Genomic DNA, 259,605 nt, shown 5'->3' with positions numbered 1-259,605 from the left:
ATTAGAAAAAAAAAAATTAGAAGTGATAGTTGAGAAAGGTGGTCACATAAAAGATACAGTCTTGGCCAAGTATGTATTCCTTCTTTTTTGTGTATATATTTTTTGCACTGGGTAACAAAACAACTTGTAAAAAGTGCTGGTTCCACAAAGTTTTGCGGCATTCTTGAGTGTGGTGTGCTGTTATAAAGCCAGTGAAATTCTTGTATGGAGGGTGCATGGCCAGTCAGCGTGATGCTAATGAGCACATGCTGGTACACTGGGCAGCTTAGACACCTTGGGAGAGCTGAGAGAGAGGATTTGGTGAAGAATTCCAGTTTTAAAGCAAATCTTGGAGGTTTGAGATTTAAGAACCACATAAAACATGCTTGGAAGAGAGTGGGTGAAGCAACTTCTCTCTAAGGCGGCAGCATCTCCCCACTGAACCACAGCCATTTGTGAAGGTGGTTTTATCACAGAGCAAATTTCCAATCTTGCTGAACCTGAGCTTTTTTTAAAAAAAACACATGCCATCTGTTACATTTATTTCAGAAGGTAAGAAAAAAGTGCCAGGACATAATACATCTAAAGACAAGCTAATACTGCTTTTAGCTGGTAACTGTGAGGCTCATGTAACCCAAAACCTTTGCTGGTACATCATTCCAGAACCCCAGGGCCCTTGGGAAATGCTGAAGAGTGCATGGCCCACTGCAGCATGTTCAGACGGTGTACATGAAGGAGGAAAATCTTTCATACAAGGCTTGTTTAAAGATGGTGCTTTTGGACATCCTTCTAGAGCTTTCGTTTATAAGTAGTATCTGTGTAGTCTTGTCGCTTTTCTACATCTTTACTGTAGCCTTTACATGAAGCCTTTACAGTTTAAGAGTTTACATGAAGGCACATTAGCAGATGATAAGCAGGTGATGTGGGTGCTCACAGGATGACAGAACTGTGATGAAGGATTCACAGAAGAGTTTTTACCATCAAGGCATATGATGCACTGACTGGGTATGGAGAGAAGTGTCACCACAAATGACAGATGAAATGGGGAAAAAAATAGCGCCTGAAATTTTTGCTGACTTTCAGGGTTTTAAAAAAGTGATGATGTTTGAAAGCCAAGTCTCTGACTTTGCTCAGGAGCCTGGTGAGAGCAAAGCGGGTAGTAAAAATGTTGAGCTACTAGTATCGCTAACGTACAGCAAAAAGGCGTATTACTGAGAGGCTCTTTCAAATTGGTAATCATATTGGTCTGCATCCGAGGGAAAAAGAGGAGCTCCCTTATTTGAATGCCAAATCTTTAAAATGTAGATCATGCAGATCTAATGCTTCTGTTGCGAGAGCAGGATCATGATGTGAACAGAAGCACCATGTTCAAAAATGACATCAGGTGGAATCTCAGGCCGCCGGAAGCTCCGAGACCACACATCACAGGAATGCAAACATTCCAGCTCTCACCGTCCACTTCCGGGGTATGCAGTGTCAAAGAGAAGACTGCCATTGTCTTGAATTTGGACACTGGACGAATCTCACACACCTGTTTCCCTCAGGCTGTCACTGGTTTCCCTCCTGCTCATCTTCCCCTCCACCCCTGCTGCCCTGCAAAACCTTCACTGGTATGTAACCAATTTGAAAAAGGCTTTGTTTACTGAGTTTTACTAAATGCTAACTGCATTCATTATGTATCCTCATACATTATTTCACTACCTATTTTTATTTTACAAACAAGTTCACTGAAGCAAGATGCAATTTTTATCTAATACTGTATAATACTGTGGTGTACTGGACACAAATGTGCCCATCAATGAGCTGAGAGTTAATGATTAAGTGATGATGTTTTTGAAAGGCTTTATGATACAGAAATCCTGGACAGATAATAAGTGGATTTTCCAGGGTTGAGTAATTGGTTGAAGTTCTTAGAAAAGATGAGACGCATCATTTTTTCCATTTAACATATTGGCACACAGAGTCTTATAATCCCCAAGTCTCCTTTCCGGCACACTCTCAGGAACACACTGGATGTGAGTAATGAGATGCATGCGTAGAAAAAAGTTTGGGAAACTGTACCGTGTCACATAAATGTAAACTACTGTCATTGTCAGGTAAAATCAGAGAGTAACAGGATTTCCCTGTAGCTGGAAGAGTCCTCTTGGAACTCATCTAGTCCAATGTGCTTACTGAATGGGTGAGGATGCGGGCCCACAGATGAGAAATTCAGGATCAGTCAGGGTCAGTGACTTACTCAAGAACAGAATCTGAAGGCCAGCAGAGGGCTCTTTGTTCTCCCCTGTGTCATTTTATCTTTTAAAATACTAATTGCTTTTTGGTGATGGGGGGGCCATGCCCTTTAGAACTTTTCAATTACTGGGCAATCATAGTAAGAGGACTTTTTACCTCACACAGAACTTGGCTTACTGTAGGACACTCAACAGTATTTGTTGGTAAATCAGAATTCTGAGGTTGAATTGTTAAAGTTCGTCTTGGTCACTTCTCTCTCGTGAAGAAACCCAACGGCTTAGAATCACCTCCTGCAACCAATCAAAATAAAAAGGTGACTGAAAGTTTCAACATCAGAAATGAAAGAACATGCTAGGTGTGTGACATCACAGTAACATTTCACAAAGAGTTGTCTGTATAATAATGACACCTGTTCCTATTCCTTGTTACTGAAACATCTGGAGAAAATGTGAAGGCTGGCAGTACACACCTTATACGCAAATACTACCTACCATAATCACACAAAGATTTTAAAAGCTAAATGTGCCTTGGCCTTGGTATCCCACTGGGACATTTCAGGAAAAGGAATCTGAAAGCTAGCACGAGAACCAAATCTGAGATGTATCCGGGTATGCATCTGGTGTATCCAGGCTGGCACTGAGAAGGGAGAAGTGGATCTGGGCTGGCATTTTAGGAACAGCTAACCTAGTGGGCACAGGCAAGACAAATTGGATGGATGAGGCGCTGAGGCCGGGGAAGCCGAATGGCGACTGGTGGGGCTGTAGAGGGACCAAGTGGTGTGAACAAGGAGATGGGGTGCAATGTTAGAGATGAAAGAGGACGAGGACGGCTGCATGTGGGGGAGGAGTCACAGGCAGACAGGCAGTTACTTGCAGAAATAGCGAGTAACCCTGGGGGACAGCATGATGAACGTGGCAGTCTTGCCAGAGAAAAACTCTCCAGGAAGACTGGGACCTGGGAGAGGCTTGGCTGGGTGGTCCCAGGCCACCTGTGACAGCAGTTTCAGCTGAATGGTGGGGATGGAAGCCAGATGACATTGCAGGTAAAGCAGCAGCAGGAGTTAAGGGGGACTGAGAGCAGGCTCAGTGGGGAGAGGGCCTGCGGGGGCTTCCTGTTACCAAGGCAAGAGGTTTTCCTTTCTTTTCTTGGGACCACGTGTTCCAGAGGACACAATACAGTGGATACGGTCTTTAGGATGCCATGAACTTGTCTCTGAGTTTACCTACCTGAACTTTGATTCGTTTCATACACTCTGGTGACTCCATCTCTTTGTCAGTCATGGTAGAGGGTTTAATCAAATAGCACAGCATAAGTTCCTATTGAGAAACAAAGAACAATCTCCACATCCCACACAATAATAATATAAATTTGGGTGCGTGATCAGGAAGTGCAGGCAGTCTCCATTCCCTCCCACTGAGTGCTCCTGGAAACTCACAAAGCACACCGGTTTCCTCCAGGAACACGAATGGGCCTGGGATCTAACTAAGGACCAGGCCCATACAACGGGTGTAAAAATACTAGAAACAGTACAGATTTCCTATTTCTAAAAGATAAAGCTATTTTTTACAGGCTAAACCTAAGCAGCTTCACCTGCAGACAAGGCAGTTGCCCCCTGGCCTCTGCTGGGCCTTCTGGTGTCACCTCCCACAGCGCCTCCAGCAGCAGTGGGACAGACTCAGAGGGGCTCACAGTCTGTGTTTGGTTAGCAAGTTATTGAGTAACAGAGAACACACAAAGCTTTCATCCTTAGTAGTCCTGGGGTAAGATGAAATTTCCCTATCTTGACGGGAGCAGGATATGGCAGAAGACAAGTCCGGCAATCAGATGACTCTGGGTCTGAATCCCCATTCTGCATATAAGCTGCATGATCTTGGGTTTGTCCCTTAACATCTCTGACTCTGATTCCTCACTCTTAGGGATAAGGATACCAACAGGGTGGTGACAAACACGTACAGTGTTTAGCTATAAATACTAATATCCTTCCTCTCGCTTCAAGAGATCTGCTAGCTTTGAAAAGAAATCAATGTTTTGACTCCTTTGTGAATGTGTGTGAGTAACTTTTGAGCGTGTGTTGACGGCAGGCCCGGGAAGGGAGGCAATGCCCACCAACATCAATCACTAGGGATCTTTGAAGCTCAATTCGTGGTGCTCAGTACCAGAGGGTAGGGGCAGGGAACACGAGAAGAGGTCAGCTTCTAGCCCCCCACCTTTTTAGAACTTCACTGGCAGGAACACTGTGAAGTTCCTACAGACGACTTTTATGATTCTACTACATTTAAGAAAAAAAATCCAAGCATTTAAATGACTTGTGAATGCCAAAGCTGATGTCGTTACCTTGGAGACATTAACTGAAACTCTGCTCAAGGCAGCCAGTGACCTCCAGCTGAAAGGTCTGCGAAGAGAGCCCTCAAAATGGTCGTCGACTAATTCAATAATGACAGAATAACTGGAAGACACACAGAGGGCATTAAAAAGCATGAAATCAACCTCTTTAAAAAGAATAATGCTTGTTCTACCAAGAACAAAGATACAGAAAATAAAACGTGCATCATCTCCTCCTAAATTCTCCTACAACGTTATTGGGAAAAATATTAATGAAAAACTCCTACTTTACATTACAAACTTTCAGGCTGATCTCAACAGTGACAAGGAGAGAACAGAAATACTTTACCCAACAAGAAAGCTGTGAATTCATTCAACTGTTTAGATACTCACTGATATAAAGATGAACAATTACTGCATAGATTAACTGAATGTGTAATACTAAAACATATTATAACCTATTTATTACTATGTACATAGTACAACATTAGTGTATAAAGCACAGTTGCAGAGCATCTATTCCTAACAGGCCAAGAGAAACATGATTGTAATTGTTTCTGTGGCACAGGAGGTCACTGGAGGTCAGAAATTTCCTCCTGTCCTTTGAAGCCATTACCTTACTTAAAAAATCACCGCAGGGGCCCTGGGTGGCTCAGTTGGTTGAGCATCCGACTTCGGCTCAGGTCATGATCTCACGGTTCATGAGTTCGAGCCCCATGTTGGGCGTGCTGCTGTCAGCCTGTCAGCACAGAGCCCACTTTGGATCTTCTGTCCCCTTCTCTCTGCCCCTCCCCCACTTTACACTCTCACTCAAAAAATAAATAAAACATTAAAAACAAAAATCACTCCAAACCTTGCATGGTAAAATGGAGGGCCTTTTCGATACAACACTGCAAAGAAAAAGAAAGAAAATATATAACCCTTTAAAATCAAAATCTTACTGTATTACTGATGTTTTCTCTTCTCCAAAGAGCTATAAATACCCAATTATCTGTACATGGGTAATGTGCAAAATGTCCAGTGGTCTATTTTTAAAACCCAAACTGTTTTTTTTTCCCCCTTGGAACAAAATGCAATTAATAAAGCAAATCTGTGGCCAGGACCCGAACATTCTCATCCCACCCTCACCCCACAAATGAAATCCAAACTGAAATACAAGTGATTTTTGTCTTGCCTCTTGTCTTACAATCTCCAGAGTGAGAATGTGAAATAATGTCACAACATGTGAAGCTCATATAATAACATTGTTATTAATTTCACATCAGTGCAATTCAAAGTGCCTGAGCTACTCTGGCTAGGTACAAGTTGACTTGAGTGTTGGTACTAGAGATGAGTAACCATACGTGCCACTTGTGGAGATTGGTCTGCCCTACTGATTTAATCTATGGCGCTCAAAAGCCAGTGCCCAAAAGAGCCTGGAGCAGGGACTCTGCCACAGGGACTCTGGAACTGTGCATGGAATCCTGCAGAGGCACACAGTCTGTGGTAGGGAGTAGCTATCTGTTCATCAAACCTATTTCTCCTCTCTTTCCAGGCACATGGCTAGACCCTGTCTCTCAGTTTCCCAAGACCCTTCCATGCACCAATTGTGTGTTTATTCCTTTTTGAAGGTGACCTTGAAAGCCATGTGGTGAAGGCCATGGAGCCACAAGGAAGCAACCTGGGCTCCTGAAGCACCTTTGGGAGTCGATTGGCCCACCACTCAGAGATACTGGTTTTGAATTTCACGTGCAATGAAATTGTTAGGCCTCTGAGATTTGGGGTTTATATGTAACTATAGCTATAAAAATTACCTTTACTAATACACAATTACATCTGTAAGCTTGTGGCCAGTGCAAATCAAAGCAGAAAAACTTTTTATCCATTGAAGAATTGACAGAATTTTCCTTTTTGGCCGTAACAGTACTGTAGCTAATCCCATTTCCCTAAGGCTCAGCAAGCTCAGAGCCAACTTTACAGCCTCAGTTAGTAACCCTGTAGGATCCTAGAGACAATACAGCAACCCTTCACCTAGAGTACATTTTCTAGGGTCACATTTCCTTTTTATTATTTTATTTCCTATTTAAAGTATATTTAAAGGATTTGGCAAGCAGCTCAAATTCACTGTGTAAGGGCACAAATTTAAGTAAATACCCCAACATACAATCCTCAATGTTTTGAGACGCAGTGGAAAGAAACCACGTACTGGAAAAAACTTGAATTCAGGAGTTTTGTTTCCTGTCCAGTCTCTGCCATTCTTGGAGGTGTGACTCGAAACAAGTTACTAATATCTCTGAGCCTCAGTGTCCAGAATTACAAAATGAAGAACAAGGGGAAATTGAGACCTTTTCTAGCCCTCAAATACCATTATTTATGATCAGGCACACGTCTTGAATCTCATGTGCATCTGGAACACTGGAACATTCACAGCTCGAAAGCAGCTCTTACCTACAGGTTGGGTCACTTCAGATGACTGATGATGATGGTAGAGTTTAGAAGTTAAAAGCATGAACACTGACATCAGACAGACTCAAGTTCAAGTCTTAGCAGTATCAAGACGACATGATGACACCCTGTGTTTCAATTTCCTTATTATAAAAAACCTGGCGTAGTGACTGAATGTAGAGGCATTGACATGGTGGCTGGCATAAAGTAAGGGTTCAAAATGTTACCTAGGATAGTAATCATAATGATGACAGCATATTCAGAGGGAAAAGTAAAATTGTTTTTACAAAAATGCCTCTCAAGCAGAAAGATGAAAACTTTGGAACTCTAAGAAATCCTGGGCATTCAAAAATAAAGTTTGAAAGAACGGGGAAATGAAGGGAAAGCTCCTTCTTTTAAGTGAACGTCAGAGATGGCGTGTGGAAGGAACGACAGAATTACAAAATGATGATTAGTGTAAGAAATTAATTCGGGCAACTGTTATAATTATCAGGGAACCAGATATGCACAGTCTCACCCTACATATTACTTGTTAATTACAAAAGGAAAAATGTAATTTTACAACAGACATCTGACAATGGTCACTTCGGCCACGTGATCATACAGTGGGACAGCCTGATGTTAAGTACCTCCTGATGGGGCACAATAAATACACAAAACACCCATGCATGCTGAAGAATGGTGAGATGGAGTCTAATGATGAGGAAACAATCAAACATATCTAGAATGTGGGATATCCTCTAGGAGTTTTCAAGAAAACTCAGTATCATGAAAAACCAACAAGGTAGAGAAACCGTTTTAGATTTAAAAAAGCTAAAGAGGCCGTAGTGGGGTGAATCGTGGCCCCCAAAAGGTACGTCTACATCTTAATCCCTGAATCTGTGAATGTGGCCTTGTTTGAAGAAGGTTCTTTGCAGAGACTGGAGTGATAAGCCAAGGGACGCCCGGTGCCACTAGAAACACTATAGACAAGGGACTGAGTTCCCCTACTGCCTCTGGAGAGAGAATGGTCCTGTGAATGTCTGGTCTCCAGAACTGTGAGAGAATAAGTTTATGCTGTTTTTCTAAAAGAAAAATTTTTTTAATGTTTATTTATTTTTGAGAGAGAGAGACAGAGCGTGAGCAGGGGAGGGGCAGAGAGAGAGAGAGAGACAGACACAGAATCTGAAGCAGGTTGCAGGCTCTGAGCCATCAGCACAGAGCCTGACGTGGGGCTCAAACCCATGAACTGCGAGATCATGACCTGAGCCAAAGTTGGACACTTAACCAACGAGCCACCCAGGCGCCCCAGTTTCTGTTGCTTTAAGCCCCCCACCCCAGTATGTGGTAATTTATTATGGCAGCCATAGCAAAATAAAAGAGAAACCTATAATACCAAATATGATAAGTGAACTGTGACTAGAGCTGGTATTGAAAACAAAAACAACCTCCCCCCCCACAGCCACAAGACACATTATGGGGACAGCAGAAGAAAATTTCAATTTTCTGATATTTTGGTGATATTGAAAAATTCTAGGGGCGCCTGGGTGGCTCAGTTGGTTAAGCGTCCAACTTCGGCTCAGGTCATGATCTCATGGTTTGTGGGTTCAAGATCATGCTGACAGCTCAGAGCCTGGAGCCTGCTTCGAATTCGGTGTCTCCTTCTCTCTCAAAAATAAAATAAATGTTAAGAAAAATTAAAAAAGAAAAAAGAAAATTTCTAATTTCTGTTGGGTATAGTACGGTATTACCATTATGTAGGAGAACGTCCCTATTCTTACGAGCTGCATGCAGAAATACTAAGGCTTATATGCGCAGATGTGGAAAATGTTAAAGTATTTAAAAAATTTGACTAGAAAAGAAGCCAAGAGAGTGGTTCAGGAAAGAACCAAAAAGGGAGACAGAAGAAGGTGCACCTCCTTGTTCCGTGAGGAGTACAGAGGAGCTGCTCTAAAGCCTCTCCTTGGCTCAGTCTCTAGGTGGGGCGCCATGCCCAGGACGGTTCCTCTGGGCTCTGGGAATCCTGTAAACTCTGTTGGCTTCTAACAGCTCCCGTCAGTCCACTTGTCCTCTGACTTCTAATTTGCAGGCATCTGCGAAATCACATGACCGAACTTAGTCAATGCAAATCCAAAACTGGAGTGTATGGGAAGGAGGCTTGGGAGTAACTAGATCTTAAGTTACATCAACCAGTAGCTGCCTGCGTCAGAAAAAAACAAAAAATCTACACCTTGAGTTGGATTTTCGCTTTCTGGCTGGCAGAGAAGTACCACTCTGTGGTACACGGAGCTTGGACCCAGACAGAGCTAATCTCTGCACCTACTTGCTGTGGGACCCTTGGCAACTCCCTTGACCCTTTTAAACAGTAATTTCCTCAGCGCATTATAAAAGGAGGTGAATGCCACACGCCTCACAGGAGTATGAAGAGTAAATAAGACGAGGGAAGAAAAGCACCAAGGCAAGGTGCCCGGTTGCCGTAAGAGCCAGCAGCTATGGGAGCTTCTGGGTGGGGAATATAAGGAAAGGCTCCCACTTGGTTTCTAGTCTAGTTTTCATCAGTGGGTGATCAAGGTCAAGTAGCTCAGCAGCTGCACTTGATTTGAGATCCATATCACTAGCTCGAGTACCACTCCTAGAATGAAATGTGATTGACAAGATTTATTCAAGGGAAGAGTTTCCCTGATAAGATGTGAATTTCATAAGGGCCCTTTGTCATGAGTCATTACCTCTGTAAACAGAAACAATGGTCAAGAGAGGATGTCCTGGGTATAACCTGTCTTGGCAGTTCTAGGGTATGTGTGATTAGGTCAACAACCCTCAAAATAATATTGCTAAAAAACAGCAGCCACCGAGGAACTGTGCCCAGAGAAGAGGTAAAGTTTAGGAAACCGTGCCTCTTTTTTAAATTTTGTGTTTTTTTTGTTTGTTTTTTTTTTGAGAGAGAGGGACACAGAGAGAGCAAGCGAGTGAGCATGTGTGCATGAGTGAGGGGGTGAGGGGCAGAGAGACAGAGCGAGAAGGCTAGATATCACAACTGTGAGATCATGACCTGAGCTGAAATCAAGAGTCAGATGCTTCAACAACAGAGCCACTCAGGCAACCCTACTTTTTCTTTTTCTTTTCTTCTTCTTCTTTTTTTAAAGATTTTAAGTAATCTCTATACCCAATGTGGGGCTTGAACTCACATCCCCAAGATCAAGAGTCACATGCTCTCCCAACTGAGCCAGCCAGGCACCCCAGCAAGCTGTTCCTCTTATCCCAGGCTAGCACTGCTTGTGAACCTCTGCTAAAGCAGGAAATGTGAAGACACCCTTCATGTTGCTGCTGGGCCAGAGACCTGGTCTCAAATTAATTATACAAGCAGCCTGAAGTTACATGATATGACCCAGCTGTGGCAAAGGCCTCTGGGGAGTTGGAAAATAGCAGTTGTTTCATTTCTTTAAAAAAAACATCTGTCCTTTCAACCATCCCCATAAGGCAGTTTTGGTTTTAAAATTACTCTTCATTCAAAAATATGGCTTAGTATTGAAAATACATGAGATAAGGTATGCTTAGAAGGCACTCAACATAGGCTCCTGTCCCCTGCAACTTTTTATTTTAGTTTTTATGAAGATGTTTTAAATGTGTGTGTGTATGTGTACGTTATGGTGTTATCCATGTTATATGATGAGCAAATGGAAACTCAGAGAGAAGTAATTTGCTTGAGGTCACACAGTAAAGAGGCAGAGCTGGCTATGAACCCAAAGAGCTCTCTTTACTAGCCCCCTGCCACTTCTCAATGTGTCCCTGCAGACTTCTTGACTGGAAAGTTCTAATTCAAGTTTCACTCCTACAATGAAAAAGCTGAAGAAGACCTGCCAAGTGTTTACACTGAGTGGCTACTCTTACAGGAGTATGAAAAGGAGAACAGGGCAGGAAGCCAAGGAAGGAAAATGGGCACATAACTTATTTAAACATCGTGAACTGTGGCCAACACAATTACGTGGAAACCTAGCAAACTAATCTCAAGCTAATCCTGATCATTCGTGTGGTAACCCTGAGTTAGGATATCTGTACCTGAAATCCAGCCGTGGAACAAACAAAAGGAATCATTTATCTTAGAGGAATAGGAAATTCTTAACCTTTATTTTGGACTGCAGACACGTTCCCTCCCCGCTTGAGAATTTAGTGAAACGTTCAGACTCTTGACCCATAAAAACACACCAATCTAAAACACAGTATTTTATATTGTGCTGGGGTTTCCTGAAGACTATCCTATGATTCCAGGTTAAGCACAGTTTAGAGCATTTAAAGATTTAAAAGAATGAATTGGCTTTCTTTGGGTATTTAAAAAGGCTCAAAGCATTTGGAAGGACCATATGACACAGGTCAAAAGACCTCAGGGGCCGTGACTTCTTAGAAGACCTTTCAAATATATTGACATTTTTTGTCTGAACCTCACAAGTAATTCTGAAAGGCATCCAGGAAGCACTCTCACTTGGGAGGTGAGGAAAATGAGTTTGAGGGACTCGGCAGTGACACTAGTGCTGGGCACGGACCCTAGGATTTATGCCCACTGACCCGGGCCCGTGGCTTTGGGAGCCACTTACACAACGGCAACTCTAAATTTTTATCTGAAGGCTGTCCTATGCTCTAGAATCATCTATTTTACAGTATCTCCACTGGACTTACTTAATATGTCTAAAATACGAATCCATGTATGTAAGCATTATCCCTGATTCCTCTTAAATGAAACTCCTACATCCATTCTGTCTGCAGGGCTGGTTGGGCTCAGCTTCCCTAACAAAGTCTATCTGCTTCCATTTTTGCCCCCTGCCCCCCATCCCACAGTCTACCAGTAACAGAGGAGACAGAGAGTTCTATTCATTTAAGTCACTCCTTTGCTCAAACTCTCCCAAGACTTCTAATCACCAGAATAACAACCGGGCCCTACATAATCTGCCCAAGCTTAATTTGCAGACATCACCTCATGTAACTCTCCCCTGGGATCTCTAAGTACTAGACACACTACCTTTATGCTGTTCCTGAGACTTCCCTGCCTCAGGGCCTTTGTGCTTGCTGTTCACTCTGTGCCTACCATGTTCTTTGCTCTTCCCCTGGGATCTCTAAGTTCTAGACACCCTGTTTTTATGTTGTTCCTGAAACTGACTGAGCTCATTCCTGCCTCAGGGCCTTTGCACTTGCTGTTCACATTGGGCCTACCATGTATTTCCCCAGATTCTCAAGTAGCCTGTTCCCTACCGTGGTCACATTTTGTTTGTTTTGATCACATCTTTTCAGAGCCTTTTCCTAACTTTCCTGACTTTCTATCCCTCTACTATGTTTTATTTTTCTTAGTATTTAATAGTCCCTGAAATTAGATTATATATTTACTTGTTTGCTTATTGATCTCCCCAGCCAGAATGTACGCAGCTCCATCAAGGCAGCTCTGTGTTTGTCTCATTCACCTCTGTCTTCCTGGTACCTAACAAGACCTGACCCACAGAAGAGTCTCCGTAATGATCTGTTGAATAAAGTGCTCATCTGGTCCAAAAGCCTTACTTTAAGATAAGAAGATGCAGTTTCTAAGGGCTTGGGCTCCAGAAAAAGCCCAGCTCCGTAAGTAACTGGTCCTGGAAACTATTAGGGGCAAATGACCCATTCTCTCACAACTGCAGTCTCTCTATCGGAAAAATTAGAATAATAAGAGTATCCTTTGCTGCTTTAGGGATTAAATGAGATAATGAATTTTAAAATGTTTGACACATAGTAGATGCTCAACAAATGGTAGCTGTGATTATTCTTCTAATTCTGTGATTATTCTCATTTGCTAGATGTGACAGTGGAGGCCTAGAGGATGAGGGACTCCCCAAATCATAGGAGTGAGTGGCTAATGAGAGGAGGGGGCAGAGCTGTAAAACTCTCTTCTCAGATTACAGAGTGGTGAGAGAAAAAAACCTGAACACTTTGGCCTCCAGGCTTCTATCCTGGGCTTGCCCCTTAGACTTCCTTTCCACTCTTCCTAGACAAACCCTCCACTTCAATCCAAATATTCTTACCTAAGCCAGAAGGAAAGCATCATCTTAGAAAAAAATGAGCAACAGTACATATAACCAATTCAGTTTTCACCCCGGGATCTGCTGCGAACCTTGGTTCTCGCACCTACCGAGTCAAGAATTACTTACGTAAATCTGTCCCATACTTCAGTCCCACTTTGGGAACCCAGCCCTTGCTTCGGAAGTAATGGTATGCCATGTACGTAGTCCTGAATGTGGGCTGAACTATAGGGAAAGCTTTCCAGAGCTTCAGGATTGTTAAAGGCTCCTAATGTTAAAAAAAAAAAAAAAAAAAAAAAAAAAAGAAAAAAAGAGGGGCATGATTATGTATGTGTTCACTCATCATTCAACCAGTGAACGGACATCTACACTAAGTGCGGAGCGGAAGCAGTGAACATGGTGCCCACAACAGAGGGACTTAACAGAAGATCTAGGCCCATGCTGTCCAGTATGGCAGCATCAGATATAGGCCCGAAGGGAGATGTGCCTCAAGGGGAAAATACACATTGAATTTCAAAGACTTGGTAGGAAAACAAGAAAGTAAACTATCTCAGTAAGTTTGGAAATGTTGAGTTAAACAAATCTTGCAAATAATATAAATTAGTTTCACCTTTTTTTCTCTTACCTCCCCCACCCACCCTTATTTTTATGAGACAGAGAAAACATGTGCATATGTGAGCTGGCAGAGGGGCAGAGGCAGGGGAAGGGGGAGGGGGAGGGGGAGGGGGAGGGGGAGGGGGAGGGGGAAGGAGAGGGAGAGAGAGAGAGAGAGAAAGGGAAGGGGGAGAAAGGGAGAGACAGAAAATCTCGAGCAGGCTCTATGCTCAGAGTGGTTCCATGCTTGATCCCATGACCCAGAGATCATGACCTGAGCAGAAACCAAGAGTTGGATGCTCAACCGACTTATCCACCCAGGCGCCCCTTTTTTTCTAGCAGCTACTAGAAAATTTTAAAAAGGACCCACATGGCTCCCAGCTGAGGCTTGTGTTTACTTCTGTCAGAGAGCACTGGTTTGGAGGACCTGGGAAAGGCTGCCCTGAGACAGCAACATCTGAGATGAGGAGGAAGTAGCCAAATGGAAGGGGATGGTGGGAAAATTGGGGGAGGTGGGGTGGCTGTGGAAGAACACTCTGGGCAGAAGGACGAGTGCGTGCCGCGAGCTCGAGTGTGACAAGTCCACCAAAGCCACAAGGCAGCAGGTTCCAAACATTTCACAGACCCAAGAGAGTAGCTACTGTATGTCAGGCCACATTCAGAAAAGCCAAAATGTAATTTTGTAAAAGCTTAAAAAAAAAAAGACGCTTCATTTAGTCCTTGAAACTGGAGGGTGTGTTATCTCATGGCACAAATGAGCAATCCAACAGCTTCAAAGGGCATTTTGTTCCTAATGGAGGATGTGAAGAGACCGAGAATGGCTTGGTTCAGAGAACATTCAATTTTTTGGATGGTTTAGGGCTCAGTCAATGAGACTTGCTCAGTTTGTCTCAGCCTAAGATTTAAAATCCATAAATATGAGCTACAGGTTTTTTTCCTTTCCTTATTCTTTTTTTTTTTGCAGTTGTTCCTAAGATAGAAAATCCATACATATGTGGCCTTTATTTTTTATTTTATGTATTTACTTTTGAGAGAGAGAGAGAACGCAAATGAGCAAAGGGCAGAGAGAGAGAATCCTAGGAGGGGAAGAGGGAGGGGGAGGGGGAGGGAGAAAGAGAGGGAGAGAGAGAGAAAGAGAAGCAGGGCTCACCTGAAGCAGTGCTCATGTTTTACCCAAAGCAGGGCTGATGTTCACCAGAAGCGGGGCATGAGCTCACCCAATGTGGGACTCAAACTCATGAACCATGAGATCATGACCTGAGCCAAAGTCAGATGCTTGACAACTGAACCACCCAGGCACCCCTATGCGTGGCCTTTCAGTCCTAACGCAAGGAAACAGCTGGCCCTCCTCTAACAAGAAACAGTCTTTCAGGGAAGGTTGAACTTTTGATATGGATAGCCCATCAAGTTTCAGAGGCTGAGGATTCTATGTAGCAGTGGAATGTTCTGACAGATTTTGGCTAAGGCCCAGGAGAGGAGGCAAAGGTGGGCTAAGAATGGCCACCACCTGAGAAAATGAATCACCCATCAGCAGACATCTGTTTCCAAACCACTGGAACAGTCGTGAAAATAATTTATATAACCAGAATTTGAAGAATGATAAAATTATGCACTCCCAGGTACAGAACAAAATATACTGTCTCTATTATTCTGCTTACCTTTCTCTTTTTAATTTTAATTTCATTTGAATTATTTTGAATAGGTATTATATTCACATGCATAGAAGTGTCCAGTGAAGTCTCCCCTTCTATCTGTGCGCCCAGCCTCCAATGCCTCCACCAGAAGGTAAGCCGTGGTACCAGCTTCTTGTGGGACTTTCTAAGGGCAGCAGGCTACAGTATAGAATCACGGCTTTGGGAATACCTTGACATAGCTTCAATTATTAGTTCTAACCAGACTAGCTGTGTGACCTTGGGTGAGTTACTTACTTCCTTTGAGCTTCAGTTACCTTATCTGTAGAATTCTTACCAGGCAGAGGCAAGGATTAGGTACTGCAGGTAAGGTACTCAACACACAGCTTTTACCGAAGTAAGTGCTAAACACGGACAGTTTCAACTTTTGTTGCTAATTTTTAGTACTTTTCTGACACAGATTTCCTGATCATTATTTAAGATATTGATCTTCTCCTAGTCTCTGGGAATGAAATCGAATCTAAAAGAGTCAAAGCTGGCTTTTGCCTTAATAGTCCCAATTCAGGACCCAAAGCCCAAATGTAGAAAAAAAATCTGATCCAATTTTACTGGGTGAAAGTAGGCACGTTTGTATTACAGCAATGTGAAAATTACTACAAGCTGCTTTCAACACGAGGAAAAAATATTTTTTTAAATTTTTTAATGTTTATTTTTGAGAGAGAGAGAAAGAGCGAGCAAGCAGGAGAGGGGCAGAGAGAGAGGAAGACACAGAATCTGAAGCAGGCTCCAGGCTCTGACCTGTCAGCACAGAGCCCACACAGGGCTCAAACCCATGAACTGTGAGATCATGAACTGAGCCAAAGTTGGACGCCCAACCAGTTGAGCCACTGAGGCGCCAGGAAAATTTTAAATGGACTGTATCTAAATAAGACATCTTACCTTCTCATAGTAGATGCTTAGACATCCTAGAGCATAGACCAGGAAAAAGGCCTAAAAACAGAGCAAGCAGAAAACGCTCATTAGAAACTGTCCCACATTCTTGAGAAGTTATTTTACAGACTGATTTCTCTTTGCCTCAAGTACAAACTAACATCCTTAAATCATCTTCAAAATGGTGACATTTTTTAACATAAATGATTCATGCAAATTTAAAGGATTTAAAAAACATCTAAGAAAATATAAAAGTCACAAATTGGTTAAAAATCAATTAAAAAGGCATTTGTATGATATTTCCCATGTATTTTTCCCCTTAAAAATCACATAGCTAAACTGGAAAATGATGTAAATAGCTGTAACAACAGCAACTTTTGCTCATTAGATTTTCCTCTGTAAAATTAAATAACCATATTAAACTGAGAAAAAAATTTACAGAAAGAAATATATGGAAATTTGTGAAAAGTAGGCAGTGCAGATTTGGCTTGCATAACAAAACATGAGTTTTTTAGTCACCCATGCAGTAAAGTGATTTCCTATTAAGTAATCCCTATCTTTCCATAAACTTCATTATATGGTAACTTTTTCCCCCCCAAATGCTTGTTTATTTTTGAGAAAGGGGGGGGGGAAAGCATGAGTGGGGGAAGGGCAGAGAGAGAGAGGACAGAGGATCTGAAGCAGGCTCTTTTGCTGGCAGCAGAACCTGATGGGAAGCTCGAACTCATGAACCGAGAGATCAGGACCTGAGCTGGTCGGATGCTTAACTGACTAAGCCACCCAGGCACTCCCATTATATAGTAACATGTTTTACTTGTATGACGAGGCAGGAGGGAAAGCAAGGAAAGTCAGCTCTAGTTGAGTAAAATCATACTTGGAAATAAAAATAGTTTTTTAAAAAAGTTTTATCTTTTTGAGTAACCTTACACTGAACATGGGGTTTAAACTCCCAACCCTGACTACTGACTGAGCCAGCCAGGTGCTGCAAAAGTGATAAAAGTTAAGACAATGCCAAACATGGATACCACCAAATAGACCCTGTTTTTCACTCTACTTGTAGAGGAGAAAAGGATTCATGTTCACACCTGAACAGACTTACGCAAAATTGCTGTGTACTAGTGGCTAAATGGTGGCTATTAGTAAAACCGGGTTACTTTCTGTATAAATATAAGGATGGGAGATTCATTTACAACCAAACGACAAACATTATGCTGCTGCTGCCACCTGGCACAGATGAGGAGGGCCCTCTTATGGAGTGTGGCAACCGAGATGCAGTCCCCAGCCAGAAAGGAGTGGCGGGTTTTTATCAAGAAAGGATGCTGTATTTTGTCAAATGCTTTCTCTGCATCTATTGTGAGGATCACGTGCTGAATCAGAAAAATATGCAGCCAAGAATTCTTTATAGCAAGGCTGTCATTTAAAATAGAAGGAAAGGGGCACCTGGGTGGCTCAGTCAGTTAAGCGTCCGACTTCGGCTCAGGTCATGATCTTGCAGTCCGTGGGTTTGAGCCCCGCGTCGGGCTCTGTGCTGACAGCTCAGAGCCTGGAGCCTGTTTCAGATTCTGTGTCTCCCTGTTTCTCTGACCCTCCCCTGTTCAAGTTTCTCTCTGTCTCAAAAATAAATAAAATGTTTAAAATTTTTTTTTTTAAATAGAAGAAAAGATAAAGAAATTCCCAAACAAAAACTAAAGGAGTTCGTGACCACTAAATCAGCCCTGCAAGAAATTTTAAGGGGGACTCTTTGAGTGGAGAAAAAACAAAACAAAAAGACCAAAAGCAACAAAGACTAGAAAGGACCAGAGAACATCACCAGAAACACCAATTCTACAGGCAACACAATTCAATAATCACTTGAAATGTAAATGGACTAAATGCTCCAATCAAAACACACAGGGTATCAGAATGGATCAAAAAACACAAGACTCATCTATATGCTGGCTACCACAGACTCATTTTAGACCTAAAGACACCTGCAGATTGAGAATAAGGGGATGGAGAACCATGTATCATGCTACTGGATGGCAAAAGAAAGCCAGAATAGCCATATTTATATCAGACCAACTAGATTTTAAAACAAAGGCTGTAACAAGAGATGAAGAAGGACATTGTATCATAATGAAGGGGTCTATCCACCAAGAAGACCTAACAATTCCAAATATTTATGCCCCCAACTTGAAAGCACCCAAATATATAAATCAATTAATCACAAACATAAAGAACTCATTGGTAAATAATACCATAATAGTAGGGAACTTTAACACCCTATGTACAACAATGGACAGATCATCTAAGCAGAAAATCAAAAGGAGACAATGGCTTTGAATGGCACACTGGACCGAATGGATGTAACAGACATATTCAGAACATTTCACCCTGAAGCAGCAGAATACACATTCTTCTCAAGTACACATGGTACATTCTCCAGAATGGATCACATACTGGGTCACAAATCAGCCCTCAACAAGTAAAAAAGATCAATATCCTATCATGCATATTTTTAGACCACAACGCTATAAAAGTTGAAATCAACCACAAGACAAAATTTGGAAAGACCACGAATACTTGGGAGACTAAAGAACATCCTACTAAAGAATGAATGGGTTAACTAAGAAATTAAAGAAATTAAAAAGTACATGGAAGCCAATTAAAATGAAAACGTGACAGTCCAAAACCTCTGGGATGCAGCAAAGGCAGTCATAAGAGGGAAATTTATAGTAATCCAGGCCTTCCCAAAGAAGGAAGAAATGTCTTAGATATACAACCTAACCTTACTCCTAAAGGAGCTGGAAAAAGACAGCAAATAAAGCCCAAAACAAGCAGAAAAAGGGAAATCATAAAGATTAGAGCAGAAATCAGTGATATTGAAATAAAAAAAAAAACAGAACAGAGCAATGAAACCAGGATCTGGTTCTTCAAAAGAATTAACAAAATTGACAAGCATCTAGCCAGATTTATCAAAAAGAAAAGGACCCAAATAAATAAAATAATGAATGAAAGAGATCACAACCAACACTGCAGAAATAAAAACAATAGGAGAATATTATGAGCAATTATATCCCAACAAATTGGGCAATCTGGAAGAAACAGACAAATTCCTAGAAAGATATAAACTACCAAAACTGACACAGGAAGAAATAGAAAATTTGAAATGACCCATAACCAGTAAGGAAATTGAATCAGTAATCAAAAATCTTCCAACAAACAAGAGTCCAGGGCCAGATGGCTTTCCAGGGAAATTCTACCAAACAATTAAAGAAGAGTTAATACCTATTTTTTTGAAGCTGTTCCAAAAAACAAAAACGGAAGGAAAACTTCCAAACTTATTCTATGAGGCCAGCATTACCTTGATTCCAAAATCAGACAAAGACCCCACTGAAAAGAACTACAGACCAATTTCTCTGATGAATATGGATGCAAAAATTCTCAACAAGATACTAGCAAAGTGAAGCCAACAATGCATTAAAAGAATTATTCACCATGATCAATTGGGATTGATGGGCTGTATGGTTGATTCAATATCCACAATTCAATCAATGTGATACATCACATTAGTTAAAAAAAAAAAAAAGATAAGAACCACATGATCCTCTCAATAGATGCAGAGAAAGCATTTGACAAAATACAGCATCCTTTCTTGATTAAAAAAAACTCAAGAAAGGAGGGATAGAAGGAACATACCTCAAAATCATAAAGGCCACCTACGAAAGACCCACAGCTAATATCATCTTCAAATGGGGAAACTGAGAGCTTTCCCCCTAAGGTCAGGAACATGCCAGAGATGTTCACTTTCTCCATTGTTGTTCAACATAGTGTTTGAAGTCCTAGCCTCAGCAATCAGACAACAAAAACAAAAAGCAAGCAAATCAGCAAGGAAGACGTTAAACTTTCACACTTCATAGATGATATGATGCTCTTTTGGAAAACCGAAAGACTCCACCAAAAAACTGCTAAAACTGATACATGTATTCAGCAAAGTTGAAAATCAATGTACAGAAATCAGTTGCATTTATAGACGCCAATAATGAAGCAGTAGAAACAGAAATCAAGGAACTGATCCCATTTACAATGGCACTGAAAACCAAAAAATACCTGGGAATAAACCTAACCAAAGAGGTAAAAGATCTGCATGCTGAAAACTACAGGAATCTTATGAAAGAAACTGAAGACACAAGGACATGGAAAAACATTCCATGATCATGGACTGGAAGAACAAATATTGTTAAAATGTTGATACTACCCAAAGGAATCTACACATTCAATGCAATCCCTATCAAAATAATACCAGCATTCTTTACAGAGCTAGAACAAACAATTCTAAAATTTGCATGGAACCAGAAAAGACCTGGAATAGCCAAAGTAATGTTGAAAAAGAAAATCAAAGCTGGAAGCATCACAATTCCAGACTTCAAGCTGTATTACAAGGCTGTAATTATCAAGACAGTGTGGTACTGGCACAAAAACAGACACATAGATCAATGCAACAAAATAGAGAACTCAGAAATGGACTCACAAATGTATGGCCAACTACTCTTCGACAAAGCAGGAAAAGAGTATCCAATGGAATAAAGACAGTCTCTTCAGCAAATGGTGCTGGGAAAACTGGACAGTGACATGCAGAAATATGAACCTGGACCACTTTCTTACACCATACACAAAAATAAACTCAAAATGGGGGCGCCTGAGTGGCTTGGCTGGTTAAGTGTCCAACTTCAGCTCAGGTCATGAGCTGATGGTTTGGTGAGTCTGTGCCCCATGCTGGGCTCTCCGCTGACAGCTCAGAGTCTGGAGCCTGCTTCGGATTCTGTGTCTCCCTCTGTCTCTTCCCTCCCCTGCTCACACTCTGTCTCTCTCTCAAAAAATGAGTAAATATTGGAGTGCCTGGGTGGCTCAGTCAGTTAAGTGTCTGACTTTGGCTCAGGTCATGGTCTTGTGGTTCGTGGGTTCAAGTCCCGCGTTGGGCTCTGTGCTGACAGCTCAGAGCCTGGAGCCTGCTTCAGATTCTGCATCTCCTTCTCTCTGCCCCTCCTCCACTCGCACGCTGTTTCTCTCTCTCTCAAAAGTAAATAAACATTAAAAAAATTTTTTTTAATGAATAAACATTAAAAATAAAATAAAATAAAAAAACTCAAAATGGATGAAAGACCTAAATATAACAAAGGAAACCATCTAAATCCCAGGGAACACAGGCAGCAACCTCTTTGACCTCGGCCACAGCAACTTCTTACTTAACATGTCTCCCAAGGCAAGGGAAACAAAAGCAAAAGTGAACTATCAGGACCTTATCAAGATAAAAAGCTTCTGCATAGCAAAGGAAACAATCAACAAAACTAAAAGGCAACTGATGGAATGGGAGAAGATACTTGCAAATGACATATCACATAAAGGGTTAGTATCCAAAATCTATAAAGGACTTATCCAACTCAACACCCAAAAAACAAATGATCCAGTGAAGAAATGGGCAAAAGACATGAGCAGACACTTTTCCAAAGAAGACATCCAGATGGCCAACTGACACATGAAAAGATGCTCAACGTCGCTCCTCATCAGGGAAATACAAATCAAAACCACACTCAGATACCACCTCATGCCAGTCAGAGTGGCTAAAATGAACAAATCAGGAGACTATAGATGCTGGTGAGGATGTGGAGAAACGGGAACCCTCTTGCACTGTTGGTGGGAATGCAAACTGGTGCAGCTGCTCTGGAAGACAGTGTGGAGGTTCCTCAAAAAATTAAAAATAGATGTACCCTATGACCCAGCAATAGTACTGCTAGGAATTGACCCAAGGGATACAGGAGTGCTGATGCAAAGGGGCACTTGTACCCCAATGTTTACAGCAGCACTTTCAACAATAGCCAAATTATGGAAAGAGCCTAAATGTCCATCAACTGATGAATGGATAAAGAAATTGTGGTTTATATACACAATGGAATACTACTTGGCAATGAGAAAGAATGAAATATGGCCTTTTGTAGGAACGTGGATGGAACTGGAGAGTGTTATGCTAAATGAAGTAAGTCATACAGAGAAAGACAGATACTGTATGTTTTCACTCTTATGTGGGTCCTGAGAAACTTAACAGAAGCCCATGGGGGAGGGGAAGAAAAAAAAAAAGAGGTTAGAGAGGGAGGGAGCCAAAACATAAGAGACTCTTAAAAACTGGGAACAAACTGAGGGCTGATGGAGGGTGGGAGGGAGGGGAGGGTGGATGATGGGCATTGAGGAGGGCACCTGTTGGGATGAGCACTGGGTGTTGTATGGAAATCAATTTGAGAATAAATTTCATATTAAAAAAATAAATACAATGATTATTATTGGACTCAAAAAAAAGATTTAATGAGATTAAATCTTATAAAAATTAAAAAAATTTTTTTTTCAACATTTATTTATTTTTGGGAGAGAGAGAGACAGAGCATGAACGGGGGAGGGGCAGAGAGAGAGGGAGACACAGAATCGGAAACAGGCTCCAGGCTCTGAGCCATCAGCCCAGAGCCCGACGCGGGGCTCGAACTCACGGACCGCGAGATCGTGACCTGGCTGAAGTCGGATGCTTAACCGACTGCGCCACCCAGGCGCCCCTAAATCTTATAAAAATTTTAAAGGCTACACAAAGCACCTACCTGCTCAATTCATTTTAGTTTTCCCTCCTTTTTAAGGAACGATTTAGATATTACAGCCTGGAAAATTTCAATCCTCTGTTTGCTAAGCAAGAGACTCCTTCCTGTTATGTGTTAGAATTTAAGTTCCTTAGAAACTTTCCATTATCAGTCAACAAGTGTTTCTCTAAGAACTGATGAAACCAATGCCTCATTAATATTTACTGGCCTAAAATAAACGGCTTTTATGAATGTACACAAACTGCTCTTAGGTACTTATTACAGATGGAGTGGATCTTAATTCAGTTGAGTTGGCTTTACTTGGAATTAAATCATCAGCAGACTGGGGAAGTCAGGGGAGGGAGCGAGTATGTCCCTTGAGATCTCATTAGTAAGTTTTTACTATCAGAGCAAAATGGAGGGGAGAGTTTAATGAGGATTTAATGTCACATCACTAAACCTAGTTAGAGCCCAAAGCATTATAACAAAAACAGTTCTCAGTAACAGATCTCTAAGAGACAGATCTTTAAGTCAGCTGTGGTATTACCATTCTCAATCCCTAAAAAGAACTCCTCTGAATCACCACAGAAGGGCTGCCTGTGTTCCTGAGGACATTTATGGAAACACATTAAACTGCAGAGTGGTGCACCAAACATGGGTGATTCATTCATAGGAAATCTGCCAAAACAGAACTGAGAAGCAGAGCTAGGTCTCACTGCACGCTCCCTGAAAACTGTAACACCCCTCTGGAATGTCCTCTGGAACCAAGCAGCTTCCAAGAACACAGAGCAACCTCACCTACCGCCCAACACTCTTGCTTTTCTTCAGGGAGTGTTTGGGGGACAGCAGCAGACAGCAGCCCCTTTTCTTGTAAAAAGCACCGAACGGAATACAAGTAGTCACCTACTGGGACAGTGAGCTGACACCTAACGCTGCTGCCTCCCAGGGCAGAGACACTGCCTGGCTCCTCCTGGCCTCAACTATCTGGCCCACCCTCCTATTGATGCTTGTTATGGTCCTCACCCTTCCCTGACACAGCTGTCTGTAGTGCCCTGGTGCCATCCGGTAGAGAGACAGACTCCTGGTAGATACTCATAGATGTGCCCTCCACAGTCTAGCCATCCTGTATTGCCATCCAGGACTGAGTTGCAAGAAAGAGCCCAGGCTGTCCAGTGTCCAAATGGCAATCCCCCATTTATCCTTTAACCTCCACGGATACCACCGACCTTGTAAAGTCTTCCCAGCTATAATTAGTAATCATAATTATTAAGCATCCTGGGTAAAGGATACTAGAGGAGCAACACTGGCACCATCCACAGACTGCACTGAATGTAATTATTTCTGGGCTACCTTTAGAACCAGAGTCATAGTCTGTTTATTTCTGTATTGTTACTACTAAGCTCAGTGCCTGGCACACAGGAAGTACCCAGTGAAAATTTTTGCAAAATTGACTGCAAAAGATTCCAACTAGCTTTTATAAGTAATTTAATTATAATTTACAAGTAATTTAATAACTTAATAATGATAATGACAAGAATAGCATGCGGTAACACTTACTGAGCATTTTACTATATATCAGGCACTGTGCTGAACCCATCACAAGCAGTAGTTAATTCCCAGAACATCTTATGAATGAGATGCTATATAGCCCTCATTTTACAGAGAAGAAATCAAGGACCAGAGGGCTCAAGCCCTTAGAGAATGGTATCCACAGTGCTGTCCAGAACTTTCTGTGATGACGATGTTCTACACCTGTGCTATCCAATACAGTTGCTACATCCACAAGCAGCTGCTGAGTGTTTGAAATGTAGCTGGCGCAACTGAGAAACAGAATTCTGCATTTTGCTCCATTTTAATTAGTTTAATAGAATAGTCACATGTGCCTAGTGGCTATTGTCTTTGACAACAGACTAAGCTATCTCATGTAAAATGAGATGAAGTAAATAATTCCAAACATCCTTTCCTGGTCCATAAGGCTGTACCTTTGGCTTCACTGTGTGGAAGGAAGTACAGACAAGGAAATCAAGAGAATATGGAGACACAATCATTTCTCTGTGGACATGTCTATGAAGTTACCAATGTGGATGCATTCAACACACATTTCCTGAGAATGGTGCTAGACACTGCTGAGGCTACCCAAGACAGGCAGGAGTGCTCTTGGGGAAGAGGCACATGGGTGCGAGGAACGGGTGCTATCTTCCAGGGCAGAAAGGACGCTTCTGTGAACAGTATAAACATAAGCAAACAAAGAGAGACTGAACAACAGGTGAACACAGCATAGATGAACTTTAAATCAGAGGAAAAATTTATGATGCACTTAAAAAAATTTTTTTTAATGTTTATTTTTGAGAGAGAGCAAAACAGAGTGTGAGCAGGGGAGGGCAGAGAGAGAGTGAGGGAGACCCAGAATCCGAAGCAGGCTCCAGGCTCTGAGCTGTCATCACAGAGCCTGACACAGGGCTTGAACTCACAGACTGCTAGATCATGACCTGAGCTGAAGTTGGACGCTTGACTGACTGAGCCACCCAGGTGCCCTGGATGCAAGTTTTAGTGAGTCACTTTTAAGCCAACTTTTGGGAATGCAGCTATTGCATTAAGAGAACATGTATTAGTAATCCTACAGAAGGAGATATCTAGAATCCATTTATGTAATTAGCAGTCATTACATGACTTAGAACATGAATCATAGCTTATTAAAAGCTGGCGAAACTCCACAAATATACTGAAAACCACTGAACTGTACACTCTATCTATCTATCTATCTAGAACATGGAGGAAGGGAGAGAGAATCCCAAGCAGGCTTGTTAGTGATGTCAGCGCAGAGCCCGATGTGGGGGCTTGATCCCACAAACTGCAAGACCATGACCTGAATCAAGATCAAGAGTCAGGGGCTTAGCCAACTGAGCTACCCAGGCACCCCTGAACTGTACGCTTTAAATGGGTGAATGGTATGGTATATAAACAGTATCTCATGATACAGGGAAGTCCCCCACCCCCAAAATCTTAGACTTGATGAAAGGAAGGCTAAGGAGTGAAACTTAGGCAGGCCTACTTTGGAAGCTGACTATGGTCATTTCAAGACCGATTTATAACATTCAGTTACTGAATACTCACTTGCTGAATTACAGACAGAATTGCATTTATAGGTGGGCTGCATTTACAGGTTGCCCAGGCCCTGAGACCAACAGCTGAAAAAATAACATGCAGGAAACATACCTCTTCTAGGCTAAGTTGCAAATACTCCAAGATCCGATATGGATTTCTTCTGCATATTAATCTCTTTTTTGGTGCCAACTGAAGACAGAAGAAAGAAAATACATAGAGAACAAATGGAAGGACTACATGTTACATAGAGCAGATTGTATTTTAAAACAAACATGCTTCTTATAAATTTCCGAATTCACATTTATTGGCTTAATACTGTTAAAAATATAGATTTTTATTATTATTATGTAGAAAAATAAGTTTTAGGTTTTCTACGACTAACATTTTCATTTATTTCTTTTTTCCCCAAGAATTTTTCCCGCAATTGTGATCCTTTTGTTGGTCTGTTTTATGTCCTTCTTTTCACCGACCTGTACCTCACAAGTGTGTGCCTAGGTTCTTAATTAGACTTCACAATCTCATTCTGAAGCATACATAGCACTTCTTCAAATGGTGTTTCACGTACTACTTAGCCATTAGATTTTCTCATTTTTAGCTATTATAGACCATTTCAGGGCACCTGTCTCTGACTGTGCATCCATCATTGAAGTGGTTCTGGGTCTGCTTCCCAGTGCTTCTCCTATGCTGGCTGACTTCCATACCCGAGACCCTCTGCTACAGCCAGACTCAAGACTACATGTACTTACCACAACACTTCTTTTTATCCCACCCAAGGGAAAGAATATTATTGCAGCTGCTTTAATTTATGCATTAAAAAAAAATAAGTTATTCACAGACTTGGAAGTTTTAGTAGAAACAGCTCTCGTAACTACTGAGCCACCAGGGCTGGGATGCAGTGCCTGCGGATTCCAAGTGTCTCACCACCTCTCACATGCCCTGAGTACTTAATATGGGCCTGCTACCAGTTCCGAGTAAGGGACACCCTGGTCATCCCACATCTGCTATGGGCCAGACATAGATGGTTCTGGAGGAAGTGAACGATTTTCTTATTGAACAATGCAGGGCTGAGGGTGCTGACGTCCTGTAATAGAAAAGCTGTGTATCACTTTTGACTCCCCCAAAACCTAACTACTAATAACCTACTGTTGAATGGAAACCTTACCAATAACATCCACAGCTCATTAAGGCATATTTAAATATTATATGCTGTATCCGTACAATAAAGTAAGCTAGAGAAAATAAAATGTTATTAAGAAAATCATATACAAAATACACTTATTGTACTGTATATAAAAAAAAATCCATGTATAAGTGGATCCATACAGTTTGAACCCATGTTGTCAAAGGCCAGTTATACTCACTTCCTCACGTGGGGCACATTCTTTCTCGCTCACATGATACACATCTTCCTCTACCAGCACATACTCATCACTGGGCCCTCTCTCTCTGGCACAGATGAGATCCACTTGGGGACTCCTGTCCCCAGGCTGAGTGTCACGCCGGGGGAGAATATCTTTGCTGCAATGAACGTGGGGTGGGGAGCAGTGCTGCAGTGTGGCAACCTCTACCAAGTGTTCATCCAAGCCATCTGGAGTCAGTGGGTCAGGCTCTGAGCTCTCTTGTAGGTGGTCTGATTGCTCGTTAGGACCCTCCAGGTCTAGTGACTTTTCCGAGCCCCCATTCATCACAGAAAGTTCCTCTCTATCTGCAATACCTTCCATTTTGGGAATGGTTTCAGAATTCAGCTCATCATGCCATTGAAATTCTTCATTCCTTTTTATACCAGGATGCTCGAGTGGTTTTGTGTAATCCTTGAGGATTCTGTGCACTGTACTCTCATCCTGCCCCTGTCTTTGCATGAGCTTTGTGGCCCATTCTATACTACGCTGATACCTGCAAAAGGGAAATAACGTCAGTAACACTTGAATTTTTTTTTTTTTTAATTTATTGTCAAGTTGGCTAATCTACAGTATATACAATGTGCACTTGGTTTTGGGGGTAGATTCTCATGATTCATTGTTTAAATACAACACCCAGTGCTCATCCCAACAAATGCCCTCCTCAATGCCCATCTCCCATTTTCCCCTCTCCCCTGCACCCACCCCACTCATCAACCCTCAGTTTGTCCTCTGTATTTAAGAGTCTCTTATGGTTTGCCTCCTTCCCTCTCTCTTTCAAACAATTTTTTCCCCTTCCTTTCCTTCATGGTACTCTCTTAAGTGTCTTAAGTTCCACATATGAAGTAATACTTGAATTTCAATATTCAAAAGACAACACAGTATGCAAAAAAGATAGGTAGGCAGTATGCTGAAATGTTTATAGCAGTTTTTCTCAGTGGCAGGCCATAGGTAAGTGTTTTCTTTATAATTTTTTTGTGCTTTCTAATTATTCTAATTATTTCTAATAAGCACGTGTTATTTTTGTTTTTATTAGAGCTTCATTTAATTTTTTTGGTTTTCGAATAATTTTTTTTATTTGAGAAAGAGAGTGAGTGAGTGTGTGAGTGGGGGAGAGGGGCACAGGGGGAGAAGGAGAAGGGAGAGAGGGAGAAGAAGAGAGAGGGAGGGGGAGGGGGAGAGGGAGGGAGAGAAAGAGAGAGAGGGAGGGAGAGAAAGAGAGAGAGGGAGAGAGGGAGGGAGGGAGGGAGAGATATCAAGCAGGCTCCTTGCTCAGCATGGAGCCCAACATGGGGCTCGATCCCACGACCCTGGGATCATCATGTGAGCCAAAATCAAGAGTTGGATGCTCAAAAGACTGAACCACCCAGGCGCCCCTATTTTTCTCAATTTGAAAAAAAAAAAATTGACCCCAGTTTAATGAAGTATGAAAATTTATGTAATTTAAAACTGGTAGGCCAAATGATTTAGGTAAATATAAAGAGAATATGGAGTCATTTGTCAGGATTTCTTTTACATTATTCTCAATTTTGGATATCACAATATTTTCTGAAAAATATCCCACTCACAATGTAAAGAGCTTTTGTTCAGTATCGGAGTGAAAAATGAGGATTTTAAGTTTATTTATTTATTTTGAGAGAGAGAGTGCACAGAGACAGAAGTAGAGAAAGAATCCCAAGCAGGCTTCGTACTGTCAGTGCAGAGCCTGACATGGGGCTCAAACTCACGAACTACGTGATCATGACCTGAGCCCAAATTAGGAGTCAGATGCTTAACCGACTGAGCCACCCAAGAGCTCCAAAATGAGAATTTAATAAATATTTTTCACAGTACCTACTAAGGTTTCCACTACATAGGAAAAGAAATGATTATGGTGCTATACATATAGCCAAGCATCCTAGCAGGAAGGGCCCTTTTTCTCAGAATAATTTCTGAAGCATATTTTGGTGAGGAAATACCTGCTTAGTTCCTTAAATGTAAAGGCAACCCCCAAACATTTCCCAAGTTACATAAAGTCATAGGTAAGACAACAGGGTTCTGTCCCAGTGAGATGTCACCACATGACAACGCCACTGGAACACCTCCGTGTGGGCTCAGACCGACATACTGGAAAATCTCATCATCAGAAGGGCTAAAGGCAACTTTCTGCCTCTACAGCTATTAGCCTGATAGCACTTAAGAAGGCATGGTTTGTTGAAAGACAGGTAATTTTACTCTTCACCTTGAGTATTTTGCTTTGTGTAAGGATAGCTGAATATGTCATAAACTGCTACATCTCACCCGCAATTGAACAAGGAAGCGGGCTGTTATATTTAAGAGATTTGTGGCTGCTTAACCCTGACCCATCAGAAGAATCTCCCAGCTGTCCACACCCTGTTTATCCTACATGGGGATGAACATGCCTTCCTACATATTGGGAATTGTATCTTAGATTTAAAGGTTAAAACCTAGCAAAGCTATTTTCACACCTGAGAAGCAGGGTGACATCGCGATTACATGCATGAGCTCTGTATTGCACATTTCACATTCAGCCTGACTTTGTCACTTGTAATTGTTTGACAAAGTCAATTACTTAACTTCTCTATGCTTGTTCCCCCACCCAGAAAATGGGGTAACCACATAAAGGGTGTTATGTATTACTTTTAATGATCAGAATAAAAAAAATGTAGCTGCTCATACAACAGCAGGGTGTCTTCTCACCTGCACGGAGAGCATGGCCACGGTTACAAGCAGTTAAAAGAACTTTCATTCGAGAGACCTAAAAAGAATCTTTGCTTTTCATACCACCTACAGCAATGGCTTTATCAGCTTCGTGGTCTATGAATCTCCTTTATCTGAACACAAATTTTTGTGTCAATGTGTACTTTTCTGGGAAGGGATCCACAACTTTCATCAAATTCCTTGACTCAAAATATGTGGAAGAATCACTGAAAGAAAGGTTCAGCAATTGCCCCTCTGAACAAAAGATCTCTAACTGAGAGAGAGAGCACACACAGGCCACTGCTCTGCTCTCTGCAGTACGGTGGTCAAGGCAAATATGGGTTCCAACTCTCATTACATTATGTTCTTGTACCAGCTACACAACCGTGGTAAGGCCCAGTTCCTCATCTTTAAACCAGGACTAACTGCACTTACCTCATGGAGGTGCATTTATTTAAAAAAATAAAATCATTTTGGGGTGCCTGGGTAGCTCAGTCGGTTAAATGTCTGACTTCAGCTCAGGTCATGATCTCGTAGTTCGTGAGTTCAAGCCCTGTGTCGGGCTCTGTGCTGACAGGTCAGAGACTGGAGACTGCTTCGGGTTCTGTGTCTCCCTCTCTCCCTGCCCCTCCCCTGCTCATGCTCTGTCTCTCTCAAAAATAAATATGAAAAAAATAAAATCATTTTGACTCACATATATTACATTAAGAAATACAAATAACATTAAAAAAATTTCATTTAATGTTTATTTTTTGAGAGAGACAGAGCACGAGTGGTGGAGGGACAGAGAGAGGGGAGACACAGAACCTGAAGCAGGCTCCAGGCTCTGACCTGTCAGCACAGAGCCTGATGTGAGGCTTGAACCCATGAACCATGAGATCATGACCTGAGCTGAAGTTGGGTGCTTAACCGACTGAGCCACCCACGCACCCCACAAATAACATTTTTAATGAATGGAAATGTACATCTTAATTAACTGCTCTTTGAGAGCAGGGACAGCCATGTGGGGACAAGCCCTGCACTAGATCTGGGTTCTGCAGTTGGTTCTTTTGTGTGATTCCGAGCTAAGCCACTTAGCCTCTCTGTCTCTTTGCTCTTCTGCAAGAGGCCAGAATCACACCTGCATTCCTGCCTCATAATGACCTCAGATGTTCATTTATGAAAGCTCAAGTGAGACAGTGGCTGCAAAAGCATGTGGAAGGAAGCCTCTGAGTAAGACTGGTGATGAAAACAGCCAGATACACAAATGACTAAGACATATGGCCTATGAGTCACAGAGCAGGTGTCGGCTCATTGGCTGGCAATACCTTAAAAAGCCAAATCCTGCTGCGATTACCCCCAAACACTGCTGGAGAGGCCGCAGGAAGAAAAAAGTGAAAAGTAAAAGTCAGGAAACATAAGGCGCAGACCGGCAGGAGGAAAAGGTGGTAGCTATGATTAGAAGCAACAATGAGGCTAGGGAAAAGCAGACTCAGTTTAGGGACACCAGACTACAGAAAATGGTGTACCATGTGAATACACCTCTGCTTTTTCTGTTTCTATTTCTTTGAACACACCTCTTTCTTTAGCATGGAACACCCTTCTCCACCGCCTATTGATTAATGCCTATTTATTACTGGAAGATCACAGCAAAATGGTTTTGAGTCAGTGTGCTTAGGTCTAAGTACTACCCTTGAGCAAGTTACGTAACCTCCTCAGGTTCTACTTCCTCACCTGTCAGATAACAACAGGACCTACCTCCAGGGGTGATGTTAGGACTTCAGAGATAGTAGAGTACCTCGTATGTGGAGTATACCCAAGAAACACCAGCATGTACAACTACGGTACTGTTCTATGTGTCAATTCCTCAGAGGCTCTGGAGCTCAACTGCCTGGTCTGAGCTGACATAATCTCAGACAAGCTGTTTCTAGGTTCCCCATGTATGAGACGGAAATAAGTACATCTACCTCAAAGGCTTCTTGAGAAGATGAACTGAGATGTCAGGTAAAGCATACAGACTGGGAACCAGCACTACTGGAGCAACCAGTACCCACTGACCACGACAATGGTGATGGTAATATATCACCATATTTATCACAGAAGAGTGTAATTGCTTACCTGTCTTCCTCTCCCACTAGACTGAATCCCTTGAGAACAGGGACGGAATCTTTTCCTCCTCTTCTATCTGCAGCACCTAGCCAGTGCCTGACACACAGGCACCTGCAGTAAATGCTGGCTGAATAAAGGACCACAAAAGAGGAGGGGAGACCAGCACCCCTCTCAGGGCTAGTCCTTCAAGGACACAACCAACATACTTCAGTCCCCTTGGGCATTATCTGAAGGCACTGATCCCCATCTCCAGAAAGGATTTCACGGAAGGTAAAGGCCAATCAGAGTGAATGCACTTGAGAAATGGATCAGAGGGGTGCCTGGGTGGCTTGGTCGGTTAAGCGTCCGACTTTGGCTCAGGTCATGATCTCACGGTCCGTGAGTTCGAGCCCTGCGTCGGGCTCTGTGCTGACAGCTCAGAGCCTGGAGCCTGTTTCAGATTCTGTGTCTCCCTCTCTCTCTGACCCTCCCCCATTCATGCTCTGTCTCTCTCTGTCTCAAAAATAAATAGACGTTAAAAAAAAAAATTAAAAAAAAAAAGAGAAATGGATCAGAGTTTCAGAGGGAATAGTAAAGAAACAATTATAACAAGTATTTAAACTGGAAAATTAACCTAAAATATAAAAATAAGCCCATTTTTTTTAATATTTAGTATTTTTTTAATATTTAGATTGTGACTGTAATTATTACGGCCAAATAATGAATCAAGTATTGATAAGGGGGCATAATTTTCTGACAGAGTTGTCAGATATGGTTAAATCCTAGCCCCTGGCACCTGTGAATGTGACCTTCTCTGGAAACAGGGCCTTCGCAGATGTAACCAAGTTATGATGAAGTGGTACTGAGTGGTATCCTTGAAGGAAGAAGGAAATTTGGACACAGACACAGAGACAGACACAAGGGGACCTCCACGTGAAAATAAAGAACCGGGAGGGATGCATCTTCAAGTTAAGGAAGGCCAAAGATTGCTGGCTACCACCAGAAGCTAAGGCCAGACACGGAAGATGGCAGGATCATCCTCTAGAGTCTTCCGAGAGAGCACACCCCAGGTGACACCTTGATTTTGGACTTCTGGTCTCCAGAAGTATGAGAATACATTTCTGCTCTTTTAAGCCACAAGCCACAAGCCAAGCTTGTGGTACTTTGTTATGGCAGCTCTAGGAAACTACTACAAGGATCAATAAAATCCTTGGAACGTTATTACTATAGCGCTTATGAAGGGATACCCCCAGGCAGGTGGCAATCTCCCCCCATCCAGAATCTCACATACTCAAAATGGCTTGATGCCATGCCATGTTCACTGCCAGCATGATCCGGATGCAGTTCTGAGGGTCAGGCTTCTGCTCTGTTTCTGAGTCTTAGTGTTGACTGCGGCTTTTCTGCAGCTACTACTGGGATGGGGGCTCTACTCCTGGGATGGGGGCTCTGCTGGGTCCTTAGCAGGCCCCTCCCATGGACTAGAACCTGACATCCAGCCCCTGCCTGCAGTTATAGCCAGAGCAGCCACTGAGATCTCCCCGGTATCACTGCCTCCTAGCCACTCCTCTGGCCATGGGGTTACCGAGCACGAAACCGAAAAGGAGCTGTCAGATTCTGCCAGTATGTGCTAGAAGCAAGATGAAACATCATCGTGGGCATGGATATTTTTAGGAGGCTTACAGAAGAGGTGCACTTTCAGTTGCCCTTCAAGGATGCTGAGGATTTATTTATTTATATGTTTTTTAAGTATTTATTTATTAGTATAATTCTTATATATATATTTTAAAATTTATTTATTTTGAGACAGAGTGCAAGCTTGAGCCAGAGTCAGCATGGGGCCTGATGTGGGGCTTGAACTCACGAACCATGAGATCATGACCCAAGCTGAAATCAAGAGTCAGATGCTTAAACGACTGAGCCACACAGGCACCCCTAAATTTTTTTTAATGTTTATTTTTGAGAGACAGAGTGTAAACAGGAGAGAGGTAGAGAGGGAAAGGGGGACAGAAGATCTGAAGTGGGCTCTGTGATGACAACATACAGCCTGATGTGGGGCTCGAACTCATGAACTGTGAGATCATCACCTGAGCTGAAGTTGGACACTCAGCCAACTGAGTTACCCAGGTGCCTTTATCTATCTATCTATCTATCTATCTATCTATCTATCTATCTATCTATCAAGTTTGTTTGTTTTTGAGAGAGAGAAAGAAAATACTCACGTGTGTGAGCAGGGCAGGGGTGGGGGTTGGGGGGAGACAAATGATCCCAAGCAGACTCCAAGCTCTGAGCTGTCAGCACAGAGCCCCAGCACAGGGCACACACTCATGAATCATGAGATTATGACCTGAGCTGAAATCAAGAGTTGGATGCCTAACTGACTGAGCTACCCAGATGCCCCTCAATGAAGATTTAAATGCATGAACATTGAGTCAACAAAATCCTACCAAGGGACCACTAAGTGTTGGGGCTGAAGGGAGGAATCCGGCATGGTCTCTGCTCTCCAGGAACTGATAGTCTCAATCCAGGTAGGTGATGGACGGCACAGGGAGGGACGCCAAGGCAGACTGCATGGGAGCCAGAGGAATGACCTCAACCAAGGGTGGGGTGGTGGTGAGGAAAGAACCTCTAGGAGAGTGGTATGTAGGCTGGATCGTGGGATGTACAGTGATAGTTAGGCAATGCATGTGTTCGGGGGGGGGGTCAGGGAGAAAAGTTTGGGGGAAATGGGAAGAGTGTAAAGAAAAGCTAGAGGAAGGAATTGTGGCTGTGTGAGTGGATGAGGAAGAGTCTCTGTGAAAGCGTTTCTGTCACCCTGCAAGTGCAGAGCAAGGAAAGAGGACAGGGCAGGAGGCCAATTTTAGACCTAAGTGTATAAGTGTATGCATCTTAGCACTTAAAGACATATACATTACAGGGTAATTGTTCATAATTTGGAAGGAATTAGAAGGGCAAAATATTTGGTTTAGGATTATTTAAAAAAGTAAACAATACATTTCAAATTCAATTTGATCCACAATAAGTTCAGACATAATTTTCAAGGACACATACACTACCAAAAAGAAAAAAAAAAAGCCATGGACTACCACAGTGGAAAAGGTTATCTACAAACAGATCTGATTTAAGTTGTAGCTCTGGCCAAGGCCATGATGACTTACTTTTCTGACGTGATTATAGGCATGTCTGTCTTCATATCTGTAACAACAAAGACGTTCTGTTAGTTCAGACAAATTTTTTTCCTTAAGGAAAAAAAAAACACTGAAAATGCAACAAAGACAAAGACAATTTTAAGAAGCCCCAAATCGCACATCTAACAGGTTCACTAATCCTGCCCAACCAGCAATGGCAAACACGTGCCTCATTAGCCATCCCTCTGTGAACCCAACCCCTGGAAGGGGATGCTGACAGATCACGGTGCTCTTGCTGTGCTCAGATGTGACCCTGAAATCCTGCTCAACTCAACCCTGCAGCTCAGCAGCAGTGGCATGTGCTTAGGATTAGAGGCTTGATAATCTGCCTCCTCTATGCCACCTCTCAATGTACATGCCCTCTACTTTTGGATGAGAACATCAAGGCCCTAAAGCTGCGCACTTTATCGCTATTGTCCAGTGCTCCACAAAGCATCTTTTATTTTATTTTATTTATTTTTTATTTTTTTATTTAATTTTTAAATTTTTTTGTAATACAGCTTAAAGTCGGTACCGTCAGTGCAATCAACCTGCCCTATACTCTAAACAAAGGAAGAGTGGCAAAATAACCTTCACATTGCTTTCAGCAGTTTTTTTAAATTTTTTTAAATGTTTATTTTTCAGAGAGAGAGAGAGACAGAGTGTGAGCAGGGGCAGAGGTGGGGCAGAGAGAAGGGAGACACAGAATCTGAAGCAGGCTCCAGGCTCTGAGCTATTAGCACAGAGCCCAACGTGGGGCTTAAACTCATGAACTGTGAGATCGTGACCTGAGCCCAAGTCGGACACTTAATCAACTGAGCCACACAGGCACCCCTTAGCTGTTATTTCATAGGTGGTAGCATATTGTGTAAAAAAGTAAGTGATTAATTATGTTGATATGATTGAGAGCCAGGATTTTTTACATGAAACAACTTACACCAGGAAGCAAGGAAGCTTATCAAAAACTGCTAGGCTTATTTCAAAAGAGACTCTGCTGGCCAAACATGGAAACATTCGAGCATCAATAAGAATAATACTACAATTTGTTTTAAAATCCAGTCATTGGTAATAGTATCCCCCCAAAATGCTTGAATCTTTTAATTTATACTGGTACATACTAATACATGCCAGAAGAAACTCACTGTTTACCTGTGGAGGATTCATCATTTTGGAAATTGGTAAACATGATCTGGCTCTCAGGGTAACCAAGTAGCGAGGGGTTTCTCTTTATAGAACATTCTCACCACTAAACAAAGAAGGAATAATAGGATTTGAATATCACCGTTTTGCATCCTCTATTAAAGCATGATCACCAACAGTGCTGATGACATACAAGGAGGCAAGAAGACATTTTTTGTCTTGTAAGGAAACACACAGGACCACCCATGAGATAGGCTGCCCCCAAACTTGAGCCTGAATCCAATCAAGCCTCTAACTCCAATTCATAGGAAACAGTGTCAAAGAGTATATTTATTAAGCCAGTGTTGCTCAGGGTACTCAAGTGTCACAAGGTAAGTCCTTTGCACCAGAATGGATATAGATGACATGGTATTTAGTTATTTACCTACGGCTTCCTGCTCTATGAAAATCTGACTGTGGAAACAAGGTGAGCTGAACTAAGCAATGTGCTGAGTGAGTCGGTTGCTTAAAGGTTGGTGCAAGCCCTTCTTGGACTGTCCACAAGCAGATGAAGGACCGCACTGGGCCTGTGACCTCCTTTGTTGGGCACCATGTTAACAGCACAATAAGGATGTAATCATCTGAGAACAGACCAGGGGGAAGTTGTGTAGGACAGAAGATCCATTGCTTCAACAAATGAACCACCGGGAAAAAAATCATGGCAGGGAAACATATGTTAAAATCAATTTCGGGTATCTCAGTCAGTTGCAGTGTATGGGCCCTAGATGGATTTTGAGTCAGTCTCCAAAAAAGAAAAAAATTGAGACGATGCATAGATTTTGGATGAGACTAAGGAATTAATATTAATTTTTAAAAGTGATAATGGTACTACAATTATGTTTTGGGTTTTTTTAATATTATAATTTTTTTTTAAGTAAGCTTTATGCCCAACATGGGGCTTGAACTCATGACCCCAAGATGAAGACTTGCATGCTCCACCTACTGAGCCAGCCAGGCATCCCTTTTTTAAAAATACTTTTTTTAAAAAAAATTTTTAATGTTTTTATTTATTTTTGAGAAAAGACAGAGCATGAGCAGGGGAGGAGCAGAGAGAGAGGGAGACACAGACTCTGAAGCAGGCTCCAGGCTCTGAGCTGTCAGCACAGAGCCCGACTTAGGGCTTGAACTCACGGACTGTGAGATCATGACCTGAGCCAAAGTCGGATGCTTAACCGACTGAGCAACCCAGGTGCCCCACTTTGTTTTTTTTTTTTAAGCCGTTAGATTTTTCAAAAAGAATCATTATAGAAATACATAATGAACCACTTAGAGATGCTGTGATAGGATGTGAGGGATCTTTTTCAAAATAACCTGGGGACTGGGAGAGTGAGCAGAACAGATGAAGCGAGACTGGCCATGAGTTAATTATTAAAGCTGATGGGTGAGAACATGGGAATTTATTCTACTGTTCTCTTTACTTTTGTATGTCTGAGAATTTTTTTTTCATAATTAGTGTTTCGAAAAGAGAGGAAGGAAAAGTGGAAAAAACAGCATGATGACCCTGCCTATACCCGCCATCCAGCTTCAGCAGTTACTAACATTTGGCCAGAAACCTAGAAAGTTTTCAAATAGTGTAATGATCTTAATAATTGAGAACCTGTTCCTGATCTATGTAGGAACTAAGTTTCAGACAGTAATAGAAATTTGAAGGAAATGAATTTATGCCAGGGAAGCAAAAATTAAGTTTGTGGGCCACCCTGAAGGAGTAAATCTCAAATATTCATTTTAGGAGATTCTTCAGATTCTGGCTTCAGCCTCATCTTCTACCCTCTCTGTCCACTCTCTTCTACTTATTGGCCCTGTCGCCACCTCAGGCTGCCTGCCATTCCATGGACCTGCCGTGCATTTGCTCCCTCTCAGCCTCTGCATGGCTTCCCCTGCCTGTTTCCCCCAGTCTGTTTGGTGAACTCTTACTCATTCTTCAGAGCCCAGCTCCTCCTCCTTGGTGTTTCTTCCTAATCTTCTCAGGCAAAGTTAATCAGTCCTTTTATAATCCTTCACTTGGTCATATGTCAGCTAGGGTTAGAATCCATCATTTCTGGTCTGTGCCCTCAATTAGACTGTATCTCAAGGAGAGGGGATTTGCTTTTTTACCTGTTTATCTCTAGCGCTTGGCACATGGAAGGCTGTCAGTAAAACTTGCTAAATAGTTACATGTTAAATTACCAGAAGAGGGAGGTCATGACACAGTAAACTGAAATTCCTAAGGAGGTAGGAGTCTGTGAACTCACTTTCCTAGGCTTTTAACAGCTGATTGATTATCCTCTATTCCAAGCCTCTAACGCGCTGGGGTGAAGGCTTGAGTTTGGGTAAGGAGAAATGACTTGCCCAAAGTCAGGGTGAAGGAAGATGAGGATTAAAACCCACACCATCAGGTGACCAGTATGTAACATTGTAGGCGGAAAGGTTCAGCCAGCCAGATTCCCAGAGCTAGAACTAGAGCCCAGAACTCACAGGTCCACACCCAGAACCAACACTGCCATGAAAGTTACTTCACCAACCCTTTCTGTAGGTATGCATGGGGCACTTTCAGTGAAGATGCTTTGTGGAGCACCAAAAACCATAAAATACCTAGGAATAAATCTAACCAAAGAGGTGAAAAATCTATATGCTGAAAACTATAGAAAGCTTACAAAAGAAATTGAAGAAGGCACAAAAAAATATAAGAACAGTCCATACTCCAACAAATATTGTTAAAATGTCGAGGGGCGCCTGGGTGGCGCAGTCGGTTAAGCGTCCGACTTCAGCAAGGTCACCATCTCGCGGTCCGTGAGTTCGAGCCCCGCGTCGGGCTCTGGGCTGATGGCTCAGAGCCTGGAGCCTGTTTCTGATTCTGTGTCTCCCTCTCTCTCTGCCCCTTCCCCGTTCATGCTCTGTCTCTCTCTGTCCCAAAAATAAATAAACGTTGAAAAAAAAAAAAAATTTGGGGCGCCTGGGTGGCACAGTCGGTTAGGCGTCCGACTTCAGCCAGGTCACGATCTCGCGCTCTGTGAGTTCGAGCCCCGCATCAGGCTCTGGGCTGATGGCTCAGAGCCTGGAGCCTGTTTCCGATTCTGTGTCTCCCTCTCTCTCTGCCCCTCCCCCGTTCATGCTCTGTCTCTCTCTGTCCCAAAAATAAATAAATGTTGAAAAAAAAAAATTCTTTAAAATGTCGATACTACCCAAAGCAATCTACATATTGAATGCAATCCCTATCAAAGTAACACCAGTATTCTTCACAGAGCTAGAACAAATAATCCTAAAATTTGTATGGAACCAGAAAAGACCCTGAATAGCCAAAGCAATCTTGAAAAAGAAAACCAAAGCCAGAGGCATCACAATCCCAGACTTCAAGCTATACTACAAAGCTGTAATCATCAAGACAGTAAGGTACTGGCACAAGAACACTCAGATCAATGGACCAGAATAGAGAACCCAGAAATGGACTCATAAAATATGGCCAACTAATCTTTGACAAAGCAGGAAAGAATATCCAATGGAATAAAAACAGTCTCTTCAGCAAGTGGTGCTGGGAAAACTGGACAGTGACATGCAGAAGAATGAACCTGGACCACTTTCTTACACCATACACAAAAATAGACTCAAAATGGATGAAAGACCTCAATGTAAGACAGGAAGCCATCAAAATCCTCGAGAAGAAAGGAGGCAAAAACCTCTTTCATCTTGGCCGCAGCAACTTCTTACTCAACACGTCTCTGGAGGCAAGGGAAACAAAAGCAAAAATGAACTACAGGGACCTCATCAAAATAAAAAGCTTCTGCACAGCAAAGGAAACAATCAGCAAAACTAAAAGGCAACCGATAGAATGGGAGAAGATATTTGCAAATGACATGTCAGATAAAGGGTTAGTCCAAAATCTATAAAGGACTTATCAAACTCAACACCCAAAAAACAAATGATCCAGTGAAAAATGGGCAAGAGACATGAATAGACACTTCTCCAAAGAAGACATCCAAATGGCCAACTGACACATGAAAAATGCTCAACATCACTCATCATCAGGGAAATACAGACCAAAGCCACAATGAGATACCACCTCACACCTGTCAGAATGGCTAACATTAACAACTCAGGCAACAACAGATGTGGGCAAGCATACAGAGAAAGAGATCTCTTTTGCACTGCTGGTGGGAATGCAAACTGGTGCAGCCACTCCGGAAAACAGTATGGGGGTTCCTCAAAAAATTAAAAATAGAACTACCCTACGACCCAGCAAATGCACTACTACGTATTTATCCAAGGGATACAGGTGTGCTGTTTCGAAGGGGCACACGCACCCCCATGTTTATAGCAGCACTATCAATAATAGCCAAAGTATGGAAAGAGCCCAAATGTCCATCGATGGATGAATGGATAAAGAAGATGTGGTATATATATACACAATGGAGTATTACTGAGCAATCAGAAAGAATGAAATCTTGCTATTTGCAATCACGTGGTGGAACGAGAGGGTACTATGCTAAGCGAAATTAGTCAGTCAGAGAAAGACAAATATCATATGACTTCACTCATATGAGGACTTTAAGACACAGAACAGATGAACACAAGGGAAGGGAAGCAAAAGTAATATAAAAACAGGGAGGGGGACAAAACAAGAGACTCTTAAATATGGAGAACAAACAGAGGGTTACAGGAGGGGTTGTGGGAGGGGGGATGGGCTAAATGGGTAAGCGGCATTAAGGAATATACTCCTGAAATCATTGTTGCACTATATGCTAACTAATTTGCATGTAAAATAAAAAAAATTAAAAAAGAAAAAGAATCTGTGGTATATCCTTCCTTAAATTAAAAAAAATATATTTATATCCACCCACCTCCAGATAAACCATAACATACTATGCAGACTCCCCTTTACTCTGCTGCCTTCACTTAGTAATACATCTCTGTGATCCCTCATTCTCAGCTCAGCTCCACAGCACTTTATTATACGAATGTAGTACAGTTTAATGACTGGTCCCCTCCTAATGGGTATCTGGATTGTTTCCAGTCTTTTAATGTAAGAAAAAGCACTGCAGTGAATAGCCTTGTGCTATTTCTTTTCATATATTTGCCAGTGTATCTTTTAAATAAATTCCTAGAAATGGAATTGCTGGGTTAAAAGTAAATGCATATACTGGGACAACTGGATATTCATGGGCACAACATTGAAGCTGGAACTCTACCTTACATCAGACACAAAAATTAACTCAAAATGGATCAGAGACCTAAATTTAAGAGCTGAAATTGTAAAACTCTTAGAAGAAAATACGGGGGGAAATCTGCATAAGCTTGGATTTGGCAATGGTTTCCTAAATATGCTACCAAAACCAGAGGCAATGAAAGAAAAAAAAAAAAAAGATAAACTGGACTTCATGAATATTAAAAACTTTTACCACTTCACACTGAGATGGCTATCATAAACAAAATAAAACACCGAAAAATCAAAAGCCAAAAAACAGGAAGTAGAGACATTAGAAATTTTGTGCATTGCTGGTGGGAATGTGACATGGGTAGGTGTTAAGGAAAACAGTTTGACATTACCTAAAAAAATTAAAATACAATTATCATATGACCCAGCAAGTTCACTCCTAGGTATGTACCTAGGAGAAATGAAAATATATGTCCACACAAACACTTGTATATGAATGTTCACAGTGGCACTACTCACAACAGCCCTAAAGTGGGAACAACCCAAATGTCCATCTCTGGATGTATGGATAAACAAAACATGATATATCCATAAAATGGAATATTATTCAGGATGAAGTTCTGATGCATACTACACAGGGATGAATCTTGAAAACATCTTAAGTAAAAGACACAAAAGGCTTCAAAATGTATGATTCCACTTACATAAATATCTAGAACGGGCAACCTCACAGACACAGAAAACATATTAAGGTTACCAGTGGTTAGGGGGAGAGGAGGACTGGGGGAAAAAGCAAATGTATATAGAGGCGCCTGGGTGACTGAGTTAGTCGAGCATCTGACTTTTGATCTCGGCTCAGGTCATGACCTCGCGGTTGGTGAGTTCCAGCCGTTCTTGGGCTTTGCGCTGACAGTGCAGAGCCTGCTTGGAATTCTTTCTCCTTCTCTCTCCGGCCCTCCACCACTTGTTCTCTCTCTCTCAAAATAAATAAACTTAAAAAAAAAAAAAAGCAAATGTATATATAATTTTGTTAGGCATTGCCAAATTCCCCTTGTAATAGCTGGACCACCTGCGTTCCCATCAGCAATGCGTGAGAATATTTCTCAGGGCCTTACCAAGGAGAATATTGTCAAACTTTCGGATTTTTGCCAATCTGACTGCTGAAATGGTACCTTACCACAGTTTTAATTTGTGTTTTTTTCTTATAATGAAATGTTTTTAAAAACGCTAATTATGTTCTAATATGCCAGCATTGGTTATGTAATCACCATGAGACTTCCTTAAACAAATACACTAGGGTAAAAGATTTATATGTTAAAGAAGTCAAGGTAAGCAAGTAAGAACTATACACATTGGTTAATGTTTTAACAAATTCATTAACGTTATGGTTATTGTTGTAAATTCTAATTCTAAAAATAAAAAATATAAAACTCATTTTGCATGCAGGTGATGAGGTACTTAATTAATAGTACTTTCCACATGCACAGTACCGTTAGTCAACATTCAACAACAGAAAAGCGTAAATAACATTTCTGACAATTCCAGAAATTCGATAAAACACATTTTCACCAACCATAAGGACCCTTCCACCTTGATTAGAATTAGTCTAGTTGCTAGTTTTAGCAGTAAAATTGCTACTGTGCATGTTACCTCTTCTCTAGAGAATCTTCCTATATAATTTTCAAGAATTTCCTGTGTAATCTGAAGCATAAGATCAAAAATAAAAGAAAATAACTTGTCAAAAGAATTGAAAGATTTAAGTTTACCTTTCCACTTAGCAACGAGCTTAGGATCTGAAATTGTGAAGTTTGGACGGCTTCTAGACAGGATACCTTTTCCAAAATAACCCTTCCAGGAAAAGAGAAAACAAGTTAGTACACGTTTAATTACTAATTTTTTAGCAGAAGGAAAACAACTATTTGTTTTTTTTTTAAATATATGAAATTTACTGTCAAATTGGTTTCCATACAACACCCAGTGCTCATCCCAAAAGATGCCCTCTTCAATACTCATCACCCACCCTCCCCTCCCTCCCACCCCCCATCAGCCCTCAGTTTGTTCTCAGTTTTTAAGAGTCTCTTATGCTTTGGCTCTCTCCCACTCTAACCTCTCTCTCTTTTTTTTTTCCTTCCCCTCCCCCATGGGTTCCTGTTAAGTTTCTCAGGATCCACATAAGAGTGAAAACATATGGTATCTGTCTTTCTCTGTATGGCTTATTTCACTTAGCATAACACTCTCCAGTTCCATCCACATTGCTACAAAGGGCCATATTTCATTCTTTCTCATTGCCACGTAGTACTCCATTGTGTATACAAACCACAATTTCCTTATCCATTCAACAATAGCCAAATTATGGAAAACAACTATTTGAGTTAACAAGAGATTCATTCTACTTTTCATAGCTTTATACCTTCCCTCTAGTTACTTAAAAAAAAAAAAAAATGCCCCCATTAATGAATTGGCTATGGAGGGGAAAAAAAGCAAGCAAGCTACCAGTCTCAACCCACACCTATCATTTATGGAAAACAGCAAAAACTAGAACTTGCCTTCATCTAAGAAGAGGTCCTCAACCAGAAGAGAGAACAGATAAGGAGCCAAGGACATGCTGAAGCCTCATCTGTCCATGACACAGAACAATATGCCACTTAGGTTGCCTCCGGGGATGGAATGGGAGCGAGTGGGGATTCTTACTTTTTACTCATTACATTTCTGTAAACTGCTGGACATTTTTATGAACACACAAGCCTTTTATAATGGAAAGACAAGAAAGGTCAATGCGTTGAAATATGGGTTCATGGGTCGGGGAGTTATCCTCATTAACATATGGCTTTGGGGCACCTGATTCAAATTGTGCTGTTCCCATACTACAATGCACCAAACAGCAAGGAAAGAATATGGCTCAATTATAGTTTGCTTTGGGAATGGATGGGGAGAAGCAACAGGGACAGCTGGCTCAGGGCTGTGAGGAAGGAGCCACACCAAAGCAGCTGGCACTTACTTTCCCATACAGCTGCTCGATATCTTCTGCATTTCTCACAATTACATTGTTGTTTATCATTTCAGCAGTGAATATTTTGAAGTCTTTCTTAGGCCCACCATCCTGACCAAAAGGGATCGGCAAAGGAGATTCATAACTCTCATACACTCTTCTTTTCCTCTTTGGGGCGTGGAAAACTGCTTCCGCCATTTCTCAAGGGTAGCTGTTTTTTAAAGAGTATAACAGGGAGAAAGAAATAGCCAATCAATAACTATATTGATCAAAAATGGGAGTGCATCTCTAGGCTCAGAAAATGTTGTAGTCTGTCGGAAAAATTAATATATACAACGCAGGGAACTAAAAGAAAGGGTAATGAGAACAAATCACAATCACGTAGAGTATCTCAATTCCCACAACCATGCCCAAGAAGCCAGTGGCAATATTTCTAATTATAGTGGACAAGACTGAGGCCTAGTGACATGCCCAAAGTTACAATGCCTTGCAAAAGTCTGATAGCAAGCATGATAGGATTCCCGCCTTTTAGGATTACTCCCATTCTTTCACTCAGGCAACAGACAATTTACTGAGTACCTACCAGCGGCTCCCAATAATCAGAGGTGCTAGGGGTATAAAGATAAAACCAAAAGAGACACTGTCCTCAAAGGATTAAATCTAAGTCAGCATTGTGTTTTTCAAAAAAGGACCTTAAAATCCATTCTAAACATTAGGTCAATCATCTCCCAATTTTTAAGGTAAATTAATAAATAATAACAATGACAGAAACAGTTATCATTTAAGGGTCTATCATGCACCAAGAGCAGGAACCCTAAAGCCAGAGTAGCAGCTGTGTGATTTGGGGCAAAAGTTACTTAATCTCTCCATGCTTTGGCTTCCTTGCTTGCAAAATAAGGCTAAAAACAGACTCTATCTTGGAGTTAAGACCCATAAAGGTCCTAGAAGAGTACCTGATACATAATGAGCACTGTGGGTATATTTGCTTTAATTATTATTATGGGGTGAGTACTACCAACTCCATTCTACAGATGAGGAAAACAGGTTCAGGTTACAAAGATTTTGTAAAAGGCCCCTTCAGATGATCCCAGGTCTGTGGAATTCTAAAGCCTATGCTCTTCTCTCTGGGTTCTGCTGTGAGCACAGGCTGCATCTGTCTCCCTTTGTCTGAAGGCTCACTATTTCTCAAGGTTAGGAGCTAAAGGGTTCCGGAGAATGATGGAATTGCTTGCTGTGCACTGAATACTCTGAGGAAGTAAAGGAAGCCAAAGTGAGTACCTCTCCCTTCCAGGCCTTATACTCAATTTGAAGAGACAAAACACACACAAAAGCAAATCGAAGGTAACACAACAAGCTGCAATTCAATAATGGCTAAAGGAAGGAAATGGAGTTGAGTGCTTTGGGTGATAAAGCAACAGAGCCACAGCAGATACATTTGACTTAGGAAAACTCAACCCCATGTAAGGAGGGAAAATGTAAACAGTGCAAGAGTTTGGGCATTCCACTCTCCCAACAGACGCCCCGGAACATGAGGGGAGACTTGAATCTGCTGCTCCCTCCATCCTGGGCCTGGGCTCCACTTAAGCTGAGAGCATATCTGGTGCTTAAAGATACACTGGAGCCAGATCACACGTTTCATCTACATGGATCCAAAGAACGAAGTAAAACTTCATTAAGTGCCTCCTGCAGTTAACACCAGCATCCCACTGGGCAACACATGCGATCAAGCCTGAAATAGCCAATGATGGTGGCCAAATCTGAGGAAGGTAAGTGGTTTTATGGGTTTATGACCATTAAAAAGAAATTGCATGCCTTGTCCAATGTGTGATACCTTTATACATCCATCCTCTCAAAGAAACTGAGGAATTAGATGGGGACAAAGGAAAACACAGACCAAGGAAGAGTTATAGAGATTGATAAATTACAAAGATAACTATGAAAAATAAGAATCAGCAAGTTGGAAGCTTCATAGAATTGACCAAATATTCTAAGCAGCAAAATGCTAGAATAATTTAATTTTTAAATAGATCCCTCAATGGAATTACATACTGAACATGATACATATATACATTTTATCTATACACACACACATTATTGTAAAAGGCAAAAGATTTATACTATCTGAAGAGAAACCAGAGCATATGCACACATTATTGTAAAGCATTCATAACAAAACAATGTGTATTGCATGTTGATGCACAATTAAGAGATTTTCTTCCAAGAGCATTTTATCTAAATTTTCACTTGCTGACTTACCCCTCAATCCAAGCCAACTATAGTATTGAGTATTCAACAGAAGCAGCAGCAATTTATTCTAAAACTTAATGCTTTTTTGAGGCAGGATGTTGGAATCTAGTGAGAAACTTTCAAGAGATATCCAGGAACAATTTGGACTTTTTTTTTTTTTTTAATTTTTTTTTTCAACGTTTATTTATTTTTGGGACAGAGAGAGACAGAGCATGAATGGGGGAGGGTCAGAGAGAGAGGGAGACACAGAACCGGAAACAGGCTCCAGGCTCTGAGCCATCAGCCCAGAGCCCGACGCGGGGCTCGAACTCACGGACCGCGAGATCGTGACATGGCTGAAGTCGGACGCTTAACCGACTGCGCCACCCAGGCGCCCCAACAATTTGGACTTTTATGAGATTTTTCACTTTTATAACTTCTAGGTAGTATTTAACTTGTATAGGCTACATTTAGAATTTTTGAAAAAGAGGAAATGTTAAATGGCTAACTGCAAGAACTTCCCATTAAATTCCCTTGAACAAGTGAAAATGAAGTTATATTTGAATTTGCCTGGGTTGGAATCTTCCCTCCGATTGCTGCTATACTTTTTTTTTTTAAATTTTTTTTAATGTTTATTTATTTTTGAGACAGAGAGAGATAGAGCATGAATGGGGGAGGGGCAGAGAGAGAGGGAGACACAGAATCGGAAGCAGGCTCCAGGCTCTGAGCCATCAGCCCAGAGCCTGACACGGGGCTCGAACTCACGAACCGTGAGATCGTGACCTGAGCTGAAGTCGGACGCTCAACCAACTGAGCCACCCAGGCGCCCCACTGCTATACTCTTAAAAAGCAAGAAGGAGCTAGGACACTTGGTGGCAAAAACCCTGTACTCCAACCCAAGTGTGTGTAACAGAAAGTTTCCTGCCACAAAACATGCCGTTTTTCACAAAACCTCAGTCTGTGATCTGGTGTCACTTCTGCCCATGTGGCAGCATGCACATCAAGAAGCTGGCTCATAGTAGGCCTCCTATATATGCAAACCTGCCATTATTATCATGTGAACTTGCATAACCCACTTAAGCTCTCTGAGACCTGTTTCTTCATCTTCAAATTGAACAGGACTGGAAAACAGTCTGGAAATCACTCAAATGTTAAACACAGAATAACCATATGATCGGGGCACCTGGATGGTTCAGTTGGTTAAGCATCCGACTCTTGACTTTGGCTCAGGTCATGATCTCATGGTTTGTAAGATCAAGCCCTGAATCGGGCTTTGCACTGACAGAGTGGAGCCTGCTTAGGATTCTCTGTCTTCCTCTCTGTCTGCACTTGCTCTCTCTCAAAATAAACAAAGAGACAAAAAAACCCACAGAGAATAACCATGTGATCCAGCAATTCCACTCCTTCTACAGATATAAGAAAACTGAAAACATTTTCATGCAAAAATCTGTACCCAAATGTTTACAGCAGTGTGATTCATAATAGCCAAAAAGTGGAAACAACCCAAATGTCCATCTACAGATGAATGGATCAACAAAATGGGGTGTGTCCATATGTAATGGATTACCAGCAATAAAGGAATGAGGTGCTAATACATGCTACAGTGTATATGAAGCTTAAAAGCATTATGCTAAGTGAAAGCAGTCACAAAAGACCACATATTGTATAAGACCACTAATATGAAATGTCCATAATAGCAAATCCAGAGACCCCAAATGGACTAGTGGTTGCCTGGTGCTGAGGGAAGGGAGAAATGGGGTTATAGGTACAGGTTTATTTTGAGGGTGTTGAAAAGGTTTTAAAACTAAATTGCAGTGATGGTGATGGCTTCCCAACTCTGTGAATGTACTAAAATTACTGAACTGTACATTTTACAAGGGTGAGTTTTATGATGTGAATGATCTCTCAATAAAATTAAATAGGAGAAACCAAATGATCTCCAGTTTCATAGTTTTGTGAAAGAGTTGTCTTGTGCTGAATTTGAAAGACAAAGCAGGGGAGAAAGGAATTCACTATTCTCCATATCTGCAACAGGCATTTAAGAAATGTTTCTGTAGTGCCATTATAGAAGCACAACATAATGTAAGATGTGGCATGTGCATAAAACTAGAAGAAGTGATCATCACCAGTAGGTACAACACACCAGGCAGTCTATGCCATTGCTATACACATGGGTACTACTATTCTTATTTCACAGACAGGGAAATTGAGGCTTAAAGAGGGCCAGTTACCCAAGCCCTATCGTATGGAGACATAGCATTGCAAGAAGACTAGCCTAAAGGAGGACCCATGTCTAAAGCACACACAGATACAGAGGAATGACTGGGCCAGTTGTCAAGGGGTTTGGAATGCGAAGGCTGGTTCAGACTTGGGAGTCAATGCAGACTCTTAAGCAGGGAATGATAGCTGAAGAGAGATTAATTAACCTTGTATACAACAGTGGCTCTCAAGTTTGGTTGCCCTTAGAATCACCTGGGGAAATCTTAAAACTCCTAATGCTCAGAACTTACCTGCAACTCTATCAGAAATTCTGGGGTGGGACCCAGGTGAGTTCAACATGTAGCCAAAGCTGCCAACCACTGGTGATAGGATAGCCTATTCAAACTCAATCCCAACATTTCCTTAACATAAGTACTATTACCATTCCCGTTGTTCAGAGGAGGAAAGGGACTCAGGGGCTGAGTGCTACCCCCTGTAAGGGATTTGTTGCTTTTCCTTTACCAAACCTGGGCATACTTGACTCCAGACACAAGTAGTGTTAAGTATATTTACTATCAAAAGCAGGGCTTGTTCCTTATTCTTCCCTTGAGCAGACACACACTGTTTAGATGTTCAGTAAATGTTTATTCCAAATAAAACAAAACACGGCAAAACAAAAATGGGGGAGGTAGCTCCATTTAACTTTCCAACCCCCTTAGAACACTCTGCCAAACAAGCCTGGTTAAAACCTCCCACCCAGTAAAGCTCATCTCCCAATTAAAAAATGTTTGAAGCTCCAACGGTGTACCTCCTGGGCTTAGGGGAGGCAAGGATGAAAGGGACAAGGCAAACAATCCAGTCCCTGGGGAGCTTTCAAGTTAGGACCTGAGACTAAGCCACATAAACAAAAGATAACCCTTTGAAGGCAGTTGTGAGGATAAGGTGGGTAATTGCGTGAAAAAGGCCAAGGCGCCTCATACTGGGCCTGTCGTGTGCAAAATGCTAGTCAGATGGAGGCTGCAACTGCAGTGAATGATGGCACACAAGCCAGAAAGTGTTCAGGGCCCACCAAATTCATAACTCCCTGTCTTAACTTATCCCTTTGTGGATTTCCTTGAGTGCCCCCGGCGCCCCAAGAACCGCATTAGCTGCTGAGGCTCCCCTCGGGCAGAGACGGTGTCCGATGCACCTCGACGTCCCCAGCCCCCAGCACCGAACGTGGCGTCGTGTTCTTCGGAAAGAACGAAGAAGGGAAGCATGAACGGCTACAGGTGCTCGGACAAGGGGAGAGGGGCTAATTCCGGCGGAACCGGGAAGCCTGGCTCCCCATTTCGGTCCATTCTAGTCTGGCTGTGGGACCCCGGGGAAAGTCTCTACACTCCCCGCTCCAGCTCCTGAGGACTTTCGAAGAAGCCAACGTCTCCTCTCACAGCAGACCCCCCCACCCCCCACAGGGAGCAGCCGCCGCGACGCTTAGCGTCACGAGCCATAGCTCACCACGGGCCCCGGAGCCTTACCTTCCAGAGCCCCACGCGCCCCTCGTTACCTCGGCAACACCAGCCGGAGGGCTGACACCGCCGCCGTCAAGCAGTACGGTCGCAAAACCGTGCGAATGCGCAGCCGCAGAGTCCGCGGGAGCGCCCGCGGGGGTCTTTGCCTCGAGCGCCTGCGCACAGCATGAAGGAGGGTTTTCTGTGCTTGCTGCTCGCTCCTTGGTGCGTGTGAGCGAGTTGTCTGTACGGACCGCTTCCTACACAGATGGTGTTTTCGTTTAATCCTCACGACAGTCTCTCAAGATTCATTTTACAAATGAGGTCCGAAGTTATTTGTCCGATGTCACATAGCCAGGAGGTAGTGGAGCCCAAGCTTTAACCCAGGCATGAAGACTTAGAATTTGTCGGCGGGCGGACGGGGGGAGGAGGTGAGGGGGTAGGGATAGGCACTTGAGGCGACAAGACTTTACTGTTTGACCTGGCCCTGACGCTGACCTCCGCTTTCTCAGTGTGTATGTATAAGCTGCAGCATGCCCGGAACTTGTAAGGAAGCGGCCTCTCACAGACACCTGACTCAAAGTCTCTGTGTGCACTGGTTGCCCTGTGCAGTGTGAAGGACGACAGCCAGGAGTCAGACCTGCCTTTGAATGCCCACCTCCTCCCTGGTCTTGAGTGACTTTACTTTTCTAAGACTCAGGTACCTCTATTGAAAAGTGGGCCGTCAGAATTATGCTGGATGAGCAAAGCAAAATGTGTTGGGAGGTGTAAAAATTTCTCCTGACCTGGTTATTTTAAAGGACTTCTAGTAAGGAGTCCAATATATGCCTTCCCAAATACGAATCCCAGGGTCCCCAGCACACATATCACACATGCTGGGCAGGTGGGGAATGTGGGTGACAGGGAAGGGTGGCAAATAATGACAGAGATTCATGAGGCTAGGGTGTGATGGGCTTTGAAATCTGGGACTTTTCCCCAACTTTCTCTTGTCTCCAGGCCTTCTCACTCACACACACACACACACACACACACACACACACACACACACACACACAACTTGCCTTGGCCTAGAACATCCTTCTCCCCTCTGTTTGCAGCAGTAATTCCTTAGTAATTAGGCCTCACCTCAAATATCTCTTCCTCCAGGAGACTTCCTTTTGACTCCCCGAGCTGAATTGGATGACTTTCTTCTATGTTCCTGCAATATTCTGATGGACACGGTGTTATCCCTGTTTCCTGGTCCTCCTTAAGCAGAGGCTTTCAGGGTATGGTCTACCTGCACAGGCCTTAATTGCTCTGCTAAGAGTTCAGACTTAAGATAAATCAAAATCAGAATAGCTTCCTGGTTAGAGTGTTGCAAAAAGGGAAAACTTCAGCAAGGTTCATCAAACAGTGGTATCACAGGATGAATTGGCAGGGAAGAGACAGCTGGCAGAAAGCTCTAATATTGTACTACCAGAACTTGCCAGTTTAGGAAATATTGGTTTTAGAATGAGATAGGCTTTTTTTTTAAGTTTATTTATTTATTTTTCGAGAGAGAGTGGAAGTGTGGGAGGGGCAGAGGGAGAGGGAGAGAGAGAATCCCAAGGAGGCTGCACGCTGTCAGCACAGAGCCCAATGAAGGTCTCACACTCATGAACCATGAGATCATGACCTGAGCCAAAATCAAGAGTCGGACACTTAACGGCCTGAGCCACCCAGGTGCCCCTAGAATGAGAGAGGAAAGGGAACCTGGAGGTTGTCCAGTTCAATTTCCTTATTTAACTGATAAGAAAAAAGGTTCAGAGGCACTGTGAGTTGCCAAAGGTGGCAGAGCATGTCTTAGGTGGCACCGACACTGCAGCCACATCTCCTGAACCTCTCAGCACAGAACTCTGCATTCAAAGGTTTGGGATTTGCCCATAATGAGATCTCAGGTGGCGTCCTGGAGAGCCCTGTCCCCACAGAGGTCCAGAGTGAAAGCTACTGAATAAGATATTCTTCCCCTGAGATTTTCACTTCAGTGTGTTTTTTTAAAACCTTTTGAAAAAAAAAAATAAAACCTTTTGTTATGGTCATTTTCAAACACAAAAGTAGAGAGAATATTCTAATAAATCATCGCTTCCACAATCTTCAACCTTTGCTATCTTGTTTCTTTTATACTCTCCCTATATATGCCTTTATCCCACTGCTGGAATATTTGAAAGCAATCCTAGACATTGATTTCACTCATAATATTTCTGCATGTATCCCTAATAGATAAATATTTAATTTTTATCACATATATATTTCATATGCATAGTTGATATGTTTACATATACATAGATATGATATATAGTTGATTCTCATTATTCACACTTCTATAGAGTCACCATGAACACCAAACCATTGCTCATGGGGAAATACAGGGTTAGGTTCCTGACAGACTCTGGCCACAATATTTTTATCAACTGATCAGTACATAACCTTGCTTTCTGTTTAAAGATACTTTATTTAATATCTACTGTTGATTCATTACCATTGAACTCATGGCCAACAGCACTGTAACTCATGCCTGTATGAACCTTATCTAACACAGGTATTTCCTCTGTAAGGCACATCACAGCCTTTCTTGGCTTAGGAACACATGACAGCACTTCAGCACTCTGCTTGGTGTCCATTTTAAACAGAGAAATCACTAACAGAAAGCACAAAAATGAGAAAAAAGGTGGTACTAAAGAAACTGCCAAAAGCAAACTTATTTACAGTATGAGAGCTGGAACAAGAAGAGTATCAAGTGTTGACTTCAACTGGGAACATGCATATGGGGAGACTCAAATTTTTCTGTGTTCTGCATGTGCATGTCTGCAAATGACTAAGTACTATGAATATTGATTTTGGCATCACAAATAAATGTTAGCCAGTAGGTGAATTTGCAAACACAGAATCTGCCAGTTTGTGTGCATGCGTGCGTATGTATGTACGTACGTATGTGTGTATATCTCCCCAACATCATTAGCAAACGTAACAAAATGAACAATAATCCTTAGCATCATTTATCTGTGAAATGTTACATGGAACCTCCATGTAATATTTGGGATATACTTATACTAAAAAAAAATCGTTGGGGGTGCTTGGGTGGCTCAGTCGGTTGAGTGTCGTACTCTTTGTTTCAACACAGGTCGTGATCCCAGGGTTATGGGATCGAGTTGTGAGTTGGGCTCCATGCTGAGTGTGGAGCCTGCTTAAGACTCTCTCTCTCTCCCTCTTTCTCTCTCTCCCTCTGCCCTTTTCCCCTGCTCATGCTCTCTTTCACTCTCTAGAATAAAATTTTCAAAAGATCGTTTGTCTGAAATTCAAGTTCAACTGGGTATCCTGTATTTATCTTGTATATATATCCTGTGTATCTGACCACTCTAATGATGATTTGTTGGGTGTTTATATGCGCTGGCCACTTGGCATCCTGTTTTGATTCTCACCACAGCCCTGTGAGGCAGGTGTTCTCACTACTTATTTCATAGGTGAGGTTCCCTCTCTCTTCCTAGTTCCCAGAGCTGGGAAATGGTAAAGGCCAGATAAGGATCCAGATCCACGGGGACTCCCAGGGCCTGAGATCATTTAAATCCACTGTGTTGGACACGAGAGGGCAGTGCATTGACAAAACACAGCTTTAACTCTGAAATACAAAAATAGCCAACAACAAGTGTTGGTGGGAGGTCAGGGAAGACCAGGATGGGTTGATGGGCGGGGGGTCTTCCGAGAAGAAGTGGCCTTTGAGCTGAGCCTGGAAGGAGGGTTAGCTTCAGGAGAGTGGCAAGGAGGAGGGAGACAGTGGGCTGGGGCACATGGGCAGGCCCGGCAGGCCCGCGTGCCAGGCAGGTGTGGGTTTTGAGGTACTGGAGGGGAGGAGCTGGGCCTGGCTGGCGGGGCAGGAGGTCGCTGCTGACGATAAAGTTCGATAGGCAGGGCGGGGGCTGATTGTGCAGGCGCTTGAATTCCAGGCTTGGCATTTGGACTTTACCCCGTAGACAATGGGGAGCCACCGGCGTTTCTGAGCTGGGCAGGGCGGCCCCAGCTGTCGCCCCATTGTTTTTCCCAGACAGCGCCTAACTGTGCAGTATTTCAGCGAGCCCACTAGATGGAGATATTTTAGCAAATTTAAAGCACCCAGCTTTTCCTGGACACAATTTCCAGGGAGAAAAACAAACACGGGGACCCCACAAAACCTCCACGTGTTGACTTGCAGCATCTGCAAAGTAAAGTGCAAGGCCTGGGAAACAAAAATCAAACTAGGGACAGTCCAGCTTCACCCTGCCAGCAAGATGAAACTTCAGGTAATTTCACTGCTTTGAAGGAGAAAGGGTCAAGGTGAGCAAGAAAGGATACAGTTTTAACAAGTGCCCTGCATTTATTATCTAGCATTCAAGCCTCACAACAGCCCTTTGAGGTAGGTGTTATCGCATTGTACAGGCAAGGAAACCAAGACGCTGAGAGGTACATTTGCTCAGTTATTTGGGGAGCTAACACCAGGCCAGGCTCAGGGATAGAGTTGACAGCATATAGTAAGGTGGGTTGGGCAAGCCTCTGAGGCTTTGCTTTGCTGGGCCCAGGTCCCTTGTGCAAAGCACAAAGGATGTGCCTTTCCATCCTTCTTTTGTTGCTAGAAAAATCTGTAACATGAATGATGAGACCGGGCTCTTACCATTTGCGCTATTCCAGCTGCTTTTTAGAGATAGTCTCACTTAATTTTAACTCTCACATCAGCCCACTGAGTTAGGAATTATCATATACCCATTTTGTAGGTAAGAAAACAGATTGACAGAGGTGAAGTGACTTGTCCAAGGTCACACAGGGAATAAGCACCAGAGGGGGGATGAATCCCAGGTATGCCTACTCCTGTCCTGTTCTTCACAATCAAGCACATTTGACTTAGGGATAAATTCCTTAGAGTATCTTGGGCACAGATGTTCAAAGAGATACATACAGAGAATTTTAAAAATCAAGGCATAATGGTGTGCAATTTAAAAAAGTGGGGGTGGGAGGGTCGGGGGCACCTGGGGGGCTCAGTCAGTTAAGCGTCTGACTCTTGATCTCAGCTTAGGTCTTGATCTCAGGGTTGTGAGTTCAAGCTCTGCTTTGGGCAAAAACAAACAAACAAACAAACAAACAAACAAACAAACCTAGAAGCAAATGTGGCTGTGGGAATATAGGTGATTGTTAAATTATTTGTTGTATTTCTTCATTGATTTTAATTTTTGCACAAAAAGATGCTTCAGGTAAACAAATAAATACAAAGATAGAAAAACCACAAAACCAAAATAATTTTCCTGTTTAGCATCAACGGTTTGATGAGGGCGGTTGCCAGTACTCTGGGTCTGAGAGGAGCCTGGAAGAAAGGGATCAGGGGAAGTGGCAGACAGGTTCTAGCCCTATAGGGTGCACAGGCCGAGCCTCTGCTATGGAAATGTGGCTGGTGGGGTCCAATGCACCAGCATTTCAGCGTAAGATCCCATCCTGGCATTCTACAAGCAGCCCCAACACGTTGTGACTGCTGTCCCTGCCAGGGAGAAGCCAGTGCCAGGTGAGGTCACAGGAACCCCACAAGGAGGACAGAGAGAAATAGGAGGGGGTGTAGGGGCCCTGGGGCAGATGTGGCTTCTCTGTGGCTGGAAATGGCCACATCCTCTGGCTTCTCTCCCTCCTTTCCTTTGGTCATTTTTTCTGACCTCATGGTCACAGACCATTTCTTCATGTGGGTCCTTGAGGGGTCACACCCACTTTCCAGCAACAGGTGCTCCAACCACAAATGAAGGGTAAGGCTCACTTTGCCCGTCTCCTGGGGCTGAGCTGGCAGGCATGTAAAGTCATGAGTGCTAATGTTCTTTGCAAACTGCCAATCACTACAAAGAAATAAAGAGAAATCTTTTTCCTCTTCCTTTACATTTTCATATTACACAAAATAATATGAGATACATATAGAGCCTAGCACTTTCCTTGCATTGGCTCATTTCCCTACTCATTTATTCCTCATAGCAGGCCTATTAGTAAATACTTCTATTCTCCCCTTTAAAAAATGTTTATTTATTTAGAGTGCAAGCAGGGGAGGGGCAGAGAGAGAGAGGAGAGAGAGAATCCCAAGCAGGCTCCAGCTGTCAGTGCAGAGCCCCACTCGGGGCTCGATCCCATGAACTGTGAGATCATGACCTGAGCAGAAATCAGGTGTCAGATGCTTAACTGACTGAGCCACCCAGGTGCCCCTTTATTCTCCCCATTTTGGAAGATGAGGAAAGTGTATCAGAGAGGTTAAGTAATTTATCCAAGGTAGCCCAGCTAAGAAGTGACAAAGGTAGGATTTAAATCCAGGTCCGCCTGACTGCAGGACTACTGTGCTGCATTGATACAATATGTTTTATAGTCTCATAAAAGGTCTCTTACCACAGAGAACATTTTGTGGTTTTTACTTTCCCATAAAATTCTTCTTTGTTCCAAGTTGCTTTTGTCTTGTGTGTGACCCCTTAGAGGTGCCCACCTCTGAGCTCAGGATCATAACTTCCTTGGTGGTTGGAAAACTCTCTATTCTGTTCACAGGAGACAGGGGAGAAGAGGTCCAACATGGCCCAAACCTGGCTTTCCTGCTCTCCTGGGTATGGCTGCCTCAGATATCAAAAGGCCTGAATTCCAGGCAAACCAGCAATAATGCCCCAGTCATCACATTTGAAACCAAAATTCAGCAAAGACTTGTATTTGCTGCCAGAAAGCAAATGGCTTTTTCTTTTCTTTCTCATTTTTTTTTTGCCCAAACAAAACATCCTCTTATGAAATATGTCCAATTTGCAATATTTACTTTCCCTTTATTTAATAACAGGAAAGGGTTTGCAGGACTTTTGTTGATTTTTGCATTTCTTATTAAAATTCTTAAGGGGGTTTCGGGGGAACTTAATCAGCAAAAAAGGAGGAGGAAAAAAAAAATCTCATCTGCATTCCACAGGCCTTATTAATGGAGGAAACTTGCTGTTTGTTTAAGAGTGTTTTCTGATGGGAGAAGGCAAATCGTCACGTGTTCCACAGCCCTTCCTCTGACTCTTTTTCTTGACTGTGCTTCCTTCTCAGCTGTCTCCAGAGCTCTGAATCCCTTGTTTCAAGCTTTCTGCCCAAGAAGATGGAGCTGGAGTTTACACTCCACTGCCAGGCTGGGAGGGAAGCTAATACTCATTTTAACATCGATAGCACAGCTGTCTGCACCCAAGATCTCACTTCATCTCAAAATAGCCCTCTTGACAGATGAGGAAACTGAGGCTAAGGATTGAGTCTCTTGTTCAAGCTCCCTTTCCTTGTAGCTTACAAGCCTTGGGAGTAAAGGGAAAGGAATTCTAGCATTCATGGAGTCCTATGTCCAATTGAGTCCTAATAGCAACTCTCTGGGGTAGCCGGACAATGTCCAGCTTTCAGAGCTAGAGAGGTAAAGTGACTTGTTATGGGTCATGCGGAGGGTAGCAGAGCTGAGATCTGAGCAGTGTTCTGCCAGACTCTTGTATCCATGTTTATTTCGCTTCACCACATTAGTTCTTTGGGCCCAAGGCAGCATGGTGTTTCTTGTAATGACACACACTGTTGCCCCAAAGTTAAAAACTCTCTCCCCTTGAGAGGTCTTAGTCCTGCTTTCCTTGGTTCTAGGTAGACTGCATGTGACTTCTAGGACTTTGCTTTTGTCTTTTCATTCTACCAGAAATATTTATATACATTATTGTATAATAAATACATACAATGTGTATTATACAATGCATATATTATATGCATTATATATAATTATTACAATATGTTTATTTCTAGAACAGTTTCTTGTACAGAGATAGTCTTAATAAATAACCTTGTAGATAGTGAAGTCCCAGTGCTTTCCTGCAGAAAAGGAACTGAGGACTAGAGAGAATAAGGAATTTGTCCAAGCCCCCAAGGGGGTAGGAACCTGAGCCTGACCTCCTGATTCTCTCTGCATGGTGCTTCCCCACGAGCATCAGAGAACTTCTCATTCATTCAGCCTTACTACGTGTGGCACCATGCTGGAGGTTAGGACACCCAGATAAACCAGACACGATATGTGATGTCAGGATCCTCGTGGTCTAGGAGAGGAGGATGCTTGGAAAAGTTACACTCTCATATATGTGGTAAATGCCATAATTAAGGGTTTCGAGGAAGGAAGGGGCTCAGGAAAGACTCCAGGGAGGAGTGGACATTTGAGCTGGGTCTTAAAAAAACAAGAAGGAGTGGGCCAAGTCGGGGAAGGTGTCCCAAGCCAAAGGCTTTGCCCAAGCCAAGGCCCGGAGGTGTGAGCATGCATGGCATATTCAGGAACCATCCAGCAATCTGCTGGGGAAAAGCGGCAAGCCTGGAAGGGAAAGTTGAGGCCAGGCTGTGAAGGACTTTGCATGCTGTCCTCAGGGATTTGGGAGTTTATCCCATGGGTAGCGGGCACACAGGAAGGGTTGAAGGAGGGGAGTGAGTCTGTCAGATTTGGTTTAGGAGGATCATTCTGGAGGTCTGGGCTAGAGGTAAAGGGCACTGAAGGCCAGCAGGAAGGAGACTGCAGCACATTCGAGGTCAGAGAAACCCAGCCCTTGCCCACTGAAAATCCTCTTTCTCCTCCTGCCCTTAAACAAAATCTGTCCTGTGCTTCCTGCTCCAGGCACCCTTCAGACCACACACCCAGCTGGATCTCCTCTTTCTAGTTCCTCTAGTTCTTTTTTTGGGGGGTTTGCCATTCATTCCTTCCTCTCCACTCTCAGAGTCTTCTATAGCAATGGATCTTAACTTTGTGGAAGTCAGAGGCCCCCCAGGATAGTCTACGGAAGGGCTTGGAAAAGGCACAAGTACGTAAACGTTCTGAATGTGGAAGGTCCAGGCCCCCTGAAACTGCTCACACTTTATAGAAGGGAGGCAATTCCAGCACAACAAGGGGAGGGGCAGACTCCCCCAAAGCTATAGGCTAGACTTTGTAAATCCCCAGGAAATGGGAAGGTGGTCCAAGGAGGCACAGGAATTAGGGATGAAGATTGCTTTGAGAGTTCAAGCATACAATCAAGGAGGGATCGTGGGCCAGAGGAAGCACTAAAATGAATGTAGTCATGTTTCTAAAGAAAGAAATGTCCATCTGAAGAAGGGCTGGGCAGCTAGGGAGGCAGAGGAAAGAGAAAGAGGGAGGATCCATAGTCAGGGATTCTGTGGACCCCGGCGGTAAGTCTAGCTTGCCCTGATGCCTTAAATCCTGGAATCCTATAACCAACCCCTCCTTTTGCTCATGCTGTGTTCACCAAGCATCTCCTGATTAGAGTTTGGCATCCTGAGGAGTGTGCCTACAGGGAGCTGGTGTGTTGGCTGGAGGACACGTGTATCCGGTCCCCTTGGCAGTTACATTTCTCGTTGTAAATTAGTAAATTGGGAACAGACAATTCACAGAAGAAGCAATACAAATGACTAATAAGCACATGAAAAAAATGTTCGTCCTCACCAGTATTCAAAGAAATGTAAATTCAAACCAAAACCGAGATTGTTTTCTACCCATTAAATTAGAAAGGATCTCTTTTTTTAAGTTAATACCTATTACTGGGAAAGAGGTGGTGCAAAGGGCACCTTCATGCGTGGCTGATGGGAGCATCTTGCTACCTGCCGGGGTGGGCAAGTCTCCTTCCGGTTGTGCATGTTCTTTGAACTCCAGCAGAATAGATCCATGCAATCTCACCTGCCTGGAAGGAATGGCTGGAGGGTTCTCTTCACAACCTGTTCACCACCTATTATGTTTTTACTGAGCACCTATTATGTGCCAGGCTTATGAGGCACAGTGTAGGGGAGGGGTCACATAGAAATGTTATCCCAAAGGCCAAATGATCTCAGATCAAGAGAAAGGCTGAGGCCAGTCCCTCGGTTGGCTGGAAAAGGAGGAGATGGAAGGGGAAGGGAGGAGAAGAAGAATCAGGTAACCTTCCTCTCTCCCCCTCCCACTATCCAATTCTCTCTGAAGTTCCAGGTCTGGCTGAGGCTCTTGGTAGAATGCCAGGCATGTCCTAGAGGCAAGGTTTTCAACCTGAGTCCATTCCCAGAGACTGATTTAATTGGTCTGGGATGGGCCTCACCATAGTATTCTAAATAGCATCCCAGGTATTGTGAATGAGCAGCCTCGGTTGAGAATCCCCGAGAACGGAAAATGAGCAATGCATTCAAGTCATCATTAAGAGGGCAGGTTTTAGGGTCACCAGACCTGTTTCAGGGACCAGCCACTTACTGCCTGGGTCACCTCCAGAAAGAGGCTTCTTCTTTTCAAGACCGGGTTCTCTTCTCTGTAAAACGGAGATGGAATATCACTGCGTACTGTCATCAAGATGAAATGAGGCGGTGCATGTGAAGCGCTCTCCATGATACTCATGGTTATGACTATCATTGATCAGCCAGACACCATCGCAGGCCGAGGTCTAGCACGAACAAGGGACACAGGGCTCCCAAGTTTTCTGAAAACTGCACGGGAGAAAAACTTTCCAATGAAACAGCCCTGACCGTCCACTTGAGGTTTTTCCATGATTTCAGAGTTGGTCCCCATAGTTTGACTTGAGCTCCAGGGACTTTTGTTCCAGCTGACTGTGCAGATGGGGAAACAATGTGTGATTCTACAATCATAACACGGGAAGGATTGATCTGAGCAGTATCAGGACTGAGCTGGTTTACAAAGCCAAGATTTACTGACCCCACTTTTGTGAAGATAGCAATTAAGAGCTAGGGGCTGTCAGACCTAATTCTGCCACCACTTACTTAACTGTGTGACCTTGGGCAAATGACTTCACCTCTCTGAGCCTCAGTTTCCTCTCTAACATGGGGATAATTCTGTCTTTGCCTCAACTGGCTTTGGGGGAGGATTAAATGGGTTAATGCGGGTAAAGCTCTGAGCTGGGATCTGGTGTATGTTAAGGCCTCCCTGAATGGCTGCCATATGGGCCTCTCACCAGCCAGAAACAGCCCTTCCCACAACAGTTTGATTCCCTTGTGGCCCTTACGCCCTGCACATGGGTCTTGGGGGTATAATTGCTTATGTGTGTGTCTTATCGAGGGCCTGGCTCGATTCACCCCCTTCCTTTGGTTCCATGGTTCACCGTTATATTTAGCCGCTGCTCAGGGAACACATGTGGAACTGAACTAACCTCTCTGCTTTCCCGGATAAGAAAACTGAGGCTCATGGGGGTGGGCCAGGGGTAGCTGAGCTGAGGTCACACACCTCGTGCAGGGTCCTGAGCCTCGGCTTGCTGGGGAAGGATTCTCAAAGGGGACACGCCTGGACAGATTGGGTGGGACCTTCCATGACCTTCTTGGGCAGTGAGCTTTAACGGGGGAGCAGTGCAGGAAAAGGTGACCATAGATACCCCCTGGGACTCTCGCTAGAGGTGGGTGAGGCTTTGCAGGTGGCCAGAGAACCAAAGTGAGCAAAGGGAGGGGGAGGGGGAGGGCAAGTAAAATTCACACTGTTACCGGTAGGGTGACTCATTTGTGCCAACAGGCTGGTGAGACATAGAGAAACTCTGGGTACAGGAAGATCAGATGGGATAACAAATTTGAAAGTTCTCTGAAAATGGTAAATCACTCTAAGAGCAGGGGCTCTGGCTTCTGATAGACCTGGATTCAAAGCCTGCTTCTGGAACTTACCTGTGTGACCTTGGGCAAGGAGCTTCAGATTGCTCATCCGAAAGGAGGGGGCGGTAGCAGTAACAGCCTCAGTGGGTTGCTCTGAGGAGTAAGTGATGTAATGTGGATAAGGTGCCTGGCACAGAGCTTGGCACATGGCCACCCGTGGTAGCAGCAATGATGGTGAGAAAGAAGTTGGGCCCTCGGCCCTCCTCACGGTGTTCCCCCATCTGTTTCCTACCCATCTTTCAGCCTTGCTGATTCCCTGAGACAGAAAGGCCTTTTTCCTTCTCTGCACTCTCACGCCTTTTATCTAAGCCTTCCTCACAGCACTTCTCAGAGTAGGCCCTGCATTCATTGCTACTTAATGAGCATGCCTGATTGCCCCCAGCAGCCTGGGTCTTACTCGTTTCTGCCCACTGGGCCAGCACACAGCCTCAACCCTGTCCAGAGAGGCATCAGTGAGCAGTGGGATGGCCAGGATGCAGAGACAGCAGCTGGGCGGCAAGAGTCCCAGCCCTGATACCAGAACGGGGTATGTCATTTGCACTAATGAAGCACAGAGGAAAAAGGAATTCGTAAATACATTTTTAACAATTCTACAGACTTTTTTTTGATCGATACAGTTGAATTCATATATATTTTTTTATGAATACAGTTTCCTGTTTGTTTTGTTTTTAGGCTTTGATACAGATGGAATGAATGAGAACTTCCCATGTTATCACAGGGTGATAAGTCTACCTGGAATGTTTGGTAAAGAGCCCGACAGGGGAAGTTGGCCCAGTTGTAGAAAGTCCTATCACCAGGCATCAGCAAAGGCCAAAAGAGATAAAAAGAAAAAGCTTCCACTCTCAAAGACTGGAGAATTCAAGAGCTGGCACTTATGTGCCCTTGTGTGACATGACTCCCCCTGAAGCCGCCGGTTGCTTACCTGTTAAATGGGGGAAGGACAGCTAACCTTGTAAGCATGTGGAGAGGTCGGAGGACGACGTGCGCCGGGCCTCGCTCAGCACCTGGAAGGTAGTGCGCGCTCAGTGACACCAGCTACTCTTTCTCTCACTACTTGGAAATGGCGCGAGCTTATTTTTTGGACTTATTACATACCATTTAAAATGAGTTGTGCATAAGATGACCTGTATCCATCACTAAGAGTGAGCCTAGCCTAATACCTCTTACCTGAATAAACCTTTCACAATCACGATTTTGATCTTGAGTCTCTGTTAAATGGGTGTAGAGTGGAAGATGCAGTGGAAAGGTCAAGGAAGAATTGGGCAGGGGGAGATCTCCAGGAGCTAAAGGCCTGGCTGCCAGGGTTTTTTTTTGTTTGTTTGTTTTTGTTTTTGTTTTTTTTTTTCAGTAAGAAAGTTCAGGGACTGCTTTGACCAGGCAAGTGAACCTATGCTTTTTCCATTACCCATGACCCTGAAAACCAACCTACCAACCAACCAACCAAGAAATAAAACCATTCATCTTAATATTCACTGAGCTGAGAAGACTTTGCCTTCTTCCTTCCTCCCTCCCCTCACCCTCACTTCCTCCCTCCTCTTCCCCTCCCTTCTTCCCTCTCCTCACCCTCACTTCTTCCCTCCCTTCTTTCCTCCCTCCATCCTCTCCATCAGTGTGAAACCTGGTACCAGAAATGCCTGGTAATATCTCTGATTTAGCTCTTCAGGACAGAAACACCTCTGGTGTTTTTCTCTGCCCTTCCTGCCCATCACAGGGTAAATATCCTGCTCCTTTGTTCCCCTGATCTGTAGCCAGTGTGGCTAGCCCCAGCTTCATGGGGCTGAATAACCTGTTCTGGCTGCCCGAGCCCTGTGTCCTCCCCACCCTCTGCCTTCTCCTGATGACAGGTGCAGCAGGAGCAGAGAGCCTTCAGGCCCTTTGGCTCTCCATTATGACCTTAGGGAGGCCATCTGTGGGTCTAGAGCCTGACTGACTAGCATTCCATTCCCCACTCCACCACTTACAGCTGGGTGGTCTTGAACAAGGTGTACAATCACCAGTGAGCACACAGGGGGCTAATACTTGACACCCCCTCTAGGGTCGGAATTAAAGGAGACGTTACATACTAAGATTTACACTTGTGCCAGCACATAGAAAGCACTTCATAAATGCTCTCTACTGTTGTGATTATACAAAAGAGGGAACGACAGCACATCAGACTCATCTCACACGGACAGTGGGGCCCTGTCCCAGGATTCACTCTCTGCCAGTTCATAGACGCAGCGGCCCTACTTGCCAGCATTGTGGCATATCATGATGTAACACTAGTGAAAGGGTGAGGTACAGTGGCTTCTAAGAGGAGCTCGGTCTAGGTCAGGGCCATGTCCCTTCCACCCCGGGTATCCAAGGGTCCCCTGACCTGGTGCAGGCATGGACACATCAAGCCAAGCAGATTGTGTAATTAGTAAATCCTGTGCGCCTAACAGAGGCCTGGAGAGCACATGCCCAGCCTACAAGCAAAGAGATTCAATGAGGATTTCCATGCTGCCAGCCACACAAGATCCCACGGCCAGATCCAATCTGCAGGTCTAATTACGGCACTCCTCACACTGCCTGAATGCTTGCTTTGGGCTTCAGTCATGGTCTTTGTCGCCATGTGGATATATGTATGCATGGGAAAGCTTTAGGGAGGTGTCATTCAAATACCATGCAATTTGCCCTTTTAAAGTGTGCGGTTGTTGTTGTTTTTCTACTATATTCACAGTGTTGTACAACCATCACCACTGTCAATTTTAGAACATCTTCAGCACCACAAAAACAAATGCCCTACCCATTAGTAGTCATTCTTTCTCTTTTCCGCCCAGCCCTTGGCAACCACTGATCTACTTTCTGTCTCTGTAGATTTGCCTATTCGGGGGACATTTCATGTACGTGAAATCTTACAATATGTGGTCTTTTGTCACTCCCTTCTTTTGCCTGGCATAATATTTTCAAGGTTGATCCATGTTATAACATCTATCAGGACTTTGCTCCTTTTTTCACAGCCAAATAATATTCCACTGTAGGGACGGACCACATTTCGTTGCATCCATTCATCTGTTGATAGACTTTTCGGTGGTTTCCACGTTTTGGCTTATGTGAATAATGGCGTTCTGCACATTCGTGTATGGTTGTTTGTGTAGCTACATGTTTTCATTTCACTTTTGAAATTACCTAGGCATGGATGGTGGGCTCCTCCAGTCAGGTGTGTATTTAACCTCATAAGTGCCGTACTGCATCATTTTGCATTCCCATCAGAAGCATATGAGCGTTCTAGTTGCTCCACATCTTCCCCAATGTTTGCTAAGGTCAGTCTTTTTATATTTATTAAAAAAATTTTTTTTATATATATAAAGAGAGCACGAGCAGGGGAGGGGCAGAGGGATGGAAAGAGAGAGAATCCCAAGCAGGCTCCGCATTCACCCGACGCGGGGCTTGATCCCATGACCCCCGGGGATCACGGCCTGAGCTGAAATCAAGAGTCAGATGATCAACTGACTGAGCCACCCAGGCACCTCAGGTCAGTCTTTTTCATTTTAGTCATTCTGATGGAGGAATAGAGGTGTCTAGCAGTTTAAATTTGCATCTCCCTGTCCTCACTCTGAACCACTGCGGTCAGCTGCCTGGCCCTGCATGTTCTCCCATGGGGTGAAGAGAGACAAGTAGGTGTTGCTGGTGGCAAATCCGGTGAAGAAAAGAAAAGAAAGAGCGTTTGGCTGGATGGGAGGGGGAGCCAGACAGGGGCAAAGCAGAGAGCTGACTTAGCAGTCTGTAGGTTGGCTGCCTTTGTTTTTCCAGCACATTGGAATCTCCTGGCTACTAGTCTTTTATTTCCTTTAATTAGCCTTCCCCATTGACAGGGACAGGTCAAGATTTCTAGGAAGTGCTCCAGACGACTCTGCCTGACAGACATACATCCCTAGGCATTCATTCCTCAGGGCTGAATTTCTCATCCTCTGAGCTGACTTAGGGGCTGGCAAAACACTTGTGCTTCCCGTGCATTGACTCTTCATTCCTTGCTTCACCTCCAACACAAAAGAAGTGTGTTATTTACAAAATATCTCTATCGCCTTAGAAAATATCTCCCTGGGAAGAATTAAACAGTTACACATTAAAACCTTTTAAAAATGCAGGCATGCACCAGCCACTCCAGACCCATTTGGCATCTATTTGGTAGAAAAACAAGCTACCAAAGGTTCAAGGCAAAGTTGGCTGACCTGAAAGATGTTTGGTTGTAAATCTGAGCACCCTCTGAGATTCCTCAAACAGCGACAGGCTGCGCAGTCACCATGCTGGGGAGGGAAATTCCCTAAATGTGGTGAGGAAATTTAAGAGTTTGGGACAAAGTACTCAGAAATCAATTCCTAACCTACTAAGCTTGTGGTCCCAAGCAGGAGACATATCTATAAAGAAGTAAATGATAAGATGGTGTGATAGCTGACACCAGAAAGATGGAGAGGGCACAGAAAGGAACTGTTTGGAACATGGTTTAGGGCTATCTGACAGAAAAGGGGATATTGAAGTTGGGCTTTGAAGAATGAATAGAAGTTTGTTAGAAGATAACAGAAGGAACAACCTACCAGCGACAAGAGCATGCAGAAGGCACTGAGATATGAAACTGTGGCAAGATTAGGAAACTGTGGGTCCTTAAGTGAGTCCAGAGCATAGGGTGGGTAAGAGAAATGAGGGGGGAGGGAAGCTGGTGAGTTCAGCAGAGGCCATACCCTGAAGAACCTTGAGGGCCAAAATAACGAGCTTGGGCTTCAAGCATTGCAGGGTTTCAAGCACAGGTGTGACCTTGTCAGAGTATGTTCTTGAGAGAGCACTGTGGTCACCATGAGGGGGAATGGATGGAGAGAGCAGGCTAGGAGTGATTTTATCAGGGCCTTAGTGCCAGGTGTGGCCCAAGTATGGGTGATGTACCTGGGATTGGAGGTTGGCTGGCAGTACTCCCAGGGGAGGCTAGGGTCTGCCAGGGCCTGAAGGAGGGTACAAACCCTTCCCAGTAGTGACCCATTTTATTCCTAGAGGGGGAACCAGAGGGGGATGTTGACCCTCTTCTTCCTCAGGGGAGATCCCGGGCACCATGGATCATTCCTATTCTAGGATGGGAAAATGGCCAGGGCTCAGCCAGGACAGCAACAACCCAAATGTTCTAGGGCCCTTCGATGGCCTTGGTACTTGAACCCTTCATGAGCCAGTGTCCTAAGCCTGGTTGACAACCCAGCTCCCCTCACAGCTGTGTTGCACCCTGGGAGTCGGGCAGATCAGGGCGGATTAGATACCCTGCTTTTCCAGAGTTGGAGATGGAGGTGAGGACAGGGCCCAGGTTTAATCATCCCAGGATTAAGAAAGGGGAGGGTCAAGACTTGGAGGGGGGGTCTTGAGATTCCCAAGTCCCTTTTCCAGGCTGCTTCGCACAGAGGGTCAGGGAAACCAACACTGTGCCACGTGGTAAATGTACATCTTCTTACTTTCATTCTCATGACTATTCCCGTTTTGCAGGTGAGGAAACTGAGGCTCCAAACAGGTAAGACACCTGTCCATGTGATGTTTCGAAGATGTGTCAAGCTGCCTTCTCAAGTCTGAAAACGGACTTGGAGCAAATTCTCCCTCTACACTGGCAGCAGTCAAGCCTGCTTTGCTAAGCAAGGGTTGATGGAGACACAGGCCCCTGGAGACGGTAATGTTTTCTGCATTGGCATGGCAAATGACTTGCAAAATACCATGGTGCTAAGAGAGGTTTCTGCAACAGAGCTCTTGTGACAGGGTGAAGAGGCCATAATGTGGGACTTGTGCTTTTCTTTTTAAAAATAATCATTTTTTTTCCTCTTTTTGACAAATAATTCAGATCCCAGGCCAACGTCGGAGCAGGGAGGGGAAGTTGCCCTTCCCCCCGGCGGCACCCACTTCCTCCAGGGCCCAGGAGAGAGTGGGCCTGCTATCTCCCAGGCCACTCTCTCTGAGCCGGCCCCAGGTACCAGGAGTTTGTTTTATGGATGGGTCTGTCGTGAGTCAGTATGATAATGTTTCCTGTGAGAACTTTATTTCCCTGCATTGTTTGCAAAGTCTGTGTGTGTGTCTGAGCACGTACTCCTAATCTCGGTGGAGACTGTGCCCTGGTTATAAGACACCCCTGAGGGTGGGGGTAGGGACCCAAGGAGACCAGACATGGGCTGTCCCCGTCCCCTCTAGTGGCAGGGAGAGCCGGGGGTGACTCACATGCTTAGGTCTCGCCTCCAGCCTGTGATAGGCTGGCTTCCTTGCTGAAAGCCACTTCAATCAGTCATCTCTTGCTAGCACTTATTGTGGGACCCGGCCACACTGGCTGCACCCACCCATGGCCGTCTGGGACACTTCTGAATCAGGTCAGGAGACGACCCTCTCACTTAGCTTTTAGCTCCTTGGTTTGCAGATGGGGAAACCCAAAGAAGGTACATGACGTGTCTAAGCTGAAACCGACCGGTGGAGAGGCACACAGTTCAGCAGTAAAGCAGGGTGTTCGGAGCGCCCTGGTCCTAGGTTCGAATCCTATTCTGCCACTTGTCTCTGGGTAGGTTGCTTCATCAAACTTCGGTCGCGTTGACTGACAAACGGTGTTAATCATACTCACCTTGCAGACCAGCTTCAAGCATTAAGTCAGAAAACAGATACGGAGCAGGTGCTACAGGGGTTGGGAGACTATTCTATTCTTTCCCCGTTTCCTCTGAAACTCAATTTGGAGTTGGTTTGCTGTAGCAACTGCTATACCGCAGACGCCTCCAGGGAAGGTGTCGAGGGGACACCGGGGCACCTCGCTCACAGTTCTCTCCAGACCACTTAGTCAAAGCCACTGGACTCCTGAGCTTTCCCGAACAGAGAGGAAATGGCCCTGGTGTTAAGAGATAGCTATCAGTAGTAGTCAGGAGCTTAGCCAAGAGTTTTAGAAGAAGAAGAAAGAAGAAACTGTAAGTTGTCCCAATTCTCCTGAACATCTTAGCCCACTGCCCACTGGCTTCTCTGACCCCTGCCCAATTTTTGAGAGAGAGAGAGAGAGGAGAGAAAGAGAATATGAGCGGGGGAGGGGCAGAGAGAGAGGGAGAGAGAATCCCAAGCAGGCTCTGCACTGTCAGTGCAGAGCCCAACATGGGGCTTGAACTCACGAACCATGAGACCATGACCTGAGCGAGAAAGTTTAATTTATAAATGATGCACAGGAAGACATTAACAACAACAACAACCATAAAATAGGGCAATTAGAACAATATACTGTAACTAAAGTTATGTGATTGTCTCTCTCTCTCTCAAAATATCTTACTGTAGTGGGGTGCCTGGGTGGCTCAGTCGGTTAAGCATCTGACTCTTGATTTTGACTCCACTCATGATCTTGTGGTTCATGAGTTTGAGCCCCACATCGGGCTCTGGACTGGTGGTGCGGAGCCTGCTTGAGATTCTCTCTCTCCCTCTCTCTCTCTCTCTCTCTCTCTCTCTTTCTCTCTCTCTGTCCCTCCCTGCTCAAAATAAATAAATAAATAAATAAATAAATAAATAAATAAACTTAAAAACAAATCTTACTGTACCATACTCACCCTTGTTCCTGTGATGATGTGAGATGATAAAAGGCCCACGTGATGAGATGTGATGAGGCGAATGACGTAGGCACTGTGACGTCGCGTTAGGCCACTTCTGATCTTCTGCCGATACCTTGGAAGGAGGATCATCTGCTTTGGGAGCTTGACCGTGGGTAACTGAAATCATGGAAAATGAAACTGCAGATAAGGGGAGGGGGGCAACTGTATCTATACACTGATATCCTGTCTTCCCTCACGAGGAGGGACTGAGTCATTGTATCCATTCAGTCATTTATTTATTCAACACACCATAACCAAATTCCTACTTTGTACCAGGTCTGTGCTGGGAGTTAGGTTTTCGGAAAATGAAAACATGGTACCTGTCTCCAAGCAGCCTGAAGTCTGGACCACCCTTGTGAAAATGTGCATTACTCCTCCGTCAGCCATTCATCGAATGGCGCTCATTGGATGTGTATGGTGCGTCAGGTGCTGTGCTGGGGCTGGGCTGACGGTACAGAAGATGGAATCCCTGCACACACATAACCATAGCGATCTGCACAAAGTAGGCACTAAAAATGAACTCAGGATTCCAGAAGGTCAGAGTCTGAGGCAATCCAGAATCCACACAGCCCACTGGTTTTCAAACAATCCTGTGTGGGTACTGGGGATTGAGTATCGCTGTTTCATAAAATAGTCTAGTAGTTTACAGCTTTATTGAGGTATTATTTACACACCGTAAAATTCACCCATTGGAAGTGTACAATTCAAGGCTTTTTAGCAAATGTACGTTGTGCAAACATCACCACAATCCAGGTTTAGAATGTTTCCATCACTCTCTATAAAGTTCTCTTGTTTGCAGCCAGTCTCTGTTTGAAGCATTCTATTTTCTAAATAAGCAGAAGGAAATTTTGAGAACCAGCAATCTATTCTAACCCACTTACTCTACCAATGAGGAAACTGAGGCCCAGAGAAGAGGAAGGAACCTACTGGGGATATGTAGTGAGCCAGCATCATTGCTGGGTTTCATCCCCAGAACAGCCTGACTTCCAAGTCAGGTTCTTTTCACTCATAGGAGGCAGTGCCCAAATAGTGGTTAAGGGTCCTGGACTCACTTAGTTTGAGCTCAAATCCTGGCTCCACCATTTATAAGCTGTGTGACCATGGGCAAGTTGCTTAACCACTCTGGGCCTTAGTTTCTTCACGGGCTCATGTGCAGAAGAACAGTACCTACCTGAGAGGGTTGGTGTGTGCATTCCACGAGATCACGTACATGAAGGGACTTAGCACAGTACAGGATGTGGAGTAAGTACTCAGGGAAAGTTGGCTAATGATCATTTCACCACATCATGGTCTCCCAATTTGCCCTCAGAAATTTGGAAGTGAAAAAGACAATGATTAAACAAAACCAGTCCAGGCCCCAAATGGAAATGCATGTACAGAGGCAGCTTTCTAAGAACATGGTGCAACACCCCACCCTGGGGCATCATCACCCTGCTTGGCAGAGATGAGGCAACTGCTGGGGGCGTTGCTCAAGCCTCCTCGGACCCAGCAGGAGACTCAGCGGTTGCTGTTCCTTCCTCCCCAGTTTCAGCGTTGCCCAACAGGCCCACAACAGACACGTTTCATCAGCGTCCAGGGAGCCTGGCTTCCTTCCCACTCCCACCCTGAGGGGCCAGATGTGTGATTCTGGAGGACAGTCAGGAGGGACCAGGCTCCGCCCCCTGCCCCGCCCCAGCCAGCGCTTCTCAGCCCCTGGTGTGGAGGAGGCATCTGAGCGGCAAGGCGACAGGGCAGGGCACCCAGGAAGGACGGTGACTTATCACAGCGCTGCGTGCCTTGTGTGTGTTATCTCTGTCAGCCTAAGAAGGAAGCTATTAGTATCAACCCCATGACAGTGGAGGAAACCGAAATTCAGAGAAGGTGGGGGTGTTTGCCCAGGTAGAGAGCTCCCAAAAAACCATTCGGTTCCACGAGAGGTGGGATTAGGTCCAGGTAATGCTGCTTCTATGAAGCAGAGTGGGATTTGTTTTGTTTTGTGTTTGTTTTGAGCATGCAAACATCAGACATACTTTAGACACTGTGGAAAGAGTTCTGCCTTGGAAACTAAGCATATCTGACTTGGGGCAAGTTGCTTAACCTGAGACTTCATTTGGGAAAAAACACTGTCTAGTTTGCAAGGTTGCCATGGTGATTAGAGAGCCTGCATGTGAAAAGCACCTACATGGTTTACTGAGCTGCTCCTGAGTGCAGGGTATGGAGGACACATAGCTAAAACAACACCCCCAACCCTAAGAAGTTCCAGTGTATGTGACAGCAGACAAAATCCTATGGTAACCTAAGTTCCATTTTTTTTTTAATTACAAAAAATTTTTGTTTAATGTTTATTTATTTTTGAGAGAGAGAGCACGAAGGAGGGGAGGGCAGAGAGAGAGGGAGACACAATCGGAAGCAGGCTCCAGGCTCTGAGCTGTCAGCACAGAGCCCCACGTGGGGCTCGAACTCACAGACTGTGAGAAAATGACCTGAGCCAAAGTTGGACTCTTAACTGACTGAACCACCCAGGTGCCCCTCTAAGTTCCATTTCGATGAAGGTTAGAATAAAAGAGATGTGGCAGAAACCAAGGAGGGAGCCAGGGACATCTCTTAAATGGTGAATGGACTGCCTTGAATGGTGAATGGACTGTTGACAGCTAGAGAAGGCTTTGTGGCCCCTTGTAGCTGGAAGTCAGGGTGTGAAAGGGGAGGGGGCAGGTGAGGCTGGAAAAGCCCACTGAAGTCAGACCATGAGGGTCTTGAATGATGGAGATTTTAAACTTTATTGTGTAGGTCACAGGGAGCCATTGAAGGTGTCTGAGCAAGGGCATGACCCGACCAAGGGGCCCTGATCTGCTGGCAGCTACACTATGGTTGTCAGAAAATGGCTCCCCTTTTAGGGCCCTTCTCTGGGCTCTCTGGCCAAATGAGAGTGTGAATGCTGCTTGCCTGCCATGTGTGAGGCACCTGTTGGATTTAGAAATGACTTCAATATATGCACCACTTTCACAAGGTAGTAACTCTGCCACTAGAGAGCAGGTGATAATTTGGTGAGCGGGGAGCACTGCTGAAAGCTGACGTTAATGAGAGGTGCCAGCCCCCAGCGAGGACAGATGTACCACAGGTCAGTCAGGGAAACAGCGGAGGTCACCAGTCAGGGCAAATAGCTCTGTGGCAGCTCATAATGATGACAACGAGTCACCGATGGTCTGGACACCGTTTTTGCCAAGGCAGGGAATTGCTCATTTTATCACTATCATGAATACATAAGCAATGAGCATGTACCAAAAAAAAAAAAAAAAAAAAAAAAAGGGGATAGAAACAGTTCCCCCGCTCTGGGTCGTCGTTGGCTATCTAGGACAGCCTGAATCGTGCTGCAGTGAACCAGACCCATTTGGGTGAGGCCACAGGTGGGGGTGGGGCAATGAAGGCCACTCTTGCCACTGGGGTCACTGGGTTAGCCCATCATCCATCCACCATCTGCTTTTATTTCCAGACACTCCAGGAACCCCCTCCTCCTTACTGCCTGGTCTTGGGCCACTTTGCACAGATGTTGTTGCCACGACCCAGGAAACTGGCCACCAGCCTTGGGCTTCCCCCCACCCCAGATGATGCCGAGGCTTCTGCTGGGTTTCCACTATTGTTCCATGGCAGCCATAAAATACCAGGTTTGTCCTTAAGCTCGGGCCGACACTTGCTGACCCATTCTAGGAGGAGCCTCTCTGTTGTACTGGTGGAGATAAGGTTTGGGGACAGATGTCCTCTGTCCACTGTCATGACTCTCAGTCAAGAGCCGCTCCTGCTTAGCTCCTGGACACCTCCCCCCAGGTACCACCAAGGGCAGATGCAGACCCTGACCTTGCAGTGCTTGAAGACCAGCCATGCTCAGCTCCATCTCAGTGGCCTGTCCCATCTGGAGACCCTCTGATCCATAATCCTGAAGCCTTAGGAGTTCAAAAAAGGGCGAGGCCACTGAGGGCTGGGATGACTAGGAAAGGGAACCGAGAAGGAGAAAGAGAAGAGCTCAAGTAGGGGGGTAAATGCGATGAAGACGGAATGGAAAAGATCACAAAAGCCCGTACTTGCATTTTTGTTTACGGAATGGAAAAGATCACAAAAGCCCGTACTTGCATTTTTGTTTACTGCAGGTGCATGCTTTGTGCAGGATAACTTGTTGCCACGTCAATTTCTGACTTGTTCTTGCTTAATGTAAGAGGCTCATGGAAGACAGAGAGGTAGCATCTCAATCTCTCCACATCAGCTTTCTCACTGAGAAGAATTTACCAGCTTTTTCCCTGCCAAAGCCAGTGTTCCCAGAGTCGATGGTATTGGACGGTTCTGGATGAAGGGGGGTTCAAGGGTCAGAGGGAACAGAAGTGGGGAGGAAAGGGTTGTGTCGACTGAGACTTGGGTGTGGGGGGGTGCTGGGAGATGGCCTGGAGGTAGTTGAGCCAATGATAGGTGTACTGGCACGCAGGCCATGGGGGCAGATGCTGGGGCTGTGACCTGGGGACTGTGGCTTGGCCTGCAGGGATGGAACCACCTTCCTCTGAGAGGCAGGGGAGGATTTGCAGAAGCAGCCACGAGAGACCGCAGACCAGAGGCCCTTCCTTGACTTTCCAGGTGGCCCCACCCTGAAAACATATTTGATTTAGAAAGAAAATATATTTACTTTTATATTTAAATGCTGTGGAACAATTTGATACCTTTTCTATTGGCACTGAAAAATCGATGCAGAGGGAAATCACCACCAAATATTGGCAGTGATGGTGATGTTTGTGTTTGATCTTGTGCCACTCACAGTTTGTACTTTGTCCATGATGAACAGGAATTACTATTGTCATAACGCTGTTTTTATGACAATGAAGCATATTTGCAAACAGCATTTTGGTTACAAAAAATTTTTTTTTTTGTAAATGTGGGTATGTATCCACTTAGACCAGAAGTTTGGGAGATGGTAAGTGCCCTTGTCTGTCAGTGACCAGGGCGTAGTTGATGCTTAACTTCTCGTTTTTCATTCTGAAATGAATAGAGCACTTCATTCTCTATTGAGTCTATTTTTTCTACAATAAAATGAATCGTATAGTAAAGAAAAATAAAGGAAATCTTTTCAGAAGGGGAAGTAGGGAGTCCCCCCTCACACACACACACACACACACACACACACACACACACACATCCACAGCCCCTCTGGGACAAATGAGAAGGACACTGGGGTGGGGGACATCATGTGGAGGCAGCCAAGGCTGGGGTGAGGACAGTCCCCATGGGAGCCTGTGTTGAGCAATGGGGTTGTGCCGGGCAGGGAGGGAGGGACTGGATTCCAAAGGCTGCCCATCAAACCCTTGTCCATCTCCCTGTTAGCATTTGCATCAAACTTTGGTAAAAGTGCCCTTATCTACCCCTGCAAAGTATGTAGCTTAAGTATATCCCCCTCCCAGAGGGTAGGCATTTATTAGGTCCCAGTTGTTGCTAGGTCCTGGGATGCATAGGGGAATGTGATAAGTTTGGTGGGAGGAGCCTGAGCTCAGAGTACTCATTCCACCTCTTTGCGCATTGCAGCCTTCAGCAAGTTACTTACTGGCTCTGGGCTTCAGCTCATTGCTCTGTCAGAATAAGGAGAGGGGCACCTGGGTGGCTCAGTCGGTTAAGCGTCCGACTTCGGCTCAGGTCATGATCTCGTGGTTCGTGCGTTGGAGCCCTGGATTGGGCTCTGTGCTGACAGCTCAGAGCCTGGAGCCTACTTTGGATTCTGTGTCTCCCTCTCTGCTCCTCCCCTGCTTGTGCTTTGTCTCTCGAAAAGAAATAAAAGTTTAAAAAAGAATGAGGAGAATGCCACATCTCCTGAAGGGGGCTGTCACCAGGGTTAAAAGGGATAACAGACTATGCAAAACCCCCATCATGGAGATGGGCACATCATAGATGTTCAACAGAAGTCCTGCTCCTCTGTGTTTCTCTTGGGTGTCCTGCAACTTCCCTACTCAGAGCCAGAGGGGAGAGGCAGACGGACACAAGAGCATTTACACAACAAGAGTAAAATGAAGGCAACAGTAATGGTGATGATGCTGCCATTTATTAAGCATATATTTTGTCTCAATCCCTGTGCTAAAAGCATGAACAGTATTCTCATAATAACCCTGAGAAGACATTCCTATTTTACAGAGAAGGATATTGAGGGTCAAGGGGCTGAGTAATTTGTCCAAGGCCACAGAGTTAGAAAGTGACAGAGGTAGACTTGACTCCAGATCTATCTTGCTCTTGACCACAAAACTGTATCCTTTTCTAATCTGATAAATGCCAACCCAGAGGTCTGTCCAGGGCATTAAAGAAATACAGAAGTGAGAACATGGTGATGGGAACCAGCAAAATCCAGGGTGGCTTCTCAGAGGTGGTGTCATTTGTACAGTTCTGTTGGGAGCTCCTCAGGTTCCATGTTTGGCAGACGCAACGGTTAATAAGAAGGTGACTGTCTCTGAATGGAGTTCTCAGGCTCACGTGGAACTCAAGATCCTGGCTATGGGGTCCCTGATCCCACATCTGCCTTTTAGGACAGCGACCCAAATTGATTAAAAAACACCCAGTGGGTTGGCGAGTATTTATTGAGTGCTTTCAAGGCACTCCAGAGTCATCAGCTCCTTGAACTCTCAGAGCAACTTGCAACACAGAAATTCCCACCCTGTGTTAGGTTCCAGGAAGGGAGACCACGCAGGCCAAGGCACTTGGCTGAAGCCACAGAACTTGAAGTGGATCAGGACTCGGACGCAGGTCTAGTCAGGAACCGAACGCCCAGGTTTAGCCTTGGACGACACTGCAAATCCAGATGCTTGCTGCATGCGAGCATGCTTCCCAGGGGGGAGGGACACAAAGAAATGGTCTCCCACCCAGCCATGTAGTCTCGGTGCAGAGAGCCTGGCCTTAGAACAGAGGTGGCAGACTGGGGTGGGGGTCAGAGAGTCATATAGCCCTGGGTTCAAATTCTGACTCAGGCACTTACTATCTATGACTTTGAGGGGCGGCTGGGTGGCTCAGTCCGTTAAATGTCCGACTCTTGGTTTCGGCTCGGGTCATGATCTCACTGGTTTGTGAGTTCGAGCCCTGCATCGAGCTATGAGTGGACAGTGCGGAGCCAGCTGGGGATTCAATCCCTCTCCTTTTCTCTCTGCCCCTCACCCACTTGCACGAGCACGTGGATGCATGTGTGCATGTGTGTGCGCCCTCTCTCTCAAAAAAATAAATAAAAACTTAAAAAAAACCCTGTGACTTTGGGTGCCATTTTCCCCCTCTGAGCCTCAGTTTCCTCATCTATAAGAACACAGGAGTACTGTGAAAATAGGAACTAATGCATATCCAGTGCCCTGGCCTGTGGCTGCCACTCAATAGATACCCAAGAAAAACTTGTTGTGTTTATATCTAAGGAGCCCAGCATTGTTTATCGGGGCCTCTGACTGGCAAACCCTTGACCCAAACCATTGCACAACATTGGTCCTGATCATATGAGCCTTTGCACCAGAGCTCAGATCCCCTGAGTCCCCATGGCCTTATCCTAAGATGCTGAGTCCCGTGCATGTGGCAATAATTGTCTCACATGGCAGCTGCAATGTGGAGGCCCTTCCTGCAATGAGGACCGTGGAGGCAGCCAAAAGCCCGGTGGTGTCACCACTGTGTGCTCTATCCCAGGGCGGGCCTGCTCTGCTTGGGGATTGCTAAACATGGCCCCGTGTCCCTGGCACCATTCAGGGAGCTCATGCCAGGGCTAGAGGGGGATGGAGATAAACAGGGCGTCTGGAGTCCACCATTGGGAGGGACACAGATGTCCGACTCCACCATCTCTTCAATCTGCCCAACTCTACCCTGCAAGACCACGGCCTTAAAGGCCAGAGAGATTGGGGTTCAAAACTAGGCTCAACCCCTTGTTAGCTACGTGACTCTACAGTGCACTTGCCTTCCCTGACCCCATCTGTAAAATAGGATTTATCATTCCTATCGTTCAGTGTTGCCGTAAAGATTAAAGGACATGTTGGATATCATGGTCCCAGCAAAAGGCCCAGCCCCCAATGGGTGTTGAGTATGTTTCCCCCTTTTCTCTTAGATAATCTGCTTTTTCTCTCTGGACTTCAGTTTCTTCACATCAGACATGAGACCTGATGGCCTCTTGGGGCCTTTCTAGCTCTCATCGTCTTCAGGGCTGGCCCAAACTAGAACAAGAGTCGTGGGTGGTGTCAGCCATCAGGCAAGAAACAGAAGGCAGAATCAGCCCGATGTCACTCAGCCACTAAGCTAGAGACTCGGGTCAAGATGCAGATAGTGGGAGCTTCCTGCCCCAAACTTCCAAGCAGTAAGGAACTTCCGCTTCTATGTCATCAGAATAGGGGCTTGGCTGGCTGTCTGCCTGCCATTAAGGTGCCTGGACACTTTTCTGGGCCACTTTTAACCATCTGAGCCTATTCAATTTATGGTTCTCTTGAGTACTATCTTGTGCTGGACTCTTCTTAGTAAATCTCTATTTTACTTTCCAAAAATAACATTAGCTCTTTGGGGAAGGGGCAGGCCTTGCACAGTGTGAGGGCCCAGTCAACACTCACCAATCACTAACTGAGTTACCCGTACATGGCAGGCTCTGTGCTAACACTGGGCTGGTAACCAGCCTCCAAAGATGGCCTCCAATGATTCCAGCCTCCTAGTAGCCACACCTTTGTGTAGTCTCCTCTCAGAGTGCCTACAGCTGAGCTGTATGGCCAATAGGGTCTTATAGAAATGATAAAATTGACTTCCAAGGCTAGGTCATAAAAGGGCAGTATGGATTCCACACTGCTCTTCTAGATCACTCACTCTGGAGAAACCAGCTGTCATGTTGTGGGGACACCTAAGCAGGGGAGACTATGTGGCAAGTAACTGAGGCTTCCTGCTAATATCATGTGAGTGGATCATCTTGGAAGCAGATCCCACAGCCCCAGTCAAGCCTTCAGATGATGCAGCCCCAGTTGACATCTGATGCAACCTCATGAGATACTCTGTGCCAAAACTTTCCAGCTAAGCTGCCTTCAAATTTCTGACCTGCAGACACAGTATGAGATAATCAATGATTATCATTGTTTTGGGCCACTAGATTTTGGGATAAATTGTTATGGAACCATAGATACCTGATACACTCAGAATACAAAATGATATATCAGTATAATTGACACCTCATTCTCTCTTTTGAGGGACTCTGACTTGCTCACAGCCCCCAGGGCCTAAAACATGGTGTCTCGTCCTACATGGAAGTTTCCCCAACTGTGGTTTACTGACACAATAATAATAATAATAAACTGTGGTTTATTCTCTTTCAGGAATACCTGGGATGTTTGCCTATAGTGCAGGTTTCTGGGCTCCACACAAGACTTATTTAGCAGATGTGTGTGCCTCTGGTGCCCATGTCACATGACAGGCCCTCTTCTGATGTCATCTACTGATGTGGTGACAGTTTTATGCATGCCCAGCCTCACCTTGAGCTGTCAAGTGTCCCATGCGTGGTGTGGGCAGCACATCTTTTCACACTCTGTCCTGGGACTTTCTCCAAGGTTGGGGGAGCCCACACATAAACATAGTCAGGATGCCCCTGAGGGTGATCCTTGACTAATGTGGATGGGAACTGTCCTTCTAGCACATACTCTTGGGAGTATTTATTTACTGAGAGAGCAGTGACCTCAGCAGTGCACCCCTATATGGACTTTTCCTCCTTCTCTGTCTGGTTCTCTTCATTCTCTTACTACTGCTTCCTGTAGTCATCTCCCTCAGACACCACCTGCACCCATGGCTCTGTCTTGGGTGCAGGAGAACCCATCATAAGACATACTGAACCAGAGTCTGTGAAGTGGGTCCCAGGACACTGCATTTATGAGAGTTCCCTGGGTGATTCTCAAGCACGCCTGATGTTGAGAACACTGCTGGAAAGAGAGTTTCCCAGTGTGGGGACCAAGCGCTCTGCTTCTAAGACCTGCTGGGTTGTCACACGTGCTGGACACCTTCCATCTGCCTGTCAAGGTCCATGCCCACCCTTGTCCTGGATACTTTGCAACCTGAATGGTTGGCATCAACAGACATCCTCACCCTCTGGTTCCTGGCTGGCTTCAGTCAATGGGACACATGCAGGAGCCCAGAGGGGTTAACAGAGAGGGATTTGGGGCTTATTCCCCTGGTTCTCTCCCTGTGGGGTCCCCACAAGCTGGCTACCACTTTGGATCAAGGTCAATGCTTCTGTCAGGTTGTCTTCTTCCCACAGCTTGCTTTCTTTCCAGGTTATGGTGACTGCTGTCTCTTTGTCATTGTGTCTAGCCCCAGGTTCTGCACTATCCCTGTGGTTTTTTAACCCTCTGCCCACTCCTTTGTAAATAATCCCTTTATTAAACTCTGCAAATTACCCAGTCTGAGTGTGCCTGCTGTTTCTTGGTGGGATCCTGACACAATTCTGTTGGGCACCATGCCTTGTTGTGGATGGCATATATCACATTTCCCTCACAAAACTGTGGTGGTTGCAAGGTGTGTGCTCCTTCCCTGACTTTTGTTTGGAAATGTCCTCACCTCCCAACGTATCAGAGGTGGGACTTCACCCTATGTTTCTGGGATAGGTGGAACACAGGCATAAGCTCATTGGCTTTTTGCATTCCCCTGGACACAGTGATTGGTTAGGTGGTATATTGTGTGACTTGGGCTGGTCCAATCAAGCTGAAGTGCTGGCCTGTGCTACCAGAAAAGAGCAGCAGTTCCTCATCTGGGGGCTGCCTGGCTATGCTGGACTTCTGGCGATGTCAGAGCTTCACCTTGGGCAGGGGTGCAGTGTGGGAAATTGGCTCCCTCCCTTCTCTGCCAGCTTAAAAACTGTGTGCTTTGGGGGAAATTACTTCGCAATTCTGCACTTCAGTTACCTCTTGAAAGGGGGCATAGGAATTTAACAAGTGCCTTGCTGGATTCTTTTAAGACTAAGCCAGAGAATTAATTCATGAAAAGAATTTGAAACAGAGATTTTATTAATGCAGCTTTTAGGTTTTACCCAGAGGCCTCTTCTTTCCTAGGATATGTCAGCAGAGCTGGAGAGATTTAAGCCTGCTGCTGTGCTCAGAATTGCCCCCACTGAAGACTCTGCTATCCAATCAGGCTTCTCCACCCTCATTCACAGGCTTCCGTGTTGCTCACAGGGACTGTCTTCCTTCCTTCCTTCCTTCCTTCCTTCCTTCCTTCCTTCCTTCCTTCCTTCCTTCCCCCCTCCCTCCCTCCCTCCCTCCCTCCTTTACTTCCTATATTTGTTATTTGAGAGACAGTGTGTGTGCACATGTGTGAGCAGGGGAGGGGCAGAGAGAGAGGGAGAGAGGATCCCAAGCAGGCTCCACACTGTTAGCACAGAGACTGATGTGGGTGGGGCTCGATCTCATGAACCTGAGCTGAAACCAAGAGTTGGTCACTTAACCAACTGAGCTACTCAGGCACCCCTCACAGGGACTGGCTTTCTGTGGCTCCCTTCCACTGGCTCACCTGACGTGGCCAGGGATGTCTGAATCACCCCTCCCCTGTACCACATAAATTATAACCCAGACCCAATTCTTCCATATTTTCAATATACTGGGATCTCTGAGAAGAGTGGGAGCTGGGTCCTTGGGAGGCTTCCCACCAGGAAGCAGCTTTAATGGCTGGCTTTCCCTAGCTGGAGAGGGGGAGCTCTGTGCCACCCCGCTGTTGTCCTTCTGGTCTAATCTGTCCTCCAAAGCCTTGTGAGTCCTTGCTGCAGACATGCCCGCAGCACCCTTTGCAAACAACCATCTGGTCATAGCCAGGCCTGGAACATCAGGGAAGCAGGACAAGGAGAGGTGAAGGACCTTGCTTAGCACAACTAATCCTCTGGTGTCTGAAACACGCCCTCATCCGAGCTTCCTTCCCTGGGTTATACACTGCTCTGTTCAGATTTCCCTGAAATTTTCCCATAAAAAATGCAAATGTTGGAAAAATAAAAGGCCTTTTAGGATCTGGATTTTGCCTCATTTCCACTCTTCTTTCCGATGAGTCAGGTCCCACATCCCCAGTGGATGACTTAGTTTTTCCAGAACCAGGCCAGGTTCTATCACATCTCCGTACCTTTACCTATACTTTCCTTTACCTGGAACACTTCCACACTTTCTCTACCTGACTGACTCCTTTTGGACTTTTAAGATTCAGCCTAGCTGTTGCCTTCTCCATCCCCCACACTGAGTTTGGGTCTCTCCGCTGTGTTCCCTTAGCATCCTGAACAAGATTCTGTAGTTGCCCATATCACTCTGACTGGTAACTGTTGGGTTAATTGTCTGACTCCCTCGTTAGACACTGTCTAGGAGGCAGGGTCCATGACTGGGTCACTCCCAGCATCCCCAGGATGCAGGGTCTAGTATACAGTAGGTGCTCAGGGTGTTTTCCCTGACTGTATGAATGGGTAAATGCCACTGTCTTAACAGGCTACTGGCATTGCTAACTGGGTATCTTAGTTTGGACTTGCCCCCAAGCAGACTCTTAGCAAAGATCTGAGTGTAAGTTTATTGCAGAGGTAATGAGAATACCATCAAGGCCCTGGAATCGAAGTCAACTAAATGAAGTAATCCCACTGGGCATCTCCAGGAGTCAGTACAGATTGTATCTGACCTGGGGAGTAGAGGAGCTGGGGTGTTTCTTCCCCACTCCTATCAGTCTTTGACTGGGGCTCTTCTCGGAGAGGAGTAAGACGGTGGCAAATCAGGTCAGGGAAAGCAGTGCAGAGGCTGGCGGTGGGAGCTGACCTTGTGCACTTAAGCACCTACCAGCAAGGGGAATGGGTGACTCCTACCCTTGAATTCTGCAACCTCCACTCTCTCCCTTCCAATCCTGACAACACACTCCTTGAGGGCAGTGACTAACCCATTCATCTTTATGTGGCCAGCATTCAGCAACAGTGCCTGGCTCGGAGAAGATGCTTGGTGACTATGGAATGAATGAATGAATGAATGAATGAATGAGTGAGCGAGTGAATAGTGATTGAAGACAGTGCCTATCAGGTTAGCAACTTTCTTCCTCCCTGGCAGGAGACACTAGAGGTGTGGAGGCCCCTGGGAGCCCAGAGAGAACGCAGGTGGGTGCAGGAATGAATGAATGAATGAATGAATGAATGAATGAACGGAGGTGGACTGTCAGTGGGAAGGGGAAGACCGCCCTGCAGCTTTGAGGCTGGCTGGCCCGGTTGCCGTGAAGAAAAGCTCATTGCCTGTATTTTTTATGGGGTGGGAGGCTCCCCAGGCTCGGGCCTTGCTGTTGTGGGAATCAGTTTCCGCCCTAGGCCTGTGGGGTTGCGTGACTCCCGGAATGCTGGGCCCAGGGCGTGGAGGCAAGCAAACGCCATTAGCCATATCAGCGATCTCCTGGTGCAGATATGGAAGTTTGAGGAGGCCCAGCCGGCTCTGCCCGACTGTAAAGAGACCTGATTGAGCCGGGTCATGGGGAGGTGGCGGTGATTAAAGGGGGGTTGAGTCCCATGGACTTCCTGCCCAGCAGGTAGTGGCGACCTGGGGGGGCGGGGTGAGAGGGTGGAATATTAGTCATAGAGTAAACCCTCTCTGAGCTCATAAAACCTGGGCAGAGAGCTGGCTCAGGAACCTCCAATAGCTCTTGGCGGGGAAAGCTGATTCCCTGGGGTGGAATTGTAGTGCCCTGGCCTTATCTTCCTAGTCTGGGACTGAAGTCTGGCTTCAGCCTTGGCAGTGCCTGTCCTGAGGCCTGACTCAGGCAGGCAGGTGCAAAAGACAGCTCTAACGAGGGAACAATAACTCCACGGTCCCAAGATTTCTAGTTTATAGTGTTTGAGAAGCACTTTCTCCTCCCACTGCCTCATCTGTCCTCCAAACAGCCTTGCTAGGTCTGTAAAAACGGTTATAACCTCCATTTTATTGATGAGAAAACTGAGGTCCCAAGGTTTCAGGCCTGAAATACGGGAGTCAGACTAGGAGGCTGAATTTCAAAGATGGCAAGTCTAGCATTTGGCTGTGGCTGACAGGGGACATGGGTTGGGGGTGGGGGGAAGGGAAGGGAGGAGGTGTTTCCTAGTCTGGGAGGCAGGGGAGGGGAGAGGAGGGAGTGTTTCCTAGTCTGGAAGGCAGGCACCTGCAGGGAGAAGGAATCTAAGAGTGATATAGGACGCTGGCCCTGGGCCCTGCCATCTGTCTGGGCCACTGCTTCCTGATAATGAAACTCTTTCTGAAAGCAGAGACAGGATCTCAGGGGAGCTTTCTGTTGAGTTACGGGAGAGAATAAAGTCCTATGAAGGAGTCAGAGCAAGGCAAACATCTTCAATGGTATGTGTGTGTCTGCGTGTGTAAAGATGGGACTGAAACACCCATAGGGGCCTCATTTAAGCAGATCTCTAAGCCCCAATTCCTGGGTGGGGGTGATGAGAGTGAAATAGAGAGAATACTATTCATCTCCGAGGGTCACTGTGTAGGAGCAATGAGATGACATATGTCCTTGTCTGTGGGAAGATCTTAAGAACTGGTAGTTGATCGGAATTCTGTTTCTCCAGCAGCTCCTAGCAAGTAGAAGGCACTCAATACTTAGGGAACCAATGGATAAAAAGAAAGCAGAGAAAGTGAAACCTCTTTTTTGACTTCGGTGGGAAAACTGGGCTTAGAGAGTCAACGTGAATTTTTGGAATACTTTTTGGTCTTCTCCTTGACTGTCACTGTCCTATGACTGTCCTCACTCTCTTGTACTGCCCCAACTGTGCCTCTCCAGCCCATGTCACCTCTCAGCTGCAGACACCCGTCTATCTAACAGCTAACTCGACCCCCTCCTGGATGTCCACCAGGTTCCCACCCTTAGTATTTCCAAAACAGAACCTGTTATCCTTCCCTGAGATAAACCTCCATCTTCTTCTTCTTCTTGTTTCAAAGTTTATTTATTTATTTTAAGAGAGGAGAGGGCATGAGCAAGGGAGCGTCAAACACAGAGGGAGAGAGAGAATCCTGAGCAAGCTCCATGCTGTCAGCGCAGAGCCTGATGCAGGGCTCGAACTCACAAACCATGAGATCATGACCTAAGTCGAAATCAAGAGTCAGATACTTAACCAACTGAGCCACCCAGGCGCCCCTAAACCCCTATCTCAATAAGGAGCATGTCCCTGTTCCTGCCATGTCACCAAGGTCAAATCCTGAGAACCACCCTGGAGTGCCCCCCACCCTCACATTAAGCAGGCCCTGGACTGTTCTGCAAAACTGTCCACCCATTCCGTCATCATTGCTGATGCCCTCCCCTCACTCATGCCACCTTCATCTCTCATCTGTGTGACAGCCAGAGCCTCCTAAAGGTCTTTCCACCTTCCCATCAAGTCCTATTCTCCTTGCTGGCTGACGGGATGAATATATCTGATTTGACACTTCCTGGCTTAAAATCTTCCATGGCTCTCTGCTCCCCTAAGATAAGGTTCAAACTCCTTTGTCCATTAGTATAGACCCTGCTTAATTTGATTCCATTCTGCTCCAGTCATTTCTCCCCCTGCCAGCCACCACCCTTCTGTTCCAGCCACACCAAAATACTCATCCTGACTAATGTGCCATGCACTGGAGCCTTTGCACACGAGCCCCTTGCCTGGACAGCTCTTCCCTGTCTGCCTGGTCAACCCTTACAAATCTTCCCAGTCCATCTCAAATGTCACCTCCTCCATGAAGCCTTCCCTTACCCCCACCCAGAGTTAAACCTCTCCTGCACTTCCATGGCAACAGAAGCCACAGAGCTCAGATATCCTGGGAAATTTAGGATAATCTATTTTGACATCGGATCGCAAGTGCAATTTTGTTTAATGTTTATTTATTTTTGAGAGAGACAGAGAGACAGAGCACGAGCAGAGGTGGGCAGAGAGAGAGGGAGACACGGAATCCGAAGCAGGCTTCAGGCTCTGAGCTGTCTGCACGAAGCCCAACACGGGGCTTGAACTCACGAACCGTGAGATCATGACCTGAGTTGGATACTTAACTGACTGAGCCACCTAGGCGCCCTTCCAGTGCAATTTTTGATTGAAAGAGCATGGCTGTCCCACTTAGCCCTGGTGTGCAGTCCTCCATCCCGGTGTTTATCACAGTACAAAGATGACAACTAATTCACATTTGCTAAGTCAAAGTGCTGCATGCTTTCAAACCTCATCTCTTTTTTCCTCACGGTAACTTTATGATGTAAGTATGACCTTGCCCAATTATAAACGAGGAATTAGAAAACCTTTCTAGCCCAAGGTCATACTCCCAAGAACTGGTAGAGGAGGGACTTTGAACCCACCTGCCTGCCTCTGAAACTTCTTCTTCCTTCCATTTGTCAGGTACTGCTGGCCTTGGCAGTTTACATGCCTCTCTCCTCTAGGGGAGTGAGCTCCTTGATGACCCAAGTCATGCCAGGCACATCTGAGTGTCCCCAGAGCTGGGCACAGATAATGTCACTGAATATTGGCTGACATTGAGCTCATACCCCTTCCTCCACACCCCTTCCAGGTTGACCACCTTTTTCCCTTTTGAGACTCCATTTTGGCCAGGCTTCCTTTCTCTCAACCAAGCAGGGAGCAGGGTCATGGGACTCCAAGTATGATCATTAGCTATGAGGCGTTGGGCAAGCAAATTCTTTCCCTAAAGGAAACTAGGGCCTGTGCTTCTCGGGGTGGGGTACATGGCCCTTTCTTAGGGGTGCTTAGAGCCATTGAAAACACATAGCACCCCTTCATGGAGAGCCTTTTTCTCCTTTAATTTTTCAGTAGAAATAAATTAAGTCATTTAACTTCTAAGCATTATTTTAAACATTAATTTACTTTTTTTTAAGTTTATTTAAAAAATTTTTTTAATTTATTTTTTAATGTTTATTTATTTTTGAGAGACAGAGAGACAGAGCATGAGCAGGGGAGGGGGCAGAGAGAGAGACACACAGAATCCAAAAGAGGCTCCAGGCTCTGAGCTGTCAGCACAGAGCCCGACTCAGGGCTCGAACCCAAGAAATGTGAGATCATGATCTGAGCCGAAGCTGGACATCTAACCAACTGAGCCACTCAGGCATCCCAAGTTTATTTATTTATATTTTATATATTATTTATTTTGAGACAGTTGTGTGGGGGAGGGACAGAGAAAGAGGGAGGTTGAATCCCAAGCAGGCTCCACACTGTCAGTTCAGAGCCTGTCTCAGGGCTCAAACTCACATACTTCGAGATTATGACCTGAGCTGAAATGTCAAATGCCCAACCAACTGAGCCACCCAGGTGCCCCCGTTAATTTATTTTTTTAAGTTTATTTACTTGAGAGAGAGAGAGAGAGAGAGAGAGAGAGAGAGAGAATCCCAAGCAGGCTCAGGAGGGGCTGTTAGTACAGAACCCGATGGGGGGCTTGATCTCATGAACCGTGAGATCATGACCTGAGCTGAAATCAAGAGTGGGACGCTTAACCGACTGGGCCATCCACATGCCCCTAAACATTAGTTAAAAAAATTTTTTTTTCGACATAAACTACAAAGCTTACATTAACTTTTAGGATAAAACTTACATGGGCTGCTTTGGGCTACATGCCTTAGGTCTCCAGGGAATGCTATGGAAAGATGTGGGAAGTATCCAATAAAATTGTGCCAGTTTCCCAGCTGCCAGGGTCCACCCTGGCTAGGGGCATAAGGAGATGCTGAGTGTATCAGCTTTTTTTTTTTTTTTTAATGTTTACTTATTTTTGAGAGAGAGAGCAAGCACGAGTGTGGGAAAGGCAGAGAGAGAGAAAGGGGAACAGAGGATCTGAAGCAGGCTCTGCATCGTCAGCAAAGAGCCCAACACAGGGCTCAACCCCACGAAACAGATCATGACCTGAGCTGAAGTTGGATACTTAACAGACTGAGCCACCCAGGCGCCCCATACACTCTTCTTCTTGTTCTAGTCCCTTAGGTCTTCTCCCACAGCTGGTTTAATACAATGGAAAGAACTATGTCTTTGGAGCTACACAGACCTGTTTGAATCCTAGAATGGACAGTTACCACTCTGTGACCTCAGACTTAAAATTCTCCATCTCCTTTCAGTATCGTGGGCTTAATGATACCACCTACCCATGCTGGATATTCTGCCTGTCCTACGGATTTGCCCTCCTCCCTTCTCTACCCTGCTCTGTGCCTGGGAGCCTAATGGTATCAATTGCTTCTTTTGTTCCCTGGCTTCCAGTAGGATTTGGCCAATGAAAGACTCAGGAGGGAGGATGTGAAGAGAGAGAAGAAGGGCATATATCTACCACTTTGCTCTCTGCCATCCGGGGGACAGCAGTGAGAATGTTCCTCACGTCCTTGGGCCAGAGGTCTCTCGGGTGGCCCCAGCCAGGTAGCCCTCTCACATGGCTCCAGCTCTCTTGGGTTCCAATAACCTTCTCCCCACTGGCCTTAGTGCCCTGGCTAGCCTTGGTGGGGTGGGTTGGCGGGGGGGGGGGGGGGGGGGGGCTTGTCACGCTGTAGTGGTTTCCCTTAACCTTCCCACAGTTTGCAAGTAGTCCCTCCTCCACCCCACCCCCACTAAACTCTCCCCAGGGGTCCCCCTTCTGAGTGTGCCATTGTTTCCTGTGGGACACTGACCCATAAACCACCTCACTGGGTTTTGCGAGGATTAAATGGCTGCAAAACAGTTTATGAGTAAAGCTTGTACTTGATGTTTGAGAGGAATAATGGCTGTCATTGGCGACAGAGCAGGGAGACTGGGCAGAGTAGAAGCGGACCCGGGTAGAAACTTGCCAGAAGGAGGCAGCTCCCAAAAACATCTTCCTTCACCAACAGCCGCTCCCTACCCCGGAGCCCTGGGAGGCCTGGCTGGGGACAGGCTTTCTCAGGGCACAGTTCCTGCTGCTGTGGCAGCAGCAGCAGCATCATCGGTAACACGCTGGGCTCCTGGGAGGCCCTCCTGGCTGCATCTCATCTGGCAGGCTCGGGTGGCCAGGGAGCCTCAGTGTGGAGCCGCCAGCTTGCTGACTCAGCACACCGCCCCTCTCTCAGCAGCTTGGCTTGGGTGGGAACCAACCAGCCATCCGGTGGCCCCTCCCCTCCCCTTGGAGGCAGCACCCCCTCTGGCTGGAGCAGCTCCAGGCCTCTAATGAGTGCTGGCTGTTGTCTTGTCCAGGCCCCGGCCGCACTGAGGGAGAACACGCTCGGGCAACAAAGAACACAGGCATCTGTTGGTCAGCCAGAGAACTCTGTCTCCCTTCCAGCCTCCCCTAGAGGCTCCCAAGGACCTGGGGTGTGAACAGAGCCTCTGACTGTGTAGATGGGGAAACTGAGGGCCACAGCAAATCACTGTCAGGCCAATGCTGGACAATTCCTCCCAGGCTGGAATCTCACGGTTTCTTCTATGGTTGGGGACATTGACACACTGACGTCCCCAGGTCAAAACAAGTGCCTCAGCAGATTGCATGAGATTGTCTCTAGAAGATGTTAGTTATTTAGGGGCTCTAGGCATGTCAACTATATGTGACCTCTAGTGCTCACAGCAGCCCTATAAAGGCAGGAATTGGGATTATCACAAACCAGTTGCTGAGGCCCAGAGACAGGAAGCAGCTTGTCTGAGGTTGCACAGCTAGTATGTGGCAGAGCCAAAGTTCAAACTGGAGTCTTTTACGCCATAAGCTTGTCCTTTGCCAACCAGGCAACACTGTCTTTGCACATCGCAGCATGTGGTAGGAAAGAGCCCTAGGCTGGGCCTCAGGAAGCCAGAGGTCTAGCCTTAGCTTTGCCTCTACCTTTCCTAGTGTAAACTTGGGCTAGCTCCTGTACCTCACTGGGGCTCACTTTCTTATCTGTGAATAATGGTGATCAGGCCTGCCCTGCTTCCTTCATGTGATATTCTAGAATACATGCAGGGTAGGTGCTCTTATTCCCATTTTACAGATAGGGAAATTAAGACCCATTCCTTTGTTCATAATGAATGGATTAGATGTGATGTGCTGAAGGACTTCTTTCTGTAGGTCAGGTTCTTTGTCCCCAGAGAGGAAAGTGACTTGCTCAAGGCCACACACCTAGAAAGTGTCAGAGCTAAGCCTCAGACTTACTCTAATATACACTTCATGGCCTCCAGTATTATGCAAAAGTGGCCACAGGATCACAGTTTTCCAATTCTTGCAGAAAGCCACTTGGATCCTCCTTGAGTTCAGCTCATGGCACTAAACAGACCCTAGGAATGCTATTCTCCTGGGAACTTTTGGCCTGGAACATATTTACAAAACTCTAGAGGGGATGGAAATATCCCAACCCACTCCCTACAGACCCAAATTAGCAATTTTCTTATTCTTTATAACCTCTCTGGAAACACAAACTATGTAATATTAGTCTAAAATTAGGAGCATAAGTCACAAGAGAAAAGTCCCACTACTTTGGAGAAAATGTTTTCCTAGCCTCATCCCGGCAATTTTTCTAAATCAGAACACGACAGTTGTCTTTCAAATAACTATTTTCTCCTAGTGTCTATGGACTGGAAGCAAAATACTTTTGGGAGAATGTATTTTTCACTGTACTGCCAAATGCTGAAATCCAATCCCTTTACCAGGCTTTCAGTCTATAGGATATTCAGGTAAGGCCTAGAATACTTGAACAGGAAGAACCTGTTCTATGAGTCCAGGATGCCTTCTTGAATGAAGGGAGCTTTATTTTTATTTTTATTTTTTTAAGAGAGAGAGAGAGAGAGAGAGAGAGAGAGAGAGCAAGCAGGGAAGAGGGGCTGAGGAAGAGAGAGAGAGAATCTTAAGCAGGCTCCATGCTCTGTGCTGAGCCCGACACAGGGCTGAGTCTGGGATCACGACCTGAGCCGAAATCAAGAATTGGATGGTCCACCAACTGAGCCACTCAAGACGCCCTGAATGAAGGGCCCTTTAATAATAATAATGACCGTAATGTTATCTGTAGCCAACACAGACTGACTGGTTAAGATGTGCCAAGGAACTGTGTGAAGTGTTTTACAGCCACTATTACATTTAATTCTCATGATTACCTGTAAGATGGGTATTATTGTCCTATTTTCCATATGAGGGTAATTACAGCATAAAGAGGTAAGAGATTGACCAAAGTCATATGGTTATAGGACAAGTAGTGGTAAAGTTAGAATTTTAACCCAATCTTGTCTATCTCTAAAGTTCAAATTAAGATACTGTCTTCTGTAACAGGTCCACATACTTTGTGGCAGACGCAGTCCTAAGTGACTCACATAATAATCTTTTGATCATCGCAATAATCCAAAAACTTTATAGCATTCTTTCTCCTTGCTCTCTAGTGCAGATACTTGCACCAGCTTCAAGTTTGTCATGCACTTTGAGATTCTCTTGTTAAACTGTTGATTCCACCAGTGGGCATGTCAGGGTTGGTAAGAGAAAGTGTGAAATATAACACCTTTGAATAAATTAATCGTAGTAGACGCCTAGGGCCTTGGGCATATTACTTAACGTCTCATCCGTCATTTGAGTGGGTTAGCTCCTTTGAGTTCTAATTTTCTAGAATTTTATGACAAATGCAGGGCTTGCCTGGAAATGTGTGTAGGGTGTGTAAGTTTTGTTACATGGAGGTAGAAGTGACCTTGCCATCAAGGCAGAGGGACATTGTGAGCTAGGGGGGTCGTGAGGCTCCGGCTCCTAGGATTTGGTTCAAACAATTGGGCCAAAAGATTGTAACCTGATTGAAGAGGATGCAGTGAGTCAGAACCCCTAGGGTGCAGGAATAAGCATGTGGTATGTGTGACCCCAGGGGCAGAGCTGGGCCTACCGGATGGAAATCACCAAGGGACTTAGAAGGGAGAGAGGTCCCCATCCCTTCAGGGTTGGACAGCTGTTGGAAGCATGCTAGAGGGGACTTGATCTTTAGAGAGCTGACTTTTCAACATGCAAAGCTGATCATGTCCCTCTTCTGGTTAGCACCATCCACTGGATCCCAGTTGGTTACAAAAACAGCCCAAGGTAGCTCTTTACCACGGAGGGTGAGGCTTGTTACAGTCTGATGCTGACTCGGCCACATTCACTTCTCACTACCTCAGCTCTGGGAGCCACACCTAATTTCTTGTTTTCTGAACACATGATATGCTTTTACACTTCTGAGTCTACCCACATCCCCTGTGAACCCTTTTTCACACCTCTAGGCAATCCATCCCTTTGGCTGAGTTGTAATTGTGTGTCTGACTTTGTCAACAGACTATGACCCCCTTGAGGGCAGGGCCTGGTCACACTCATCTTCACCGGGTGGCATGGTGAGTGGGATATGAACTGAGTACATATTATTGAATGAAGTGGGATCAGATGACATCTGGCAGTCTTAATACTAAGATCCTGCTGGTTTTTTTGTTTTTTTTTTTTTTCATTTCAATCATTAGAATGGTGGGCCAACCATGCACAATCACATGGTGAGGGTTGGGGATACACAGATAATAACAGTGCTAATAATGTGAACGGAGACAACAGGAACCAGGGCCAGGAACCAGGATGTGGTGAGGAGAGAGGAAAATAGGGAGGTGGCTACCTAGTGAAGAACAGGCGTCTTGGTCTGTCTCTGTCTCATAGCCCCAAACTGTTCCAATGAGTGGGTGGGAAAGAGGAACAAGAAAGCAATGGGGATGATCCTACTGGCAATGAATTTTGGTTCTTTTGGGATTTAGAAATGAGATTGGCTTTGTTTAGAGGCCTCCACCCCTGCTTCCCAGTGGGTATTTCTAAGGGAATAGGTATCTGGGGGCCAATTTCCAACCCCTCTCACCCTTGGCCCACTATATCAGCACTACAGAGTTAGTAATAGATATCTAGCAAGTTGGGCTTGCCCATAAAAAGAGCTTGCCTTCGTTAGCCTCTAGGGACATGAGGAAAAGTCACTGGAATCCAGTAGCAAGTAAGTAGGCGTACCACAGAAGCCTAATTCCCTGCCATCCCTTTTTTCTTCAGTGGCACTGGTGTGGCTGTCTCCCTGGTTTCTGTCCCCTAGGTTATCAATCAGAATTTGCACTGTGGCATCAGCTAGTGACTCCCGACTCTTTGAGTTCCTACTGAAGACCCCCATTCTCTTGCTCCTCTCCCCAATTTAAAAAAAAAGAAGTCAGAAACTCAGATCAGCCCAGTTTTCGATGGTGGTTAGATGGGTTGGGTAGATATGGTCTCTCCCATGGGTATCCTGCTGTTCCAGTGCTCCACAGGCAGCAGGGAGCTAGAGGGGAGCCAGGCCAAATTCAAGGGCGGTGCTGGGTGTAGGCTCTCATGGGAGCCTTGAAAATCTCCCCCCTCCTTTTTTGGACTCTTGGCCAAAGTTACTTTTCTTCCTATTTTTATTAACACAAATCCCTAAGTGTGTTTATGTCCAGAGAAAGTACTACGAATAACTGATGATACATTTGTTGATTAAATTGTGAATCATCCTGGGGGGAACAGAAGACCGAAGAAAGGAGCAGGAGTTTTGGAAGCTGTATAAGATGTGTCGTAAAATATTTAGCAAATGATAGTCCAAACCACAGGGAAGAAGTAAGAGAGATGGGAACTTACAAGCCAGGGTTTAAAAGCTATTTAATGCTAACCATCAGTGCCAAAGAGCTGAGAGCGTCCCCCTTACTCCCCACATTGGCAGCCACAACTCTGAGATTGTGGAAAGGGTTTGGACCGGCTGCACGAGGCTGGTGGGAACAGAGAGCAGGCAGCGTGCTGAAAGACTTTTTGTTTAAGAAAACTTGTAAAGAAGGGATCTCCTCTGAGGTGGAATCCTCACCTTGTCTACTGCTCACAACTTTTTTTTTTTTTTTTTTTAAGATCTGCCGGATGATAAACTCTCCACATGGAACAGTAGTGAAGCCTCTGGTTAGTCATGGAGATGTTTGAGAATATCCTGATGTTTGGCATCAAGGGAACAATAGCCATGTGACGCACTGAGTTTGTTACTTTCCTTCCCAGTGTTTTGGTAACACTTTGACAATGACTTCAGTCTCTTCATTCCTCCCAAAATGTGGTGGTTGTATCTAAAGGTTTGAGCTCAGAAATCATTGCTCCGAAAGAATTAGGGATCTTACATTTCTAGGGCTGCAGACAGGACTCACTTCTGTAACCTGACTCTTTGGAGGTGTTTGTTTTTGGGTAAAGGATGAAAATGTCTTTCCTGATATTCTGGCCTTAAAAGCCTCAAATGTAAAGTTACGTCCTCCTAAGTATTAGCGCCATAAGGAAAGATAAACTAAGGGAGAAGCAGCAGGGAAGTAATTTAGGTCAGTAGATATAACCATCCTGGAGGAGAAAGACCTCGAGAGGTCTCTCTTTGAAGGCAGTCTTCAAAGTCACTGTATTGATTCAAAGTCACTGAATTTGGTGGCTTCAATCATCGAATCTATTAATGTGCCAAGAAGGTCCCTCCTTTTAGGGAACATATAATCTGCATGCTGGGGAGGCCTGCATCACCTAAATGATACAGATAATTAGACTTTCAGGTTAGAAAAGTAAGAGATCTCTGGGCATGGTGGTCCCAAGGAGGACAGTAGGAATAATTATGGCAAAACTGGTCTGTGTACATCCGAACTGGAACGTGGCTCTTCTCCCTCATTCACGGTTGGTTTTGGTTCCTCTTCTTGTTGTTCCTGCTGTTTTGCTTTCCTGGAATATCTTTTCTCCTACTCTCTACCTATCCCAAATCCAACACATCCTCTGAAGCCCACTTCAATAAATTTAGAGTCACATTTAACTATTCCAATCTTCATCCATCCTTACTTCCTTTGAACTCTCACAGTACATAGAGTCTGAGCGATTTATTGGTCCATGATTATACTGAGCATTATAATCTGTTTTTAAGAAAGATTAATCTTTTCTCCTTAGTTCAACTCTAAGTTCTTTTTTGGCAGGTGCCAAATTTTAAAACACCTGTTACCCACATCTCCCAGCAGTTAGCATTTGCCCCCGGGTATACCATGTATGCCGTGGAACCCTGCCCATAGGCTGCTCTTGGTGACTGAAAGTCTTGGTTGGGGTTGTGGAAGAAGACTTGATCCTTGGTAGGCCTGAGGGATATGCCCCAGACTCGCACATGCAGGGTAAGAAACACATGCTCTGAGAAGTTTTTGTCCTGAGGCTTCCCTGCCTTTCTTAGTTGTGGGTGTTAAGGCAGATGGAGGGTTCAGAAGAGCGAAGTGAAGAAAAAATTAATTTACTGAGAACGAAAGTCAGTCCGCAGTTCCACTCCCATTTTGACAAATGTGTAGGAAAGAAGAGGGATGGAAAGGGGGCAGGGAGGGAGGAGGGAAGGAAGGAAGGGGAAGGAAATAAAAGGAAATGAGCCTGGTGGTGGGGGGAGGGGAGGGAACGCATAAGACTCAGTCTTCAAATACAACCAGCAATTTCATAATGCGGTAATTTTTAATATTAAAAGTAAATTGTAAATGTATCTTTATAAACAATATGCATAAAATAGATCTATTATTCTAAAACCTTTTCTTTTTTAAAATGCTTTTTCACAGTAAATTTTTTAGGTGTCAGATTTTCCCTCAAAATAATAGTGCAACTGGAAGAAGGAAAACGTGGTCAGTGAATTTGGACTTCTCTGCTAATACAAGTCCTTGTAAATTTCTTGTAGGAGCGGGTGGAGACTCATGTCTGTCTCTGTTTTCTTTATTACTTGCAATAGCTGCACATGTTCTGTTACAATCTGTCTGAGGTCTGTCATTTTCTGCAGCAGCTTGGCAAAGAGCTGGGAGGACTCTGGGTGGTTTAGCTTGAGCTGGAGCTCCAAGGCTTGCAGCAGGTTGTCCTGTATGTCCTCAATGGGCTTCACATTCAGCAAACCTGGGCGGTCTGGGGGAGCAGAAGAACAAGAGGTTCCGTTACAGCATTCTCTGGCCCCACATCTGAGGCATATTCAGGGAAACTACTCCCCTGTCTTTTTGTTGGCTTGTTTTGCTCCGGTTCTAAAATAAGGTGGTGAGGGAGGTTAAGTAGACAGTGGAGCAGGAGGATGGACTGAAACCAAGACTATTAGAGCTCTTTCCAGGGGCATCGCTTCCCGGCTGGGGCTAAATCTGTCTGATCAGTTGACATAACATGATGGTGGCGTAATCCTCCCCCCCGACTGAGGACTCTTCTGCCAGTATGTTTCTACTCACTCAGAAATCTCATTTTCAACTTCTGCTCGTTCCTGATGAGTCTGTTTTCTAACCTCCACTTACTTTCTCACCACAGCTTTAGATATGCTTTTGAAACCAGCTTTGCCTTGGGGCGCCCAGGTGGCAGTTGGGTGACTGACTTCCGCTCATGTCAAGACCTCATGGTCTGTGAGTTCGAGCCCTGTGTCAGGCTCTGTGCTGACACCTCAGAGCCTGGAGCCTGCTTCAGATTCTGTGTCTCCCTCTCTCTCTTCTCCTCCCCACCTTGTGTTCTATCAAAAATAAATAAACATTAAAAAATTTTTTTTAAACAGCTTTGCCTTTTCCCCTTAATATAGCATGTATGTATGTATGTATATATACATATACATATATCCTTATATAGCATATATATTTTTTAATGTCTATTTATTTTTGAAAGAGAAAGAGAAAGTGTGAGTGGGAGAGGTGTGTGGAGAGACAGAGAGAGAGAGAGAGATAGAGAATCCCAAGCAGGCTCTGTGCTGTCAGCGAAGAGCCTGATGCAGGGCTTGAAATCACACACTGTGAGATCATGACCTGAGCTGAAATCACAAGTGGGATGCTCAACCAACTGAGCCAGCCAGGCGCCCCAGCATATACATTTTCAGTGAGACAAGACATAGTTTTTAAATACTGGTATAGTTTGGAAGGATAGAGCTCCAGATTTTAATAGAGCTTTCTTCTGAGTAGTGAGGTAATTCTCACTTTCTTCTTTATACTTTCCGTATTTGAATTTTTAAACAATGAACTTAAATTACTTGTAAACTTTTCATGTTTTTCTTCATGTGGATCTTGTTAGATGAATCCTTAAACACAGTATCCTTTACTTCTTTAACTTACTTCTTTGCTTAATAGTATTCTATGCTTCTTTTTCATTATCTTTTCTAATATATCCCTGCTGGTGCTTAGAAAAAAATTATTGATTTCAGTACACTGAATATATTCCAATTTCCTAAACTCTTATCAATTCAAATAGTTTTTATCACGGATTTGTTTTTCTATTTTGGATAGACAATTACATCCACAAATAATGGTAGTTTCATTTATTTCTTCTTTTCCAGTGTTTATAATTCTCATTTCTTTTTCTTGCCATAGTGTATTGGCTCATATCTCTAATATGGTATTAAATAACAGTAGTGGTAGGAGATATTCTTGTTTTATTCCTAACCATGAAGAAAATGATTCTTAATGGCTTACCACAACTATGAAGTTTACTGTAGATTATGGTGGATACATTTTACTCCTGGCTTTCTAAGAGTTACACAGTTTTTAATTTTTTTAAGTCAGGAATATTGTTGCATTTCATCAAATGCTTTAAACTTTTTCTCTCTAAAGAGATGACCATATGGTTTTATCTTACTCTAGTATAGTACATTATATTCATAGATTTCCCTATACTTTTGTATTTGCTCCTATTTTGAGTTTTAAAATTTGTGACAGAAATGTCTTTTTTGTGCCATCCTTTGTCTGTTTGGTAATAAATGTTAACTAGCCTTATAGACTGAGTTGATAAATTTTCCTTCTGTTTCTATGTAGTAATGATCTGTTCCTTGATGGCTTCTTGGAATTCATTGGCAGAACTCTCTGAGCCCGATGGTAAATCTCTGGCTACCTTTAATTTTTCTTCTATAGCATTTAATCTTCCTAGTGAAGAGCTTAGTCGAGATTTAGTAAAGACCTTTTACTCTTTATAAAAGTAAAATTTTTGCAATTCATATTGAAATAGAGTTGTAATGACATTCTCTCAGAATCTGAAATCTCCTATCATTTTTATTTATAATTGAATGCTTTTTATTTTGTATATTCTGTCATTTAAAAATCTGATTTGCTAAAGGCTTATCTTTTTTTTTTCTTTTTAGAGAAATACAGCTTTTGGTTTTATTAACTTTTTAAAAATTCTATTTTGTTTTCAATTTAACTAATTCATTCTTTTAACTTTCTTTAGGTTTATTTTTTTCTCTTTCCCTGGCTTCTTGAGTTGAATGCTTAATTCATTTAGTTTTAGTATTTCTTATTTTCTGATAGATGCATTTAAAACTCTAAAGTTTCCTGAGTGTCACTTTGGTTTTACCCCATAGGCTTTGGTAAACAGTACTCATGTAGCTCTCTCCCAAATAATACGTCTTACTATTTTGATTTCATTTTTAATCTGAGTTATACAGAAGTATGTTTTAAAATTTCCAAGTGGAAAGTTTTGGTGTTTGTCTTGTTTTCTAACTTCTAAGTTTATTTTCTAATTTCTAAGTTTGTTGCATTGTGGTTATCATGTAAGGTTTTCTCCGTCAAGCTCACCAGAGAGGTGCAGGATTCTTGTACATCATTCAGGACACTCACCTGACACCTTGTATTGATTCCAAATTTTAGTTCTTGAAGGCTTTTCACCTTAGCTTGTCTTCCCTTCCCTGTAAACTACGGCACTGTATAAGAGCTTTTACTTACCTTTTACTACCCTTCATCCTCTAACATCACTTTCTGGAACCATCCTTCTGTTCTGGCCATATTAAGGTATTACCACACTAAGTCCCTCAAACATCCTATTTTCTGTCATGACTGTGCTGAGGCAGATTCTGTTCCTCCCTCCTGAAATGGTCTTCCTTTCCCTTCACCCATCTTACTGACTTCAACCTATTCCTCAAAATATAAGCCCATGTCTCCTATGTCCTGGGAGCCCTCCTTGACATTATCCCTTCCTCTCCCCTGTTCTCCCAACCCCCTTTCTCTAGACCTGTTGCACCTTATAAACACTTTGATCTCTATCTTATGAGGAGATTACATTTATTGAATGGTTATCATTTTCCAAAGAATGTGCTAAGGGCTTTCTACACAATATATCATTTGATCTTCACAATAACTCCATGAGGTCAGTGTTTTATGAAGGGAAAAATGAAGATTGAGAGAGAGGTGTTAAATTTTGCCCCAAATCTGCCACTTCCTAGTAAATGGCAGAGCTGATATTTGAATCTAAGTCTGTTTAATTTCAAATGCTGTATTATAAGCATATTGTACTTATAAATTGCATTGTAAGTACTGATTTCCTTCTTTATCTCTCCTTTGAGGTCATGAGGTTTCAGAGGGCAGACACTATGCCTTGATCATCTCTGAGCCTCCGGTGGAAACACAGGAAGCACTCAGTTGGCTGAGCTAATGAGTGAGAGAAGGTTGTTCTGGCTGAGTCCTGGATTGAAAAGTACAATTCTCCTGGTTGGTGAACAAGCCTAAAGACAGGATCGCTACACAATGAAGAAGTCTCCTGTAAACTGTGTTTTTCTGTGTCTAATAAACTCTAGTAACCTCTATCCACTGAGGTGAGGCACGGGAGAGAAATGTTAGACGGCCTCATGGTGAGGTTTTCAGAACTCTGAACATTCTCTTACATTAAGTTTCTTTTCATTCTTTTTTTTTTTTTTCCATTTTTAATTACAGATGGAAACTTTGGATCGATTCTTTCTTCTAACATCTCTAACATAACCCATTGACTGGAATAAGTATACTTTTTCTCTCTTGGCATTTAAATTTGGAACCATCAGCAAAAATCACAGGTTCTGAGGCTGAAACAAGTGATGTTGTCCTGGCTTGGATAATCACGCCCCTCGAGGGCCTGTGCCTTTTCTCATAGTTGCCATGCAGTAATGAAAACCCTGATGCCTCAGCCTCTGACATGTCCTGGACCAGTGCCTTTGGTTTCATGACTGCTGATTCTCTCCCTGACAAATGTTCCAGATTTCAACTGCCAGGGGCTATGCAAATGAATTTGCATCTCAAGTGGCAGCGTTCTGTGTGAAGGCAGGTGTTGAATGTGGCTCCTCCACCAGCTGGGACCCCACACCCTTGTGTAGAACCTCGGCTCACTGGGACACTGGCTCCTTACAGCCCTTTCTCCTTCCTTCCTCTTGGGCAGCATCAGTCAAAACTTCTGCAGAACAGATTACATTAACCTAGTAGGCTTCATTTATCATGACAGCTCAAACAACCAAACCCTAAAACGCAGCTGATCAGGCTTGCTGGAAACACTTGGCTTCAGTGCAGTATAATGGAACTGGCTCCTCGAGGAGTGGAGAAGGGTCTGGTTTGGATTTTCAAACCCTTCTTTGGCAAGTTATTTTTTTATTATGTGACAGATGAAGTTTGGCTGAAGGGCTGAAATTCTGTGGCCACTGATTTATATTTTCTCCAGTGACAAGTTAGATCACTTACAGATCTGTCCCACTGTCCCCTTTACTGAGCCTCAGTCAAGGCAAAACAGACTGCAGTCAAGTGTAAAAAGTACTACACTCTGACCAGCTCTGTGACCCAGAGCAAGCTGTTCAAGTTCAGGGGGCCCCAATTTTCTCCTCTGTAAATACATAGTTCACATAATTAGCCTGGGGAAAATACACTCAAAATTTAATTAGAAAAGTATATTTACAGGCTTACGTTTTAAATTTAAAACACTTGGCTTCTTTTAAAAAAAAACAAAAAACCTAAAAAGCATCCTTTGGTCTTAAAGCAATCCCTAGAATCAAAGGCAAAAGGGATCTGTCAGGTTTGCTCCCCACCTTCTACCCTGTAATCAGCTACAAGGCCTTCCCTCTTCCCTCTCCCTCTTTCTCCTTCCTTTCACTTTCCTTCCACACACACTCAAACCCTTGCTGAGCTAAGCTAGGCAATCTGTCTAAGCATCCAGAGCCATCCTGGGTCCCCACCCTTTCCTCTCCACTCCTCAGTGGCTCAGTGCCTGCTAAGACCCTGTTTTTACTTTTATTTTTATTTTTTTTTTAATTTTTTTTCCAACGTTTTTTATTTATTTTGGGACAGAGAGAGACAGAGCACGAACGGGGGAGGGTCAGAGAGAGAGGGAGACACAGAATCGGAAACAGGCTCCAGGCTCCGAGCCATCAGCCCAGAGCCCGATGCGGGGCTCGAACTCACGGACCGCGAGATCGTGACCTGGCTGAAGTCGGACGCTTAACCGACTGCGCCACCCAGGCGCCCCAAGACCCTGTTTTTAGAAGCCCCATCTGAGATCTCTCTACACCTTGCTGAGGGTCAGAGTTGAGGTCTGGGATCGGATCAGGATCAAGGGACCTCATTCACTGGCCTAGGCTGTCTAGAAGGCCCTTATGGGAAAGTGAGTGTTGATTCTCATACTCCAGGACACAACCCTCTAGGAAGCTGGAGTCAATTACTGGTGGTTCCTTACTCCCAGGCTGCAAAGAATTGGGAAAGCAACCTTTCTGGTCCCCACTCACACAATGCTGGAACTGATTAGCGAGGGCTGCTGATTATGAGCAAACCTATTAAACTCCCATCATATCCAGATCTGGCTCTGTTATGTGGAGAGCTATCTGAAGAAGATTTCAATTCTCTTGAGTCTCCTGGGATCTGCCCACCTGGGCCAGGCATTTCCTGAACACAGATTTTCTCAGAAGGTGTCTTAGGGAAGCAGAGGGCTCCAATGGAATCTTCAGGAGGAGAGGGAGAAAAACCAAGTAGGTGGTTTTGTCTCTATTCTAAGAGCTGCTGTTAAAGCTTTGGTCTTTTGGCTTTCTGAAATAGAGTAATCTGAAAAGGACTATATCCAGGGGATTCAGGAAAAAAAAGAAGTCTGATAGCTGGGTAGTTGTAAACTGATCCACGGACAATGAAAGACCTTATTTCAGGTGCCCGGTGAAAACCAAAGGGGAGGTAGGACTTCCTTTTACACTTCCTCTCCAATGTCCTTTATTCCATTCTTCCAAAGTTCACAGATGTGCTAAAAAGAGCAGTGGATTTGGAAACTGAAGACTTGATTTGAGTCCTGTATCACTTCCACTTAGTTTCTGTATGATTCTGGACAGGTCCTCTAATATTTCTGGGTTTTGGCTTAATTTTTTTTAGAACAGTGCTGTTTCTTTCATAAGGTTCTGGTGAGAATGAGCTACGTACTGGGGCTTTGTAAGATATTATTATTCTCTCGGTTTGTGCAAATAAAGGCAGTTTCCACAGGGATGGGGTCAGGAGTATAAGCAGGGTTGGGCTGGCATTTACACAGTTGGGAAATGGAAGATTTCTGAACTGCTCCTGGTAGGAGCACAAATTCAGGGGCACTAGAAGATAATTCCTGATGCAGACCCATGTTTGAGGGGTTTGGGCAGATTCTCATTCTTGTAGTTGAATGCATATAAGCAAGACAGTCTAAGAGCAATAATAAAACAAGGAAGCCATTGGTGCCTCAATTTACTTGTTCCTTGAAGTGATGGTGTTAGGGATTCTGCAATACTTTTCTGATCTATCGGAATCATGGTGAGCATTAGGCAAAACTGTGAATTCAGCCAACTTCACCTTTGCTAAACTATGGTATGGCCTGTAGCAATTCCCTCCCACATTCCTACCCTTGGGGGGAAAAATATTTTAAGAAAGTTTCACATGTATGCTTCTTTTCATATTTAATTTTCAATTGGAGCTTGATGGAGTGCAGTGATTCTCAACTTTGGTTACACACTGAAATCATGTGGAAAGATTAAAAACCCACCAACTAACACCTGGGCCCCATCTCTAGAGATTCTTATTTTCTTGGCCTGGGGTATGACCTTGAGCTTTTAAAAGCTCCCTGGTGATTCTGATGCACAGGCAAGAGTAAGCACTCCTGCCTTAATGAGAAGCAGTTGAAATCCTAGCCTTAAAACTTACTTACTGGGTAACGTTGAGCAAGTTTCTTAACCTTTCTGTGCCCCAGTTTCCTCACTTAAAAAATGGAGACATAGGGGCGCCTGGGTGGCGCAGTCGGTTAAGCGTCCGACTTCAGCCAGGTCACGATCTCGCGGTCCGTGAGTTCAAGCCCCGCGTCGGGCTCTGGGCTGATGGCTCGGAGCCTGGAGCCTGTTTCCGATTCTGTGTCTCCCTCTCTCTCTGCCCCTCCCCCGTTCATGCTCTGTCTCTCTCTGTCCCAAAAATAAATAAAAAACGCTGAAAAAAAATTAAAAAAAAAAAATGGAGACATAAAGGGGCACCTGGGTGGCTCAGTTGGCTAAGCGTCTGACTTGGGCGCAGGTCATGATCTCACGGTCTATGAGTTTGAGGCCCGCGTCGGGCTCTGTGCTGACAGCTCAGAGCCTGGAGCCTGCTTCAGATTCTGTGTTTCCCTCTGTCTCTGCCCCTCCCCCACTCGTGCTCTGTCTCTCTCTCTCTCTCTCTCAAAAATAAATAAACATTAAAAAAAAAATGGAGACATAAGAGTAGTCCAACTCATAGATGGAAAGCTCTTAGCGCAGTGCCTGACACATAGTAAGGTAGCTATTTCTAATAGTATAATGTCACTTTCCTCTTTTTCCTTCCTACCTTTCTTCTCTCATTTCTCTGATTTTCCTGGGTACTCTATATTTCCTGTTCTTTCCCCCTCAATTGCTCCCTTCTTCTCAGCCATCTCTCCATTCCCTCTTCCAGATGTTATTCCCCTTTCCGCTCCTGGAGCTGCACCTTGCTGGAGATTTGGTATTAGGAATCCTAGCAGGGCAAGCCTAAATTAATCAGAAGGCTGCACCATGGATGACTTTAGCAGCAAGGCAGTTGATGGTGGCTCTCTGGGCAAGGGGACAACAGAACTAGCAGATATTGTAAACGTGTTATCAAACAGATAAAGATCTTCTGTAACGAGCATATTCTGCCATGAAGGCACATGTAGCCAGCAGAGTCCTTTATTCTGGAGTGGGTTAACACTCTAACATTTTTCTGATTAATGCTTTCTCTATGTCCAAATGACAACCACTCCTCACAACAATAACACATATGATGTGGCCAAGATGGTGAAAGGGGATAACCATCATGATGAAACCAAGCCAGGCATATTTTCTTTTATCTGGCCATTGAGTAGCCATTCCACACCAACTTCCCTCATCTTAAACACTCACCTACTCAAAAGCCACCTCTCCAACTATGGCAGTAAACACAAAGGTACCTAATAACAGGTGGGTAGCACTTTCTTCTTTGCTGTCCTCAAAGCTCTTTGCATCGCTCAATGGTACCTCCATGGAGTGAAATGAGCTTGGGCTCAGTTTTATTTCCAGGTCTTTCAGAATGGAAATTTTACTTGAGATTTCCATCCTGCCCTTGGGAAGTCCTTGCTTTCCTGTCTTCCTTCACCCTGGAGTTAGGGTTCCCTGTTCTAGTCATTCAAGGTTGCTCAAATGAAGCTCAGCCACACGGTTTGCTCTCCTTCTCTGTGTCAGAGCCAGGAGAGCAGTGTGTTCTTCCTTTGAGCCGAGGGATATAGATAAATTTCTGCTCCTTCTATGTCCAACACTGGATCAGGACTGGAAATGGGGGGTGGGTGGGAGGTAGAGGAAGAAGGCTGGACAGGAAAAGATGAAGGAGAGTGATTTCTTCTTTCTCATCAAGTCGGACACACTCCTGTTCCAAATCCAACCACTCTTCCTTGCTTCCTCAACCTCTAGAAATGCCAATAACCAAACATAAAAGTTCCCTGCAACACTCCATGTCTTCCTTTCCGATGTTTCTGAGAAGAGCCTGTGATCTCAAAACATAGGTGTGATCTCTAACTAACCTCAAAAATGACCTCTCAACATCTAATGGCCCAAAACTTTATCAGAACTTTGGGAGTGTGGAAACTCATCACTCTCCTGCTGCTATTCTCTGTCTCTTTGAGGGGCAAGGGGGCTTAGAGTTGTCCCCTTAGCTTGTCAGGCCACTCCCCCTTCCTCCAGTGTCTCTTTCCCTTGGGGTTTTGTTCTCAATCCACAACTAATCCCCTTAAAGTGATAGCTGATACAAGGGATTAGCTGATAGCTCCCTGGGGGCATTTATACTGTGATAAGGGATTTAAGAATGTCTGTTGGTGGAACTGCAAGCAATACGACTGGCAGGATTGCTGTGGAGCTACTTCAAATTCTATCATGGTGGGGGGGGGGGAAGGAGGGAAAATGAGCATTTACTGTGTGCTTACCATGTCCCAGGCATTGTGCCAGAGCCTTCACGTAATGTTATTTCATTTACTTAGGGTACTGATAAGGAAATTAGGGCCCAGGGAGGTAAATAATTGAGTGAAATCATACATCTAGTAAGTGGTGGAGGAGGGGGTGGGGTTTGAACTCAGGGCTGTCTACGTGAGTCCAATGTTTTCCAATGCCCCATCCTGCGTCTTCTGGCTTTCTTATTTGTGAAGCTGGCAAGACCCTTGAAAGGTGCTTTCCCTGGGAATGCATGATTCCTTCACAACCTGTGCTGGCCTCTCTGTGATAAGTGACTTGAACCAGTCCTCAAGTTTCATTCTTCTTCACTTGCAGATGATCAGTCTGAATGTCTTGGTGAATTGTGCCAGTCTGGAAGGCTGCCTGGGGTCACCCAGAGTTTAAACACACATTGTGAGAACCCAAAATGATAAAGTGCTCCAAAAAGCAGCCCACTGACTGACTGACTGAACCTTTTCCAAGACTGCTGGTGCGGTGACAGGAATGACTCAGCAGTTTGGCTTTCAATCCCATGTCTGTCACTGAGGTCAAACACAATCGTGTGCTCACTTACTAAGATGATTCCAGCCTACCAGGCCCAGGGTGAAGAAGAGATGGTATTTCTGAACAATCACAGAGAAAGATGCTTCTATGGCCTACAATCAACAGAAGCCCGTGTGTGTGTGTGTGTGTGTGTGTGCGCGCGCTCATGTGTACTCATGTATTTTTTTTTGAGTTTTTCAGATGATTCTAGTAGGGTTCATCTTCTCCCTGTCTCCCCATCCCCCTGCCAGCTCTTTGTTTTTTAGAATTTGCATGCCAGTTGAGAACTCATAGATATACCTCATCTCTGTCCAAAACAAGTCTACAAAGGTTATGAAAAGAGTGGTCTAATGGGACATTTCCTAATTGAGTCATTATTCAGAGCCATCCTGGTCATCTCACAAGGGTCTCCCACTGGTCATGGCAGCACTGTGGGAAGAGCAGAAGAGACGAATGCCGTACACTATGTAGACACAGTGTAGGTGCCCATTAAACATTTTTCAGTTAAAAATGAATGCTATTGGGGCACCTGGGTGGCTCAGTCGGTTGAGCATCCGACTTCGGCTCAGGTCATGATCTCACGGTCCGTGAGTTCGAGCCCCGCGTCGGGCTCTGTGCTGACAGCTCAGAGCCTGGAGCCTGTTTCAGATTCTGTGTCTCCCTCTCTCTCTGACCCTCCCCCGTTCATGCTCTGTCTCTCTCTGTCTCAAAAATAAATAAACGTTAAAAAAAAAACAACAACAAAAAATGAATGCTATTACTTTCTGACACCATCATGGCCCAGATGAGAGATCTGAACCACATAATAACATTCTTCAACTGTCCTACTGAGGGCTTAGAAACATGAGAAATCATATGTCCTTGTTTATTCTCAATATCATGAGAAAGAAGTTAGAAAAACAACTTTTACCACTTAGGCAGCAGCCTGAGTCTTGTACAAAAAACTGTATGGATAAAATAGCTGGATATTTAATTGGCATAGGAGGGTAAGTCTTAAACTATTTTGGGTTGTCTCCTCCCAGTTAACTAAGGATGATGCTAACAGACAAAGAAGATGTGGGGGCCACTGGGCCCTGCAGAATCAGAGGTCTCGGGGTTTCCTCAAGAAAAGTGGAGGCCCACTCAGGCACCTGTACTCTGTCTTCTGTTTAGAGAAGTGCTATACTGTTCATTCTGACTTACAGAAATAGCTCTGCAGAAAATGGAAAGATTACAAATGAGCTGGAAATAGCCTCAAGGTTTTGAGGGGCAGTTGGGGATGGGGAAGAGAAATGAAACATTCAAACTCAGAGTCCTCAAACCCTGTGTCTATGAACTGGCATGAAGTGTTTGCAGCTACAGCTGAATGAATGTTCATTTGATTGTTTCTGACTGACAAGATGAAATTAAGTTACTGGATGATATTTTAACAATTCAAAATTTCTCTCATAAATTTTTTCTGCAACACTTAGCTGTTAAAACCTGGCTGGTAGGATGGTACCTGATTAAGAACAAATGTATTCACTCTGTTACTTAAAGCTTATTGCCAATTTTTGTGGTGAGTGCTATATCCAGTGCCATTGTTTCCAAGGGCCATGCTACCTGAACAAGTTTAAGAACATAGTACCAGTCTTCAGTGTTATACCGGCCCAGTTCCTTCCCACAGCAATTTTCAAACTTAGGGTGTAATTTTGTTAGGTTAAAAGGGTGTCTCAAGGGCTTTGGATATTATTAAGTAATATCTGGACTAAAACATGAAAACTCTTGATTGAAATATTTAGAGGCAAAATGAAATGGGCAGTTTTTGATAACTGCACCAAACTCCCAGATCAAGGTAATTAACTGGGATGCTTCCACATCCCAATACACAGAAGGGTATCAGTTTTAAGGTCAGAGAGACCTAGGTCTGAACCTTGGCCTCACCACTTAGTGGCTCTGTGACCTTGGGCAAGATGCTTAATCTCTCTAAACTTGTTTTCACCATTTGTAAAATGGGGATAATAACAGACTTTGCAGAGCTGCAGGAAAGGTTAAACAAGGATTACTGCATGTGCGTAAAGTGCTCAATATATACTGGCACATGGTGAAGTATTCAATAAATGGTAGCTGCTATTACTATTACTATTATTATTATTATTTAACTATTATGCATTCAACATGCACCTAGTAAGTATATATTCTGAACTAGATGCTGTCCTTTGATTCTAATTCCAACAAATTAAAAAAAAATATATATATATATACACACACATATATAGTCATAACTAAGGGTAAGAAACAGAAGCCTCAGGTTACTGACCTGATAGAACTAAGACTCACTCAATTGTCTCAGAATATCTACTCTTCCTTGATCTGCAGATGTACAGCCATGAGAACAATTCCCCTTTCTTGTACCCTGTTCTCCCTGCCCCCTACCCTCTCAACAACAGAAACACATAGCAACACTCCAAGAACAGTTGGAGTCCAAAGTTGCCTCACCGAGAAAGAACATGGCTGGGATTGCTGGAAGAGGAAGGAGCTGCTATAGAGGTGGTTTGCGTAACTAAGCCAGACTCAAGAGGGTAAATGAGGAGGCTGATGATTTACCATCTGTGGCCACTGTATCAATATTTACAGCCTCTCTGTCATTAGGATGACGGTGGCAATTTGCCTCAAAAAATATATTGTAAAACCCATTGAATTTCCTCCCCCCTGTCCTGGAAGTTGGGGAAGAACTGTAATGGATTCCAAACTGTTCTGAATTAACAAAAAGAGCTTTTTCCTGTTGCAGAGTTCCAGCTGGAACCTTCCTATGCTTTTCTTCACTGAACAGCAAATGCTCAAGGGGGCAAAGTGTCCAATGGAGTGTCCTGGAGCTTGTCAGCTTTACTGAGCTTTACACTTGGCTGTGGTTGCTGGGTAGTTTTGGGAGTTTGCTAGCGTGGCTGGCATGAAGCTGTGGCGCCAGTTGCAAACATGCCCCTTGCTGGAGGCAGTTTTATTACTCTTGACACCACCCATCCTAGAGGGAGCAAGGGAAGCTGTTACTTATCACGACTACTGAGGAAGCATGACTTCTAAATTATGGGCCCATACCTTACGGAGTATTGTGTAGACAGCACAGGTTGTGGCCACCAACACAAGTGTAAGAAGGGTGACCAGGATCCACTAGCCAGGTGGAAGGGGACAGGGTGTGTGGCAGAGAGAGCACTCTGAGGTGACAGGACACCTGGGTTTCAGCCCTAGTTCCACGGCTCACTAGTTGTTCAATCTCAGACAAATTACTTAAGTCTACGAGCCTCGCTTTTCCTTCTATGAAATGAGAATAAAAATACACAAAAATTCTCAGGATCTAATAAGAAAACGTATACGAAATGCTGAAAACGTATGAAGTGCTGTCCTTTGTCTGATTCTACAGTGTTGTTCTTTTTAGTCCCATTTTTTTCTTGTCTTGAGCTCAGAAGAGAAAGAGAGAGAGGAGAAAAACTTGAGAAGAACTAGGTCATCTTTCTCAGCTAGCTTGGTTTGACAGCTGAGTAGACAGCCAAAGATGCTAAGCACCAGGCCAATCTAACTACCAAATCTAGCAGTATCAGCAGTTTCTATGGTTGAAGTTGAATGACAGTGATCTTACTATAGCAACTCCAGTTTCCTCAGCAAATACTTAGTTGGGTCAAATCAGATACTTTCACCCCCCCAAAAAAAATCCTCTTTGTTCTTCTGGGGACCCTTTGCCCTTAATCTCCCTAATTCCCAACCACTTCACTCTTACGTGATGCCCATCTCCCCATACTCCCTTCAGTCTAGGGTCATGATGCCTTCACCAGAATGAAACTCTTCTGTGATTTTAAGGCTAGCTCAGAATGAGGTCAATGGGACCCCTGCCAAAGAAGCTCTTCATTCTGAAGCAATCCATAGACTTCAATGTAAACTACAGAGGAGAAAATGATCCCTCTTGTTAAGATTATGTAGGATCAGAAATTTGTTTACTGGATCAAAGCCTCTTGCCTATATGAATGTTCTTCTTTTCTGGAAAACCCAGGATGGGAAAAAAAAAATAACTGAGAAATTACATGTTGTACTCTAATAAACCACAATCTGAGATACTGATCTCACTATTCTACAGATAACTGGGATTCTGATCTTACTGGAGTCCAGTCTCTGGACTGGAAAGGCTTTGAGCAGTTCTTTCTCTGACCTATACCCAATCGGCTTCTCTGAGTAAAGAAGAGAATCAAATTCCTGTGTGTTGAGCAAACATGGGGTCCAGTTTATTCATTCTTATCTACTGCCTGTAGGTAGACTTCATCTACAAAAGCAAACTTTGGTCAAGGAAGGATTTGCCTTTTGTGATATGGAAACCAGTCAATGGTTAATTCTATTTTTAAAAGGAAGTCTAAAATTATTCACAGGGTTTTCTTCTCATTATAACCACAGGTATAAGATTTTAATCTATGGCTGGCAGCTACCTTCAGATTTCTTTCATTGTTGTCAGGATCCAATAAGATCTGGATATTGGCTACTGTTAAAGTAGTTTGTAGAAGACCAAAAGTAATTCATTTTTACAGCATCTATATTTAAATTGTACCATTTAAAATTTTCATAATTAAAAGCCAAAGCCTGCAGTATCTATTAAACTGAATCAAGGTATTCAGTTTTTTTTAACCAATTAATGAAAAATCTAAAGCCTAACAAATCACTTTTTTTTTTTTTTAATAATCTAGCTTTTAAATAATCCGTGAGTTATGGGCAGTAATAGCATCTTTTTCTAGATGAAAACACCCTATTCTTTCACATGCCTGTAAAACAATACTGCTCAGGTTCAAAAGTTCAGAATTACCATGACTGTTTCTTGTCTATCCTTCCCCAGCTAGAAATTAATCATGTTGAATGGCTTATTTCAAATGCCTCTGTTAGTGTATGTCTATGGTGGGAATACAAACTGGTATAAATGTTGTGGAGAACAATCTGGCAGTGATGTGACAAAAAGACTTAAAAATATTTATGGCCAGGGTGCCTGGGTGGCTCAGTTGGTTAAGCGTCCAACTTTGGCTCAGGTCATGATCTCATGGTTTGTGGGTTTGAGCCCCACATCGGGCTCTCGGCTGACAGCTCAGAGCCTGGAGTCTGCTTCAGATTCTGTGTCTCCCTCTCTCTCTGCCCCATCTCCATTCATGCTCTGCTTCTCTCTGTCTTTAATGTAAATAAAACATTAGATATATATTCATGGCCATCTACCCTGCAATTCCATTTCTGGTAATTTAGAATGAGAAAATAATTTGGGGGGATGCCTAGGTGGCTCAGTCAGTTAAACATCTGACTCTTGATTTTGGCTCACGTCATGATCTCATGGTTTGTGAGATGGAACCCTGCACTGGGCTCTGAGCTGGGCATGGAGCCTGTTTGGCATTCTCTCTCTCTCTCTCTCTCTCTCTCTCTCTCTCTCTGTCCCTCCCCTGCTCATAAAGGAGCATGCATGCTCTCTCTCTCTCTCTGAGGAAATAAACTTAAAAAAAAAAAAGAAAGGAATTTGGAATTTGGACAGAAATTTACATATAAGAATGGTCACTAAAACACAAATTTAGAACACATATTCAATAGTTTTCTATATTCTTCTTTATAGGTTTTGTAATAAATTATAAGTAACCATAAATAAAGAGATAATTTAGCATGTAATGGTCCTTTATAAAATGGAATATTTCCCAGTCACTAGAATGGTAGTATGTGTGTGTGTGTGTGTGTGTGTGTGTGTATACATACATATACATATACACATATACATATATATGGTACCACATGCATAGATACTTTCCAGGAGGAGAAACGGGGCTTTGTTAATCTTATTTTATTCTGAGGACAAAGACTTTTACTTTTCACTCAGACCTTTCTGTACTCTTTCAATTATGAAATGGCCATGTATTACTTTTATTTTCAAAAATTAATAAAATATATTAACAAAGAGTATGTAACAACATGATTGGGGAAATGATTAAGTGAATAAAAGGAATAAAACATGGTATATATGGTATGCTTAGGAAAAATCTCAGAAATATATCAAATATTAATAAATCTATTTTTCACTAAAAGTAAAATGTGCCTCAAAATATTAGCTAAGCAATATCAACTTGTTTTTCTCAACTGGGTTTTCAAAATTTAAGCTTTTTCTCCTAATGAACCTCAAATAAATTAGAATCTTATTCTTCTTTGCTGAATTAGTCATGGATCTGGGGAGGATCAAGGGTTGATCTGTTTAAATAGATTCAGTGAAGATATTAAAACATGCTGGATGGTAGTTTTTGTTACATTAAATATAATCCCCAAAATGTCACTTTTAAATGTATTACAACTTGACACTGTACTGCAGGCTCCAGAGTTAACCTGCACTGTATGTGTTATCTATTTGCACCCAAGTCATGTAAAGGGCAGTATTACTGTAGACTCTGGAGCCAGACTGCCAGAGTTCATAATTCTGGCTCCATCTTGTGTTAGCTGGGTAACTCTGGGCAAGTGATTGAACCTTTCAGTGCTCCGGTTTTCTCATTTGCAAAATGGTACTTACCTCACTGGGTTGAGAGAATTAAGTGAATGTGTATTAAGCACTTAGAATACTGCCTTGGACACAGTAGGTACTTAATAAGTGTTTGCTATTATTATTATTATTATTATTAACACATGATGCACCTAATTTCAGAAGCACTCTGCTCCCAAGTAATTGGACAACAAAGGATGACAGAAGGCACCGTGTTCTTGACAATACCTTGGACAGTCATACGCAGCTTTCATCTATAGGACAACCAAACCCCTCTCCCTCCCACCACGTCAGCTTTCGCCAGATGATATTTTGTAGAGTACATACAAAATGCTCACCTGAAGTTCATTTCAGTAACGAAAACTCATTGCTTTTAAGCAATTGTTTGTAAACAAATTTTATAAAGAGAAACGACAGTAAAACTTTCTTCTACTTAAGCTGGAAATGTGTGGAGAAGCCAATGAAAGTAGCATTTAGTAGAAAATCTGGCTTTTGGAGTTGGTTAGTTAGATCATGTACTTACAAGGACAAAATTACAATGAACTGCTAAATAACAATTTATTTCTCTGTGTGCTCTTTGGTTCAGGTTGTATTCTTAATCACAACTAACCATCTCACAAAGGAACTTTCAGGGAAGCCATCAGAGAAGATTTCTGGAAATCAGGTAGATTTCCTGAGAGAGTGGGCAGAAGTCAGTAGATAAATATTCCTTGAATCCTGATATTAGGAATGCAATTCAAAGTAATATCTTCCTGATGGTAGGGCAGAAACAAAATCTGCCCCAAACCAGTTAGTTGTGCTTTCTCTATGCCAAGTGAGCACTGACTTAAGCAAAGTTGTACATGTCATTACTTAAATGAAATGAAGAATATATTGGACTTCTGGAGAGAAGGGAAGGGAAGGGCATTTATTTTCCATGTTTGGATTGGACTTGAAAAAATATTATGAAGGAAAAAAAAAAAAAAAGCCTGGGTTGCTGACAGCCTTTAAACTGCAAAGTTGTGATATTCTTTCCTGCTATTTTACCTGTGTAGTGATGCTCTCATGGCACTAGATCATTGGCATTTTCTGTAGCAAAATGCAGTAAGTACAGAGGAAAGGACGAATGCTAAGGGAAGTCAAAATTCTTTCAGCCATCCCACCACAATCCCACCCCCTTTCACAGAAGATAAGAAAATGAATCTTACCTCCACTGAGAATGATGACGGCTATAAATATTGCCAAGTCGCTGTCATCTAATTCCAGTGCATTGAACTTCACAGCAAACTCAAACTTGGGCTCCATAAAGTCACCAAAGGGTTTTCTCAGGCTCTTTAGAAACTCCCTTGTCATGAATCCTTGGCCCTCTGATATGAGAACCCCATCTTTATTCATCAAGGAGGCCAGCATCGTGTAAATGATCTCATGGACACCATATTTTAGGAGAGTTACTTGGTCATTCAAGTCAAGGTTTACAAAACCAGGGATACTTTTGGCATACTCTGTGATCTCCTGCACAGCTTCCACTGAGCGGAACTGACACCCCTGAAAGATGCGAATGGCCACTTCTTTGCTCTGCTCTTGCAAGGGGGTGATGTGTTTGAACTTGATTTTATCTTCTCCCATCATTAAGGAATTCATGTCATAGATAACAAATGGCTGCAAAAAAAGGGAGAAAAGGTAGTTGAGTTGGAGATTTCTAATTTAGGGTGAACAACCTTACCAGTTTCTTTATACACATTTGCTTTGTTAATTAGAATCTTTAAGGTCAAAAATACTTTATGAGAAAATACTCTTAACTCTTGATTATTCCTCCTAATTGTCTTCTAGATCCAAACATATTTTACCAAGCTTGGTCTTCTTTTCTTTCAGCTTATACTGCAACAGTTTACCTATGACTGGCTAAGAGTTCCAATTTTGTTGTTTGGAGAGTCTTTGTTGCTGACTTTTAAAATCATACAAAATGCGTTGTTTATTTTGGCTTTCAATAGAATGTGTTTTTAACCTTCTTTCAATAAAAAACAAATCATTTCGGCAACTCAGGGTTGAATACATCCACTTGAACATAAAGTAATCTTGCAGTTTTAGATTAAATCTACTCAGATCTCAAATGAAACGCAGTGTGCATGTAAAATATACTTATAACTAAAAAGAAATCAGTCTGAAAGCAGATGAGAAATACCAAGCCAAGAAAATGTCTATTTCTTTTCTTAATGCTCTGGAAGCAATCTGTTTTAGAAACAGCCAGATGTTTAAAGCCTGTGGGTAAGCGCTGCATAAAGTGGCAAAATTAAAAAAGGGTTTTGAACTTATTTTTCAAAATATCTGTCCTTAAAGGTCAAATAATCAATAAAACACATGGATCAGTCTATTCAAGTTTGCAATAGGCTGCCTTCAAAAGCAAGTTGTTAGTCATTAAGTGATCTTTCTCTTTCATTTCCTTGTATAGAACTGACCAAAGAGTTATGGTCATTGTGAAATCCTCCGGCTACTCTGATTGAGAAGGGGCAGCATTTTACATACATTGGAAATATTGAACTATAAAAGTTAAGCCTCAATCCCATTCAAATAAGCGTATACTCGAAAACACTGGAAGAAGAGTTGAGGGTATTTGGCTTATAGCTTGGATTCTGTGGTTAACTATGTGACTTTAGGAAAGTACTTTATCTTTCCTAGGCTCAAATTTCCCAACTGAGGGGGATGGATTAAGCTGGATATTTCCATTCTTCTCTTGAAGATATTCTAGTTGCATTTCTCAGAAGCTGTGTGTGTGGTGTATATGTGGATTTAGTGTGAGCGTGCATGTATATGCATGCACACTGAACATGACATTTCTCTTAAGCAGAGATGCTCAGAATTCCCTCCTGATGGGCAAGAGGAAGCAACAGAATGAGTGGCAGAAGGAGCCACCTTTAAGACCCACTGGTTTGGAGATTGTTAATCTCTACACAAGTCTTTGATTTTCACCATTAAGTCTATCCTACGTTGAAGGAAATAACACTAAGGATTCTTAGATGTTGAGTAGATTTCCAAACTTGCATATTATTTCAACACCATTCACTGGAGTTATTCCAGAAATTCTTACTTTTCTAACCAAAAACTTCACTTCAATTGTATTGTTTAGCCAACCCCAAAGGAAGGCAGATGTGTGGACTCAAGAATAGGTTTGCTTGTTGGCTCTAATTCTTCAACTAAATTAGGAGCAAATAATGCTTACTATGTTTTTGGACACTCTGCTTGTATTTTTTTTTTCTTTTTTTCTATTTCAGGATTGATATTAATGAGAGAGGGGGAAAAAAAAGAGCAGATAATCAGTCACATCAGTTAAAATGTGCTGAGTTCCCCCAGAATGTCAGATTCTAATCATGAGAAAGACTTGTTTTTATAGAACCTAGTGGTTTCTGTCCTCTAGGAGTTTTGTAGCATATTATAAACTTATGTTAATGAAATACTGGTTTTCGTTACTGCCATGGGAATCTGATGGTATGTATACTTGAAAAGTCTACCTGTATATATAGAAGTACAAAATAACATGAATGAAAATCATCCCCTCTTCACATTGGAAAGACTGTACCCAGAACTGCCCACTGCAACTTCTGGATGAGCTTCTGCTCAACCATTTGGCTTCTTGGCACAGAATGTATGCATGAAATTCTTCCACCTCCATGTAAGCAATTTATCTGGAACTATGCCCTGATAAATCACCCTGTGACTCTTCCCCTTGACTTCCCCTGTCCCCTCATATAAAGCCCCAGGTTCCTGTTTTTGAAACTCTGTGATAGTTGAACATAGGGCACAAAATCCTGCTAATTTTCTCTCCCAATTTAACAACAATGTGACTTTAACCCCTTGGCAATCGATGTTGGTCAGGATTTCCTGGCAGTAAACACTCAAGGACAGAGAAAGGAATCAGCAGCCCCCACCATCATGCCAAACCATTCTGTTGTTTTTTTTTTTAAATCCCTTCAGCATTTGAAAAGTGATGAACTGGTAGAGAATTCTGGATATTGACATGCAAATGAATACCAGTGGATTTTTTTGTTTTTCCAAGATTATGCTGTTTTCATCGCATTTTTTAAGTCTGCACAGGCACTTTTGGCCTCCATGTAAATCTGTCAAACTGCAAGAGGGATCACCAGACATGGTCTGCCTGGAGACCTGCCTTTCTTTGCTACCAATTCACTGGTTCTTAGCCTGCAAACAGTTGCACGTTTCACCCTGGACCTCCTTACCCTGAAACAGTGAAAAGATAGTGACTCACCTGATTTACAGAGAGCTGACCTTAAAACCAGGTGGAATTTGGCTTGTGTAACTTATCTTGGGTTATTAATTTAATATTGCACTTCTGGTAAAATGTTCTACATAAAAAGGACTTCACTTCCATATCTCTGTATTTTCTACACATCAAAGGGAAGCCATCTAAGTTCTATTAGCTTGTATGGTATCATCTGATGATCTGCTGTTATAAGAGGAACCATATCATCCTCAAATTTGGTCTTAATGATTTTACGCCTCTAGTTTGGAGCTAAGGATGTATTTATCTTCAGACATTGTATCAAATGGCCAGATAAGCACCTCTCCTTAACAGGAAAGAATGTTTAATTACATCTAGGACACTATCAGGGACAGATCCAGGTTTTGTGGGGCCTGAAATGCACTCAATCATTGGATACATTTAATAACAACCGTTAGGTTCAATAATACAAATTATAAGAGCAAAATTGTTCGCGCCCTTCTCAGAACATTGGAAGGGGCTCTGTACAAAAGAGAAGCCCTGAAGGTTAAGCTTCATTAATTTATATAAAGTGAATCTGCCTCTGGCCGTAGTGATGCTTGTAATTCTCAAATATTGGGCAGACCAGAAAAAGGTGAGACTGACATGAAGAAAACTGCACTTCAACACAGTGTTTTTCTAGGGGAAGCAAAAAGTTTCTGTAAGAGGAAATTAGTTTTCTTTAGAGAGATACATCAAATGTAATTGATTTTTATATATTCTGATTTTCAAAAATGGCTCTCCATATCAAAGTCAGGATGGGATTAAAGGTACTGTGTTATATAGATAAATATAATTACAGACCTCTTGCATGCCTCTAATGTGTAACACAAAGATCATGGAGGAAGCTGGCTTAATAATGAAAACAAAGTAGAGTAATAAAAGTTTACTTTTTTGACTGGAGAAGTAGAACAATAGTGTTCCTTAGCAGTCCATAACATCAGCATTTTAATATACAAGTTATGAAAGGGATTATGCATGAATGAATGCTCTAAGTTTACAGCTCTTTTTGAGTACTAAAATAGCAAGCTAAAGGAGATAAATGAGAGTCAACCAAAGCAAAGATTGTTCTGGTGATTGCTCCAATTTTGGAGACTATAATTAGTGTAAGAGACAACTCTACCCTCTCACAAACCATCACTTGGTGAACACGTCAGAGTTAAAACTGGCCTGAAAAAATGTGTGCCTCATCTCATGAATCTCTCCTGATATCCTTAGTTTTCATGATAGCATAGAGCAAAGGCTCAAGGAAGAAAAACTGAATTGTTGGGGCCTATCTTCTTCATTTTGTTTCCTTCTTCCTTTTTTATACTTCTGACTAGCTTTCACCCATTTAGAGATAGCTGGTTCTTCTGGATTAGCTATAGTGGGTGAATGTGAATCAAAACTCATTGGTTGGGTTTCTTCAATGTCTTTGGTTTTGCCTGTTTCTAGTTTCCTCTTGTTGAGAACCATGGGATTTATAGAACCAAAGGGGTCTTCAAAAATCACCTACATCATCATTCTTTGACGAGGTATGAGTAAGTTGAATGAAGCCAAGAGACTTTCCAAAGTCAAATAACTATTTACAACAAACTTTGAAATGGAACTGGATCTCCTGACTCATGATTAGTTCTTTTCCCTTTCTGTTGCTTTCTACATGACTTCCCCACTTTTTCTTTTTTAAATAAAATGACTATTCTGGAGGAATTTGGGGTTTTTAGAAGCTCTTCTATGGTGGGGTCTTGGAGGCAGGGACTTTTGAACTATATTTCCTAGAAGTGCTAGTTTAGTGCTGGATGTGACTGAAGTTAAGTTTGAAAAATCTCGCAAATGTAATTCTGTTTTCCTGCGTGGTTTAGAGATTGAAGACAAATAAAAACTTAATGGGAAGAATTATTCACACTCTAATGAACTAGCACATAACCATAGCTCTTAAAAAGCCATCTATTGCCAGCCAAAGCGTTACTCAGCTGGCAAACAAGGGTGTTGGTCAAATGAATCTAGTCATTAAAAAAAAAAATCCACATGCTCTTAACTATATGCTATTTATTTATTGTCTGAAAGAACACTATTGGTTCAGATCTATCTTTAGCTATTCATGACAGTCCTGGCAGTAAAGGAATTTATTTTATTAACATTAATATATGGACTAATGATCCCAGGAGCCCAATTTCTTCATCAGCCATCAAAACAAATCAGCACTACTATCCTGTTCTTTATTTATACCGGGGCTCCTAAGTCTCTTTTCTCTGACGGTTTGTCTGGTATCTTTCTTCTCAAGGGAGCAAATTCCAACTCCCTCAGGCTTTTCCATAGATGAAGGAGAAAGAGACCACACTTTGTTTAACTGTAAGTGTAGGATTTAAAAGAAGAGATATCTTCCCAACAGCTTGAGTTACTAAATTTGACGGCCATTGTAAATTTTAGAATAGGAAAATTTGAATGGGTACAGAATTGTTTTCACAAAAGGTGACGTTTCCATATTGTTTTTATTTGGTAGTTTCATATTTCACACACTATTTAGAAAAACCATTTTTATGATGGCACAGTTTGCTCTCATAATTATAAAAACAGCGACTCTACATGTACCCATCATAAGCAATGTGATGCTTTGCGACCCAAAGTCCAATATAGAACAAATAAGTTTTATTCCTTGTTTGCAGATAGAGTGCAGCCAGGGCCTCATCATCTCTCAGATATGGGATGAAAAGTTGGCAGGCACACCAAGGGTTTTTGTATTTATTGTTTTATGACAAACCATGGCACTGAAAATGGTTTTTGAAAACCATTCTCTGTTTATTTTCATCAACAAACATGGGATCATGTGACAATGATACACCCAGTGTGTTCGGCACATCAGGGTAATATTCAAACACTGGGAACTTCCAAAGTCCATTCAGTTCTCAAATTGTCGTCATGGAACAGGCACCCTGGTTCTATATTCATGTTTTTCAGAGTTCAGTGGGATCTCTTAAAAGACGCTGCTGGGCTGGCACAAGCCACAAAAAGGGAAAGAGATTGTGAGAAGAGTCAATGCCATTCCCATTTGAGGGTGGCTAAAAGGCTTACTGCTACTGAAATTTCTTCTCCAGTTATCCATATCCAGTGATTCCATATCCCATCTGGCCCTGAGCCTAAATTCCCAAGCATTATTCTTTTAGGCAAGACAATGAAAAGTAGGAGTATCATATCCCAAAGATAGGATGTTAAAGTTAAGAAAATGGGAGGGAAGCAGAGCATTTAATTTATCTGCTCATTTATCTGTTTTGAAAGGTGCAAGTAGCACCAGGAAATAAGATACAGGAGACAGAAGTTTAATTGAGAAGGGAAAAGCCCTGGTTGGCCTAGAGGCATATGCTGGTACAGGTCCTGAGAGGAGAGATTAGCCAGTATCCCAAAATGAGATGGAATAGGCAATGGTTAAATTGAGCAGTAAGACAAATGTAAAGAATGGCCTCTTCAATAAAGTCATTTCCTTTTCCAAAGGTTTTGGGTAACAGGCCGTCCTTTATGCTGAACAGCCTCCCCCAGGCTTGGCCTAACCGACGTTAATGACATCAGTCTCAAGCAGGGTGTATAATGAGACCCAAGCTGTTCTACTGCACCAGCCATGGCCACTTTTCCACATCCCCTACCCTCTCAGGAGTCCATACTTCTGCATGACTTTTTCTATCAATGCAAATCTTAACTTTCATAAGTCCTGGCCAAGAGATAACATAACACCCCTGAGAGAGATGCTATCAAATAAATAACATGACCACGTAAGATAAAGAACAAATATCTAGTCTCATTGGAAATCACATTTTGGATTTTCTTTTCTCTCCCATATTCCTCTCTGAACTATTTCTTTCCACTAATGCTTAATTTGATTTTGCAAGATAAGGAGAAAAGAGAGAGCCAAACAATTCTATTTCAGTTTTGTGTAATCAGGGACTGGATTATTTTAATTTGGCCCAGTTTCTCTTTCCTTTTCCAGACCCTAACAAGAGGCAATTCTGCCTCTATCTAGACCATTAATGATGTCCAGGTTGGTTAGCAAATATTGGGCGAGTGAGAGGCTCTCTGTTCAAAGTCCAGAATTTCAAAGGGGCACAGGCAAGAGTTTTTAATTCAATTAAGCAAATACATTCTGAGTAACTGTTATGGGCAAAGCACAGTGTTAGTTACTATAGGGGAAAAAATGACAAACATTTGGCCTCTGAACTTGAGAAGCCCATAATCAAGCATTTTGCGGCCCTTTCTCTTAAAATCCTTAATACTCGGTTATCCCATAAAGAGTCTACAATTATCTTATTTTTAACTCAAAGATTTAGAGCCAAATCGCCAATTGGCGTGAGGTTTTAAAGTGATTTACAGTGGACTGGGCTCTCTGCCTTTCAGTGACAGGGAAGAGTATACCAGTCACTGGTAGTGTACATTTAAATTCTTGCCTACTTGGGGGAATTTTTTTTTTTTTTTAAATGCCTTCCTCCTATCTTCCAGGTACTATTATTAAATTGATGGGATTTCCAGCATGGATAGCAGGTCTGGAGTGGGAGATAAAGAGAAGGTGAGAAAGCAGTTCCTGGAAAAAAAATGGCCCAAGGCAAAAGTGTGGAGTAAACAGTTTGCTTTAGGGTTCTTTCCCTGTCCAGCTCCCTTCCCAGCTCCCGGCCTCCCAGCCTCCAGGTCCCTATCCCACACTGGCTCTCAGCAAGCTGCTAAAAATGTGCCTTACACGGTTAACTATTTCTAGCCATGTCACCAGTTCTCCTTTTATTTCTCTCCCTTCAAACGAACACAACTGATTTTCCATAGTCACATCAGCTACAAAGAGGTCTTCACTTGCTTTTGTTTTGCTGTGCCCCGATTTTTTTCATTAATGAATACACAGACTCAGCTTTACTACGACCTATAGTCTGTAGTCCAACCTGTATGTTAGACAGTTGTCCTAGCTGCTATTATTTGGGAGGAACAAAAGAGTAAAAGAGAAAAATTTCCTGGCCATGAATATATTGGGATAGCAGGACAACGTAAAAGATTATTGTCATTCTAAAAACTGATAAAAACAAATCATAAGCCAGCATATTTTCCCAAGGTGAAGCTTTCCAAGTGCATTGTCAATTTGGCTCATTTCTAGCCAATGGGGAAGTAGCTTCCAAGAGGGGGTATCATGCTCAGAATGCACTGAGGTAGAAGCAAGGAGGCCTGCATCATAGGCCTGGTTCTGTTGTGTGCTAACTGCGTGATCTCAGGACAAAATGTCCAACCTCTCTGCACTCCAGTCTCCTCATCTTTAAAGAGGGAATAATAATAGGAGCTCTAGGATGGTTATGTGTCTTGAGCATAATGAATGTGTAAGAATTGTTTTTAATTGTGGAGAACTGGACCATACTGTTAAGGTATCAGTGACTCTCCTGCAGTCAGGAAACTCATTGTCCTTCAGTGTCCAAAGACCATTTGGCTCTTTACACAGCAATATCCCGCTGGAGTTTTCTTTTTCTATTAGCTGATAACTACTCTAATGGTTTACAGCTAAAAGGAAAAAAAAACACATCGTGAGATAGTCATCAAAATACATTAAAGGCTAATGAATATTTTCCCTGAAATATAACTGAGTGGGGGACTAAGTTACACATATCTATAAAGTAACTGCATGCCTCTCCTGGAGGTGTTCATTTGAAAATAAATGATGGCACAAAAGGGCTTTCAAGGGCTGGGACGGTGTCTTCTGAATATGTTCTGCGCTTCTTACAACCCTAGGAACCTGCTGCAGATATTACAATCAAAGGCAGACCCCTGCCTGTGAAAACAGGTACGGAGATGTGACCCAGGTCCACATTGCAAGCTGATGGCAGAACTGAAATTCCGGTGTAGCTGTGTTTTGTTTTATACAGTTCCATGTTGCTTTCTCAGCTTCCTATCAAGGAAGAGTTCTGCTTTGGAACATCTGACTTAGTAACAATTATAGCCTATTCTGGGTTTTCCAAACAGTGGTAATCAAAGAGCCTGCAGATGTTTGGAATCTACGGGAGGAGTAGCTCAGGCAGCTCAGAGCCTCACAGAAGATAAAACTCACATACGTAATAAGAGGATACAGCCTCTAGCTGCCCAGGAACAATCAACAGAGCTACAGGGAAAAATACTTAGATGTATTTTTATGCCCCCACATGGAACTTTGTAAGAAGTGACTCTAGCAGTTCTCCTGAAAGGTAAAATAATGGGACTGAATACCTTTTCCAAGCCTAGGGCAGGCCATTCCCAGAGAAAGCAGGGCTGCTGGGATGGATATAGTTGTGGCCAGTTATTCAGTTATTCGGGCTTTTTACTATTCTCAAAGAATTTGTTAGGAGAATTTGAAGGACTTTTTCCCTTTTCAAAATAAGTTTTACTTATCCTATCTGAAAACATTTCTTTTCCTGTGTTTCAGACACAGCCAGCAACATGTAACAGCCAACAGCTGAACATTGACTGTATATGTGTGTGTAACAGGGTGAATTATTTTCCCAAGGACAAAACAACAACAACAACAACAACGAACCCAGCCACCCCAATGTAGACAGCAGAAGAGAACTAACTGATTTGTCTGTTGTCTTTCCTGTCAAGATCGCCCTCGCCTTTGCTTTGGTCAGCGGGAAGGACTTTATGTATGAGTCATACAAATGTTTTGCCAGGGCCCGGAGATCTGCCGACTCTGGATTCAGCTGGTCGATATCACTGGAGATCTCCGCCAACAGCTTCTCTTTCTCCGCCTGTGGCATCCGCCCAAACCTGATGGCTATAGAGGGAGAGAAATGACAAGGATACATCACTGAATGACTGCTGCTCTCCCCTGGTCCTAGTGCCCAGACCGTAGAAAGCCCCTCCTTCTCTCTGCCAATCTCAAGGTCTTGTTTTTCTATCTCCAACTTTGTTCACGTTTTTTATTTCATGGCAATAGCATAGGCTGTTGGTAAGAATTAAATTGTTCAGTTCTTTAATTAAAATAAAATTAATCCATGATCTTGCTAGGAAGGTGAAAGAATCTGAAAGTGTAGCAAAGAAATTAAAGTATATTTACTTACACATGAAATAACTGAGGACCAGCTCCTACTGATCCCTCAAGATCCGATTCAAATGTCACCTTCTTTGTGAGGCTTTTCTTGACTTCTTCAAGCAGAATTTATTATTTATTTGCCTGTACTCCAATAGCCTTTGGTACATACTTCAATGACAACGATTTCGAAACTGTGCTTTTTAGTTTTATAGGTCTATTTATCTCACTCTAGAACACTATCCTGAAGGCCACGGACAGTGTCTTAATCATTTTTGTATCCCCAGCCCTTAATATACAGTCAGGCCCTAAAAGGATCACAAATTCTTTCACAAATTGAAGGAAGGAACTGTGCAGAATTCAAAGTTGTACAGACAGAGGCTCTGTTCTCACAGAGTCTGTATGATTTATTTTGTCCATGTTATAAAGAAATACGGATGGTGCTTTCTTTCATGTTATTAGACCTTTTACATTTAGTAGAGAGGAGCCATAATCATTCCCCTGACTCTCTAGGATTACCACTTAATGATGTTTGTCAAAAAGACCATTTCCTTACTTAACATTTGGCTTCCTGTGGGGTGAGGAAGTGTAAAGAAGAAGAAAACTAAAGAAAGAAAGGCAAAGAGGAACATTTAACAGAGGTTAGTAAGGCCTAGGTTGGGGGAAAAATCATGTTTGTACCTCTTTCAACTCAGATGGTTCTCCCCTCCCCCACCAATACGATCTGCAAAATATTTTGAATAATGCTACCTTTGGGCCCCACTTTGGACTCTCTACATTTTCCCATAATAAGGACATCTGGATATCACAGCCAATATTACCCTGTGTGTAGCTCTACTCTTACACTTCCCATGTGGTGGCACAGTTGTGTGTTTTTGTGACCATTTCCCCTTGAGGGCCCAGACTGTCATATTCATTTATATCTCTAGCACTTAGTTGTGCTCTGTGGGTGGTTGCTGAATGCAAGAATGAATAAATGGATGACTCCCTGCTATATGTTATTATGCTAAAGGTAGCATTCTACCATAAACACATTTCCATCTGAATACTTAGTGAATTTCATTTACAACTGGCTAGAGGAGAGACTGCTGTGTACCCCTGAGTCTCAAATTCATATTCACTTCAGTTGACCCTATATAAGCTCTATCACTAACTAATACAGGTATTGTGTTGGGGGGGGGGTGGAGTGGCTCCTTTGTGGTCTCTGACTTAGAGGGGAAGAGAATCTTACCTCTCAGTTAGGATGCTTTTAAATTAGCCTATATCCATTTGGTAAATCTATCCTCTGCCCATGACCTCTTCAAACAGAAATCTTAAAACAATCACCACTTTTTGGTCAAAAATCTTGTCTATCTACTCACTCTTCCCCATTCTTTTTATAGTTCCACAGGGATGGGCCATGGATGGTTGCTCACATTCTTATCACAGTCCCCCACCCTTCTGCCCCAGATTGTTTAGGTCCCACAGGATATGATCTCATTACTTATTGTATTCTCTTTCTCAGCACTGATCACAGTAATTATCTACAATGTTTTCTTGTCTCCCTTATGTAATCTCCATGAAGGCAGGAATCTTGCTCAGTATCATATCCTCCGCACTCAGTATAATGTCCAGGACATGCTAAGTCTTTGTGTAATATATACTGAAATAAAACAGGAAAAAAACCCACAAACCCCTGAGAACCAGATAGCAGATTCCTTTCAAAATCCTTTTCTGTGAAGCCAGTCCCATCATTTGCTTCCCTGTACTATATTTATTACTTTTTTTATCAGCAGTTCTCAGTTGAGAAGTATCGAACCGAGGGGAGGCAGGGCATATTAGAATCACTCGGTAACTTCTAAAATTATGTATCTTCCATGGAAAATGGTGTTGATACGCCATCCCTCGTCCCAATGAGGAGTGTATAAAAAACCTGGGGTTTCAGACAGTTTAGGAAAAGCTTCTCAAATAATGGGCTGCTGTTGCATTCATATATTAGCTCAGGTAGCAAACTAATACTGTACTTCTATATTGGTTCATGTTGGTTATTCTACTAGAATCTATGGGTACTGAGTTTTCTCATCTTTGCTCCTGGGTGCAATACACATGGTAGGTATACAAAAAAATGCTTGATGAATTAAACTTTAAAGTATCAAGTTTAAAAACAGGAAGTTTGTTGGGAATGCAAGCTGGTGCAGCCACTCTGGAAAACAGTATGGAGGTTCCTCAAAAAACTAAAAATAGAACTACTGTACGACCCAGCAATTGCACTACTAGGCATTTATCCAAGGGATACAGGTGTGCTGTTTCGAAGGGGCGCATGCACCCCCATGTTTATAGCAGCACTATCGACAATAGCCAAAGTATGGAAAGAGCCCAAATGTCCATCGATGGATGAATGGATAAAGAAGATGTGGTACATATATATACACAATGGAGTATTACTCAACAATCAAAAGAATGAAATATTGCCATTTGCAACTACGTGGATGGAACTGGAGGGTATTATGCTAAGTGAAATTAGTCAGAGGAAGACAAAAATCATATGACTTCTCTCATATGAGGACTTTAAGAGACAAAACAGATGAACATAAGGGAAGGGAAACAAAAATAATATAAAAACAGGGAGGGGACAAAACAGAAGAGACTCATAAATATGGAGAACAAACAGGGTTACGGGAGGGGTTGTGGGAGGGGGGATGGGCTAAAAATTATGGCATATTGAAGGGAGAAGAGGTTTAGTGTAAAGCGTGGAGACAACCCAAATTCTCTAACAAAAACAGAGTGGCTGGAATCCCCAACAATCTGTGGCCCTTTATGTAACAGAGTGCACAGTGCCATCTCTTTACACAATGAATAATTACTGACTATCTACTGTGTGCGCAACATTGTTCTAGGCTCTGGTTAAATTTTTACAGGTAATAAAGTATAAATATACACTGAAGTTTACACATCTAGGAAAGTACTTTTTTTCCTAAAAGGTAATCCAAAAAGTTAATTTAAAATAAACAAACAGCCAAAAGGGAGTGGGAGGTAAAGACTTCCAGTTATGGGATGAATAAGTCACAGAGATGAAAGGTACAACATGGGGAATATAGTCAATGGTACTGTAATAGCATTGTATGGTGACAGATGGTAGCTACACTGTGGGGAGCACAGCATAACACATAGAGACGTTGAATCACTATGTTGTATACCTGAAACTAATGTAACATGGTGTGCCTACTATATTTCAATTAAAAAAAATTATAAAAAAGGGGCTCCTGGGTGGCTCAGTCGGTTGAGCATCCGACTGCGGCTCAGGTCATGATCTCGTGCTTCATGAGTTCGAGCCCCACGTCGGGCTCTGTGCTGACAGCTCAGAGCCTGGAGCCTGCTTTGGATTCTGTGTCTCCCTCTCTCTCTCTGCCCCTCCCCTGCTCGTGCTCTCTCTCTCTCAAAAATAAACATTAAAAAATTTAAAAAATAATAATAATAAAATAAAATTTCTGTTAGGAAGAGCCCAGCCAAACATAGCCACCTATTATATTTGCTAATCTTGGTTTTCTGTAACATAATAAAAACAGCCAAAAAAAGCTTCTGAAAATTAATTTAGAATTAGGACATATTAAGGCAAAAAGCCTTCTGCTACGATCTAAATAATATGTGAATTTTTAGAAGTCAAAGTTCTCCCAAAAGGCTAGCTCTTATGAACAAGTTTTCCGTGTCATTAAATGCTCATTAAATGTGCTCATGCTGCACATTAGATTCAATTAACTATTAATGCAACTAATCAGATAGGTGATTTTAGCATTTTTATATACCAGAGGTTCAACAAAACAGATAAAAAACACATTCTATTTGGTGAAACTAAATTTGCATAAAACATGGAAATCTGAAGTTGTAGAGGAAATACCATTTTTTATTTGTATGCATTTTTAAAAATTTTTTTAAATGTTTATTTATTTTTGAGACAGAGAGAGACAGAGCATGAATGGGGGAGGGTCAGAGAGAGAGGGAGACACAGAATCCGAAACAGGCTCCAGGCTCTGAGCGGTCAGCACAGAGCCCGACGCGGGGCTCGAACTCACGGACCGCGAGATCATGACCTGAGCTGAAGTTGGAGGCTTAACTGACTGAGCCACCCAGGCGCCCTTATTTTTTTTTTTTTTTTTTTTTTTTTTAAATTTTTTTTTTCAATGTTTATTTATTTTTGGGACAGAGAGAGACAGAGCATGAACGGGGGAGGGGCAGAGAGAGAGGGAAACACAGAATCGGAAGCAGGCTCCAGGCTCTGAGCCATCAGCCCAGAGCCTGACGCGGGGCTCGAACTCGCGGAGCGCGAGATCGTGACCTGGCTGAAGTCGGACGCTTAACCGACTGCGCCACCCAGGCGCCCCCAGGCGCCCTTATTTGTATGCATTTTTTAAGGGAGAAACTCAATTTTATTTTGTTGCTTTTGAGTCCTATGTAATAATATCTATCTACCGCACGTGAGGTGGTGAGATAAGGCACAAGAAAGTGTTCAGCATAGCACGTGGCACATAGTAATGCTTAATAAACCCAGCTCTTGTTACTTGTGGATGAAGCGGTCTAAGTTAACCATGTTTACTGTGGACTATAGACCAGACTACAGATATCATTTTGTAGTCAGGGACAAAGACCTAGATTCCTTCCCATAGATACAGAACAAATCCTGAAAACCTATTCTGTCTATGTATATCTCTATCTCTCTGTCTTTAACTTGTTTAAGGAATGGTGTACTAATTCTTAAACCTCAGTTTCTACCCATTGGGTAGAGCATCTGAAAACCAAGAAGAGGGGGGAATTCTCCCTTTGGATTGCTGTTTCCGATAAGACTGAAATTAGAGTTTAAGAAATAGAAAACGAAAGTTCTGGGTTGGGCACCAGAAATATAAAGGCTGAGTGTGCCCATATAAAAGTATATTTTCCCACATCTTCCACTATTGCTTCAAAGACAGAGGAAAATGCTCCATGTGTTCCTATGAGTCACTGAGGGAGTACTCTTGGCCTCTCTGAAAGACAATGAAATTAACACTACACTTCAAGTAGTCAGGAAGTCAACTTTCTAGTTTCAGCTCAGTGAAAAACTATCCAAGTGGCTTAACTTCTTTGGTTTTCAACTGGTTTATCTATAAAATGAGGGACTTGGAAAAGAAGACCTCTAAAATTTCCTTCTTTTAGCTCTAAGTTTAGCTATAAAATTCTATAAATCCTGATGACATATAATGTTGCAGAACATACTACACTCTTTCTTTCTCTTAAGCAATTTTTATCTAGTCCCTGAAGCCCTGAAGAAAAAAAAAAAAGACACATTATGTCTGTTTTAAAGATCTAGCACCTGACAAACAGCAACTTCCAAAATACTGGCATTCAGTGTCATATAATTAATCACCTACAGAGAATTCATATTGCTTGGTTTTAAAAAAATCTGTCAGTATCAGCATCAGTATGCAGCCTTCAGGAAGAAGAGGTTTGTAGAGACTCAGTTTCTGGTCAAAGTGTATTAGCTTGCCTTTATATAACACACTTTTACTGAACTGAATGCAGTTCACTGCTACCATGTAACAGATTCAGTACTGTGTATTTAGTGCTGATTTACTGAACACATGCAGTATTTAGATACCCTGCTCTTCGGATCTTGGTATAGTGCTAAGAAACAATATTTCTTAATGACAGTTAATAACACGCTTTTAAAACACCTATCTAATTGTAGGAGCATACAAGACAAATGTTACTTAATTTTAAACATTAAAGCGATTTTCAAAATAATAAATCAGAAAACAGAAGAATGAATTGAGTTGTACTAAAAGTATTTTTGTCTGTCAACATCTAAGGGGTGAATTGGCAATCATACTAGGCTTTTGAGAATTGGTAAGGCTGTGTCTCATGGTCAATTTTAACATTTGTTTTGTAAAAGCCTTATGTAAATAAGACATATAATACTATTGCTTTTAATAGGTCTGTTGCCAATAAGTTATGTTTTTCTACCCTTCTCTTTTTTTTTTAATGTTTATTTATTTCTGAAACAGATAGAGACAGAGTATGAGTGGGGGACGGTCAGAGAGAGAGGGAGACACAGAATCTGAAGCAGGCTCCAGGCTCCAAGATGTCAGCACAGACCCCCACGCAGGGCTTGAACTCACAAACCGTGAGATCATGACCTGAGCCGAAGTCGGATGCTCAACCGACTGGGCCACCCAGGCGCCCCTCTACTTCTCTTTCTTGAGAAAAAACTTGTGCGTTCTGAGGTTGCGCAGAAAGCGCTGCCAGAGAAATCTAATAACTATCATTTTCTTGCTCCTCTAAGTAAAACACGGAGCAGCTTTAGCACTAATATGAAGTGATTTTTATTCAGGGGTAACATTTTCAAACTATCTGCAGAGGACATGTAAACATTTGCCTAGGTTTCTTCGCAAAGCAGAGATGGGCAAAACACCCCTGGCCTTACCTGACTCACTGATTCCCTGAAGTCTTACCTGAGATCATTGAATTCACTCAATGAACACCTGTTTGATGCAAGACACTGTGCTAGACAGACTGGACTGGGGGAACAGGAGGACAGGTCATGTCTAGTAGGGGAGAGCCTATATATACACAGGTTATTCTCTCTCATGTACCTCTCTTCACTAGCTCCTTCCTTTCCACCTAAGCGGATGTTGAAGATTCTAACCCTGGTTATAATCTCTTCAGTCCATCTTTCCTCCACCACCGAAACTACCGAAAGAGTAGTCTTTCTTCCTTGCCTGCGTTTGTCACTACTTACCTCCCAACCTACTGCAATCTTGCTTACGCCTCATTTAAATTTCCAAAACTTTGCTCTTAAAAGTCCCCATTGCTTTTTCTCACAGCCAGATCTAGGGGCCTCTTCGGAGTTCTTGTTTCTGCTTGAGCACTCCAGCATTCACTCTCCCAGCTTTTGCTACTGTTGACCTTCTTCACCCTGTGACTTTAAAATGTTCTCATTGTGGTTTCTGCTTTTCTGGTTCTCCTATCTTTCTGCCTATGTTCCAGACCTTTATGATGGCCCCTCTTCCTTCCCTTATATTCTGTTGTTCCTAATTCATTGTTCTGGCTCACAAAATGTGCTCATAACTCCTGCCCTCTCTTTTCCTGAGATCTGGACTCTTAGTTTTCTCTTGTTTCTATATTCCTTTATATATGGATGCTGGATATTCTGTAAGACCCTCAAATGCAACTTTAAAAACGAATTTTTTTTCTTCCCCTCCAGTTTCCTTTCCCTGTTTCCCTTTCTTAGTTAATTCATTCTATCACCTGACTAGATACCCCGAACAATTTTTGATGACCCCTCTTTCCCTCAGACACTTGCATTCACTGGTCACTGCTCCGATATTTTTCACAATTTAATTTCTTCTCACTAACCCTTCCCACTGTCTTGGTTCAGAATACTGCATTTGTCTTCTTAGGAATTTCCCGGTTTCTCTAACTTATCCTTTTTACAGCTGTCAGTAGTTTAGATTTGGGCAGTATAGATCTGATCACTCCCTTGCTTTACAAAGCAGAGTGTGGGTGTCACAAGAAAGGTTTAAAACACAGAGGGAAGAGGGGGAATTAGAAAGTCTTACAGAAGAGAAGGCATTTGAATGGGGCCTTGAATGCCTAGTAGGATTGTGACAGGGAGCCAAAGGACATAATAAACAGAGGGAAAAGGAGGTGGAGGCTAGCTTGTAGGTAGCCACGAATGCCATGTGGGTCTCAGCACAAGCTACCACGTGCATCAGGACCTCTTCCGTTGTTATATTTTCTGAAAATTAACATTTGGATAATTTTTCCTTTATATTACAAAGAAGACTTAAAAAAAAACCCCAAATATTGAAATTTAAACTTATTTGCCATTCAGGCTTTTCTTTTTTACAAGGAAGGAGAGAACTGACTTGTAAAATGCTGAGTGCCACAAATATCTGTGAAACCCTTTTTCTGGATTTTTATGAAGCTGCTGAGAAATTATTTTTAAAGTTGTCAGCATTTTTTTTAAATAACAGAAAAAAAAAAACCCCATACATTATATAATAGGATGTCCTAATCAGTAAAACTAAAGCTTCACTAATTTTCACATTTATGAAAAGCATAATTTTCATTCAAATCTCACTGGCATAGGGGAAAAAAACCTAACTGAATGACTCATAAGTAAGTCAATTCTTCTCTACTTCACATTATTTTTTAAAAAGTAACAGGCTATACTTATAATTTTATTATTTAGTTCATACATGAAAAGCAGCTCCAAATACGAAATATTCACTATTCAAAATTTATTTTTATCTTATCTTAATTTTATTTTAGAGAGGATAAGCAGGGGAGAGGGGAAGAAGGGGTGGGGAGAGAGAGAGGGAAAGACAGAGAGGAAGGCAGATATCCTAAGCAGGCTCCATGCTCAATGAGGAGCCCGACACGGGGCGTGATCTCACAAATGTGAGATCATGACTTGAGTCGAAATCCAGAGTCAGACACTTAACTGACTAAGCCACCCAGGAACTCCAGTAGTCAAAATTCTTAATGAATAAATTATCTTATCAAAAATAAAGAAGTCAAGGGGCGCCTGGATGGCTCAGTCGGTTGGGTGTCTGACTTCAGCTCACGTCATGATCTCATGGTTTGTGGGTTTGAGCCCCGCGTCGGAATCTGTGCTAACAGCTCGGAGCCCGGAGCCTGCTTCGGATTCTGTGTCTCTCTCTGTCCTCCTCCGCTCACATGCTCTCTCTTAAAATAAATAAATTAAAAAAAAAGAAGGAGTCACATTTTAAAAATATGATTCATGTCAGGGATCTTGCCAACAGAATTTTAAAACAAAAATTATACTAAGAAAAACTATAAAAGTTTAAGTGTCCATTTGACTGAAGAAATATTAATCTATGTGAGCATTTTTATCAAGAATCTGTAGACACCAGCTTCACTAATTCAAACTGTAAAACAAGAAGCAGGTTATGCTATGATCACTTGGTAAGTCACATGCACCTCTGGGTAGCCTAGGAAGCTGGGTCTTTATTTCTGCTTTACTTTCATTTGGAGCTTTCCTCTAAAGGTGTCTGGACAGGGTATTGAACTGATTGTGCCAAGCATGACTCACAAAGACTGGGGAGCCATCAGTGGAACTGGCCCATGGTCTAGAAATGATGGTATGTTAAATGACCAAAACAATTGCAACACGTGTTTATCCTGATCACTGCAGAAAAATAAAAACTTTGCTCCCAAAGCACTTCAGTCCAATGCTTGGATATTTTTCCTACCCAGTGCTGAAAACAGATTATCTGAGAAACAACTAGGTTCCCAAGTGTAAGAATTCCGAAACCCTCCTGTCCTTCTACGATGTTTAGGCTACATGTCACAATCAAAATGGAAGTTCCATCTGAAGATGGAACCATACACCCTTAACCAAATATACCATCTATGTTCTTTAGCCTGGACTGCTCTAGATTTGTACTCTGGGGCTACATTGTTATGTGATCATCAGATGTAATGCCTTAAATTGCTGAGCAATTGATCAGAACATCTAGATGACCTGATTCAAGCATATGAATTATATTTTTATGGCAACAAAACATATAGGTGGAAAGTTTTAAATTCATGTCAGATACCTACATATTTGAGAAGGTGGTGACACTGTCTATAATATATGGACTACCTTAATGAAAAGTGAAAACTTCGGTGAGGTAGGTTGTCTGACTTATGCAGAATCATAGAACTTTCAAAGTTGAAAGGATTAGCAACCCTTGTTTCAGTGATTTTCCAACAATGTTGCCCAGGGCCCTGAGGGTTCCTTGAAGGTTACTTATAGAAGCCTCCTTTAAAGCTGGGAGTGGTGGCTAGTGGGCAACCCAATTGCACCGAATGGATTAAACAGACACCAAAGAGCAGAAACACAAGTAATAGAGAATGGAGTACATTTACTTCGGGGGATGTTCATCTCTTCTTGTGTGTACTGAAAGCAGCAAGGTGCCGATTTGGTACAACACTATAAGCCTCTTGATAAATTGGGTGGGTTATTATAGTGAGGTCCACTCACAGAAAACATTAATATAATAACAAAATAATTTTAGATAGTTACTACAACCTCCTAGAAAACTTTGTATTTGGAAATGTTTCCTTTCTCAGGATAACAGGCAAAACTATTCAAAACCTCGTTGTTGGCTTTCCCTTCTTGTGCTTTGATCAAATGTTTTCCATACAGCAAACACATTCCTATGAACACTTCTTAGAAGGGATTTTCTCAGTCACTGCTGCAATCTTGTAAACGTTGAACTGCGTAAGTCTAATGCTAGAACATTAATTCTTTTTTTTTTTTTTTTTTTTGTCTTTGCAAGAAGAATTAACTGAATACTCCCTATCAAGATTGCTCTTCTCTTGGGGTGACTCAGTTGGTTGAGCATCTGACTTCAGCTCAGGTCATGATCTCACAATTCATGATTTCGAGCCCCATGTCAGGTTCTGTGCTGACAGTTCAGAGCCTGGACCCTGCTTTGGATTCTCCCCCCGCCCCTCTCTCTCTCTCTCTCTCTCTCTCTGCCCCTCCTACACTCATGCTCTGTCTCTCTCAAAAATAAACATTAAAAAGAAAAGATTGCTCTTCTCTCTAAACAGAATATTCTAATCACCATATAAAGTCAAATGATGACTTTATTATTAGGTTTATGATGGTTTTCTTTGAATTTTCTGGGAAGAGAAAATTATACCATCAATACTATATAGGTTGGGCTTTAAATGTTGTTTGCCTATTAACAATAAGCAAAAGGAGGCATATTTTATGTGAATGTGTGCAAGCAACAGGAAATACATGTTACATCAATATGTGAAGTGACAAATTTAAAGGACAAAAAATAAATAGCATGAAAAGCAGAACTGGCATGCTTTTCTAGGCAGTCTTAGTAATAATGATTTCAAAGTCAAAGATTTCACCATAAAGATAAAATAAATGTATTGCAACTTGACTGCATCATCTAAAATATAATGCTTGACTTGAAATGAAAGAAAATTGATGGAATTAAACCAGTAAATTATTTTTGCAATCAATGACTGCAGTTGTATACTACTACACAGCAGATGTAATCAACTGTGAGGAAATTTGGACCAAATTTCCACTCTGTCCAGTATAGCTGACAGATTTCTTCATAATGCATTCTTGCCTTCAGAGGAAATGGCCCATATTAATTATAAAAATATAATTTCGTAAACTATTTTTAAGAGTAGGATATCAACCAATTAGCGATTCTCAAATACTTTTAAGATTTCTGCTGTGAAAACCAAACATCTGCGTGATGGAATAAAACTAATTTTCACAGATGCTTTGAAGCCTTAACATATGAAGATTGACTTCAAATGTTATCTTCTTACCAGATCAGTTTTGAGACCGGTGAAGGCAAAAGAAAGAAAAAAAATAGAATATCCAGTGAAATAAGACTTCAGATTTTATTTGAACACTTTAGCATTTTAGATTTCTTGAGCCCATAATGAATTTTGAAAGAACAAATACTTGACAAATATAATACTATAAAGTTACTATCAAATTTGTTTTGTGATTTTGTTAACACCAATCAGAGCTAAATGGAAATCAAGAACTACTTCTTCAAATAGGCCTATCTTCCGTGATTTTACTGAGTTAGTTCTACAACACATGAAAACAAAGGTCTTCTACATTCTTTCTCTTAAGTCAACACTCAAAATCATAAGCTTGATTTTAGATACAGGTTTATAAAATAGAAATTTTTATTTTCTTATGATTCTATGGACACTGAAGTTTTGTGGGAGCTTAAAATCTTTGCTTTATCCACAAGCCTGTATGCTCTTTGAAGTCAAGGGTACTGCTATATCTATACTCATCTTTGCACAGCAAAGAGGAAAAAAAGGATATACTCTAGATTCTGATATTCCACTTAAAGTTCCACAGCCAGAAACCTGTAGTTTTCTCAAAGCAGAAAGAAACTACTGATATACACAAGAATAATGCCATTTTTAATGCTATTAAAGCAACATAAAAAATGAATCACAATCATTACATTCATTTGGAAATACTACAGTTATTTCTTATCACTTCTCATATTTTCAAGTCTTCTCTCCCATCATGGCAGATGCCAAACCACTGAAAGAAAGATTGCACACTAAGAGCCTAAACCTCACCTGAAATGAGAAATGCTTTATCAGCATATAATATTCTGAAATCTGGAATTTTGTGGAAAACTGTCCACATTTTCAGCAATGGCCCTACAGGCTACTTATCTGGCAGCCATAATGAGAACAGTTAAATATGTGTGCTAAGTGTTCACTTACCATTATGAGACATCCCCACAGCAAGGCATTTCTGAAACCGACAGTACTGACATTTATTTCTACTTTTTTTGTGGATACGACAGTTAAGGTCACACCTATCGTAAATGAGCTTCAATCTGATTGTCCTCCGGAAGAACCCCTGCAAAGGGATATGGAAAAAAGAAAGCAAATTTTAAGTCTTTATGATACATGGAAGCAGCAACATTTGGCTAAAGGCACTGGCCTAGGTATCAGCAAAGGAAGGTTCTGTCACTGGTGACTTCAGACAAGTCATGTAACTGCCACAAGATCTCCAGTGTCCTTCTTTAGCTCTGAGACAGTGACCATATCCAACTGATGTCATTCAATGTATCTTGGCTCTACATTTGAGTTTCAGCACACTCTAAGAAGTGCTCTGGATTTAATGTAATGCAAATAAAACACCATGTAATCAGTTCAGTTTCTCTGCAAATCCTTCTAACAGCATGCCCCAGCCTTTATTATTGTGCTAAGCCATTTGGCAAAGTTATAATCATTTCATTCTAAAACATGATCAGGGCCAATAAAAATCCACATGTGGACAATTTTTTAGAATTCTCTATGTTGCATAATTTCCTACAGAATTGGTTTCATTTACTTATGCGATTGAAAGAGTGCTCCATAACTGTTGTAGCCTACACACAAAAAAAGATTATAGGAAAGAACAAGAGAAGTAATAAACAAATCCTTAGACAACGGACTGCCATCTCAAAACAGCAAATAGGTCAATTCGAGGCTAATTGAATTCTGCTGTATTTATATTTTTTTGAAAGACCTAAAAGAAATTCTAATTGGAAATGTTTGCTAATAACTCCATTTTTTGTTGTTGTTGTCAGAGTGTTCTTACTAGTTTCTATTGTTCTCATCTCCAGAAACTCAATTCTTAACTCTTTCAAATTTATCTGGCCCCATTTCGTGCAAAAACCCCTGAACTAGTATGGATTCTGCTGCTGACACACATTTTCACTTTCTCTGAATTTGCATCTTGAACTCCAGACAAGTTTCTACTGCTTACCAGGCATGTCACTTGGAAATCTAACAGCTACCTGAAACCCAGCATGTCCAACCCTGAAACTCGGGTCTTACCCTGCAAACTCACTTCTGGAGGCTTTCACCATTTCGGTTGGTACAAACACCCTCCCAGTCTCTGATGCCAAACTCCTTGAAATCACTCCTGACTTTTTTCTCTCACATGCAAAGACCTTCCTCTAAATATACACTTGCTTACTCGTCTCACTGCCTTCAAGCTTTCTAACATGTCAACTTCTCAATGAGGCTTATATGCCCTATTTAATACCATGGCCAGTCTCTGCCCCCACCTCTCTCTTGGAACCTCTGGTTTTCTTCACAGGGCTCTAGTTTCTGTTTTGTTTTGTTATTTTCCAGTAACAGTTAGGACTTTCTAACATACCATATAATTTACTTATTATATTTTAAGTGTTTATTTTCCACCCATCCCCCACTGCCTAATTAAAATTGTGAGCTTCATGGGGAGTCACTGGATATGACCTAAATACAACAACAGTCTTCTAATAAAATCTGTTGATCGAATATGTGCGTCACTTAACTTCCTTTCTGGGCCATCTCTGATATTTTTTGATCCTAAACCATGATTGAGATATCACAAGGCCATTGGTATACTCTTTTCCTTTTCTGTTATCTTATTAAATGTAATATTAATTACTAACATGTAGAAAATATATGTAATTATAAAACATAATAAGATAATTATTAGACATGAGCCCATAGCCCAAGATTTAAAATCACGACTGGAATAGTTATGTATTTTTCCCTTATCCAACTCCTGCACTCTGTTTCCCCTGGGCAAAGTAATCATTATTCTCAATTTTGTATTTATTATTTTCTTGACTTTTACGAAAATACAGTTTTACCACACTGTATGTAAAATTGAAAAATACACTGCTTAGTTATGCTTGTTTGGGGGCTTTATTAAATGGTATATTTCATACAGTATTTTGGGAGTTTCATTTTTTAAAATTTAGTATTAGATTTCTAAAATGTATCTTCTTTCTTGTGAAAAGCTATGATTTATTCATTTTCACAATTTCATAATATTCCATTCTATGACTATTTCACAATTTATTAACATCTTTTCATGTGTTTTTAAAAATATTTTATCATTTTTTCTTTAAGAAGGCTATCTTCTCACATTGATGGATGTTTAAATTGTTGCCAATATTTTGCTATTATAAACAGTGCTTCTATAAATATTCTTGTAAATGTTTTATGATGCACATGTACAAGAGTTACCTAGGGGTGAAGTTTTTGGATTGTACAGAGGTGAATGATAAATTTTACAAGATCATACCAAATTGTTTTTCAGAGTGAAAATATCAACTTCCATTCCCTCTACCAATTGGTATTGTCAGACTTTTAAAAAATTTTTTTAATGTTTATTTATTTTTGAAGGACAGAGCATGAGCTGTTGAGGGACAAAGACAGAGAGAAACCAAAGCAGGCTCCAGGCTCTGAGCCATCAGCACAGAGCCCAAGGTGGGGTTGGAACCCACAAGGCATGAGATCATGACCTGAGCTGAAGTCGGACACCCAACTGACATGACAGAGCCACCCAGGCGCTCCTGTCAGACCTCTTAATATTTCACAATGTATAACAGAATCTAAGTGTGATCTTAATTTGTATTTTCCTGATTCTTTATTTCCTAGTTTTTAATTGGATTGTCTCTTCCTTAATACTGAATTTTAGAAATTTTTTATATATTCTAAGACACTAATCTGTTGTCTGTTAGAGATGTTGCAAATATATTCTACTTTCTATGCTGTACCATCTTTGAAATTTACTATTTCAGTCTCTTGTTGTTGTTTTTACTATTTATTTATTTTGAGAGAGAGAGCACGCACATGAGTGCACATGAGCAGGGAAGGGGCAGAAAAAGAGGGACAGAGGGAATCCCAAGCAGGCTCCATGCTGTCAGCATGGAGCCCGACATGGGGTTTGAACTCACAGACCATGAGATCAAGATCTGAGCCAAAATCAAGAGTCAGAGGCTTAAACCCCCTCAGTATCATGTTTGTTCGTTTGTTTGTTTTTAACCTGTAAACGTTTTCATTTCACTCTCATTGTTAAAAGATTATAGAATACTCAGTTATCTTCACTTGGAGTTCCATGATTGCTGCTGTGGAGGGGTCTACTGTTAACTGACTCTAAAGTGTTTTTTTTCTTTTCTCATTGGTTGCTTTTATATATTCTCTTAGTTTTTAGTACTCTGCAGTTTTACTGCAGTGTGTCTCAGCATGCGTTTCTTTTCATTTATTTTCTTGGACATGTTTTCTGCATCATGATTTCACTTGTTTATCAGTTCTGACATTAATTAGCTAAGTGTTAGACCTTCTTATTCTAGCCTTCCATATTTCCCAACTTCTTTCTAGTTTCCATCTTTTTGTCATACTAATATTGATTATAAAAGTAAACATCAGAGCAATCAAATAAAACAACAAAAAATATATAATTACAATGAAAAAAAAGGGAAACATTTCTTACCAACGTTCATCAGTGATAAGAGTTCTGTACATTACTCTTCTATTGATTAGTAAAGAAGGCATATTTTTAACATTCAAAGATTCTATGAATCTTTCAAGAACTAAGAGGCTTCAATTTTTAGCAGGTTCTGGATAGCACATATTCTTTAAGGCACTGTGGTTCTCATTCTCAGTAATTTCTTTACATTTATCTTCCAGTTCACTAATCCTTTCTTCTATTATGTACAATATGCTAATTAACCCCTCCACTGAATTTTTATTTCGATAATTATATTTTTCACTTTAGAAGTTTCACTTCACTAAACATACTGATTTATTTTCAAATCTGCCTAGTTGTTCCTGACAAGTCTACTCTTGCTTGTTCATTGGGGTGATTCTGCCCTTTTTCTTGAAACAATTCATACACAGCTTTTTTCTCTATCAGGCATCCCAATTATCATTATCTGCTTTCCTTGTATAGGGGTGGAGGGGTCTAAATCTGTTTTTGTTTATTTTTGATAAATGTTATTCAAGGTGATCGACTTCTTAATATGCTTACTGATATTTTGAACTTGTATATTGACCTCAAACTGTGGGAATCCTACAGGGTCTAAATTGAGAAGTCTTTCCTCCAAAAAGAATTTGCAGACGCTTCTGTTAGAAGCCAGGGGCTCCAGTGACTTGTGACTATTTCAGATTCCCTTGAGAAAGCTGGCTCAATTCAAAAGCCCCAGACTCAGCTCCCTCTCACTGATGGCTCTGGATACTGCTATAGGCATCTGTCTTTGGTGCAATGCTGCACCTCCTATGGGCACCTATCACAAGAGAAACCCTGCCCCAGTAAGTGTGCCTGCAAGTCACAGCTCAAGACCTAGGGGTTTTTTTTTGTTTGTTTTGCCCTTGTTGGTTAGGAGAAGTTTTCCCTACCTCTTGTGAGATCAGCAATATCTCAAAGAATAGGTACATATATAGACCTATATATAGATCTTCAAGTTCTAACTTGAAGCCTCCTTAATTCTCAAATTGAGGTTCTAAGGACCTCGAATATTAAAAAAGGTATTTTTTTCACATTAAATTTTTTTTTTTTAAACATTTTTTTTTCAACGTTTTTATTTATTTTTGGGACAGAGAGAGACAGAGCATGAACGGGGGAGGGGCAGAGAGAGAGGGAGACACAGAATCGGAAACAGGCTCCAGGCTCCGAGCCATCAGCCCAGAGCCTGACGCGGGGCTCGAACTCCCGGACCGCGAGATCGTGACCTGGCTGAAGTCGGACGCTTAACCGACTGCGCCACCCAGGCGCCCTAAATTTTTTTTAATGTTTATTTATTTTTGAGAGAGAGAGAGAGAGACAGAGTGCAAGTGGGAGAGGGGCAGAAAGAGGAGACACAGAATCTGAAGCAAGATCCAGGCTCTGGTTTGTCAACACAGAGCCCAAGACGCAGCTTGAACCCACAAACTATGAAATCATGACCTGAGCCGAAGTCAGATGCTTATCCAACTGAGCCATCCAGGTGCCCCATTTTTTTCACATTTTAACAGAAGGCTAATGTACAGAACTATTCTCATGAAAAAATGTTGGTGGGAAATTTTGTTTGGATTTTTGCCATTGTGATCATATATGTTTTATGCTATTCCTTGAGTGCTTTTTAAAATTTTCACTTTTAAAAACTGATCCTCGTGGTTGAACATACTGCTTAGCTAGCTTAAATGGGCAGGTTCCAGAGTATTCAGTTATCTGGCATGGCTGGAAAGGAAGGTGTTTTTGATGACAGAATTATGTTACTTACAATGCAAAGTTTTGTTTTGACTCATACGATATCTTTCAATGTGTATCATATTATTTTTGTGATGATTTGGGGTCTTTCAATGTTAAAGGAAAATAATCCTGAATATTATTTATGTACTGTACATGTACATAAAACCATAAACTAAAAATATACACAAATTCAGCACACAGCTTAGGAGTTGCTTTGGTGTATATATTATTCAATAGCCAAAGGTTCTTTTTATCTAAGTCTGCAATATTAATAACCAAGAATCTGTCACTATTCCACTTTAATCCAAGCCCAATTCTGTTTATTCCTGTTTGAATTTTGGCAGGGATCACTAATATAAACCTGTTCCATTGACAATGTAAAACTGTTTCAGATGACCCACTAACATCTATCATAAGCAATACTAGAACTATTCTTTTTTTTTTTTATTGTTTATTTATTTTTAAGACAGAGACAGACAGAGCATGAGCAGGGGAGGAGCAGAGAGAGAGGGAGACACACAATTCGAAGCAGGCTCCAAGCTCCGAGCTGTCAGCACAGAGCCTGATGCTGGGCCCAAACCCACAAACTGCAATATCATGACCTGAGCTGAAGTCGGAGGCCTAACCGACTGAGCCACCCAGGCACCCCAGACTATTCTCTTCAATTCATAAGCTAGTCTGCAGGTTTATGGTTAACTGTATTCTAATCATGGGCACATGCTACATTTTGCTGAAATGGCAAATGTTAAACTGCCAAAGTACCCTTTACAAAATACAGGTGAGTCAAACACATTTGTTTGTTCACTTTCCTGGCTTTTTGTTGAGTATTGTTGATAAGCTAAGAAGATATCTTTGATTACTGATAGCCACTGATCTAAATTAGCTGCATTCAGACTGCGGCAGCAATTTTGTTTAATTCCACAGCAGCAAAAAATGAGTATTTCTTCAGCCTCAATGCCTTATAACAGTGGTTCTCAAACTTTCTGGTCTTAGGACCCCTTTACTCTCTTAAAAATTATTGAGGACCCCATGAGCTTTTGTTTATGTGGTTATATCTACTGATACTTGTCAGACTAGCAATTAAAACTGAAAAATTGTTATGTACAAGAACATAACAGGCAAACATTCCATTAGCCACCAAAGCTATATTACTATTCCATGTCATGTAGTTTCTGGAACACTCCACTTATACTCCTGAGAGAGTGAGAGTGAAAACGGTAAATGACAACTGAGAATTGTTATAAAAGTAGTTTCAACCTCACAGGTGCCTTGAAAAGGTCTTAGGGAATCCACAGGCTTCCAGAACACACTTTGAGAACTACTGACTTATATGTGGAGAAGCCAAATTATATTATTCCACTAACATTTCTTTTTACTCTTATCTTTAAAATGAGTAGATACTGGGGCGCCTGGGTGGCTCAGTCGGTTAAGCATCCGACTTCGGCTCAGGTCATGATCTCGCGGTCCGTGAGTTCGAGCCCCGCATCGGGCTCTGTGCTGACAGCTCAGAGCCTGGAGCCTGTTTCAGATTCTGTGTCTCCCTCTTTCTCTGACCCTCCCCTGTCCATGCTCTCTCTCTCTCTGTCTCAAAAATAAATAAACGTTAAAAAAATTAAAAAAATAAAATAAAATAAAGTAAAATGAGTAGATATCTATTTTGCCTTCCAAGGTTAGCATAACCTTCTTTGCATTTTAGTCTCAGAAGTCTGTAATCCAGGGTCTTCTTTGGATTTTATTAAGTGTTCATTCTCCATCTCTGCCTTAGGACCCTTTCTGTTCCTAATTTGATGGCATTTGAACTTTGTCCTTCTCCTTCTTGCTATTTTTCTTCTTTGCTTGCTTTTACTTTGTAAGTTTTGTGCCCTCAGGACTTAGTTTTTATTACTGTAACCAACTACTGTCTTTCAATTTTTAGCTGTTATCAGTAATGGCCACTGCCCACAAATACTGACATGATGGAACTATTTGCTTAAACGTTCTCGTTTTCTAAGCCTATAAAAAGCAGTAATATATGGAGGAAACTTAACCAATCACACTGTTTTTATTTACCAATGTTAATTACCAAGATGACCAAACAGAATGGTTTCTTCAGGTGTTTCTCAGAATTTGGCAACAATTTGCTCCAAAATTACATAAATCTAACACAATAAAATGACATGTTTTCACTAGTCACTGCAATCTTAAATAACTGACCATACCTAATGATTTCATTCATCACAGATATTTTAGTTTGGCTTCAATCACACAATGAATACTTATTAGTGTTTTAAATGAAAGTATCTCTCTGCCAATAGTATTTCAAAAAGTCATTTTGGAATTTTAGACCTTAGAGATGAATAAGACCTTGGATAAGTAATTCAACCAAGTCATTTTACACATGAGGTGACTGAGGGTTTATATGATTGGCTAGTAACTCTGGACAGGTGGCTGGGTGACTACAACCTTGTCTCTTTTCACTTTATTAGGTTGCCTTTAGAAAAATAAACTCAATTAAAGAGATTTTAGAGATCATCTAATTCAACCCCATCATTTTATAGATGCAAAAACTTAGGCAGAATGTGGTTAAAAAAAAGCATCTTATACAATATCTGGTGCATAGTAGATATTCAATAAATATTAAGTTCTGTTTTGGCTTAAGAACCCAGATGTTCTAACACCAGTTAGGAACCCAGATGTTCTAACACCTACCTAACTGCTGTTGTACACTTTTATTCTGAATAAAAACCCCAACTGAGGTTTGAATAGGATCTTACATAAGCAGTATTTATTTTATAAGGTAAATATTTATGAACAATTTATTCTGAACCTTAGGGCATGTAACAAATAGTATTTTTTACTATTTTATTCACTGAGTATATTAAAATTATTTTAACAGATTACTTACTAAAATATGAGTTGGTTAAGAATTTCTTTTTTTAAAATTTTTTTTTTCAACGTTTATTTATTTGTGGGACAGAGAGAGACAGAGCATGAACGGGGGAGGGGCAGAGAGAGAGGGAGACACAGAATCGGAAACAGGCTCCAGGCTCTGAGCCATCAGCCCAGAGCCCGACGCGGGGCTCGAACTCACGGACCGCGAGATCGTGACCTGGCTGAAGTCGGACGCTCAACCGACTGCGCCACCCAGGCGCCCCAAGAATTTCTTAATAATTGGGCAGAATATTAATAAATATTTGAGCTTTCCAAAATACACTTTTCACAAAGAAGGGACTTGAGGAAAAACAGTATGTCTCTTCCAAAACAGTTCTATCTTTTTGCCTGTCCATCATACATGTCTCAGACCAATGTGAAATAAGAAAACACAGAGCACTGGTTAAGGAATCGTAAGATATATATTCTAGTTAGCCCTAGTTCTGCCACTTCCTAATGGATGACCATGGGTGGGTTTCTACATCTGTAAGGTGGCCATAAATAAGCTCAACCTCATGGGACTGTTCTAGGTATCAAATAAACGTATCTATCTATCTATCTAATCTATCAAGCCTTATATATACAAAATATCACTTGGAATAGTGGGGAAAAAAAACAAAACTAGAGGATTCAGAAAATCTGGGTTCTGGGTCACCTCATTGCTATTTTGCCATGACATATTGAACAACTCATTTATTATTTTTTTTAATCTGCAAGATGCAAGGGTTGAACTAGATCAGTGGCTCAAGGACCAGTTTGGAGAGAAGGAAGTGAGGCAAAGCAGCTCTGCTTTCACTGATTTTCTTAGGTTTTCAAATATATCATTTGAAGAATGGGTTTTACCAAAACAAAAGTTTGACAATTTTATCTCATTTCCTTGCTGTGTGTTCACAACAAGAAATGAAATAAGAAGTAAACTGTCAGAAAATTTTTTGAAAAAAAAAAAATTTTTTTTTTTTTTTTTTTTTTACCTTGCATCCTTCACACGCATGAACTCCATAGTGAAACCCAGAAGCTTTATCTCCACAGACACGGCATTCAATTGCCATGAGGGAGTTGGAAGGCTCTTCATGAGGCTTACTGTACAGCTGAGTCTTTTCAGAATAATAAGGTGGGGATGCAGGCTCCACTTTGATTGCACCTGTGTACAGAAAAATGTGAGCAGATAATTATCACATGACAAACTGCTAAAAAGGCACTATGGCAAGTCTCCCTTATTGCCATGTTTATTATTTAAGCGTAGAAACATTATGGAACATGAAAACAAAACATAGGAAAAAGTAGGCTTTGTAACCACAGGCAAGTCACAACACCTCTGAGCTTCACCTGTAAAAATAAAATGGGGAAGGGTATTAGGTCTGTGGTTCTATGACCCTTCAACACCTGGTAGTACTAAAGCTCTGACAGACACCACATAGTATCTGAGACCATTAAGGTTATTTTGTTACATAATGTGCTGTATTTGGCATTCATCACAATATTAAACTATATATTTTATTTATTTAAAAAAATTTAATGTTTATTCATGAGAGAGAAGGAGACAGAGTGTAAGCAGGGGAGGGTCAGAGGGAGGGGGAGACACAGACTCTGAAGCAGGCTCCAGGCTCTGCGCTGTCAGCACAAAGCTCCATGTGGGGCTTGAACCCATGAACTGTGAGATCATGACCTGAGCCCAAGTCAGACGCTTAACGCCCTGAGCTGCCCAGGTGCTCCTATATTTTTATTTAAATATTGCATTTAGGAAGTATTTTTAAACCACTCTTGTCAAACACAGAAGCAACCAATGCTGTGGAAAAGGTACTGGAATGCCCAGCTTGAAGGTACATGAAAAATAAGAGACCAGGTTTTCCAACAATATTGTGTTAGAAAAGGTGGTTTGTAAAATAATTTTTGATAGAGAGTGAGAGAACCCATGGCAAGTAAGCACTACCTTTCTGCTGGGTAGGATCAGGCATATTAAATTTCCATATTAGGCTCTAACTGAAAACCATGCAAATATAACGAAGTATATTATTTATCTTTTTGAAAAAAACTAGAAATACAGGAAGTTCTTACTGTCAAGTAATGGTTGCCAATTACATGGAGGTGGCTTTGGAAAACGAGCATATCAGCACATGAAGATAAAATCAAGGAAATAGCATCACAGAAATTCATTTTATCTTGAAAAGTGCAGTTTTGGTTTGTCTTGAGTCTGATGTTTTGACATGAATTTAGTTAATGGCAGGAAGATTTATCAATAGACTACAATGGCGAAATTTAAATTTGTGCAGAGAAACAGGTTTCAGTGTAAGTTACTCAAACTGCAGAATTAGGAAAAATGGACAACTTTGCAATTTAGTGATCATAAGTTATATAAAGTAGCAAACTGTTACTTATTAACTTAAGCAGCCAAAAGAATTCAAAGTTGGGTGATGGACTCTTAGCCTGAGATAAACCTGGCAATGTAATCATGCTGGAAAATGCTCCTACGAAGGAAAGAAACAAGAAATAAGGAAAGGAAAAGGGAAGGAAGGAGGGGAAAAAAGAATAATCTGGGGATTTACACACTACCTTTCTTTTTGGTATACTGTAAATACCTAACATTTCAGAGATAAATGGATGAATAAATGAACGGTATACATTTTCTATAGAGTTTTAGTCTCTGGAGCATTTATTCCAGTGTTGAGAGGTTAGAACGATTTTAGTCTTAGCCATCTGAAAAGTGAAAATAAACATCATACTTTGGTACTCTTGGAGCTTCAGGTCATACTTATAATCAGCAACCATTGGGTCTGCTCTTGCGAATGGAAGGTCTTCATAGTGTGGAGTGGAAATGCTGGAGAAATCCACAGTGGTGAAGGGCTTGATGTCAAAAGAATGAGAGTGGTCATCCATTACGGAGAGATCCACGGAGCTGATTCCAAAGTTGGTGGGCCAAAATGGCATCTCTGTGTCAACCATGGTAATTTCTGAAATGGAAAGAAGAACAGCTATGGGGTTAGTCCTGAAGAGCAGAGCAATCTTCTAAAAAGATACACAGGAAGGGAACTTAAAGGTTCTTTGGTTCAGTGATCTCATCTAGGTTACCGTAATGAGAGAAGAACACATAACCACCTTCTGAGTGCTGTCCAGGCTGTTTTACTAAAGGAAAGAAGCCATCCCTTACCAGGATATCACTCACAGTAGAGAACCCTAGAATAGTATCAATGTGGTCAGCGTACCCATGTGAATGTCCCACAAACAGTCCTGCTCTCGTTATCTCCTAAACAAGATCATCAAATCAAGTATGCTAATGATTTTTATTATTTATTAATTTTTTTGTTAATGATTTTTTAAAAGGCATAAAGTTCTGGGACAGTTTTACTTTCTCGAAGTTAGAGATCCTAAATATTTTTCTCTTCAGGATAAAAATTTTGCTCCCCTATTTGTGTTTATAATGGTCTTGTGTGACAGAAAATTTGGCACATTAAACTTAGGTAAAAATTTATTCCTTAACTGCATTGTAAGAATAATTTCATTCTTAAACTTTTCTTTTTTAATTTTAGAGAAGAAAGGAGAGTGCACAGGCAGAGGAGAGGGGCTGAGGGAGAGAGAATCTCAAGCAGACTCTGTGCTCAGTGTGAAGCCTGAGACATGGCTTAATCCCATGACCCTGGGATCATGACTTGAGCTAAAATCAAGAACTGGACACTCAACCAACTGGGCCACTTAGGTGCCTCAAGAATAATTTTATTCTTTTAATTTTTTTTAATGATTATTTATTTTTGAGAGAGAGACAGAGAGACAGAGTATAAGCAGGAAGGGGCAGAGAGAGAGGGAGACACGGACTCTGAAGCAGGCTCCAGGCTCTGAGCTGTCAGCACAGAGCCCGACGTGGGGCTCGAACTCACGAACTGTGAGATCATGACCTGAGCCAAAGTCGGACGCTCAACCAACTGAGCCATGCAGGCGCCCCAAGAATAATTTTATTCTTAAAGTTAATTCAAAAATGAATCTTTTTAAGAAGGGAAGATCCCTCTATGAGAACTTCCTCAAATATTTATCTTTTCTGTGCATACAGTTTTCTTTAAAGAGGAAAAAGTGTTCTTCATATTGAGAATGGAAAGGTTAGAGCTATGTGGAAACATATCTGATTATAAATGAGTGAATGTCAAAATGAGAATCTAGCCCAGCATTAATTTTAAACCACCCTCAAACCAAAACCACAACAAAACAAAAACAGAAACAAGAAAACATATAAAAGACAAAGGTAAAAACACTTATATGGATTCTAAGACCGCAAAATAATGTTTCATCAATTGCCTGCTGAGGATGATACATGCCACCTACATTTTTCAAAATATGATTTGCGGCCACAGTGAGTGAAATCCCTGAGGGATTTTAGTTCTTAGTATTTAATGTGGACTTGTGAGGCACCAGAGTGTGTGGACTTTAAACCTTTATGCGGTAGGAACCTCTCTGGGTATTTATTTATGTAGATATTCAGACATGTGAACCCAAATGGTACCTAATGGGTCCTTGGTTGTCCTGAAACCAGTTTGCTCTTCAAAGTGGTGCCAAAAAAGGCAGTCACTGAGTATTTTAACTGGTAACTTTTTGGTCAAAAACACTAGTGAAAAGCTGTGTGAACTTGGGACCGCTGACATTGGAGACAAAGAAATGAACTGTTCACAAACCTGAGAGCTCCTGAAATCACAGGCTTATGTGTCTTATTTGTAGTCATATCTCCATCACCTAGCAATGGGCCTGGCTCATACTAGGTGCTCATATTAAATACCAAATGAATTGATGAGGTGGCTGTGTGATGAGGCGGCTGTGAAATTTTAGCAGAACAAGGCAGGGAAGGGGGAGAAGTGAACTAATATTTATTGAAGTACTTCACATATACCAGACACATTCTATCTCTGATTCCATGTAACCCAAGATCTTATCTCCACTTTATAGATTAACCAGGATGAGAGAAGTAAAGTGACTTTCCCAGTGTCCAATAGATGGTAAACAGAGGATTCAAACTCAAGATGGACCCAGGATCCTATTCTGTATATAATCTCTTCATTCTCTCATTAATGAAAACAGTTTATGGAGGAAGGGCTACTCTCCTAGGGGTATCTGTCAGGGGGCCTCTTGGTTTTTTTCCCAGCAAGCAGAGAGCTGAGGAATTTACTCTCAAAGGCTGACTCTTGCATGAGGTTAAAGATTCCAGCTGCGGTCTTCATGAGGAAAACAAAGTGCCTTGAAAACACAAATAAGGAGACTGTCCTATGAATGTGCTTCAGTGGTTCCAAGAGGACTCATTAGGCACCGTGTGGGTTCACATGTCTGAATATCTACATAAATAAGTACCCAAACAACCCTGTTATCTGAGTCACAGTATAAACACTACACAAGAAGAGGAATGTGTATTGGTGATAGCTTAAAGGTCATGCTGGGTCTCAATGACATCCAGAAAAACATTTATGCTCTAAATGACAAGGGCACCCATCAAACTGTGCCCTCTGTTTCACAATTCATTTAAACCTAACTAACCCAGGTCACTCCACTTACTTTGCCCTTCTCCTCAGCAAGCTTATTTTACATTTCTCTATCTCCTTTTCTGGGTATAACTTACTTTCCTATCAAAATATACCTCTTTTGTCTCAATTTTAATATCCATGAAAGTGGGTTTATCAACTATTTCTCATGTCTGCTGCAAAGTTCATCTGCAAACAAAATAAAGGTTGACTGAGTTAAAGGCAGTGTATAAGCATCTATATGAATACTGGGAAATAAAAATAAGGATGCAAAAAAAAATCTATGTTGCAAGAATAATTGGTTGCTATGACTTCAATAACGCCCTGTCAACCAAAGCCATGCTTCTTAATACAGGAATCATACTCCAAGGGGTCACTTAATTCATTGAAAAATTTTGGGGACAATTTTAATGTTATAATAGACATTTATGTATAAACAAATAGAATGAAAAATTCATGTGATTTTAAAGATGTAATATCTAACTTAAAAACTGGTACCTGTAGTACATTTCATGGCCAAAAGAATGCCGTTTTTAAAAAAATAGCTTTGGGGCACCTGGATGGCACAGTTGGTTAAGTGATTAAGCCTCCCACTCTTGATTTTGGCTCAGGTCATGACCTCACATGAGATCAAGCCCTGAATCTGTCAGCGTAGAGCCTGCTTAGGATTCTCTTTCTCCCTCTCTCTCTCTCTCTGCCCCTCCCCTGCTTGCTTGCTCTCTCTCAAAATAAATAAATAAATAAACATTAAAAAATAAAAATAGCCTTTATTTTTATTTATTTTTTACTTTTTATTTTTTTTTATTTTTTTTATTTTTTACTTTTTAGAGAAGAGAGTGTGGGCATGCGAATGGGGGTGGGGGTGTGGGTGGGGGAGGAGCAGAGGGAGAGTGAGAGAATTTTAAGCAGGCTCCTTGCTCAGCATGGAGCTAGATACGAGGCTTGATCCCATGACCCTGGGATCATGACCTGAGCTAAAATCAAGAGTTGGATGCTCAACTGACTGAGCCACCCAAGTGCCCCCAAAATAGCCTTTATTTTTAAAATCAGTTTTAGGTTTACTTAAAAGTTGAGCAGAAAATACAGAGTTCCCATATACTTTTATTCCCCTCCTCACTTTCCCTGACCCCTGAAACACACACAATTTCCCCTATTATTAACTTGCATTTCCCTTGTTATTAACACATGGCAATAGTGTGGTATGCTTGTCACAAAATTGATGAGCCAAAATTGACACATTATTATCAACTAAAGTCCATAGTTTGCATTCCAGTTCATTCTTTGTGTTGTACATTCTGCTATTTTGACAAATGCATAATGCCATGTATCCATCATCACAGAAGCACACTGAATAGCTTCACTGCCCTAAACATTCCCTGTGCTCCACCTCGTCATCCCTCCCTTTTCCCACTCCCCCTGCCCCACCCCAGAATGCTACACTTTTTCTGTCCTCTCCTAGTAAGGGCATATTAGTTGAAATGCAGGAGAAGTTCTGACCTTCATACATTGTATTTAATAAGTTAAATGTCTAACATGGCATTCAAGGCTCCTCCCCCCACCCCGACAGAGTCCTAACTTACTTATTTTCCACTAGTGATCCCAAACCCCATTTCCATTCTTGGCATACTCTCTACTTAGGCATATCATATTATTTGTGCAGGTTAAACATGCTGCACATTTCCTAGTCTGCTCATCTTTGTTCATGCCAAGGCTGCTGTATTTTCTTCCTATCCCCCATCACTACAAGTCACAATCCCTCTGTCTTTCCCACAGTGGGAATTCCCATAGTATCCAAATGCTACATTTTTCAGGAAACCTCCCATGAAGTCTCCAACTTAAAAATTCTTTGCGTCCCTACAGCTCTTGTGCCTCCTTTTTAATTCTGATATAATTATTTGGATAAATATCTCTGCTATCAGATTTCAAGTTTTTTTTTAAAGTTTACTTATTTATTTTGAGAGAGAGAAAGAGCGTGCGTGCACATGGGAGTCGGGGAGGGGCAGAGAGAGGCAGAGAGAGAGAATCCCAAGTGGGCTCCACACTATCAGTGAGGAGCTGGATGTAGGGATCGAACTCACGAACCTTGAGATCATGACCTGAGCTGAAACCAAGAGTCGGATGCTTAACTGTCTGAGCCATCCAGGAGCCCCTCAGATTTCAACTTCTAAATGGACGGTGTCTTATTTTTCTGCTTTCTCTTTACACCTTATGCACAGTTGTTGCTCACTAAATGTCTGCCAACTGAATGATATCTTATAGAGAAGAGTAGAATGAGGATTCACTATTCTGTGAAAACAGGAAAAAAGTAGGGGTGCCTGGGTGGCTCAGACAGTAGAGCATGTGACTCTTGATTTTGGGGTTGTGAGTTTGAGCCCCATGTTGGGTGTAGGGATTACTTAAAAAATAAATAAAAATTACAATTAAAAATGCATAAAAATGTTTAAAAAATAAAAGAAGAGGGAAAGAATGAAGATACTCTCTCAATGATGTAATTTTGCTAACACTTGGGTTCCCCTAGAAAAGATGTTAATCTTCAATATTATAAGTAAAATACAATTTAAGCTGTAACCTCTCCCCTCAACAAAGTATACTGCATTCAGTTTTTCTCTTGATAATTGCAGAAACAAGATTAGGGTCCTATAAATTCTCCCCCCGCCCCATATGAAAGACAACATAAGAAAGAAAAACACCTTGCCTCTTCATCTCTACAAAAACATATTAACTCAAATACATATTTTCCTTTTCTCCTTTCACTTCTCTCTGTCCTTTTATTTTGGGACATACTGACCTAAACAGTATTACTCTATGGACTATAGTAACTGGGAGGCATAGTGGTTTCCTAGACATTTTATTTTATTTTGACTTAGGGATGGGTCCAGGGAGCCTGCTTCTAATTTTGTCTCTAGAAAACATAAGCTACTGTTTCTGCCAAGCTGTAAGTCGAGTAGGTGTTTTTTGTTACTCTGTGCAATTACCCATGAAAGAACAAATGAACAAAATATTTTCATGAGCAACAGCCCTTCTCAGGGATAAGTGTCTTAACTTTCCAGCTGGGTGACAGGAGTGGGTTGCATCAGCGTTTATCCATCAATTTCACAATCTTAAGTGTGTTTCAAGCAAAAGTCTTTAGGCAGACATTGTAAGCAAGGACATGAATTTGTGTCATTTATTTAAACCTTCAAACTTGGCTTTATGCTCTATTATAGTCAATGAGCAGACTGTGCACAATACTCCAAAGTATAATGTATTTCAAACAAAAATACAACCAGTATCATGCCAAAATAAAGTAACCTCTCTACATGGAAATGTATCATTATTTGGGAATATGGAAGTGGCCAGAAAAGGTGATAATGTATTAAATCAAGCACCAGAACTATGTGGTTTACCTTTGGGGTTTTACGCTGTCCCCTAAGAAAAGGAAAACTTCTATTGGAATTTCTGGAGAAACACTGCATCTCCTTAATATATTAGCTAATTACATTAGCTAATACTAACAGAATGCTAAATCTTTCCTAAGTATTGTGCCAAATACAACACTTGGACCATGTTTATTTAATCCTCACAGCAACCCCACGAGGCAGGTACACTCATAATTCTCTTTAGAAAAGGGGAAAGTGAGACATGGAAGTATCTAACTTGCTGGAGAACACACAGTTACTAAGTAGTAAAGGTGGATAATGAACCCAGATGGTTGAAAATGCCACAGCCTGCACACTTCACCTTCTAAACTTTTTTTTCTTAACTTTCTAAACTGGTTAGAAAAACAAATTCTCTTTCTGATCCTACTGTTCTATCCTAAACAACAATTAATTTCCACAAGCCTTCAGTGAACACCTAGGATGTGCCAGTACAGAGGGTTGGGGATATACTTTCCCCTATTTATTAGCAAATAAAACTTAACTTTAGAGAAAGGTGTCGTGCTCGCTTGGGCAGCACATATACTAAAAAAGAGAAAGACTTCCATAGATTCTCTAAAATTCAGTAGCCTTGTTGGAGGTGACCTTAAAGAGACATTTAAGTCACTAATTTTTTTCAATCTCTTCTAATATAGTACTCAGCAGGATGGCTCTGGCTTATTTATCCAGCCCCTCCCATTGGTTCATGCAAATCATTCTGCGGTGTACACTGACCTGGGAAGTTTCTAATTTAAGTCTTCTCCCATTATGATAGCTGATACCCAGAGACAAAAATCATCTTGAAACATTAGAGTGGAAAAGGCCTCTGAGATACTCAAAGTCCCTCATTTGACAGATTAGGACAATGAGAGAAAGTGATTTGCCCACAGCACATAGCACATAGTTGACCATGTGAGAATCCAGGTTTTCTGCCTCCTACCCTAGTGTTCTCTACACCACATTACAAAGGTGTTACTATATGTGAATATGTTGAAAATGGGGCTTTTTAAGGATTGTCCCAATTTTCACAGATCCAGATTTTTGGGGGTCTTTATATATAGGAACAACATCAAATTTATGAAGGCAAGAAGTCTCATGCAACTGGGTGGCAAATTAGAGTAAAATCATCTGTAACGGAATTTGTTCCTAACAAAAATTAATAAACTCTGAATTCATCAAAAGGTTTAGGGAATAATTTAATAGAGTGAGCACAGATCAGTCCAAGTTTTTACATAAAAAATACAAGCACACATAAGTTACTTATTTATTTTTTGCAGGCTGCCGTTCTGAACATTAATAATGGAGGTAAATGAGCCAGTTATCATGTGAGATGCTCTGGGCTTCAATCTTGACCTATTGCTGGGTCAGTTTTGTGTCTCTTTATCCCTAATTAACCCATCTATAAAAGAATATTGCCTACCTCATGGAGTTGTTACAAAGATTAAATTAGCGACTATGTGTAAAGCACCTAACATAGGGCCAGACACTTAGTAAGTTCTCAATAAATATAATTATTAGTAGTAGCAGTCATTCTTATACATATCAGGAACCACAGTACTAGAATCATGTAAAAGGTGGGCTCATGGCCTCCAAAGCTACCACTAGAGGACAGGAAGAGGAAGAAACACTAGCAAAGTCCTATTGTTCAAACAGGACTACGCCTTCAACAGATGTCCTGTTTTAAAGACCTCTGGAAAAGGAGTCCACAGCTTCTCTCAGTTACTCATTCCAATGCTTAATTGCTCTTTTGTAGCCAGGAAAGTCTAGGTCTTACCTGGCATTTCTCCAACTGTGTTATACATATGTTAATGATGTTCCTTTTAAAATAATTAAAAAGAAAAATTCGGTAAGCAAATAAATTTCGGAAATGCTAGGTCATGCAAGGTTAAACAGGTTTATGCAGAACTTCTTAAGGCTCATATGCTAATAATTCATAAGAACGTACAAAGGAGAAGAAAGGCACAGTATGCAACATCTGAGGAGCCTCACATTTGATGGAATAGTTTGGGAAGTGATGGTGTAACCTATGTTGGAGTTTGTAACTCCCCCCCCACCCCCGTTTCTAAACACACATAGTTACCATTCTCTGCATATTTGTACTTGTACTTGAAAACTGTTATCAAGCTGTCCCTCAAGTTTTCTTTAACTTTAGAGTAACCAAGGGCAAGGATTTACATTGGCTAAAACAATAAAATCCAGGGGTACCTGGGTGGCTCAGTTGGTTAAGCATCCAACAACTTTGGCTTAAGTCATGATCTTGTGGTTCGTGAGTTCAAGCCCTTCCTTGGGCTCTGTGTTGACAGCTCAGAGCCTGGACCCTGCTTTGGATTCTGTGTCTCGCTCTCTCTGCCTCTCCCCTCCTCACAGTCTGTCTGTCTCTTTCAAAAAAAAAAACATTAAAAAAATTTTAAAAACAAACAAAAACAAAAAACAAGGAACAACAATACCCAAGAGAGAAAGGACTTCTTAGTTAAGCCACGCAGAAAGGAATCACTAAAAAGACTAATGCTCCGTGTGCCTGGGTGGCTCAGTTGGTTAAGTGACTGACTCTTGATTTTAGCTCAGGTCATGATCTCACAGTTTGTGGGTTTAAGCCCTGTGTCAGTCTCTGTGCTGATAATGTGGAGCCTGCTTGGGATTCTCTCTCTCTCTCTCTCTCTCTCTCTCTCTCTCTCTCAGCCCTTCTCTCTCTCATTCAAAATAAACTTAAAAAGAAAATAAAAAGACTAATGCTCTTTTTTATAGACACCATCCTAAAAGCTACCAGACAGAAAAAAAAGTCCCATATAAAGGATCAGGAACCAGAATGATAGTGAACTGCTGAACACAATACTGGAAGCCAGAAAATCAACAGAGCAAAGTCTTCAAAATTCAAAGAAAAAATTATTTCCAACTTGGAATTTTATACATTTTCAGAAATATCAGTCCTCAAAAAAAGTCACCCCCCCCCCCCATGTACTCTTTCTAGTTCCACACCACAACAAAAAGAAAATATGGGATCCAGGAAACAAAGGCCCTAAATACCAGAGAGGAGTGAAAGGGAAGACCACAGGACAATAGTTCTCGAGCAGCCTGGAGGGAAGAGAACAGGAAAGTGAAGAAAGCCATGTGACATCACCCAGGAAATCAGAATCCCTGATATATATGACCATTTAGAGTTCTTATTACTGTCAGAGAGTTTGAGAGTACCTAACATGTGGAAAAGGAACAGCAAAAATGAGCAAAAAGTTTCTAGTTAAAAAAAAAAAAGTTAACTTCAGAAAAATAAACAGCTCTTCAGGATCTGAAACAATTGTAGTATACCGTGCCTGGTTCAACTGGAAGCAGTATTTCCAAAGCTAAGATGATGCAGACATGGACAACTGATTTCACTTACAATTACAAATAGCTGCATCATGAAGATGGGGGGGGGGTCATGATTGGGGGGAAGAAGTTTGTGTTTTGGGAAAAGGGGTGTGGTGATAAAGGGCTAACCTCTTATCTTCCATTGTAGGAAGTCAGTGGGTAATGAATACAATTTTTAAAATTAGCAGCATAAGCATGTTATTTTAAAGACATAGAGGTAAGTTCCAGGAGAAATGTTTAAAAGAAGTAAAATTTACTTCTGAGGAATGGGAACTGGGTGTGAGGGTGAGGGTCACTGTTCTTCATGAGAAGCTTTATCCTGACTTTGAAAACTGGGTACAAGTATTACTTTCATATAAGTAAAAATTAAGTTAAATATCTTTTAATTGTAGTATCACTGAACAGAGGGAATAAATATACTCCTTGCCTATTTCTCAGTCTTCCTAAAAGGAATTATCAGGGGCACCTGGGTGGCGCAGTCGGTTAAGCGTCCGACTTCAGCCAGGTCACGATCTCGCGGTCTGTGAGTTCGAGCCCCGTGTCGGGCTCTGGGCTGATGGCTCAGAACCTGGAGCCTGTTTCCGATTCTGTGTCTCCCTCTCTCTCTGCCCCTCTCCCGTTCATGCTCTGTCTTTCTCTGTCCCAAAAATAAATAAACGTTGAAAAAAAAAATTAAAAAAAAAAAGGAATTATCATACAATAAAACCTGGAAAAGTAGAGAAAATTTTAATGTAGTATCAAGTAAAATAAAGGAAAATCATAAAATATTTTTTGTACTTGATTAATAGTTGACTGTCCTTCTGGCTCAAGCATTTAAAAAACAAATTCTATCAATTCATTTCTTTTCCTTCACTGGTATCACTGATTTTGATCAGTAAAGCAGGAAAAAGTAAAATTCAATAATAGCTAATACTTCTGAAGTACTTACATGACAGGCACTGTACCTTAAAAACATTATATATGTAATTTATAATTTATTAAATGTTTATGTGTAAAATTTATAAATGTATACATATATATATAATTTAAATCTATAAATAGTCCTATGAGTTATATAATACTATTATCACCACCCAACAGATTGAAAACATTAGACAGAAAGGGGTTAATTGCTTTGCCTGATGTCAACAGGTAATAGGTACTAGGGTCTGAATCCTGTTTTGGTTTCTCTGAACAGAGAACCTCTTATTTTGTACACCATGAATTAAAAGGATTAGAAATGGATTACCTGCTGTGTCATTTGTTCCTTCAAAGTAAGAAAATTTATTTTCAAAAAAAAATGTATTTTAGAGAGAGAGAGTGTGTGTGTGTGTGCATGTGTGGGCGGAGGAAAGACAGAGGGAGGGAGGGAGGGAGGGAGAGGGAGAGGGAGAGGGAGAGAGGGAGAGAGAGAGAGAGAGAGAGAGAGAGAGAGAGAGAGAGAGAGAGAATCTTAAGCAGGCTCCATGCATAGAGCAGAGCTTGATGTGGGGCTCAATCCCACAACTCTAGAATCAGGACCTGAGCCAAAATCAAGAGTTGGACACTCAACTCAATGAACCACCCAGGTAGGTGCCCCAAGAAAATATATTTTCATTCTGTTCTCTACTTAGACTAAAACCCAAATGCAATGCTTCTGTGGTCTGGTTCCCTGTTGATACTCCCACTGGGAACCTTGGCAGAGGTTGAAGCATTCCAGTATGTAACCATATATGCACTTTTCTTTATAATGAGCCAGAAGGTCTCATAGCAAATTTTTACATTCAGATCAACAAAGCACTTTTCACCAGCTTTTAGATAAGGACACATTCACTTAAGTTTTTCAAGAGTTCATTTTCTCTTGCCTGGGCCACATCTTATTTATATAGCTTGCTTAATCCAATCCTGAGGTATCAAGAGACAGGAAAGATAACAGGATCATGCCTTCATCCGTGACCATCTTTTCTTCTGCTTCCTGAGCTGGAGATTCATGTCCTCGTTTTCATCACGGTCAAACTAACTCAAGCTTGGGTCTTTTACTAAAACTACCTTCACGTGTTTCTAAAGGGAGACTTACTAGTAATCTAATCAACAGTAAAGCTAAGTCTGTTGAACAGTTAGTTATTACTATGGTTTAGCTGAAATTCCTACTTTACTAAGCACGTATGAGCAGCAAGTGAAGGAACAATATGGAGGTCAGAAAAAAAAAAATCGGAATGTTCTCTCCTGCTTGCTCCTTTGACACATTTTGGTTTTGGCTTTGTAGTGAGAAGGGAATGAAAATAGGAGAGAGGACACTGAGTGGAAAAGAAAAAATTAAGGGAATGGTCCAGGAGTTTGTTAACTACTCAGAAAGGAGGGACCACCAAAGATCTGCCAGAGTACTATTTCTCTTTGCTTTGTTCACCTCTCCAATCTTGTAAAGGGTCCTCCTGCAACCAGGAAAAGATAAGAGTTGTAGCGGTTTTAAATAATGCTTTACTACTGAAGCATCTCTAATAGCCTGAAATTATCAGAGTGGGAAGGCATTGTCTTACTTAGAGTTGTTTAGTCTGGCAAAATGATGTGATACACTATGCTTCTGTGTACTCTTGTTTTTAATTAACTGTGCCAAGCACCCTTAATGAGAAGACAATAGTCATAAGCTAAACAAACATGAGAACAAAAGTGTCAAAACAGATGTAGCCAGATTTCCAGTGGTTATGGGCTGATTTGCAGATTTTCACTAGCTATACTATATATTATCTCAAAAAATATTACAATGTGATACTAAAATAGCCATAGTAGTATATAGTAGTATATAATAGTATATAGTAAAATGTAACAGTAAAAATAGTAAATATTTTCATGTTTAAATACTCCTCCTGAGCTATTATAGCATTATTAAACATATTCTATATGAAAGCATTTTACACAATTCAAAACTCATTCATGATTTTAAAAATCTCTTAACTAGGAAGAAAAGGTAACTTCATTAATCTGATAAAGAACATCTGTAAACAACAAACAAAAACCTAAAGTAGCCATCATACTTGATGGTGAAATATGTAAAGTTTTCCTTTGAGATCAGGAATGAGATAAGCACACTAGCTATCACTGCTTCTATTCAACAGTGTACTGGAAATCCTATCCAATGAAATGGGGAAAAAAACAACAGCAAGGATTAGACAAGAAAAAAAAAAACTAACATTACTCACAGATGACATGATTGTGTGTATAAAAAAGTTAAACCATTACAGTTAATAAGAGAATTTAGAAAAGTTGCTGGATATAAGGTCAATCAATATTCAAAAATGAACTGTATTTTTATAAGCCAGCAACAAATGGAAAATGACATTTTAAAATGATTTTTACAATAACATCAAAACCAGCAAATATCTAGGGGGAAAAATCTAGTAAAATATGTGTAAGACTGCTATAATCAAAACTCAAGACTATTATTTAAAAAAAAGTATCTAAATAAATGAAAGGATATACTGTGTTCAGGGACTGGAATATTCAATATTATAAAGCTGTCAATTCTCTCCATATTTATCTAGAGTCAGAAAAAATTTTTATAATGTTTATTTATTCATTTTTGAGATTGAGAGAGACAGAGAGACAGAGAGCGAGGGCACAAACAGGGGAGGGACAGAGTGAGACAGGGAGACACAGAATCTGAAGCAGGCTCCAGGCTCTGAGTTATCAGCTTAGAGCCTGATGCAGGGCTCTAACCCATGAACCGTGAGATCATGACCTGAGCCAAAGTTGGACGCTTAACCAACAGAGCCACCAAGGCACCCCTAGATTCAGAAGAATTCTAATCAAAATATTAGCATTTTGGTGTAGAAACTGACATGTTTAGTCTAAAATTTATATGGAAATTCAAAGAGCCAAGAATAGCCAAGGTAATCTTGAAGAAAAGAACAGCGCTGGAGGATTTTACTACCAAATATTAAACCCAATTATAAAACTACAGTAAATTAAGATAATACATTAATTGGCACAAAAAGAAAAATAGACCAATGCAACAGGAGAGCAAGTCCACAATCAATCCCACATGTATATGGTCACTTAGGTTATGACCAAAATGTTACTGCAGTGTAGTGGGGAAAAGGAACATGTTGTCAATAAATGAAGTCAACTGTATATCCATATGGAAAAAAGTGAATCACCCCCTACCTTACAACATATGCAAAAATCAATTCCATGTGGATTGCAGATCTAAATGTGAAATATAAAACAAAAGAGTTTTTAAAACAAAAACTCAAGTAACACTTCATCAACCTTGGAATAGGCAAAAATTTCTTTGACAGGATATAAAAAGCACTGATTGGGGCGCCTGGGTGGCGCAGTCGGTTAAGCGTCCGACTTCAGCCAGGTCACGATCTCGCGGTCCGTGAGTTCGAGCCCCGCGTCAGGCTCTGGGCTGATGGCTCGGAGCCTGGAGCCTGTTTCCGATTCTGTGTCTCCCTCTCTCTCTGCCCCTCCCCCGTTCATGCTCTGTCTCTCTCTGTCCCAAAAATAAATAATAAAACGTTGAAAAAAAAAATAAATAAAAAGCACTGATTATAAAAGAAAAATTAGATAATCTTGATTATATTTAAGATTAAAACTTCTTATTAAGCAAATGAAAAAGCAACACCTGGGAGAAGATATCTGCAATAGGTATATTTGACAAAAGTATGCTTTAGAACTCCGGGACACCTGGGTGGCTCAGTCGGTTAAGCGTCCGACTTCACCTCAGGTCATGATCTCACGGCTCATGGGTTCAAGCCCCGCATCAGGCTCTGTGCTGACAGCTCAGAGCCTGGAGCCTGTTTCGGATTCTGTGTCTCCCTCTCTCTCTGCCCCTCCCCTGTTCACATGCTGTCTCTGTCTCAAGAATAAATTAACATTAAAAAAAAAAAAAAAAAAAGAACTCATACGTAAAGTACCCAATGTAAAAATGGGCAAAAGACTTGAACAAGCAGTTCACAAAAAAGTAGAGCTAAACAGATAACAAATATATATTTTTAAGTGCTTAACTTGTTAGTTATCAGAAAAAGGGAAATAAACATTACAATGTGATGCTACCTTAAAGGTGCCAGAATGGCTAAAATGAAAAAGATAGAAAATGTCAAGTACCAGTAAAGATGTGGACCAAGTGGAACACTCAGACACTGCTGGGGGAAGTATAAATGGTACAGCCATGTTCAAAACTGTCTGGTAGTGTCTCTTAAAGCTGAACACATCGTATGGCCTACATATACATCTAACAGAAATGTGTACCCTTGTTCACTGAAAGACCTACATGAGAATATTCGTAGTTGTACTATTTGAAATAAGGAAAACTACCTGAATGCCCCTCAACAGGACATATAAATATACTTTGATATATTCACACAATGAAATACAGTAATAAGAATGAAGTGGAATTATATTCAGTAATGTGACTATCAAACAAACACTGAGCAAAGGAATCCAGACACAGAAGAGTAAACAATGTATGACTTATTCATATAAAATCCCAAAACAGCAAACTGATCCATGGGTTAGAAATTAGAATAGTCAGAAGGTTTCCAGAGGGCTGGTATTGTTCTATTTCTTTATCTGAGTGTGAATTACACATTTGTTCATTTGTGAAAATGATTTACATACTTTTCTCTATGTATGTTATACTTCGGTAAAAAGCTTAAATAGGAGAGATGGTCTTGGGAGTAGGAGTTGATAGAAAAAAACATGCAGACCACATACATAAGCCAACAAAAACTCTTTCATTTGTGTTAAAAGTATTGTTATAGAATTTCTAGTGTATTTAAGAATTTTTCTAAATTCAGAAGTTATAAAATGGTATTAAAATCAGTCTTAATAAACTACCTATTTTTCTAACTGGCTTCATTGTATAATACAGGCTAAATACATATTCAGCTAAGGTTCTCAAATCAGCAGAGACAGGTAAGGTAAAAATTCAAAGGGTGCACATTTTACCCTAAAGAGTATTAAAAGTTATGTTTTTGCTTTATTTTTTTAGAAGTTTATTTATTTATTTTGAGAAAGAGAGAAAGAATGAGTGATGGAGAGGCAGAAGAAAGGGAGAAAGAGAGAATCCCAAGCAAGCTCCATGCTGTCAGTGCAGAGCTTCATGTGGGGCTCTTTTCTCATGAACCATGACCCGAAACCAAGAGTTGGACACTTAACTGACTAGGCCACCCCAGTGCCCCTGTTTTTGCTTTAGATATGCCTGGCTTATATGCAAGGCCTATTCTACTTTACAAGAACCCTGTATTTTTTTTAAATGCAGGGAATCTTTTCACAAATATTAATGCCTACATCAGGTGTCCTATATGGGAAGTTAACACTTTTGGATTAGTTGTCTTTTGAGACATTCTATTTAAATTAAATAAAGTCAGTGGCTTAAATCCAAGCTACCAGTTTTATGGTAATTATCTAACTCTTCTTTTTTTTTTTTTTTAATTTTTTTTTTTTTTCAACGTTTATTTATTTTTGGGACAGAGAGAGACAGAGCATGAACGGGCGAGGGGCAGAGAGAGAGGGGGACACAGAATCGGAAACAGGCTCCAGGCTCTGAGCCATCAGCCCAGAGCCCGACGCGGGGCTCGAACTCACGGACCGTGAGATCGTGACCTGGCTGAAGTCGGACGCTTAACCGACTGCGCCACCCAGGCGCCCCTCTAACTCTTCTTTGTATCAACAATTTATTCCATAAACTTTTTTTCTTAGAAGAGTTATCATTACATTTTAGTACAGTATTTCTCTTCCCAAAGCCTCTCCTTGTTTTACTTTTCTTTGGTATTTTCCTTTCTCAATATCTTAATCTCAGTACATGCTCAGTCAGTAATATAAAATGCAAACTATCTCAAATCAAGATAACCAATTACCTAATACTATATGCAAGGTATTTTTCAGGACTTAGAAGAAATACATTATAATGTAGTTCTTGACCTTGAGAAGCTTACCAAGGTGAAAGATGTTTATAAGAGAAGGCAGTATGGAGACCAAACCAGTGATAGAGACAATAAGTGCCTTAGAAATGTAGAGTAGAAAGAGACTAACATGTTCTGAACTAATCTGGGATAACTTCATGGTAGAGATGTGTTTTGAATTATGATGACCCAGGGGGAGGATTAAGATCTGCATTATTACTGATAAATATATTCCAAGGAAAAGACACTTGCTTCTATCATACAGTATGTCCCTTAGATTACCTGGGTTTCCTTAAGCAAAGTAACTAAATGTATATGATATCAAACATGATTAAATTTTCATTAGGACATATGCTTGCAAACTGGATCAATTTCTCCTAGGCCAATTGTTTGTATCTTATAAATGGCTAGAAATGTGGTTATATCAATGGCAAAGAGACTTCTTTGTAAATGGCAGAGATTTCTATGTAAATCTGGCCATACTCACATCAAACTGACAAGTTTGGTTCTTATTAGGATCATATTTTAGTCAATTAAGCTAACTTTCCCAGACAGTCTATATAACAGGTTTAAAATTTTAAAAACTAAAATCAGGGTTTTAGGTAAAGCATGAGACAACAGTAAAGTAATATCCAACAATCTCATGTTAAAAATCTTCAATTGCCAAAAAAATATTCAACTGCTAATGTAAAGTCAAAAATAAGAATAATGAATGTTTCACTTTTTCCAAAAGAAGTGACTTAATTGAGAAGAAGTAAGGTGAGCCATGGTGTTTACATGTCTGGAACCTGAGAAAGACAGAAGCGTATTTCAACTGTTGCTCTTTGTTGAAACAATTTTGCCATTGGCTCTTTGCCAAACAAGAAATTGAACCAGGGCTTCTTTCTTCTGGAACTGTGATTAATAATATGTATCTATCAGATAATACCTAAATATTCTGGGGAGGGAAACTGCCAAGGAAAAGATTGTAAGCGAGTAAACAGTAAGTCTGACTTAATTAATCATGGTAACAAAATTTTTGATAACATGGATAATGAAAATCTGTATTATCCCCAAGTTGTAACTTCCATTTTAGGGGTGAGAAGACAAAACTAAATTTTTTGGACACCTATTACATATCAGGAACTGTGCTAACTGCTTTACATACTGGATATTGGTTAATCAAATATGTTGCTTTTTTTAGCACTGCTAGCAAATAGGTCTCCTGAAAGTCAAATGAATACTGGATGTATCAAAAGGTAGGCAGGACTGCAAAAGAAGTCAGGCATTTGGATAATTCACAAACCTATGATATTCAAATATTCACATGATATTCAACTAATGATAATTCAAACCAACAGAGCCACATGATGCAAATCACTGCATAATAGGGAATTCAAAATGTATTTGTACCTGGTTGTTAACATATATAATGTTGTTGGTTTGTTTATATTAGCATGGATTTTAGAATAATATGTTGGCATGTACACTAAACTTTTGTTTTTACTTCCTGAACATATTCCAGTGTCTGAGTGCAGGAGCTGGTAAGCTACAGCAGCAGATCAACTTGGTACTAATAAGTCAACAATGAGTTTATTAGATACCTATTATATGTTAGATACTTGCGGAATAAAGAAGATAATAAAACATGAGTCTTATCTTCAATGACTATATAATTTGGACTAGGGGAATGTATAAAGCAGAAAATAGTATCAGGCAGTCTTCAATTAAAGGCTAAATAGTGTGATACCGATCAACATAGAGGGTTTTGTTTTTTTATTTTACCAAGTATTAATGAGCCCGGCCATCTACCGAACATGTCTTAGCCATTTGGGATATATCAGCGAGTGAGCCAACAAGACAAAGACTCCTGCCTTCATATGTTAGTTAATATGTTAGTTAATATGTTAATATGTTAGTGTGAGAACCTGGGCAATAAACAATAAATACAATAAATGAGTAAATTATATGGTATGTTAGAAGATGATGAGCGCTTTAGAAATAAGAATACCGAGCAAGGGGAAGGGGAAGGATGGTGGGGAGGACAGAGAATTCAACAGTGGGGGTAGAGGCAGTCCTTACCAGAAGTGATATCTGAGCCAAGATTAGAAGGAGCTGACAAGAGAAGATGTCAGAGAATGAGGGTTCAAGGAAGGAGCAAGAACTAGAGCAAAAGCACTAAAGCAGGGGCATGTCTGGAATGTGGGAGGAACATTGAGGAGGCCAGTGTGGCTGGAGCTGAGTGAGGAAAGGACAGATATGTTGACCAGGGTGGGGTTGGGGTGGAGGCAGACTCGGATTTCATCCTAAATGATGTGAGGAACTGCTGCTGGGTTGTGAGCTGACTGACAGATCTGACTTATATTTTAAGGTGATCCCTCTGCATGATGGGTTGAGGCTAAGCAGTTGGGAGGTGAGGGCAGAGGCAGGACAACCTGTCAAAGAGTGGGATAGCAATCCAGGCAAGAGACAATGGCTTGGGTTAGGGTGTTAGCAGTGGAGGAGGGAGAGGAGATATATTCTGAACATATTTTCAGTTTAGAGGAGAGAGAGAACAATTAACAGTAATGTATTAAAAGGTGTCTGGGTGGCTCAGTCGGGAAAGCATCCGACTTCGGCTCAGGTCATGATCTCATGGTTTGTGGGTTCAAGCCCCGCATAGGACTCTGTGCTGACAGCTCGGAGCCTGGAGCCTGGAGCCTGCTTTGGATTCTGTGTCTCCCTCTCTCTCTGCCCCTCCCCTGCTTGCACTCTGTCTCTCTCTCTCTCAAAAATAAATAAACTTAAAAAAAAATTAAACGACAACAACAACAAAACAATAACGAATTAAGAAAAGGCTTCATGGCATAAAGGTTACTTGAACCTGACCTTGAAAGATAGGGAGGATTTGAAAAGTGGAAGTATTAGGAAAGGCATTCCAGGATGTGGTAGGCTTGGAGGCAAGAGTGAGTCCGGCTTATTCTTAGGACAATGTGATTAGCCCAAGTACAGCAAGGCAAACCAATCTCTGGGGTGTGGAGGGAAATAAAATATACAAAGTGGAAACAGAGTATAAAAGGCTTTGAGAGCCAGGCAGAGGTGTTTAGAAATCACATTGTTCACGATGGTGCACTACTTGTATGTAGTAGGCGCTCAATACGTATTAGAAGTCTGATAGGCTCTGAGGACCACTTATCTGGCAGATTAGATTGGATAGCTGAAGTTTCTCATTTAGAAAGTCAGCTAAAAGGCTGTACAGGAATTCTGGCATGAGGGAATAAGGGATAATGATACATGTAGGTAATTGGCAGTTGACTGTTTTAAATTTACTTTATAATGTAAACCATTCTCCGCTTGTGGGAATCTCAATCTTGTGTTGGCAAATCTCTTACCCTGATAAAAATTACATGGGTCTAAAAAACTGTGTACTCAAATAGCCACATGATCTTAATTCTGAGGTTACTGGAGTTGGACAGCAGTTGCTATCAGATGCATATGTAATTCCTGTGTCTCTAAACTAGTTACAGGTGCAAAACTGCATCTATGAGAAGGGGTAATCCAGTAGATGTTTATGGAAACTTAGTTCCATTCAGAATGAGTCTGATTCATTCACTATCACATATACTTTTGCAAATATTCAACACTAGTAGAAGGACATGGGACATTTACTGGACAACTTTCTTAGGCCTAATTTAAGGGTGTACAAAAGAAGTTAAAATAACAGAACCCGTGTCAGTTCCACTGATCTGATACAATGAAGAAATTTACTCTGCTTGGATTTCCTCTGATACAAAGAGTATGCACTTCACAACAGGCTATGATGATTTTAGTATTTCCTCAGGGTTACTTTACTCAAGTTATAAGTGAGAATGTTGACAAAGATGATAATCTATGACAACCTCTATCGGAGCTTTTTATGAATTGTTTTCCATTTGATGACCTATGTTTTACACTGCGACAAACAGTTTAGATGGATAACTGCTGTCAGACAGCTTTAAAGACAAGTTGTATTCCTTAGGGATGCCAGGGGAAAAGAAATAAAAATTTTTTTAAATACATCTAATACAAATTACCCTTGTTTTGGGTGTGTCCTACAATTCATAATTTAGGGGGAAGTACATGAGAAATGACAGTTTTTGAAACACAGTGAGGAGATTCTCTGAGTTTAGAAATCTACTAAATCTTCTATGTCCTGGTAATCAGAAAAGAGATTTGAACAGTTAATTCAAAGAAATACATGATAAAATAGAGCCATACTAAAGAAAAAAATATGGACAAGAGCGGAATTTTAGAAAAAGACCCTGAAATATTATTACATGTGAGATTATGAAATTCAGAACTGTGTCAATTACCTAAATCTTCATTATAAAGAACATTATAATCTAAGACAGTTTTTCAATGTCTCTGAAAGAAAATGTGTAATCACTGCTTTCATTTAGGGCCAAAGAATGATTTCAACTTTTGGAAATTCAATCTTTTCCTAAACAAATGTTAATGAAAGTGGGAGGTAGTTCCCCCATTAAAAAAAAAAAAAGTCAGACAGAAAGATGCTTTCTCTAAGTTTGATCATTTCTTTATCGAGACACTCATGGGAAATCATGCCTAAGTCTTATCTCACTCAAAAACTGCCACTTATTTTGGTGCACAAAGAATTCTGCAGTTTCCCCCCATATTCCTTAAAATGTTTCAAATGTAGGATACTAGAAACCTTCTATTCTATCCACAAGTGATTAATACTCCAACACCAAAACAATAAACTCTATGTAGGACATCAGATGTGCTTTCGCAAATATTGTGTCATTTAATCCTTGCAATAACCCTGTATTTACTGTTGTTATGTGTAGAAACAGGGAAGAGAGGATAAGTGACTTACTCAAATCCACATGGAACGTATGTGGCCAAGACAAGCCTGGTAGTTACATTCCCTGACACTACAGGGGTCCCTTTAAACCTCTAGGAAGGTGAAAAACTTTGGTCAACTATCTAAATGCTTCTAAATACACAGTTGCCTGGAGTCACACAGACACAGTTTAAGTATCCCTCAATAAAAATGGCGGGCAATCAATCACTCACTCCTATCTCAGGAGAGGCGCTCGTTTCAAAGGATCATCTATTGCAGCATTTATCATGTCTCCAAGGCATATTTCCATTGCTCAATCAGCTCCAAAGGACAAGTGTGTCATCATCTTTCAATGCTCTGGTGCAACACTTTAAAATTATAGAATTCACACAGGACTAAGTCTGGCACTAAAAGCAGGAGGCACATTCAGCTTGAGTTTGTGGAAGCTTCCCTTCGATCTTGCCAATTTTTACTAGTGGAAATGGTTTTAGGGCCAGCATGGGGTTACTTGGGGTTACTTAAGCTCATGATGAAAACAGGGGAATAAGATAAAGGGGGATCACAGAGATAATGGAGCCCAGGAAAAAAATGCATGAGTCCTTTTTGGGCATAGTGGCTGCATACATTTTTGAATTTCATGAATAGGGCCAATATAGCTTGTACATCTGGATCATTCACACTCAACAAGCCATTTTTTCTTCAAAGTAGCAGCACACAGCTACTTGCAACAACCCCCAGTCCCACTTTGCCTATGGTGAGGAAGAAGGAGCACCTAAATTAGTTACTGTATTCAAGCCAAATACCTAAACTCTACAGTGTTTCATCTCTGATGGCCTCCGCAGCTGATGATGATGATATGTCCAATTTCAAGTTTGTTTGTTTGTTTGTTTGTTTGTTTGTTTTGGCATGGGTGGTATAAATAGTGGTCATCTACAAAATGTAATAGAAGTTAACCACAGGTCTTTGGTCTTCAGGAATTCGTATTTTTAACAAACAACCCATTAATAAGAAGTAATCCAAGACCGTATAAACAAAAATTAAATTATTGGCACAATATATAATTTCTTAATTGCTAATAATTCTATTCTGTACCATGTTAAGTGTTAAGAATAACTGAGTTATTCTTTTGGAGGGGATCTGAGACTCAAAAAAATTAAACCCAGGGCAAAGTCAAGGTGTAAACATAAAGAGATTAGTACAGAATGAAAACTTAAATCACATAACTATCCCTTACCATGAATAGTACATGTCCTCAGTTAACCAAAACTACTTGTTGCACTGCATTCTTGGTGTACATACTTTTTTCAAAGAGACAAAATTATCAAATTTTTACTCAAGAACTATTTCACAGTATAGCTAGGACATTCTGCCCTGATACAGGTTAAACCAATAACTGCAGAAAGCAACAATTTTTGTGGCTTTCAGAAAAACAGAATAAACAGATTTTTATATAATATAATGAAACCAATCTCCTATTTAAGAGGCTCAGAGGACAGATATATATGTGTTGAATCAAATCACCATAAAATAATGAAACAGTATTTCCGGAAATATTTTTTCTTAATTTTTAAACAACTTGATTAAAAAAAAACTATGATTAATATTTTCAAACTTCAGGCTTCCAGAAAAATTAAAATGTTAAGATGTGAAGCCATTCATTTCAACAATTAAGTGACTTAATTGTAATGCGACTTAAATGTAATTGTAATTTATATTATAAAACATGAATCACACTAACACAATCTATTTTTATGTGCCATCTATGAGAAAAAAAACAAATAGAAATACAGAAATAAATATGAAACAGTACAAAACATAAGAAGCTGTGCTAAGGAACTCCAGTAGAAGGAGCTGTAGAAATGAAGAAGTGACATTTTGCAATGGCCAAGAAAGGAATTTTGAAAAACGAGGTATCGGCTTAAATCTTCTATATCTGAGTGAAAGTAGTAATTAATCAATTATTTAGCATGCAATAGGCATTTAGGGACTCTGTTTTCTTTATGGGTAAAATGAAACACTTGGAATTGGAATAGACATAGGTCCCACAATCTATTCTACAAAGCATTGGGTACCATGTTAGGTATCCTAAGAAATATAAAGAAGAATATAGGTTGGTCCTACACTCCAGAAGCTTACAATTCTTTGGGAGAGATAAAATATACAGATTTCTAAAATTTCAAAGTAGAACAAAAACATGCTGAGAGCACTTTAAGAGGAATAAAAATGCTGTAGGAGGGATAAAAACAGCTAGGAGAGATATGTAACATACAAGACTATATAAGGGGAAAAACGGACCCCTCAGGTATTCTAATAAGACGTTAAGTATATTTGGGAGACACACATAAACTGAGGAGATAAAAATGAATAGGATTTTTAAAAATATAAATATACCTTTAATGCTTACAATTCAGGAAATGGGAGCCATTCACAGAGATACAATATGGATTAGTTTAGGTTTCTTTTTTAAAGTTCTGATGCTTAAAAGTGAACACTAACACGGCAAACTAAGCATTAAAACACTGAACTATCCATATCTCGTATTAGAATACAGCTTGGAAAAAAAACTACAAGAGAAATTTTACCATTCCATATATGCCCAAAGTATCCCAACAGCCATATCTGGAACTGACTTTACCTTGTGAAGTGCTTGCAGACAGTGTATCAGCAAAGGAATCGCTTTCTGGGTCAATAAGAGAATCTCCCAGAGTTTCACCCATAACAGCATGGAACAGGGATTTGCTGTAATTCACACTGATATTTTGTCTATTTCTTGCAAAAGACCAATCCGTTAAAAAAGAAAAAGACTTGCAGTAGTAGAACTTGTGAACACAACCAATGAGTTAAGACATCGGTTTCCAAATATTTGGGAGAGGTGGGAATAAACCCACAAAGGACCAGGCCTGAATTGGCTGGCACTCTCCTGCTAGAGAGCCAGCTGTGACAAATGTTGTGTCATAATGTTGTTCACTGCTTTGGCAAGACTTGGTACATTACAAGGAAAACATTGCCACACTGTCTCGCCAGTGACCCACATGTTCGGTGTCTTGTGAGGGGCGTGAGCTGTACAGTATTTAGAGCTATCAGAGCAAAGAGACTGTTCAGTTTTCAATTGCTTCTTAAATGGAAAACTTTGCATCTCTGGCTTATGAAAGACCAGATTAAGTTACCTGGACAAACTTTTTTCTAGTTGCCCATTCCTGGTTGAATCTCTAACCATATTATCTGAAGAAAACTACTTAATTCATTATTATTATTACTACTTTTATTTATTTTAGAGAGAGAGGGAGAGAAAGAGAGAGAGAGTACATGAGCAGGGGAGAGGGGCAGAGGGAGAGAGAGAGAATCCCAAGCAGGCTCCACACTCAGTGTGGAGCCCGACAAGGGGCTTGATCTCACAACCCTGGGATAATGACCTGAGCAGAAATCAAGAGTCAGATGCTCAAACGACTCAGCCTCCCAGGTGCCCTGAAAAACTATTTAATTCAAACATGTACTTACATTTTATTCTTTTATTAAACATTTTTTTGAGGTTTATTTATTTTTGAGAGAGAGAGACAGAGTGTGAGAGGAGGAGAGACAGAAAGAGAGGGAGACACAGAATCCAAAGCAGGCTCCAGGCTCCCACCTGTCAGCACAGAGCCCAATGTGAGGCCCGAACTCACAAACCGCGAGATCATGACCTGAGCCGAAGTCGGATGCTTAACTGACTGAGCCACCCAGGTGCCCCAAACATGTACTTATATTTTAAAATTTGGGAGATTTTTGATAACCGATTCAATTTCTTCGCTGGTTATGGGTCTGTTCAAGCTTTCTATTTCCTCCTGATTGAGTTTTGGAAGAGTGTGGGTGTTTAGGAATTTGTCCATTTCTTCCAGGTTGTCCAATTTGTTGGCATATAATTTTTCATAGTATTCCCTGATAATTGTTTGTATCTCTGAGGGATTGGTTGTAATAATTCCATTTTCATTCATGATTTTATCTATTTGGGTCATCTCCCTTTTCTTTTTGAGAAGCCTGGCTAGAGGTTTGTCAATTTTGTTTATTTTTTCAAAAAACCAACTCTTGGTTTCGTTGATCTGCTCTACAGTTTTTTTAGATTCTATATTGTTTATTTCTGCTCTGATCTTTATTATTTCTCTTCTTCTGCTGGGTTTAGGCTGCCTTTGCTGTTCTGCTTCTATTTCCTTTAGGTGTGCTGTTAGATTTTGTATTTGGGATTTTTCTTGTTTCTTGAGATAGGCCTGGATTGCAATGTATTTTCCTCTCAGGACTGCCTTCGCTGCGTCCCAAAGCGTTTGGATTGTTGTATTTTCATTTTCGTTTGTTTGTTTCCAGCGTCGCTCCTTATCAGGGAAATACAAATCAAAACCACACTCAGGTATCACCTCACGCCAGTCAGAGTGGCCAAAATGAACAAATCAGGAGACTATAGATGCTGGAGAGGATGTGGAGAAACGGGAACCCTCTTGCACTGTTGGTGGGAATGCAAATTGGTGCAGCCGCTCTGGAAAGCAGTGTGGAGGTTCCTCAGAAAATTAAAAATAGACCTACCCTATGACCCAGCAATAGCACTGCTAGGAATCTACCCAAGGGATACAGGAGTACTGATGCATAGGGGCACTTGTACCCCAATGTTCATAGCAGCACTCTCAACAATAGCCAAATTATGGAAAGAGCCTAAATGTCCATCAACTGATGAATGGATAAAGAAATTGTGGTTTATATACACAATGGAATACTACGTGGCAATGAGAAAAAATGAAATATGGCCTTTTGTAGCAACGTGGATGGAACTGGAGAGTGTGATGCTAAGTGAAATAAGCCATACAGAGAAAGACAGATACCATATGGTTTCACTCTTATGTGGATCCTGAGAAACTTAACAGGAACCCATGGGGGAGGGGAAGGAAAAAAAAAAAAAAAAAAAAAAGGACGTTAGAGTGGGAGAGAGCCAAAGCATAAGAGACTGTTAAAAACTGAGAACAAACTGAGGGTTGATGGGGGGTGGGAGGGAGGGGCGGGTGGGTGATGGGTATTGAGGAGGGCACCTTTTGGGATGAGCACTGGGTGTTGTATGGAAACCAATTTGTCAATAAACTTCATAAAAAAAAAAATAAATAAAATAAAAAAATAAAAAAAAAAATAAAATTTGGCATCAGCATGCTATTAAAATGTTATTTTAAAGGTATTCCACCACTTTATAAAACCCAAAATGATACTACTATCCAAATTCTATAAAATTAAAAAGTTGAGACATACAGTTGAGATTTTATATATCAGGGTTTGCTTTTTAAAAATTTGATTATTAAAGGGGCGCCTGGGTGGCGCAGTCGGTTAAGCGTCCGACTTCAGCCAGGTCATGATCTCACGGTCCGTGGGTTCGAGCCCCACATCGGGCTCTGGGCTGACGGCCCAGAGCCTGGAGCCTGTTTCCGATTCTGTGTCTCCCTCTCTCTCTGCCCCTCCCCCGTTCATGCTCTGTCTCGCTCTGTCCCAAAAATAAATAAAAAACGTTGAAAAAAAAATTAAAAAAAAAATTTGATTATTAAATTTATCCATCACTAGCAAAGGCAGTCATGCTGCACCAGTTGATGTCTGAGCACAAGCTGATGTTTAAGTGATAAATGCCATGTCATAATGAAAAAAAAAAAAAAGTGGAGTCCTCTCTGGGAAGAAGAATGCGTTACCAGAAAAAAATAGAATCACACTGACAGGTTGGCGAGGAACTGTGGTCAGTTTTGTAATCAGGAAAACGCTGGCTTCTTGCTCAAGTCCTTTGCCCTTTTTGGCTCAGAGAAACACTAGCTGTGCCAGACTTCAGTATGGAAGCAGGTCTCCACTTGTCACTTAAGTGGCCTGATAGAATTGCAGTGGCTTGTGGATTTAATACAGATGCCCCCACATACGGCAATATATCAGATAGCAATAATTCTCTTAGACTTATCCCAATATTCTCCAGGTGGAATAAATATATATCTGGTTAATTTACATTGCAAGGGGACTAGCAAGTTTCCCTGTTAATCACAGAACAATAACTTGGGGGAGGGGGAATTCGGGCTGGGTCTCGACAGCACAGAATAAAGTGGAGAGTTGGGCAGTTATAGTGGTTAAAAACCTTTAAAAACCAAAAACCTTTTACTAAGGCAGTTCAAGTTAAAGCAAGCTTCTTCTTGGCAGTCCAAATGACTAAGGTAATTATAGGTATGTAGAACTAGTTTTGTCTATATTCAATTTGAATTATCAATAAAGGAGTTTCTTCTTCTTTCTCAAGGTTGGGGAATTACCCCGTATTATATATACAATGACATAATCTTTAAAGGTACAATTAGTCCAAAGTTTTTGGTTGAATTTATGATATATCAAAATAAATTACACAAGTCAAGGATAATTTCCTTCTTGATAATTAAAGAGAACAAAAATTTAAGTCCCATTCTGCTTACGGACACCCTTCCTCAATGTCCCAAGATGTGTTTGAGTCTGAAGGCAAGTTTTAGGCTTTCTTCCTATTAAGTGGCAGTTTCTCACTCCATTCCCTATCCTCACCCCATTCTTGCTCTCAGGTTCCAAAGTGCCTCTGACTTTTAAAAAATGATCCAGTTTATTAAAATGTTCTTAAGATTATGCCAGATTAGGGGTGCCTGTGTGGCTCAGTCAGTTCAGATCATGATCTCACGGTTCATGAGTTCAAGCCCCGCAGAGAGCTCCATCCTGACAGCTCAGAGCCTGGAGCCTGCTTTGGATTCTGTGCCTCCTCCTCTCTCTCTCTGCTCCTGTCCTGCTTATTCGTTCTCTCTCTCTCTCTCTCTCTCTCTCTCTCTCTCTCAAAAATACATAAATAAATATTTAAAAAAAGATGCCAGATTATAAGAATGATAAAACTGGCAGAAGAATACCATTTTAGAATGAAACTCTCTATAAAAGTCTAACACTCTGTTAGTAAGACGAGAAAGACAAGGCCCCCAAATGAGTAAATTCTCCAGGTTAAACAGCTAGGTAGTGACGGAGCTGTAACTGGAATCTAGGTTTTTAGGTATCTAATTCCCAAAGCCAGCCTTCTACTGGCCTTCACCAACTTCTACTCTTACAAGCATCTAAATCATCTCTTTTTAACAAATCAGTCACTGCAGGGAGGGAGTATAGGGTGACTTAAAGGGAAAATATGCTAACTCTTTCAAGGAGTATCAGTGAATAACTGTGTTATTCATTTTTCAGTACCCATATCCATGTGGGCAGTTTCTCACTGCCTTTTTCTATCTTATTCCCGTATTTCTTCAACAATGATGTAGCTTATTCATGCCACACAATTCTATCTGGGAATCTCAATTTTGTTTCCGAGGCCAATAGCATTAACCTGGTACTCCAGTTCTATAGTAGTCTCTTTTCTTATTTGGACAATACACAGATCCATTCTTTCCAACTATCATCAAAGAGTCTAATTTCTGGATTCTTCACCTACTATTACTTCTACTCTTTTTTTCCCCCTCAGACAACATTCATCTTGTCTAGCTACTGCTATAGCTACACTTTCCAACCCTCTAACAAGTTCTTATACTGTGCTTTAGCTATTCAAACATAAAATTATTTTTAACAGCTAATTATTCGATAACACCTGACTCTAATGGCATCTACTCTTATAGCACACACCACATCCTGTCCTCCCTTCTCCCCTTGGACTTATTATTTGGGAGCAACAACCTGTCCTATTCACTGTATTTCACCCATTTGTTCAACAAATATTTATTTGTTCAACAAATATTTATTGGCAAAAAATCAGAATATATTGGCAGGCCTTGAGTTAGGTGTTGGCTTGATGAATAAGATGGATGTGTTCTTATCTTGCAGATTTCAAAAAAAAAAAAGCCGGTAAGCAAAAATCACAATTTCTATCAAATGTTGTTTAAACTCTTGACAGCATATCAAGCAATAAAGAAAACATCCCAAGTTACTAACACAATACTTGTATGATGTGGATTTTTAAATCATATTTTTAATGTTAGTAACATTTTAATATTTTGTATCACACTGTAGCACTGGGTCACTTGAGAAATAACTTGCTCACATGGATATTAAAATGGACAAAAATAAACTGAGCCAATCTCAATTGTATCGAACTAGGCAGCTGCTTTGCTCTGAGATAAAAAGACTCATTATATATTATTTTACAGTGATTTATCCATGCATTCCTCAAATATTCAAACACCTCCTGAGTGCCAGATATTCTAGGTATAGGAGATAAATTCATTAATAATCCAAAGTTCTTATCCTCATATCTTTCATACTTAACTGTATTTATCAAAATTATCCCAAAATGCCTAAAAGAGTGATCTTTTAGCTCACTTAACTTTGAAGGTCAATTAGCATTGATACCAGAAATAATATATTTGTTTACAGTCTTACCTATGACTGGACAGTATATGATCACCAGAAAACTTATGGGAGCTTTGACATGCATGGAATATTTATTTTTTTTAAGTTTCTTTCTTTGTTTTGAGAGGGAGAGTAGGGGAGGGGTAGAGAGAGAATCCCAAGCAGCCTCCTTGCTGTCAGTGTGGAGCATGATGCAGGGCTCAAACCCACAAACTGTGAGATCATGACCTGAGCCAAAATCAAGACTTGGACACTTAACCAGCTGAGACACTCACATGCCCCTGCATGTAAATATTTCTGTCTTCAAGACTTTATGATTCCCAAGTATCCTACTCTTTACAATATCAAAATATAAAGGATATTATAATAAGGTACCTAAAAAGCATGCCAATAAATGGGACTGTCATGTAAGATCTTGGAGCTATAGGCCATGTCTAGGTATTCTGCATACCAATTCGGTATCAGTGCTTTGCATCTGAAGTGTACTTCTACACTTCAGAAGTCTATGGCTTTCCATTCCATGAAGAATCTCCTTTGAAGGCTAGGCCTTGGTAATTCTGCAGAGTGAGGACTCACACAAAAGCTAACTCAGCTTCTTCTATTGAGGGATGTAGGACTTTGTGTGATGGCGAGGCTGAGAAGGTCATCTCCTCTTGGGACTTTGGAAACACAGGGGTATGGATGTGATTGTGGGCACAGCAGACATGCACAACAAGAGAGAGAGTGAAGATAATTAGGAATGGCCCTATAACAAGGAAACTGCAAAGCTTATTTAATTCTATCCTAGTTTATGACACTTGAAAAAAACGTAGTTTGGCATTTGAGAATGCTATTCTTCAATATTTGGTCTTCATGATTATTTATGATTCCTACCTTTAGCCAAAAGAATCTGAATATTACTCAGTCAAAAAAACTCTCAGATTTTAGTACATTTAGGAGAAAACAACAGGACTCATAACAGCTGTGCATGATTCAGTAACAAAGAGAATGTCTAAAAATCCACAGTTAATAAAATCATAGTATTAAGTACTATATCTGTATACAGCTTTTAAAATATTATTCAGTGTTTAGAATAATTTAAATCAAATATCCCCATAAAATAGAATATTAAATTTTTTTGTGTTGTGTTCCTCTTGAAAGCTAATTAAAACCTTGCTTGTTTTTTTTTTTTTTGGCCATAGGCTAAATTTGGATTTTATTCTCTAGATTAAAATTAAAATTTTAAAACTGCTTTAATTACTTTCTTCTTTTATGTAAAATAAGCTATGTTAGTATTGGTATAAGACAGTGTACATAGTATTTTTTTTCTTTTGCTAGGAACCCCATTTGTTGCTTCATTTAATGCTTTAAGTGCTGTGAATACTTATGCTGGAGCTCCTTGGGAGAACAGTATTTAACACTGCCTTGTATCTCTAGAGCTTACCACAGCATCCCCAGTTGGCAAAAAGCATATGTACATTGTTTTTGAGGACAATGAGAATCATGACAGAACAGCTGCTGTCACATCTGTCTCACATGGATCATTCAAGAAGAGTTTAGAGACCTAACGAACTGACAACAACAGTTTTCTTCTTGTTCCAATAGGGCATTTCGTGCTGGTACTCCAAAGGACACCAGATAATTGCTAACAAGCAGAATGACGACCTAAGCTCACCGCTCCCTCTACCCAGAACTGCTGCCTTTTTTCTACAGCAATTAAAGTTGGCTCTGAACTTTATCTTCTAGCCGTGGTTGCATCAATTCAGGGTTTCTTCACAGTCATCACAGGGGACACAACATGGAAGAACTGATGTTCCAATGGGACATATGCCTAACAGAAGACCAAATAATCCTGTATCCTAAGATGTAAATTCCACTGCAACCATCACAGTAAACCCGCTATTCCCATGGAAAGAGACAAAAGAAACATCTGTGCTATTTTATTAAAGGCAAAGTCCATTCTTCCTTAATAAAAAATTATAACCGCTCAGATTTTCAAAAAGTAACAGGATTGTATATTTATCTACAGGATTAGTATTTTAAATTAATACGCCATTTTGATTACTCAATGAAATGGTGTTAACGTGTAGCCAATTGCTCCAGTAGATGAATATCTGCGTTTAAAAAGGTCTTCTTGACCCTGAAGTAGTGTAGTATATGGAAAAGCACACTGACACGAGGCAGAAAGCCTCAGTTTTAGGTTCTTATATGGGTTCAGATACAGACTTGTTAACTCTTTGGGTTCATATTTTTCATCTCTAGAATGAGAAGAAGGCCTTTCTGTAAAGTAAAATAATCCTTGAGGTCCTCTTGGGTTCTAATTTTGAATACTTAATAGCATGCCTGTAATTAGTTTAAATGCAATGGAAATTCTTTTTATTGTATTCTTATTCATGTTCAGATCCTAAGTTAAACTATTTTCTTTTTGTACTTGACTGCTAATTAGGTGACAGTATAAAAGGCACTTTTATCTGGAAAAATATGCCCAATAGGAAGTTAAAAGTCTGTAAAAGAAAAACCAACTGAAAATCTCCTTTTCTTTTTCCCCTTCAAAAGTTAACTTGCCAGTAATACCTGAAAAAGAGCCTAACCTGTCTTACTACTTTCTAGGGATCAACTAAACACTTTCCAAATTACTGTACCTTTGAACCAAAGGCATCCCACCTGAACTATGTTAACTTGTTTTTGCCTGTAATATCTGAACTTCTCCAGTCATGTACTTTCCAGCATAACAAAATACCATGGGCTACATTATCATCTGACCCATATTAATGTCGTACGAAATCCTAAACTTTTTTATTTTTAATGTTTACTTATTTTTGACACAGAGAGAGAAAGAGCATGAGCAGGGGAGGGGTAGAGAGAGAGGGAAACACAGAATCCGAAGCAGGCTCCAGGCTCTGAGCTGTCAGCACAGAGCCCAACGCGGGGCTCAAGCTCACAAACTGTGAGATCATGACCTGAGCCGAAGTCAGACGCTCAACTGACTAAGCCACCCAGGCACCCCAACGAAATGTTAAACTTCTTAAACACATCTTCTTCATTATTCAGATTTTAACAATTAATTTTTCAAGATCAGTTATACCGAGATTCCTTGGGTAACAGATCTATCTTATCACTGAACCACACTAGAATTCCACAAACACTCTAAAGCAAGCTCAGAGCCACAGTGCTATATGCAAGTTTAGTTTATGTAAAATAAACAATTTACAAGTTTTGCAACTGTACCAAAGGAAATATATGGATTATTGAGATCACAGACTCACAAAACTTAATGCCAGGGAGATTAATACATTCAAACTCTTTTAATTTTTCATATAAGGAAAATGAGTTCCAGAAAAATGAAATGATTTGCTCAAGGTATTACCCAGATAATTAGGAGCAGAGTTTGAACTAAAAATCAGGTTTCTTCATTCCCAGTCCAAAGCTCCAAACTGTGCTCTGTCATGAAAATGACGCAATAAAATGTTCAAATAAATTGTTCCGATCCATTATATCCTTAATGCCAACTATTATGTTAGAAGTCTATCAGCATGAAAGCATTTGCACTATGATATGATTCACTTAATGCGAATGAATCACTAATGAGAATGCCATAGTTCATCACAGAGTTTAGAGACTTTGCTTTCTACAAAGTAAGTACTCAATAACAACTTGGTAAATAAAATTCGGTAATATTTGAGCAATCAATTCCAGAATGCATTTTTCTGACAAATGTCCTCTTGCCTCATTTGTAGATTCTTCAAGGCTCATCCTAGTATTCTGGAGTTCTCATGGTAGAAACAGTGAGTGGCCTTTCTACTGAAGTTCCTTGTTCTTATGAAAATAAAATTACTATACGAAAAACTTCTACTTTGAGGTAATAGTATTCTATAATTACTTTAAAGTACATTAAAGCTCCGTGGTATTTTTACTTCATTTGGGGCTACTGGGAGGTTCACTTCTAAGTGAACTTGTAAAATTCACACTTGATTTTGAAGATTCCATATTCCACATACCATTTCTTCATGAAACATACTGATGCTGATGGAACATATTTAAAAGCAATAGTGATGTTAGTGTTTGCTACTTTATTAATCAGATAGCTGTCATGTGCAAGATTTAAATTTTTTATAAGAATTCATAATATTTTAACTTTGAGAGCCTATTCTGTTCCAGGCATGGATTTATTTAAATTCTCTTTAATTCTCACAATTATTCTTTTAGATGAGAAAAGAGAGGTTTAGAGAAAGACGGTGACTTTGCTGGAAGTAAACATGTTTGTAGTTGACAGTTTGAATTCAAGCTCACATCTTTTTAATTCTTTATCCCACACTGACCAAAGACAAATAGGCAAAGCTTTAATCCACAAACTATTACCAGATGTTTTTGAAAGATAAGAAAGTGTTTTCTAGTCTTTGAACCTTTTTTCCTCAAAAGAAACATATTTACCTTCTTTAAAAAATAAAGTACATGTTCACTTGTCTTTATGTTGTTGTTGTTCAATAACCTTTTCTTATTACAGAACCAGTATGTTCACTGTTGAAAATTTTAAAACTAAATCATTTTAATTCTACTACTCAGTGATCACCATTGTTGAATTCTGTGTTTATCTCATTGGTTCTTTCTCAGAGCATACGTTTGATCCTAAGTATATACGTGTACCTAAGCACACATATACAGTATTTGTATTTTTTTTAATAAAAATGAGATATGGTACTTAGTGGTAACCTGCTTCAAGTCAACAATCTTCATCTTTCCAGTTTGTAAATTTTCATTTCAAATAATATTCACTCTGTATTCAAACTTCCCCAGCTGACCCAAAATGTTTATAGCTGGTTTGTTCCAAACCTGAACCTAATCCAGGATGATGAAATGCATCTGGTTACATGTCCCTTAAGTCTTTTTTTTTTTTTTTTTTAATTTTTTTTTTTTTCAACGTTTATTTATTTTTTTTTTTTGGGACAGAGAGAGACAGAGCATGAACGGGGGAGGGGCAGAGAGAGAGGGAGACACAGAAGCGGAAACAGGCTCCAGGCTCTGAACCATCAGCCCAGAGCCTGACGCGGGGCTCGAACTCACGGACCGCGAGATCGTGACCTGGCTGAAGTCGGACGCTTAACCGACTGCGCCACCCAGGCGCCCCCCTTAAGTCTTTTTTAAAAAACTTCCCTTAATTTTAAGGTCACTGACTAACTGAAGAGATCAGGCCAGTTATCATGTAGAATGTTTCACCTCCTGGATTTGTCTGGTTGCTTTCTTGTGGTATCATTTAGCTTACTTATCTAACACTGTGTTACTTATACACTGGGTGTTAAAGATTTATGAATTCAAAGTTAAACATTTTTTATTTGAATGTAACGTATGTGATGTTCTAGACTTCCTATTTGATCACATCAGAGACACAGCGTACAATTGACCATTGATGATGCTAATTTAGAATGGTAGATCTCTCCATTGTAGGGTTACTTTTTTCTCCTAGCAACTAGAAAGTGACCTGTGTTCTGTGACTTTGGCATATAAGGTTTTTCAGTTTCAGCCATCATTCACTTAAGACATTTAATAATCTTCTCCTGAATCAATACTTTGAATTTATGAAATTAAGTTTTTCTAATTCTATCACTCCTACATTTGTTAGCTGGCATTTTGCAACGAGGTAGAGCTTTCCTTTGGGAAGTACAGCTACGTGGATACCTTGAAACATAGTTCCTACTACAAAGGAAGGATAAATATCTAATCTGTCCTCTATTATTGAAAAGGTAGATATCTTCAACACCAAACTTTCTTGGTTAGGAATATCTGTTTCTTCTGTTCATTGAATGTTCATATCCTAAAATACCTATATACCTAAGTTTCTCTTTTTTCAATTATTTTTAAAGAATTTTATTTCAACTTCAATTTTCTCTGTTATCCTTGGTCCTAACAGTTACAATGAGGACACCCATGCTCTGGTGTTTTTTCTTTTTATGACATATACAAAACCATTTATCAACCCCCAATAAAATAACTAATACTTCAGTTTTACTTAACCATTTCCACTAACAGGATTTTCAGTTTTTATCAAATGTTTATTCCTCAATTATAGGGGATACGCAGAATATAAACTTAACTGGTTCTTCCAAACTTATGTTGTGGGTCAGCATAGCTTTAGGAAGAAGAGTCTAAGATTCCTGACAAGTTTATGGACTAATTAAACCACATTCCAACTACCTGGTTTGTTCTTTATACTCCAAGGCTGCTTTTCTGCAGACATACTAAGCTCTAGGAAGTAAGATGCTATGTTTCTATATTTACAAACACAAACCCCACTTTCACAAACTTTTCTTTTTCTTTTTTTTTTTTTTTTGAGGGGAAGGGAGAGCATGCATATGCGTGGGGGGGGGGTTGGGAGGGGCAGAGGAAGAGGGAGGCAGAGAGAGAGAGACAGAATCTTAATCAGGCTCCATGCTAAGCATGGAGCCTGATGAGGGGCTCAATCCCACGACCCTAGGATCATGAACTTAGCCGAAATCAAGAGCTGGGGATGCTCAACCCACTGAGCCACCCAGGTGTCCCTAAACTTTTCACTGTAAACATTCAGAACATCTTACTGAACACAAAGGAAAGCAGAAGACTAAAACATGAAGACAGACAAGAAATAACTTTTCCAATTTGAAAATAAGCACATTTCCCTCCCCAATAGAAATAAAAATAAAACTGAGTCTTAAGTCAGTCCTCCTTCTAATTATGTTTTTATTTACCTATTGCACACAGTCAGATGAACAGCTCAAAATGCCTAAAGTCATTCTGGGCAAGTTGACAAGGATCCTACACATTGAAATGAGAAGTGGGAAGAAGGCCAGATTGCTTAATTGTTACTTGGGAATCCAAGGAGGTGGACAAGCCAAAATCTTAATGGGGATCCAAAGAGGACAACTTCTTCCTTAGGCAGCAGGAGAAAACAATGGGCCAGATTCTCATTCTGTGTAATTTTATAGGATGATTCCATTGTATCGTTCATTGTTTCTTTCATGTACTGCCTGAAGGGGAAGTGTATTGTTATCGATGGAAGAGCATCCATAAGAGTTACAGAAAATGAGAACATAGCCTCTGGGAGATTAATGAATGATGCGGCATTCAGTCTAGTATGGAACTTTCAGATACACATTCTGGGAACTGTGTACTTGAAAGACCTATGCATTAAGGTCGGGAAGTTTCAGTGACGAAGATTTAATGAGATGAGCAATATGCCAAGCTGATTAAGGGGGCTTTGAAAAAGAGCATTTTTGGGGGGGGCGGGGATGGTAAGTAGGAGATTGAGAGAGGATAACAAATGTAGAGATGACGTTGTCCTATCTACAGGAAGTCCTTAGAGAGCATATAATCTAACCCCCTCTTCATTTATAAATGGGGAAACAAAGGCAAAAATGACCTGCCTGATGCCTTGCCTCAGATAAAATAGAGTTAATGCCAAATCAAAGCTAGACTAGACTCCATGATCTCCTAATTACTGGATGCTCTCTCTGATTCCACTAGAACAGTGTTGTTTCAACTGGGTCTCCTTACCAGGGAGGAGGGATATCTATGGATATGTATTTCCTGGAAGTACCAAAAAAAAAAAAAAAAAACTTTATTGGGGATATTTTATATGCCACAAAATTCATTTCAAGTGTACAATTCAATGAAATTTAGTCAGTTTACCAAGTTTTTTAACCATCATCATAAATCAGTTTTACAACATTTTTATTACCCAGTAAGATCGCTCATGTTGATTTATAATCAATCCCAGTTCCCAACTCCAATCCCAGGCAACCACGAATCTACTTTTATGCCTTCATAGATTTTCTTTTACTGGACATTTCATATAAATGCAATCATGCAACATATGGTCTTGTGTCTGCCTTTTTTTTTTTTTTTTAATTAAGTAGGCTCTACTCCCAACATGGGACTTGAACTCACTATCCTGAGATCAAGAGCCACATGCTCTACCAACTGAGCCAGACAGGTGCCCCTCTGGCTTTCTTCACTTAGCATCACTGTTTTAAGGTTCATCCATGTTGTAGCTTGTATCACTAGTAAATTCCTTTTTATCGATGAATAATCTAGGCGAGGCTGTATATGAGCATACCATATTTTGACTATCCATTTAGTTGGTGGACACTTAAATTGTTTCTAATTTTTTTTTTAATTTTTTTTCAAAGTTTATTTATTTTTTGGGACAGAGAGAGACAGAGCATGAACGGGGGAGGGGCAGAGAGAGAGGGAGACACAGAATCGGAAACAGGCTCCAGGCTCTGAGCCATCAGCCCAGAGCCCGACGCGGGGCTCGAACTCACGGACCGCGAGATCGTGACCTGGCTGAAGTCGGACGCTTAACCGATTGCGCCACCCAGGCGCCCCAAATTGTTTCTAATTTTTGATAAAAAGTTCTTAATTCTATATTTTCAATTTTCCTTTCATTTTAATGATAAAAACTGAAGTGATTTATATTTTAGATTATCTGGATATCTGGATTATCTGGATGGTTTTGTAACTGAATACTTACTGGCAGGTTCAGTGCCACAGTTTGTATTTATGATTTCATAAACTCAAATATGGCACCCAGTACTACTATTTAGGATTCATGACAGAAGGACACAGGTAGACTTTTAATACGTAAATGATTCATTTGAGTTAAGTGAAAACCTAATGAGATCCAGTAATATTGTCAAGAGGACTGTTCCACAGAACAGTTCAATAAGAAAAGTTGAGGGAGAATTTAATCATATCTATGGCATTGAATAGCACAGGGTGTAGAACCTCATTTCCATTTTGAATTATTAATTTGAATGTTAAGAATTTTGTAACTTGTTATTTGATTTGTTTTGGTTGTATGTAAGAGCTATACGCATTAAAAGTTTATAGCTAAGAGCACCTGGGTAGCTCAGTTGGTTAAGTGTCCGACTTCAGCTCAGGTCATGATCTTGTGGTTCATGAGTTGGAGCCCTGCACTGGGCTCTGTGCTGACAGCTCAGAGCGTGGAGCCTGCTTCAGATCCTGTCTCCCTCTCTCTCTGTCCCTCCCTGACTCATGTTCCTTCTCTCTCTCTCTCTCTCTTTCTCAAAAATAAACATTAAAAAATTTTTTTAAGTTCATAGCTAGTTTTGTACATATTTAAGTTACATTATAATAAAAATTATGTGAATGCTGACAATCATAAGAATTTTTTTCCTTAAATAAGTCTGTGCTTTAACTCAAATAAGACAGCTCTATAAATAACCGAACCAGACTTTAAAAGTGTTTCTAACCCTCTCATTTTATAGATAAAGAAAAAAGAAGTGGTATGACTTGTACAAAATTATACAGCTACTCAGTGTATAGAGCTAGGTCTAAAATACAGACTCTTCACTGTGATGGCTATAAAACATTTATTTCCAAGTTGTATATTGTTAATCTCATTGAGCCTTTAGTCATTTTATGAATAAGATATCCACGGAGATAAGACATGAAAGAGATTCATTTTCTAAGTCATATTTTTCTACCAATGATTGAATAATGATGACAATCCAAATCTTTAATTGAGGACCTAAGTCCTGGTATTCACATAGCTGGCACAGGGAAGAAGAAAAAGATGTTTCAGCTAAATTCAAGAGTCAAGAGGCAGAATGGTATGCATAATTGGAAAGTGGAAGACCAGGCAGGATTCAACCTTTGGTTCTGTCACTAACTCTGTTTACAAAACCACAATGGCTCTGGTCTTAATTCCCCATTTTTAAAGTGGAAATAAGGAAAGGAGGGTAGATTAGATGACTTCTAACATTTTCCATTAGCTCTTCCATTCAATGAATTATAAGTGTTTAGGTCTCATCTATTATAAACTTCTGTCCCTAATTAGAATACACATAACCTCTGCATAGGTTAATAATATTGCTATAATCTGCCCACACACCCACCTACTCACCCACCTTATTATTCACTATTTCCTAACATGTAACTTAAGTTCTATTCAAAAGGATATATCTAGTCACTCTTATGTACCTACGGCATGGTAGATGTTCAATAAATGTGGGGTAGAGACATTAATGTGTGAAATAATGTGTATATTCTTATTTCTGCTCTCTGCCATAACTTGTTTTTGGCTTCTCGATCTTATTTATGCTGTAACATTTAATATTTCCTTGATTAGCACAAAGTAAATGCTCTTTGAGTGTCAATTTATTATTTCTAACTCCTGATAATTCATTGACATAGGGTCAATACTACATAATTTACACCTAAGTTGTTTCATATGTTTGTTTTATTCCTCCAGGTATGCTGTGAAAACACAAGAGGATATGCCTTTTACTTCATTTATTCTTTTTAGTGCAGCATTAGGTGTTCAAGACTTGACTGACTGTTAATTCCAAACAGGTAATACCTTTGAAAGGTCTTTTCAAAGGCCTGCAGGAAAGTATCCTACCCCAAACTTAAATGTCCACAGGAAACTCAGCCCCCTTGTTTTACTTTCAGAAGAGATGTTAAGAAAGATGGTTACTCTTCTTTGAATACTGCCCCTATACAAACATAAAGACCATTATTCAAACACAACACTCCTCTTCCTTACATTCTTTTCTCAGCTAAAGAACCAGTTTCTCACAATTAGTTCTTTGGACCAGATTCAGTTTTTGGTACTTGAAAATTCTAGTATAATAATTCCTTGAGTTGTACACAGAGTCTTGGGCTGTGAAGGAGCACAGGGTTCTAATCAAGGTTCTACTACTTATCAATGTCTTTGGGCAAGTCAATGAGCACTCCTGGGCTTCAATTTCCCCATACGTAAAATGGAAATTAACATCTACTCTGCAGGGGTATTAAGAGGATTAAATATTTTACTATCTGAAAAAGACTTTACATGTTTTAAAGCTCTATGCAAATGTAAGATATTATTTTCCTATTGTTGCCAGAACACTAAAAGCATTTTCCTTATGGTTATGGAGTTTAAGAACTCCACTGAATACACAATACACACACACACACACACACACACACACATACATATATATGTACATATACATATATACACACATATATGTGTGTATATATGTATATGTACATATATATGTATGTGTGTGTGTGTGTGTATACACACATATGTGTGTGTATATATGTATATGTATAAGAAGGTTGAAAGGAACTATACTATTTTAGTTATTTCTGGGTGATGGGATTATGAACGATTAATCTTTGCTTTATATTTTTCTGCATATTTTTCAATGGTGGCTACCACTCTTGGAATTTAAAAAGTTACAGGGGCACCTGAGTAGCTCAGTCAGTTGAGCATCCAACTCTTGATTTCTGCTCAGGTCATGATCTCAAAGTCGTGGGACTGAGCCCCACTCTCCACGCTGAGCGTGGATCCTACTTAAATTCTTTCTTACTCCCTCGACCCCATCACCTGCTTGCATTCTCTTTCTCTAAAATTATTTTAAAATAAAAAATTATTTTAAATAAAATAAAGACACTGTACAACAACTGAGTATGAAAAAATAACAGCCATTGGGGCACCTGGGTGGCTCAGTCAGTTAAGCGTCCAACTCTGGCTCAGGTCCTGATCTCATGGTTCGTGAGTTCAAGCCCCGCATTGGACTCTGCTGTCAGCACAGAGCCCACTTGGGATCTTCTGCCTCCTTCTCTTTCTGTCCCTTTCTCTCTCTCTCTCTCTCTCTCTCTCAAAAAATAAATAAATAAACAAACATAACAGCCTTCAAGTCTGGAGGACTCTTTAAAAGAGAATATTTTATGGTTAATGAAATTAAGTTTCTCAGTAGATTATTAAGGTAAATGGAAGAGATATTCAGCTAAGCTTTTCAAAGAGCAAGGTTATCAAGAATAATGTGTTTCCATTTTTCTAAAGAACTATTATCTTCCATCTTTGTTTTTTTTTTTTTAATTCTGTGAAGTGCTTCTACTAGATATCAGCATCACCAGTCCTCAAAGAGTATCAAGAGGTGAGAGACTCACAATATGGAAAACCTCAGACAGGAAGCTTAACGTTACTATTGCATAAAAGATACCACAAACTCCTGACCTGGTTCTTGTCCTCCGCCTCTCCCATGAGCAGCCAGTATTAATCTGATGGATCTTGTGATGCTCAGAATGCATTCACAAATCACTTAGTTACTGAGAATTCTGATCACTAGCCTTTTGATCCCAGTACCCTCCTAACCCTAATATTATTTCCCCTTTAGTAAGTTCTCCTCATTCCCAGCCCTCACCTCCTAATCAGTGTCTCTGAGGGATGAAACAAGAAGACCCTATACTTTATTCCCCCACCTGGGACAGTTTCAAGAGTGAAAGAGGGCAATATTAAAAACAACATTCAAACAACAGATAAAACTGAGGCTGTCACAGGCAACCGGGAATATAATCAATCACTTTAAAATTCAGCAGAGTGGGGGCACCTGGCCAGCTTAGCATGTGACTCTTGGTTGGGGGGGGGGGGTCATGGATTCAAGCCTCACACTGGGCATGGAGCTTATGTTAGAAAAAAAAATCAGCTAAGTGAGGATATGTAAGAGAGGAGAAGTTTCATGATGTCTTTGGGCCTGGCCCTGAAACTAGGTCAAGGCTGCCATTGTTTTTTTGCACATTGTCTTCCACTTCTAATGGTTGTTAGCTCGTGAATGTAGGGATCATATGAACACTTTTATTGGAAATTTATAATTAAATGCAGTGAAGCAAATTTTCTTTGTTTGCTTTTCTTCTTTTTTTCTTAATGTGAAAGGTTCACACAGGGCAGTTGTTTTGCAAAGGAGGGTGTGAATTGCAAAGGTTTTGCCCTAGGCTGTCTTGCATTAAGAATTGTTGCATCTGGCCACTTTTCAAGCAACCAGATGTGAAGTAAGTAATGCCCATTTGGATTACAAATCTCATTTTAATATCTTTCAACATAAATAACAATAATAGTCAATATATTTATTTCTAGGCTTCCAAGAGGTGAGAGACACAAGAATCACACTCTAGAAAAGCTAGAAAAGACAATGACTCTATTATTAATATTTTTAAATGATCAAAAAAGCATACTTCAATGAAGGCAGTAAAATAAACTTTGTTTGATGGTTAACCAAAGCATCAAATTAACCAAAGCATCAAAAGTAGCAAAGAGCAGAATAATGCAATTCAGTAAATTTGTAACACTTGGGAAATCTTAATCATAAGCCTTAGCTATTGAAACTATTGTATTTTGGGGTTATTACTAAGTCTGCCATGGTTCCATCCAGACGACCTAAGGCAATATAGGCTTTGATGGTACCAGTCCTAATATATTCTTTGAAGAGTATACAGAACTCTCATATAGACTAAAAAGCATCTTCATATCAAATTCCTAAAAACAAACCCTTTATATCAATCTGAAATTACAAGTGAATGAATTTAGCTACCTTTAGCGAAAATTAACAATAAATTCTATTATTCTCAGCTTTGTAGTATGATGGGCCCATTAATTTGATGGACCCTGTGATCCATCATATTAGGCTAGCCTCATAACAGTTCATACTATTCATGCCCACATCCGTAAATGCGATTAAGACTTGGGAATACACAAAATAAAGGAGAAAAAGTTAGAATAAACTGAAGAGCAAGTCAGTTAAAACAGCAAAGAGAGCCATACAGTTGGATAATAGAGATAAAAATAGATCAAGTGAACACGTGAAGTAAATGTTGGGACACATAGTATCTACTGCAAGAATTCAGGACAGGGCTGCTTTCACCACAAAGTATAAAATAATCAGTAACGCTTGATAGTCTTCTAAAGTGTACAAAGTCTTTTTACATATGTTATTTATTTAATCTCAAGAGGTAGGAATTATTTCCATTTTACTGAAAACTGAGACTCAGGGAAGCTAAGTGACAGCCTAGAACATCTGACCAAAAGAGTAAACTCTGAACTTAAAAATTTAATGCAAATTAACGAACATTTGCTGAATGAATCCAGTCAAAAATTTTTTGCTATTTACAAGACACTGTGGGAAATACAGAGAAGGGTAAGCCTGCCCTTAAGGAATTTATACCTTGGTGAAACGAGCTGCAAAGAGGTGAAAAGTTAAGCAATGATTCATGATTTGAATAAGATTCTAGCCAATGATAGAAGAGATGTCACAAGGTAGCAGCTGATTAATTGCTAAATAAATGAAAAGTTTCACAGGCACTTCCAAAGAGCATGTCAAAATGGGATGGCTCATAGAAAAGGCTCCATGGGAGAAATGGGATTTCAGCGAGGGCTTATATAGTAAGCAAGATAAAGATACTACAAGAGTGTGACCTCCTCGGAGACAAAGGCCATGCGTCTATGTCACTTTCATATTGATGTCACAGAACCTCAATAACTTACTGCATGATCAAAGACCATCATCTGGCCAACTGATGGACTGATTACCAACTGGATGAATAAACACAGGGATGGAAAGTGTGGAGCATTCTAGACAGGGGGAAGGGGCAAAACTATGCCTGGGGGATAGTGAATGCAAATGAACTATTGTGCTTATCCAAGGTCATAGAGTTAGAGGATGCAGCAGGACCTAGAATATAGGTCTCCTGGCTTCCAGTGAGGAACAGAGGTGTAAATGGAAAGAATACTGGTTTTAAAATTAGATAAACTTAACCTAGAATCCCAGCACCACCCTATGTCAGGGCTGCAACTTTGGGAAGCTATTGAACCACTTCAAGTTTCAACTTCCTTATTTGTAGAGAAATTATGTATGTAAAGCACTTAGAAGTGTTTGGCACAAAGTATAAATGTTAGTTTCCCTCCCAAAAGACCCCATTTTAAAGGGTATTTTATTTCACTAAAAGATTCACTTTGGTATTGCTACCACTGGAAATATGCCCTGTGCAGGTGACTCATGACTTAATCTGCTCAAACCTAATTTAGACATAACCTTTCAGATGGCTCTTCACCGCACACATAGCTGTATCTGTAATGCCAGTAGAATAATTTTGAAATAGCTCAATTATATTTGGAGTCAGTGATCAAAGAGTACACATTAACAGTACTGAGTGAGGCGCCTGGGTGGCTCAGTTGCTTATGTGTCTGACTTTGGCTGAGGTCATGATCTTGGGTTTTGTGGGTTTGAGCCCCATGTCGGGCTCTGTGTGGACAACTCAGAGCCTGGAGCCTGCTTCGGATTCTGTGTCTCCTTCTCTCTGCCCCTTCCCTGCTCACGCTCTGTCTCTGTCTCTGTCTATCTCTCTCTCAAAAATAAACATTAAAAAATTAAAAAAAAATAACAGTGCTGAGGAATATACTGATATACCTGGTTCTAGTGAGTTAGAATTATATAAAAACCCAGCTATTAAACAAAAACAAATGCAATATAACTTTCATTAACAATCAAATACTCTTCGTGTAAAAAGTTGTTACTGTATTTTTAGAAAAAAACCAGACAAATGCTAAGGGGGGGGGGGGGGGGCAGTTAAAAGTGTTTTTAAAAGCAGCTTCCAGAGCATTTCCTGAGATAATCTTTAATATTTTCTATATCTTCAGAAAAAAATGTCATCTGCTATTCAAAGTGAAACTAAGACATTAAAAGTTCTCGAATCACCAATTCAGTTATCTAAATTCAATTTAAATTTTATTTCACCCCACAATATTTACCAAGACAAAAAAATGGCTTATTGTGTTTAAGAAAGATTTTATACAACCAGAAGTGAAAAGGGTTTTCTCGCTGGCTGAGTTAACCAGAAATTCAATTTTACATTGTACATCACAATTTATAACATTTCACACGATTAGATTCTGGGAAAAGGACTGGAAAAATTAATTTGACAATCAGTAGTATAAAACTATCTATCTCTGTGTGCAAGGTACGTACACATTGTATGGAACCAACCATTTAACTTTTCCATCAAAGAGCAGACCCATGAATCCTTGCTTTTCTTCCACTGCCTTGTCTTCTTCCTGGCCCCTGATATACCAATTACCCTATCACTCAGGCTTTTCCTTCCTCAAGGCTCTGTCTTAGGCTCTTTCACAATTCTAATTCCATATGCTCTCCCTAGACAATCCAATTATAGAAAGTTTCAAATATCATGAATATATTGAAACCAAATCTGTATCCCTGCCCTGGTTACCTCTTCCGTGCTTTAGCTCTGCATACAAACATCTATTTGAGATGTCCATTGAAATATCTCATTGCCAACTCAATAGCAACTGGTCAAAAACTGCAATCATCACCTATTCCTCAAAACTTTTCTCTCTCAGTGTGCCCTATCTTTAGTAAACAGCTCCAACAATCCCACAGCTGATCATGCCCCCCAAAAGGGAATCATAACTGACTGCTATAATACCTACAGGCAATCAATCAGTACGTCCTTTTGATTCTACTGTTAAATACATTTAGCCACTTCTCTTGATCTTCTCTATCAACCCTAAACCAAGCTACTTTCATCTCTTACACATATCTTTACTGTAGCTTCTTCCTACAGGGTCTCCCTACATCTGTCTGGCCTTATCTCCTCTCCAATCAATTCTGCACCTGCAGCCAGAGTACCCTTTTAAAGAGGCAACTCAGATTACATCACTTCCTTACTGGAACTCCATATTGACTTCTAATTGTCTTAAATCCACTGGAATAATCTGGTCCCTGTTTACCTCTGAACCCTCTTTTCACTCCTTTTCTTCATTTAAACCAGTAAGTAAACTATGCTTTTCTCACCCCAGAGTCTCCACACATGTTATTTCCTCTGGAACGTTATTCTTTTCAGGGCTCCCTTAAGCTAACTCTGTTCTCTCTTCGACTGTCAGCATAAAAATCTCTTGCCCATAGTTTTCAGCATACAGATCCTTTACATCTTTGGTTAGATTTATTCCTAGGTATTTTATGCTTCTTGGTGCAATTGTGAATGGGATCAGTTTCTTTATTTGTCTTTCTGTTGCTTCATTGTTAGTGTATAAGAATGCAACTGATTTCTGTACATTGATTTTGTATCCTGCAACTTTGCTGAATTCATGTATCAGTTCTAGCAGACTTTTGGTGGGATACAGGAGTACTGATGCATAGGGGCACTTGTACCCCAATGTTCATAGCAGCACTCTCAACAATAGCCAAATTATGGAAAGAGCCTAAATGTCCATCAACTGATGAATGGATAAAGAAATTGTGGTTTATATACACAATGGAATACTACGTGGCAATGAGAAAAAATGAAATATGGCCTTTTGTAGCAACGTGGATGGAACTGGAGAGTGTGATGCTAAGTGAAATAAGCCATACAGAGAAAGACAGATACCATATGGTTTCACTCTTATGTGGATCCTGAGAAACTTAATAGGAACCCATGGGGGAGGGGAAGGAAAAAAAAAAAAAAAAAAAAAAGGACGTTAGAGTGGGAGAGAGCCAAAGCATAAGAGACTGTTAAAAACTGAGAACAAACTGAGGGTTGATGGGGGGTGGGAGGGAGGGGAGGGTGGGTGATGGGTATTGAGGAGGGCACCTTTTGGGATGAGCACTGGGTGTTGTATGGAAACCAATTTGTCAATAAATTTCATATATATATATAAAAAAAAAGGAAGAACAAAAAATAAATAAATAAATAAATAAATACATAAAAAAAAAAAAAAAAAATCTCTTGCCCAAACCCTCAGATGAGGTTAAACCACCCTATCATTCTATACTACTCCTATTACCCTTCTCCTCCCTCACACACATCATTTTAGTTATTCCTTGTTCATTTTCTGCTTTCCCACTATATTTTAAACTCAGTGATGATGGGATCCCTGCAGTATCCCCATTCTGGCACAAAGAACACTGAATAAAGCCTTAGAAGACTTGGGTATTAGTGCTGGTTGGTTTTATTAATTTGTCGTGTTATTCTGGTGAGTCACTTAACTTTTCTAGGCCTTATTTGTAAAAGGAAAGGCGTTGGATTTGATCAGAGTTTCTTAAGCTTCACTAATGTATGGGTTCCTTTAAAAGGAAGAAAAAAGTCTTAGAGACCTGCCAAGGTTGTGTCCTCAGATTCCCCAGAGATCCTAGAATCCCCAGTTGAGAGAAGTGATATAAGAAACCATTAAAATGTCCTTGAATTGTGAAATTTGGGCTTTTTAATAATGACCTTTTAGATTATTATTAGTGTAAAAATGCAGTATTTTTAAATTCTAAAACTCTCAGATCCCAACAATATACTTGCGGATCCTCAAAGAATCTTTGGATTTCAGTTTGAGAAAGAGATGGTCTCCTCCAGGTCTAACATTCCATCACTCTAAGAAAACAGATGTTTGTTTGTTTGTTCGCTACCCCTCTCCATCCCTCCACATGGGCTCATTAAACTGAAATTTGGGAAAGAATACAAGGAATTCCACGTATCAATGCATTCAGAAAAAAAAATTCCATTTGAAGAGAGAGTCTTAGGTACTGATTTTGGTAACAGGATTAAAGTCAAGGTGTGTGGCAATGAAAGGCTGATAGGAAGTATTTCTCTGAGCTCAAATTAAGTTATCTTTTTTATTATATAGAGAGGTATGTGAGAACATGAATTAAAAAGTGACAGAACAATAAAAAGGCAAAAGGAAAACAGCCCAATTAAAAAAAAAAGGCAAAAGACATAAACAGACATTTGACCAAGGACATACAGATGTCCAATAAGTACATGAACAGATACTGAAGATCATTAGTCATTAGGGAAATGCAAATCAAAACTGCAATGAGATAACAGTTCACACCTACTAGGATGGCTATAATCAAAACTAGGGAAAACAATAAGAGTTGAGGAGGATGTGAAAATCCTTGTACACTGCTGGTAAGAATGTAAAATAGTGCAGAAGCTATGGTAAACAGTTTGGAGGTTCCTCAAAAAGTTAAACACAGAATTATCATACGAGCCAGCAATTCTACTCCTAGGTATAGACCTAAAAGAAATGAAGACAGGGATGCAAACAGATACTTGAACCCTTACAGGTTCACTGCAGCCTTATTCATACAAGTCAAAAGGTGGAATCAACCCAACTGTCCAGCAACAGATGAATGGATAAACAAAATGTGGTAGGTAAATACAATGGAATATTATTCAGCCAAACAAAGGAATGGGAGTTCTGATATGTGCTACAACATGGATGAACTTTGAAAACACTGTGCTAAAAATGTGATATAAACCATACACCAAAGGACAAATATTATATGAACTCATTTATATGAAATAGCTGGAATAGGCAAATTCATAGAGACAGAAAGTAGAACAGAAATAAGTATGGGCTAGGAGTGGGTAATGGGGAGTTACTGTTTAAATGGGTAGAGTTTCTGTTTGGGATAATGAAAAGTTTTAGATATAGACAGGGCTGGTGTTTGTACAATGTTGTGAATGCAATTAATGCCACTAGATTGTATACTTAAAATGGGGCCAAAAGACACCTGAAAAGATGCTCAACATCACTCATCATCAGGGAAATACAAATCAAAACCACAATGAGATCACCTTACACCTGTCAAAATGGTTAATACACAACACATAAGAAATAACAACTGCTGTAGAGGATGGGGAGAAAAAGGGATCCTCATGCACTGTAGGTAGGAATGTAAACTGGTATAACCACTGTGGAAAACAGCATGGAGGTTACTCAAAAAATTAAGAAAAAAAAATACCATATGACCCAATAATCCCACTACTGAGTATTTACCGAAAGAAAATGAAACCACAAATTTGAAAAGGTATATGCACTCCTATGTTTATTGCAGCACTACTGACAATAGGCAAGATGTGGAAGCAACCTAAGTGCCCATCGATAAATGAACAGATAAAAATGATAAACACACACACACACCATGAAATATTGTGCAGCCATAAAAAAAAGGATGAGATCTTGCCATTTGCCACAACATGGATGGACCTAGTATTATGTATTATGTTAAGTGAAATAAGTCAGACTAAGAAAGACAAAGAGCATGATTTCACTCATATGTGGAATCTAAAAAACAAAACAAGCAAAAACAGAATGAGACCAATAAATTCAGAGAACTGATGGTTGCCAACAAGGGAAGGGGGGTAGGGGTTGGGGCAAAATGGGTGAAGAGGAGTGGGAGACACAAGCTTCCAGTTATGGAATGACTAAGTCATGGAAATAAAAGGTACAGCACAGGGTATACAGTCAATGATATCATAATAGTGTTGTATGGTGACAGATGGTAGCTACACTTGTGAACACAGTATAACAAACAGAAATGCTGAATCATTATGCTGTACACCTGAAACTAACGTTAACACTGTGTGTCAACTGTTCTCAAATAAAAAAATGTTTTTAAAAAGAAATAAAAATAAAATGATTAAAACGTCAAATTTTATGTTAAATAATATAACTTACCACAATAAAAAACAGTGACAGAAGAACTTGCTTATTTACTGGTTGGACAACTAAAAGCTTAATGACCTAACAGAGGTAAAAAATATACAATACATTGTTTTAATGGAAAAACTTGTTCTAAATCAAGGATCTCAAGAATTTGCAGTAATAAGTGTATGACTAATCACCTAATCATATTTTGGAATTATGGAAGTCCCCATAACTGGTTTATCCACATCTAGAAGTACAAAATCTAATTCTATGGCTCAAGTTAATTACTAATCATCCTTAATGATGAATATTAGAGGCTTCAAGGATAAATGAAGAACAGATGAGCTACAAATCTAAGTATTCTGATTTCTTATTATCCTTTGTATCTTTTACTAGTAGAGGTGATAATAAGTGATTTAAATGACTATCAAAATCAAGGAGAGAAAAGTTAGAGCACAGTCATTCTGCACAGTAGGTTCTAAGAGCAGAACTTAACATTAGTTCTTTCAATATCTAACTTACAGTACATACGCTTTACAAGGGAAAACACAGAACTCCAGTGCCATTCAGATGCTAAAGAATTATTTTTATTTGTTCAGTTTGTTTTCTGTGTCTTTCAACTTGATGAGTGATTCTAATAGAAGTGCCATTCTTGGCTGAAAAACCCTGGGATTTTACCACCTCTTTTGTGACATGGATATATGTTTCAAAGGACCTTCCCAAATGTATCAACTGTACTGTGGAACAATGATCTCTCTTACTACCTTTCAGATTTTGAGTCTGAGGCCTTTCTCCACAGTGCCAAAAAGGCATTTGTGCCAGCTGTCATCTTATGTTCTCTGCTACGGTCTTCATTCTCTTCTGATTTGGACTCTTCACTCTCTTTTAAAATTACTGCCAAGTAAGTGAAAAGAGACAATGTCCCTCGTTTTACTCAAGCTGCTTGGAATTAAACCCCTGAGAGAAAGGTAACATCTATTCATAATAAATATTCTGTTCTTCAGGCTTCTCTTTTCTGGACTTCTTACAGAATGCCCAGAGGCCAGGCTCTCAAATTATCTAAATATAAACAAAATGCTTGTTTCCTGACTGAGACCTCATCTGCCAAGATTCCACTCAGACTGCTGATTTATAGGTGGCTCTAACTCTCAAAGTACAGAAGACTGTAACAGAAGTGGTGACACTGCCCGTGGTCAGGAAAGTAACAGCTAAAATAAAATCCACAGCACTCTAAAGAGGAAGAAGCAAATTAGGATAAAACATCCAGTTTCCTTCTCTTTTACCACTCAATACTTTTTATTCTACCTCTCATATTCTAAATATGGAATATATTCTATAATATCTTTTCGACATAGCTTATATGTATGTCATAGTAAACTGGTGACTCATTTTAAAATAATACTGTGGATTTTGAAAAAAAATAAATACTTAAAATTGAATACACTTTTAAGGAAGAAATAAAAAAATTCATTTATCCATTCCTTCAAGTACATATTTTCACAGGATGGCTGATTCTACACACTACGCTATGTCCACTCAAAACCCAGGATTACTAACTATAGAGCTTCCACTGAGCATTCGGTGTTTTGATACTTAGTTGTCCTGCCCAGTATTTCAGTTTCTATCCAAGAATCAAAAAGCTATTTACTGAAGTCTGCATTTTTATGTAACCCATGTAAACAAATACTGTAAATCTCTAACTCAGGGTAAAGGACGACCAATGCCAATCTGCAAGCTTGAAGGTTGGTAAAGAAACGGATAAAAAGACATCTTCAGATCATTGGATCACTGAAGGTGAAGTTGGCTAACAATGAAATGTCAACTCTGGCTTAATTCTTTTTTTTTTTTTTTTTTTTTCAACGTTTTTATTTTATTTTTGGGACAGAGAGAGACAGAGCATGAACGGGGGAGGGGCAGAGAGAGAGGGAGACACAGAAGCGGAAACAGGCTCCAGGCTCTGAGCCATCAGCCCAGAGCCCGACGCGGGGCTCGAACTCCCGGACCGCGAGATCGTGACCTGGCTGAAGTCGGACGCTTAACCGACTGCGCCACCCAGGCGCCCCTCTGGCTTAATTCTTCATCAGAAAGATGAGAAGAATCAGTGACTCTCAAAATAGCACTAAGTAAAATTCACAATATTCTAGAAAGTAGTATAAAGTATATAAAAACGTGTATTTGCAAAAATATTTTCTCATTTAAGAACACTAACCAGAGATGTCTCTGTTGATTCTGGCATGGCTGTAATGTCTCCACCATACCAAGCATTAAAGCTACAAACTGGCTTGCTGTTTGAGTGGTTTGAAAAAAGTATATTCTGTATCACTGAACTGCTGTAAATTTAAATCCATTTCCTGTAGTTCTCAGCTTCTTTTGGCAGAATACTTCTAAGTAGCATGTAATAAACTATATTGTCATACTTCAGGGTTTTTATAACTCCATCTACTGGGGGTTGAGGAGGTAATAAGAACGCATAAGGAAGTAAATGTATCATGGTGACATTTTATAACATTTAGCTGGCCTGGGGACAACTGAAATCATGTGTTTAAGATGGGAAGCATTACTAAATTTGGGATGACTTCTTGTGGCATTATTTTTCCTTACACAAACATCACTACATTTGTTCAGAAATAGATTTGTTTTTTTTTTAAATCACTCTTCCTTCACAGTATAAATTATAAATTTTAAATTAATAAAAGACGGGAAACTAGGATACTAATTAATTTTTAAGTTACGACAAAAGATAATTTTGAAAAATCCTGAGATTTCCATTAACTAATCAATTCCCCTAGTTTTTGGTTTTTTTGTTTTTTCGTTGTTGTTTTTTTTTTTTGTTTTTGTTGTTGTTGTTGTTTTTGTTTTATAAGAAATCAGCCTAGTAGCCAAATGAAAAACAATTAAAATGATACAAAAACAAGGCAGGTACATGACTGTCTTAACGTAATTAACATGTTTCTGAATTGTCATGGGGGAGACTGACAAGAACCATCAAAGCAGAGAAAAAACATTGAGAGAGTACTATATGAACCCTCTACTGGTGACATTTTATTTTGTAATTGACTTTTCATTCATTTAATAAGTATTTATTGAGTTGTTACTGTGTAGCTGACATTATGCTCTATGCTAAGGACACGCCAGAGAACAGGATATAGTCCTTGACTTCGAGAGTTTACAGTTAGCAATACAGTCAGATATTTTAATAATTTTTAATAAAGGGGAAAGGAATATACCTAAAAATTTTGATTTGTGAACTTAAAATTCAAGTCTCCTTTGAGCTCTAATTTTAGTTATCCCTGCTTGCAAATTCTTTTGATATATAAAGCTATATGACTGCCATATCTGTGAACAGACCAAAGTTGACCCATTCTACTCACTTAGAACATTAAGTATTAGAAGGGTCTTTAAAGATCAATTTGTCTAACCTAATTTGTCTAACATATGGGGAAACTGAGTCTAGAAGAGGGAAAGAGATTTGATTAAGGTCACTTGGCTGCCATGTCTTTATTTTAATGAGTTTTTCTTCCAAGTAAGATATAACTTCAGGAATATCTTTATAACTAGTCCTTTTAATTTATGCTTACCTGACACCTTTCTTCTTCACCCTACCTCTTATCTCCACTGGGAGAGTGGATCACATTAACCTCATTATCCTTTCTTACGAACTTAGTGGAAGCAGTCTTTTCTCCCCACAGGGTCTGTTTCTTTTCAATGGCCTTCCTGAGACCTCACCCCTATACTATTTCCTCTTCTCCACTGATGTGCTCTCTCCTGAGTTTACTTGACTTAGCTGCTCCAGTAGAATTGTCCTATTTGTTGCCAAAATTCTCAGTGGTCTAAAATCATTCCCTATTCACATACCACCTATTACTTGCTGAAACACTCTTATCGTTGGACATACATTCTAATCTTAAATGACAGTCTCCTTATAACTGTTAACGGCATTATTTCTTTCTTCATTCATCATTGATCTTATGCTGTCATTTTTATATTTTATTTCAGTAAAAAAAATACATGAGCTTGGGAGGCAGAAAGATCTCTGTTTCAATTCAGATTCCACCTCCCACTGGCAGTGTACTCTCAGGCAAGTTACTGAACCACGCTAAACTTTACTTTATTCACCTGTAAAATAGGGATAATCATAATTCCCATTTTACAGGGTTTTGTGAGGACTAAATAAAATTATATATGTAGTTATTACCACAATGCCAGGTAACTAGAGATACTATTTTCTTTCCCTTTTCCTAAAACCCTCTTCATTTGGCATCGATGATACCTCTCCTTCCTCTCTCTCATCTTCCTCTTCCAAACTTCACCTGTGTGTGTGTGTTTTTTTTTTTTTTTGAAGACCTCAGCTTCACTCTGTGCCAATGACACGCCAATCAGCAGGCTAATTCCGCCCTTTGAAATGAGGCTCATCCTGTATTCACATCTCTCTAGGAGGGATATTTCTTCTTAGATATTCCGCCTTTCACTTCAAATTCAACAAGTCTAAAAGCAAGCTCATCTTCCTCCCCCCAAAAGTGTCCCTCCTCTCTATTTCTTTGAATATCTCACCTCTCTATATCAGCCAAAAGTTCATCTTTGACCCTTTTTTCTTTCATCCTCTTCATTTCTTAGTCACCAAATCTTCTAAGTTATCAAGATATCTCTCTCTGTCCCTTCCTCAGAGAGCTTTTGTCTTTCCTCTTCCCCATCCCCACATCTTCAAGTTCCCAATGCTTCCTAGACAAAGTCCAGGTTCCTCAGTCCAGTGTTTGTTCCCTGCCAAACCCAGCTCTTTTCCTCTGTATGTGAACTTCCCACTGACTCTCAAGTGCAACATGCCCACCAATTATCTTCAACTTCCTACCCCATGATGCCTATGTTTACAATTTCCAGCTTCTTCCTTCTTATGTATCCATATCCTTTCTTCCAAGTGGCAAGCGTCTAATGAAACTACTCACCACTCCAGCTCTGCATGTGTGTTTTCTGCCACAAATTTTTACTACATGTTTTTCCTCAGTCACACACTGCCCAGCTCTGTTATTTAATTCTCTCATGTGATATGTGTAGGTCCTGTCTTTGACATAAGACTGTGAGCAAGGACTATCTCATCTCTGTTTTGTCTAGAAGAATGCTGGATATACTAAACTGGTTCAATAAATACTTGTTTAGTGAATAATACACATAAACTGGTTACCAAAAAAAAAAAAAAAAAAAAAAAAAAAAAAAAAAAAAAAGATGTCAGCACAAGTAACCATCTTAGGCCTTTACCTGGCTTAGAAGTCCTGCTTCAAATGCAATAGAAAATTGAAAGACCATAACTAGTCTGTGAAATAAACGTTCTTCATTCCTGAATTTTACAGGTAAAAAGTAGTTGATTAGGTACTTATGTGGTTTTATGGATTCACTTTCATTATTTGCAAAAAGAAAAAGCTTATGTAAAGGTTAAATCTATAAAATTATAAATACATATAGTATCATGGAAATTCTTTTTTTTTTTTTTTTAATTTTTTTTAATGTTTGTTTATTTTTGAGACAGAGAAACAGAGCATGAATGGGGGAGGGTCAGAGAGAGAGGGAGACACAGAATCTGAAGCAGGCTCCAGGCTCTGAGCTGTTAGCACACAGCCTGATGCGGGGCTCGAATTCACAGACCGTGATATCATGACCTGAGCCGAAGTCGGACGCTTAACCGACTGAGCCACCCAGGCACCCCTGGAAATTCTTTTCTTAAAATAAGTAAATTCTGTACATGCTTTGCATCTCTAGCTGGTAAATTTTAAAATGATATTTAGGCAAGGCTGCATATAATACTATGTTTAGTTAGTAGAAATAAAAGTATATCTAAATCATTAACTTCAATTACATTATTTTAATACTGGCACAATATTTGCTAGGAATTGTGTTAAGCGCTAAGCATACCCAGAGAATAGTCTCTGCTCTTGAGAAGCTCCCTAATATTGACTACAAAATCAGTAATAGTCTGATATAATGATTGGTATATTCTAGTTATGAACCAAATGCTGTGAGAGGAACACTGAGCAGTCTGGCGAGGCTGCACCATAATACCTGTGGTAGCAAATTGGAGGGGACAGCCTGAAGGGGTAGGCTGAGGCTGACCACAAAGTTTCTAATGCTCCCTGAAAGGAGGGTAAAATGTAAACACACAGCGTTTTAGAAAGATAACTGTCAACTTGGAGGATGAAATGGAAACAGTAAACTGTTGAGTCAGGTAACTTGCAATTTTCAGGTAAGGAAAATTTGAACTAAATCAACATCAGAGAAATTAAAAAGGTTGGAAAAACAAATGTAGAGTAGCAGCAATCAGTATATTCATATATAGAAAGTTTGGCACTGGGGAGTAAAGTGTACAAAAAATGTATTCTTAGACTCTTACTTGTTGTTGCTATTACTTTTATTTCAAAGTCTGATGGATAAAAATAGTCTATATACTGAGAACACAACTTGGCAGCATTTTTTATAACCATGTTTCACGGAAGGTGAAAGTCAAGTCACTCCAACACATTCCAGCTACCACCCCATCCCAGGTCAGTTACTCTTTAAAAGGATGTGAACGTAAAGGAAGTTAGTCTACTTTGTCAGACACAGAGGCACTGCATTTTTAGAAGTGTGACTGCTTCTAGTAAGCACTTTTTCTGGTAAAATGTGATAGAGTACATATCTGTTACATGTCACTCTTTTCATATGGGTGCTTAAAACAAAATAAAAAAAAAACTAAGTAATACAATAAAGGGGCTTAACGCCTTTCTTGAACAAAGATATTTTAAAGACATACTGAATAGTTACAGAGATTCTCTGAAATCCTATCATACAGATAAGCATTTAAGCAAATTATTTTGTAATTTCTTATTATGTGCCAATATATTATTATGGGGTCTAAAATTAAAATAACTAAATGCAGAAATATGTCAATAATTTCAACAAATGGCTCTTGCTACTGAATGGACCCCAGCGGGTAGGGCAACCAGGTATGTTCCTATAAATCCTTAAATTGCTGAAAACACATAATCAGAATTAAGGAAAGAAATAGCAGGTCAAAAGGCAAAAACTGCATTCTGTTCCACTTTAATTGGTAATAAGAAAGTACAGAATAGGGGTGCCTGGGTGGCTCAATGGGCCAAGCATCTTACTCTTGATTTAAGCTAAAGTCATGATCTCACAGTCACGAGATGGAGCCCTGCATCCAGTGTGGAGCCTGTTAAGATTCTCTCTCTCCCTATGCCCCTTCCCTGTTTATACTCTCATGCTCTCTCTCAAAAAAAAAAAAAGTACAGATTAAGCAATAAGGATATGCATTTCTGTAAAGCAACAAATAAAAACATTTTCTTTTTTTTTTTTTTCAACGTTTTTATTTATTTTTGGGACAGAGAGAGACAGAGCATGAACGGGGGAGGGGCAGAGAGAGAGGGAGACACAGAATCGGAAACAGGCTCCAGGCTCTGAGCCATCAGCCCAGAGCCTGACGCGGGGCTCGAACTCACGGACCGCGAGATCGTGACCTGGCTGAAGTCGGACGCTTAACCGACTGCGCCACCCAGGCGCCCCAAATAAAAACATTTTCAAGACACATTTCCAACAATGAATCCTCAAAAAAAAATTACTATGTACTAGGAAACAATCATCCTGATGGCAAAATGTAACACTTGTACAGTATTACAGTATAATGGAATGGCTTCCACTTAAATCCCACCCTTTTAAAAAATGACTTGGATTTGGCCAGTGAATGGAGCACTGATCAGGGTGTTCTGGTGACTTTTACCTTGAGTAGGATGAAATAAACCACTTGTCCTCTGTCCACTTTGATTTCATTTGGAGAAGATAAAAATTTAAGGCAAAAATTCTAATAATACCTTAAAGCTATATATTACTGTAAGAATTTCCTAAGCCCTTTATATATTTGATCTTATTCGATCCTCACAATAAACATCTCCCACTTAACAGATAAAGGAATTGCGATCTCAAGTTTTAAGAAAGTGCTAATTAACAGAAGAGGAAATATCACAACCCAGGTGTCCTCAACTCCCAAAACAGCAATGTTCTCTCGAATGACATAGTTAGCGTTCTTCTAAAGCATAGCTGGAGGTCAGTATTGGTAAAAAGTTGATGATTAAATATGTCTATAGTAAAGAGACTGGCTAGCTCAGTAGGAAGAGCATATGGCTGTTGATCTCTGGGTCATAAGTTCAAGCCCCACATTGGGTCAAATACTTAAAAATCTTCAAAAAATAATACAAATAAAAATAAACATCTACGTGTAGTAGGAAAAATCGTCTTCATTGTTTGTATGTAATTATTATAATACTTTCTGAATGGTACACCTTATAATTCCAATGCAACCAGCAAAAAATGTTTCATGGTTTAATAGTCATGCTAGATTTCTCTTCATATTCAAAATAGGTTGCTAAAAGAATTAGTTCTTGTCAATTATATTTATACGTCAGTGGTTACTTCTGGACACAAAAAAGTGCTCTCATCTGGAAGAAGTTCAACAGCACATTGTTAATACTCTACTCCTACAAAATAATTTTAAAGCTCCATGGGAATTTAGATTTGCACAAGTTATTAGGATGTGACCTTTCCCTTAGATTTCTTATTTTAGGATTGACTTAACATGGTATTTCCCCAGTGGGAGCTGTTGTACTTCCTTCGCAGATAAGAAAAATAGCAATCACAAATTATAGTGAGTAAACTTAGGAAAACATATATTTCTGTGATGCAGATGAAACCAAAATCATAAAAGTAGAGCCTGCACTACATATTCCTTGAGTTTGAGAGGAAAGCCATGTGGCTTGCTAACAAAAGAAAACAAAAGTCATGCCATTTTGGTATTTCCCTGAAATTTATACTTAATTGTTTTTTGTCCCAGCTACCAAGTCTTATGACTTTTAAAGATTATTAAAGATGTTTACGTCACTAAATTTCCTACGTCCTGTCTACTGAGAGTATAAAAGGTTAAAAATATCAAACTTTTAGTAATTTAAATGATTTCAGATCACAGGATCTGGACTGAAGGACAAGGAGTTCATCAGTACAAAGAAAAAATTGAATAAAATGAGAGAGATCACAGTTACTTCATGTTCCACAGAATAATAGTGGCTTCCAATGATTGACCTCTTACTGTATGACACTGTGGTAGAATTGAGACACATGATTTGTAACATGGGAGTTATTCAAAGTAGCCAAAGAATCAAGCATGCTATAGCTAGGACTCTCCAGCTCCTTATTGGTATTTTTTTTAAAGGCAAACAAAACTGTGGAAGGGGAGATGATGAAGACATGTACAGTTTTCCTAATTAGGTGCCCAAATCCATTTTATATAGTGCTAGTTGATGAAAAAATTAAAATTAAGAAATTACAAAAAGACTAAAATATTTTTCTCTTCTAAGAATGAAAGCATAGGATATAAGTGAAAATTAAGGAACTGTCAAAAGTAATTTTTTATATCCTCTCTTATCAGATATATTTGTACAGCAAGTTTTTTAAAAATTACTTAAGAACACTGCTTCATTTATTATTCAAGAATCTCAAATAATCAAATCTACCATGTGTTCTGCAGTCTAACAAACTCTTAATTCAGAGTCTCTATATCACGAACTTTTTCTTTCAGGCTTAATTTTTAGGAATTAACCCTCAACATTTTACAGCTGCGACTAACATTTTTAAGTAAAGATAGTAGCCACGGTGGTTGACACAAATTTTTTTCAGAAAATACTATGTAGCTTAGATAAAGTTAGGTTTCAAAACATTGTTTTCGAATGGAAAGAGAATACAGAAATCATTTACCACAAGTCCTTAATTGTGTAGACTTTGGGGGTCAGGGATAGCAATGTATTTATCAAATACTACATACACATATCAAAATATGTGTGTATATTAAGAACTAGAAGGCAACTTGTAGAATAGTTTGAATAACAATTTGAGATTACAGGTAATTTTCTTCTTTAAATGATCCGTACTGTTATTACATTGCTTATTTGATATTAAAAAAACAATATACTGCATTGTAATTAAAAACTACAATCTCTGTTTCAGGTCATTAACTCTATCACTTAAACCCTCAAATTAAAGTTTAGAATGAAAAGCAAAGACAATCACCCCTAATCTTTTTCCTGTTCGTTGGAATACATTTTAACCATGTAATTTTGTACCTTAAAATTTTCTCTGTGTCTTTATTCTGAAGTAACTATTCCCCTCGAATATTCAAGGCACAAATTTAGAATATTTGATTTAGATAAATCTTTTTTAAACAACTGATCTGTATCCATCTCTCCAGAAGTCCTACTTTGTAAAACCCACATTTTCAAAAGCAGTCATTCTTTTCTAACCAGCAACATGTGGACTTGAAGGACATTAAGGGACCTGCAACACAGTCTTTACATTTTATTTAAATTTGGCATAACCTCAGGAAATCATCTGCAACTCCCTGGAATTAAGTCGGTTTTTCCCTAACCAAAAACAAAACAAAACAAAACAAAAAGCACCAAAACCCCCATATTATTCTGATACCTAAACTTGGTGAAGCCCCTCACTCTCCACCCTCATTCTACTATCACACATACAAAGCCACTGCTAAATGATAATATATTTCTTTTTTTTTTTTTTTTTTTTTTTTTTCAACGTTTATTTATCTTTGGGACAGAGAGAGACAGAGCATGAATGGGGGAGGGGCAGAGAGAGAGGGAGACACAGAATCGGAAACAGGCTCCAGGCTCTGAGCCATCAGCCCAGAGCCTGACGCGGGGCTCGAACTCACAGACCACGAGATCGTGACCTGGCTGAAGTCGGACGCTTAACCGACTGCGCCACCCAGGCGCCCCAATGATAATATATTTCTATGAATAGAAATCATTTAAATGTATACTTTGGAGGAAATACATTTCTGTTCATATTGCTGGTACTATGTCTCCAGAGCAATTTGAAATGCCTTAAATACTAATGATGAGAGACGAATACAGTTGCTCAAACCCCTTAACATAGAAACTCCTCTTCCAGCAATGTACCCAAACAGCTATTTTTTAAAAAGTGAAATACGTGCATGAAGACATTCACTATATGTAACGATACAGAATAGTAATTGTATAATAATAAAAAAACTTGAAACTACCTCAAAACTTGCTTAGTAAGTCATGTGGTACATGTATTACTGTGTTGCCACTATGACAAATCTGGAAGCCAGGTAGAAACAAAGAAAGATTTATATGATCTAACAGTAAAAGAAGCAAAAATGCCACATATACTATAATTACTAGTAAGTAAAAAATGTGAACACATTAATAAGATCTGGAAGAAACTATGCACAAATAAGAATGTCATCTTTTATTTAAAAATATTTTTTCAGTCATAAAAATGTCTTAGAAGAATTTAGTGTAAAATGAAACAAACCCAATAATCAAAATTCAAAAGCAGAAGCAATTTGTTCTAGTTCCTAATCTTATTTCTAAATGTACCACCTACCTGCCTCTTAGGTTTTAAAAGTAAACATTATCTCTGTTCCAATCCTGAAGTTCTGAATTCATACACAGCAGTATAGCTAGGCAGAGAGTTTATTTACAGAGGGCAGGACTGAACTTTGCATGTGAGCACATACAGAAGACGATAAAGATCGTTGTGTCCTATTAGTAATTTACAGAATTGTGATTTACTCCACCCAGTACACCTATAATTGAATTCCTCAGCCATAAAATCATTGGGACCAAACAAGCTCAGATATCTTTTATCTAAACCCTTTTTTCTCCCTTACCATCAGTTAACATATTTCTTATGAGGCTTTTCTTCTTTTTATAGATTCATTTGTCTTAGTTATAAATTAACCTCACAAGCAACTCTCCCTACCACCCAGCTCTGTTTCCTGTGTACCAGGATTCCTTTTACACACACAATTTATGATACAGGGGCCATTTAAACTGCCAGTTGGTAAATGATGCCCAAGGAATCATTTCTAGATTAATAATAAAATTAAAAACTCCTAAGAATAAATGCCCTCAAGCAGATATTCTCCTTATAGCTGGGCACCCTGGCAAAAAAAGTAAAATGTTAACTGCTGAAAACCTGTTATTTCCTTTTGGAAAACCTGTTATTTCCTTTTGGTTTTTCAGAAAAATTGTGGTAAAATATACACAACATAAAAATTTACCATTTCAACCATTTTTAAATGTACAATTCGGTAGCACTGAGTACATTCACACTGTACTCCATCACCACCATCCATCTCTGGAACTTTTTCATCTCCCCAAACTGAAACTCTGTCCCCATTAAACACTAACTCCCATCCTTCCCTCCTCCCAGTCTCTGGCACCCACCACTCTACCTGCTGTCTCCATGAATTTGACTGCTCTAGGGACAAACGTCTGTTTTTTTCTTGTTCCACCTGAAGTGTGTAAAATAGTGTAGTTTTCTAAATTGGTTGAACACACAAAGAGATTTTCTGGCAAAAGTAAAAGACTTCAGGGAAGAATTCCTAATATTTAGCATTTAATTTTTTATGCCCAAATGCTTGGATGTGGACCAAACACTCATATTCAGATGCCAAAGTACGTACCTGCCCCTTACCTTTTGTCTTTCAAGAGGTTGGTCTTTCAATTTTAAATGGCTTTAGGTTTTTCTAAAGTTACACTGGTTTTCTAACCAAAGTTAATCCTACTATTGATTTCCTTTAAGAATCAAAGTTCCCTTAGTACTACTTGTATTCACCGAATTCCCAGACATTTAACTTAAAAACGTGATCTTCCCTCATCTTCACCATTCCAATATAAGACTCCTAATTTTAAGTTCTTGTTCAGATGTTGCCTTGGGTAATGAAGATTGGTGGACCAAGAGGTTATTAATGAGATCTAAATGCTTTCACAGTTTGGGTTTGAAAATTCAAATCAGACACTGATTGTCACCAACTAAAAACTTTGCTAAGAGATGGTTCCCGAGAAGGCAGAGCCTTGTGGAATTTTCCCACTCACAGGTCTTCCAGGGGACTGAAAGTAACTGGCTGAAGTATTAAGTGGAAATCAAACTTGTGGAGATGGGGAATGCAGTGTGTATGGACAGGATTAAGAAACACAGCTCAAGGAGGTATCCTTGATGAAAAGAAGGCCCCTGCTTCTCTCTGTTCTAAGATCTGCAAACAAACAGAAACTCACCCTATAAATCAATGAAAATCTACTAAGAATGATTATTTAGGGACTCCAGTGTGACTTTTTTTCAAAGTTTATTTATATATTTTGTGAGAGACGGAGACAGCACGAGTAGGGGAGGGGCAGAGAGAGAGAGGGAGAGAGAGAATCCTGAGCAGGCTCCATGCTGCCAGTGCAGAGCCTGATGCAGGGTTCGAACTCATGAAACTCTGAGAGCATGACCTGAGCCGAAACCAAGAGCTGTATACTTAACCAACTGAGCCATCCAGGTGCCCCTCCAGTGTGACTTTTAAAGAACTTTTTATTTTGAAATAATCTGAGGCTTACAGAAAAGTGGCAAAGATAGAGAGCTCCCATGTACATTTCACCTACCTTCCCCTACTGCTAACATATTACAACCACAGTACAGTGATCTAAACTAATAAACTGGGGCACCTGGGTGGCTGAGTTGTTAAGCGCCTGACTTTGGCTTAGGTCACGATCTCATGGCTAGTCGGTTCGAGCCCCATGTTGGGTTCTGTGCTGACAGCTCAGAGCCTGGAACCTGATTCTGATTCTGTGTCTCCCTCTCTCTCTCTCTCTCTCTCCACCCTCCCTCTCTCTCTCTCCAAAATAAATAAATATTTTAAAAAAACTAATAAATTAATGTTGTCACAATACTATAAACTACTTTATTTGGACTTCATCAGTTTTCCCACTAATGTCCCTTCTCAGTTCCAGGATCCATTCCAGGACCCCACATAGCATTTAGTTGCCATGTCTTCTTCTCCAGGTCTGGGTAGTTCTTTAGTCTTTCTTCTTTTAAACAACTTTGTTGAGGTATAAGTGATATAGAAAAAACTGTACATATTTAACTGCACATTTATTTGTTCAATAATTTACCTGTATCAGTATGGAATCACATATGTGTATTTTATTTGGGGAGCTATAATTCAATACTATAGCTATTTAGTTGCTCAAATTATTTCAGCTTTGGCCATCTGGAGCTGGAAAATTTTGAGCATAAAATAAATATCTGTAGTATCATATTTTAACCCCCCAAATAAAATACATGAGTATTGGATATTGAAATTACTTTCTCCTTTGTGAGTAGGGACCATGGTTGCATGGCCTACAGGGAACCAGGCAAGATATTACTTTTTTTTAATCTCAATTTAATTATAAATATCATAGGAACCTAAAATAATATACTTGTACTGAGACTTATTTCTAAGGATCTAAGTTATTTTTCAACTTCTAGGTCACTCTTCTATCTTTGTTTTGTCTGTGACAAATACATTACTGGGTTCTCCTTCAACTGACTGGTAAATTATATAGTCGAAGGTATTCTGATAGCCAAAATAAAATCGCTCTAAGAAATTTTACAATAAAATACTATGAAGAATTTGCATGTTCTTTTAAAAAAATACTTTAAAAATACCAATTTAATAAGTAAAATAAATTTTAATATGAATTTAATGAATAAAATAATAAATTCTGCATTTACCTACCGTGGAAGGGTGACTCTTGTTTGAGAAAATGACCTTCTTGTACGCTGTGGCTTAAAGTTGATGTCTTTCAAATCTGAATAATTAAAACAAAAAAAACACAAAACTTTTGATATACATATACTCAAAGTTTTCAGACAACCTATGCTGCCAAAATGTACAAGCACAAATAAATTTATTTTCTCTGTTGTATTTCATTCTGAATGTTTGTTTTCCCTTATTTTTATATTCTCTAGAAGTAACCAACAGACTACCAACAGACTCACTGTAAATCACACAGGGCTGGAGAATATTCTTAAAGAGACATGTATTAGATTCATTTCACCTACTTTCCTACTCTGTCACTGATCAGGAGTTAAGGTCCTTTATCTCATTCATCTTTTTTAAAAATTTTTTTAAAGTTTATTTATTTTTGAGAGAGAGAGAGAGAAAGAGAGAGCACACATGAGCAGGGGAGGGGCAGAGAGAGAGAGGGAGACACAGAATCTGAAGCAGGCTCCAGGCTCTGAGCTGTCAGCACAGAGCCCGACGCGGAGCTTGAACTCACAAACTGCGAGATCGTGACCAGACCCAAAGTCGGATGCCTAACCAACTGAGCCACTCAGGCGCCCCTACTCATTCATCTTTTATGTCAAATTAATAATGACACTTACATTATTGGACAGACTTTAGAAAAACTAGATCTTAAAAGGATTAATAACCTCAAAAGACAGGTGTTTGATAAAGGTTAGAGACAGCAAAGATGCTATTTATTGAAATATAGAACTTCATTTTAGATGGCACATGGCTGTTACATGGTTACAGTAAAATTATAGGCGTGTGTCACAACCATTTAGGGACAGAAGATGCAGCACATTCCACATGGAGATTTTTAAAAGGAAAACCCAGAGAGTAGAGTATTCAAGTAAATGTGCCAAAGGTCTCAGGATTCATATCCCTGGTTCTTATGAAGGGTGCAGGGATTCTAGAATAGCTGTACATTCCATAAAGACAAAATAGCATCTAGTTCCAAAGCCTTATCATCATGGCCTTAAATGCCCCAACATCCAGACCTAATGACCTGCACAGTCTAATCGATACAGAATTCTAAATTTTTTTTAATTCTACACCTTTGTAAGCTTGGAACTTGCAAAAACTATTCTATTACTTGATACATAACATAAAAGTAGTGGATCATGAGTATAAAGTGTTATCCCATTTTGTTATTTCTAACTTGAAATATAAACTATAGCCAATGTATTTTGTTTGTTTCTCTAGCATTATTTAATACTTCTTGTTGGGAACTGAAAATTTCTTAATGTAGACTCGACATTAATAACAACTGTTTGTTTTCAGAATGGGAAATATTCTTCTATGGAAAAATCTGATTTGTTAGTGTTTCATTTCTGTATGTTTTGTTTTCTGACTGATTACTAACCTATATGAGAGCAATTTACATAAATGCTCTCTGATTTGTTAGTCAAAACCGAAGGAGTACCCACACCAAAACTATTCATTACATATAACATGTATAACACATGAGAAATAACTTTACCTATAATGGGTTACCACTTTGACATTTTTTTACACTTAATTCAACTAAAAATTCAACTGAGGCGCCTGGGTGGCTCAGACGGTTAAGGGTTTGACTTCGGCTTAGGTCACAATCTCACAGTTGGTGGGTTTAAGTCCCCTGTAGGGCTCTGTGCTGACAACTCAGAGGCTGGAACCTGCTTCAGATTCTGTGTCTCCCTCTCTCTCTCTCTCTCTCTCTCTCTCTGCCCCACCCACTCATATTCTGTTTCTCTCTGTCTCAAAAATAAACATTAAATTTTTTTTTACAATTCAACTAACTATATGGGGGAAAAAGGAAAGAATATTAATAAAGAAAAATTTGAAAAAATCTCCATCTGAAAAATTAAAGAATGTTGATTCCAGATTAAGGTAAATCATACTAGCAATGCTTGACACTGGTCTCAATTTCCCTTTGACATATATATGAATTCATAAAGAAGTAGACAAGAACAAAGTAAACTGCCATGTGTTCCTAGCTTGTGGCCCTAAGAGTTGGATCAAAGAGAAAATTGGGCCAGCTCCTGCAGCTTTCAGAGGCAGACAGGTTTCCATAACCTCCCCCCCGAAACCCCTCCTATAACTGAGATCAGTAATCTCCTTTCTGAACACATTCAGAATTGCATTGTACCATACACTGAAGGTGTAGTTTCCAAACAGAAACTACAGTAGGGAAGAAACAAAATCCATTTGGGGGGTAATGCATACCAAGGATCTTCCACATTCTCCACCTGGTCAGTTAATTACAGATTGGTTTATACTCATTAGATTGTAAATCCTTCTACTTATCCCTATAAACCAGAGAACTAAGACTGTGAAAACAGCAGACAAACCCCTTACATTTCAAGAGAACCCACATTCAATCGGGGCTGTTCATATCTACTCATCCAACTTTTTAGGTTCTACTAAAAATCCTCATGCAGATGTAAATAGATAATAACTCGGGCCAAAGGGCAATTTAATCAGACTAATTTGTCTGAAATGGTATAAACAGCAAAAGCTGACTTTTGAAACAACTTTCAGAAAACAGAAAAATAATTAACAATGAAAACCATCAAAAACTTATCAAAGAATTACTTCCCAAAAAGCTCTGGGACTAGATAATTTTCTGGATTATTTTTTTCTAACTTTCAAGGAAGAGATCATTTTCTTGTGACAAAGTTGAATGAATAAAAACATATACAAACTTGTGGTCAAATTACTTTTTCAAAAAGAGCGTAATATTGATATTAAAAGGGTGCCTGGGTGGCTCAGTCAGTTGAGCATCCAACTTCAGCTCAAGTCACGATCTCATGGTCTGTCTGTGGGTTCGAGCCCTGTGTCAGGCTCTGTGCTGATAGCTCAGAGCCTGGAGTGTGCTTCAGATTCTGTGTCTCCCTCTCCCTCTTCTCCTCCCCCACTTGTGTTCTATCAAAAATAAATAAACATTAGATAATTTTTTAAAGAAAAAAAAGTAGTGAAAAACAAAGAGAAAAATACCAGTCCCACTTATTAATACTGATTTAAAATTATAAATAAAATGCTAATGAGCAAATCCAATCATATACTAAAGGAACAAACCACCATAATCAGGTTGGATTTACCTCAGGTAAAGATTTACCATCAGAATATCAATTAAATAACATGTCACAGCACTAGGTCATATTTTAAAAGAAATGAGATGATTATCTCAAACAACGCAAAAAACACTCAATAAAATTCAACATCCATTCTTGACATTGTTCCTTTAGAAAACTAAGAACCTTTAATAATGGGGATATTTATCTGACTCAGACTTACAACCAGTATCATCTTATTTGTGAAATATAATGACATTTCCCAAAATGTGTTCTGTAGGTAGCCAGTTCTTTAAGACTTTCCAACAGAAAAGTTCTACCATAAAAAAATTTGCACGTGTTACTCCTTTTTTTTGGAGATTAATTTATTAATCTCCAAAAGTGCATAAGAATTGAAAAAAAAACAGTAATAATCTGCCTTAACTCCTCAAACTTATTTGAACAGGTTTCTTCACTTTCTATTATTTCACTTCTCAACCCACTTTGCTACTGACTTAAGCAGAATTTACAAGTTGTTTCCTTCTTGCTAAATTCATTAGTCTCAATTTTCAATTCTATTTATCCAAAGTTGCTCTGGTGTTTGAAACAAGTGGTTCTCCTTCAGGGAAAAATGCTCTGATTTGCAGTATTTGCCAATTTCAGTGGTATAAATACTTCCACCGTGACTGAGTTCATGCTACCAACATGACGTCACTGAGCATGGAGATGGAAAGAACAGGCAAAGTGACACATGCTATACAGCATTTCTACCATACGGATATAATGAATGTGTAATGTATAATGTATACATTATTAGGAAGGATCAACAATGTATAATGATTAGGAAGTGATGCCTGTGGTGTTTATTATGTTTGTTTTTTGTTTTTGTTTTTATTAAAAATTTTTTTAAATTATATATAGAGAGCACAAGCTGGGAAGAGGGGCAGAGGGAGAGAAAGAGAGTCCCAAGCAGGCTCTACACTCAGTACAGAGCCTGATGGGGGGCTCAATTCCATGACCCTGGGATCATGACCTGAGCCAAAATCAGAGTCAGGTGCTCAACCAACTGAGCCACCCAGGTGCCCCATACCTTTGTTGTGTTTTTTTTTAACATAACTTGTTTAAGAGCAAGTATACACCACTGTATTTTAAATAATGGTTGTGGATAATAATTGGCTCACAAAAATCTTAAAATTTTAACAGCTGACTTTCACAAGCCAGTCTGAGCTGGCTCTAGCACGCTGGTGTTCTATAGTATTTGATATTTGGTCCATCCTTTATCACTGAAACTGTCTCCTTCTTTAGCTGCCTGAAGACCAGTTTCTCCTAGTTCTCATCTGGTCATATGACTACTACTAGGGTGGCTTTTCTTGGTACCTCTTCTTTCTGAGTGTTTCTATTTTATGTGTCCTGAAAGTTCCTTCTTGGCTCACCCTTTTCCATAAACACATCTGCTTGCTTATAGCTCCTCCATCTTTATCTGTAACCACAACTGTTCTCTCAAGAGTTCTAAATTTGTATTTCCAACTTTTTTTTGGACACTGCTACCTGAGATCCTTCAGGAACCTCAAACTCAACACCACCCAAACTAACAATCCATCTTCTCCCTCTAAAGAATGAAAGAAACACAACTCAACTCATAATTGGGCCACTCCTCGTTCCCTGTAAGATTAAAAGGAATTCCATTCTTTACTCAGGTATTTCAAAATTTGTTACAGAAGATTCAGTTCATAATCACAATTCACGCTTCTCATATCCCTTTTCCCTACTTCCCTTCAATTTTTTTCACACACTGCACTCTCCAAAATGTCTCCTTCACCTAAACCCCTCCTCCTCAACATTTTCTCCATTCCCAGCCCAGTAAATCCATAATCTCTCCCTCTTCCTCCCCTTTCCCAGCACTTTAAGATGCCCTCCAGCTTTTCATACCCGGTTCATTTCTACTCATTCTCCAGCAATTCCTCACAAAAACTAGGAAATGACCTTCCTTGCAAGATCAACTTTTCTAAGGGTAAAGGAACAGGGTGTTGTACTATCAAAAGAAAATTCCCTTTGGTGGACTGGGAGGAAACTGAAAGTATATGAACTTACCCAAATGACTAATTTTTATCCCATCAAACCAAATCTTTCACTACATTCCCCCTAAATGCTGGCTGATTCCATTACAGTCCAGACTCAAGAAGGGCCAATTATATCCTTCCTTAGACTTTCACAACAGTCATATAAAACTTCCTATTAAATTTGCCTTTTGATCCTGAGATGACAAAAAAAGACTTTTGCGTAAGAGACTCAACAGGTAGAGGAAAATGGAAATGAACAATCTCTTAACAGTGGTTGGTTTTAAGTGATAGTGGAATTACTGAAAGTAAGTTAAAGATCTGGTGATTTACCTTGTCACAACTTACAAGAATAAGTACTTAAAGTTTTTTAGCACTTACAAGACACGCAAACTGATGCAGTCAACCAGAACAACTAAAAGTTTAGGTCTAATCCACAGTTATACCTGAATACTGGTATATTCAGTATTACCTGAATACTGGTATATTCAGTTTATATTTGTGTGGATCTAATTGTTAAGTGTGGAATGGTGGTAGTGGTAATGGTGGTGAGAGTGGGAGTGTAGACATCTCATTCTCTAGCAAATTAAATACTGCAAAATTAGGCTGTTAAAGAATACAAGACAGGCTGGCTGGGTTCAAACTATTTGGGTTCATATCCTAGTTTTATCACCTGGCAGGCTATTTTTACCTTTCTGTGCTTATTTCTTCATCTGAAAAATAGAGATAACAGTGTGTACTTTCTATGGTTGCTGGAAGAATAAAATGAGATAATGTACGCAACGCTTAAAACAGAGCCTGACACAGAATAAGTACTCAATAAACATTAATTATTACTATCAACAGCTAGATTACTCTTTTGGTGCTTGAGAACAGTCCTTTAGAAGGATAGTTTAGTGACATTTTGGCTAAGGATTTAAGCTGTGGAGTAGACTAAAGGGTAGACTGAATGGAAAGAAAGCATTCTCTAAACATGAACTCATATGGTTACATTTATAAATCAATTATAAACTAAGTTATCCTAGTGACAATATAACTCCAAAAAGTCATGATAGCTACTTAGGATTAGGAAGTAGAATGAGACTGTAGATTGGAAATAAAAAATGACAATTATTTGTTGAGCATCTGATATTTGTTAGCAGTGTTCTGGGCTCTGAGGATAAAGAATGAACAAAACAGACAAATGTTCCAGCTCTTGTGTAATTGCATATATGAAGATGTAATAAAAAAAAAAACCTAGATCATGAAGGATCATATGATATATCTGATGTAACTGGCATTTGGAAAAAGAGATAAAACTAAGGTTGTTAGAGACAATTAGGAGTTACTTCAACAAGCTACTATGCTTTACCAGGATTTACAAATCAAGGTCTATTGATCCTCTTCTCTCAATATGAAGATCAGTGATTCAAAAAATTTTTATTTTGAAAGCCATTAGAGGCGAGAAACAGAGAAAAGGGAAAGAAAAAAAAAGGAAAAAAGAGAATATAGGAAATGGCAAAAATGAGGGGGAAATAAGGAGGGTGGGAAAGAGAGGGAATTAGAAGGAAAGCTAGAGCAAGAACTGAGGGGACAGCCAGAGGACCTCAAAAACCCAGATTAGTCACAGGTAATAACTTTTTATGTTTAAGCTCAGCTATTCACTGGATATAAACATCAGAAACTGTCATCATTGGTATTTCATATATTATACAGAAATTAGAACCCACTAAATTATATAACCACACTGGTATTTTACACTGATAACTACAGACAAATGCTACCTTCAGAAGACTACCCTGGCTTTTCTCTAAATTCACATTTTCCCTACTTTGGTGCCTATGCTCATACTATTTTTCCATTTGAGATGCTTTGTCTCCCATCACCCCACATCCAATGAACAATACTCAATAAGTATTTATTGAGTACCTACTATATACCAGGCACTATTCTAGGCACAATTCAAAATTTTACACATATTTTAATGAAAATGGGCTATTTTAAGAAAATATTCTACTAGAACAAAAATGATTTCTTTCTTCTGCAGTTAACCTTTCTCTTCATTTGATCCCATAAGCACTAAAAAAATAACATTCCTTACTTAAAAGCATTCTAGAATTTTCCCCAAAATATAGTGAGGATAACACTCCCATAGGAGTGTAAGTCCTACAGATCCTCCAAAGTGCAATTAATCTGTATTAATTCCAGCTGCTAAATGTTGACAGTACAGTTTTGAAGCTTATAATAACTATGTCAAAATGTTAAATAGCAGGGGTACCTGGGTGGCTCAGTCAGTTAAGTGTCTGACTCTTGATTTCCGCTCAGGTCACGATCTCGCAGTTCATAGGATAAAGCTCCGCCTTGGGCTCTTTGTGGACAGTGTGGAGCCTGCTTGGGATTCTCTCTCTCCTTCTCTCTCTGCCCCTCCCCCACTTGCTCTCTCTCTCAAAATAAATAAATAAACATTTTTAAAAAGCTAAGTAAGAGGTGCCTGGGTGGCTCAGTCGGTTGCTCAACTTCAGTCAGGTCAAGATCTCACAACTCGGGTTCGAGCCCCGCGTTGGGCTCTGTGTTGACGGCATGGCCTGCTTCAGATCCTGTGTCTCCCTCTCTCTCTGTCCCTCCCCCACTCACACTCTCTCAAAAAAAAATTTAAAAAAAATAAAAACAAAAATAATTAAAAAATAAATAAAAAGTTGAATAATAAAAGTAATTTGAAATTTCACCCCCATCAAAATGGAATCCCAAAGACATTCCCAAAATGGGTAGTCATGGCTGATCTTGTTCAACCCAAGCAATATATCACAGGAGGGAGAACGAATGATTTTAAGATCAGCAGCATGACTGTGATTTAGATAACTTGCTTCTGCAGATATAAACATCACTTGCATGAGGAACTTACCACAAATATTAAAGGTGGAATTAAATGATGGGTGAGAAGTCATTAGAACAGTACTTTCTTTAAAAAGAACTGTGGAACTAACTGTACAGATATGCTTAAAATTGAATGTGCATTCAAATTTAGGTAAACATAATTACAAATTCTGATGAAAATGTCTAGACACTTAGTATACACTGGTGTTCCAATACAGTCAACAGCGAAAGAAATATGTTCTATGAAATTAATATTATAGGCTAGGGAATTGCTAGGGAATCACCCTATAAGTCATCCGGTTTATTTGTACTATCAAACAATACGTCTTGACATTTTGCATGAATGTCTCTACTGACATAGTATTCACTTCCTCACAACGCTTCTCCCATCATTGGACAATAGCAGTAATTAGAATCCTTACATTGAGCTGAAGCATGCCTCCCTTTCATTTCTAAAAATCCTTTGACAAAGGGCTATCTAGGATACAGGAAGCTCCATAAGTCTTGCCTACTGCTATACTCTCAGTGGCTAGCACAATGTGTGACACATAGTAAACATGCCATAAAAATGAGTACATGGCTGATGACTGCCTACAGGACTCAGTCACGAAGTCCAGTCCAGTTGTCCTTTAGGGCTCCAACTCTGAGGTAAAGGAACTTTTCTTTCCAATCCTTGTGGATACTTTTACAAAATGCGAAATTATGTGGTTGAATGTCATGACAATTTAAATGCTTATGCTTCCATTTGCACTTACCTTGTACCAAGTCAGAAACTAAGGGTTTATAAGCAGATCAGTCTCATTTTCCCTACCTCTTTGTTCCTACAGGCCCTGCTCATTTTATGTCCAGATGTTGCGATAGCCTCCTGTTTTCCCTGCACCCTACTGCCAAATTAATCTCCTGATTAAATCATCCCACTCCTTTTCTCAAGACCTGGAATCTCACCACTCCTTATAAGATAAAACCCACACTCCTTTGCCTGCATTCCAGACCCTTTCTCATCTGACCTAAAATCTGTATCTCCAACCATATTTCTCCTACTCACATACACGTACTACATCCACTTCAAATGCGTTGATCTCTGCAGAGTTCCCCCCAATCCATGCTTACGCATTATTCTAGGCTTTGTTTTCTTAGGCTGGATATTCCTTTCCCCTCCTTTTAGGCTGCCTCAAACCCTGAACTTTTTTTTTCTTTGTTTTATGGGGAAAAATTCACAGAACACAAAATTAACTATTTTAAAGCGCACAACTCAGTGGTATTATGCACATTCTTCAAGCTGTGCAACCAGCACCTCTATCTAGTTCCAAAACATTTTAATCACCTCAAAAGGAAATCCTGTACCCATTAAGCAGTCACTCCCCCTTCCCCCAGGCCCTGGCAACCACTAATCTGCTTTCTTTCTCTATGGATTTGCCTCTTATGGATATTTCATATTAAAGGAATCATACTTAATTCCCATGTTTGTTTTTCTGTATATATTTTTTTGTTTTCTCCCCAAAAGGTCACCCTGTCAATCTTTGAACTTTTCAAGTTTGTTTAACCCATCTACACGGTTTTTTCTGGGTACACCCTCCACTCCCCACTGATGTGCCATTTCCTGAACTTTTGTAGCATTTGCTTTCTGTCTTATTTTAGCTCTTAATCATATACTGCTCTGAAGTGTTCGTTACATGTTTCAATTTCACCCCATTTTGATTCATGTGGACTATAAACTCCTCCTTCCAGCAGCTTTGGTGTCTTCCTTTGTGCCTACAACCTACCTGAACATGTGTGCCATCCAGTTTCCAGCCATACAAATGAATAACAAAACTAAGGAAACAAATCTGGATCATCAGCAAGAGAAAGCTTCAAACTCATTTCAGTTCATCTTTCTTTTTATCAGGCTCTACCCTCCCAGCCATTTTGCTTCTCTCTCTTGGTATTTCTATCAGGGCCCTTCTTTGCCCTAGTAGGAGGTGAACAGGTGTGGCTACAGAAGGATAATGGCAGGCTGCCCAAGGGTGGAGAGTGCAAATTCCCTGCATTGATCTTTTGCTAAGGGACTCCTACCTTCATTCTATATCCACAGAGGGAAAGCCTGCTGAGAAGAGGGGGTGTACAGAGATGTCACAAGGCCATATAAAAAAAAGGTTCCTCTATTTGCTTTGCTTTTATATGTATATCAATTTCTTTGGTATTTTGATTTGAAGTTGCTCATAAACTCATATCTGCCTTGTGAAAGGAGATTAACTGTTAAATAATGATGGTAATACTTGTGATTCATATATGAAATAGCACAGTGATTAAATTATTTTATATACTATAAACAAATCAATAGGCCCAAACTTGATACTCTTTTATCTAATACTTAACAAAATGTTTGAAAAGGAACCTGTTTTATTTTATGCATGAGTAAGAAGTCTTAATGACATTTTACTGTACATTATTATGAGTTTTTCTCCAGCTGTAGTATTAAATAGAATTTGTTACAGTTGCTATTAGAAGCCTCCAAACAAGAATGTAAAACAGTGCTCTGGCCCTTAGGCCATTTAAAACCTGTTTTTCTGACCAGAACAACTAAAAGATCCAATACAGAATGCTGAAGTCTATAATTAACATTTTTCCCCCTTTTCATATCCCATTTTGCCCGATTTACAACAAGTAAAATGGCTCTCTCTTCTGGCATTAATTTCAAATCATTATTTATCATCAAAAAATGTTAAATACAATAAAGAGTAATTTAGGGAATTCCTTAAATATGTAGAGCAGACTAGCACTGAGAATCCGATACAAGTGATATGAAAAAACCTGTCCTCAAAATCAGATCGAGTTTAAAAATATTTTTAAAGTACTTAGAATGTACCCAGCCTCCCTGTGCTACAGGCTGTGAATTAGGGAAATCAAATCAAGTTTAGAAGAATTCATAAAGTACTTCTAATGCACTCAGTCCCCAAGCTACAGGCTGTGAATTAGGGAAATCAAATCAAGTTTAGAAGTATTTATAAAGCACTTATCATTGCCAGTCCCCTGTGCTATAGGCTGTGAATTAGGGAAATCAAATCAAGTTTAGAATTTTTATAAAGTACTGATAATATACCCAGTTCCCTATGCTATAGGCTGTGAATTAGGTAAGGTATGCAGTACATATATATGTAAGAGGAATAAGAACTACAACATTCATTTCTATCCTCTATGAATTAACAATTTTTCTTGGTACACAGAATTCGTACATAAAAATTGTAAGAGGGGCACCTGGGTGGCTCAGTCAGTTAAGCGTCCGACTTTGGCTCAGGTCATGATCTCATGGTTCATGAGCTTGAGCCCTGTGTCAGGCTTTGTGCTGACAGCTCAGAGCCTAGAGCCTGCTTCAGATTCTGTGTCTTCCAGTCTCTCTCTGCCTCTCCCTCACTTGTGCTCTCTCTCTCTCTCTCTCTTAAAAATAAACAAACATTTAAAAAAAAAATACATGTAAAAAAAATTGTAAGACATGACAGCAAAGAATCAGCAAACATATAAATGTGTAATACAAAATATGGGATGCATTAAATTACATTTCAGAGTAGATCTGGCTTCTAATTGTTTTCCTTCAGCTAAGATGAAAATTAGCTTGCATTTCCTGAATTCAAAAGCTGGTGGCCAGTGTAAATATTTTACATACCTTGCATGACAAAGGACATCAACCTGATGTTTTAAAACGTAATGTGCTTAATAGAGACAAATTAATCGTATGTATGTATCGTACTTTGCTAGGATTAAAGATTGTTCCAGCAGACATAGAGAAATACACAGCATGAATCATGTGCACAACCTAAAAATGTCTTAGATTTTCTCGGCTTTTACTGTACTGTGGTTATATGCCTCCCTGGTGCTAGATGCTGGTTCACCTACCCAGCATGATATGCTCTCCAGACTAAGAAGTACTAGTTCACTGTCTCTAAGGCCATGTTTTCAGATGGGCAGATTTTATTTCCTATGTAAGGATATCTAGTGTTGAAAAACAAGTGGTCGGTCACTCATTAAATGCTTGTGGAGTTTGTGGAATTGAATAAACTGCAGTGAAATCTGTAAAATTTGAGAGTTTTGATTATATCTGAACTATATTGCACTCTATTTTGCCATGGCAGCCTATATATGAATGGATTAATTCTATTTAACTTCACATAAGCTCCTTCAAAATATATTTTCCTTATCATTTTTCCCCAAAAGTGTCATGTTGTTCACAACTTATGTTTAAGTGGTTAATAAGATATTTTCTGTCAATGTAACATCAGAACCAAAATGACAGACAATTTATATGTGAGTATAGCAATTGGAAATAGCTATAATAAATCATCTGACCAAAGGATAGTCATTTCAAATAGTATCTGAGTTACCGTTTGCTCAAATATTATAGTCTAGATATATAAAAGTTCTTTATTGGTTTTTTTTTAACGTTTATTTCTATTTTTGAGACAGAGAGAGACAGAGCATGAACGGGGGAGGGTCAGAGAGAGAGGGAGACACAGAATCTGAAACAGGCTCCAGGCTCTGAGCTGTCAGCACAGAGCCCGACACGGGGCTTGAATTCACAGACCACGAGATCATGACCTGAGCTGAAGTCAGACGTTTAACCGACTGAGCCACCCAGGTGCCCGCTTTATTGGCTTTTAAAGAAAAGTAGCTAGGGGTGCCTGGGTGGCTCAGTCGGTTAAACGTCCAACTTGGTGTCAGGTCACCATCTTGCTGTTCACGAGTTTGGGCTCTGTGCTGACAGCTCAGAACCTGGAGCCTGCTTCAGATGCTGTGTCTCCCTCTCTCTCTGCCCATCCCTGCTCACGCTCTCTGTCTCTCAAAACTGAATAAACATTTAAAAAAAAATTAAAGAAAAGTAGCTACCTTTATTTCCTGAGGGGGAGGGGATTTTAAAAAATATTTTAATGGGATAGTTCCTGTGAACTTTGTTTTACATTTCTATTAAGTATAAATAATTTTTCATAAGTAATTAGGTTACAAATTCACTTGTATAATTCACCCCTTAAATATTTTCACTGTGAGAGGTGCCTGGGTGGCTCAGTTAGTTAAGCGTCTGACTCTTGATTTCGGCTCAACTTATCAGGTCATCATCTCAGGTTTGGTTTCTGAGTTCGAGCCCCGTGTTGGGCTCTGCGCTGACAGTTTGAGGTCGTCTTGGGATTCTGTGTCTCTCTCTGCCCCTCCCCCACTTGCACACAAGCACTTTTTCCTCGCCCTCAAAACAAATAAATAAATAAAAATTTAAAAGTATATATATATATATATTCACTGTGAGAACATTTAAAATAAATCTTTTGCAAAGTGAATAATCACCTTGTCATTTGGATTTTCAATAACAGTAGTACCCTATTAACAAAGGGTGCATTCTACCTTCTTTGTTAATAAATTTATTACTGAGAAGACAGAAAGTAATGCAATAATACATTATTCATAGTATATAATACATACATATGAACTAAAATAATATAGTAATAAGGGACCCAGGAAAAATAGTCAAGGACACAGGTTTTCCCCTACTTCATACGCAACTCAAAGACAGCTGTCTGACTCCATGTTGGTCTAGCAATGCTGCCTACTCACAGGACATGGGCCAACCTGTGGCTTCTTTAGATACCACCTCTCCCACTACTGTTCTTGTTAAATCTAGTTGACAATAATCATAAACCCTAGGAGAGATGGAAATTGTTAGTCTTGTTCATTGCTTTATCCTTCTTCTCTAAAACAGCTCCTGGCACAAAGGAGGAGCTCAATAGATATTTGTTGAATAAATAAATCTTCGTTAAAAAGGAGCTTCTTCTCAGTCAATCTGTCCTTCGAGGTATCATCACATGAAGTTTGTGTTAACCACAAATTCTAAGTGCTATAAACTGAATTTTGTTAGCTGAAGTTTGCCTTGTATTAAGGACTAAATTATCAGAAACGGGGGAGACAGAAAGAAGAGAGAAATATTCAATATTCCTGATACAAAATTTATAAAAGCTTTTACAACTGTTTTCATTTAGATAAAGGTTATTCTAAAGACATCAAGCTGGGGCGCCTGGGTGGGTCAGTTGGTTAAGTGTCCGACTTCGGCTCAGGTCATGATCTTGTGGTCTGTGAGCTCTAGCCCCGTGTCGGGCTCTGTACTGACAGCTTAGAGCCTGGAGCCTGTTTCAGATTCTGTGTCTCCCTCTCTCTCTGACCCTCCCCCATTCATGCTGTGTCTCTCTCTGTCTCAAAAATAAATAAACGTTAAAAAAATAAAAAAAAAAAAGACATCAAGCTGATATAAACTCAAAAGAGGTTCCAAAGAAAGTGACAAGAAAAATGTAACCTGTAATCTGGTTCAAAAGCAAAACCACTTAATTTTCCCTTTGGGATTTCTAGAACAATGCAACAGAAAAAAGGAAAAGTGAATTAATTCAAAGGCTATTTCTCTGGCCTGTTGTATGCACATATACTTGTATGTATATTATGTATTGCTCTATGTTTATTTATATATTATATTAAATACACATTACATATATAATATACTAAAAATATACCTTTTAGGGATACCTGGGTTGCTCAGTTGGTTGAGCATCCAACTTCAGCTCAGGTCATGATCTCATGGGTCATGGGTTTAGGCCCCATGTCAGGCTCCGTGCGGACAGCTCAGAGCCTGGAGCCTGCTTCAGATTCTGTGTCTCCCTCTCTCTCTGCCCCTCTCCACCCCCTCTCTCTCAAAAATAAATAAACATTAGAAATTTGAAAAATAAATAAAAAATAAAAGCTCTGTTTGTCAGTGTATGCTAAAGATCAAATAGGGAACATAAATACAAAACAAATCAAATCTTACGTATGCTGAGAAAATTAAGAGGCTGTAACAGAGATGGGATATTTTTCTCCTTCCAAATAGAGGCTAGTCAAGCAAAGACTACAGAGGAGACCAAAACGTGGAATAAAAGTAAGTATGAAATAAAATTGGATATAACCAAAAAGAATTCATGTAGTGTCTTACCATTATCTTCACTAGCTTTCAAGGAATAAAATAGGTAGAGGATTCTCAATGTTTGATTTGCTCTTTCCCTTGATTTTTACTGATAAGAGTTACAGGCATACTAAAAAACAGAAAAGCTATAAATGTATGCTTTTAGTTACAGACGTAATTTTATATTACTGGCTAAACTTTGGAAAAGAGGGAAAAATATAAACATTTTAAAACCCTCACTATTTAACATAACTGTCATAATTTTTGTATATTCCTTCCCTTCCAGACTTTTTCATACACATACATTTATATAAGGTTGTAATCAATAGTGCAAATACATTTTATGCTACTTTCAATATTTTTCAGATTTGTTATCATTTTCTAAATTGTCATTGATGAGTGTGTAACATTCTACCTAGTGATTACACCATAATTTACTTAACTGTTTCCCTGCTATTGAATAAGTTACTTCTAAGTGTTGGTCCCTATAACAATGCTTTTATGAAAGTCTCTGTGTATATTTTTTTCCTATATCCTGCATATCTTCGGGAAATGTTCCATAAGTATGAGTACAGCATCCTAGTGTTTGATACACTGCCTGGTCTCTTTCTAAGGAGCTGGAACTCAATCATAGTGACATCAGAAATATATAAAAGTACAAGTTTCTTCAATTCCAGAACCAAAAATTTTAGAATTAAAAAAAAGTATCATCAATAATCACTAGGAAGGGTACACAGATGTTCTACTATTATTAAACTGGAATTGAGGTGTATAAATCCATTATCTTGTAAGTCTGTTTAATGTGAAACCTCTGGGGGTGAATCATCCCCAGTGAGCTTATAAAACCAAGTCCTGAAGTTGTAGTATTTGAATTTGGAGACTCAGGATTCCTGACGACCATTCTAAGGTAAGAGGAACCAGTAACACTCAGACTATGAAGTGAGCCGGCTAGTCTCTCTTGACACAAGCTTACTGACAACACTGAGCTTCTTTAAGTAATACAATGCCAAGCCAATGGAGTTAATTTTACAGGATGATCCCAAGAGAGTCTATCAATGGGGAGAATGCAGCAATGAACTTAACTATAGCAAGGGTAAGGCCCACTAAAAATAATCTAAACTAAGTGCACTCATCAGTGTAGGTCCAGGCCATCTCATGGGATGCAGGAGAAGGGGGGGTTCCAAAACAGTATCTATCAGAATTCTTTTGGAGAGCCTGTTAAAACATATCCCCAGAGTTTCTCTGACTCAGTAGGTTTGGGTGTGGCCCTAGAATTTGCATTTCTACCAAGTTCCCAGATGATGCCGATGCTGCTGGTCCAAGGACCACACTTGAGAACCACCGCCTTGGATGATTTCTTCATTCTTTTTAAAACATTTATTGAGTGCCTACTAAGTATGGTGCTATACGCTGGAGCTAGGAAGATGAATAAAACCCAGTCAGTACCTACTTCAAGTAACTGATAATCTATATTTTTGTAGACATTGCACTGCTCTAGTCCTATATGCCAACAAATTTGGAGCTCACTGAAAACAAAGCTTAAAAATATATTATACTGCTTTTAAATAAAGCCAGGATGTTTTTAATTAGTTCCAAATGCTTTAGGAAAACATGTAGTAATCCTACATTGGCAAATGTCTGAGTATTTTCTTCACTCTTCTGGATTTTACCAACATGTGCAAATAATTTGTTAAAGTATCTTCTTCATTTATATATATACCATTCATACATTTGTTCTCTTTCACAAACTGTATCCACTACATAAAACAAGTGACAGAATTTATCTAAACACTTTTCCACATGCAATCAAAAACTTGTTTACACAGGTAATTATCAACTGACAGAAAAGAATGACATTTAGCAAGGTAGGACTTTGGGATTCTCTGCTTTAGATTCAGACTTCCACAACACTGGAAAAAGTGAATGGCAAGTAAACAATTTGCATGAGGGTGGCCCAAACCTAACTGCTAAATACTACTGTCAGCTGATTCACAGAATTAATGAACTTGCTTTTGACATGGCTACTAAGCTTCTATCTCTAACAGAGATGTGTTGGCTTGCCATAACTACTGTTGGCAAAAAATAAAAATAAAAAATAAAGCATGTATTAAGTTGTATGATCTGTGGATCTGCAAAAGCATTAAGTATTATTTATACTTCAGTACATTATCTTCTAGTGTGATTGAAAGGATCCCCTCATTTCAATCTATTAAGAAGCTACTTTAAAAGTCTGGAAGAACTAACTCATGGAGACACTAGATAATTTGTCTAACATCGTAGTGAAAATAAAAAGACATAATGAGATATAATATTCAGATATTTGATTACCATAACTCATAACCTTAATTTTGATTACATTTCCTAGGAAAGTTGATGTTGGAGAATAACAACTTGTTTTCTTTGAGGGGAAAAAATGGTTTAAGGAAGACTTGTATTGATTTTTCAGAGAAAAATAAAGGCATGTATGAGAAAATATATCCTTTCTGATCACTGCTATTTCCAATGGTTACTTTCCTATTCGTTTCAAAGAGGCTGGTTTATGGAGAAACTGGAACATGAATCACCTTAATTTTATTTTTCCTCCTCCAGATCACCTCTTTCAAACTCCCACGCATGTTATCTATTCCCTAAAGGCCTTGTTTTCAGGTAGCAAGGAAACTAGGAACTAAGCTCTCAAATTTTTGCTGACAGTGATTTAAAGAACCAACCCTGCTAGGAATATTGGCATTTTGAAAGTGGACTTCAAACTTTCAAATGACAAATACAGTTTGAGAGGTGAAATGCCAGCTAGTGGGGTGGGGTCAAAGTTAAGGGGTTCTTCCTAGCACTTCATCATTGTACTCAGAGAGTTTGACAGGTCTGTTTCCCCACTGCCTTCCTTATAAAGGAAAATTTATTTCTTAAACATACAGGATAAGAATATTCTCTTTCCAGTCCCTTTCCCAGATTCCCTCCTGAAGCAACTTACAGAGCCAGGGAGAACAGCACTGCTAGGTAGCAATTTCAGAATTTAAAGATATATATATATATATATATGTGTATATATATATATACATACACACACACATATATAGATTTAATTTTTAAGGCTTATTTATTTTTGAGAGAAAGAGACAGAGTGGTAACAGGGAAGGGGCAGAGAGAGAGGGAGACACAGAATCCAAAGCAGGCTCCAGGCTCTGAGCTGTCAGCACAGAGCCCAATGAGAGCTCTAACTAGAGAACAGTGAGATCATGACCTGAGCTGAAGTCTGATGCTTAACTGACTGAGCCATCCGGGGCCCCCAGAGACATTTTAAAATTCTGTGATGTCACTGAGGAGCACGGTAAATTCTTAGAAACCAACCTTGTATTTGAGGTCTATGCACGGTAACTGCAATCTGCTGATTGTGGGAGTTGACCATACACAGATCTCTTACACTCCTACTCAGGGTATTTCCCTATTTTTCTACCTCCCTCCTATCTCCCTTCTCCTTATCTGTGGTAAACTGTGAAGGAATTCACACCCCAGGTTTATGCTAATATGAACTCTTGCCAGAAGGTCAGAAAATCTGTTTCAGTAAGTCTTATCCACATTGTTAACTCTCCTAGATGAGTTCACAAATGAAAGCGTTTTTTAAGAAATAGTGAATCGGTCAAACTAGCAATGAATTTATTATCTAAAATCAATGAAGTAGAATGTCTCCTAAACAGATAATCAAATTGAACTAAACCATTATGTGATCTAGTTTAAAACCTGACCATGAAGTTTTAAATTTCAATTTTAATTGATTTGTGTTGCATGAATTGATCATTTCATATTTTCCCTTTATATCTGAGAAATCACAGTAGGGAAAGGAGACTCATCGCACTGTGTCGCAAAAAAGATCTTCAAGTTGAGAATGGCCTAGTCACTGAAATAGCTGAAGGTACAGCAATGACTCTGAGAAAGCCCAAACGGAAGAGAGTGGAAGTGAATATTGCTCCTCCTCCCCAACCCGAAGGGGAAGCCACAGGAAAAGGAACACTCACCTATAGGCACAGGCCTAAGCTTTCTTTGCCCTCTGTCTCCCTAACCCTTTAATTATATTCCTACATGGGCTCTGTAGCTCCATACTCCTGGAACAGAATGGGCTTCAGACCTGGAATCAAGTCTCTTACTTTCTTGCAGAGGAGACACTTCACAACAAGATGTATTTAACAATTCATAAGCAGAATTTAAAATTTATTATTTGGGGGTGCCTGGGTGGCTCAGTTGGTTGGGCATCCAATTTTGGCTTAGGTCATGATTTCAGGGTTCGTGAGTTCAAGCCCTGCATCGGGCTCTGTGCTGACAGCTCAGAGGCTTGAGGCTTCCTCTCTCTCTGCCCCTCCACCGCTTGTGTGCTCACTCTCTCTCAAAAATAAACACTAAAAAATATTTTAATTTATTATTTGGATGATGCATGGTTTTCCAATTACTCCCTACTAGTAAAGTGGTGGGCTATTAGGAGGCATACTCATTTTTAAGCTTCTAAAAGCCAATTTTTGGTTATAGCTTGTCAGAAAAAGACCCAATTCTTACAACAAGTACAAGTCACTTTTAGTCTTTTAGTCGGAGATAAAAACCTATCTTTTGATTTGAAGGTTCACAGGCCTCGTTATACAATAAACCTGCTCCTGGATAACATACATTAAACACTCACAGAGTATACCATAAAAATATGTAAAGAATAGAACTTATTAAATAAAAGCACAATCTGCACCTAGACGGCATTAGACACACAATGTTGACACAAGAGGATCCACGTTGTGTCTACACAGGACTCACAAATATAATGTAATAAAACAAAAAAATTATTTGTCTGATTTTTTATTGAAAATCATCAAGAATAGGAAATAAAATTTAAAATTGAAGAGTGATGAAATATTTCCAGAAACTTTTTATAAATTGATCACCACATGGTAAGTATTATCTTTAGCTCATTCTTAACAATGATCTCAAAATTAATACTAGGGTGAATTATTAGCATTTGTAGAAGAGTTAGCTATATGATGTGGATAACCATGAAGTTTCTCTTTAAAATATCTGCTCAGTTAAATTCAGGACAAGGTCATATCATTTAAGATACACAGGTTTTACGATAAAGTCTTAAAATCATACCAAAAAAAAAAAAAAACCTCCAAAAAACAAAAAACAAAAGCGTAGAACAATAACTGCAATACTTTTCCCATTTCATAGACGAGGAAATGCAGAGTTAGAAGGGATAAGTGATCAATGGCCATTACCACCCTGCTTGTGCTGGAGCTCATCTGATCTCAGAAGCAAAGCAGGGTCAGGCCTGCTTAGTAATCAGATAGGAGAAAGAACAAGTGACTTGCCCCGTTGTAATAACTGAAACTGTGAAAAATGTAAACATTCATGTTCTGGGTTAAATATTCAGTATTAAAATGTTAATATGTATTGATTGTTGAAGAAAAATATTTCTCGGTATATAAACATTCAAAAAAATAAATAATCACATACTCTTATTGGTGATAGCTTTTGTCTTAACATCTAGAAAGCTATCTCCAAAATATGGTCTATTGTATTTGAATCTATTTCCTTCCAAGAGCCAACTTAAGTAATTAAGGTAAATAAAAATAAAATGTGACATTTTTATTAACTTAGTTCTAAAACATATGCCATATAACTTCTCAAAATCTACCTCCGTATTGTGGTAAAATACAAATAGTAAATGAGAAACTCCATGAAGATTTCAAATAATCTTCAACTTAAAAAATTTTATCTAGAATGTTACGACATGTATAATATGTGGGGGCTGTCTATGCTTGCAAGATGGTTATTCACAAATCTTACTGTACTTTGGTGGAGTCAAATTAGATCAGTTTCAAAGGATTCTGTAAGCACTTTTTGTTGCTTTTAGGCCTCAACTACCTACCCTAATATCAAGATTTGCTAGGAAAAATAAGAAAAGCAACTTAAAAATTCAGTTTAACTGTTTTCAAGAGCGGGGAGCATATGTTTACATTTACAGATTGGTGACTTAAATCAAGTTTTTTTGATTAGTGATTTTTAAAAAAATCCTCTACAACTGGTATTTATTTAGTGGAAACAGAGGAGACCAAAAACTTCTTCTAGTACATTTACTATACCTTTGGACATATATTTCCAAGTTCAAGCGACAATGAATTTAGTGGGACACCCACAAATCAGAATGATGACATTTTCTGTGTTATCCATTAGCAGATAGATCGATCGATCGATCAATCGATCCTATCAAAGAAGTAAAAGTATGGGCCAGGATTTATAAGAGAATTTGTGAAGTATTACTTTAACATTTTTTCCCCTACTTTATGAAAGTCTTGTCATTAGCAACCGTTTTACAATTTGAAAACTAAATGAAGTGTATTAATACTTGTGTATGTTTTCACAGCATGGCCTTTCACACAGCTTTCACGTGCATAATTATCTTAATAATTAAGGTTCATGGCAAACATCTTATTTTCAGAGAATTACAGAAGAGAGAAAAATAAGTATTTGTTTACAATTCTGAAACTTACTAACTGAAAGCAATTAGCCGTGATCAGTAATGCATTTCTAATTCATACGCCTAAAGTCAGGCTTTGTCTCCTATATAAAATTTAAATGTCATAGGGATTTTGAAATTAATAGCGAATTTTAAAAATTGATATAGTTTTTAAAATGTAATTCTGAAATATATGAAGAAATGAATATTAAGGAAATTTGTCCCTTGAAAGAATAGTGTATTCAATTATTAAAAACACCAATCACAAAAATATTTCAAAGTATTTTAAGTTCAATAAAGAATACGATGCTGGCAGACATATATGTTTTACTTTTTAAAATTATATTCTTATAATTTAAAGGAATGAAAAACAATGTCCAAAAATCTTAGCCAAGAATTCTCCAAACCTTCAGCCTTCATCAATGCCATGCTTTTACAGTAGTTATTGTAAAGACTAGAAACAAACTTTTAAATATGAAAAAGAATTTTGATTTAAAAATGAAAACAACACATTTCTCCCCTTCAATGAGTTGTAGAAGATTAAGCTGGTCACGAGGTGATTCTAAGATGCTTTCAGTTATAATTGTCAGCAAGTTAACATATATAACTTAAATAACAGAGAAAAACCACGTGGAGTACAGAGTAAGGCAAAATAGATGGTTTTGTAACAAGCTTCATTTTTTGGCTAACATAACGTTAGTTTTAAATTTTCATATATCACTATGGCACCGTATTAGCCACAGAATGCATCTGTGCACCTGACAACAGACAACACAAAAATTATGTTAAAACTTGAACAGGTTCTCTTGAAACGTCACTCCTAACGCTAACTGGTAACATGGGTAAGTGTCTTCCACAAAACAATCATAAGAGTGTGAAGTATTTCTTTAAAAGAGAAGCCCCAGGGAATGTCTATGTCAGTCTCTATACCAGAAGGGTTTCCTAAATCATCTAACACCATCCGTTTGGTTCTGCTCTCAGTGAGTAATTGATCATTTAGCTATAGACAGAAGACTGCCACAGAACATCTGAGATTTGTGGAAGAAGATGATACCTGGGTCCTTTTAAAGAATAAGTTATTCACTCTTCTCTCAACAACTCTGCTTACGATTTGTTTCATGAATGATAAAAACAGTTGACATTAAAATAATGTACTTCAAAATAAGGAGACTTCTCCAGGAATTGGGTTCCTAACAACTCAGTTCAGCATCTTGCTTGGTTTTGTTTTCAGATGATGATTTAAACAAAATTAATTTTACACTTCATCCCCCAATCTTAAAAGGAAAAGAAGAAAAACTTCAGCTTCTTCATGGCAGATTACTATTATTTGACTTTATTCCTCTAAAATAGAAACAGTCTTCCCAAGAAAATAGTGAATTATCCTTAGACTCAAGTGAATTAGATTCTTATGTTAAAACAACAGCACAGCCAAATAATCACTATATAGTATAATCGTCACCAACATCACCTCGCAAATTCTGGGTACATCAACACATTTCGCAAAATGCAGTTAGAGTGAGGCGACTCACCTAAGCAACGGAAGCTAACAAGAAGAATTTAGAAATGCAGCCTTCTGATCCCCAGCAGAGGTAAAGGCCCCTTCTTTACCTAACAACTGATCTTATATAAAAGCAGCAAATAGGTTACTCCCAGTTTCTGCCTCCTTACCTTAGGCTCCTCCCCAAATACCAAGGCATACAGTACCACAGCTACACACCCACTTTGCAACCCCTGCACTGAGGGACCAGCGCTTTTTAAGTTACCTGCCTCTCCCAACCTCAGAGTACACAGAGCGGGCGCTGAGGCTCGGCAAGTGTAGGAGCCCCCAACCGGGTAATTCCACCTTTCCCAACACGGGGGTGGGGCGGGGGACGCACGCATTCTCCATCCCCCTGCGACCCTAGGGAGTCTGGCCAACCTCCCAGCCCCTCCACTCGGCTCACGGCCTGCACAGCGCTCAAGGGCGCCTGGAGGGGGTGACCCCAAGGGTGCCCCTCGCTCAACTGTCACCGCGCCCCGACACAGTGACCGCCGCCTGGGCTATGGGGACTGAGCAGGAGACTACACGGCCGAGGGACGGACACGCATCGGAGCCCGCGTTTCGGTCCCAAAGTTCGCCTCGAGCGCCTCCTGGACGCCCGCACACCTCCGCCAGGGGCTCGGAGGTCCCCGGTTCTCTCGGACCGCGACCCAGGCGCTTCCTCGAGGGGGCCTGTCCGGGGAGCGCGGGACGCACGGCTGGCGTCTCCCGGTGCCGGCCGCCGCTCCGTGTGGGGCGTCTCGCGTGCAGCCCGTGCCCTCCCCCGCCTGGAGGGCTCTTTCTGTGCCCGGACTTCTCAGCGCGCGCGCAAGACCCTCGCCCGGGACCTGCCCGTCAGACTCGACGCCGCAGCCCGGTCCCCTCAGCCCCACGGCCCCGCAGCCCCGGCCCTCCTCGGGCCCCGACCCTTCGGCGCTTCCCCGCCCTCCGGACTCCCCCTCGACCCGCGGCCCCGCTGCCCCCAGCGCCGCCCCGCACCCGGACACTGACCTGCGGCGGCACCCCGCTCCGGCGTCCCGGCGGCCGACCCGAGCGCCCCAGGCGGCGGCTTAGGCGCGGGCGCGGGCTCGGGCTCCGGCTCGGGCTCAGAGTGCGGTCGGCCCCGCCTGCCCGAGGCCGAGCCGGGCCGGGCCGGGGGCGGGCGCGGCGCGGCGCGGGGGCGGGCGCGGGGGCGGAGAGCACGCGGCGCGGGGTGCCAGCCGCCCCGCGCACAGTAGGGCCCCTGGCCGCGCAGGCTGCCTTGGCGCGCGCCCACTCGGCTCGGCCTCGTTCGTTCCTCACAACCACCGCTGGGAGGCGGCTCAGAAATGGTCCCATTTTACAGAGCGGGCGTTCGAACACAGCTCAGATAGGGACCCATAGGGCCACGTCTGGGAAGAGCACGAAGTGCGGGTTCCGGAGCCCGCCTTCCATCTCCAGGCCGGTGTGTCTCACCCTTCGCACTGTGGTCTGCGAGGCTTCTTTCTTACAAGTTGTTATTTTTAATGACATTCTTAAAAAAGAAGTTAAGTCATATTGAGGATCACCGTTGGGCCGTTTAGCTGACGGCCCAGTGGTCCTGCACGCTTTCAGTGCCCCCCTTTTGCATTTGTACTTCACGCCGGTGTCCATTAGTCCTTTAAAGTGACAGAGTTTTGGTTTTAATCATTAAAAGCATTTCTTAAACTCATTAACATAATTTCTTGAATTCTTCAGTGGTGTTTCCTCCACTGAGGGCCTGGGACACATGGTGGGGGTGGGGCAGGACGTGGGGCGTGGGACTTAAGTTTGAGAAGCAGTTTACGGCACTCTGCCTTGTACTAGGTAGACTGTGGGCAGCTTCTTCTGCAGCTGTCTCCACGACCACCCCTCCAGAGGGGTTAACAGATGCCCAGTAAGAAAGCTTCTGGTCTTGTGGACTTGAGGCCTTTCCTTCTGTCCCTTCTTCCCATGTCATTTACTGAGCGTCCTGTTCTAGGCCTGGTCCCCCTTGAGGAGGCAAAGATGAAGAAAGTCCTTGTCCAGAATGCTCTCTGGTCCTTTAACGTCTTAACTTGGTGGAGATGCCTAGGTCTTCTCCCTTCAGTGCGGAAAGTTCCTTTTTGTAGTTTGCAGTAAAATTTCGTGAGGGTATCACTTCTGAGAAGGTTCAGAGCTTAAGTCAATGGATCCATGCCCTTCTATTTGTGCCCTCCAACAAGAAGTGCCACAGCTCTATAGGATGTCAAAGAACATTTATTGACCCTTGAAAACCCCATTTCTTTGCCTGAAATCTAGGTAAGTCGCGGCTCAGCATTCTGAACTCAGGCACAGAAGTGCTGCATGCATCCTATTTCTTGATCTTTCCAGAGTTCCAATCATTTTTTTTTAACAGCTTTATTGAGATAGAATTTACATGAATATCATGCATTTCAAATATATAAATTCAGTATTTTTCACTTTATTGACAGTTATACCACCATCACCATAACCTAATTTTAAAACATTTTCATCATCCCCAAAAGAAACCTCCTCCCCATTAGCACTCAGTCCCGGTAACCATAGACAACCACCAATCCAATTCTGTCTCTACAGATTTACCTATTTTGGATATATTGTATACATGAAATCAAACAATAAGATCTGTTGTGACAGGCTTCTTTCAACTTAGCATAATGTTTTGAGGCTCACTAGTGTTGTAACGTATCGATATTTCATTCTTTTTATGGTCAAATAATATTCCATTGTCTGGATGTATCACATTTTGTTTATTCATCCTTGGTTAATGAATATTTGGGTTGTTTCCACTTTTTGACCATTAGGAATAATGCTGCTATGAACATTCACATCAAGGTTTTGTATGGACATATTTTTTTCATTTCTCTTGGGTATGTATCTAGGAGCAGAATTGCTGGATCATATGGTATCTCTATGTTTAACTTTTTAAGGTACTGCCAGCCTGTTTCCATTTTACATTCCTGTCAACCATGTATGGAGGTTCCAATTTCTCCACATCCTTGTCAACATTTGTTATTTTCTTTTCTATTTTAGCCAACCTGATGTGTGTGAAGTGGTATCTCACTGTGGTTTTGACTTGCATTTCCTTAATGACTCGTCACACAAGCATCTTATCATGTGCTTATTGGTCATATGTGTATCCTCCTTGAAGAAAAGTCTATTAAAATCCTTTGCTCATTTTTAAATTGGGTTACTTATTGTTAATTTATAAGATTTATTGACTGTTCTTTATCAGATAATTAACAAATATTTCCTTCTATCCAGTAAATTGTCTTTTTACTTTCTTCCTGGCATCATTTGAAGAAGAAGAGTTTTTAATTTTGATGAAATCCAATTTATCTATCTTTTGGTGTCACATCAATGCTTAATCCAGAGCTATAAAAATTTACTCTTAAATTTTCTTCTAGAGCTTTATAGGTTTAGCTCTTACATTTAGGTCTGTGATTTATTTTGAGTTAAATTTTGCATATGGTGTGGGGTGCCTGGGTGGCTCAGCCGGTTGAGCATCTGACTCTTGATTTCAGCTCAGGTCACGATCCCAGGGATGTGGAATCGAGCCTCGTGTCTGGCTCTGTGCTGAGCATTGAGCCTGTTTAAGATTCTCTCTCTCTCTCTCTCTCTCTCTCTCTCTCTCTCTCTCTCTCACTCTCCCTCTGCCCCTTTCCCCTGCTTTCACTCTCTCTTTCTAAAGTAAAAATTTTAAAACATTGGGTATGGTGTAAGGTAGGGCCAATCTGCTTTTGGTTGGTGAAATTCCCATAATTAACAACACTGACCAAAGAGAATCCCAACACAGTAAACTCAGAACTGGTGCAACATTTTAGAGCTGATCTGAATATTTTCTAAACATTTGTGTAGATAAAAAAAGTTCTGTGATTTTTGAAAGTGACCTATAGTTAGTGAAGCCTAAAAATGTAAGAAGCTAAGCAATGTAAATATAAATAGTATAAATCTGTTTTTTAAACTACTGGTCTTGATCCACTGGTGGGTTATTAAATCAATTCAGTGGGTCATAACCAATATATATTTGTTAAAGTCCAATAAAAACAGAACAGAAACTATCAGAATGTACTCCCTAAATTAAAAAGAGTGTCACTTCATAACTTTTGTGTTATGTATATGTATGTTTGTGTGTAAAAGGAATTGGTGTAAAATGTGTTTCTTACTGTTGACCATATTTTTTAAAGTTAGAAAAACACTGTGTAAGCTACAATTGCAGAATTCTTTCATTCCACAAACATTTATTGAGTGCTTATTTTGTGCCAGGCCCTCTGGTAAGTTCTGGGGATAAAATGATAAATAGCACATGGTCTCCACCCTACAACAGCATGCATACGCAGTCCTATCCATACATCGTTTCCAGGCATAAAAGATTATTCCTTGGTTCAGTTTGCCCCAACCACAAAGACACCTTCCAACCATTGATGTTTGGTCCTGTGGCACTTATTTTTTTATTTTTATTTTTTTTGCAATTAGTGCTTAGCTGTTTACCTCATTCAAGATTTGCAATCATATTTGCTTTTCTTCTGACTAAGGGAACTTTGTTCCCAGGTTCATAATTGCATACTATGTTTATTATATTGGGAAGAAAGTATAGATTTAGTAGTGGGAGTTGGCCACAACTGAATTGATTCCCATTTTATGCCAATTAAAACTAGTTCTAGTAAGAGAATTCAGGTATTTTTAAATACGGTTATATTACTTCTTGAGGGAGAAATATCAAATAATGACAAAATTTTTATTTTTCAAGGGTTTGGCAAAACAGAGTGTTGGCATTAATAGTGGTATTTAACCACTTTTCAGTTTGGGTTTAGGAAAATTAGTGTGCTGTGTTTCCCGTCATCCAATTGAGTCACTTCTTTATGGCAGCTGTGTACAATCACAGCTCTGACATTTGCTCCTTCTCTTTATCTGAGACACCATTTGTCAGCATCTAAACACCATACATTCCCAGGAGATATAGAAGATCTTAATTTAAAATGTAAAAAATTATAACCAGTTCAACATGCCAGACAGGTTGAACACTCACACACACACACACACACACACACACACACACCACTTCCACAAATACATCCAATTTTGAATGACTCTATTACGTTCCCACGCATGATTTTTAGAGCTTATAAAATTTTACGTGCAACCTCCCAATTTTACTTTGAATTTGATTAAGTTCCTTTTCTCTTCCTCTCCCTAATTCTGTCAACTGTTATCTTGCCCTTCACTAAATGACTTGCCCATTTGTTACAAGATCTTAACTACCAAAGCCAGGCTCGTAACCCACTTCTTCTGACCTCCAACTGATTGATCTTTTTCTTTTTTTAAATTTTTTTTTTCAACATTTTTATTTATTTTTGGGACAGAGAGAGACAGAGCATGAACAGGGGAGGGGCAGAGAGAGAGGGAGACACAGAATCGGAAACAGGCTCCAGGCTCTGAGCCATCAGCCCAGAGCCCGACGCGGGGCTCGAACTCACGGACCGCGAGATCGTGACCTGGCTGAAGTCGGACGCTTAACCGACTGCGCCACCCAGGCGCCCCTGATCTTTTTCATTATACTTCTCTGTGTTAAGTCAGCTTTCTTTTTCTGAGTGGTTGCCTATAAATAAGAAAAAAATCTGGAACATTTTAATACAAGTGTTAATCTTGATTATAAACCAATAATTAGGTTACAATATGTACAGCTATGTTTTGATTTAAATCAAAAAACATAAGAAAATAAAACTAAATCAGTATTTTATTTTTTCTTAGTACCCCAACTTAGAGATTTTTTTTAAAAAGATAATTTGGAAGGGGGTGCCTGGGTGGCTCAGTCGGTTAAGCGTCTGACTTCGGCTCAGGGCATGTTCACGGTCCGTGAGTTTGAGCCCCACATCAGGCTCTGTGCTGACAACTCAGAGCCTGGAGCCTGCTCTGGATTCTGTGTCTCCCTCTCTCTTGCCCCTCCCACACTTACACTCTGTCTCTCTGTCTCTCTGTCTCTCTCTCAAAAATAAACAAACATTAAAAACATTTTTAAAAAAAGATAATTTGGAAGAATTGAAAGAAATAATTTTAAAGCCATTTCAAGAGTAATGTTTTCTTTCCTACTGAATGAAATAACTCCGTTTTTCTTTGACTCGTTTGTTTTTGAAAATATTTTCTTTTATAATTTGTAAACATCTATGAAGTTAATGATGACATTTAATTCCAAGGAAATTCCATTCGGTAATTTCAATAGTTTTAAGTTAGACTACTTAAATTTTAAAGTTTTAATGGTTTGAAAACATTTTAAAAGTTCAAAGAAACTTTGATTTTCAGGGAATAAAAAACAGAGATTTTGGGGTTGTCTGGGTGGCTCAGTCGGTTAGGCATCCAACTTCGACTCAGGTCATGATCTCGCAGTTTGTGAGTTGGAGAACCACATCGAGTCTGTGCTGACAGCTCGGAGCCTGAAGCCTGCTTCAGATTCTGTGTCTCCCTCTCTCTCTGCCCCTCCCCTGCTCATGCTCTGTCCCTCTCTGTCTCAAAAATAAATAAACATTAAAAATTAAAAAAAAAAAAAGTTTTTGCCCTGCTTCACTGGATTTTCTCTACTTTTCCCCTAAAAATTGACCTACTTTGCATATCAGACGGGCCTCTAAATATCAAGAGGTAGGAAGCAGAGTGAGTAGATGTTAGGAAGAAGAGAACTCCTGGTCACCCTGGAATGGCAGAGCTTTCAGAATGGGAGAGTCGTCCTACTTTCTCATTAGTCTTTTCCTTTCAAGAGTATTAAGTAAGTGTGGTAGAATGGAAAGAGTCCCGACCTTTATCTCTGCTCATTGTGACCTTGAGCGGGGACTCACTCTCCCTGAAGTTAGTTTCCTCATCTATAAAATGAAAATATATATTCCCATAATCTCATCAATGAGATGACTTGAGAAAATGCTGATTCAGGCTCCTAGTAGGGACTCAGTGTCGTTTAGCAACTGGGTGAAAGCACTGAGAATGTTTTCTTTTTTTTAATTGATTGATTAATTTTGTTATTACTGTTTAATTTTTTTTAATGTTTACTTTTGAGAGAGAGGGAGAGTGTGAGTGGGAGAGGGTCAGAGAGAATCAGAAGCAGGCTCTGTGCTGACAGCAGAGAGCCCAATGTTGGGCTCGAACTCACAAACCGTGAGATTATGCCCTGATCTGAAGCTGGACACATAACTGAGCCACCCAGGTGCCCCCGAGAATGTTCTTTCTGAAAGTCACTCATTAATATACTAAAGCACCGTTTGGATGCTAAATTGTATTTTTAATACATTTTAGTGAAATACTTTTTGAAGTATTTTTTCATATATATACATATATATATCGTAGTCCTCAATCTGCATCAACACTGTATCTTCCTTTCTTACATGTAACAAGTCACTAGTATAATGAATAGACTTTTAAAAAAATGTTTATTTATTCTTGAGAGACAGAGTGTGAGTGGGGGAGGAGCAGAGAGAGAGAGAGGGAGACACAGAATCTGAAGCAGGCTCCAGGCTCTAAACTGTCAGCACAGAGCCCAATGCGGGGCTTGAACTCACGAACCATTGAGATCGTGACCTGAGCGGAAGTTGGACACTTAACTGACTGAGCCACCCAGGTGCCCCTGAATAGATTTTGAAATAGCAATGAACCTCATATTTCTGTATGAGATTGGTTTCTCATGACACCTGTGTGATTTTAGAGGTCGTAGGCTTTGTCATGTAAAGTTAAAAAAGCAAACACTTGTTATGATGGAAAGCATGAGACATATACAGAAGTGGACAGAATAGGAAATGAACCCCCTTGTACTCATAATCTGGTGTCAGTTTGTGGCGAGTCTTGTTTCATCTGTACTCTCACTCACCTCCCTCTCGTTTATACAATCCTGAAGCAAATCCCCCAAACACATTTCATCATAAAACTTTCAAACTGTTTTAAAATGTTAAGTTTTCTACTTAAAAGTCAGTTCAGGGGCACCTGGGTAGGTCAGTTGGTTACTTGATTTCAGCTCAGGTCATGATCTTGAGAAGGATCCGGAGTCAGGCTCTGAGTTAGGTGTGGAGCCTGCTTGGGGTTCTCTCTCTCCCTCTCTCTTTCTGCCCCACCCCTGCTTGTTCCTGTGTGCATTCTCTCTCTCTCTCTCTCTCTCTCTCTCTCTCTCTCAAAATAAATATAAATATGGGTGCCTGGGTGGCTCAGTTGGTTAAGTGTCGACTCTTGGTTTTGGCTCAGGTCATGATCTCATGGTTTTGTGAGTTTGAGCCCCACATCAGGCTCTGCACTGGCAGCATGGAGCCTGCTTGGGATTCTTTCTCTCTCTCTCTCTCTCTCTCTCTGTGCCCCTACCCCGCTCACACACACACACACACACACACACACACACACTCTCTCTCTCTCTCTCTCTTTCAAATAAATAAACTTAAAAATTTTTTTTAAATAAATAAACTTAAAAAAAAACCTGGCTCAAATTATTATACTCTGGCAGATTTAGGACTTATCAGAAAAGTTTCTTTATGGAAATTATTTCAGCTCTATTACCGGTGAGTTATAAAATGAGTTTATTGCTGAGAGGACCATTGTCTGCATGCTACAAGTTCCAGAGTTCCCAAGGACATAAATATGTTCAGGCTGAGAAATGGGCAAGTAACTTGGACCTGGGGAAAGGCAGTTATGGTAGTTTCAGTTGCTAACAACAACAACAGCAACAACAATCAAAAGAAAAAAACAAAAGCAAAGCAACCCTCGTGTACCTATGCCAAGAACAGATTTCAGCAGATGTTGGTTCCCTAAGCTTTGGGGTAGCTGGGTGGGGCCTGGGTTGGCAGAGTCCTGGGGTGGTCATGTTGAGCCACTACCCCAGGACTTTGCGTTCCTCTACCCCTTGTGTGAGTGTACAAATGAGAATTGTGTGCTAAAGGTTAGGTACTGCAAAGACCTTAATCTTCCCTTGTGGAAGACCTTACTGGGAGTAATTATGCTCCTCTGTACATCTGCTTGTTCCTATGCACATAGTTCAGTCTTCTGGTCCAATACTTATTATATTTTGGTTGGTGAAGTGTCTATCTTCTCCTACTAAGATTTAATTGCCTTGACACAGAAGCCATGGTTTATTGATTTTTTATTTTTTTATGCCAAGGACCTACTGGACTGAATGCCTGAAATTAAGTGAGTGGGCTAGAGATGTCTGTTGAATGATTGGCTGCTGGCTGTTTAATTTGCAAAACCATGCCCAGTAGTAAGCAAATAATGCAAATGTCACCTCCTCAAGGATCTTTTCATCATTGCGATTCTTTATTCTCTTAACGGTTTTATTTTTCTTCATATCAACCGAAATTATGTTTTTAAACTTGTGTTTATTGTTTGTCTCCCTGTACTAGAATGTAAACTCCATAAAGACAGGGATTTTTTTTTAAGACTTTATTATTTTAGAGCAGCTTTAGATTCACAGCAAAACTAAGAGTAAGATACAGATTTTCCCCTGAGGCAGGAATTATTTATTCACTGTTGTAGCCCTAGCTCATATTATGCCTAACTCGACAAGTGGTAGGTGCCCAACAAAAATCTTTGCTATTGTACCAGTAGTAATGTCATAGATTCAATCACCTTTAGAAGTTGTATTTTCGTAATTTATGCCCACAAAATTGGTTAATATGTAAATCCCCAGGCTCCGGCTACTGATGTGAGTTTGTCTCAGGCAGCCACCTGCCTTTCTGGTTTTGTGAACATAATTTTGTTTTGAACTTTTGAACTCATGTGGCAACTTTGCTTTTGATACACTGAACAGCTACTATTGATACACAACTTTTGTTTTGAACAGAGCTTTAGGACTGACCTGGAAGTTTGAGCCTGGAACTCCACTCTGTGCTTCCTTATTATTTAAGATATTCTCTTCCCACTGTGATTTTTCAGTAATATTATTTCCCTTATCCCCTTTTACATAAGAGGTTTTCCAGCACCTACATGCCTATTTCTTAAGCTCCTGACACCCTAAGGAACATTTTTAATACATCTAAGACACGACATTTGGGGGTGACACCTTTCTGGGGGTGACAGTCTGGCACAGGGTAGACTTTCCTTCTGTTTTGCATTTCAAACAAATGCATTTTAAATGTTTGAGTAACTGGTAGGTTGGTCATGAATTGCATTTACAGTTGACCTTTTAACAATATGAGTGTTAGGGGCTCCCTGTGCAGTTGAAAATCTGCTTATAACAGTGACCCCCCACTAATAGCTTACTGTCGACCTGAAGCCTTACTGGTAACATAAACAGTCAATGAACACATATTTTGTATGTTTGATATATTGTACACTGTATTCTTACAATAAAATAATCTAGAGAAAAGAAAATCATAAGGAAGGGGCACCTGGGTGTCTCAGTCGGTTAAGCATCCGACTTTGACTCAGGTCATCATCTCCTGGTTCGTGGGATCAAGCCCCGAGTTGGGCTCTCGCTGACAAAGCAGAGCTTGGAGCCTGCTTCGGATTCTGTTCCCCCCCCCCCTCTCTCTCTCTGCCCCTCCCCCACTCACTTGTGTGTGTGTGTGTGTGTGTGTGTGTGTGTGTGTGTGCTCTCTCTCTCTCTCTCTCAAAATAAATAAATAAACTTAAAAAAAGAAAATCATAAGGAAGAGAACATATATTTACAGTGACTATACTGTATTTATCAAAGAAAAATCTGTGTGCACAGTTCAAGGGTCAACTGTATATGTTTAGAAAGGTTAACTGTTTATGCTTAGAAACTTTTGTACACTCTTGGGAGGAGATTGGGGAGGAAGTTAAGGGGATGAGTATGCTCCACTAAAAAGTAATACTTTATTGACATTTATATTGGCAGCGTCTTTTCCTAGCCCTGTAACATGGATATGTGGATATTTTTTCCTCCTCAAAGTATTTTTCTGTTTTAAATCTCCTGTAACTATCCAATTATTCTTTCAGTAAAACTTCAGTAATTCAATCTAATCCTCCACTACTTTCGAAAACATATTTTTAATCTATCATATTGCATGCTTAAAGCATGTAATGTCATATGAAACAGATAAAACAAACATTTACAAACCATAAGATCAGTAACAATTATAATATATGGGCAAAGTCAACCCAACCACAGGATGAAAAGATATTTATGTCTAAATGGAAAAACAAAAACAAAATCAAAAAGAAAAATAAATCGCAGCCTTGACTTTTTATGTAAATAATGACTTTTTGCCTTTTCTTTCTACTTATTTTTTTAAATGTTTATTTATTTTTGAGAGAGAGAGAGGGAGATAGCAAGTGGAGGAGAGGCCAAGAGAAAGGGGGACAGAAGACCCCAAAAGTGCTCTGCACTGACAGCAGAGAGCCAGACACAGGTCTCAATTTCACAAACCATGAGATCATGACCTAAGCTGAAGTTAAATGCTTAACTGACTGAGCCACCCAGGTGCCCCTCTTTCTAATTATTTTAAACATTGCAGAAGCCATATGAGCTTCTTGTAAAAAAAAGTCAAGTCACTTGAATACCAATGTTCATAATAGTGTTATTCAAAGGAGGACAAAAAAATGGAAACCATCTAAATGTCCACCAACTGATGAATGGATAAACAGAATGTGTGGTATATACAGTGGAATAGTATTTAGCAATAAAAATGAATGAAGCACTGATAACGTGTTACAACATGTATGAGTCTCAAAAAAATTATATCGTATAATTCCATTTATATGAAATGTTCAGAATAGGCAAGTCCATAGTGACACAAAGTAGAGTAGATAGGAGAGGAAAGAATGAAGAATAATTGTTAGTGGGAATAGTTTCCTTTTTGGGGGTGACAAAATGTTCTGGAACTAGACAATGGTGATGGTTGTACAACTTTATCAAATATACTAATATCCACTAACTTATTTGTTTAAAAGCCTGAATTTTATGATGTGTGAATTTTATCTCAATTTTCAAAATATCAAGAAAAAAATATTTATATCCTCCTTTGCTGAATAAGAACTACCATGTGTTTTTACTTTTCCTTGCTTCGCCCGTCTACCTTGTTATGTCATTCTGTTGTTCCAGGGTTGCAGCTCAAAGAGGCCAGGCAAGTGGACAAAGAGGGTCTAAAACCCTAGCTATGTACTCATTCCACCTGAAATAAGGGGTGACTTTTTCTAATCCACCCAGAAGTGCTTTAGGAACTAGCAGTGGCTTTAATCATTTTAATGGGCTTTTAGGGTGGTAAAGGTTGGCAAATATGTGTACTTAGGGTACTATCTTGGATTAAAAGTCAAATACTTCATTTTCCTATAATACTATAATGGGTTATTTTCCAGAATGGAACACTCTTTCACCATCTCTTTACAAGTTGGGTTGAAAATTATCTGATTAATCTCAAGAAGCACATTTCTAGTTTGAATGTGTGTAATACAGTTCCTTTAAATTTGCTTAAAAAAAAAAAGATTCAGTGTATTGTTCAACTTTACATTATGATCCTCCAATAGTTTTTATATATCACTAAAGTACCACCACTACCAAGGGGGATTTCCTGAAACTTACTTGTTCTAACAATGCAACTTTTCTGACAGCATTCTTGTACATTTCAAAAGTGCTCAAATAATAGTATTCTTGACGCTAAATTTAATCAGTGAGTCAACACACATTTATTGAATTACTATTATGTTGAAAATAACACTCTATTCCAAACAGGAAGAATCCCTAAATCATGGTACTGTGCATACAAAGTGCCTGTATGCCTGGTGCGTGGTAGGTACTCAACAAATATTTGCAAGTGAATCAAGAACAAACACAATTGATCAAGAGCAGTCAATAGCCATAGATTTAATAGGTCCTTACTTCCATCTTCAGAGAGAGAAGGGAAACTATCTGATGTAAAAAATGTGATATAATTAATGACTAGTTCTAAGAGAAATCCCAGAATTCTGGCAAATTAACCATTGTTTTAGTGTTAAGTATTTGCAGTGTTTTAAGCTGCAAATTTTCTTCAGTGGTTTTGTGTGTGTGTGTGTGTGTGTGTGTGTGTGTGTGTGACTATGTTTTCTGTTTGTTTATTTGTTTATGAAGGCAGTATTTACTGCTAACTTTCAGCATCACTCAAAAGTGTTTCCATATACAAATCAATAATCAGTGGTTCTCAAATCTGGCTGCAAATCAAACACTTAGTGTTTTGTTTTTAGTTTTATTTGTTTCTAATCCTAGAAAGGTGGAATCCAGGATTCCTAGAGAAATTAGAACCACATGGTTGAACTTGTAAATATAGATTTAAGATGTATCCTAGGTGATATTTCAATTTTTTTATTTGTAACTACTCAAATTCTACATAAGCATTTTTTTTCTTATAAAAAAATCGGAAGATTTCAAATATGCCAAATTCTCATCCTGGTTCCCAATCTTGCAGAAGCACTTCTTATGCACAGCTGAAAGTTTTACTAGAACTCAAAATATAAGGCCAGATTTTTAATGTTGTTCTCTATCACATGAATTAGAAAGTCCAAGTCCTAATAGACAGAGGGAAGAAATGCAAATTTTTCAAGTATTTAAGGGCCATGATTTAGGATGATATCCTACCAAAGGAATCTCTTCCTTCTCACGGAAAAAAAAAAAGTTTAATTCCAATTACTCTTAGTAAGAAATGTGAGCCATGGAAATAGTAAACATATTCAGTATGTGGGGAAAATAGTTGGTATTCAGTAAACACCAAGTAATTTATTGGCTTGGCAAGGCTCCCTTGAACTCTAGTATATAGTTAACTCTTACTTATCTGGGACCAGATTCACTATTTTATGAATTGTTTGTAATGCCTGTGAGCTTCTCTCCATCACGTTGCTAAATTCGAGGCTATCAGTAGTGCTGCTGCGAGAGCCATGGAATCAAGCTCAGTGGTGGGCTTATGTAGTTGACTTTCAAATCCTTATGAAGCACATCCTTTTTGCCACACACTGCGTTAGGCTGAAAGGCAAAAACCCTGCTTTTAGGGAGCTCACAGTTCTGTAGAAGAGGCAGACAAGTTTAAAAAAAAAAAGCTAGAATACAGTGTGGTAAGTGCTATGGAAGGGGTGTTACATGGTGTCATGGGGTACTAGCAAGGGGAGAAACCTAACTCAGGTTGAGGGGGGTGGTTAATGGGAAGGCTTCCCATGTAATACCCGAGCTTAATCTTGAAGGATGAGTACAATCCAGCCATACAAAAATATTTAGGAGGTAGGATCCAAGGACTTAAAAAAAAAAAAGTAAAAACAAAACACTCAAGACAAACATTTGCACTAGAGACCATAAGTCTAAGCTCATGCTCAGGTTTCTGACTTAAGCAATCAATGGCTCAGGTTGAGACATGTTGAGTTTCAGGTGTTTGTGAGGGACGTCCTAGTGAAGTTGTCTATAGACAATCAGTAATCTACTCCTGTGACTTTGGAAAAGGGTCTGGGATGGAAATATAATGTGGAGTTCTCATTGTTCACTTAGCAACCGAACCCACTGATGTGAATGAGATCGCCACGGAGAAGGTGAGGAGGCCTGGGAGAAATCTCTGGGGAAGATGAGCTTTGAAGGGGTAGGTGGAATCTGATAAGGAAGAGCCAGAGAAATAGAAAAAAGGGAAATGAGAACAGCTTGGTATAATGGAGGTCAAAGAAGAAGAAAGCAACACTCTCAGATGGCACAGAGAGGTCAGTTAAGGTAGGCCTGGTAACCGGTGAAAGATGAGATAGAGGCAGAAGCTGTATCAGTCAGAAATATTTATTGAGCACCTACCGTGTCTTAAGGATTGTAAATGTCATGCTGTTTACTCTTTGCTACAACCTTCTGAAGGAACGCAGTATTATTATTATTGTCATCCTCATAGGATAGATGAGGAGACTGAGACAGAGAGAGGCCTTGACCAGAGTCATACGACTAGTATGCAACAGATCAAAGATAACTCGGCTCTACCTACTTCTGAGTCCAGTCTCTTAGTCATTTCGGGTTACCAGTTGTGGTGAGCAAGGTGAGATAATGTGTGTAGATGCCTTTTTAGAGACATTTATCAGTGAAATAAGGAGGGTAGATTTTACAAACGGGACACTGAGTCTAAGGTGGGTTTATGGTCTTCGGTTTTTATTTTTGTTTTTAAGAAGAGAGAAGTTTGCACATGATTTTAAGCTAAAAAGAAAGAGTGAGTGAAAAGAAAGAAAGAGAAGTGTCAAGAATTAAGAGGTTGATGCGTTTTTAGCCGTATTTCTATTTCCGTGGCTGGATCCAAATACATCTGGAAAGAAGCCATCAGTTTGAATAACTGAAGCTATTTGGTACTGTATAAGCATGTCTTATGAAAGAAAACACCTATAATAAATGTCCATCCCATCTTTTCTCATTTATTAGTATAATTCATGATAAAGCAGACTGAATTTCTTATTTAACTACAATTCACAACTGTACTTGCCATATCAAACTAGGCCACATCTATCTTGTTCAAGGCGAATATTAACAGTTAGGGACAGGCTGCCTTTTTACTTTTCCTTTGTATGTTCACCTTACAAAATCGAATGCCTTCTTTCTTTCCATCAGTTACTGTGCTCCAATGGAGTGCCCAGAGTTCTATCGCAGCAGGAAAAAAAGTGCCCAAAGCTCTTAGCTGGTCCTGCTGTGGTACTAGAAATTATTGCTTTCAGTTCTCCCAGATCTTATTTTTTTTTAATATATGCAAATCTGGTTAAACTTTACTTAAACTGAGCTTCTAGTAATTACACTAGAAAGGACAAGGCAATCCAATGTTTCTTGGTTATAAAGGACTCATAATGAAATCCATAACTAGAGCTCTTTGTACATTCCTTTCCAAAAGATAATAGTTTTGTACCTTTGGTGGAGTGACATCTAAATCATACTCTAGTTCATGATTTCATACCTTGAAGACAGACATACTAGGACCTACTGTGCCATGGAACTAATGCCAGGGCTGTGGAGAAAATGCAAAGTACAATGCATATGGCTTCTTTAGGAGCTTTTAACTTTCTTGGAAGAGATTAGATGGTTACAGAAATGACTAGAATTCAGAGTAGTAAGGGGCCAATATAAATGGTAATACGGTGTTGTATCACCTTAATTTCTTCCCTTTAAAAATAATTATACCAGTAATGCAAGAATTTATTTTTGTTGAAAGAAATAAAGAAATATCTAGAATACATTATAAAAGTTCCTTCTTAACTACCTCCTCACTTCCACTTCCCTTCCCGGATTGAGGCGTTTCTCGCTAATTTCTTCTCTATGCATTTTCATACGTATGGAAGGATGTATGTAGTTTAGCACATGCGCTTTCACAGCTGTTTGACATAAATTATTTAAAATGCATCGTTCTAAAAAAAAAAAAATTAAAAAAAAAAAAAAAAAAAAAAAGGGGCGCCTGGGTGGCGCAGTCGGTTAAGCGTCCGACTTCAGCCAGGTCACGATCTCGCAGTCCGGGAGTTCGAGCCCCACGTCAGGCTCTGGGCTGATGGCTCAGAGCCTGGAGCCTGTTTCCGATTCTGTGTCTCCCTCTCTCTCTCTGCCCCTCCCCCGTTCATGCTCTGTCTCTCTCTGTCCCAAAAATAAATAAACGTTGAAAAAAAAAAATTTAAAATGCATCGTTCTGTGAATTTTTCACTTAATAAGGTCTTTTCATGTCAGAACACACAGATCTATTCTTTTTAAAGTCAGTGTAGTATTACTACAGGATAAAATTTTAAATGTATCCTACAAAAGAGAGTGAAACAAAATAATTCAGTTCTAAAACTTTTGATTGGCAAACACTAGCAATTATATTAAATTACTTCCACATTTAATTTCTTGTTTGAGAAGACTAAGCCTCTTAGAAATTTTCTCTTACCTTTTTAATCTTTTAACAACATAGATTTAATGCATTGTTTTGATATATGAAATGCCTTACACAAATATTTTACTAAACACCAAGTGTTCTTAAAAGGAAGACTTAAGTAAAAAATACTGGAATGCTACCTCACAAGCATATATAATTGAATGCTGTGGATCCCACAGGTGGAAATAGAATAAGATAAAGTAAAAAATCTCAAATATTTAAGGACAAAGAGAGTTCTTTCTAAAAATTTTAGTTCTTTTCTCATCATTGTTAAACTAAAATCTTTTTAAAAAACAAGATGTTATGCACATCTTGTTTTAAAATATATCTGCCTGTACACATGTATAGAGAAATACCAAGGAAAAAGTTAAGTTTATGTCTTAACAGTGGTTATCTCTGGGTGGTGGGATGTATTCAAGGTGATTCTTATTCTCTACCTTTTTCTGAACTTTTTAATTTTAAAACTAATGAATACATGTTACTTTTCTTAATTAGAAAAAAGTTGAAACAATATAATGAATTAATAGTAAATGAACCAAATGATCATGTCTCTAGATTCAAGAAAAAGAAACATTCCCTCTTTAACTTTGTATTTCTCCACGTTACTTTTACTCAAGTAGCTGTCAAATTTTAAAAATTTATAAAGCCAAGAAATAACATTGGACCATTATGCGTAATGTATAAAATTATAACCTTGGGTCAAAATAAAGTTAAAAATAGACTTTTAATATATAAATAAACACAACGTCTAACATAGTTTATTCTAGTGTTATTAGACCAACACAAAAAATATATTTGTATTTGCTAATAAGTTATGTCTCTTTTGTTAACTGATTTTTTAAGTTTATAATTTAACAAAATTTAGCTTTTGAAAAAGCTTATTCTTGTCATTTCCAAAAAAAGAGAGGGGAAAGGAGAGAGGAAGCTGTGTTTACTGGGAAAGTTGCAACATTCAGTCCGTAAGTACTTTTTGCTTGAGATATTTTTTTCAACTACTTCTCTTACATAAGAGCCCTGTAATATCTCCATTGGGAGAAATAACACTGGGCTACATTATTTCTTTTTAATTTTTCCTCCAGATAGTGTTTACAAATCAACATGTAGGAATGACTCCATATTCAAAGTTATTAGCCAACGCTAGTGTCCATTTGCCATTAAGGACAATTGGTAATTTTAACAATCAATGAGAGTTTATTTTAGGAGAAAACTTACTGAAATTTGCAGGAAATAACCTTTTTGTTCCAAAACAGCTGTCATTGAGCACCATTATATCTACAACAATTAAAATTATCTTTGGTGACTTTTAGCATTTGGCATTGCTCCATTATTGTTCAGTTAAATATTTTTCAAGTTTGCTAGGACTTTTGCCCACTGTGTGCTTACGGCCCTTTATTGTCAATATGTATCTTAGAATTCACCTTTGTGACATTACTTTTTTGTATTGTGGGAGAGAATGTAATTTCTGAGTGAATTGCCTGAGAAATCAAGTAATATTTATTAGGAAATTATAGCACATATCTACAAGTTACTTACAAAAATATGATTATAGTGTATTCCATTGTATTTGGCAGCAGATAGCCCCTTTGCTCTTTTTCTAGATCCTTGCAAAAAATTCCCAGTTTAAAGAATTAGCTGTTCAGTGGACAAAAGAGCAAAGGGTGACATGTGCTGTCATTTTGATAAATGTAATTGAAAATTGTGAAGAAAATTTCTAAGTTTAAGTCACGCGGGCCATCAGTCAGGGGATTGATTGTCAAAAACAAAACCAAACAAAAACATATGATTTTGCATGGCAGTGGGAGTCATACACAGGTTAGCTCAGCACCCATCCAAAATGAGTACTGCTTAGAAAAAAGGAACAAACCTGACATTCTGTAATATGTCACCCAATCTAAATCTTAAGACTTCATGTTTGTTTAATTTTGAAAAGAAAGTAAATCTTTGTCTTCAGAAATGATTAATTAAATACTGAAATACAATGGCTTAGAGACCCTAACTGCATCATATGATAAAGCAATACTTTTATAATATCTCAGGCCTTGATTACTATTACTTTGTTATTGTATTTTGAGAGAGTTTATTTGCTGTTTTTTTATTCAAACCAAAAGATGTTTGGAGAATATTTAAGAGTTATTACTCACTAGTTAAACCTAGAATACTGATATCAGTAAACATTTTTTTTACTCTTTTTTAATGTTTATTTATTTTTGAGAGAGACAGAAAGACAGAGAGCGATAGAGTGCGAGTGGGGGAGGGGCAGAGAGAGAGGGACACACAGAATCGGAAGCAGGCTCCAGGCTCCTAGCTGTCAGCACAGAGCCCCATGTGGGGCTTGAACTCAGGAACCCTGAGATCATGACCTGAACTGAAGTCAGATGCTCAACTGAGCCATCCAGGGGCTCCCCCCCCCCCAAACATTTCTTATACCGTAATACTTTCTGAATGCTTGCAAGCCCATAATTAACATTTCAAACCCAAAAAAAAAAAAAAAATTACTGGAAAGGATTTAGAAAGGCTAATTGGGTGACACTGATTTAAGTAATTTCAATAAGCTTTAGAAATTCAAAGCAATTTAAGCTTTGTGTGGTATATTTAGAGCATTGTCGATTTACACAAATTGTCTTTATGCTGACTCCCTTTGATACTCTTCTCTCTGTTATGTCCCAGCAGATATTCTTATTTCTGAATTCCCCCTCCCACACCCAATTTCATATAATCAAATCTTGGACTGTTTTTGAGGAGAAATAGTAGTTAACAAAATTGGCTTTCCAACTGAGGATCAAAAACGGCGGGCATGCAATATAATGCAAAACTTTGGTAAAATTGGCTAATAACTTGAAGACAGACACTCCAAATTGTTGAAAAGTCTTATGGAATACTAGTGACTTTTCTTCTCTTGATATTTTCTGAATTTTTCAGAAACTCATGTGTTTTTTTATAGTGAGAAAAATAGTAAAATATGGGGAAGAGTTTCCCATTGATCATGAGAGTGGGAATAAAATATGTAAAACACCAGTTTTTTTTTTGAAAGGATAAAAAAAGTTACTCTTGTAAAAGAATCCAGGCCTCTAAGCTCTTCCTCTCATTTGTGGAACATAAAGTATATTTTGGATCAAAACATGGAACATTCCAGACAATGTGAAATCTAGAAAGGAACTGCACCTGTATCCCGATGCAGCGCCAAAAAAATATAGCTACTGAATAAATAGTTTTCCTAAATTAGGAAAAAGAATTCAAGTCCACTTTCCACTTAGTACCATGCACAAAAGTGAAAGTTTTACTCTTGGCATGAGTTTCATAGAAATCATGAGATAGTAATTATTAGCAAGAAGGTATTTTTCAGAGTTTTATTACACCGAAAGTTTTAAGCGGAAGAGTAGTTATTGTAGAATATAACTCAGTGCTTTGCTTTAACTGAATATTCAATTTTTAATTAAACTATAGCTATTTACTTTGTAAGTTTTGAGAATTACTTGATTGATTACTTTCCTGAAAACTAGTACTTGTGCCAATCAGAAGACACAATGTATTTGAGGATTTGTTTACCTAAACTGATGCCCTTGGTAGGGATGAATTAAGCTTCCTCAGAATTTTCTGTAAGAAGAGTAACATTCACATAATGGCACTTCTAAAAAAAGTGATCTTTTTCCTTGGAAAATATGAAGCAATGTATGTGGAAAGCTGCAAAATCTGGAGTTACAGGCAGATTAGGCAAGGGACATCTGGTACAAAAAAAAAAAAAAGAATTAAATCATGGCTAAAGATTGTTTCCAGCAAAAGTAGTAATTAATAAATGGAACAAACTATTAACATGTATTTTTGGAACAAACCATTAGTAAAATTTTTAAAAAAATAATCAGAAGTTGTAAAAGAATTCTGATAGAGGAGAGGCATGAGATGAAGAGGGAACTTGAGAAAGAAGAATGAGTTTGTGACCACACATGAGACGTTGCCATTATTTTTGTTATCTTTGCAGAAAACCTCAGACTAACCAGGAGATCGGACTGAGGAGATGAGCTAAAATTTAGCTCTCTAGACTAGATCTTTTGCCTATGTCTTATATTTTTCCTTAAAAAACTGCATGTGCGTGTGTTTGGGTTTTGGGTGTATTTCATTGTAGAAAAATCTCTCTTGCATGTTCTACAGTTTACAGCAAAAAGTAAAAAGCAAATGAAGCATGTGAAACTGTTCTCAGACATAGAAGACAGATCAAAATTAAGTCTTCACCTTTGCATTTTTAACTTCAGCAGAGCTATTGCAGGTTTCTTTAAAGCCTGATGATTTAGCTGCACTCATTTTCAGAGTTTTTTTTTTTTTTTCAGTAATCTTAGCAAATGCTTAAGAAAGCTAAATTGACAAAAGCAGTCCCAAACCAGTAAATGATCTGTATTTCTTTCTTTCTTCATTGGACCTTTTTGTTAATCTTCATTAACAAAAGTTTCTCCATTTATCAGAGTTTGAAGCTGCTCTTGAATTTGCAAAACCATTTAAGGGTTTGGTGATACAATCTATTGTTTTACTTTATACATACACACACATATATAATATATATATTATACACACACACACACACACACACACACACACACACACACCAAGCATTCTACTCGAAGCTGGAGATACAACACTGAAAATTCAGAAAAGTTTCCCAAGCTTGCTGTACCCCAAGTTCTTTACCAAGAAATTTTGTAAAGGTTCTAATCTCTACAGTGGTATCAAAAATTATTTCTCCTTTTTCTAATTTGGAAAACAAGAACAGTGGCCATTGCTTGTTTCTTAGTAATTTTCCACATGCCAGTCATCCTATCTTGGAACTCTTCAGTCTCAGACCAAACCCCTCTAACTGGTGTATGACTTTTCCCATGTGACCCTTTAAATAAATTCTAAGATTTTTCCCATAATTAATTAATCTCAGAAATCAAAATGAAACATGTCACCAAGGTCTTATTTAAAGCCAAGAAATTTATTGGCTATTATCCAGCCTTCCTTCTAAATTAAACAACCCCAAACATTACTCTTGCCATCCTTGCTTCTTGATTTTAGGCATTTTCTCTCCAGAAAACTGGGGCACATATAAGAAAGAGTTTTGATATGTCCACATTTTGACCAGGACCACATTTATATTTTATTGTGATGATACATAAGGAGAGTTTTCTCTAAAATGTGCATACCTGTGTGCTTTTAAAAAGGTACACGTGGGGCGCCTGGGTGGCTCAGTCAGTTAAGTGGCCGACTTCAGCTCGGGTCATGATCTCGCGGTTTGTGGGTTTGAGCCCCGCGTCGGGCTCTGTGCTGACAGCTCAGAGCCTGGAGCCTGTTTCAGATTCTGTGTCTCCCTCTCTCTGACCCTCCCCCGTTCATGCTCTGTCTCTCTCTGTCTCAAAAAATAAATAAACGTTAAAAAAATTTTAAAAAAAAGGTACACCCAATAGAAATTAATTTACCCATTCTCAGTAGTAAAATGCTATTGTATCATTTGTATCATTTTTCTTTCTTTTTTTTTTTTTTTGAATGATCCAAAATATAACAGCTCAAAATCTTTTCTCAAAGCCCGGCTCTTTAAGCCTGGTAACAATTTAATGTACAACTAAATCTTTATGATTTATAGATGGATTACTTGAATTATACTTTATCTTTGGTGACTCAGTTCTTCCTCACCTTTGCCACTTGTCAGGTTCAAGGATGCTGAACATGAAGCTGAACTGAGTCAGGGTCAAACATGTAGAGTGTAATCATGGAGTGTTCGTGTGTGTGTGTGTGTGTGTGTGTGTGTGTGTGTGTATGAGAGAGAGAGACAGAGACAGAGACAGAGACAGAGACAGAGACAGATTTAATTCCCAAGCCTAACTTGAGATTACCCATTTTTTAGAAAGAAAAAAGTTTCTCTTTTGTTGAATTAGCTAAAACATTGCGTACAAGTAAAGAGAAAGCTGGGCACCACTTCTTCCTCCTTCCCTTCCTTTCTCTCCCCTTTCCTTTCCCACTGCCTTTCTTCCTTCTTTTCCTCACATCCAAGGGTCTCATCTTAGCTGAAAGCAAAGGATTCCTTGGCAGCTGCATAGGTAGGATACGTTCACATCCACCCCTCAGAGTACACGCCTCTGGTCCCCGGGGGGACATTGGTCGGGGTGTGGTGACCACTACCCGCTGAAGCCCGCAGCCTCTTAGCCTACACCTCCCCTGACACAACGTCAGAGCTAGGATGTCTTCTCCCTCGCCTTTTCCCGCCTCTGCATTTTGCCTTGTTCTTTTTCTAGGTCTGTCTGCAGGCCTCCCTCTGTCTCTGTGTTTGCTCTTGGCTCTGTTTCCCTTTCATTTTATTCATGTTTTCTCCATTTTTCTTTCTTGAATTTAGATGAGAGAACTGGCGATTTGATACATTTGTATTTCTTTAAAGATAGAATTGCTGTAACTTCTAATTTTTTTTCTATGAGTCAGTGACCTTTGACAGGAAGAAAGCATTCTTAACTATGGCTTGCAGAATTACTGCTTAGAAAATGTATGAGATATGCAGAGGGGCTACTGTTAATTTTTTAAAGTTTCTTATGATAATTTTAGAAAGAAAACATCATAAACTTTGAAAAGCATACTTACCCTTGGGGAGAGTTGCTAGATTTAGCAAATAAAGATGTAGGACACTTGGTTAAATATAAATTTCAGATAAATGATGAATAATTGTCTAGTATAACTATTCTCATGCAATTTTTTTTAAATTTTTTTTAATTTTTTATTTTTTTTTAAATTTTTTTTCAACGTTTTTTATTTATTTTTGGGACAGAGAGAGACAGAGCATGAACGGGGGAGGGGCAGAGAGAGAGGGAGACACAGAATCGGAAACAGGCTCCAGGCTCCGAGCCATCAGCCCAGAGTCCGACGCGGGGCTTGAACTCACGGACCGCGAGATCGTGACCTGGCTGAAGTCGGACGCTTAACCGACTGCGCCACCCAGGCGCCCCTCTCATGCAATTTTTGAGACATATGTATACTAAAAAAGCATTTATTATTTATCTGTTGCTCATCTGGGTATTCAGGATTTTATGCCTATCTTTTATATGTATGTAATATTTGTAGCCAGGTGGTTTTTGTTTGGGTACTAGTTGTATTTAGAGTTTCTTATGCAGTTGCCATTGATATTTTACTGCCCCTGAGGATGGTCATCAGATAAAGGTGAGTAACAGTGAAAAAATTATAATTAAAATTAATTTTGCCATTTACTTGTTCTGTGCATGAGATTCTATGCAAGGAAATGGTACTTTTCTCATTTATTTGTCCCCCACTAATTCTGACTTCAAAATAATATATTGACTTTGTATTTTCCCCCTTGGGTATATATATTCTTTTACTTCCTTCCCATTCCATATAAAATGTGGAGGTTTAAAGAGAAAAAGTACCTACATATTCAATTCTTTATCACCTCCCTCTGAAACAGGCACTCATTTACTTAATAAACATTGTAAAAAGGCAGCATTTCTGAACCTCTTACAAAAACAGTCAGGTAATAGTTGTACTAGGTAGACTTTTTTCTTTTTTCTTTCTTTTTAAAAATGTTTATTTATTTTTGAGAGAGAGGGAGAGAGAGGCAGAGAGAGAGAGAGAGAGAGAGAGAGAGAGAGAATGAGTGGGGGAGGGGCAGAGAGAGAGGGAGACACAGAATCTGAAGCAGGCTCCAGGCTCTGAGCTGTCAGCCCAGAGTCCCACGTGGGGCTCAAACCCACAAACCACGAGATCATGACCTGAGCCGAAGTTGGACGCTTAACTGACTGAACCACCCAGGCGCTCCTAGGTAGACTTTTTTCTTAATCGCTGTCTCATTTTAAAATAAAATACCAGAAAGAAAGCGGGGTAACTATAGTAGTAACAATAGCTAGCACTTATCAAGCACTTACCATTTGTCAGGCACTGTTCAAACATTATATATAAATGGCTTAAATTATTTAAATCCCCAAAACCAATGAAGTAGGCACTATTATTATCCCCCCAGTTTCCTCTGTTATTTACATATTACATTAGTATGGTAACCTTGTCACAATGAACGGACCAATATGGATCTATTACTATTAAAGACTATATTATTATTAAAGTCTATACTTTATTCAGAGGTAGGGGTTTGGGGGAGAAAGACCATAAAGGCAAAGTGGCGTTCTCAACATACCATGTCAACCTGATTGCGTGGCTGACATATTTGTCAGGTTTCCTCCCTGTGAAGTGACTCTTTCTCCCCACCCCCCACACCTTCTGTAATGTACTCTTGGGAAGGAAGTCACTATTCCCAACCCACCCTTACTGGGCAGAGAGTTATAATTGAGCTATTACTGTCATAACAGTTTTATTGAGATATAATTCACGTACCTGCCAATAATCTATTTAAAGTGCACAGTTCGGTGGTTCTCAATGTATTCAGAATTGTGCGAACATCACCACAACCAATATTAAAACATTTTTATCTCCCCCAAAAGAAACCCCATACCTATTAATAGTCATTCCCCCCTTTTCCTCACCTCCCCCTCCCCCAGCTATGGCAACCGAATCTACTGTCTTTATAGATATGCCTATTCTGAACATTTCATGTACATATAACTGTGGTGTCTTGTGACTGGCTTATTTCACAGAATGCTTTTTAAAAAAATTTTTTTTAAATGTTTATTTATTTTTGAGAAACAGAGACATAGCATGAGTGGAGGGAGGGGCAGAGTGAGAGGGAGGCACAGAATCTAAAGCAGGCTCCAGGCTCTGAGCTGTCAGCACAGAGCCTGATGTGGGGCTCGAACTCATGAGATCGTGACCTGAGCCGAAGTTGGATGCTTAATTGAGCCACCCAGGTGCCCTAACGCTTAGCATGTTTTTTGAGGCACATCCATGTTGTAGCATGTACCTCATTGCCCTTTATTGCTGGATAATATTCTGTTGTATGGACAGACCACATTTTGTTTACACATTCATCAGCTGATGGACATTTGGATCGCTTTCCTTTTTTGGCTGCTACGAATAATGTTGGTATTAACATTTGTGCACAAGTTTTTATGTAGATATGTGTCTCCATTTTTCTTGGCTAAATACCTAGGAGTAAAGTTGCTGGGTATAATTTAGCTATTTTTAAAATAAGAAAAACATGGCTGGGTAGGCTGTGGGCTGGCCCCACTTTCAGTCATCCACATGGGCTAGAAAAGCCTAGCCAATTGCCCTATAAAGCCATAACACAAGGCCCCACCCCTAATCCATTGGCAGGTCACCAAATTGTAAGCATGTTGACTAAGATGAAAGAAAACAGCTTCATAAAAGCCTGCCCACACATCCCATTCTATAAACCTATGGCAAATAACATAGTTTATATGCACTGAAAAAAAATACTGATCCCATATAATCACTAGTTTCTGTTAAAAAGTTATGAGAAAGCTTTGCTTGTCCTGCATCTAGATATTCTTCGAGATGCAGAGTAGGTCACTTACTTAAATCCCCTTTTTGAAATTCTTCTAAGGCTGCCACTGTCACTATT

The 259,605-nt window shown here is 40.3% G+C and overlaps 2 protein-coding genes and 1 long non-coding RNA gene across 6 annotated transcripts; all 3 read right to left on the bottom strand.

Moving 5' to 3' along the window:
* Window positions 1–504: 504 nt before the first annotated feature.
* On the bottom strand, window positions 505–50,474 carry TSEN2 (tRNA splicing endonuclease subunit 2). 2 transcript variants are annotated; one of them, XM_030307431.2, is made up of 12 exons: window positions 50,394–50,474; window positions 44,461–44,662; window positions 43,229–43,310; window positions 35,147–35,183; window positions 27,189–27,720; window positions 25,939–26,016; window positions 16,136–16,186; window positions 13,101–13,239; window positions 5,387–5,423; window positions 4,546–4,657; window positions 3,438–3,527; window positions 505–2,501 (listed from the first exon to the last, which is right to left on the bottom strand). In XM_030307431.2, the coding sequence occupies exons 2-12, from the start codon at window positions 44,647–44,649 to the stop codon at window positions 2,442–2,444; spliced, it is 1,407 nt and encodes a 468-aa protein (XP_030163291.1). In that variant the 5' UTR covers window positions 44,650–44,662; window positions 50,394–50,474; the 3' UTR covers window positions 505–2,441. The 2 variants fall into 2 exon arrangements, 1 of the variants encoding a protein (XP_030163291.1); XR_003967038.1 differs by lacking the exons at window positions 505–2,501; window positions 3,438–3,527 and adding an exon at window positions 8,853–9,029 and having other exon boundaries at window positions 4,641–4,657; window positions 50,394–50,450.
* A 12,442-nt stretch (window positions 50,475–62,916) lies between these two features.
* LOC116737961 lies at window positions 62,917–71,176 on the bottom strand. Its single transcript, XR_004343333.1, has 3 exons — window positions 70,749–71,176; window positions 69,536–69,694; window positions 62,917–62,995 (listed from the first exon to the last, which is right to left on the bottom strand). It is a non-coding gene; the product is annotated as an uncharacterized LOC116737961 (long non-coding RNA).
* Window positions 71,177–94,876: 23,700 nt separating this feature from the next.
* Window positions 94,877–234,420, bottom strand: PPARG (peroxisome proliferator activated receptor gamma). 3 transcript variants are annotated; one of them, XM_030307430.1, is made up of 8 exons: window positions 234,343–234,420; window positions 210,386–210,462; window positions 146,024–146,251; window positions 144,275–144,444; window positions 135,119–135,257; window positions 122,406–122,605; window positions 112,802–113,252; window positions 94,877–95,334 (listed from the first exon to the last, which is right to left on the bottom strand). In XM_030307430.1, exons 3-8 carry the CDS (start codon window positions 146,241–146,243, stop codon window positions 95,087–95,089), a joined length of 1,428 nt encoding a protein of 475 aa, XP_030163290.1. In that variant the 5' UTR covers window positions 146,244–146,251; window positions 210,386–210,462; window positions 234,343–234,420; the 3' UTR covers window positions 94,877–95,086. The 3 variants fall into 3 exon arrangements, with proteins under 3 accessions (XP_030163290.1, XP_030163287.1, XP_030163288.1); XM_030307427.1 differs by having other exon boundaries at window positions 210,390–210,462; XM_030307428.2 differs by lacking the exon at window positions 234,343–234,420 and adding an exon at window positions 233,342–233,439 and having other exon boundaries at window positions 210,390–210,462.
* Window positions 234,421–259,605: the final 25,185 nt, after the last annotated feature.

The sequence above is a fragment of the Lynx canadensis genome, chromosome A2 (genome assembly GCF_007474595.2).
Source record: "Lynx canadensis isolate LIC74 chromosome A2, mLynCan4.pri.v2, whole genome shotgun sequence".
NCBI classification, from domain to species: Eukaryota; Metazoa; Chordata; class Mammalia; order Carnivora; family Felidae; genus Lynx; species Lynx canadensis.
The sequence above is the reverse complement of the archived record's forward strand: the minus strand, read 5'-3'. Positions and strand labels throughout refer to the sequence as shown.

Bases quoted from the DNA above. Each gene is read 5' to 3' on its own strand.
- TSEN2 (XM_030307431.2), bottom strand. From the start codon at position 44,649: ATGGCGGAAGCAGTTTTCCACGCCCCAAAGAGGAAAAGAAGAGTGTAT. The intron at 35,184-43,228 runs GTAAACTTAAAT...TTGTTGTTACAG, and splicing joins GCTCGTTGCTAAGTGGAAAG to ATATGAAGACAGACATGCCT. The intron at 27,721-35,146 runs GTAAGTCATCAT...TCCCTTTTGCAG, and splicing joins CCTATAATCACGTCAGAAAA to GTATCAGCGTAGTATAGAAT.
- PPARG (XM_030307430.1), bottom strand. From the start codon at position 146,243: ATGGTTGACACAGAGATGCCATTTTGGCCCACCAACTTTGGAATCAGC. The intron at 122,606-135,118 runs GTAAGTGAACAC...CTCCCTCTATAG, and splicing joins TGTGGGGATGTCTCATAATG to CCATCAGGTTTGGGCGGATG. The intron at 95,335-112,801 runs GTAAGATTCATT...CTGCTCCCCCAG, and splicing joins CGTCATCATTCTCAGTGGAG to ACCGCCCAGGTTTGCTGAAT.